Source organism: Corvus hawaiiensis, chromosome 26 (assembly GCF_020740725.1).
Source record: "Corvus hawaiiensis isolate bCorHaw1 chromosome 26, bCorHaw1.pri.cur, whole genome shotgun sequence".
NCBI classification, from domain to species: Eukaryota; Metazoa; Chordata; class Aves; order Passeriformes; family Corvidae; genus Corvus; species Corvus hawaiiensis.
Window position 1 is genome coordinate 1,254,852 of NC_063238.1, and position 285,368 is coordinate 1,540,219.

The 285,368-nt window shown below is 40.6% G+C and overlaps 1 protein-coding gene and 4 long non-coding RNA genes across 10 annotated transcripts; 2 read left to right on the forward strand and 3 right to left on the reverse strand.

The window, feature by feature from the left end:
- Positions 1-27,391: 27,391 nt before the first annotated feature.
- NOL4 (nucleolar protein 4) lies at positions 27,392-217,690 on the reverse strand. Of its 5 annotated transcripts, none has more exons than XM_048286256.1 (12): positions 217,297-217,690; positions 182,423-182,572; positions 171,904-172,015; positions 171,281-171,393; positions 166,565-166,697; positions 106,741-107,024; positions 75,171-75,350; positions 74,230-74,421; positions 61,793-61,906; positions 38,905-39,085; positions 34,942-35,022; positions 27,392-29,339 (listed from the first exon to the last, which is right to left on the reverse strand). In XM_048286256.1, exons 1-12 carry the CDS (start codon positions 217,504-217,506, stop codon positions 29,146-29,148), a joined length of 1,944 nt encoding a protein of 647 aa, XP_048142213.1. In that variant the 5' UTR covers positions 217,507-217,690; the 3' UTR covers positions 27,392-29,145. The 5 variants fall into 5 exon arrangements, with proteins under 5 accessions (XP_048142213.1, XP_048142212.1, XP_048142214.1 ...); XM_048286255.1 differs by having other exon boundaries at positions 217,240-217,690; XM_048286257.1 differs by lacking the exon at positions 74,230-74,421 and having other exon boundaries at positions 217,240-217,689.
- On the forward strand, positions 72,664-79,415 carry LOC125316875. Its single transcript, XR_007199882.1, has 4 exons — positions 72,664-72,782; positions 73,988-74,271; positions 76,518-77,156; positions 78,993-79,415. It is a non-coding gene; the product is annotated as an uncharacterized LOC125316875 (long non-coding RNA).
- Positions 97,054-101,819, reverse strand: LOC125316877. The gene is made up of 2 exons (XR_007199884.1): positions 98,714-101,819; positions 97,054-98,233 (listed from the first exon to the last, which is right to left on the reverse strand). It is a non-coding gene; the product is annotated as an uncharacterized LOC125316877 (long non-coding RNA).
- On the forward strand, positions 217,625-230,095 carry LOC125316874. Of its 2 annotated transcripts, XR_007199881.1 has the most exons (4): positions 217,625-217,715; positions 217,887-218,812; positions 221,758-221,930; positions 222,409-230,095. It is a non-coding gene; the product is annotated as an uncharacterized LOC125316874 (long non-coding RNA). The 2 variants fall into 2 exon arrangements; XR_007199880.1 differs by lacking the exon at positions 217,625-217,715 and having other exon boundaries at positions 217,820-218,812.
- A 32,789-nt stretch (positions 230,096-262,884) lies between these two features.
- LOC125316876 lies at positions 262,885-266,091 on the reverse strand. The gene is made up of 3 exons (XR_007199883.1): positions 265,973-266,091; positions 264,017-264,148; positions 262,885-263,142 (listed from the first exon to the last, which is right to left on the reverse strand). It is a non-coding gene; the product is annotated as an uncharacterized LOC125316876 (long non-coding RNA).
- Positions 266,092-285,368: the final 19,277 nt, after the last annotated feature.

Below are 285,368 nucleotides of genomic sequence, written 5' to 3' on the forward strand. Positions count from 1 at the left end.
TTGGACATTTAAAGACTCAGGAGGGTGGCTTGTTTTGTTTTGCAACTGTTCTTGTTATGTTTATCCAGTTGTTTTCAATGCTAAGTTTTAAATCTCTTTTGTTAAAAATAAATGGGTGAAATGTCGGGGTCCCTTCCTCCCTGCCATGTGGTCCTGGGGGGAGACATGGGGTTTCCCTGCCCCTGCTCAGCCTCGTTCCCCATTGGTTGTTTTGTGTTCCCCTGCGCGGGCAAGGACCCTCAGGTCCCGTGATTGCCTCAGTTCCTCGGCAGAGCCCCGGCCATGCGGCTGGGGAAATAAACATCTCTGAAACATCTATCAAGAATCTGTCCATATATATTCTTTTCCATGGGCCTCGTTGTCTGATACGCGTGTTGCAGTATCCACACTGTAACACCTGTGAGGACTCAGAGTTTGGAAAAAGAGAAAATTAATAGAGATATTCTATGATTCTGGGAAATATTTGGTCCATGTCATGTAAGCTAAGTTTTGGGTTTTAATCAGTTGTGCAAGGTGGGGGTCTGTTTCTTTAGTGCACTGTAGAAGAATGAGAGAGGTATATTAGTACCCAGCTTGGTCAGATGTGCTTTGTTCCCTCTCTCTCTGCTCCTCTTGGGGCTTGCAGGGAGCTACTGGTGGTAATACAAGACTGGACTACAGCTTTGTAACAGCCAGCAACATTTGGAGTTCATGGGATATTCAGTGGCAAATTATACCTTGCATTTTATTGACTAGTTCTGTCTCTTACACCAGCTTGTGCTGCAGTGCATCCCCAGGTTACTCCATGTGGTAATAACAGTGTGTGCTCTTTCTTGTACGCTTTAATTTTAAATTATATTTACACGGTGCATGAATGTGAATCAATTGAAGCTTGGCATTCCTATTTCAGGGTAGGAATAGCTGGTCAATATGAGCTGATATTATTGACTGGCCTGTTTATGTGTCTGTTACGCAAACCATACAGGTAAGGAATATCAATATACAAGAGTCTGCTGAAATGCTTTACAGTCAAAAGCATGGAGGCTGAACATGGAAGGCAGTCTCCCATGTTGGAAAGCAGTTGCCAGTATTTTGGTACAATAGATTCATCTGTAATCTAAAGTATACATAAAAGAAGAAATGTGAAATACTCTATCTTAAAGGGAAAACATGAACATATGTTTCACAGTACACTTCTGACATGTGGTGTCTCACACTCCAGAGAGAGGATTTTTTAACATCGGATGCAGAGCTGGTGTTACAGCTATGGAATTTCCACACAGAAGCACAGTGGAGCCTCTTTTCTAGCTATACTCTACTGTCTTGCTCTGCTACCTCCTCCAAATTTGACAGACAGACCTTCTCCTGCCTATCCTCAGTGGTCTGAGATCCTAAGCACTGACTGAGATCCTAATCTGACTCTTGTCTTTAAATCTTGATCTAGTCAGGCACGTGTTTCAAGGAGACAATTAGGATTGAATAGCAATTAGGAATGGATAATATTCCATTATTGTAAATCAGGATTACTAAGCATTTGCATAATTGCAATGACAATATTTATAGAAGAAGAGACCAAACCTATGACTAGTAAGGGAAAATTAAGACTAATCATAAGCCAATTGTTGGCTTTGTAACATGGCCCCTGCAGCAGTCGTGGGGTCCATCTGGACTGTCTCAGGAGCAGAACAGGGACAAGGCTGTGACTCTGGGAGGTGTCATATGGCTGTATGCTCCCTGAGACATGACATAGAAGGATTGGTTGATGCTTCCTGACTAACAGCAGATTGACTGTGCTGACTGGTGTGCTGGGGATGACTGCAAAACAGGCACCAAGTCTATTGTTTATAATTTAAAAACCCCTCTGCTTTGCTTCTCTTATTTTGCTAAGAGTCTGTAAATATGTCTATACATGCCCCAAGCAGATGTGAGCTTACTTCACTATCAGCGGCTACAGCCTTACTTGAAGCTACATAGCCATGCTAATGTGTCAACAACCAACAGCAACAACAAAAAAAATTGATTCTCAGCAAGGTTTATTAGCTCAGGCCCAGCTTTATGCAGGCATGGCAGTCTAGCTTTCATTCAGAGCTCACTTGCTTCTAGCTAACTCCAAGTGTGGGCAGAATATGATAATGACAGTACACAAAATGCCATGCAGGCATAACTCAGTTCCTCATGATTTTTAGAAACATGATAATCTTTCAACACTTCAATTTGAGAGTGGGTAATAAAGTTAAAAGGAAGCAAACAGATGAATCAACTCTCCCTGTTTAGAATGGGATTCCTCCTCGAAAAGCTCTGTGGTTTACATTTTAGGGTTCTTCATATGAGATCAGTCATCCATATGCTGTCACTTCTTTGGAACCTGGAATGGCACTTTATGGTCTTGGGATGAACTTTGCATTGCTTGCGAATAGAGAGGCTAATATGGTTCCAGGCACAGGGTACCAGGAGACCAATTTTTCTGTCTTGGTGGCAAAATGGGAAGAATAATAATGAAGTGTAATATACACACTAAGCTACAAGTTGCTCTAGCACAGTTTACACTGGAAAATAAGAACTACCTCTTTGGGAATAAAAGGCTTTTGCTTCCATCTTCAAGGGGATAGAACCTTGCCCTTGTGAAGCTTACCTGGGGATGCTGACATAAGGTCTACCAGCCTTTATTTTTGTCTCTCATAAATAAATGAAGTTAGAAATGCAGAATGGCGGTGTGAATATCTAAATTCATAGACATGAACACTAATATTGTTCTGCATTGCTTACGTTGCTTATTAATCCTTTCTGGAAGATTGAGGAACAGGCATTGTGGGTTTTAGTCAATGTGCTGTGATGAACCTGAAGAATGTTGAAACAGGTTTTGAATTCTCCTCTGGTACTATTTCATCTAACTGAATCCAAATGATTTTTTATTTAAAATCTGAACTCCACTTTCTTTTCTACTTTTAATCTGTCTCACCAATGCCATTATTTTTACCTAAGGTGTGACTTTCTGGAATGGTCCTATTGTAGAATTAATAAATATACCTTTGTCTTATCAGGCTTATCAGCAATTATTGAAGGTTGAGTTTTTCATCTTTCTTGAAGAAAAAGGAATTGCTGATTTTAAAGTTGGATAGTTTAGGGCTAAATTTGTTTGGTTTAGAGTGAGGTAATATTCCAATTAGTGGCAGACTGTTACAGTGACTAGTCACCCTATACCAAATACATTTCTCTGTTTACCACAAACAAACTCTTTACCAAACTCTTTATCTGTATGTAAAAAAGAAATCATTTGATGTGATTCCATTTGAAAAGTGTTGACTTCTGTGACAAAATACTTCGTATGGGCTTTATGTACTTGGTCCATATTACATCCAGGATCATCCCATTAGATAGCCTACTATTATTACAGTAGTTCGGGGTATTTTCTCTTTCTAAGAGGTATCCTTAGAAATATTTTAGGTGACATTTCATTAGAAAACAGTGCTAAGTTTTAAGACACGACCTTCTCAAAGCACCAAACCAATAATGAAGTTGCTAGTAACATTTTTGTAACATTCCACTTTCTCTTCCTTCTCCTTCACCTTCTCCTTCTCCTACACCTTCTCCTTGTTCTCCTTCTCTTTCTCTTTGTGACCCAAGTTTTCAGGTGACAATTTGCAAGACTCTGTTTGTTGCTTCAAATAATTTGGCATTTGTTGTGCAGAGTGGTGTCACCCAAGAATCTAACAAGACAGGAAGAAGTGGCTGACGGCCTTTGGTGAAAAAGAAAATGGCAATTGGTAGGGTAAATTCAGACTTGCATGCATCATTTCTGTCACTGGCCCAACAGAAAGGAATATTCTACAGAACACTTACTTGGATGGCAGCCTATTTGGGAAAAGAATCATAGTAAGCCATTCCATCTTACTATGCATAAACCCACAGTCACAAGGAATGTCTTATTTTTGATCACTCAGCTTAAAAAAATAGAAGAGGTATGCCACTGTACACCAATCAATGCTCCTACACTTTGCAAGAGATTCAGAGTTACAGTTGTCTAAAACCTGTATTTCCACCAGTCCCACTGCTTGGATATTCAAGGAAGATGAGCTGCCTTCTTCAAACTGGCAGTTCCCCAAGAGCCAGCAGTTGGAACTCTGAATAGAAGAAACAGACTTGGATTTTTCTTGGTATATTCTCTGTTATGTTTACCTCGTGCAGATTGCAGTGAAGACAGTTGCTGCTCACGTATGCATTGCTTTTTTCCCCCGTTATGTATACCATGTGTGCATGGGAAGAGTTTTGGAGAACAGGTGGGAATGACACAGCCATGTGTTGCAAGTATATTCACAGAGCCAAGAGGGAGGGCTGCAACAGTCTAATCTGACTTCTTACATCACGTTCTTCTGCACGTGCATAAAATCATTTGAGAGGAAACATCCCATTTTGATCTAAGCATTTATTTCCTTAGCTATGTTATTCAGTAGTTCTCAATTCCAAAGACCTTATTTCTCCTCAGATAATAAAACCTTCATGTGTTGAAGCAGGAGGGCGGTGTTGGGGTGTTGAATTATAAAAAAATGTGCACACCACCAATGACTGGATTCCTCTCTGGGCCCATGCATCTATCCTTGACCTCTTGGTATTCTGTGCAAATGAAAGTCTTTCCTTCAAGTTTCTTGCCATTTTGCTTTAATTTTCTTCAGCTGTCTTGTAGCAGACCCCTTGCATTTTACTTGCTGTCACATTTTCTTTCACCCTGTGAGCTGACAATCCAGTCTTTGTTCCTCCAATAATTTGGCTTCTGCTTCTAATTTCCAGCTGTAATTCTGTTTCTTCTCTGTTCTTTGTGCCCAACCCTTATTTCTCCCCCCCAGCCTTGGTTTTGTACATCAGAGGAGGAAAAAATTGTCTTCTATATTTGCTTCTATATTGTCTTCTATTTCTTTAAATAATTCACAGCTTTGGCCCCATTCATGTGTCTCTCTCTTTCAGTGATGGAGCTTAGTCACTGTTTTCCTGCCATCATCTCTAATTCTTTTTCTTGTAATGACTTTTCTTGCATTTCTAGATAAGTATTTTAGGATCCAGCCCTGCTGATGATCCTGCAAGTAACATGGGCCAACAGTACCAAGCCCAATGGAAGTATTTTGTTGAAGCAGCGATCACCTCTCAAGTGCAACTGCTTCAGATGTTATTGGTTTTTCATGCAGATTGTGGAATCATAGAAGTGATAAAAAGACCTTTTGTTATATGTATCACAGGTGACTCCTTTCTCTAACAAATCTGGGAGGGAGACTGCCCCATCTGGCTTTGTCATTTCTCTTTCTTTCCTGCTTTCTGTATTCATGCATCTGCTGACTTAAGTATTTCCCCAACCAATTTATGCTTTTCAGCAGTACCTGTTTTTTCCCCACTTGCTGGGATGGAGACCACCCTGCTTCTCAGAGTCCAGTCAGCAAAGCTTGTCCCAGAGTTCTCCTTCAGCTCCATTATGATTATTGTGCAATCAGTATTTTGAATGAAATTACTTTCATTGATTTTTTACATTTTTTTTCTTTCTCTGACCTTATGCAGGAGAAACAAGCCTATTCAGCACCATGAATTGATAACTTTCCATTGCCTTTTCTTGCTACAGATTGTGTAAATCTTAAAACACATCCAAAATTTGTCCTAGAAGACACTCAAATAGTAATGTGTGGCAAAAAGAAAAGTTTTCTTGATAAACTTTTTTCTTGCCTCCTAAGAAATCCAGAGCATGCGTCTTGTGTGACAGTTGTTTCTCTCCTAGAAGGAATTTAGAAAATATCCTGCACTCCAGATATATTTGTGGAAGAATATCCCAAAACCTTTCTGCAACAGGGAGCTGGGGCCAGCCACTAGAAGGCAACATGATCCCACAAACAGCCTAAGACAGTATTCCCTCAGAGCTACTTAAGCCAAAACCTGCACTGCTGCTCAATAAAATCACTTTTGCCACTTGTGTGTGTAATGGGTAGGGGATCTATTAAAACTACAGGACTTCTCTTAGGCAGCGGTTGCAGCACTGCAGCGCGTGAGAGGCACAGCACGAGAAGGGGCAGTGGTCGCTGGTGGCACACAGGTGTTCAGTCTTGTGCTTTAGCAGCATTTGCTGTATTTATAATCAGCTGTGTTCGCAATGCAGGCTGATGAAAATTTATTGGAAAATAGTTACATGGCAATAATAGTCTCTTGATGACCACTGACAGTTTCTTAGACCTGAAGCCCTGTAGGACTGTGTGAAGGGGATTTGCTGTGCTAACTTGCTTTTGTGAGCTATCAGTAGTAAATAATTTGTCCCTGTCAGGAATTCAATGCTCTTGAAGCGTAGTTAATATATCCCTATGTCTGGGTGAGTATACAGCTACAAAATAGATGCAGTGCTGCTTCACCTTTTCCTTTTCATCCCTCTTGTAGGTGAGAGACCCAACAGATGGTCCTTTATATGTCTGTGTGTTAAAACTGCAGTGTAAGAATTGCCACTAAATATCCTCTGCCTTTTAATTTTAAAGAAAATGTATGAATGGAGGAAATCTCAGTCTGTGGATCAGAGGAGAGTCCAGTTAGCACGGCACTCTGGTCTCGGAGTGCTGCCCCAAACCAAACCCCTTACAGCTCCTAAAGGGACCATCATGATCTTTGTCACCTGTTTAGGGGTTTCTGGTGATGTATTTTTCTTGCTTTTTTCTAGCATTCACCTGGAATTCCACTCTCTCTGCTCGGTCTCTTTCAGTGGCTTTTGTCTTATGTGTGAATGGCAAGGACCTTTTTCTGCATTACTCCTTTTTACTCACTTTGCCTCATGTGTAGCCTCCTCAAGTACCTGCCACTGGCTGGAGATGCCATGGTGTCCCTCAGAGCACATCTTCTTCGACAGCATGAAGGGGAGGGAAGAAAAAATACCTGAGGGGAAATATCCTTGCAGCAGGTAAGTAACTCCTTGTCCTCACTATTCCTCCTGTTTGGTAAGTTTGTGGATCCAGGCAAGTGCATTTACTGTGGAATCTAATAAGATGCCAGGATTTAATTAAATCAGATGAGATAAAATAATCATGTATGGCTTTGAGAGTACCAGCTCACCTGTTACAAGTCAGGATACACAGTTCTCATATCTTTGATGGCTATACCTAACAAAAATTGGGCTGTTTGCACAGCTTCACTCCTTGGAGAACAAAAAGTCCTATCTTGTACCAAGCCTCCAGACCCTTGGAAATAACTCAGAATTGTTCTGTACTGTATCAAAGCACTCTACAAGGCACAGGCATTTGGCTGCTGTGCCACAGAACTTTTTTTCATTATCATTGGGCCTGTATGTGTGTGGGGCTGTGTGTATGTCTGTGTGTGTGTGCTGAGAATTATCCATAAACTAGAAATCTAATTAGGGAGATTTTCATGTCTCCTGGCTCAGTAAAATACTCCTGAGACAAGGGCAGGGCAAACCTCTGTTGCTGAAGGACAAATCAATACTGATAGACTCCAACTACTCCCTGAGGCTGCTGCGCAGGGGGAAGGCAGGGCTCCCTGTGTGCCCACTGGCTGGCTGGGAGCTGGGTCAGGGTTTTGCTCAGGCAGGTGCAGAACCTGTTGTTTATTTAACAAGGTTGGCGGCAGCTGCCGCCATCGCTTCGGAGCAATTAAAGAATGTGTTGTTGGGTAGGAGGTTGCCAGGTGCTGGCTGTCCTATATGCTATGACAAGCAGGGCAAAATTTCATGTAAACACCTGCCAGCATCCCAGGCAAACCTGAACTAATGGGCTATTATGTACCTGCCATTAAGCCACTTGTGGGTTTAGCTGACAGGAACATGTGCACACCAGCTATAGCAGCAAGGGCTTGGAGAGATAAGATATGCCCGTGTTTCCTTGCGTCCAACAGATGCCAGGCCAGGATGTTTGAGAAACACCAACAACCACTTCAGACTTTTCCATCTTCAATACGTGGGGCCCAGTCCTCGCATGGGGTGAACCAGTGTTGTGCAGGTGACAGCAGGAGTAAGGTGTGATGCACATTCTGGACCTCTGACAAGGGTCAGACCAGCCAGCCACAGCCTGATGTTTCAGTATGGGGTCATTTTTCCTCATGGAACCTGAGTTGTGGTGGGCTTTCTTGTCTCCACAAACATGGTGTGGCAGGTTAGCCCCTTAGCTGACTTTAAAGCACGGGTGTGATCTCTGCTCCATTAACTGAGACTGGTGCAATTAGTGTCAGTAGTCACAAACTTCCCCCTGAAGAGAACAGATGCTACTACTGAAAAAAGAATCACATCTTTGAAATATTTAAAAATATATCTTACAATGATTAATACACTTCTGAGAATGCATGTGATGCATTGTGCTTCTGTCACTTCGGTGTATGAGACACCCAGGTATTCTGCTGCTGTTGTCCTCTGAGAGCATAACTCAGGGAAGGAGACCAAAAATGGTTACAGGCTGTACCTTCTTTGAGGTGATACAGCCAGAGACCAGGAATAGTCTCTCAGAGCTCCTCTTCAGAGTTCTGTGGCTAATGGCCCTCAAGGAACCATTGACCGGGCAGAAATGGCTGAATGACAGCAGGGATGTAACCCCTGCCCTCCCATCCTAAGTGATGCTGGAGGAGCAGACAGGAGGGCTGGCTCTGGCACAGAGGTTTTTCCATCTGGGAAGAGGGTCCTGCAGCTTACAGATCTACAAGTGATGGCAGTCATGACATGAGGAGGGTGATCCAGCACATTTTCAATTTATTGCCATAAATTAGACCATCAAAGTTTATTTTTCCTGTGTGCTTTAGCACAAAAATGGGTGCTCTGCTTTATGAAGTTTGAGAGTCAATGGATTGCTGTTCAGAATGGTGTTTTGTTTTGAAAGGAAAAGTAAAAAAGCTTACTCAGAATATAGTTGTGGCAACAATTGTTTAAATCACTGACCTTGCTGAATTAATGATCCCAGCAGCAGTGACAGCGACCTACCCCCCCTTCCTGCAAACCCCATCCAACCACTCGTGTTCCCAACTCTGTTTACCCTCTGTGACTGCTTCCATGATCAGTCAGATGGACTGTGTGCACATGGACAGGTAACTGTGCCTTTTGGACTGTTCACTGAATGATAGAAATTCATAGATTAAAAGATAATGGTAGAGATTTCTTTTGTTTTGTAACAAGACAATCCTGATAATATTACTAGATTAGTGACCCAGGAGTAACTTACCTATGTTCCATCCTGGGGAAGTGAATGACTCTAATCCAGACTCAATTTCTGTGCACTGTGTATGTTTGTAACAGCAACTATTATATATGCATTTTTCTTCCTTATTAAAAGGAAAACCTGCAGTCTCTTGCCCCCTGCAGTTTTTAGTGAATACTGTACATAAATGATTTATTCTTTTCTTTTAGAGAGGGCTTTGCTCTGCACGGTATCTGTCATCTGGGATTTCCCCCCTCCCCCTCTCGCAGAAACATAGCTGGAAGCTCTTTGACTCAATCTGAGAACAAGTCAAAGTTGGTTGTATTAATTCCATCAAGCTTCAACTACTCTTTAACATTCTCTTTCATCTGGTGAGGACCTTCATTAATATGCACCATTTGTGATTAAGGTAGCACTTGCAGGACCACCATAGGATTATGTGCAGATTACTACACATTTCCATGAAATTCAGATTTCTGGAGTTTAAAAAAAGAATACTTAAAATCTTTTAAAAAGTTGTTTTTAATCACTTTTTTACTTTTGATCAAGAGAAGTCATGCCCATAATTGCTCCCTAACACATGATCTCTTCATTTGCTGTGTCTTGGAGATGGGCAGTGAGACAGGATTTCAGCTGAAGGATGTGCTGCCCAACACCTAAATTAAGATGGATCAAGAAAGCTAACCTATAAAAAGTCCTGGCTCAGTGGGACGCTGGGGTCCATTGCTGGTAGCTCTTCTTCAGGGGCGAATTAAGTGTGTTACATTAGGTAACACGTAATAGTAACTGTTAGCAAATGCTCTGTATCATGGCTTTTACTTTTTATTTTTTAACAAAGTTCACAGTAGCTTTCTGAAATAGAGCCATCAGGTGAACTCCTGTGTAAAGGCCAAGGAAATGCAGTTGCTGGTATGAGATAAAAGACAAAAATGAAATGGGTAACAGGACAGAAAACTTTGGAAGTAGATGATTGTAACTAAGCAAAGAATGACAGAGGTCGATGGGGAAGAAGATTAAAGTAGAATAGGAAAAGTAATCAAAGGATGTCTCAAGCAAAAGCTGCTGGAGGGTAAACTACATGTTGTTGAGATGGAAAGCTTTGGATCAGTAAATACACTTAATGTAGTCATCCGTTTTCTGATGGTCAAAACTGCTCCCACTGAAGTGAGTTCAAAAATTTCAAGAGATGCAAAACTGAGTCTGCAAAGAACCTCAGGAGTATCACCACTGCAAATGTCAAGTGTCACCTGCTGGGACTCTCTGATCACAAAGAAGAGATGGAAAATCTTGACCAATATGAAGAACATGCAGCTCAGTCATGCATGGCTTATCAGAACCACCTTTTAAAAGCAAGCCTTTACCAGAAGACCTGGAGCCAATTACAGGTTGCTGGGACTTCAGTGGGGAGATGAGGAGGTATCTATGGCAGGTCATCACAAGCATGCAAAAGACTTTGGTGCATGATCACCACAGAATCATGGAATCATAGACTGGCTGGGGCTGAAAGGGACACCAAAGATGATCCAGCTTCAAAACCCCTGCTGTGGGCAAGGACACCTTTGACTAGACCAGGTTGTTTTGAGGCCTATCCAACCTGGCCCTGAACACTCCCAGGGATGGGGCATTTAAACCGAGAAACCAAGGAAGAAGGAACTTCATATAAAGAGGAGTGTCCTTGAATACAGGATTTTTTTTCTGCCCACTGTGCCTATAAAAGGATAAAACTGTCTTTACAGAATGCTCCATCTGCTCTGCTGGAGGGTGGAAGCAAGTGGTAGCTCAGAACTCCCAGGAAAGTTGGAACACAGCCTTTTACCTGTTCAGCAGCAGTGTTACAACGTGGTCAGTGGATGGAGTACTTCCAAGTTACTGCCCTGGAAAAGAAAGGAGAACTAAACAAAAAAGACTAAGAGGATGAGGTTATCTGTAAGCAACAGACAGAAGTGGGGTCAAATGGGACCCTAAAGGTCCATGCTGAACTACAGACTAAGTGCGTTCTCCTGCAGGTGGACAAGCACACAGAGCCTGACCTCTCTCACTGAAGGGCTGTGGGCGATGGCTGGCGATGTGCTTTGTGCTCTGTGTGTGTGCAGCATTGAGCTGCAGGTCATTTACAGGAGCCTTGGTGGCTGTGGGTTAGGAAAAAGCAGGGAAAGACAGGACATGAGGAGCAGGAAAAATAAGATGTTGAAAATTAGAGAAAAAAAGGTGAGGTGGGAGCTTATGGCTGTAAACTGCACTTTTCAGACCACGTGGGCCACTTGGAACTGGGAATTCTGTTCTCTGTCCTTAACCACAAATGCCTGCATTTCTGCAAAGTATAATTTATGGGGAAATTCCATAATTTTTCTAAAGATAGTGCAATTTGCATATCACATTTGCATTGTATGGCTTATTTGCATACCAATCCCACTTAGTTGCTCCTCCTGCATTTAAAATTTCAACTATTTTATATCTATAGGCAAATATTGAATGTGTATTTAGCTACCACTAAAACCACCATTTAATCATTGGAACATGTACTGTTTGTTCATGGCAGGAATAGCAGCAAAGGCTTTAAGGGTGTGCAGAAATAAGAGTGGCATCAGGAAAATCTTTCCAAGTGAAAACTAGGTACTGGTTTTATGGTCTTCAAAAACAGTGTGTTGGCAGTGGCTAATGGTTGTGGTTGAGGTTGTTGAAAGGAGAATTGCTATGACATCATGAGGCCCTTGGCTTCAGAAGATACTGGGGGCATTGAGGGGACAGAGAAGTAAGCAGGTTTAAGGAACGGTTTTCTGCAGGAAAAGGGAGCTCCAGTCTTGAAGAAGAACCACAGAGTGGAGTAGGGTAATGTAGATTTATTTCTTCTTCTAAGTATGATGACTATCCCAAGGAGGGAATTTCTGTGTGGGGGAGTCTGCCACTGGCCTGAGGGGTGGAAGGGCCCACAGGGAGCTCTAGTTAAAAGGTGTGACTCCATCAACAAGTGTGACACATGCCAGTTGTGTATTGTTGGTGGTAGAAGAACTGTGTATTTGAATTAATTTTTAATTAAAATCTTGTGGTACTGCTGAAAGCAGTATCCACTCTTGAGGTTGCTGCCTGCCTCAGAAAAGAGAGCAGGCCACTGAATGGAAGAAATATGGTTATCGCAGGTGAGACTGGGCAGCTCCTTCATGAACTGTGCTATTTCCCATTTCCCACCTGGAACTAGGGCACATGATAGCAAAGGATGCTCTGATGAAAAATGAAGAGAGATAGTTTCACTCTTTTACTTCTTCTGCTCTCATAAACCTTCCCTTTTCCTGACTTCTCTGCCAGTTAGTCTCTCATCTGTTTCACCCCCTCTGTTGCCCCTATCTCATGTTTCACACACAAAGCCTGAGCTTCTTCAGTATAGTGATAAGAGAGTGGAGTAACAAGGGGTTTGAAGAAGAGAAATACAAGCCAGAGAAAAAAAATCTTCAGTTGAAGAAGGAATGCCATATTGTTTGTCTTGTGTAGTGTTCTTGTTCAATGAAATTATCTCTATAGTCCCATAATTAATTCCTTTTTCTTGCAGTTACATCAATTAGCATATAACACAGATAAATTGAAGAGGCAGTATTTTGCCTCCCGCAGCCAGCAGTGCAATACTTTAAGCCATCAAATCATCTATGGTGCTGCAGAACGTTTCCCCCTTTGAAAAAAAAGTGCCCATCATAAAACATAAAAGCACTTTCAAAGAAAAATGAGGCAGAAGTTTATGGCAAAGAGGCAGTGCTTCAAATGTACATTTTATGCTGCTAAAGAGAGCCACAGTACTGTGACCAAAATCCCATTAAATGGAACGCTTTCTATTTAAATCTTCCCATGACATGATTCTGGTATTACTGCACCAGGGAGGCACATAACTGTCAGGCTTAAAGGCTGCTCTTCTTTCCATCCTTGAGTGGCTCTGCAGACTCAGGCTGTCACTTGCAGTTCAGGATCTCAGGCTAAGTGCCGAACTTCAGTGCAGAGCAACACCTCACCTCTGACTGTCGCTGAGCCCCTTACCCAGTGAGGCATTAGCGACTTAGTGCTCAGGTGAGGAAGCTCCAGACCTCTCAAGGAAAACTGCAATGCTCTTACCCCTTCCCTGGGCCATCAGCTTTGCTGTGTTCCTCACAGGATGAATTCCATGTGTTATTTGTGGGTGCCTGTCATGGACAGAGTGATACACTTCACTCATATGAAAGAAGTAGCAAATTTTTTATCAATATAAACCAGCAATTTAACAAAGTTTGATAGCAAATGGAACAGTGGCTTGACAAGATTTGTTGGCAAGATACTCTTGGTTATTTACTGCATGGAGGGCAGGGTCAGACAAAACTGTTAGGAAGAGCCTCCCGCTGAGTCATGAGGTTCAAAAAAGACCTCCTTTCATTCTAAACTTCTCAGAGGGGAGTTTAGGTGCAGCTTAGACTTAGACCCAGATTTGATCAATGGTTTATAGCTAAATGATTATATGGACACAATCCATCCTTTATATCACTTAACTAAGATTTAAAATTTGAGTAAGCTATTAATCACTTACTGAGAATCCATTGTGGCAAGAAATCTCTCAGTCTCAAGGATTAACCTAGAGAAGTGTCCCTACTCAAGGGGAGATCCTGGAGTGCAGTCCATGGTTATGCAGGAGAGCTCAACAGGCCCTTGGCTGTCCACAGTTTATGGAGTAGGGTAATGACTTACAGTCCTGTTTGCATACCAACTACAGAAGTTAGTTCCTGCCAAACCTGGCTTGAATCAAACCTTGACGAGGCCTATGGTGAGGGAGAGGGGGTGTTTTTCTCAGATTAGGCCTTGGCTATTGTGTTGTTTTCCATCTGCCCTGAACCCATTATGAGTTGGATGCAGCCATCAGGACCAGATTCCTCCATTGCCACCACTGCTGGTAGTTATCCCCTGAGCAGGTGTGCAGGAAATAAAGGCCAGGTTTGGGGAGATGTGGGAGCTCATCCTCACAGTACCTTGCCTGTCTTTTTCCACTGGTGGATAGGCCTCTGGCAGTGTTAACCTGGCCAGCACTGAATGGAGAGCAATGACTCAAACTAGAAGTTTTGGTTGCTGTTTTTGAATCACCCTTCGGGCATTCAAGGCATGCTGTGGTTTCTGACCCGCACAGAGAAGAGTTCCTCACCATGAAGGGCAGCAAAATGCAGTGAGTTACAACTAGAATCTGTGTGCACTCACTGTAAGTATCTGACATTATCTGGAATGTCACACAGCTTTCTGTCAAGGGGCTGGTCCCAACATCTTGGATACACTTAATGCTGGCTTACATTAAGCACTTGTTAAATGCTTGCAGTAATCCCGAGTGCAGTGTACACAGAGTGGAGTACAGGAGCTGGTCAGAGGACAAAAAGATGCTTAAATGAATCTTCATAGATTGTCATCCCGAGCTCTCCAAATACTAGTGATATTACAAACAATAGTATAAGAGAAGAAAAGGAACATAAATGATAAACTAAAGTCCCAGAGACTTACTTTGTCCACTGACAGGCTAAAATATTCCTCCTTTTTTTACCATTCTGCATTGCAAGGCCAGCCTTTTTGCTGCCAGTTCAAAGCTTCAGTGTAATCGTAATTTCTGCAATGTAGACAGTTACAGCACTATTTTCCTATTTATCTAGTTTGTAAGGTATATAGAAAACCCATCAGATTTAGGATTCCTCCTAGAAACAACTAGCAATAACCAGTAGATCAACCAGATTGTCATTTTAATTAGGAATATCTTTCACTTTTGCGTGTTTTGGTTTAGTTTTTCATGTCTTACATCTAGATATTGAAATTTTCTTTTTACTATAGCCTGATCAGTTGCCTTAGCCTTGGTTTTCTTCCTTCATCCCAAAATATTAGCAATACTCAAATAGGGAATTTGAGTTTCCTGGTAACTCTTCAGTGTCTGTCTAGCTAAAATGATTTTACTCCCTCCTTGCAGTTCATAATGGGCATGGTCTCAGAAAGGACACAAAGATCTGAACATCAGATAAGTTCTACCTCCAAGGTATTTCCCATATCAGTCCTTAGCAACATTGGGCAATGCAGAAGTCTTAATCAATGTTCATCTCTTCTTTGGGTCAACAGGACTCCACCATCCTTCCTAATGCTCACTGAGAATTAAATGCAGCTAACCACTCCCTCAACCCCACAATCCCAAAGAGAGATAATATATTCAAAGGGATAGGCAGGTTAAAATATGGTGTCTGTCAGGTAAGTGAGCCCATACTTTGTTGCAAACATTTTCAAATAATTTTCCTGGCCAATGTTACTATTTATCAAAGCTCTCTTTTGTTTAAGTAAGGACTTGCTGCCTCACAGCCTGTCTGCCTGGTCCTGCAGTGCAGCCATTAAGCTGAATTTATGACACAACTGTAATTACTGCGCCAAATCCAACCAGCTGCTGCTTAAAAAAGAAACCCCCCCAAAAATCTAAGAAACAAAACCACTGTATTGTGTCTAACAATGCAGAATGAGATGGCGAAGGACAGGGAAGCTTTATTCGAGCGTTAATGTTCAGCAAAGTAGGAGGGACAGTGGAAATGAATGGCAGAGTAAGTAGCATGTTGAAGAAATGTCTCCTCCAAGTTTATTCCACTGTAAGAGCCCTTCTCAGTGTAGGGTGTTGCCACAGTGTAAGGCACACAGAGAGACAAACACTCACTTGGAGTGAACAAAAGCCTGTCTCCCGCTGTTGCTTAATGCTGTAACTTTTATTAGCAGCAAGTGACAGCGGTTTAGCCTCCCTTCTTTTTTCTAGATGATTACATTCTTAAGCCGATTGACTGTGGAGACTAAAGGCAGCTGTTGATCCACACTCTTTCCTCTTACACACACAATGGCACATGAAGAAAAGAAACACCAGTTTTTGTGTGTTCAGGATAGGCTTAAGGTTTTGATTGCCTGAGCAGAGGTGAAAACTTGGTTGCTGTATCAAGAGACTGGGATCCCTAAGGGTAGAGTTTCCACATGCCTAGCAAAAGCAGGTGGGGGTGCTTTGAGTTTGGGAGTACAGAACTGAGCCTCCTCCTAAGTTCCCTTTCCTCTTGCCCCAGACATGGGGAAAAGGGTGGGAAAGGGGACTACAGTAATAGTATGCATTTGATTGGATTTGGGCTACTAAGTCATCAACCTGGGAAAACCCTGACAGAAAAAGAGAGGATTAGTGAATCAAGTACAAATGCAGCCTACACAGTCTTTATATAGAGTTAGATGTAGATGTGTAAATGGAATTTGTTTCCTTGTTGGTTTTTTTTCCCCCATGGTTGTTTATATCTAGATTTGTTTCCATGCCTAAGTCCAGGCAGGTGCTTTGCTCCATGCTCAGAAGACCTTCAGGACATCCAAAGTGGCAGCTGTCTTTTCTATTAAGGTTGAGGGGTGCGATGCCAGTGCATGGGGATGTGGATGGCGTTGAATGGGCATTTCACTGAACTTGCAAGCCATCCACTGAGGCTGTAATTAGCACTACCATAGGAGATTGTATTGGGAAAGGATTTCTCATAACCACAAAACAGCTGATAAGCTGGCACTTCAAGAGATACTGCTTTTTAACTAACTTGTCTATGTGAACTGGCACAAAATTTTACCCAGGAGGAAAGATGACACTGGAAGTGGAGTTGCAGCTATAATTATCCAATTAAGCTTTTTTCAAGGAAAAACGTGTCTTAGATATCACCTTATCTGCTGTAAATTAATGGAGTAAAACCCAATCTGTTTCTGCAAAGATTTAGGTGACAAATTTCCTGCTTCAGCCTCTGTTGGCTGTGATGCACAGTAAATACATCAGTTACAGGTCTCAGGAGAGGCTGATCTAACAAGAAGGCTCCTGCTGCTGTCTTATCTCAGGTGAGAGGTAATTTACTGTTTAAGGGAACATCCAAGAGCAAGGCCTCATTTTCAAAAAGAAAGTACAAGTGAAGAAAATTGTGGGTATTTTTTTTCTTGTGCACAAACTAGTGAGGCATTGTGGCTGTAGCGAAAAGGGATCTAACCAAAAAATTCAGATCTGCACTTTCCTCCCTGACAAAGCTGTGGGATATCTGATTAGGAGCCTCTCTAGCTAATGCAAAAACACACCAAAAATTTCTTCCAGGTGAAATCCAGTTGAATGTGTCCAAGATATAACTGCAGCTTTTAAAGGGATGGTCATATGTGAAAAAAAATACTTTGACATCTCAAAATAAAGTTTTCAAAAATGGTTAAAGCAAGAGATACTTTTCCTACTGGGAACCTGTGCTGTCTGTTCTACTGCTTTGGAAACTGCAATAGGGAAAAGAGTTCCTTTTGTGTGCTAAGAACAAATGAGAAATGCTAGTATCCTTACTACCTTTTGCTCCTCTCTCTCTCTCTCTCCATATACCTAAGTTCTCATTCATATTTGAGTGACATAAAATGATTTATGAAGTATTGGCCAGATATACAGCTTGCAAACTGATGGAAAAGCTTCTTGATTCTGCTTTTTGCAGTGTGAAAATGGATTTATGCTCAGTGGAAGAACTTCACAGGGATGACAATTTGATAGGTGATATTGTTGTGGTAATTTATTTAGAGGAGAAAACCTAGACTGGATCTCAAAAGCTTGAGTAGACATAGATAATAGCTCACTGGTAAACCATATCCTGAGACATGAAAGCACTGCCGGTGTGCTGTCAAAGAGGGAAAGTCAGTTCAATAATGAAACAAGACACACTAGGGAAGCAGGTGACTTTCCAGGTTGTAAAGAAGTACGAGCGTGGGTCTGAGTTGGAAAGTCACAGTCCAATGGAGTTAGCAGTGAGGAGTGGAAAGATCCTGCTTTTTGTGAACACGCCAGGAAGTTGCTTGGTTTAGAAACACCTTGGAAAATTCTGCACCCTTTGATGGCGTGATATGAAAAAATATGCCATTTTAATTTCAACCCACAAGTGCCTGATTATAGTTCATACAAAACTGTTTTCTGTGTGGATGAGACAGGTGTGCAAGTTACAAAACCCCCTGATAACCATAACCGTATAAAAGGGTTAAAATTGTGGTTCTGCTGCTTGTCTTCACGTCAGTCCACCCCTGGTGTCTTCAGAATAGTCCATCAACTGTTACATTACCTCAAATGAAAGAAACTCAGGCTTAACTTCAGCAGCCCATGTAGGATACGACTGTGGAAGCTGCTTCTCCGTGATGAGCTTTCCAAAGCCTTGGGCTACATCAGCAGCTCTACCTTTCAGGTAGGGGTGGTGTCGATTACACAATCCCTTCAGCCAAAGACAAATTGAAGTGGCTTGTCTGGACTCCAGGGCACAGGAGCCACACTGCCCTGGACCACACTGATCCGGGCTGCAGCTGCCCCTTGCAGACACTGTCGTGTCTGAACACACCCCCTCCTTTTGCAAGCTGCAGTGGTTGTGCTGCCCATGTGAATGGACATACATCAGTAATCACTTCAATGGGAAACAAAAATCCCAGTGTTGCCAGATGCATCTATTCCATCATTCAGAAGGAGCTGCATCTACCTATTTTGATTATCTCCACCAGTAGGTGTCATGATACAGCAACCTGTGAAAATTCTTGGTGGAGCAGGAGATAAAGTTGTTAAATAAAAAGTAATAATTAAGAAATTTTATTTAAATCATTGGATTCCAGTGGTTGAAAAGGTGGTTAATTTTGCTAGATGCTGCCACACAGACATTACTCTCCTTGTTTTGGGTGCAATACAAATAAAAAACTCTGTCATTGCCCCCAAAATTTCTTCTTGATACCTGTGGAATAGACCAGTTTCTCTCATTCCAAGAATGGTACCTACCCTTCAGTGGGACATGCTAATAACGGGGTGGGTAAGTGACTGAAGAGTGACATCCTCTAAAAAAATTAATGATAACCTCTCCTTTGAAGAAAGAGATTCAAAATGAATGCCACACACATTTGCTATGTCTAAGAGCAGTGCACTTAGATATTTTTGTCACACACATCAAAGCACAACTCTCAGCCATGTCCATTTTTGTGATGACTTTGGTTTCATTCTTCAAAGGGAAAAAAAAGGCTGTCTACTCTGGGAAATCAATTTAAAGGAACTTTAATATGTCAGATAGTCAATCAGGTGCCTGCACTAATGAGGATCATGTCCATTTTTGCTGCAAATTACTGTGTGTTTATGAGTTTTCTCTCACCTTCCCAACAGCAATCCTGGTGTGAATGCCACACAGGGTATTTAGTTTTCAAGCCTTTGTCTGTGCAGGCATGCTGCAACTTAAGAGTAAAGTTGCAGTGGTTTAAAATTTGATCTGATTGCTGGCCTGATGACTTCTCCTGAACACTTCTCCTGCTCCCAAGGAAGGCATCTGTTAAAACGTTTTGAGGTAGTTTTTCGCTTGTTTGGTTGGTTTTGGGGTTATTTAAATTTATTTCTCCTAGCCCTTTAAATTTATTTAAATAAATAGCCCTCCTAGCCCTTTTAAAATTTATTTATCCTAGCCCGTTGTAGTTGCAACCCCCCCCCCAATTAATCTCCATTACATCACATGAAAGGGCCTGTTGCTATTCAGTGAGAGACAAAAACTGAAGTTCAAAATCTTATTAAAAATGTCTAAGCCTTCCTTTGTCTACCTTTGCTTCATGTTCTCAGCAGAGTTCTTACTCTAAGCTCCAGAGATCATGTAAATCTATTCTGGATATTTTTAATGATTGTTGCAATCCATATTTTGAAGGTTTTTGAAGACATTTATGTTTACAACTGAATTTCTAGATTCCTAAAGGGTTAAAATGAAAAACTAAATGGAGGCTCATTAAAAGTATTCCTCAGCACAGATGGAAGCAAAATATATTTAAGAATATGCACTTTGTTTTAGTGAAAACTCCAACCCTGCAAGTTCAGTAAAGAGGGAGTGTAAGAACAAACACAGCATGAGGTTAGGAAGGTACCATGGTGCAGGGTTAACCACAAGGAACCTGTGAGTGACTTCTAGTCAGGCAAGACTTAATGGAACTTTTTAGCCAGACTCACCAACACCCACAGAGAAACCCTTCTGGACCTCTGACCTGGAGGGGCTGATCACTCAAGTCTTACTTGAGCGTTGGCTGATAAGCACTGCCATCTGCAGAACAGAACCAAAACTACTTAATTGGTAATACAACCTCTTTGACAAGTGTGGGTTTTACACAGCACACCTCCAGCATGTCATACTGTCACTCTTGAAGGAAATGAGACAAGATCACTACATTATTTTGGTATCTCAAAATACTTTGGGAAGAAGTCTGGTCTCTGTTGAATTCAACAACAGTGAAATATTCATGAAGCAAAGCTACCACAGTGAGCCTGCTTGTCACAACTAGCCCACTTCAGAGTGGTTTACCATTTCTTAGTGTTCAAGCTGAATCTACTACTTGGCAACTAAATTTTACAAGAAAACATACCAAATTAGCTAGCAGGTTTCAGTGCATGAATACAGAGTCTGTTGTACCCAAACCAAATGCTAACGCTTTTTTGAATTGGAGGAGTCTCAATCAGTAATGAATGAGCTTTTTAACTTCATCCTAGAGCTGTTAGCCTTCTAGAAAGTAACTTAGAGTATTTGGTGCAAGCCACCCAGCTCAGCTGTGATTGCTGGAAGAGCTATTATAATGAAAGACGTGTAATCAACTGTCCTGCTTTTGGCTGGGATAGAGTCAGGTTTCTTCTCAGTAGCTGGTGCAGTGCTGTGGTTTGGATTTAGAATGAGAACAAAGTTGGTAACACGCTGGTTTTTTAGTTATTGCTCAGTAGCGATCAGGGATCCTTCAGCCTCTCATCCCACCCCACCAGGGAGCTGGCTGGGAGACACAAGAAGGACAGCTGACCCCAGCTGGCCAGAGGGATAACACACACCGTATGGCTCCATATCTAAACTGAGGGAGGGAAAGGAGGGAAAGCTGGCCAGGACTACTGCTCAGGAACTGGCTGGGTGGTAAGCAACTGCACCCTCCTTGTGATGTTTGCCAAGTCCTGAAGCTATGGCTGAGGTGAATGCTTCTCATTTTTATGAAGGTTTTCAAAGGTCTTAGCCTGATATCTGCTCTCTGTTCAATGAGTTCCATCCCTTTTCCCATTCAGGAGTGCCTCAATAACTTTTATTCACAGCCTGGGACAAAATCTGCGTAATTTGAATTGTAGGTAACTGTTCCTGATGGTTCACTAATATAAATTTAGTGAACAAAAAGTGTGCCCTCTCAAAATGTGTCAAGTTGAGTCTTGAATCAAGTAACTTCAGACAAACGGATCTGGAACCACAGAGTCCTTTTAGGGCTTGGTGCTCATCCAGGCACCCAATGCCTACTCATTTCTACCATCATATTGTGCCATTCACACTCTATTACCATAACAATGACACCCTCTTATTGGTGGGGAGCAAGAGAAGCCTAATAAAAAATCAGTATCCTTGTTAGTATTCTCATTTTCCCCTACAGAAGAAAATAAAAAATCCTTTTATAGGGACAAGGATGGGCAGATGGCCTTTTTAAGCAAAGAAAATTAATTTTCACTGCTTTACATCCTAAAAATGTACCGTCTTAGCATGATGTACAGAAAGACAGCTAGTAACCACATTTCTCTCTCTTTCTTGGCAGTGGAATTCTCTTTCAAGTTCTGAAATATCAGCCTGAAGTCCCAGTAACAGTGACACTGGGAGAAACTGCCAGTGGAAGATTCTTTGAACTACTACTGAAACATGCCCACGCTGCCCACAATGCCTGAGGTATAGCATTTCACAGAGGTTTTCCAGAAACTTCTCAGCCCAGAAATATAGGGACTGCAGCACCCAGCCAAAAGGCCATTGGGTATGAGAGCTTTTCTGTAGCGTCATAGAGAACTCATAACAGCCCTCTCCTAAGCATGCTCTAATAATGGGCCAAGAGACTGGCTCCTCTGGGGTGCCATCCAGAAGGAACTTAGCAGGCTTGAGGAGTGGACCAGTGTGAACCTCATCATGCTCAACAAGGTCAGGTTCAATATCCTGCACCTGGGTCAGGGCAACCCTCAATATCGACTGGGGAATGGATGGATTGGGACGGGAGAAGGACTTGGGAATACTCTTTGGTGAAAATCTGGACACAAGCCAGCAATATGCGCTTGCAGGCCAAAAAGACAGACACATCCTTGCCTGCCTAATTAAAAGTGTGGCCTGCTCTAGAGTTCCCCACACAAGGAACACATGGATCTGCTGGAGCAGGTCCATTTTCAACAAAAATGGTCAGATGTCTGGAGCACCTCCCTTATGAGGAAATGCTTAGAGAGATGGAGTTGTTCAGCTGGGAGAAAAGAAGGCTCTGGAGCAGCCAGAGCAGCCTTTTGATACATAAGAAAGAAAGACAGAAAGTGATTTTTTATCAAGGTCTGCAGTGACAGGACAAGGGGCAATGATTTTAAACTGAAAGAGAGTAAATTTATACGGCATATAAAGAAGACATTTTTTACAATAAAGATAGTGAGGCACTGGAACAGGTTACCCTGAGAAGCTGCGGATGCCCCATCTCTAGAAACGTTCAAGGCCAAGTTGGATAGAGCTTTGAAAGTTGTCCCTGCCCATGGAGAGAGGTTGGACTAGATAATCTTTGAAGGTCCTCTCCAACCCAAACCGTTCTTCAACTATATGACTATACCAGAATATAAATGATTTGGTGTTTGAGCCATTAAAGTTTAGTCAATAACCACGTGGTAACTTTTTAATTGAGCATGATTTCAAGCCCTTTATCATCATTGTTTGTAAGGCAGCAGAATGATGAATGGCAGGGAGACTAAAAGGAGTGTGCTGTCTTCTTTGAGACCCAAGTCCAAACAAGAGAGTGGATTTACACTATAGAGATTTCCCCCCAACAGCAGAAGAAATCTGGACTCCATATACTGTAAACAAAAAAATAGTAATTTTTTAAAAAGGAGAAATCATATGATTTTACACTTTAGCACTGAGACAAATTTTCCAACTCCATGCTAGGTATTAAGGATTTCTATTAAATCCCTAATTTTATTTCCGTTCTTATTTATAGTTTAAATCAATTAATATATGGTTTAATATAGTATAACTAGATTGGACAGAAACGTTTAAAAAATAGCCTGTGCCTCCAATGATTAGAGAACGGTTCTGTGAGTTAAGCATGCCTTGTAGCTTGCGATTTTCAAATATCAGGTGCAGCAAATGAACATTGTTAAGGCTGCCTGCTGGCTAGGGCAGTAAGAGCTTTTCTCAGCTAGAAGCTATTTCTCCACAGAGCAAATCCTTCCCTTCCTACTACAAAATGTGAGAGGAAATAAATAGGTCAAGCTTGTGGCGCTAAAGCACTGTGAGTTGGGAACCACAAATAAAATTAATTTAAAACAGTTAAACTGAAACATGTTTGAATTATTAATAATACTTATCCCTCCTATTTTTCCAGTTTTTCCTGCTGCTTTTCCTGCTTTTAGTACTTCACTGTGCTGTGAGTGAGCATGAAAAGAAGCAGCACCAAGAACTGATTAGCAACCCTACAATAACAAAACAGCAGCCTTGCAGGAAAAAAGGAAAAATTATCTGATGTAAGTTTCCAGGGGAGCATTAGGAAAAATTTTAATTTAAGTTCTTTTGTAGGAAACCTTGAAAATTCAGTAACACTGTTTCTTTTTAATTAGCTACTGTAATTTACCTCCCTGCTGCGTGGAGAAAAGGAGGACAAACCTATCTATTATGCTGGATCCTTTTCCCAGCTCTCTTTACACCATAGTTGGCTAACTGCAGCAAAGAGGTACTTACAAAAAGAGTTTTATACATATGGTCACAACAATTAGAACTCTTACACTGTGTTTCCAAACATCATTAGAAAAAGGAGCAAAAATTTTTGCATAGAATATCCAGACTGGGAGAAATGAACTGAATTATGTGGCACACCATAAAGTTTCTATTCATAAAGCAGTTAGTAATTTTACAGCCTTTCCAGCTCCTTTGTACTCCTTTGGTCAGTGGTGAAAAAGAGATTTAAGTAGGTAATTGGGGAAGAGGTTTAAAAACATTTCTGCACCTGTTCTACAACATTTGATTTAGTCCTGACAATGGAAAAGGCATTTACAGGTTGCATGGCCTCAAGCAACTCATTTTTCTTTTTGCCTGGTATTTTTGAATGATATATCATGCTACATGACATCATTCTTGGCCAAAAAGAAGTAGGGGGAATTGGGGTGGGGAATATGTCCAAAGTAGTCATTGCTTTGGGATCAGCTGGGCATCACATCTCCTGGTGGGAAGTGGTGAGGGATTCCCTCTGCATCCCTTTTTCTTTCCTCACTTACTCAGCTTGACCCAGTTTTTTCCCTCACTTTTGCCTTTTGGATTTTTTCCCTGTGCCACTGAGGGGAGGGAGTGAGGGTGGGTGGGGACTTACCTGCCAGCAAGGGATAATCCACCACAGCCTTAAGCTGTTGTAGGCCATGAACATGCATTTAGAAATCCTTACTATAGACTTGCTCTATTCTTCTGGTCTGCTCTATCTGACACATCTTTAGCTGTTTTACACATTATCAGATACAGAACACAAGGCTGCAAACAACTGATCTTGTCCAGCACCGGCATTTTATATTCTTACATATTTAATCCAGTAACCACCTGTCTGACATTGCTTGATTTCTACCATTATTTCACAATTCTTTTTCACATGCTGGTGTTTTTCAATAGTGGGTAGAGTCCGGATTAGATCCTGACTTCAGGCTCTACCAAGATCAGCTTTGCTTTATATAGAAAAACGTATGTTTTCCTTATGAATGCCTGACAAGCCTATCAAAGACAGATTCAGAGGAGCTTCAACAAATTTGTGGGGAGTCTTTTAACACAGTGCTAGGCACTTCAGAGAAATGAATTTTTTCCTCATTTTCAATGGAGTTTTACCAACAAAACCTACCTCCACCTACACTGTATTCAGACCATTACAGCAAGAATATCCAGTCACTTTAGTGTAACTCTGTTTTCCAGTTAGTTTTATAGTCACAGTCACATACATGTTCACCTGATTTCCCTCACTCAGAAAATTCCTTCTCCATACAAGATGGGCAGCTTTAGAACTGTCAAATACTTGCTTACCTCTGTATACTCGTTCTGTAGCTTCTGATACTCCCCATGGCTGGTATGGTGGTGTTCTCCTTCAACGACAGGCAGCAAGGTCCCAATCTGGGTAAAAACTTTTGACTCCAGATGTCTTGTTACTGTGTTCTGACTCCAGTTTCCCAGCAGGCATTGAAAGCAGTAAACCAGTCTGATTAGCTGATAAGCTGGTCGGATTGTCCACTCTCACAACCCAAAGTTGCTTCTAAAGGTATTACCCACAGCTGCCTGCCCTGACAACCAAAAATACCCTGGAAATCAGGGAGAGGAAAATGGATGACTGACTTGTCTTCCCAGTGTGTGTGTAAGCCTAAAGAGACTCAACATACCCAGACCTTGGTCAGGTTTGGTACTTAACCCTGTAGGGAAGTTTAGGGACAATATGAGATTTTCCCACCATCCCTCCCTGCCCAGCAACCCCTTGAAGACTAAAGGTCTGACAGGCCCACTCACAAAGAAACTCCAGGAAAGTTGGGAAGATGTGAGGCTGTCTCAAGAAAGACCAGCACCTGCCAGTCTGCACTGATGAAGTTCTGTAGTGAGACATCCACCAACTTGAAACATTAGTTTAATAAAGATATTGGTTATAAGGATAATACTTTTCTGAAGGCAGCCTTAAGCAGTCATACTCAGTGGACACACCCATGCTGGTAGAAAATGGCCTTATCCTAACAGCAATATTTGGGCTGAGGTAATCAGGCCATTGTAACAAAAGATGTGGATAAGAGAAAGAAATAATCCTGAGGTTACTGCTGGGTGCCTGAGTAAGATATTCTCCCTTGTGCTTTTACTGCCTTAGCAGGTACAAAGCAGACACAGAGTAGGTGGGTCTGAGACCTGGATTCAAGAGGACAAATTTAGTTGCAATTCTTGGATGTAGATTGGCATGCACAAAAGTGGACAGAGATTTATGGTCTCTCCTTCACAGGTTGGGTCTGAATTTCAGTATCCTCTTATAAGAGGAAGTTAAAACTATAGTTGAATCTGTGATTGCTCCAAAGAAGAGATTAATAAACCCAGTACTTAGAGATGGAAACAACTCTAGAATAAAAACTCTCATCAGTCTGCTGGAATTTGGCATAGACAAACCACTTGAGGACACAGTTATTGTTAAGTATCTGTATGACACTTTAGAGAAGAACATCAATTGCTCCTACAATTGAAGAAGACCCTAAATACTCCAGAAGAGGCACCCAGAAGAAGATGATGTGTGTAGAAGACATATTGTAGAAGACATACTTGAAGAACTATCAAAGTAGGCTGGGAATGGAGCAGGAAAAAGGTGGGACTAATCATGGGCCTTGAAGGTTGTATGGTGACCCCTACCTTTTCTACTTCTCCCTCAAAAGAAGGAGTAATTGAGGGACAAGAAAGAGGAGTCAGAGGATAGAACAATGAATTAAATCTCTTACCTCCTCATCCTCTAGCTTCTTGTCCTTACCTGGATTTAGCAAAAGAGCTTGAAAAGTGGTTAGGCTGCTCAGCTGAGAAGGATTCCTGGCTGGCAAACAGCCTCTTGGACAAACTGCTGGTTGCTGCTTATTTGGCAGTGTGAGGCACACTGCCCTGCACAACAGGACCAAGGAAACTTGGAAACCTAGGCATAGCTGCCACTCTTGTCTGTGGAAGATGTATGCCAGAGATTTCTTTGGGTGAGGCCCAGACAGTGATGTGGCACAAGGTACCTGCTTCATCCCCTCCTGCAGGAGACCGGAGAGGGTGCAGATATATGAAAGTGGAAGAGAGGAAAAAGGCTCTTGGCTCTGGATGGGCTTTTGAATTCCTGGTGAGACAAAAGCTGAGGCAACCCCACATCCAGGACAGAGACGAGTCATAGGCTTTCCGGGCCATGGGGAGATGATGTTAGGAACAAATGCACCTCCCAAGTGATGGGCAACAACAACTGGTAAGGATTTGCAACAATATTCTCATATCCAAGAATAGGGGCCTCTAAAAAGACATCCAATGATTTTTTAAGAACAAATATAGAGTGGCAAAATTGTGTTCCCTCCAGCCACCTTTAAATTATATATGCTACTGACTGAATCCTACTGGATTTACTCAGTAATTTTGAGAAATGATGTATGAGGGCCTGCATGAATCGGACTGCAAGGCCCTTTTCCCTGTTTAAAGGCCATAATAATTATAGCTTTAAGTGCTATTTGATTTAAATGTTATAATGTTTCACAATCATGTATTTAAACACAGAAATCTGTTTATTTACCCAAACAAAACAGAGGAAATGATTCCAGCCCTCAGGTTTTGAATTTTCATTTAAATATGTGAACATCAGTCCACAACTTAGAGATGTTTGTGTATCTATGTACCTCCAAAATACTCATATTTCATAGGCTTTTTCACATTAATATTCACCAACAGTATCACAAAAGTTCTTTTTCTTTTACATAACTGTAAGCAACAGTAATTCTAGAAACACTAGAGAAAAAAAAGCATAGCAATGTCCACAGTTACAAGAAAAAGTGCACATTACTTGGTCACAATCACAGTCATTACTTGGAAAACTATATGTAACAAGTAGATATAAAATATCACTGATGCCTTAAACTCATTGTCAAAAACGGAATTACATAAAATTTTGTACATGAAATAAGGCAAATTTAGGAATGCACAAGAAACTTGTTATTCAACAAAAGCTAAACAACAGAACAGATAGTACAATAAGCATAAACTAAAGTACTTTTTTCTATATACTTAAAAAGAAGCCTGCCATAGTGCACAAAGAAAACACCATTAATGTGTAATTAATATTATAAAATAAGAAATAGAGGGGTTGGGAAGAGTGGGGAAGGTAAGAGAAGAGTTTTATTATAGTTGCAGCTGCATCCACTTACAGTTTTGTACAGGTTTTAGCTAGGCCTGGGAATTATACAAATTATGCCAGAAGTGTCAATGACCTTCCTTAGTAAGAATTTTGTTTAAATTAAGGAAAAAAAATAAATACACACAAGAGTGCAAATTTTCAGATTGTCACTTGCAACCTCTTAACATTCATCATCTACATCCAATCACAACTAGAGGGACTTGTATAAGACAGCAGCAGTGATCATGGAGTCAGATGAGCTCACCGTAAGAAATCAATTCATCTTTTTTTTTTCTCAACGATATGTCTTTTTTAAAAAACGCTCAACTCTTTATTAATTGCTAATAAAGCTGCAATATATTACAGAATGGAGTTGAGAATGGCATGAATGCAGGAAATGCATACTTCCTTTGGAAGGTATACCATAGATGACAATTTACAGTACACAGGGGAGGAATTATCCAGCATCAAGTTACTCGTTGTAGAAAGAATATGAAGTTGGGGAGAAGGGCACAGCCAGGGGTTCGAGAGAGGAAGGGGGGACTTAAAATAGCTCCTCAAAACATTTTCAGGACCAGTGAAAAAGTTTACCAAAGTAAAAATGAAAAATCTTGAATGAAAACAAAAATCTTTTGTTTTGTTTTTTATAAAAATTACATTTTTTTAAAATACAAGATCCTTTTAATTGCAATTGTGCCCTGTAGCAACAGGACATTTGGCAATGTTTTGCCATATACTGCAGCTTTAAGTCCAATGAGTCAGTATCACATTCCACTAATATTGCACTTGGATCTTGAACCACTTGTTTTAAAAAACCATCACAGCATCTTCTGTTTCCTCCACTTGTTAGAATGAGTTAATTTCTAGCCACTTTTTCGATATTTATGCTGACATACTAAAACGAAAGCAATAGGCTGGACACAGTAAAGTACCTCAGAAATACCAGAGGTCGAAGTTCACTTGAAGCACCTTAACACATCACTTTATGGATCAAGAACAGTGTGGCATTATGGTAATTAACTCTCCTAAAAGACTGTGCAGTAACTGAAGTGTGTGCTCTGGGAAATCAAAATGTCATTAGTGGAAATTCTGAGATAAGACCAGGCCGGTGTGAAGGTCACATGACTCAGTTCTGCTGCAAAATAAGGTTTTCCAGTTCATCTGCAGAGCGCAATAAAAACGCGGCTGATTCTCGGTACCCTGCCACAAGCTGCCTCACTGCGTTTATTTCAGTCGGACTCAGCTGGGGTCTGGAGCTGGAACTACTGGAGGATCCGGAGCTGGTTGCTAACTGCCTCTTCATACTGAGATCTGTTGGACCTGCAGACAGCAAAGGGAAAGAAAAGATGCTTCAGATCTGCTGCCAGAGACATTTCACAGCTTTGTAGATACAAATGCAGAGTAGTAAGATCTGCTCTCAGCTGAGTGCAAGTAGCAGAAATAAGCAGTAACTGTCCTGTTACCAGTCGCCTCGACAGGAACCACAGCAATTTATATTTATGTATCACAGACCCCACTTACGGAACATGAGGGGCAAGTCCACTGCCAGCTGAAAATTACCCTCCGGGGGCATATCCCAACAGTCTGAGCCACTTGTACCCCAAACCCTGCCCTGGGATCTGATGATGGTGATCAGGCAGAAGGTTCATCTCCCCCCAGCCTCCCCTCAGCTCCAGCTGCCATCATAGACTTCATGGCAATATGCACACTTGCAATTTTTATCACAGAAAATCCAACTTATGTTCTCTAGATAGCTGTTTTCACATTTTGTGCTTCAATCAGCATGTGGCCAGATTGTGAATCCCTTGCAGACATAGATAAATGGTCATCCACATGACTTGCCTGACGCTGTCTGATCACTTACATAAATAGCTGCTCATGAATGAGATTAGGCTGGTGACAATCTGGCTGCCACAGTGAGGAGCACACTATCGTCTGTGAGGGCTGCATACAGCTGGCAGTACTTTGCAAGGATCTTGTAAGGCCGGAACACTGACAAGAGATTCTGCAGCAATCACCATGCTGTTGTATTGGCAGCTCACGCCAATATCCTTTGCACTTTCCTTCAAAGAATATTCTCAAGACCACGGATACTTCATATGGAAGACAGCATTCCTGAGGGCAGTCTGCAGGTTACTGTGATGGACAAAACACCTGCCACCATGAACTTTGGCTTTGTAGGGAAATTCCCTGGCCATTTGATCAGTTATTAACTGGCTAAGATGCATGGTGCTTTAATGAAATGCTTGCATTTTCCACTTAACACATTTTTTTTCTTCCCGAAGTGTAAATTTGGACAGGTAGAATAGGACTGAAGACTTTTTTGAACACGTATAGAAGGATACAGATAGCAAGTATACCTATCAAACAGTATATTTTGTCCAAAATCTGAGAAATACTGCTCATTTCTTTTGACAGTATAGCAAATCTATATTTCTGTCAGGCAGAAGATCAGACTAGCCTGATCCTAATCTTAATACTCCCCTGGAAATTGGGATCAAGCTATCCAAAGCAATGTATCTTGCTTTCCTATGAGAAAAATGTCACTCTTCAATTTGATCAGAGCAATGTATGCCAATGCCAAGGCTTTCCAGAAAAGACTGGAATAATTTTAAAATTCAGCATATTCAGCGGTATAACACAGAACACATTAATTCATACTCTGGAGGTTCTCCTAAATAATCCCACTGAAATCATAAGATCCAAAACCAGACTCACAATCGTAAGCACTAATGGAAAGAGATGTCTGATTTCCAGAAGCTAAAGATCTGGTCATAAATCTAATTTTTTTTTCTTTCTTATTTGTCTGTGCAGAGGTACAGCTGAGACCACAAAAAATGTGGAGATAGCCATGTCCGCACACTCACTGAAGTTAATGAAAAAGCTCCCCTTGACCGAATGAAAGCAGAGCTGAGACTATGAAAAGAAACTACTCAAACAGAAAGGGTCCTATTAGATCTGATTTCCTACTACACAACTAGCATGAGCAGCACTTAGCCTTACAGCTTGTATTATCTGGTTTTACAGTAGCACAAATGAACTGACTTTTAAATGACTTCCAGTGTACAAAGGATAAAATAAGCACAATTAGCTCAGTGAATTTTTTTCGGTGTGACCGTACACTGCAGGAAAATGATGACAGTATGAAGAAGCTCAGAGGATATTTTTAAGTAAAATCTTAACCCAGTGCAGAGAAGAATGGTATACCAATCATAAAGCCAGTTGGGCTGAATGGCTGTAAGAAGCCATTAAAGTCATCTATATTTATTGAGGCAGTAGTGAAAAAGCTGCCACTGACATATTGTGCTCCACATGAACCTACTTTAACTTTTATGTTCTTTCCTTGACTTTCATTCATGTCACTGCCAAAAACACACACACACACACAAACAATATCTGGCAGAACAGAATTCTGCAGCAGAGCACATCATTTTATGAAATGTAACTGAAGGGCTTTTCTCATTTGTAATCCAGATTTTAAGTGACGTAATAGGATACCAGTTTATGCCATTCATAAGTAAAATATACATGGAAATGTGCTTGGTCATACCTCTCAGGTTTTCCTTACACAAACTGATGGTGCAAAGCACTGCTCTGAAAGGAAAACTAGAAGACCATGTCCATCATGCACAAACCAGTCTAAGTCCTCACAAGTCTATGGGATCTAAAGCTTACCTACGACAGCCCAAGCTTTATATCTGGCAGAACACCCCACTCAGAGATTAGTCCCAGGATGTGTTATATCAGTCTCAGCTTTAATAGCTATGATAGACACTCACTGGCAGTAATAAAGATTCACAACAGTTGGCCATGCTGCTAAATACTAAAATGCTATAACTTAATTGTAGCTTCATCAGTCATATCTGGCCATTCAGAAACTAAGGAATAAGTGCAACCTGTAAGTGCATTCTTACACTGTAGATATTTCCCATGTAATTTTATGCAAATCAGCTATTGACACATGGAAACCTAAACCCTAATCATACCTACCATATCTCTTTAACCAGACAAATAAATCACAGCTATTCTGAAGGCTTAAAATAGCTGGTTAAGGACGCTTCATATACATCTATCTCCAGAAGCCATCACTACAGGTTACTAATCTGGAAAGAGCTGAACAGCTTCACCATCATGTCTTTTATTAACTATCTTTACTATTTCTTTAGTGTATTTAACATTATTTATTAAGCTGCCAGTCCTCACAGGAACAAGAAAGTATATACTTGTAAAGAGGGAAATCTGAATATTTTTGCAGTGAATTTTAAAGTGTTAGGTTCCTCCAAGATGTTACTGCACATTTTAGCATGCTGCTTCCTATTCTGGAGTACGTCAGGACCATTAAAAAACTTGATTGCAAACATTATCAGGTTCCACAACGTCTGTTGAGCAAGCAAAGATTAAGCATATATCACAGAGATTAAGACAGGAGACTTATTTCCATTTCTTTCTTTCTCTTAGTGCATATTGCCATAACACGAAATTGTCACCTTCCATGTTTTTATAACAGTACAACATTCTCACAAGCAGTGGGTTAAACAAATTGCTGAGACAAATTTTTTCTTTTACACTTTTTCAGAAGACTGAAGTATTGTTCCTCTGCCTCTTGTTGAGACCACCTGATTGACACTTTAACACGGGAATACTTTTGATTTACCACCTCTGTCCAGTTACATTGACCTAATTTCCTCTGTGAGGTGCAACTGTTTTGTTGGAACGACATCAAGCTCAATATGAAAACTCTAAAAACCCACTCTTCGTGTGCTAGACAAACATTTATCCAATTAGCAGCTAGAAATGTCTGCCACTAAATACACTGTGGAACAAATGGCTTTTCTGTGAATTACAAGACTTTAATGGAACTAGTTATTGCCTCATGCACTACTCATTACCAACATGATTTATATCAAATTCCAAAATATGGGTCAGATGTAGACGTGCTGATACTGATTGCTTAGACCCTATCAACTGTCTCAGCAAAATTCCCTTAAGAATTGTATGTTGTCACTGGGTAGCTACCAATCTTATAAGTAGCAACTGCTGAAAGAATAATAAATGTGTCAGTGACTCTCAAAATGGTTATCACTATTGTAGATAACAATATAGAGTAAAAAATAATTTTTAAAAGCTTTATGTGCTGAAGCATCTATGCTTCTACATTTTCATTAATAGTTAAGCAACCTTTTCATCAGTGATAATGCAAAAAGCAGTGGCACTTATTTAGAGAAAAATACATTTGCCCATGTTTTGAAATCTGTTGTGTGTATCTTTCTATTGCACCTATTCTGTTTTTTCCCCATGAGTGGCTTTAGAGGAGAGGTTGGACTATATTCTTGTATACTCCAATAAAACTAAATAGAAAAAAAAAATCAAAGTATGCTACCTTTTATTTCCAAATCAGATGTATTTCTTGTAATAAGAATGCTTTATTGTGATATTATGCATCTGCCAATGCTTCTTTTCTTCCTGCCTTCAAACACAGAGCAGATGTGCCTAACAATATTGTTTCAAGTGCCAGGAGAAATCAAGAAAACAGGGGCTGATGAATTGGACCTTTTAAGCTTCTTTCTCCCTTCTACACCTCTCCCTCTGGAAGACACATCTTCCGCTACTTTAGACAGCAGAAAAAAATGCTGTCTTGCCTGAGGAAAGTCATATGAAAACACAGAAATACCTACAGACATCATTCATTTTCAACGATCAGGAAACACAGTGGTCTGTGATTAAATGATTATGTGAGATCCTTCCTATCCACCACAGGAGATTAATTATGTGGTGTATACCTGTGTTGCTTTAACAGTTGTCGCCTCAGCTTTGCGCAGAGGTAGGAAGGTAATACACTTCCACAGACATTCCATTTCCATCCCTATGGTGGCAACGGACCAGTACTCGCATGTGCCACGTATCTGACAATTATAAGAGGATGAGGAAGGAGAAAGAGGAATGTGGGGAAGATCTTAACACAAAATTCAGCCAGCATTTTACAGCAAGAAGTCCCCACCTTTGCCAAAATATAGGTTAAACCATTTAACTTCTCCCAACCCCATCTTTAGTTTTCTTTAAACTGGATTAAACACACTGTCTCAGGTTCCTAACTCTATCACTCTTGATCTGTTTCTTCATGCTCCAAGCTCCATCTGTGTTAGAGACAAACTGTGTTCTCTTTCCCCTCTCTCCACTTTGATGTCACCAGGGTAGCACTGAGAACACAAAAGACTGTGCAAGAGTAGAGGTATAAAGAAGACCTGGAGAGAGCAACCACAGCAAAAACCCCATTCAACCCCTACATCCTGGCTAGCCAACCTGTGAGTAACTCACTCAGCATTTTAAAAACTAGCTACATATTGGATACTCTCATCTGTTGTTTTTTTCCCCTAGTTTGTCACCAAGAAGTCTCTATCAATCATGAAAGGGCCAAGATTTTACAGCAGGTTACCACTTGACCAAATTTTTGGATGTGGAAAAGAGGCACCTTGCCACATGCCTTCCATGTACTTCCCTACTTCCCTTCCATGAACAAGTGGACAAGAGTGCTCAGCACTCCTCTCCCTGCCGCAGAGCAGCACGGGCAGGCTGATCCCTGCAGGTCAGCAGCACCTGCTCTGGGAGACTCCCCCAGCTACTCCATTGGCTTCAGCAGCACTGGACCGTCTGAAGGACCAGGAGGCAGAAGGACCAGGAGGGCTGACTGGCACATGGGTAAGAGGCCTGCCTAAAGCAGGGAACAGCTGGGAGGGCATAGCCTCTGGAAGGGAGCAGCAGGGAGGGGTGAGCAATGTGGTGGAAGTCCAGCAGCTACCAGCTGGGCTATTAGGCCATCATGGTCTGCAGGCCTGCCAATTGGAGAGGAGGCTGAAAGAGAAGCCTGCCAGGGCTCAGGATTTGCTGTGGTGTGAACGTATTGGGATTCAGACGAAGAACTCACCTGAGCTGGAAGGGGACTGGACGTTCGTGGTGCCTGGAATGCAGTGCTGAGTTGTGGCTGTGGTGGAGGTAGGCTGCAGATCTGTGGAGAGAAATAGAGACACACCATCTTACTGTGACACAAGGGCATGTCCTGCATGGCCAGCCTGATATTGAGTCTGAAACACCCTCTTTTTACACACACAAAAGGAATTGACCGGCATTTCTGCCTAGAAAACTGGACAATGATGCAGAAGAAACAGTCCCAAATCACCTCCAGGAAACCCAGCTATGGCAGCAGAAACACATTCCACACCTCTTTGAGAAAATGGACTTCAGAAAATGATGCAGCTGCAAAGACCATGATTCCAAGGAGTCCAGCATGACTTCAGAGAGTGCTGACAGTCATCAGGAGAGGGCAGGTAGCACCGGACTGAAATACACAGGGAGACAAGCCGGTCCCACTCTGTCAGGAGAGGCTCAGGTTACATGCAGGGACTTCAACAGCTCCTGGTGGTATCAAGAGATTTTGCTTGCAACATTATCTCCTGTCCTCACCCTCCTGCCCTCAAGCTGGCCATTTTTCCAAGCTCCGTCCAGGAGTGATAGAGGGGGGCCAGCTGAAGCCTTTGTGGCTGGCTAAGAGCTGACAGGCAAATTTGTTTACATTCACTGAGCTATTCCACCTTGGAGGTTCTCCATTCAGTTCCGTAACAGGAACTGCATTAGCCTTAAAAAAAGAGAGCTGTTGAAATACACCCTTCTCAAAGAGCAGCTCTCCTTTACCATCTAAAAGAATCAAACACAGCATGACCAAACGCTTCCCCCCAGCCCATCCAGCCCATGTACAGGCTGACACAGACTCTGTCAACCCTCAGATTGCTTGGTGAATGTTTCCAGCCAAGCTGGATTGGCCTAAAAAGTTTAAAAGGAGGGGGAAAAAACACCTTGGCGCTGTAAAACCGAGCCTTTTCCTTCTGTGCTTTTTTCCCAGCCCATAATAAAGGAGGGGTCATTGCACAAGCTGCTGCATTCTGTTTGCTCATATTGAGCAGTTTCATGAAGGCTTGCCCCATGCAGTTGTGTGAGGAGCTAATTATGGCTCTGTAATTAGCCATGTGGAAGGACAGACCTCCCCATGTGGAGGGAAGCACTGCAACAGCAGGCACAGAGAGGTCCCTGAGCCTGAGCCACCAAACAGTTGGGCGAACAGACAGCTAAGTCTCTAAGGTCAGAGTAGGGATGAACTTTATACAGAGGAAATAACCAAATTAAATGAGTCACAGAATACAAAATACATGCATCAGTTGGAATACCAGACAGAGAGTTAATTGGACTTTAATTATAATATTACTGTGGGGGAAGGTCCAGAAATAGGTAATCAAGCAGTGAATTTTAGATAGCTACGGCAGCTATCGCACCTTCTTTTTCTTCTGTTTTAGCAGATACACAAAACCAGACAGAATTTGCTTATACACACATTCTGACAGAGGTGTGTATTTATTTTTACACTAGGAGAACATCTGTAAACGTGACAGGAAAATTTGGTGGGTTACTATATTGAAAAGGAGTTGCATTTTTAAATTAGTTGTTAGCTCCTGAACACAATTTGCAAGTAAATATCCTGTTCTCCAAAGAAGTAATTCATTAACCATTTTAACAGCCTTGCATATGTTTGGAACATGAGTCCTGGAAACAGCATAATGATTGCAAACAACTGTCCTATGAGGTCTGTCAGGACAGGTCATCCCTGTCAATTTCAACTCCAACCACTCCTCTTGTCTATCAACAGACATTTCAGAGAGGACTGACAGATCTCAAGGAACTGGCCTCCAAGTCCTCCAACTTGTCCTGGGGGGAAATCAGCTGCCAGAGCCAGAGCAATTTACCCTTAATATCCAAGACATAATTAGTTTGGTTACTGTTTGGTTTTGTGTCAGTGAGACTAAGAAATGGATGGAGTTGCCTTTCCACAACTTTCCTGATCTTCCTGAAATGGCTAGTGGGTCACAAACCACCAACTTAACTAGACTGTCAGCATCAACTGGTTTCCAAGTCCTGGCATACAAAGACTTTTGGTTCATGGAGCTTATGTACTTTGGCTCCTGTAGGATCCCTGTGGAGAAGACGGACACCTTCGCACAAACTTCCAACTGTGAACAACCATATGGGAGAGGTGCAGTGGCTTACTGGTCCTTCAGAGTAAAAGGACATACAGACAAAATTGACCAGTGCAAGTGGGGAAAGGCAAGGAAGAAGAATTGTTTGAGCATATGTCTGTACGCAAACCTATCTTGAGCTTTAACTGTGAAAAAACACTGGAGTCCTCTATGTTAAAAGCATAAAGAAAATGTGGCTTCTAATCAGAAAGCAAGACTAATTTATGGTGTTTAATTTGTATGTCATTTTTTAAAATTGCATGCTGAAGCGACATAGAATACTTTTGCCTAAACTCCACAATTCACTGAAAAATGGGAGTTATGAAAATGTATCCTATTACAAGAAGTTTGAAGGGAAAAACAAGTACACAAAACAGTTGTGATTCCTCACATTTTAAGATTATATAAACCAGGACAATATTGATGGCTTTTGCTGACAAATAACACATGGGGAGTTTAATCCTACTCTTAGTTGGGTAAAAGGGCAAATGCCAACTGTTTTCAGTGGGAACTGGCTCAGATCCTCTCTGGACATAACGTAAAAGACAATTTTAAAGTTCTTATGCATTTTCACAAAAAAAACCAGATTTCCACAGCTTGTCTTACTCTTATGAAAATATTTGATCAGAGACCATATTCAGTGCTTCGGATGTACTCTTCATGTGTATGGAAACAATTGTGATTATCATTCACCGTCTTTAAGTCAAAGACTTTTGACAATTAAAGTATTATCTTTTTAAAGCCTTTCGAAAACTTAGCACAAATCATCCACAGACCTTTGAGAATTTTGCGGGCAGGGGGTGAGGAAGAAGACGTGACTGAAGGTCCCCAGGACACCACATAGCAGTAACTCCCTGCAGGCTGCAGCCCTGACAGCATTTTGAAAATTGCTGAGCATGCTGAATATAGAGGCAGTAGCCAAGCAATTACCATCTTTCCTAAGTCAGCCCCTCTACCTGAACTGGCACTCGTCAGCCAGAGAGGGATCAGCCAGGGCAAAACCCTAGGGATTTCTCCATCCTCTGAGACATTTCTTTAAATACAGTCCTGGGAGTCAATAAACCCTCAGGCTTCCAGAGTAATCACTTTTCTCTGACAGAGAGACAATACCCTTTTTATCAGAAGGGTACTGCTCTGCATTTGTACAAAATCAATATGAGGGATTATTTCAAACAAATACCACAATTTGCTTACACTTTTTTTGTTAAAAAAGCATGCCAATGTAAGAAGAAAGGAATGTTGTCTACATAAATGACACCACTTGTTTTTTTCAGAGGGACATATGACCTCATGGTGACACATATTTACCTTATCATTTTTAGTCTAGGGCATAAATGAATATGCTGATTTCTCATTTAACACTTGGTATGCCAGATCCTTATCTGCAGTAAATTTAAGTAGCTGGTGAGAAATCTATATCAATTAATTTGTGTTACACAACATGGATTTCAGTGTTTTGAAACTCGAGCCAAAAATATAACAATGGCCTCATTTTGTTATCAGTGTAGGAGAAGACAGTAATGACAAGGTCCTCATAAAGTCATGCAAACTGACTGAAGATCTAACCCTGCATTTTTTAACTCAGCTTTGTTAGAGGCTTATAGTTCAGTCTTCTCTATTGTGTATTAGTCCCTTGAAACTGGAAGGAGACTAGCATGCAGGGAGCAAGTATTTTGCTCAGCAGTAGCTGTTTGCAGAATTGTGCTCCTGCTCATTATGTGATAATGGCCTATGGATACTGAACCCCTTGGACTAGCTTTCTGTACAGCAGGGGGAAATACACAACGGCACATATACACACAGGCACAATTTGTAAGGAAACTCACCACTGCTAGAAGCATCATTGAGATTTAGCAGCCCACCTCCGAGCCCTCTGTAACTATGGTAACTGTAGGTCCCATTGCCGTTGATGTACAACACCTCCTGTGTGCTGGAAACAGCTGATGCTGAGTAAGTGACCTGGGCTGGCTCCTGTTTGTACTGCTTGTCAGCTGGAGCAGCCTCATCCTGCAAAAACAAGAAAAGGTTTGGAATTACGGTTACATTTCACCTTGCATGTGAAGGTCTTTTGCATTGTAAAGATTCTACATCTATTGCTTTCAGAAAAGTATAATGCATGTTAAACAAGCACAGATATATTTCTGATTGACCAAATATCAACATAACAGAAACAATGGGAATAGGCGAGAATACAGGCTTCCTAAAAATCTGAGAATATTAATTTACTTGTGCTCCACAAGCCAACCATACTGTTTTTTAAAGGAGAACATTTACCCTCTCACCCTGAAGAGTTCACAGTCTTCCTCAAAACCCAACACTGTCCAGAAATAGTGGGAAAGGATAGGAAAAAGCCAGAGTACTGGAGTGACTCTTACAAGTCAGAGAATCATATATTTCTCATTTAGGTAAACCAGTGCAGAATGCACCAACTACTTATTTTGATGTATCAGAAATGACAGAAGGAATACAGGAATGGAATAAAACAGCATTCCTGTTTGAAAAAGTCTGAGTGAGTGTCCTTCCACACAAAGACCATAAAGTAGGGAGGGCTCCACAAAAGTGACTTGAAAACTGTTGTTATCTGTGTAAGAGCAGTGTTTGTTTGCACACCATGAGTTTTCCTCAACACTCCCTGTTTGCCTCTTTGATGATTGCATAATATTTAACAGAATTTAGCACAACAGCCCTTCAATTTTCCCTGAAAGGAGATGATGTTTCAGGTGAAAGTGTATTTTTCCCCATCTGCACTTACTGTATCTACTGCTTAGAGTACCTCACCTCCACTCATGATCACAAAATGCCCTGGTAGCAACTTTATTAATGACACAGGTGAAATAAAGAAAAGCATTAAGAGAAGATTTAATCCATTTTAGTAGTTGGAAGCAAGGAAAACTATCAGTATGTGACTGGCATCTTGCCACAGTGACCTCAGTGACACAAAATCTGATTTAGTCTGTATGAATTAGAACATTTTCTTTGTTTCTTGACTTTTTTTATGGGTTTGATTTTACACTCTCATCTGATGAAAATATATTTCAGTGTTTTCAAATAAAATGGATCTATGGAAGTTTTGTTTTTAAAGGACCTTTTCAGAGTAGTTAACTAAAAAAAAAGATCTAGAATTATCTCGCCTTTGTGTAAGATTTTTGTCTGTTTTATGCATCTCTCCTCTGCACAACCCTTTCATGGTTGCTAAATAGACCAAACATATTAAGAATGCTATAAAATATCTGAAACCTTATTTACAGTTTTTACTTAGAGAGATCAAATAGTTCAAACAGTGTCCAGTCTCTGTGTTGAAGTAAAAAGGGTAGTGCATCCTGTATGCATTAGGAGCAGTTGTTGCTTCCACTTCTCAAAGAAACACTGTCAACTTTCCTTAGATAAAGACATCCCTGTCTTGCAGATATTTATTGGTGAAAGAGACTTTTTCACCTGAAGCACAACTAAGATAACTCAGGAAAAGGGATATATATTATTAACAGAAATTTTAATATTTAATACAGAACACTGAACCATCAGACAATTAATTCCATAAACAATAAGAATGGGGCCTCTTGGGCAGTAATATGAGCTAAGGCAAAACTTTACATTTTTAAGAGAGTTGGCCAAAGTGGTCTCCTAAGCATTTTCTTAAGTAATAATAATCTTAAACAAATGGCCAGAATTGAAATGTATTTTGGCCAAGAATTCAACTTTAATATAATTTACCTTTTATCTCCAAAGGTCATTGATGTCTCTTATGAGAGAAAATATATTATTTTCTCAGAGAATATTCATAAGCTGCACAGTAAAGTTCTATCTTGGCAACATAGCTTAACTCATCGTCCAAAATTTTAACACTCTCAAGACTCAGATGTTCTGCCTCCTTATGTCTACAACTAAATTATACTTCCTGCCATAGATTTACTCAGAGCCTCATTTTTTTTCACAGAGCTCAATAACAGATCTTCTGCCAATCTATCAAGGACTAAACTGTGTTAAAGGGGTGCAGTGCAAACAGGACTAACTCCTATAGCTGAGCAGAATGTCTCAGGATTGATCTCCTTATCCTCGCTGTCTGGAACCCACAGATTTGCTGTCCCTGAATTTACGTGTCCTCCAGAGCTCCTCTAGCCAGGACACTGAAGCCCTATCTGGGAGTCTGTTGCAGAGCAGATGTACTGAGCTTCTGGCAAAGCCCAGAATGCAGAGCCTGGCTGGAGGATGCAGCAAGGGCGATGGTGCACCTTGGTGCATACCAGCCCACGTGTTCCGGAGCACACGGCCAAGAAGTGGGAGACCAGAGTTCTGGCTACTTGTCGCAGTATGTGGTGAAGAGGCGGAAAAATTGGGATGCAGGGTCTCTGCTGGCTGTGGTGAGGAGGGGACCTGAACTCAGAGCTGCCATCTCCTAGCAACCAGGCTCCAAGCAAAACTGAGGTGGGAGTCGTCGCTGAGGCTGTGCCACTGTGCGGGAAGAAATTCCCAATTCACAGGGCTGCAGAGATAGCACACGAAAAGGGAGCATGACTCAGTTCAGTTCCCTCTCGGAAGTGCTGCCCTGGGAGGCTCCTTTCCAGCTACTCCCTAACACAAAATCCACGAGCGGCTTTGAGGTCAGGAATCCAAGGTTGGAGCTGTGCTGCTGAAGGGGGATCTTTGCAGAGAACGGATCATAGCCCTACACAGCACCATGACGTGCCATGGGATGGGGCTTGAGGTGGAGTCTGGGAGCACCAGTAGGGAAGACAGTCTCAGGGAGGTGAAAGGAGTCGAGGACAATGCTGAGACCAGGAGTCGTGATTCTGCATATGAACTCTAATCTCTTGGGCACTGTGCAAGAGGAGGCTTCCTCTAAATATTACGTATCTCTTTAAAGAGCACACCGATCACCTATCCCTAAATGATGAATAAGTTGCCATACATTTCAGACATTAAATCCAATCCTGAAGTGTTTGCCTCAGTCTTCAGGATAGCTATATGCAGAAACAGGGTGGGATTTTTGTCAAGCTTTTTCTGAGCAGGCTCAGGTGTCAGCCCTACTGGTAGGATTATGAACCATTAGCCTGGTCCCAGGGGGTTAGGTGTTGCCTCTCATACATTCCCCTGGGACTTAAGCATTTTTTTGCAAATGTTTTGTACTTCAAAAGGCAAAGTTATGCCATTTTTCCTTGCAGCCATACCAAGGATAAAGAAGCATTGTCTCTTTTTCTTGGGGAGGGAGAATATGAATATCATCTTTACTTTGGTATACCTGAGATTCATTCTTCATAGGTTCATTCTCTTCATTCTTTTCACCTGAAATGCCTTTGCTTTTAAAGTAACGTAGAAATTAAACATATTGTTGTTCCTCTGAGATCTTTAAATAATCTGTGTTAGTTATTCAGCCTCTCCTCTTTCTCCCTGTATAATGCTTACACTGAAAAGGCCTATTTATTTAAAATTCTATTTCAAAAATACTTTAATTTCAAGAAAATCATTAACAATTAACTAACCATTTAGTGACATGTTTGACTTAACTACCTGGAACATACACTGTTGCCATCATAACAATGTACTAAACTTTTGAAATATTAATTAACCATTTTTAAACTATTTATAATTTACCTTTAGTAAGAAGTATGACCAAGGTGCAGATAAAACATTTGTTCGTTCATCTATAATTTGACTCATACTATATTAATTTAGTATATACAAAAGGAAATAAATCATCCTTCTAACAATAATTCTCTTCTGAATTTATTTTGGAGGAGAAGCAATTTAAGTCTTGAGCACATTACCTGCAAAATGATTGAAATGACAAAATGGAAAAATACTTTTTAGGTATAAAAGCATGCTAAAATAAAAAATTATCCACTGGATTGAAAAGAGGGAGCATGAGGTCATTACTGTGATCCTCAACTTGATATATACCAGAGATATTTATATCTCAGTTTTACGTCAAGGTCCGTACTAGAAGAAGACTTTTTTTCACAAAAGAGCAGATAGAAAAAATTATTTGATTTTATTTTTAATCAAGGAAGCTGATTAGTATGTACTGTCCTTAGTAACCCTCTAAGGACAGTACATACTAAGAAAATTTTCCATCAGCTGTTGCATAACCTGTATATGAAGAAACCATTCTCTGCTCTGTTGCTCTGAGCAGCAAATGAATAGTTTACAGAGGAAACACCATCCACAGCAAATGATGCTGGTGCAGATTGTTAGGACTGTGGTACAAAGAGCAGGGCTCACTGGCAGTTCCCAGCCTCTTCTTCCCCTGCCAGCAGAGGCACAGCGCACACATCGCTTTTCAAACAGTCTTCATGGAAGCACCTTTAGCAGTGTCACTGATCCATTCTGTTCCCCATCTCCTTTACCACCACCAAAATAACACAAAAAAGCAATAGTTTGTTGAAATAGAAAGCCCTGGCAAATCTGTGCTACAATGAGTTTTGATCCCTTATAGACACAAGTGTCAGAAATTCAGTGTACTCCAATTAAGAGAGAGCGGTGCTGTTGCCTTGGCTTCCCTGTTAGCAACAGACATTGCTAACATGTAAATGTAAATCCTGACAGGGAGCGTGTGTGCAGATCAACTCACATGGCCAGTGCTAGCAAACCACAGAGCTAAGAAAACTTCTGCAAAAAGAATATAAATGGTACTGTTCCAACAATGCAAAGACAGTGACACGCATGGAGCTACTGCTTTCAATAATGCAGTACTTCCCAGACTGACAAATCAACAACTCTGAGATTGACAGCTTTTAACTGCCCCTATGTCAACGTGACTTTTTCCCCATAAATTATAAAACAGACAGAAAGGCAAACACATTTTTGCTTCATATTTCTTGATACTCCCTTTTCTAATAAGTTAAGCTGAAAAATGTGGATTGCTTGTTTTTCTTGTCAATAAACACTTCTTTTAGAATACCACTTTGAGGTTAGAAAAACTCAAATGCAGATAAGTCTTCAAACAAATAGGCAAGCCAGGGACCCAATATTTGCATATGATCTTCCATTCTTTTCAGCATAGGAAAAAAATTCATTCACTTGAAAAAACAAAGCAGGCTTTAAATTTTTTTTAGTTCTCAGTAGCTTGTAATATGGCTTTAGAAGAAAGGAGATAATGTTTCATATATTTTTCCTATTTCAATCTCACTAATTTAATTCTACAATTTTTGAATCAAAAGTAAAATAAATAGAAACATATGATAAAACCATATAACACTTTTCAAAGCAAACCAAATTAATCCTTACAATATTCCTGATAGATAGGACTTTTATCAGTGCTTTTCAGATGGTGAGATTCTGTCAACAAAGGCAACCTTAAGCTAGAGTTACCTAATATGTAAAGTACTTGAGTTCTGCAACCATAACAACATAATGGGCTTCTCTTTGTGCAAGTTAATGTTTAAAAAGTCAGAAGTTTTTAACTGGGAAGAAACTCAGAAGTTATATCACAAGACACCCTGCTGAATCCACAGAGGATTATGGGGCTGGGAGTTGTCTTCCCATCTCAGTTTTTGCACAGAGAAGTGGCTGCCAGGGTAAGAAGCCACCATCACCTGCATGGAGTAAGGTATTTACGGGAGGATGAGCCACATGAATCCTGGCTCCCACTGAGGGGCCTGGAAACTGGCCCCTTCTTAGACACCTGTCAATCTGCTGTTGCCAGGACCAGATTGTGTACACCTTGTGCTCCGTCTTTCCAAAATCCCTGAGATCTCACCCCACACTCTTTGCTTCTCCAGTCTCCTCTTCTACCCTCCCTCTCAGTTTCAATCTTCTTGCCTAGCAAATCCTAATCTCTTCTTCCCAAAAAAGTCTCTTGATGACAGATACCTGAGCAGCTTCAACAACTCAAGGCCTTTTGTTTCCTTGTTTGTATTTAATCAGTGTTACATCTACTGATGGTCCTATTTGAGATTTTCCCTCCATCCTCAGACTCCTATCAGTGTCCTAATCCCCAAAATCTTGTCCCACAGGGAGCAAAGCCAGGTTCCATAATAAGCCAGAGCAGCTCCTGTTTTCCACTCACATTATTTCTCATTAGTAGTATCTGATCCTCTTTCACCACGAGTTCTTTAATCCACCTGGCCAGTTTCCATCACATTGCCAGCCTCAGCTACTCACTCAACTTCCTCATCCAACCCCATCTCATAATGTCACTTTCCCTTCATCCCTTGTTTTCACTGCTCCTGTCAACCCTCACAAGGCTCCAGCCCCAACACTTTTCCCCTCCTTTCTGCACTGAGATCAGATTCATGGTCACACCCACTAAAATTTGAATAATCTGGGAACCTATCAACTAAAATACTTTGATTGCATAAGCATGCGCATCCAGTGTCACATCCTTGGTATAAATGACACCACTATATTGTCAAGAGCAAACACAAAACCTTTTTGTTTAAGGAATGGTAAATACACCTAAGGATCAAACTACCTTTATAGGACAAAATTTTCCTCGTTCTTGAAAGTGGCTGTAATTATCTCTGAAAGAGCTCAATAGATAGAAGCCATACAGAACAGCAAATGTAATCCCTGTGGGCTGAAGGTCATGAAGTTATCACTGAACTGCACACCTAGTATTGTAATGGGAAATGTCAAGTAATCTTAATAAGTGATGATTCCACCAACTGCTTGGATGACACACACTATTCTGACGGAACACTGGACTTTTATTAGCTTTAATTACATTAAAGTAACTCTCTAGTGTTTGACCCAGCTTTTAATTTTATGACCAATATCCTGGAAGCCTGGACAGCTAAACACTTTGGCACATCACAGTAGGTTAAATTTTCCTTTAATTCTGACTTAAGGCTGTTGACTCAGTGGGCTCAGCAATAGTGGAAATGGTATTTCTGCAAATGATGGATGCGAGTTTTCACTTCAGGTTTGGTTTCCATTCCACATTCTTTCTCCCCTCTCCAGTTGCTAAGGTTTGTGTTGGGATTACTACTAAATAAACTACACTAAATAAAGCCTGTTCAAGACTAGCGAGGCTTGGACAAAAAGCAAATAGGCCTACATAATTCATGGTTTCATAGGCCTACACAACTTCCTAAGTTTGAAATCCAAATGAAGCTATACAGTAGTCCTTTGCATTGGCTGACCTTCATATCTAAAGTACTGAATATTTATGGTCCTGTAAAAGGACATCTTTTAATATTGTAGGATATGCTTTTACAGCTGTAAGCTCAGCATGAAGGCAATGTAAGGCTAGGCCAGGAGGAGAACTTCTGTGTCCAGAAGCTGGTCTAAGAAAAGATACTACCTTCCCCAGAAAGCCTTATTTCTCTTACAATGGAATGGACAAAAGCCAGATTTTCAGCTAAGTCAGCAGAGTTTCAGAATTCACAGTGAGAAAAGCCAAGCATTTGCTACAGCCTCTGGTGGATTTGCACATAGAAATGTTAACCCATGTGACGTATTTGCCATGCACCATCATGCCTTCTTACCTCAAAACTATTTTGAATAAAGTTCCACGAAATTTCCAGTCCCTAAATTGAGGGATTAGTAATAAAAAATTAACATCTACTTGAAATTTCAACTTGCTCTCCCAGATCCATAGCTGAAACCTGAAAAATGAGTGCTAGAATCTTATAGGCTCTTTAGGAAAAAAATTAAAACATAACACAGCTATATTTTATTTGTGGGGAAGAGTTCTTCTCTGATAAATTTTCAAGACTCATACATATATTTATATTTATATCTCTATTTGTCACATAATATCTCTCCATGGGTATTTCTCCACCTCTCAGGCTATTCACAGTATTCCTTAAAATGATGCAGCTATTGACAGTCCCAAAACCTGGTGTCCAAAATCATTTGTACAGATAGATATAAAAAAACTAATTGCACCTTTAGACAGATTCTTTCCTCTTTAAGTTTAGTTGTCCTTCAAAACAGCATTGATAGATTTATGGATGAAGTCTATTACAGTCAGCAGAAAGGCCCTTGAGATTTTACCCAGAAGTACTAACTGCAAATTTGAGCAAGCTGGCAAAAATAAAACATGAATTAAAGCTCAAACAATATCACAGAACTCATGCCAGATATTCCTTAGACTGAGAAATGTTTTGATAGTTCAGGAGTGGACTTAGCAGTGAAACTGAGAGGGACATAATTGCTGTTCTTGGGTTTGTACACTATGTCTTCTCTTGTAAGGAGCAGCTGGGGGATTGCACAGTTGTTTTCCACTCTCTCGTTATCAGATCTAGACTATGTTTTTCTCTGCCACTCTCTCTGCATTATTTTCTTCACTTTTACTTACTTAAATCAAGTTTGTATAAAAAATGAGAAAGCCCATTCTTGTGTGACATGCTACTCAATTTGTAGCTCAGTTGGAGCTGGGTATTCCAGCTAAGCTGAACACTCATGCTTTAGCTGTGAGTCTATCATCTCATCATTACATGGAGAGCACATTAGTCTCAGAGTAGAATTTTCTGGCCTGAAAACCTGAAAAAGTGCTCCTAGCCTGCAGAGGCAACTGTAATGAACATGTTACTGCCAGAAGTCTAGGTATTAATGATGATTTTGCTTTGAAGTCTAGTTTCAAAATTTTTTCATACTTCAGATAAAAAACTATAAATAGAATTTTTTATATGGTGATGAAATATTGATATGGTCTAATTGAATCAAATTGAGTGTAATACAGAGTCCAGTTAGGCATCGAAACTGCCTGGAATGCCAATAGTGATGTGGAAACTTGAAGAGTGCCTATCAAAGTGTTAAGTTAGCTGCCAGCAGCTCAAAGACCTCCAAACTGTCCTCCTGACACAGGGTATAGAGCCAAGAAAAGAAAGCCATGCTTCAGCTTCAGATTAGAAGGGCAGTAGGTTCCTTTTGCTTTCAGATTATTAACACCGAAATGAACTGTCAGCATCAGGGTTGTCACCAGGCATCAAAAACAACATCAGCTAGCGTTCAACAAGAAATGAAAGCATGAGACTGACATGGAACAAGAAGATCAAAATAAAAAGGTGCTATTGCATAGAAGAGAGATAAATGAACTCCAGCCTTCTGCATTTCTGATAGAATGACACATGATCTATAGACTGGAATGGGTATGTTAACCTTAAATAAAAGGTTGGTGTTTTCACATGGCAGCATTTGAGTCTTGTTTTTTCACCACTGCCACTTCACCTGCAGTACAGAAAATATCCCTTGGCAAGAGGTATTGCATGACTGTTGCAAGGAGCTGTTGGAGAACCACTTTTGTTGGAGCACTACCTATTGCAGAGGGCTCACTGTTCATAGCCTGTCAGCTTTAGCCAGTTCATTATCCCCTGTGATAGTAGAAGTGCAACATGAGCTTTCAGAGGTCACCAGTGCTGCTGGTTGAGCATGAACACATCCATGAACATGGATGAGCTACTCCGACAGTTTAGTTAACTGTGATGCATGCTCCCTGGGGAAAGAGAAACTGCGTTCTACTAAAGGACTGTTTTTCTCTGCCCAAATGGAAAGGGATAGCCTTTATCTTTTCCTGTGACCCTTAAGACAAATTTACTGGTTTTTAGTGAGGTTCTAGATAGTTGATTTTTGAATGTACTCTCCCTGGTGTGGTTTTTTTCCCATCAGGAACAAAGGAATATTGAAAAGCATAACTTCAGTGTAGCAATCCCATTTGAGGTCAACTAATGGTAGAAAGCATCCTTGCAAGTTAATTTTCTCTATAGCTCCTGCTGTTCTTGTCTTAGGTTGCAGTTACCCCCATTCATAAACTATTTCATAAGTTATGCTGCTTATACTCTTTATTTTTCTAGATATTTTAATATATTAAATAATTTAGTTATAATTTAGGTATTCCACCAGTATTAATTGAAAGTTGTCTCAATATACAAGACAGATGCCTAGTGCAAGACCACACAGTGCACCCCAGTGTGTGCACAGTAGTCATTTCCTCAGTGCAAATTTAAATCACATGTCCAACAACGGCTGGCACCATGTTGCAACCAGCTACAGACATGTAAGAGGCAGGACTGGGCCTGGTTGAATATAGGAATTGTGCCAATGCCTTTAAGTTTTGGCAAAATTCCTATGGGTGACAGTGTATTTCACAAAATACACGTGACATTTCCTATGGAGAAAGCAGTACAAATTCAGACAAAGGTGGTATGCAAAGAACAGAAGAGTCTTCAGCCACCATTTTCTGCCTTGCAGAGGAAGACAAGAGGAGGGAGGGCAAGTGGAACCTTTTTCCTCCCTGTTGTACCAGCAGAGGGAAGAGATTTATTAAGGCCCAGGCCTCATACAGAATTTCTTCCTCTTCGGATAGGCAGAAAACAAAGGCAGACTTTTACTCTGACCTAAAGAAGAGCACAGCATGACCCTTGCCTTGGGCCTTATGGTAAGTTATTGATTGAGGCTTTGTTTTTTAGTAGCCAATCTTGAGAATCCCCATCTCCTCTATTTACACCTTCCTACCCACTCCCAGCTCCCATTTTCCTTTAAAGGAAAGCAAGTTTCCCTTGGAAGACTACAGCAATTCCTTCAGCCTCTGACACAGAGGATGGGACCGGGGAATATGAAAGGATTCTTTCCTTCCCTGTGTCACCTCCGTTGAGTTCTCAGCCTAAGATCATTCAGGACACAGGACCACGGGTACAGGTTTGCTAAACCTCTTTCCTGAGAGATTTCATTTGGTACATGCCTGATCCCAAAAGAGAAGCACTGCATAATGAACTCCAGGGCCTAGGAAGCCCCTGCTGGAATTAGATTAGCAAAAAAGCTAGAGAAAATGAAGGTAAAACTTCAGGGAAAATGAAGTAGAGGTTATGTCACATTTATTCTCGTCTTGCTACATAAACCCTCCCAAAGCCAATTCCTTTGCAGAGGCCAGCACCTTGCCAAAGACCATGGCTACTGATCATTTTTGCTGCTTCTTTATTGACAGGCAGTACTAATGGAGGAGTCTGAACATCTGACTTTTCTTCCAAACGAGAAACAACATAAACTGTAAGAAAACAATGCCCTCCTCTCCCATCCCAAGAGCGGTTTTGCCTGCAGGTAATGGTGCTGAATGAATCAATGTATTACTGAAACTGATGCGTGATGACAAAGGCGTAGCAGTACTTACTGCTGAACCAGAAATATGCAAAGCAAGAGAAATTCCTTCGTTGCAGTATTCCTCCCATTCAGAACAAGCCTTGCTGTGCCTCAGGCAGCTACACTTTTATGATCACAATCAAGCATTTTTCTCTGCGCTTTTCATGCTTATGTGTACCGTCTTAAAGAAATTATCTCAGTGAAGCACTCCTCCAGGAGTTTCTTTCCCCCCTTGCCAAAATGCCATTTTCCAGTGACTGTGATGGGCACCACTTTCAGCTGGGATAGATCAGCATTACTGCATTCAGTGCGGGAGGACTGTGGCACCAGAGCACCAACAGAGAAAATTTTTAAACTTATGAATCAAATGTTTAGGAAGCACACAAGGGAAAGCGCGTGGGAGTACTGGAGCAATGCTTGTGCCAGCTTTGCAGATTTATTACTACAATATCATCATGGTCAACATAATTAAACCTCCCACTATAGGTCTCTTCGTCTACTGCACTACAACTGGTATCACTCCCACCACTGACAGCCTATTTTGTTGACACAAAACAGTTTTCCATGCTCCTGCCAGATCTGGGGTATGGAGATGCAACCACTGAGGAAGGCTTTAAGGAAAACTATGGGGTACGATTTGGATTTTGAGTGATTCTTCCTATTTCTCTTCTGCTCCAGGCTTTCTTTTAATATTACACGTATCGGAGTGTGTGGCAGGAACAATGGACCTTTATGTTAGTTAGATAGGCACTTTATGTTAGATTCCAAATTAAATTCTTCTTCATTTAGAAACGGAAGACATCCTAGACTTGAAGCATTTGAGGTCAATGCTGAATTAACTTCCTCACTTTCAACTAATTAAAAATGTCTGTGTGTTCCGCTTTGAAATGGAAAAAAAGTAAGCCCGCTGGAGATTCCATCATTTTGCTTCCACAGATAAATTATAGTGGAAGTTACAGATCTTCTAAAAAAACCCGTAACAACAAACCTCAGTTTTCTTGTCTGTTAGAGAGTGAGCAATTACTTTTTTGCATTCACTTAATGGTTGGTTCTTTTCAAAGGTACGTTAAGATTATTTTAAAGATATTTTACCCTGTGTTTAATACATTTGAATGCCAATTATTTTATTTCAAATATGCATTAAAACTTGAACAGCATGTTCTAGAACAGCAAATTCTTTCTATGAATTCAATGCAGGGTATCTGCTTATGAATACTGTCTCAGGTACAACTTAAATTCTACAGTTTAAAAAAAAGTCTTTTAAAAATAAATGGTATTAAAAAAGCCCAAACAAGCCTCACCTCCACACCCTGTCTCCAACTATTTAGTAGAAGAAGAATATTTTGCTACAGAAGAAGACTTGCTCTGCATTTTTTATAGAACTTGGCACACATCTTTTAAGTTCAATACTGTGAGAGTCCTGTATTTTAAAAGATTAAGTAAATAAGAAGTGATGCTTGGGGCATGGCCTTTTGATTCCATAAGCGTCAAGCCAAGGTAGCATATGCCATTGGAAGAAACAAAGACATGAACTTTGACTGGCCTTTGGAGGACACACTTTCTGATTTGCTTTATTAATGGAGACAGTAAAACTGAAGCTAAATGTGAAATACCATGAGTAATAAGCATGAAATATGTGTACTGCAGTGCAAATCTGTTCCCCAAATATTCTCATTTCAGGGGAGAATTCTTTTGGCACAATGCCTGGGCTTCTGGCCACAGCCTGCTTGGCTGCCTTGTCCTGTGCCTAGCCTCTTTAGCAGCTGGTGCTGCTCTCAGGCACTGCATTCAGCTCCTGCTCCCACAGCTTATTATAGGTTTAATTTTTTTCTTAGAAAAATATGTTTCTAAATTTAGTTTAGGACATCAAGCCAGTTGTTGAATCACAAACATGTTCCTGCTACCAAACATAAGCAGTCTATGCATACACTTCTCTACATGTATTTTCTGTGGGCAGAACTGCACTTTCTAATTGAGGAATACTTCTGAATCCCTTGGGCAGCTGATGTTTGGAATTCAGGAGTAATTTATGACTCTTTAAAATCTTCTAAATCTTACTAGCTCAATAATCAAAACCAGAATATGCCTCTCTTGAAAAATAAGGTTTTGCTCACGCACACTGGCTTAGCACTGACTTCATTAAACTAGCCCAAACGCTGTGTGATAATAGGGATTTACTCACCCGAAACATTATTCCCTACCTGTGCTGTGGGCAGGAGGGTGTGTGCAATGAAGTCATTAGCTAAACACAGGAAAAGAAAGACATACTCGTATCTATGACAGAAACATCTGACAGACCAGAAAATGTTTCACATTTAATATCTTCCTGCCATATGAAAGGAAAGGGTAAGTGAAAAGCTCTCTATTCCTGGCTTTTAAGGATGGAGCAGGAAGAACAGAAGCCCTGACTCTAAAACCTCCGTCTTCAGACCTGAATAGAGAACTGTTATATCTACATTTCCACTGGCCTTTCCTTTTCTGCATCCTTGACATAAAATGGATGTAAAAGACACCTGGAAGAAAGCTGTTCCCAACCCTGTTCATTTTCATTCCACCTATGGTAGGAAGGGGGATAAGATTGCTCAAAAGTTCCTGTCCAAGAAACAACACAACATTCCATTTTTGAGCCTTCAGCTTTATCAACCTCCAGAATAGAAAACTTACACTGACATCAATTTTACTTCACATTCAAGATCTTATAGCATCTTAGGGTGCTTTAAAGTGTATTCTGGAATCAGCAGCTTGAAATTCAACTACACATGAAATTCAGCACAAAGAACCTGGAAAAATACAGCATTTTCTAATTTAATGATCTCTGTGTTGAGGTGAAAAATTATCTGCTCACCTTGGGGCCTCACTGAAAATCCAAGGCATGAAATTATTTGCAATTGCATGCCTTGCACATTATTCCTTTCCATTGCATGTAGCAAATTTAATATATGTTGGTCTGGAGTGTGGAGGGAGGGGGGCTGCCCTGCGATACTCGGCATCCTCTCCAGCTGTATCTGCTAATGACAGAACCCTATCCAGCACTGCTGAAACCAGGAATTTTGCCACTGACTTGAAAGGCAACAGGATTTAAAATTACAATGCATACCACTTATTTTCTTCCCCTTGACAATATGGCCAGTGCATTCTGGGTAGGAAGCTAAGCTTCCCCATGCTTGTACATAATTTGATCTCCTGACAATAATCCACATGCAGCTAAACGGTGCCTGCATAACATTTTTTGCCTCAGTGGTTAAGGCATATCATTTGGAACCACAAAAACAAACCAAAGACCAACCTAGAAGCAAAATAATCACTAGGTGGGGAAATGATGGAAGTGAACAAGGCCTGAAATGCAAACTAGAGTGTGGGTATCCAAGGACATTACAGTCATCTTAGTGATCATTTTGAAAGCAGATAAAAAGGGATAAAGTACTGAAGTACAGAAGTAATTCTGATCCCTGTTAAATACTAAATCACAAAGAGATGTCTGAACACAAAAAGCTATTATTAATAAAGCTTCTGTAGTACAAGAGGCATTGAGCTCTTTGCAAGTTAAGTGACATTTGCCTCTTGTGGATTTTGGGATTCCAATTTCTATTTGTTTGCTTTATGTTAAGTGAACCATCTGCTTCCTTTTGCTCTTTTCTAAGACTCCACAAGCCTCCCATTCTGAAGCAATAATCACTTTGAGCTGGAATTTTTCAGGTCTTATGTAAAAATACAGCAGAGGTAGGACATGGCCCTATCCTTCTGCACAGCTGCCACTTGGATGAAGAGTCCTTTTTTTCCATCCTCTAAAGCAAGTTAATCTGTGAAACCCAAGAAGAAGAGAACTCCTGATGCTTTCTCCTCCACCTCTTACAAGGATGTACAGTTGATGTGCTCTTCCTGCATACTGAATAGCTGTGGCAAGGACTCCATCACCCTGACACAAGACCACTTCTGTGTGCTCCCTCTGCATTTGCAGCTTTCCACCACAGCAGCACTGCCTCAGCAGGGCATCCTCCAGCATCAGCTGGGAGATATTTTTGCATGACTCCCTTTTCTGTAACCAATGTCGTCCAAATCTGTCCTATGCAACATATTGCCCTATATTGCCACTTTACAATATAAATAACAGAATATGATTTTTTCCTTCCTCCTGGGAGCTGCATTGATTAGGAAAGAGAACAACATACATATGGGGACACAAATGCATGTCTTTCTTCCTTCATTCCTGCTCTCTGAAGGGTAATACATAAAATAACTCCTCAGTGTCAAGATTTAGAAGCTGTGCATTAATGGGAAAATTCTCTTTGTCCTCCAAATATGAAGGTTTAAAAGTCTCTTACCCATCACTGCTGAAAGCCAGATACAGTGATCCTGCAAAAGAGGTCCATGCCCTTGCTGCAATTTAGATTTTTAATTCATTTCTTCCAAAGCAGTTTCACAATTACCTATAATTTGTCCACCAGCAATTTCCTTCCTTCTTAATCAAAACACAAACTGCTCCTGGTCTGCAACAGCCAGACATTATTCTTGTTAATAAAACTGTGCTTGAAGAGTCTTTATGTCAACCCCCCTGCTACACGCAGCAAAACAGCTCTAGAAATTGTATGGAGGCAGATCAGTAACATCACCTCACAAACCTCAATTGCTTTAAAAATTTAGGAATTAGATATAAATAGAAGGAATCACCATAGCAGTGATTTTCTAGTGGCAGTACATGTGCACTTTTATTAACATTCAGATGTATTGCATTAGCACAGAACCTGTATCCAGTTCTGCAACCAGCACTTGTTTCAAGCTGCTCTATTCAGGTTGCTGCTGTGACAACTGTCCAGAGTCAAATGTTAGGTCAGCTCCCAGCATATGTGTCTAGGCCATGATTCATTTGTCAGAAACCTAATAGCCACCTATTCCTACTCCTCTAACAGCTAAAACCAATATTGTTAAAATTACTAAATGTTACAATATCCTTAACAGCCTATTCACTGAAAACTTTAGATTTTCCTTGCTTTTATCCCCCAAAACAAAAATGGCTGAGAAGGATGCATTTAAAGTGCCTATTTGTAGACTTATCACAGAATCACAGAGTAAGCTGCAAGGGACCTATCAGGATCATCGAGTCCAACTCCTGGCCCTGCACAGTCTCTAAGAGTCCAAGAGTCTCACCACATACCCAAGAGCATTGTCCAAACACTTCTTGAACTCTGCCAGGCTGGTGCTGTGACCACTTCCCTGGGGAGCCTGTTCCAGTGCCCAAACACCCTCTGGGTGAAGAACCTGTTAATAATATCTAACCTAAACATCCCCTGACACAACTTCAGCCATTTCCTTGGGTCCTGTCACTGGTCACCAGAGAGAAGAGATCAGTGCCTGCCCCTCCTCTTGCTCTTGTGAGGAAGTTGTAACTGCAGTGAGCTCTCCCCTCAGTCTCCTCCTCTCCAGGTTGAACAGACCAAGTGACCTCAGCTGCTACTCATACGGTTTGGGATCATTAAATTTTTTCTTCTTTGGGAGGTGGTTGTTGTCTTTCACTCCTCCACCACGATGATTACTGATATTTAATTTGGCTGGTTACAAGTCACAGCATAGAAAAAAATTATAGCTGTCATCATGATGAGAGGTTTCCTTAAAAATGCATTCAGTGTTTATCACAAAGAACTGCTTCATAGCATCATAGTGCATAATACTCTGTAAACAGAGACTCGCCCTTGTCAACTTGAAAAGCTCAAATAAACAAAGAATATTTTTTTAATTGAGGTTAGCACATCAAGTGAGTCGTATTGTGATGTCTGTACAGTGAATGTATGAGGACAACATCTTTCTCAGACTATAAAGTTGTCTGACTACTGCTATTTTCATGTAGTCTCTGGAATGAAAGGAAACTGTACCTTTTAAACTCATATTTTTCAAAAAATGAAATGCAGAAAACCTTTTTGTTATCATGCATATTCTATAAAATACTGACAGACAACCATTCTGTGAAGAGACTACTAATTTAAAAAGCACCAGTTCTGACTGAGAAATGCCTTTGCTAGGATGGGAGATATGTAAGATAACAATAACTTTCATTTTCCTCTGAGCTTAAGTTTTTCTTAGGCTCAATTTGTCATTTGCTGTGTAACTACAATAGAATCACACACTGCATGTCCAATTACTTCGGGCGTAAGGATCAAAGAAGTGTATGCAGCTCCCTCCTTTGGCTGACCAAAAAATTGTGCATCTATTGCAGCCTTTCCATGACATTAGTCACTGGAGTCAAATGGCTAAAATGACATGGATTGAATCCAGGGGAGCATCCAGTCCACTGGCTTTGCAGCCATGTGTGACCACTATTCTCCTATCTGCAAATATAACAATGTATTCTCAAAGGTCCAGATTCTTAACTGGTACAAATCAACATGTTGTGAATGAAGCAACATCAATTTTCTAAATGTTCTGGCTAACTGTACATGACATGTCCATAAAAAGGTTCATATACTTCTGCAGTCATATTACTTTGTGATTCAGTTCTTTTCCTGCTTCCCTATATTCATCCTCCCCTCTCATTCCCAAGTGCTGACATTTTGTCTTGATTGCCAAAAACTACTTTTTTCAATTAGAGAAAAATGCTCATTGATAAATTTTGCAACATGACAGCGCACAAAAAAGTATAAATTCTAAAGAAAAAAAAACAATTTAACAAAATGCAGCTGTTACAGAAAACACTTGTGTCCAAATGAAGGAGAAGGCATTTTTTCCTACTATTGTTCCTAAGTGCTTTCCCGCAGATAGATTCCACTGGTTCACCTTCTTTAGAGAAAATAAAGAGGCAGGTCCTCTCACATACTGATGTATATCAATTATTATTTACTCTTACATCTTCCCTTGAAGACTTCTCATTGGTTTCTGGGTTTTTTTTTTACAGACAGAACAGTAGCAACACTTATCCACCTCCACTTCTCCAGAGTCCCATAGCCCAGCCCTGATCCACACTGTTTCATGTGGTGGTTTTATAAAAACTACAGCACACACATACACCTGTTTGGAAGAAGCAGAGACTGACAATGGTTCAGCTCTTAAAATAAAACTTCCTGTGATCAACAACAAATTGAGCCTTATGACCAAGGTCTCTGGAGTGCATAAAGCAGGCATCCTGCCCCTCTGTTCACTGCCCAGGACATAATGACAGGATGACTTTTCCCAGATTTTTCTACTTATTTAACCATTCTTCTTTTGCCCAACCAAGACACAATTTGGTTTGTAAAGTGAAATGGCAAAAGAATAATGGCTATATTGTTCACCATATGCGATGAATACAAGTGAATAGGGCTGTATTTTAGCTCTACTTACTTTGTTTCATTACTCCCTTGTTCACAGTAGTTCAGAACCTCCACTTAATGCACCTGCTTCACACCAAACATTGCTATGGATCTAATAAGGATTATCCCAGGAGAACATCCAAAGAAGCACAGAAAATCCTAAGGATTCAGATAATGCCTCTTCTATCTCTCACTGAAGCAAATAATAAAAGGTTGATCCAATTCCTGTTTCTACATTTTTCATCAACTGTGATCAAAAAAGTCTTTAAAATTCAAAAGAGTTACTCTTTTTCAGTATCCAGACTCAACATAGGTGATTTGGAGAGAGACACAAAAGCTCTGTATTGCTTCTGTACCAACTGCCTGATCTGGACTGTGAAAGATCAACCAAATCTAGCCCAGTGTCACAAGCATTTCACTGTTCAGCAGTACTAACAGTAAACCTAGACAACTTCAACATATAAATCTATAAAAATTGTGCAACAGAATAAATTATTTTTGCTACCAGGCAGAATTAAAAAGTGGAAGTGACAGGACTCTTCAGCTGGGTAATAGGTATTAAATATATAACTTCTCAGCACTAAAGCTTCTGGCCAACCAACCAGTGCTTGATCTCAAGATAATGAAAATACACTGAAGCTTAAGAGAGCACTTGAGTAACATTTAACAAGGTCAGACAACCAAAGCATTACAGTCTGAGCTACAACAGCCTAGTAAATAGATTTATATTTCTCAAAGAGAAGTCTCACAAACTGACAATGCTTTTATTGTTGCAGTTCCCCAACAACTATGGGAAATTACTAGTTTCCTGAAAGACAAGAACACACTGATTTTCCCATTAAGAAATAAATTCCTGGCATGAAAAAAACAATGCTGAAAATAAGTCAGTGACGCCAGTGAGACCAGATTTCATTAACTTATTTTTAAAATTGGATTTTTGCTGGCAGAAATTTTCAGCCTTCAGTTAGGAAATACAAAGATCATATAAGTGGAATTTAAGACATAGGTTGAAGGATGGTTTCTTCCTTATTCACACTTAACTTTATCACACTTAACACTGTGCCATGATCAGGGCTATATTAACCACTGCAGCTATCAGAAATACTTCTAGAAAGTAATCCACAGGATGAAGTATTTGTGTGTGCAGAGATACATACACACAAGGAGAGGTTTCTTCTGAAGGGAAAACAAATGGGTGCATGGGACTGTAGTTATATAAAGCCAATCCTTCACATTTAATACTTGTGAAAGAAACAGCAAATACTCATGAGCATGGCAAACACTATCTATTAAAAAAAAATGAGGTCTTAAAAGGGTCCCTAGGTTTGACTTTTAAGCTGCTTCTTTTTGCTAAGCAATAATTGAGATTGTTTTTCATAAAATCATTGCTAAAATTAACACTGTAGGCAAAAAACCTATTTAATTTGGAGATTCATATCATTTTAACAAATAGAGACTTCCATTAGGGACATACATGCAACAAACTCAGAATTTCCTGCTTGGGGGCTGTGTTGTGCCAGTGAGAGAAAGAAAAATGGAGAAGAAAAGGAAAGAGCATAAACAAGAGAAGAAAAGGGGTTCAGTGGGCTGCAAAGTTTTATCTCAGCTTCAGGACTGGGCATAACATTCATTGTGTTCTTAATTAATTCATGGTTTATGGGTAATATTCTGAAAAACGTGGTGGTGGGGATACAAATTACAGAGACACAGAAACACAGAATCAATCAGGCTGGAAGAGCCCACTGAAATCATTGAGTCCAACCTATCACAAGAACATTACCACATCAATTAGACCATGGCACCAAGTGCCACATCTCACTTTGAGGCAGAGCACCTGTCTGGAGAACAAAAGGCAGAACTTCACTGTACTGCATGCAAGAATAAAGCAGCCTTTATGCAGTGCTTCCATTCAGCTCTGAGGGGAAGTGCTGAATGAGTGCTCTTGCCAGATCCTTGTAACAATCTATTTTCCAGGACTGTCTAATGCTTGCCCTCAATTAGAAGATCTCTTGATATAATTTATGAAGTGGCAATTTTCATTATCAAAATCTTATTTCCCCTTTTTCCCTCCCAAATTTTCACTGGAGTTCTCAAAGCCTGAGTCTACCCAGTGGTATAACACCCAATTTTGAAAAAACAAGCTACTTTCTTTTATTTATATATATATTTTTAAGAGCTATGGAACAGCAAAACAACACGACGAACTGAAGTTTTCCAATCTTGCTCTGTTTAAGAAAAAAAATCTAATGAAAATATAACATTTTAGATATATGTAAGAAAAGTGAAGGAAATTGACTAGTAAGTTAAGCGGAAAAAATAGGAAGAGGAGCAGAATAGAACCCTTTTACCTATAAGTCACATGCTCTGGATGTGAGGATACAGACCCAGTTCCCATCTCAGCACATAAACTGAGCACACTAGTGTCCATTAAATACCACACTCAGAAATACTCCAGAATGCTTTGCTCTCAGTCTACTTTGTTAATGTCTCATCCTTGGAATAAATAATTAAATTTCAATGGGACCAGGGCTAAACCCAAGGTTTTCTACTTCTCTAATGACTTATCTATTCCACCCTGAAGGGTAAATTTCTCACTAAGTTTTATGAAGCTACCTAACACACACTGCCATAATTTTTTTCCAGCATGTTCAGCATATCTACTCAGCATATCTATCCTGAATTCACAAGTAGTTTTGCAAGCACCAAAGCTACACCAGCTCAGCTAATTTACTGCTTGCTGAATCAAATGGCTGGTGCTATTTGCAACTCCACTGCGTTCCCAGAACTCACTGGCAAAAAGGGGGAAGAGCTGAAGGAAGCAGAACCCAACACCCTTTGTTCATAGGCAACTTTGCTACTTTAACATCACAGTTGCAATTAAGGTGATCAGTTGGGACATATCCTGACTACAGGTTTCTAATTCTGTAACAAAAAGTAAAGAAATGCCTCTCCCCCCAAAGCTGTTACCAAATGCTTCTGTGATAGTAATACTACAAATAAAGGGGAAGAGGAAAAAAAAAAAAAAAGCCTATTAATAGGCTTTTTTGAGTTCTGACTACAGTTTAAATATTGATCTTTGTTTCAACAGGTCTCTGGCTCCCTGAAGAGCATTATGGGAGTCTCATTTAAATCACTTCAAAACTCTGCCTCACCCTGGCTGGACCAAGGAATTGAGCCATTAGTTTTGTACAATGAAAGTAACTGATGTCTGTGCAAGTCATTTCTAGTTCCCCTTGGGCTAAGAGCACATTGACTTTGTAGCTTTTTTTAATTATTATTACTGAAAAATCAGAGAGCAAATGAAAGAATATAAAACCTGAATGAGCACTGCTTCTAAACTAAATTATATTTAATATTACAGTGCTTTGACATCCCATGTGATTTGTAAATCTTAAGGCAAATCTAGCACAACAATGAAAATACTAGCAAAAAAAAATCACAGCAAAAAGAAATAGAAACATACAGTCTCAGATCCTAAACTATCAATTTTGTAAGTACAGCAGTAGCAACCCTTTATACAGTTAGGGTATGACCTGAAAGAATTCAATAGACTATGCATAAAAGGAAAATGTTCTTTTAAAAAATGTTCTATTCCACAAAATAAAAGTTCATCTGCCATGACAGAAGCATATTTTAGAACACCTGAGGTATCACTAAGATTTTTACTTTGCTACAATCATGAAGAGAAATAAAGCATAATAGTTTTTGCAATAAGAATGTTAGACATTCACTCTATCTGTGGAGTGAGTAAATAATGAAAAAGCCTGGAATGAACTACCAGTTGGATTTTTAAAAAATGAGATAAAACATGTAATTTCCAGAAAATAAAAGGTAATAAGATTGTAACATGCACTAAAAAAGGTGAATAATCACACAAGAAAAAACATATCAGCTTTAAAAACTCACTAATAAGTTAATTGACAGCATTTTGTTATATAGCACAGCAACTTTTCTGTTTCAGGCAAATAGGTATTTTCAGACACTAACACTAATTCACCTTATATTTAAAATGCATACACATTTTGAAAGAGAATATGTGCACAAATAAACACACTAATTCATGGACACATGCACCATTTCTGTTATTGATGTACTTTATATACACTGTATGTTCTGTTCCTTTTAATTCTAGTATACAGATTACACATTATGCTCTGAAAATCCACAGCCATCAAAAAGTAGATATATAGCTTCATGCAGCTGGACATTACAAATATATTCTACACCCTCACACAGCTTATGTAAATCTAGACAAAGACATGCTTGTGTATTCATTTTAAAAACTACAGCTTTTGTATTTTAATTAATATTGCTAGCAAGAAGCATATAAGGGATTGCACCACCCTTCTGCCTGGCATCCTATGTAAATGAGTCCAGTGCATTTATAAATATGGATGTGGCAGACCCCCAAACAACACAGTACCTGCTGTCTATCCAGCCGCATCCTTTTTGCAGCATTTCTGCTTTCACTCTCACAGGCGGAAGCCAGGATACTCTCTGCAACTGCTGAAGTAAGGTGTGAGGGAATAGGTCGTGACTATGAAAGAGAAAAAGAAACACAGAAATTATTCCTAGCATAATCCACAACATCCTTTTTCAAAGCACACCATACCATCACCTAGGCAGGAAAGTCCGCTCATTGAAATGCAGTTTATACCAACAAAACAGGGAAATGGAACTTGCAAAGATGAAAAATGAAACTAGTTAGATGTTAAAGCTGCAGCTGATCCACAGATCCACGAGAAGCCCTTTCCCCCCACAGCTCTATTGTCCAGTGTGTTTAGTCTGGCTCATTAAGCTGTACTTTGAACAGACAGTGGCATATTCTCTGCGTTCCAGCAGCACCCTGGCCGTCTGATTCTTGTTAAGAAAACTGAAAGGCTTTTTATCCTGTGCAGCATGTGACAGAGATGAGTAGTGTTTTTTTATAGTCATACAAAAAAAAAACCAAAACAAAAAACCCCAAGTGATAGGGTTGAAACATCACTCAAAACCTAACAGATTGTCAGAACATTTCAGAGCAGCCTCAATCTGTAGTATATGAATATTTGCATTCCTTGCTGCAACATGACTGATGTGATTAAAACGACTTTAAAAAAAAAATCTGTTTTCCTTTTGATAATGCTAGCCTTCCAACACTCCAGATATTTTGTGGTTCAACTAGATATGGTTCATTTTTCCAGTTCAAAACCTCTCATTACTAATTTCATTGGATTTACATGTTTTAGGTTAAAGGTGCAGTGAATCCCCCAAAAAGAAGGGAATGATAAAATCTTTTTTGCGTCATTGTTGATTATGAACTCCAGTATGATCTTGCCTACCATTTCATTAGGAAGAATATTTACACACCCTTTTTTTTTCCTGATTACATACAAAACAATCTTCCTGAAAGATGAAGCTCATAATTATCTTCTTCATTAATATACAAAGATATATCAGAACTACCAAGAAAATAAACAAAGAGGGGATAATAATAGAGATACTGATGTACGTGTAAGCCCATTACAGACACTGCAATTTACTGAGCCCAGTTCTGAATTTCCACAAATTTTCAAAGCTTCATTGAACTCAAATTTACATTTACTATGTATATTTTTACATACTGAAAAAGTGGCCATGTGTGAGGGAGTTTGGGTGTGGTTTTTTGCTTGGTTGTTTTGGGGGGGGGTTTTGAAGGGTTTTAGTTTCTTACTCCCAAAAATATGGATATGAACCTGCTATGAAATGTCAATGAATTTTGGAAGAAAATTTGGAAGGTATTCCCATTCACTTCCTAGACAACCTTAAAACAAATTAATTATATAGGCTCAACTGATTTTATGGTTTTCATAACATTCCAGAAAGTATGGAGCCAGCCATTACCAGTGTTACATTTTTACCTTTAAAAATTAAAATCCATTTATTGACTTCAGATATGCTCTGCAGAAAGCCAGTTTTTAATCTGACACTCTACTTTCTCTAAAGCATGGGACCACAGTCTGTCTGGGACCAGAAGATGAACTAGCTTACAGAAATAGACAGGGATTTATGGGTCTTCCTCACTAGTGCAATAGGCTTATTTCTCCCCACTTATATGAGAGCAAGCTCCCTGGCATCAGTATAAGAGCAGTGTAAGAAAGACAGCCAGAGGCTTCAATACTGCAATAAATTATACTTGGATTGATTTGACAGAACAAACTATGGAGCTTGTTTCCAGTTTTGAAAATAATTCAGTCTAAGAGATGAGGGACACTGATGCAAGCCCCAGTGTCGTGAGAGAAGTTAACATCATGTGCAGTACAAGCAGACACCTGACTCAGAGCTCCAGAGGACAAAGTCTTTGCAGAAGGGTTTCACTGACAAAGCATGATATTTATTACTCTGACTTCCTGGAATGGTGATGTTACTCTGAATTTGTTACTGCATCACACTAGATCCCTCACTGTGTTTGGTGCCCAAGTACCACTGTACATGCCACTGGTTTATGTATGTTCCAGGTGCACTGACTCTGTTGACTGCATGGAAGTCTCAGTGTGGTCCTGTAATAGTGGTCACACAAGGTTCTTGAAAAATGGTGAACAAATACCTCATTAATTTCTCCAGCTCAGGTCTTCAGCTAAACCTGAAAATCCACATCAATGGATTTTTAGAAGGGGATATATGAGCCAAAAAACCTAATGTTCTGACCAAAAAGTAAAATGAACACCAGTTCTTCCAGTTAATATATTTGTCTATGGGAGAGAATAGGTTTATGGAAGTGTTTTATAAAACAAAACATGAAATGTTATTATAAAAATCAAGCAGTTATCTTTTCTCTGAAAAGGCGTGTAGTGATCATGTGCTCACTATTGAAATATTGAACACAAGTTAGCACCTGCAAAATAGAAGAAATCTCTGGGTAATGGAGTATCTTCCTCTTGAAATACGCGTTAACCCAAAATTTCTCTCACTCATCACTGCAGCTGGTTGTTGATATGTTCATGTCAAGAACTATCTAGAGTGAACCTTAGGGGAAACATGATGAATACATGGCTCAGTAACCTGGGGAGTAAAGTACGGCAACAAAGCACAGGAGAAAAATCACCTCCTCAAGGTTCGGGCTCTATCAACAGAGCACTAGTCTGGCATTGACTGAGAAGATGAAAACAGTCCTCTGTCACTAGGAGCAGAGCTGTTAAAAAGGAGATTTTCTGTTTCGTGAAATTCCATATCTGTAATATGTAAAAAAGATCAATTTTGAAAAGCTTTGCCTAAGAGAAAAAATTACTTTGAAATAACCACTTCTAAAAAATTGTTTTTAAATAAACTGAATTAGTATCTCCATCTTCTAAGCTCAGAAACCCCTTTCTGGCTTAGCTTAGCTTCCTTTTCCTCTCTACTTCTGATTATTCAGGACCTCTCTCATAACTACAGCTGTAAAACCAATTCTGTAAGAAGCTCAAACATCCCTGTTGGGTTCTGAACATCTCTCAATTCCCAATCTGAGGGGGAGACTCAAAGGCCTTGGGAAATAGGGCAAAAGTGATATCATTCAATTTTGCAGAAGGAAGCCTGCAGATCTCAGCCAGAAGAGAATTTTGCAGGTTCCCAGGCTGCCCTCTGCAGAGCTGAGAGCTGAATGCTGGTTCCTACATGTTTGGAACTACAGCAGGAAACGTGGGAGACAAGGACAACTTTTTACAAGGCCGTCCAGGCTGTCCACACAATCCCTGGATCCACAGCCTGCCCACTGAACTAGCAGAAAACCAGGTTTCATTTTATGGTAGTATGTCAAAATCGAAAACCCTTGACAAAATAGCATTTCTTAAAGAGAAAAAAACCAAAAAGGCATTATTAAAAAATTACCAACCAGCTTTAGCTGGTTTTGAATGTGCCTAGTGTTTGAGGCATAACATTCACAGGCCCAATCTGGTATTTCTCTCACTTCACAGTGATGTAAAGCAGGAAATAACTATACTGCAACTAGCCATGTGTAAAACAACAGAAAAGAAAAAGTCCTGTAAACTTTAGTCTACCAAAAGTAGCAAATCACAAGGCAGGATAACATTTTTGTCATTTTGAACCAAGGATAGAGAGCAAAGACACATGTGACAATTTTACGGCAACTCTCAGGTGAAGAGATGAATAAAACTTAGAAGGAATCTGGTGAACAGTATAATACAGGCCTTCTGAGAAGACTGTATGTCCATCACACAAAAGCAGTATACAGAATTGCTTTGTATTTACTTGGAAACATGATGCTGCTTGTGACTGCACTGAAGCAGGAGTCACATTTTGAACACACATCCGGTTTTGGTTTTTACATCTTCTCAGCTGACACACAGCTAACATCCAGCCTCTAACACAATGTAGACGAAGAGCATTTTGACAAACCATGTAAGGAAAACCTGCTAGACTGCATGTGCACACGGATGCCTCTGTTTAAAACAACTTTTGAAGTGACTGACATTTAGGAAGTGGTTGGAATTCCTCAGTGACCCATGGGAGATGACCAACCACCTTCAGTCCTCTCATACTTGAAACTATTTTGAGATCACCATAGAGCCTGTAGATGACAATGATGACAAGAAAGCAACATGCACACTTAACCATCTTATTGGATATGCACTTTTGCGTGCTTTCATAAGAATTATTTGTTCAAATTGATTTGAAGTTTTTATACACTCATCCCTTTTTCTCTTTCTGAAGAGTTTATAAACCATTGACAGATATAGTTTTGCAAGCTGCATAATGGAAAATCAAATTAGTCAATACTTCTGTCTAGTCTATAACTGCTGTTTTGCTTTAAAGTATGTTGAACCTAATGAATACCCTTCCATGACTTTGATGCTCTTTAGATCTGGGTATCAACAATCAAAGCATCTTACAACAAGCCTTTCTGAAGTTACAGAGTAGTCCTGCAAGGCTGCTCATTTTTTAGTAGTTGAAATCAGAAATCCTTGGCCCAGTTCATCTAGAAATTAGGTCTCTTGGTATAATCTCTGACCCTTTAACAAAGAAGAGAAGAGATGTTCAATATGCTGTAAAATACACACTTTCACTATACCAACTGCAGTATCATCAAGCCTTCTGCTTAAAGTGAGGTACCTTTGCAGTATCTTCATGTGAAACACCAAATACCTTTTCTGGCATGGTCACACAGTTCCTGTATTTCTACACAGAATCTGAAAAAACTTCTATATTCTAATTTCATACGTACACTTTTGGCATAAATTTACCAATTATTGATATAATAGATTGCTGACTATATTTCAGTCTAAACCACTAGGAGCAGTATATTCACTAAAAAGAACTTTGCAATGTACTGTGCATGCTGTCCACCCATGGTTAGAGATCCATTATCACTACTGTTACTAGCCTGGCATTTTTTTGATATCCAGTATAAATAAAAGCCAAAGTTGTCGCACAAAATTTTGGTCTACATACTTTTACCCATGTTACATTAGTCTGGCTCAATCCTGAAAAAATACAGCTATCTGTTTAGTCAGATAATGGGCACACATGTAAGTTGCTGCCTGTTCCGAGCTTCCCCTCCCCGAGACAAGCCAGGACTTGCCTCTGCCATGCGCTCTGAACCCCTTTGTTCCAAGCGCGGGCAAAACCAAATGTAACTCAAACTTTTTAGCAGTGTCTGATTGGCCGGTCACCCCGGGTCCGCCCCCAGTCCTCCCCTTTCCCCTTCTCTGAATAAAAGAAGGACACAAGACGGGGCCTGCCCTCTTTGGCTTGCACCCTTTCTGCAAATATCTTGTCATCTGCTTCTGCTTGAAAGCTTCTAATTGCAGGAATTAGGCAAGCTGAAAGCTGTATTTCTCCCTCTTTGCTTCTGCTGGTGGTATCAGTTTTGCAGCTAATATTTGCCACTTTCAGAGCTACTGAAATGCTGGATTGCCCGTGCTACCTCTCTAGGCTGCCTAAGGCTTTCTAAGTCATTGAACTACGAGCCTAGCCGGTAAAAAGCTGTAAGTACACCTCCTCACATGTACACCTGCTAAATGCCAGACATTATAAGCTGACATGAGTGCATAAATACTACCTTCTAGTTTAGGCAAATTAACACTGAAAATTACATCTTTCAGTAAAAGACAGTTGCAAACACATAAACATGCAAGTTACTTAATTTTCTTCATAGAGACCCTCATATAAATCAGAGAATCACAGAATCATTTAGGTTGGAAAAGACCTGTAAAATCGAGTCCAACCATTAAAACAGCACTCCCAACTCCACCACTAAACCACGTCCCCAGGTGCCACATCCACACTTCTTTTAAATACCTCCAGGGATAGTAACTCCACCACTTCCCTGGACAGTCTGTTCCAATGCTTCGCCTTTGGATGAAGAAATTTTTCCTAATAGCCAATCTAAATCTGCCCTGGCACAAGTACAGGCCATTTCTCCTACTCCTATTGCCTTGTACTTGGGAGAAAATATATGGATTCTAATATAAATGTGAGAATGAGGAAGTATTTTAACTATTACTCAAACTTGAAAAAAAAATGGTTTAAAATTTTCCAAAGTGATTTGGCATCCAAAATTGAAGATAAATGCCTAAGATGCCTCACTGACAGTAACTAAATTTCTCCAAAGATACCACTAAGCACTTCTTTGCATGTTGGGCTGCCAAAAACTAGATAGTCCCTAGTGCTCTCTTGCATGTCAGCTTTTTCCTCAGGTATTGCAAGACCAGCTCATTTCCAAAATTAAATACTGCAAATATGCCACAACTCTTTCATAATAAATTATTATGATCTAACACAATGTCCTAAAACACCCAACATATTTGTAACAGTGTACAATATCTAAATAGCACTTTTTCATAGAAAACATGTAAAATACGTTACAAGACAGGGAATACAGGATCTTCAAAGAAGAGTTTTTAATCAGAACAATGCAGTGAAATGTATGACAGAACTGTCCTACACAGCACAGTTGCAAAGGACTCAGAAACCCTTCTACAGAGTATTTTTGAATTTAAAGACTGAATGAAGTACAGTACTGCACTATACTGCATGTACTTTTGTACTGGTCACAAACTGGAAAAGGGTAGGTTTAGATTAGATATTTGGAAGAAATTCCTTACTGTGAGGGTGGTGACGCACTGGACTGAGTTGCCCAGAAAAGCTGTGGATGCTCCATTCCTCGAAGTTTTCAAGGCCCGGTTGAATGGAGCTTTGAGCAACCTCCTTTAGTGGAAGGTGTTCCTGCCCACAGAAGAGGGGTTGGAACTAGATGAATTTTAAGGTCACTTCCAACCCAAGTTATTTTGTAATTCTATGATTCTGTGGATTGTCAGTACAGAATAGTGGAATATGAACAACTGGACTGGCATTTTAATGTCTGTAGCACTGCATTTCAGTCTGGGGTTTGATATATTTTGCTCAGTCTCACAGTCTTGTGATAAATACCCAATTGTAACACCTACCAAAGGATTCAGTGAGATAACAGAAATATTTTCTTAAATGGCAGAAGAGGCGTTTTGAAACATCTAGTGATGTTCAAATCGCTTTTTTAATTTTTCAGCTTTGAAATACATTGAATTGAAACACTGAGTGTTGCACCTAGGTTATGATGGCACCTAAATAAATCCATATATATCTTAACATATCCATATTCCTGTCGAAAAATTAAGCAAATGACTCCTTCCAATCAACCAACATGCTGCTATTGCTGCTGTTATGTTTACGCAGGGGTCCAAGTTCTGATCTGCCTATTTAAGTGAGCGATTTCAGCAGGGCTACTGGAAATTTTAAATGACTTATGTGAACAAAAGCAAGAATATCCATCTGACTTTATTAACCTAAAAATCAAGTATTTTGTCTAAAGTAGTCATCCAGGCTTCTTTTTAGTTTCATTTTTAACTCATGAGACTGCTGGGGATGAACCTCTCCAGACTGGTTCAAAATCTTTTTCCAAGTATCATGCCGTTTTTAAAGCTAACTTCTTCACATTTTGCAAGGTTAATGGAAGAAGTGTTACTTCTTCCACCACTCACTTTTCCAAAATTGCCTATACTTTCAAAAGTCATTAAAAAGTAAAAGCTATCTGAGGCAGATTTAGGAGGAAGTTCTCAAAAATCACATGAGCATTCACTTAACTGTTCTGTGGTGAAAAGAAAAAAAAACCAACACATCTAAGAGCCTTAGAAAAACTGTTTCTAGAATATTTTTTCATGACATCTAATGGTAAAAGTCAAAGTTTATCAGAGGGTAGCTTTGCCCTTTTTCAACCAAGTTGCCCATCAGACTTAAATAAGTTAACCACTATCAAACAAGGGTGAGGTGCTTGGAAAGGGGAGTGCCCACGTGACAGAGTTTGGGTTATAGCACAAAGCAACAACTCCATTACTGTTTTTAGATCTTCATGTAACTGCTCTTGTGATAATTTTCTTAATGCTTCCCAGCTTTTTAATCAATTAGATATGCATCCCTGAATCTACAGATCGTCATTTTCCTGGAAATGCTTATGACCTTTCCAGACATAAAAGCCTGGAGGAGAGAAAAAGCATGTGACAGCAAGGGCAGCTGGACTTTTCAGCACTAAATTCAGTAAATAATGAAAGATTTCTCTTTCTAAAACTAAAACTAAAAAGCAGAACCTAGACACCTATGCCAAGCAATCTTAATGAGGCAGATTTCAGAAAACATCCCTTCTGGAAACCAGTCCCCACCGAAGCTGCTCAATCTCAATATAGACACATGACAAGCCACTAGACACATTCAAAACACCTTGATCAACATGAGCACAGTCGCAAATTGTTAAAACGCCTCTTACAGCCAACTGGCACAACCAAGTGACAGTAGCAGTGAAAGATACAGAGCTCAGTTACTTGTTCTTGAGGCTGGCGATAGGACAGAAGGTGCTGGGATGAACAACACTGGGACTTAAATCATGAACAATCTTCAGGCATAGTGTGACTCTTCTCTGACACATCCAAACTTGTCTTTGGACAACGAAAAGCATTTATGACTAGCCTTTTCTCTCCAACACAGAACACTTGATACTATTGTTTTGTATTACGGTAGTACTTTGGAGGAGGGCTTCCTTTTGCTTAAAAAAAAAAGAAGAATCTCTTAGTGAATGAGAGTTTAAAATCTTGCTCTTGCATTGGGATGCTCGCAGAAAAGAATGGCACATCTGTGAGAAAGATACTGTAAGATGCAATTTCAAACTGAATGCAGTGAGAGTGATCATAGGAGATCATGAATATAGGAGGAAGCAGAGAGCAGTAAAAAAATGTAACTATTAAGTCAATTCAACCCCATTTGATTATTCCTAGCATCTAAAGTTCTTCTGGACTATAACTAAATAAATATCTCCAGCAGCTGTCAACTAAATCTTTCTAATTGATAGTTGTCTATTACAGAGGCTGGGACAAGTCTAAACAAAGGATTTAAAAAACATTAGTGAAACAGACCATGTGACTATTTTGGGGAGAAAATTCCTCTTGCATAGCCTATGGAGGTCACAAGACACCTAATGTGTATACAGGGATTCTTGTTGATATTGGTCCTTGAGAATGAGGAAGCAATTTTTTTCTTTTGTTTATGGGCTAATGAAGAGAAAAAGAAAAAATTTCTTTAAGAATATTGAGAACTTTTAAGTTCTCAAAGCAGTACAGCACAATGCAGATAGAAGCACAACATAGAAATCCCCTCCAAAAGCCAGTGATTTCAGTAGTTGACAGATTTCCCTCCCAACTAAAGATTCTGAGCAAGATCACAGAATTTAGTAAGAGAACGTTCTCAACAGTCCCTTAGCAAGAGACAAGGGGAGGAGAGAAACACTCATACAGTTAATGAGAAAAGCTGAGTACCCTACGGAGGTATATACTTGTGTCAGGATGAAAACTGCAAACTACAAGCTGCACAGTCAAATGGGCAGAGCATTTCCAATGTAGAAAGGGAATTTCTCAAAGGCATATTTGTCACAAGAAGCTATGCGAGCTGCCTCAGAGTCCACAGACAACTATCTGTCACAAGTGGAGGCAGAATAACTACAAGTAATCTCTTAAACATAATAATACTAAGAATCATATTAATTAACAATACGAACACTCATGAGACTGAGTCTTTTTTATTGCCTCAAAGCTAGAACTGGCCTGTTATGCAGCAAGAACTGTCGTTCGGATTACAGATGGCAAATAACTGACAGAATCAGGCTCCAGGCATTCTTTTTCATCTTTACCATGCAGTTTTACACTAATTTAACATTGTGTTTACATTTTCTCTTCACTTTACAGTATGGTGCTGTAGATAGCTGCACGATTCCACACACAGCCTGAACTGTTACATGCCATAAAAGAGAATATTCTCTTTTTCTCATGCAACTAGATGCTCAAAATGTAGCATTTTGAATCTGAACAAAATAAAAAACTTGTATTTAACGTGTGTATCGCAAAAGCCATCTCCTGTGGAGGTTATTATCTGACATCCTATTTAATATAACAATGGTACTGGTACTGCTGCTGAGCAGATCATTATTCTGGTTTATTTTGTATTTGAGGGTAGCCCCTTATTCAAAACAACACCATCTTGTCCCTTCATGATTGTTTTGAACAAATATTATTATCCAGACAAGGTGGTTCTTCTCCATTATCAAAATGGTAAGCACATTTAAAACAACTAAGTAGTCAATGCCTCTATCCATGGTAGCATTTTTAAAAAATGGCTGTAATAAAGAGATGATGATACAGTAACTTAGAAATCAGAAAATAATTTAAAAACCCAAAGGGATATTAAATTTCAGAATTATTCAAGACATACACATAAAATACTATTTATTCTCTTAGGAAGTTGATGGGAGCTCCTCCAGAGATTTGGATAGTCTTTGGCTCGTATTCCTACCTGCTAACAGGGACATAGGACAGATATCCCTTCAGGCCCAAGAGGGTTGCAGTCTTTGGCAAGAGTTCCAGTGCCTTGTCACTTCCATTCATGGGTGAGAAAGCCAGTGTTTTAGAGGGTGATTTTTTTGTTTAAAAAGAAGTAAAGCCCATCATAAACTGTCATGAAACATTATAAAATCAGGAAATCTTTCTGAACTACAAAGATTGCCCATTTGGATCATATTCCTGGTAATCTCTGCTCCTTTTCCCCTCCCAGGAATAAATTTGATCCTGCAACCTTTATTCATATGCAAGTAACATTTGCAAATGTGCACTGAAGTCAAGCCAACCCAGCTCTTATGGGTCAGACTGTAGCCCCTTGTTCATATTGCAAAACCGTTGCACGAGTCTTTCAGATGACAAGAAATGAGCCAGTTTATATAACTGCTCATCAGAGTGAATAATGACAGTAATAAGGCCGTGAATTGGAACAGTGCGGAGACTTGCTAGCATTGGCTAATTTTGTATTTTCAATTGAAAGGACAGCAAAATAAAATATTTGGTTTCATGGAAGCTGAACTTGATGTTGCTGAATTTTTGTCAGACAGAGTGAGTAGATGCAATTTAATGCTACTTAGTATATTGTAGGAAATATTTCTTTACTATTTGTCCTTTGTTTTGGAGGGCTAAACAAGCTGCCATGTATGCCACCAGTTAACCTTTGGCACTTCTGTCTGTACAGATGTCCTTTATTCTACCTGTCTTTCTTCATCTGAGCTTCCATTGTTCAGAAATAGTGTTATGCCAATGTTTCAAGTAATAAAACCATGCAGTTGATTAGAATACCAAACACACTCAAAAATTTACTTTCTGCCTTTTTTTTTTGTATTATCAAATAGTGGTCTTGCCCTACAAATAAGCCTGATATTTTGTTCTTAAAACTGTCAGCTACCATCTTAAACAACATATGGTACTCATAAATATTCTGCAAAAACTGCAGGAAAGAGAAAGACAGAGAGAAAGAGAAAAACAGTAAAATGCAATAATCTCCAATAATTTTTAATGTAATCAATGGGTTTGCAGATGATTCATTAAAAAAAAAAATGGTATGTTTAATCGCTAAATGATATCTATTTGTAACAATGAGGTGATTTTGTTGTCATCTAAAGGCCAGAGAGATAGCTAAAACATTAAACACAAGGTGTGTAGGTTTGTAGCTACCTAGTTACTTCTGACTTTTCTCCGTTTTGGAAATACAAACATTTTCTAGAGATAATAAGCTGCCAAATGGTGAGAAGACTTTATTTAGCAATTTTTGTGTTACTGAGTAATATTAAAATATCAATGTCTGAAAACACTGTCAGTTGCATACTATGACAATTCTCGTGAGCTTTGGTTCAATTATAACTACTAAATCATTAGGATGCTCAGATTCTAAGTTTGATGTGTTTTACAACCATTAAATATGTTTTGCACACCTATATATCAACTGAAAGATTTCAAAGGAGTAACTTTCACTGATAAGCAATAGGCTAAGGTGTACAAGAAAACACCCAAAGCCAAAGCCATTGCCGCTATGATGTTACTACACTGGGCATTTTCTTGAGTATAGCTTTTCTCTAGCGGGATCAATTTTACAGAGCTCACTGGAATCCAGTTAGCAGAGGCATTTTAGAGAAAAATCTGTCTTACTGCAAGACTTTTACAGGCAAAAATGTGTAAATGTAACTTAAAGTAAGAAATAAGTCACCATACAGTCCACAATATAGTTTCCCTCCTTATTTATGCCTTGCTTTCTTCTTTTTTCCCTATAGATCCATATTAGTTCATTTTGTGACCTCTAGTGTCCCACAGCATTTTTAAATCAAGGGGAATAAATTCAGGAAGAATGAAGGAGGGAAAAAGAAATCTCTGACCTGGTATTACCAAAAAGAAAAAAAAAAAGAAAAAAAAAAAAAAGAAAAAAAAAGACGCTAAGATGAAAACAAAATAGTGCCATGGATTTACATATGGGGTTTTGATGGAAACTAGGGCTGGGTTTTAAGTCAAAACTCACCATCTCAAAACCACTTCTTTTCATCCGCCTGCAGGACTTGAGGTAAGTACGTATGCGTTTTCTGGCACGCTCTTGATACTCAGGGAATTGTCGCCTGCATGAGTCAATGATAGCCTGGATCTTTTCTTTGGGCTGCTTAGAGATTGGGACCATTCGGTCCAAGTTTTCATCTACAAACAGCCTGACAAACATCTGTTGGCAAGAGGGAGACAGAGGAGATGGGTTTGGAGGGCAGCTCTCTTCTCTTCCTAGCTTCCTGGCTTGTTTACTGATAGGAAGACATTTTTTTTCTATCCACTGAAGAGCTTTGTAACGGGAAGCCAGAAATATTAAGCAAACAGTTCTTTAAAGGGTTATTTGGGGTGGGGGTGGGGGAGGGACTGATCAAAAAAAAAAAATAGACAAGAAAAGAATAGTCTATAGGATACAGAACTTGTGAGATAAACCAGAACAGATTGTGAAAATAGGCACTACTTAAGTTTCATTATTAACAATAAGCTGTGATTGCTAATCATTTTATTGAACTGACTCACATTTTTTCTTTGTTTGAACAATTGCTTGTGTTTTCATGCATAATTATATACATTGGGAAAGCAATAGAGAACAGCTGACCACCAGAATGGTCTCCTGACAAAACTAGCTACAGCCTCTTTCCATTCAGTGGGTGAACATGCACATCCACACAGCCACACACATGGTCACACATGCACACACACAGAGCAAAGCTTTGTTTTCCTCACTGGTAAAGATGGCACTCTGCCTCAAAATTCTAAATAAAACACAGTAAATCTGTTGTCTGTTGGCAAGAGTTTAATGTGCGTTAAAATAATAATTGAAATAAATCCTGCAAATTAATGTGCCTTTAATATTGTCAAACTTACCCAAAACAACAATGCAAAAGGAACAGAAGAAGTAAACAAGGTGAGTGCAAGAGGGCTTACGTTAAAAGCTTTCAGTCGCTCAGCTTCTACCCCATCTGATTCATTAACCTTCTCAGGATCTTCTTGCTCATCATGGTCATCCTCATCCTCATCTCCTCGATTCAGAGACAGATCTTCAGCACCTCTGCCTACACTCTCATTCTTGCCAGAGTCATAACTTGAATAGCTATGTGCAGGGGACTGAAAATAGAGAAAAGGAATATGCTTGTAAAAATTCTCAGCAAAAATAAGGTCTTACTTATCAAAAAGGCTTGGTAAATATTTCAAGAATTCCATGAATCCTTTTTATACTTGTTCAACATAAAGTGCTCCTAATCCTTCCAAGGACAAACAATGCACAATTATAGTAATTTCAGTGCTTTAAAAAAAATGTGACCAACTGCAAATTCAGTAAATCTATTAACAAATTAATTACCTATGATAATTACAGTTAACATGAAAACTTTGCCGTACAGCCTTGTTTAAGTACTACATACCGAAGTTTCTTACAAATACTAACTTCTTTGTATTAGTCAAGATGTAAATAAGGGATAGCTGATTTGAACAAAACTCAGAAGGAGTAAAATTTAAACATTTCAATGCAAAGAGGATTCAAGTACGAAACACTGGTATTCATCCAATGAATAATAAATATTATCAAGAGATGCAAGAATTTATTCAAAATAAGGAGATGATCATGTTCCAGTTTCACTTGCAAAACCCCAGAATGTATTAGAGATGTGTAGGTTTACATTTTGAATGCTCTCTGAGAATTCTGTAGTAAAACCATTTTCTCTTTGAAAATCAGCATGCAGAACTTTCCCCTGAGCAGAAATTCATTTTGTTGGATAAAACAGATGGCCATCTCAATAAAGTGTATCCACTTGAAGGACCAGAAAGTATCAAATTACCAGAAGTTCATAGAATGCATTTTCACTTGCAATATCAAGCCCTCAGTCACCTGTTTCCACTGCATACACTTCAAACTGCAAACTGTGCAAAAGGCATCAGTAACAAAAAGTCTTCCACAACTTAAAGATCAAAGCTTTTCCCCAGCCACACAAAAGTATCAGAGAGTATCTCCATCAGAGACATCAGATTCACATTTAGGTAATTCAGATAAAAATCTCACTTCTATATTTTAAAGCTGTAATATTTCACTATGTTTCTCTCTTGCTTCAAAGCATTCTGAAGTCTGAATCAGGTGCTACATGACAAACTTCACATACACACTTTTTTTAGATGCCTCCTGCCTTAGTGTCACCAGAAGTCAGGAGTATAATTCGTCAACCAAAAATACATTTCAAATACTTAAAATTTCATGCCTTGAACTACATTCTGAGATTCCTAAAACTTTCTTTATTTCAGGGTATTTTGCTAGCCACAGAATGAATCTGGACAGAGAGGTAGGAGTGAAAAACCAACAAAACCATCCATCTGTAAGGCATATTTTTTGCTTTATATTCTTACTTCAGCTTCTTTTTTTCCCTTTCCCTATTTTCATTTCCATCTTACATTGGTTCTCTGTACACCGTGAGTTTCAGAGTCACTTGCCTTGCCTTAACAGCACTCATATTCCAAGCCTTCCTTTTTTTTATGTATCCTCCCTAGACTATATTCTCGCATTACCAATCCCCTGGAGTTCCATGTTTTATTCCCTAATCCTCCTAATGTCAGAACTTGCGGTGTTTCTCATCCCTTTCCCTGAGTCTCTTCACTCTCTAGACCACTTTCCATTCCCTAGACCCTTATAGCAGATGTAGGAAGAATGAGAAAACATCAGAAGAAAACAGAAGAGCTGGCTAGTGGATAAAAACAGCTTCAACAAGTAGCAAGCTCAGCACCACCTCATATGGGGCAAGAAATTAGAAAGGGTTCAAGATGGCAGATGTGAGATGGCATGGGAAGACAAGGCTTGCAAGAGCAGCAAAAACAAAACTCCAGTTCTTGATACAATGATACTCTGTCCTGTGAAGATGATGAGTATCTACATTGCTGTGCAGTCAGGTGAGTGCAGGTTCCATCCTAAACGAGGCGATGGCTGTATCTTATCAGAGTGTCTAGCATATGTAAGCAATAGTGTTTAACCTGGCCAATGGCTACCAGAAGGCCAACAGCTGCAGCCCAGTAGCCTGTTATAAAGGAATGAGTGATTTCCTGTAACCCTGAAGAGATTCTCAGAAGACATTCTTTAAAAAAGAAAGTTACAATTAATTAATTGCTACTGTTGTACAGTGCAATGCAGTAGAAGATCTGACCTGTGCTGCAAGACTTGTTCTTCTGTACGTCTTTGTTTCACCTGTCACTACAGCTATACAGCCCGCAGAAGGCTTTGAGATAATCAAAAAGCCATTTCATGTGCTAGGCATAAAGCATAGAAGCTGCTGCCCTAAAGAAACCTACTGACTGAAATCCTTGTTGTGCAGACACTTGATCTCGCATGAGTCATTTCATCAGACTAAATCCAATTAGACTACTCATGTGCACAAAGTTAAACAGATGCAAAACTGATTTCAGTATGTACATATGTTTCGGCTGAATGCCAAGATCATAAATTATGCACCAGGGTTGAGATTTCCTTTTATGAAGGAAATAAATTCAGGCCAAAATGCCTTAAGTATGTCTCTCAAAAATGCAACAGTCGGGGTGGTTTTTGGTCTTGTTTTGTTTGTTTTTTAAAGAAAGCATTACATAGAGAGTCCAACATCTTCTCTAAAGTTTTTATTTAAACAACAACTTTAGCATCTTAAATGAACTGTGGGGATTAACAGTCTGAGAAAGTTGCATGGCAGGAATCCATATTTATTCACTGTGAATTTGAAGACTGCGTACAGTACCAGGAAAAAGTGGTGTTTTTCTCCTAGCTGTTTCATTGGCAAACTGAGGGAGAAAAAAGCTCAGTTTGAGTTTGCAAAAGCTCAGTTAAGAACAAAATTTCTACCTTTCTGTATTTCTACACAGATTAACATTGATTCAGAGATGGAAGAGACATCTCTCTCACTTGTGTTGACTCTGCAGTTGTGCAGAAGCCAATAAGGATTTTCTTTTGCTACTCTATTAAGCACCTGCAGTGCTAAACAAGGGGTGGGACAGCAGGGGACAACTCGTCCTTTGTACGTGCTTCCAAAGATCTTGCACTGTCCTTTCAAAAGGCTGCTCCCACCTTTGACAGACAGTAACATGCTAATGCATATTCCTGAACAGCCCTTGACATACACCTTTTATGGTTCTGCAGTGAACTAGACTGAAGAAGTGATCCTGGTTAAAATGTTTTGGTTTTGCTTGTTTGTTTGTAAATTTGGTTTTTTATAATATTGCTAGTCCACTTATGACCAGAATCCGTTCTTGGGTCCAGTTCACCATCTGAAAGTACAAACCTTTGTGCTGACAGGAAAGTACGAGCATGAAGGGGAGCATACACATCTTTGTTGACAGCAATGAAAGATTAAGTCTTGGTGGAGTGGAAGCATTAGTAGATATAAGATGTTTCACAGGTGAATTTTTGTGCTTAACAAATCAGAGCTGGAGAAGAAAGTGACAGCAAAGAGAAATTATTCAATGAGAACAAATGAGGCCAAGGTTAAGCACAGAATTATTGCCTTCTCCAAACACTTAGATGATTATGAAGTTGTCTTAAAAATACTTATGATGTTGACAGTTATATTCTGACCACTTTGTCCTTGCCCCTTTTTGAAGGTTCTCAGTTCATTACTTTAATCTCTTTCTTGCAACAATAAGTACTAGGCACTTCTGCTTTATTAAAATGAAAGCAAAGGTTCATGCCCAACAAGCTACTTTTAGGAGTTTGACATGAAATATCAACCTCTTTCTAAAACATTACAGGTCAGCAACAACACTCACCCGGCGTAAGGCGTCAAATTACGCAACAGAAGACCTGGGAGGACATCACAGTGTCATCTACTTTGTCTTGCTGCCACAGAAGAAGGTCAGATGGTCAATCCTGACCATTGTTTGGTTGTTTTCTTAAGACTTCCAGTGACAGAGATGCCATGCATCCCCCAGACAACCTGCACCAGTGTCTCACTGTCTTCACCACTATTAAAACATTCTTAAGACCAACCTCTGACTTTCAAAAATGTACTAAGCCTATTTCTTTTTCATGTATCTACCATGGATTGCAATGGAGGAAAGGTGTGGCATTGGGAGAAGAGCGCATTCCCTTCCCGCTTTCCAACAGCTGACGATTGTTGTGATGTCCCCTTGCCTCAATCTTCTCTCCCCAATAAATTAATTTATGCTGTGAAACTCATGTTTTCCTGATTTCTAATCATTCTTACTGGTCTGCTCTGGATGTTTTCCATCTGGTTTGAAACCTTCTCAAAGAACTCCCAAAATTCAAAAATGTATTCCATTTATGTCTTTTCTGTGAAAAATATATTTCTTTATTGCTTGATTAATTTCTAGCATGCTTACAGCAGAAAAACTTTATCCCTTTAATTGCAGAAGAATACCCCAAAGATGCAAAAGACAGCAGTGCAGAAACCCCACAGTTGCCAACAGAAATTGTGCTGTTATTTTTTGAGAACTAAAGCAGAAGTAATCCATAACATTTAAAAATATAGTCTACCATAGTGCTCCAGTGCCTGCTGGGCTTCGAGACTGGTGTATGGCCCTCAGACAGAGTTTGGAGGATGACACCACACGAACTCATTGCAGGAATGTCCCAGCAGAGACTCTTGGCTACCCCAGTGAGTACACAGAGATGGCACTTAATTACCCAACCAAAACTTATTCAGTGACAGAAAGCTAATTACTGAGGGTGACTATTTCTAATGACCAAAAAATGGAAAAATCATGTCTTCGTGACTTTTCAAAAATGCCAACATGGAAAAAAAGACCCCACATTTTCAGGGAAACATGCCTCTGAAGGAAGTGTAGCAATTCTTTTTCTTTTAACGAAGCTTCATTTTTCACATTCACATTACATTTTACATTTACATTTAGTTAGAGAGCTTCACATCTTATTGAATAATGCGTAATTCTTTCAGTTGTTACATTAGACACTCATAAACCACAGAACTCCTGTGAGCAAGAGAGATTTGCACATTTGAGGAGTTGGCAAGACAGCAGCACAGGTTTCCATGGAAAGGAAAGGGGTTAGGAGGCGGGCAGAGATGAAAGCACTCTACTGGCTATACATGAGTCCCTTCTAGAAGTCGGCCTCCACATCTGTAAATGTTACTAAATATTTTAATGAATCAATAAAACCATATTCTAAAGCTGACAGAATTCTGCTTGCCCCCGGTTGTACATCCAGCCCTTTCTTCTTTTTCTTAGGTTTCAGTATTCCCCTCTCTGCCACTGAATACACAAAAGTCTACAATTTCACCAATTACTCTTTCAAATTATGTGTGCTTTTCTGCATGTTTTCCCATGTGCTATAGTGTATACATATTTTTATAGCAACTATTCCTATGACACAGAAAGGGATTAGAATATTCTGATGGCAACGGGTTTGATTGCTTTGAAGATCCTTTTTTTCCACAATTGCCGATTAAATTAGAATTTTATTTTAATTTTTTTTAACATTTAAATTTTTAACTGACTCTACATATGAAAAAGTTTTTGAAAAAAAACTTAAAAGTAGTTTTTGGTAAATTGATATGAGTGAGAAGCATGTATTTTATTTGACATATAAACAAAATTAAAAGGTTAGACCTGAAAGGTTAAGGGAAAATTCATGTCCTATATCTTTCCCTTAAAAATATATTTGAAATTAATATTGCATTGTTAGAGTTCCACTTCATTCCTGTGCAAACTGTGAGTTCTCCATACAGCAGGGAACTTGCCTACAGAACGTAGAGGTGTTTGGGTGTTTGGGTTTGGTTTTTTTTATTATTATTAAATATATACTATATGTAATATAAATAACATATTAGAAAACATAAAATACTTTTGGTAGATACACACCCTTTTGTTATTTATGGAAAGACTTGAAACCATTAATAAAAACATTCCTAAATTTTCTCCTCAATTCAAACAGAAAGCAGGAGGCATAACTGGAACACTTAGGTTCAGCTATTATCCTAAGGAGTTCTCTACCAGGTTTTACAGATAAAAGCCCAACTTTCTATTATTTTGCATTAATAAGCCATTTTTTTCGTCACATGTGGGGAACTTTACTGTCCCTCTCTTCTCATTACAGAGAAGACTGTGAATTCTCAAATACAATTCCAGCATCTCACCCTTTATTTCAAGATCCAATTAACCTCATTTTTATAAACTCATCAAATATTTGTCCATCTTACCCATATCTTTGCATCTGACTACGACCAGTTTGCTACTCTTCTTACACCATAATTGGCCTTTCCAGCTTCTTCATAAAATTTCACCCATGGTAATGGGAAGGCATCACTGTGTGCAATTCTGCTATTTGGAGCATGAGGACAACAGCATCTTTACAGGAAGAATGGAGAGCTGAAAGTTCGACTCTATAAAAGTGTTATCTAACATGCTAAGTGTTAAGTTGTAAAAGGCTTTTTTGCACAAAACTTGTTTTACACTAAATTATTAAAAGATCTTTTTGGTTTGCTCAGTGTTAACAATGTGACTTCCAGAAACAAACTGTTCAGTTATTTACAACAGGAACTAAGAAATAAAAAGATTTTGCTCCTGAATTATCTTTGACATGGTCTTCTCTTCAGAGCCGGTTTTTACAGTAGTCCCTGAGAGAACAGTGACTGTTTCTAAGACTATCTGCTCGTTCTTTCTCAGTAGTTTTCCAATCTATGGCATATTATGCTTGCTTATAATATTCCTTTCAACAGAAGCATATTTATTAGCAATAAGGAAACTATAAATTACCCAGACACTTTCACTCACTGGGTAAATAGAAGTTTGGATAATTGAAAGGTAAGAAATAATTGAAACACATTTCTTCCTGTGATATTTTCTCTTTTTAGCTAAAATGCAGTCTGCCCTAGGTCTGTCCCCACTGGTATTGACCAACATCAAAATACATCATTTTACCCTAATAGAAATAACCTCCAAAATTAAGTAGAGAGTAAGAACAGAGAGACAACTGAAAAGTCTCAGTCAAGTAGAAGAATAAAGTATATTTATAGGCTATAGTTTAAAGAGCTTCTTTTTAACTTTTCTATAACCAATCTCTTATTACCTGATTGGGCATTTTCAGAAAAGCTCCTGCTCCTTCCCCAGCCATTCTAGAGGATGGGAATTCTTGTGGGAATAAGAATAAGTATCTCCAAATCACCCTCGTACACCAGTGTTGAGAGTTCCAGAGCAGAGATAATTTAACAGAGCAGGAGACTTGCCTACTTCTTAGCTACTAAATAGCTTTTATTTTACAAAGTTGTTTTATTAATGAACTTCAAGAACTCCTGTCACTGATGTAGGAAGACAGACTTTTTCAACCCAATACTAAAAGAACTTAGTTATATAACCACCAATAACTAGTCATATTGCAAAATGTGGCTGCTGTGTCTTTGGAAAAAATACAATGTCCTTTGTGGGAGTTGAAAAGTCAAACCGAAATGGTGACAGACTCAAATAAAAGAGTAAATTATTTTTGGCAGCGTACACTGCTATTTTGAAGCTCTAAAAGGATCTGACTGAGTTTCTGAGAATTTGAGAAACACAGGTTGCCACACAGGAAAGCTCCACCACAAATTTCTGGATTTCTGCAAACTGTGTGCCAACAGAGTATTTAAACATTTTCTATAGTACACTCAAAATCAAAGCAGAAGATCTGAATTAATTTATACTCTTTTAAGATCTTACATTGCTAAAAAGAAAAAAAAAAACCAAAAAAACCAACCTTACCTTATTATCAAAGTTAGAAAACTTCATCAGTGATTTTCTAAGGACAATAATAGCATACTTTTCAGGTAGTATCATAGCTCAGCAAAGCCAAGAGCCTGAGGGAGCCCCGTATAGTTCTTGTGCTTTTGGCAAAATCCATCAACATAAAACTTCTATTGCAAAACTATAATTTCCAATTTTTGGTGAAATTTTGACCTTTTGCCAAAAACCTTTACAGTTTCCATCCAGATTCCACAGCTTTCCCTTTGTCAGGGTTTGGGGGTTTTTATTTTCCTTTTAAATGAAATAGTGACAGTTTATATGAGGAGTAGTGAACATTTTTCTTATGGAATATACTTCAGTGACTACTAAGGTTCACATTACAGACAGACAATGAGCATTTTTGAGCAGTAGTTCTTTGGTCAATTGTCAGACAATTGGCTGGCAAGAGCTACAAAATATTTTGCAAAAACACTGGACTAATAATTTCTTCTCATTCTATTTAAATTGAGAATGAAGCCTCTAATGCAGGCAACACATTCAGGAAGCAACTAAAATGGAGAACATTTATAAGACCTGAATATCACAATGACAATTACAATGTTAAGTCCCAAGACTCTCACTCCCCGCTTTGCAGCCTGTCCTCATCGAACTGACAGAGGTTTAAGATATAACTAAACATGTTGATGCCTTGAAGTGGCTACATGAAAACAGAGGCCAGACAAGAATGAGAGAATAAAAGCAAGTATTTATTTGAAGGGCCTTCAAGGGTACACCTTGGGAGTCAAAAGCCTCCGAGGGGCTCCACCCAAGATGGACCCTGGGTCACGGGTTCTTCACAGTTTTGTAAGTTTGGTCCACTTGCATAATCAGGGTTAATTCTTCAATTATAATTTCAGTTAATGATGTAATTACCCCAAGTTTGCTCCTCCTCTCAAGGCTTTAGTTTACATCTTTTGGGGCCTGGGACAATCAAGGTGTCCTTGAAGTGCAAACCTAGAGAGGGTTTGTTATGTCTAACCAGCATGAGAGAACAGCAGCTAACAGACCAAACAAAACTTCGGTTACACACTAGGCAGTACAGGATTTGAAAAACCTAAGGCATCAACGTCAACAGGGATAAAACAGTAAAGTTTCTTAAGAACTCTCCAGCAAGGAAACAGCAGAATCGCTGACAAAACCCAGCCTATCCATTAAAGATCCCACTTACTGACCAACAGTGCTACCCCTATTGCTTGAAAATATCACAAACTGCTGCCAGCTTTCAGAACAGAAGTAGTTGCTGAATACTGCAACAGCAGTCATGGCCTCTGAAGTCTGACTTAGGTAAGAAGCCAATGTCAGCAAAAGCAGGAGCTGAAATACAGGAGTGATGGAATTTCTTGAGCAGTAGTTTAAATGTGCTAAGCTTACTGTTTTACTTCTGATTTTAATTTCTTATGGGTATCTGTACACAGGGAAATAATGCCATCATAAATACAGAAGAGCAGGACTTCTTGTCGACATGGTATCACTGGATGCTCTATTTTAATCTTGAGCATATTGCTGCTGGAATAACTAAGAAGAATCCCCTTCCTCACTTTAGCAGTGAGGAATACAAACCAGGGAATACAGAGCACATGTAATCCACTGGTTTAGTCATAGGCCACTTGTCAAACATCTACAATTAACTACAAAACTGCCATAATCTTTTTTTCCTTCTGTTCTATTCTTTATGTTCATGCCCTTTGGTTCAGTTTAAGACATTTTTTTCCATGCTGCTTTCTCCTAAATCTTTTCATTCTTTATCTTTGAACTCATTATGCCTTTAGTTCTTTTTGCTTCAATCTCTTCTTGATTTGTTCTCTTGTATCTCATACTATTCCCTTCATTTCTTCCTCCCTAAATTTCTCTCTGCTTCCTCTTGTCATAAATTTAAGCTATGACATTAAAAGGGTTCAATAACCTGTTTTCTTCTTCAATCCCAAAAGGACATAGACCTGTTGGAGTGAGTCCAGAAGAGGGACACCAAGCTGATTAGAGGGATGGAGCACCTCTCATATGGGAAATGACTGAGAGAACTGGGTTTGTTCAGACTGGAAAAGAGAAGGCTTTGGGGTGACCTAATTGCAGCCTTCCAGTATCTGAAGGGAGCCTACAAGAAAGATTGAGAGAGACTGTTTACAATAGCATAGTAGTGACAGGACTAGGGGGAATGGCTTCAATCTGAAAGAAAGTAGGTTTAAATTAGGTATTATAAAAAAATTCTGTGAGGGTGGTGAGGCACTGGAAAATGTTGCCCAGAAGAGTTGTGGATGCCCCATCCCTGGAATTGTTCAAGGCCAGGAACAATGGTGTTCTGAGCAACCTGGTCTAATGAAAGTTGCCTGTGTCCACAACAGGGGGGTTGAAACTAGATGACCTTCAAGGTTTCTTCCAACCCAAATCATTCCATGATTCTATGAAATAGAAGGCTATCTCCTTAAGTCCCAAAGCAAGAATCAACACTTGGAAACTATGAGTTTATTCATAAACAACACCCCTTGAATCTATGACTGCAGGTGAAGTCCTGCTAACAGAACTACAACCACAGAGAATGTAGACTTTGTACCTGCCCCTTTAATTTACTGCCTTTTCTTCCTCACACTCTTTGCCATGACAGTATTCTACTCCTTTAAAGCAACAAAATGGTCCCAGAGAGCAAATACATTTGCAAATGAAAGAGTTTGAGTTATATCAGGAATCCAGGAGAAAAAACTGATTTTTGGTTTTTGACACTCACCTTGCTCCCCTGTCCATCTGTATTCTAGAAAAGCTAGAGACGGAAAATACACAAGAGGCTTCAAAAGCTGCAAAGTTACAAAAGAAACTTCCAGAGACCAACAGCAGAGGCAGATGCAGAAATAATAATACAACATCACTGCAGGGTTTATGTGCCCTAAGAACAGCAGACAAGGAGAGGAGCACTTGTTTTCACTAGGTAAAAACAAAGGAAGCAATGAAGACAAAGGCTGCCTCTGTCCTGTCCTTGTCAAGACTCTGGCAAGAGAGTGCTATTTGATGTCCAGGAATTCAGCAGCTCCCTATAATGTCTGCCTAAGGCCACACAGCAGCTGGACTTATTAAACACATAGATATATGCTGAGCTGTGCACCTGTATTTTCTGCTATAGGAAGGACATGCAGTATCTTGTATCCTAACTCATGTGAGAAGTAAGAACACAGTGCACACAACAAAAGTTGGAAATAAGGAGGAACTAAAAGTGATGATTGGGATGAGAGAGGAAAATGGTTTAACAATGGACCTTTCTCAGTGTGCTCTTTCTGAATTAATCATAAGCTCTTCCCAGTGCTGATTTCTTCTTCCTAGTTCATTCCTACACAATGGCATTTGAGAACTTCTCACACCTTTCTCCTTTCCAGTCTGAGCATGACATAAGTGCAGATAATTGGGAAGGAGATTAAAATCAGTTGATGGAAGCAGTGGAGGAGGGAACTCCAACTCATCTGTCTCCATCATTTAAGAGAAATTTAGGCCCTCCCTCCTACAGTTTTTATTGCTCAGTCATGACAGTCCTATGCCAGAATAGGTGAGAGGAGACAGTCCTGCCACTCCTTCTCTTCTGACCAGTCATTTACATCTTCAGAAGCACCATCTAAAGGAAAAAAACCAAAACAACAGGTAACAGTAACATATTGAGAGAGAGACTCATGAAAGAAGCAAAGCCAATTGATTAATGACAGGAATTTAACCCAAAATAATCTGTACAGTACTGAACAACCACTTACAACTGGTACTGATCATGGTAATAAGATGACATATTAGGGACTGATTTTTCTAGGAGAAAGCTAGGAACACAACAGGGCCACAACACAATTTTTTTTGCATATGAGGATGCAAGAGAGGAGCATATTGCCTAGAGAGAAGTATAGGGTACAATTTGGGAATGCTTGTTCTTACTTTTCGTTTTGGCCTTTTACCTCTATACACTTATAGCAGCAATCTTTGGCAAGCTTTAAAAAATTCTCCTGAGATAAATCAGCTGGATTGTCTCAGTAAGCAGCCCTGGGAGACAGAGGTTAATGGCCTTAATTGTTGCTTAAGAACCAGGTGGGAAGATTTAGAACTTGAGACCAATCAGGAGGAGACAGATGAAGACAGGGCTCCTGAACCAGGGGGGAGGCCTGTTCCCAGTCCATAATAGTCTGAGTAACAGAGGAGCAGCTGAGATGTGTGTATCTGAAGCTGATGGAATAGATTACTGATTAGTTCTCTACTTATCTACCGCAAATAAATCTTAAAGAAATGCATCTCGTAAATCAAGTAAGTCTTGTAAGAAATGCGTCTAATTTGACCCTCCTTGTTTAGGGAAGGATAAACAAAACATTTATCATAAAACTAAGCCAGAGGCATTGCTTGAGGTTATCACATTACAGCAATCATAAGAATGTTGCAGGAGAATTCCTCATAAAGGCAGTTTCTACCTATTCATTTTCCAGTTAATGTATCCTTAGGACTGATACAAAAAGAGCAGGAAGAAACAGAAACAACAAAAGGATATTTCAGTTCTAAAGCTATGCTGACTGTGCTTCTATTAAAGACGTGGTCTGACATTTTGGGGGTGGGAGATGGAGGACAATATTATGAAAAGCATTAAACCTGATTCCCAAAGGAAAAGACAACTGCTGCTCAAACTACTCAGGCAGCCAGTTCTAGAGCAAATGCTCTTCCCCAGAAGAGTCAGACAGATCAAAGTAGCCCCCTAAATCCCTACCAATATCATTAAGTATCCCTATTGGGTGAGAGCTTTCATGGTACCATCCTGAAGAAACCAGAAACTCTCATTGTAATCCATAACTTTACCTGCCCAAGATGGTACAGCACTTTTCAACTTCTACAAACATTAATATATATTTGATACAAAAGTGAGCTGGTTTGGTTGGTCTGGTCATAAATGAGCCCTGAGATTTTTATATGCTGCCTGTTAAACTCTCAGACTTGTGAGAAGAGAATCAGCCAGTTTCCTCCAGGATAACATGGCAGAACAGCTCCCAGAACAGCTGCTGTTTAGAAAGGAAATTGCACTTACGAACTTGATTCCATGCCCCTGTACTCTGATTTCTTGTAGCTGAAAAATCTTTGTTTACCGCAAAATGGTTCTGCCACTGGGTACTTGGAGCTCAGTTAGAGGGAACCATACAGCCATCAAGCAGCACTTAAGTTTCCAAGATGCTCTAATAGACTTGGTCTGTAAAGGCTCAAACTCATTTACAACAAACAATATTTACCTTCTGTTAGGAAAGATATTTTGAGTTTTGAATATTGGGACCACTTAGTTACATGCATTCACTTTAGCTAACCACATCACCACCCTGCAATGTAGAGCTCTCCTACCAGAGTATAGAGCAGACTATAAAATCCTGTTTGGCAAAACTCCACTTCCGCCAAAAACCACATTCAATCACCTTCTCGTAGAGGAAGAATTCTGTGGGGAAAACCAGCCAGAATTATGCCAGAAAAATTAAATAAATCAGAGCAGACAGTGCATTTTCTCATATTGATATCATAACTCAATACCTGACTATGGAGAACTGAACAGCTATAAAAACTGCTTTGTATCATGCTCCAACCCAAATTATTTAATCTTCCACATCCTGCCACCATATTCAGGGAAAAGGGATTTGATCTTATGTTAAGTCAGTTTATCACATGAAGAGAACTAGCTGAAAACTTTAAATTCAGATCTGAGCTGGCCTAAAGTTTTTTAAGTTGTTGTCCTTTCTATTTGCTTTCATATTTTATGTGACTACTACCATATCCTTAGCTTCCATAGATGAAATTTAAAGAACAAAGAGGAAACCAAAATAGAATACATTTTTTAAAATTAAAAGAACTCATCTATACATCTATTTTGAGAAAGTGGCCCCCTCTCTTGTGGTGTAGCTGCCTACACTTTGTGCTCACCCAGCCTCTTCTTTCACAGAGCCCTACCTGAGATCAAGGCATGCCATGCTGTGATCTACAGGCTGAGATCCTTCTGGAGCACAAATATAGAACATAACTCTCATCTGTTGCATTTTATTCAACAAGAGGCACAGAATTTGAGGGACAGAAGGGTTTTCTGTGAACAGCCCCCATCACTGTCCCTGGAACTGGCATTGGTTCTGCTCTGTTGTATGGCCAGGCCATGGATCAGAAAACCTGAGCAGATTTTATTAATTCCTAAGCAGGGAATAATTTTAAAAACTGAAAGGCAAGGATAACTTTAGTAAAAGTTCCCCCTTCCTAGTGTGTACCTCTAGTAGGGCTCTATTTGGAAACAAGGATGTGTTCATGTGTAGCATAGGATGCTAATAGCTTTGTTTTCCATTATTAAAAAGTAACACCACACAAGCAGTGCGAGCACTCAGAAACTGTTTTTTTCTGGCAAATATGACCTCTTTGGCTTTGTCAAGCAATTTTGCAACTCCAATTCTAGTGTTTTTAAATGAATGTGATGATATGGGTTCAAGCTACTGAATTTTTCTGTGTAATATATGCCTGCAACAGTGCTCTAAGAAACAAACAAAATACAGAGACATGACTCATGCTGGCAGTCACAGCTTACCTCTGTGAATCCTGTAAAGGAGCAGCTTAAATATCTGCTCACTGATTCCTACACAGAGATATCCAGTATATTATATTTAAACCAGTTTATCTTCAAAAACTAGAACTGAAGAAACCAGACATCCTAAAGATGTATGTCCTAGATCCCCAAGTCTCACCTGCCTGCCTTCTCCATTTCACTCCACATCTCTCTCACATCTTAGAGGGCAGGAGTTTGTGGCTTGTTGAGGGTTGGGAGATCATTCTTTGCACAAGCAGTATCTGCTTCTCAATAGTCTAAGTCCCTTATGAAAGCAGTAACCGGAGTCTTTCTACTTGAGCCAAATGCAAATTTTCACTGCTCATAGCAACTCACCATTGTCAAGATTACTACCTTGTAAAATTAGTTTCAAAGGTTATTCAGGGACAGAAAAACTGACAGAGCATAAAACACCTCATTTGGAAAAAAAACAAGACAACATATAGCAACAAACACATTTTCATGTTGATAGAATAAACTGCACCATATGGGTAGCAAAACAGTACTTTTTCTGTATAAAACTTCCCTGGCAGCCAAGATTTTAAAAAACATTTTTTACCTGGGACATAAGTAAAACAGGAACAGTCTGGCATAAAATGTCTAAATAACACTTTACATCTAAATGTATTTTTATGGAAAGCTATATTTTGAAAAGATCTAACAAACACCTTGCAAATTATGGCTCTAGGTAGAATGAATTTCAAAGTGATGTGTGGGAGTTATCCATACAGACAAGAATCCCGTATTTATTAGCCACTTCCATAGCATTATGTGCTATAATACACTATTAATTTTCTGGATATATGTACAAGTGGCATTGTTAAGAAGTTCAAAGTAGTGAATAAGTTTGGGAGATGATTTTTTTTATTTATTTATTTAATATAATTTAACCTCAGAGCTTGACTAAAGGCAGAAAATATAAATTGATGATTATACAAAATGTCTTAAAAGCATAAAATCACTTTCACAAAAAACTTTTGAAAAGATAATGTTCTTTAAAGGATTCAACTTTCCAAGTAGCTGCTTCTATTTAATAAACCTATGAAACTAATAGGTTAACTAATGTAAGAACAGAATGTCTGGGCACAGACATATTTCTTTTAATGCACTGCCTTCCAAGGCCCTGTTCTAAGACATGAGTGACAAATGGACCATCCTGTAGTTTTTAATTGCTAATAAATTCTGCATTACATGCTTAATCAAAGTTCCCCTTGAGTTTTAGGACAATCCCAGCTGTTATTAAAACTGCAAAACCCCAGGTTTATAAACTGAAATTAAAAAATTTTACTATTTACCATTCAGCCTTTCAAAAGTCAGGGGGAAAGATACACAGCCTATCATAGGACCCAACTTTAAGCTTTCTGCCTTATGTTTTCCAGAGATCATGTTCCACAGGATTTAAATAATTGGAGCTATGGGAACACTATTTACACGTTAACTTTGCACACCAAAAATGGTTGGTCCTTCACTTGATCTGATCACTGAAAACTGCACTGCCCTCAATTAACTAATTCAAGGTAAGATGTTGTCTGCTTTTTTTCCAGGTAGGATGAAAGGCTTTGGGGTACGATTAGTGAGGCACATTAATTTTTGAAATTAAATCCTGTCCTTTTGCTTGCCCGTATCTGCCTTTCCACCAAAGTAAAAAGAAAACATCTCTACTTTGTAAGATACTCAGCTGGGGCCTGAGCACAGCCCATGGAAATTTGCCCTTGCAGAGTAAATACAAGTCCTTCCATGTGAGATAGGAATGGGCTCTGAGGTTAACATTTCATTTTGTACCAATGCCACTTAAAATGCTCTTACACTTTCTGTCATTAATCCATTCCCTCATCAGGACCTTGCGTGCACTATTGCACTTTATTCTTTCTGGCCACCTCTCCTGAGACCTCCACCTCCTTGCCCCTTCCCAGGAACCCCACCAAAGCTGAGCTATAGCAGGAGCAAATGGAGGCCAAGGATGCTCCTGGCTTGCTCCCTGCCCCTCCTGCACTGAGCTGTGACCTTTACACCCCCTCCTGCTTGTCTGCTGGTCATTGGGACCTGCTACTGCCAGCAGTTCTGCACTGCCATTTGCTACATCAAGTCTCCATAACCTTTTACTGGTTTTTTCCTCAGTTTCAGAATTTTTCCTCCCTTTCATACTTTATCAAAGGTAAAGCAATGACCTGTAATGCATGCTTACAAGATCAGATAGGAAATACCTTCTATTCTTGCCAATCTCACCACTTGTTCTAGTCAATAAATTGTCTTTCTGAGTGGTTTGGGGTTTGTTTTTTTCTGAAATGAACAATTACAAGAAAAGGTCATTGAACTGAGGCAGTGGTAACATAAAACTCAGACGATGAACTGAATTTTGAACAGGCAGCTTTTCTGACTCCTCTATTAGCTGTTGCCTTCATACACTGTAGGAGAGGTAACAGAGGAAACTTCTACTTCTGGCAGAAGTGTAAGGAGAGATATTGAAATTCATGAGATCATCTGTTGTGATAATCCTGTACAAAGAGAAGATCACCATACAGAGTGGATCCACTTTTTGAGTTTAATTCTCTCAATAAGTAATTATGAAGCAAATCACAATAGAGTTGATTTGGATTAACTTGTAAGGGTGATTAAGCAGCAGTTCACACCACCACAGGAGATATGGGGTAATAATATTAAGTCATTTGTGCCAATTAAGAGGAACAGGAAGATGAAGTGAGGGCCTAAAATGGCTTCATGGCAGTGAAAATGTCATGTCCTGATGACAAAGTCCTTTCAAAGAAGAAGGAAGGAAGAAGGAGACTATTGCACACCGTGCCTCTGAGCTGCAGCAGAAGGACTTTGCAGAGCACTACAAGAGTTAGAGCACTAGCAGGTGTTCATTCTGGCCCTCACCTCTGTATATTCCTTGCTATTTGAAGTAAAGACACTCCTAATTTTTAAATCTATGTTCCAGTTAACACTTGCCCAGAACACAGTGAATGGCAAACACTGTGCCCAGCTGCTGTAACACCAGTAATTGTATATGTAAGTTACTGCAGGATCTCTTGGTGTCCACATGGCTTTGATGGGTGCAGCGTATGAGTTTTAGAAAGTGAGGCTGCTGGAAAAAGGGTTTTTAATTTGAAGGTGTGTGTATAAAAGCACACTATCAAAAGCACCTGCCAGAAACACATGGAAAGTACAAAGACCTATTAAGCAGGACATGAATTTGGCAACCAGGAGAGCATTCAGCCAAGCAAGGTTTATGAAATAAAGCATTGTGAAAAAAAGATTGTATGGTAAGAAGGAACATTTAAGGAGGAAGTGAAACAACTTGCTTTATACAGGTACACAGATGCACAGGTATACTCAAATTTTGTACATAAATTGAAAACCCAGATTTGAAGTCCAATGCTTCAGTGATTTGAACTATTATTTTGACTGTTTTTCATAATTAAAAAGAAAAAACTCAACTGCTAAATAGCTACAGACAATTACTCTAACACTTCTACAGCCTCATCCCCCTGCGGTTCTCTCAGTTTGGGCTACATACTCAGTACTTAGTTCAATCAACAGATTAATGGCTGTATCCATTTCAACTCTGCAAGGCCAGATTCATGTTCTGAGACACATTTAGAGATGTTCAGAGGCTAAATGTTTGCCTTTTATCCTGAGGAATATAAAAGAAACCACAGCATTAATGCAGGTGGAATTAACTGCACTTTGTACCAAAGTACTCCAAACTTACTCAAGTGTCAAGAGAAGAGCCTACATGGATGTGCAAGACAGCCTGAAATGGAACAAGAGGATGAGATAAAGGGCAACTGAGCCCCATTGCTGTCTTAGGATGGACTAGGAGCACTGTACAGTACTGGCAAGGGTCACACAAGGCCAGTGTGAGAAACACATCCTTCCAGCGAGGTTATGTCGGGCACAGATTACCCTGGGGTCCCTACAAGGGTACAAAATGCCAACTCTGTGCAACTGAATGCCTTCTGCTACCTAAAGCCAGGATGAACTGCCACAGCTGCCAACTTCTGTATTATGTATATGCACTCTACCAGGAAGCTGTATGACTAAGGAAAGCATTTGACTTTAGGGCAATTAAGGTTTAATCACACAAATATTAACAATGTAGTCCACAGGCTCTCTTGTGCATACGTAAACATGTTCTTATGATGGGGCCTGGAAAGATTCATCAAGACCATCAGTGAACCAGCAAAGCCCAAGTGAAAAAAAACTGTTTTGAACTTTAGCTATGCTAGTAAAACCAGAGGAAACTTTCCAATTGCTATTCAGTATGAGTTGACTCTGCCTCTTTACCTTAACTGAACAGTAATGTCTGGAGATATGAATTCATACTGTGATTCATATTCAGCTATAACACACAGGAAACAAATGGCTTCTCCAGCTTTTCTGGAGAAATTGATTGATTTGCTTAGGGAAAGTCAATGAATTATGACATGCCTGTATTTACTAATCAGTAGACAGTGGTAGAACATGCTTGCCTCACAGGACCAATGTAATGTTAAGCTGATTTATTTTTATTGATGTTTTCAGAATCCCAAGTGTGCTATGTAAATCCAAATAATTAAGATATAGGAAACTCTGGCAATTAAAATATTGATGAAGGTATAAACAACTTATTCATGTTGTATAAAGTTATTATGCAGAATTATCTTCTTAGAAACAGAATAACCTAAAAAACTTGTAACACCTATATGAATTATAGATGTTAAATTACAAACATAAAAATTAACACCACAGTATCATATACATTTCAAGGACAAAACTTTCAACAAGGAAAAAAATAGTAAAAAGTGGAGCAAAAGTTTTGAAGATGCTGCACAACTGACACTGCCTACATTACATGGAGAGAAAAGTTCTACTGTCTCACAATTAACAGTAGACTTACACAGTCTATTTTTTTTAATTTGCTGTTTGACATAAATAGCCCTAGATATAAGCTCTAGGTACTGTAAACATTATTATAAAGTAAGCATTAAATATAATCAAAATCTAAACATAGGAATGGAGAAACAGGCTAAAAGCAAAGGAGCACACTTCCTGCCAATTTTATATTAAAAAAAGAAGAAGAATGAAGATAAAGAATTATCTCCACAGAGCTCAGATATAGTCTTAAAAACTACTTACCTCTTATACTAAATAGAATGGTCTTTAATTGGCATAGCGAGTGTAGTAAAAATAAATATTGTCCTAGGGTTTATATCCCAAACCAGATGTATGCAGGGCTAAGTACTTAAGGCTATGAAATACAGACATTTAGGCCAGGTTTCTCAAAAGCTTAGGCCAGGCAACTGGCAGTCTGAGATGCTAAAAGCCTTTTCGGCTCTTTAAGCATTCAAGATGCTTCTACTGATTCACAGAACCATGGAACATGACCACTCAGCTCTTGAACAGAAGGGAATCGTTGTCACCATTTTCCTAAATGACACAAGCATGACACGTATACTTTCAGATTCGTTAGTACATATATTTATATAAAGAACACCTACCTTACATAGACATTTTTGTGTAATGATTAACTAGTTTCATATGAGTGGTTTGTTACTGCCATTGTAAAAATGTTTTATCTCGATTCCAACCTAACCTTAAAAAAAAGTTTCATCTGCTGAGTCTTTTAATAACTTTGCCTTCCAAACAGACAACAATCTATTAACTGGCAATAACCACTGGGATCTGTGAGGAAGTCATGGCTGCTTTATCTCTAACAAGGTAATTCCCTCTTTATGGAGCAAATTTTTCAGCTCCTCAGTGTTTTGTCACTCATTCAGATCCGTTAGGAATTCCAATATCTTTTTACAGTATTACATAAACCTGTATATTATGTGTTTCCTGAAGGCAGGATGGACACTTAATTGAATGTACAGAGGTGGATTTTAAAAAGCTTCTAATGAACCATAGAGAAGCATCAATCTTGTGAGACAGTTCTCTTTAAGGCGTAACTGACACAAGCAGCACAACATGCCTATATCTCATTCCTTCATGCCTCCATCTCTCAGCTGAGCCAAGAGGGTGTGAGGTGGCACACATGCCACAGACTCATCTGACTTCTTTTCCACTAAACACAGCTATTCTTGCTAAGCAACACACTGGGGGAAACAGGAATTTTCAAAACCTTTATTTTAGTCATTTAATACAGCTTTTGAAACAGGTCCAGTCCCACGGGGTTCCATCTGCAAAAGATTTTTTAAGAGCATATGACTAACTGTAACAAAGTGAGAAAAAGATAAATTCATTCAGAGGGGGTCCAAAAAACCATATATCACTGATTCAGTAATAGGGCCCAAAGAAAATCCATGTATCCTCTTGAGAGCCAATACTCAGCTCACACTATAATGTGGACTGAGGACAGGCCATAAGGGGGCCGTTCATGGTAACCCTAAGGAAATCAACTCACCTTTCCCTGTTTTTCACGCAGATGCTTTTATTAATCCTGAGACAGTGTGGCCCAGGAGCTCCATGGTAGAAGGTACAGGGCAGAAATTCTGAATAGCTCTGCAAGGGATCTTCCTGATGGAGTCAGACAATTCCCAAATGCCATGGGAAACACAAGAGGAGGAAACACATTACTTCATGACCTCTACCAAAATATAAAATGGAGTCAGAAGCAAGATACAAGATTTCATCCCAATAGTAATTAAAACACACATGAAAGACAATCACACTCTTGTCTGCTAGAGTACCTGTACACAAAGGTTAGGTTTGTATCATTGTAGGTGCCTTAACAACATGAGCTCTTTGTATGCTCCTGATTCATCTGTATGATTCCATCAACTTTGGTTCATGGCCCCTTCATATGACTGTTCTCATCAGACAAAGGGATAATATACAAATATATATATGTATATATAAAGTGTGTGTGTATGCATGTATATGAAGAGAACAGCATGTATCATTTCCCATCAGGTCTGGGGGTAGCTCATGGCATATTGATGATGACAAGAGTTGGAAAACACAGACTGAATCGGTGTGAAGGGACACTGAGAATGACAGTCTGACCAAAGCAGCTGATGAGAAGAAGCATCTATATGGGAAATATTCAGTTGTACCACGCCAAGATCCAAGCAACAGCTGCAGTATTTCATAGAAACACTGTGAGCTCCAAGAAGCAGCAGCTTGGAGAAAACTCTAGAGATGCATATGGAATTCATCCAGTATTAAATGTGCATAGCATGCCACACTTACATGGGTGAAATGGAAATTCACATCAGTTACAGACCCCTACCTTTGGCTGTATATTTTTATACTCTTTCATCAGTTCCCAGTGAAACACAAATGTTGACTGTTTACACAGCTCTCAAATACCAGTTTCCAGGATCTTTTACTGATTGTGCAAGAATACCATTCTGTAATATTCATAGCAGTCAGTGGCTTATTCCTTACCATGCATTTTGTAAAATTGTTTGATGGCTGTCTTTTGACTGTGTTTAACATAAGAAACATTTCACAGCTTTCAATGCCTACCTACACCACTGTCCCCTCCCTGCCTCAATAACTAATGTAGATGCTGCTTTTTTAATTGTTTCTTTGAAGTATTCAAAATCAGTGACTGTTAGAGATGAAATACAAAGCAGGACGTTTTGATGAAACATATGGCAGACAAAACCTCAAGCAGACTGATAGGGATTATTGGCAGTTGTTCTTTTTCACTCCCCATTCTGCAGGGAATAAGATACTGCTAGAGACCATCTGGGAAATCCATCTAGCAAATCCCTTGTTGTTGTAGGGATCTAGGACATCAACCATGATTCCAGTTCCTCACTGTTTTCTGTGGCATATTACAGCTGCACCACTGTTGTTTTCTATAAGGCTGAAAGATATTAATCAGAACTTCGTGGACATTGTGAATTGAACTCTTGCATGTCCTCTTGGAGTAAAAGTCTATTATCTAGGTTACCCTTTACAGAGGACTAGACTCAGTAATTAAAGTTAATTCCTCACAGTCCTTTTTTCTGGTAAGTAATACTGTTATCTGTATCTATCCTTTTGTTCCTAAAAACCAAAATTTAAGAAAGGTCTTCCCATGAGCCTTTGGAAGCAAATGGAGGAGAACAGATGAAAATTACCAGAAAAAGCTGAAGCAGCAAAAGGAAGTTAAAAGGCAAGCAACAAAAGGAAAGACGAAAGAGAACAAAATAATTAAATAGTTTTAAAGTTGAATTCTACTTCTCTTTCCCCTCTTTCCTCTATTAAAAAATTGACCTATTCACTTTTCTCACATCACCCAGCAAATCCAGCTGTATGAATAAGTAAGTATCCAAAAAAAGCATTCAGGGTTCTAATGTAATTAATTATTCCCAGCAATTGCTATGGAGAGCACACAAAAGCACAGCTTGAAGGTGTATCAACTATTCAGCAAGACATTTGACTACTGGCATTCATTCAAAAAAAAAAAAAAAGATTAGAAACTGAGATATCTGTAAGACAACTAATAAAAAATGTATTTATTTTAAAATCTCATCAATATATTGTTATAAATGTCATTAAAGAAGAAAAACCTTTGACTTCTTTTCTCTCTTTCCTCAGGACTTGTCTTGGCATATAGAAAATAATTCAATACCAGAAAGAAAAAAATTAGGAGTAACATTCATGATTATCAACTTCTTGAATAACAATATAGTTTTGAAGGAGTGTAATGTGTAGAAAGGAGCCAATTATGAAGCCATTCATCACAGATTAGTTTTGAGGATCAGCTTTTCAACCTCAGCATCTGAAAAATAAAAAAAATGACAGTTCATTAACTGTAAATAATATTAAGACTAAACACAATCACAGTAGGTAGCAATTATTGCTGCCCCATTATATCTTGCTCAATTTACCATCAAATAGTGTTTAATCTTCCAAGAGCAAGATTTGCTCTCAGTCTTTTTCTAGGTGGCAGAGGAGCTGCATATGTGATAACAGAAGAAGAAAAAGGTAAAGCGAATCATTTAATGTGGTAGGGCTTCAACAAAAATTCCATTTCCTTCCTAATGGGGAAAAATACCCCAACAAACCACAACAAAAAAGACCTCAAAAATAAGAGTTAGGGATTGTAATAAGGTCCAGCCTTGAAGGTGTCTATCAGGAACAAATCTGTGCTGAAGTGAACAAGAATTTGTCTGAGAGGTACAGACATGTTCCCAGACTCATGAGTTTTAAAACGTTCTTGGCTGTAAACAGGGAGGGAAGTAGTGATTTCAGACCTTACCTCACTGATTGCAGAGGCACTTGATAGCTTTCTGAACAGATGTCCAGCCACTAAAATCAAGTTGGAGAAAGTCCTGCATCTCCTTCACGTACAAGTGCTTCATTTTCGATATGAGTGACCGAAGACTCCAAACATAAAAGTAAATGAGGATAGACAGCTGGATCTGTGAGCAACACACATGCAATCTGGAATCAAGAGCACCACTTTCTGATACTTGACCAATGTGCACTTCCTCCTTTTAAAAAAAACTTCTGAGAAAATTTATAAAAGGTCACATCAAAACTTATTCTCTTCCACGCCAGTTTTACATTAGCTGGGATTTCATACATATATGGAATCAGATTGTATTCCCCATTTTGGGTATGTAAATCTGGAGTAGCATCATCAACTTCCATTTAATTGACCTGGAGTTACATTATTGTTGTGAATGCCCTGCAGGAAATGAATTTCACTTTCAAAAGCTTTAAGTGAACATGAAAACCTGCTACTAAATGTACTTCCAATGGGAAGAATTAGACACAGAACTGATGGTACTGTAGACAAAGGATTTTGATGAATGTGACTGTTAGAGAATGCTACAGAATTCATATCTTCTGACAAACACAACACTGAGTTTTTTTCATGCAGCTGTAGTGGCAATAAAAACATGCTCTGAAAAACATTGATCTATTTAGCCATTTTTTATGGGTAACCCCCAAAATCAGAAGATTCAAGTCTGGAAAAAAACAGACTATAAAACCATAGTTGTTACACTTGAGCAGTGCTTAAATAGTGCTTATTAAACCAATAAACTAACATCAAATTTTTTTTGGTACCACGGAGCTTCTCAGTGGCCTCTAACAACTTCCCTACGAAAGAGCAGCAAAAAAGAACACCTTTTTTCTTCACAGAACAAACATGCTTTATCCAAACAACATATAAACTGACTTTCGGGGCCAGAAAACTGTGATTTTTCTCAGCTTGCTTGTTTTCTAAAAGTAGGGAAGAGTAAAATCAAGGTGTCAGATAAAATGGTAAAATAAAACATAAAGGACTCAGACTTCATGACAGCAACTTCTGAAATGCCTATTCATGAAGCAGCAATTCGTTGGGTAAGAGAGAAAAACAGGGTAATTTGCAGGTGAGTGGGCAGGAAAAAATTAGAAAGTCACAAAACTGCTTGCATACACTTTTTTTCTCCTTTCATTAATGTTCTCCATGAATAGGAGAAGAGAATAGGTTTATCCTCTTCTATTGTAGTGTATCTATCTCCTGAGAAGAGAAAAGCACTGACATGCCTGTTACCTTTGCACAAACTTGAGCATAGCAGAGAAAGATACATACCTCAACAGAACACTTGAGCCTGCCTTCACACACCAAAGATGTGAGATGCAAGACAAAAGATGTAGCCCTTTATCACCTACACACAATGGTGGCAGGGGTGGATTCTGCCTTCAGTTCATTTCTTTTATCATTTTTACTTTTAAATCTCAGTACAAACTATTTCCATGGATTTAGTGTAAAGCAGCAATGATGGAATCCATCGGGTAACAACTAAGGCAAAGCTGGAAGATGTCACCATCCTCATCTCAGTGCTGAGGCTGGAATGATGAGAGCAGACTGGACCCTTGTGGAGCTGCAGACTCATTCTGTGCTGGTATCTCATTGCTCCAGAGTGTTTCCAATGCTGGCTTTGCCTTCTGCCCCACTCCTGTTGTTGTTTGCTCAAAATCTAGTATGCCACTAATTGTAGTAACATGTCCTGCCTAAACCTTTCACCAGACTCTGCTTCACTCCTCGTAAGTTATTAATGACAGTAGCAAAGAGTATTTCAGCTAAGTCTCTTCCTAGTCCTAACAATTAAGCCATAAAATAAGGCTGTCAGACCCCTGGACTGCAGACTCTTAAGATACTTCCATAAAGAAAACAGCAATCAGTAAAATACGGCATTGCTTGAACACTTTCTATCTGACCATGGAAATGAAATAAAATATACCAGTTAGAACAAATAAAACCAAAAAGTCTAATTTCTTCTTATGCCATATCTAGGTAGTGAGATCCAACTTCAAGCAAGGGATACAATGAAAAGTTCTGTGGAGAGATGAGTTGGAATCAAAAGCTCCTTTCTGACAGGCTAAACTCGCAATCCCGATTAATTATCTTAACTTGGGCATTTAGCAAAATAAACTGGATGGGCAAAAGGTTATTCTCTTTGTATTAAAAAAGCCAACATGCAGAGTTTAATGGTACCCTCAAAAGAAGAGGAGACGCTTTTATCTTACCCTTTCCACCTTCCCTCCTGCTTAGAACTGAGGTAACCATATCATGTAAGTATCACATGGCAATGCTCCCATTCAGCTGAAACCTGTCTATTCCAGTTGAATATAAATAATCAATGATGATGGAAGAAAAAAAAAATTGAGTTATTAAGTAAAAAAAAAAGAAAGGAAAAAACAAAAACAACATCTCCAACACTGTTCTAAATAACATGCAAATTCCCAAAGTCTGCATTTTAACTCCTGCTTCACATAGATGCACACCTGTTTCACATTTCATTAATAATTTTTTTAAAATAAATTACTTCCTGAGTTTCTCAATAGGCCTCTATCAGTCTCTGTGAAAGTCCACTGCAATTCCTAAGGATTCAATTTGCTTTAGAAAAAGTCATATGCTCCCTTATTTTCTGACCATGGCCATTTCCCCAAGAAAACCTGCAGACAGAAACACAGGCAGATGGGAACTAGACAGGCAGTGACTCCCCATGCCTCAGAAACACAATGTCAGATGTGATGATATTCCCTGGATATAAAGAATGACCTTCCACCTTTTGCTAAAATACAATCATATCTTTTAAAAGGAAAGAGAGTGTGGAAGAAATACATTGAGACTCTACCTTGCTCCTTGTAGATGGTGTCCACCTGTGGCTAAATTCATGTGCAGTTTTGGAAACCAGTTGGATTCACCAGCAGATGACAACAGGCTTATCTGTATAATTGTACACACAGGTCAGGCTGCTTGGACAGTCATGCCTGGTTTCCCTTGGTAACGATGAGCTCCAGCAAAACAGATGTTACAAGATTCTACAGCTGGACTAACCACTGAACACGACTAAATTTTAACTGGAGTATTGTGCAGGAACTTCAAACTTCACCCAGGACCTCATATATGCTCTGGCTTTCAGATGCCATACAAGGTTAAAGCTTTTAAATGCCTTCTTGGAGCGGGGCTGGTGTGAAAAGCAGACAGCATGCCAGGCTAACCTGCCATAGTGTAGATACACCCATTACAACACTGTTTGAAGTTGCAATTGCTGGAAGCAAGCAGCCCCTGGCAGTGGCCCATGACAATAACACTGTTCTTTACATCAGGCTGTAGAAAAAAGCTTGTGAAACACTTCAAAAGCCCAGCATTAAAGAAGAGACAGAAGGATTTTAGTTTTAGATACTACATGAAAGCTCTGCCTTGTGGTGAACAACTGTAACTGTAATGACACACACATTAGAATGTAATATTATAATTAAAGGTCGTGGTATGCAGCAATCATTATTTATTGTTCTCTCCTTTAAAACTATGCTTTACTTTTCAGACTTAGGGGAAAAATTTCTTATCTTGTGCAGTTCTTCAAGCAGCCAATTACACACTTGAGCTAAACATAATGCATGTTAACTTAGCCTACCATACATCCACAGGGACTCAAGGTGTCCAACTTTCTATCAGAAATTTCATCTGGTAGAAAGAAAGAAAACCAACTGTTTACAATTAGTAGGTATCTGGACAAAATGGGCATGTGTGTTGTTCTTGTCACCTCATTTTAAGGCATCTCCTAGGCATTTATGATCAGTAGCACATGTTTCTATCTGGGAAATTCCAAAGAGAAGTTTTTACATATTAGGAGTGCCCCTTGCAATACAGATAGAAGGTATTATTTATTAATCCAGGTAAAATAGTGGCACAATGTAAGTATGACTGGCGAGTTCAAAAGCCTGTTTTCCCATACTGTATTACAATAACTTTGTTATCCAAATGCAGAAAAGACAAAATCATTTAAAAGGAGCAGGCTTGCTATATTTAATGAAATAAATAATGAAGAAGATATAAAGCTATATAATAACTTTTAAAAATAAAATATATGGTCCAGGAAGTAGCAACAACAAAAGAATCAGCAATAAAAAATCTCAATGCTACAGAGACTTCACCATGGTCACACAAAAACCCATCAGGCTCACACATAATTAACAATCTAAAATAATTTATATATGCACTTAGCTATCTGAATTCATAGAACACATTTGAAGAGCATTTGCTGATGAATACTTTCTAAGTCTTTTGTAGTACAAAGACCCAGCCCAGTCAAGGTAAACTTATGTACATATTTTTGCAGCTATGCAAAATTTCAGACTTCAGTTTAGCCCTAAATGGTTGTAGAAATTTCTGCTGCTGTGAACATCTAGGTCTTACTGGAGGATCTGGTCCCTAATATAAGCTTAATAAAAGCATACATATAAAGCCTATATATATATATACACATATATATACATATACACATATATGTACTTAACACTATGAAAACTCATTTTGTCCTTGCACAACATTTTTTCAGTGAATAGTAGAACATTTTGATCAGATTTTAAGATCGTTACAACTTGGTAACTCCCTCCACTGCACTCAGCTCATGGTCTTTTTGTACAAAGAAGAGATTACCACACATTCTCACTGCCTGGAACTGAGAATTCAAAGTAACACTGTCCACTGAAATGTCATACTTCTTTAAAGAGTGCTACTAACACCAGTTTTAAAAGCCATATTCTGAAGTAGCTGAACTGAGCAATCTTTAAATAATATACTCTAGGTGTTCACAGGGTTATCTAATCCCCAGTTATTTACCAGAGTCTTTTCAGGCAAGAAAACTTGATTTCTTATTAAAAAACCCAAACCCTATATTTCTTACAAATCACTAATTACGTCCTCTGTGTCCATAAGGGAGGCCTGCTTTTAGTAAAATTTTAAGTATGCCTGTTTTGACATCCAAGATTTTTGCAGAATGATACCACTATTTAGCAAACTTTCCCTATAGCATAAGCATAGAATTGCTTCAAATAGGTATAGACAAGATGAATATTCTAAAAATTTAACTTCCACAAAGAAGTAACCAAAAAAGATTTCCCTATTAGCTGTCATATTTTCAAAGACAATATGATGGAAAACCTACCATTTTTATCTCAACAGTTTCTTCTGATCATAATTCTGCAGCACATACAAAATTATCTATCAGAACATGTCAGCCAAGAGATCTTCTTATCTCCATTCCTTTGCCTTTGAGTTTCACAGTCTTGACTGTCCCAAGAAAATAACATCTTGTGCAGGTTAAATGGGACATTGTAGAAGTTGGAGGAAGCATAATGTATTTCTTCCTCTGATACTAGCCCAATATTTGAAATATATTTCCCCTCACTTAGAAAGCAGATATTTTCTTCAGTAGCTCATCTTACAAATCTCTAACAAATTTTGTTTATCCCAGGATTGTGTTCTTCCTGAAGTCTTTATATTTAATAATCTTTACTGCATATCTAATTAATTGTATACTTAAATGAACTCTAAACACCAACATGAGTTTCACTAGGACAAAAAGAGGAGAAAAATCTGCATATTGTTGGCAATATAGAGTGGGCAGGATGACAGCGAGTGTGAAAGAATGTATTGATGTGGGGGATGATTGTGGCCTCTTAAAATTTGCAAAGAATGAGATGGCTTGGATTGTCATCTCAATTCATTATAGATTTTTAACACTTTTCGATAAATTTTTTTTGCATCTGAGTTGGAACTGATTCAAATTGGAAATTGAACATTAGGCTGTGTTCTCATCTTAGCTATAAATGAGTTTCACGTTAAGACTCCTCCCTATCTTTGCCAAGCTTATTTGTGTATTTGCAAGACTGATGGCAAAAGCAACAACCTACCTCAGGCAAAAGAGCCTGTGTGTCTGTCAGTATTTGGGTGACGGGCTTATAAAAGGTTCATTAGAACAATCTGCCCCGGAGCAAAAGAAGATACTGTTCATATCAGCCAATCTGGGACTCAGTGTGCAACCCAAAGTACTGAGCACATCCAGCTCTGGGGTGCATACACAGGCTGAGACTACAGCTAGTCAGAACGCTTTCCATAAAATGCAAGGTTGTGAGAAAAAATGTATTCCATACAGATAAACGGTTTTTCATAAAGATTTTATGGAGAAGGTGTTAGGATACATGATTTGCTAAACGGCCTTGAGAAAGACTAACAATCTCCCATTTAGTCTCCCTTTGTTCTACCCACTAAAACTTAGACACTTAAGTTACAAAAACATTACAAGTTTTTATTTTTACTCCACAGGCAATGAAGATAGGAGATAAAACCTTAGCATAATTAAATGTTGTTCTCTAGATAGCAGTCATGTACAATCCCTTTCTAAGTATGCCTAAGGATTTTAACACTCCTGTTTCAAAGCACTGTAAAAAAATGTGCCCATTCAAAGTATATCTATTTTGTCAGGCTACTGAAAGCTAGTGACTAGCATTAAGAGTCTTTGGATCCAGGACTCACATCCTATTATTGCTGCTGTAAAAGTGGTAAGCCAGTTGGTCATCAGATAAAAAAAATAAAAGGAACCTGTGACCAGTAAGCTCAATGGGTAAATTCTATGACATATGCCATTTCTTCACCCTCCCTACTGTAGGCGCTCATGAAAAACACCATCCTAGGAATCTAGCTAACTTAATCTATAGGATCTGTCTTTATCTACAAAACAACACCCTTGCTTCTCCTTACCCACGTAATAGAAACCACAGCGAAAAGCCCTCAGGGGATTACAGCTTCTTAAAGCAAACTTGTCAGTTTTAATTCAGGTTAGGTGCCTGCATAACACAATCATGAAGAAACCAAATCACTTCCTTTCAGATGTTGATAATTCACTGGTAGGAATTTTCTTGGGCATACACACTTAATATTCATACGGATTCATTCTTGTCCAAGTTTTGGTGGGAAACAGCTCCTTTTCTTCCTAGTAGCTGGTACAGTGCTGTGTTTTGGATTAGGTGTGAGAATAATATTGACATCATACTGATGTTTTAGTTGATGCTAAGCAGTGCTCAGTAAATGATTTTTCAATTTCCCAGGCTCTGCTGGAGAGCAGGTGTGCAAATGGCTGGAAGGGAGCAAGGCCAGAACAGCTGACCCAAACTGGCCAAAGGGATATTCCACACAACAGAGCATCATGTCCAGTGAATAAACTGGGGGAAGCTAGCCAGAAACTGTCAATCACTGCTCAGACACTGACTGGGCACTGGTCAGTGGGTGGTGAGCAACTGCATCACTTGTGTTTCTTGGATTTTATTCCTCTTTCTCTTTTTGTTGTCTCCTTTTTCATTAGAATTATCATTAGTAGTAGTAGTAATAGTAGTAGTAGTAATATACTTTATTTCAATTATTAAACTGTTCCTGTCTCAACCCATAGGTTTTACCCTTCTTCCATTCTCCTCCTGTGCCCACCAGGGCAGGGAGGGGAGTGAGCAAGTGGCTGGGAGGTACTTAGTGGCCAGCTGGGATTAAACCACGACAATTCTATAGATACACAAAAGATGTGATGAGATGGCCATCTGTAAATATACATATATATATGTGTGTCTCCATATCTATACATATATATATGTATCATGTTATATACATACTTTAATTTTTTTTCAAATCAGTAATGTTGACAGTTCTCAATAAATGGATTGATAAAGTTCATGTCTGATGGAGAACTACACCATTTTTTCCTGTGTGTCAGCACAATATATTTGCCTGTACATATGTATTCACCCACGTACATCTATATACCCTTAATGTATGTATGCATCATATATGTGTAAGAGAGCATACAAATCTACATATGGCATTTAAGTAATGATCTGACAAACATTAGACACATTGCATTAAGTGCTTAGCTGGGAATAACCTTTAGTTTGGCCTCACAAATCTTTTTCTTTTCTGAACTACATGTTTCATATCTGGACCATGTGGAAGCATCTTACCTTGCTTCCATTTTCTCTTGCCTCCCGTTCCATCTTGAGATCAGAAATTAGGAGAGTCTTGTATTTGTTCTTTCCATTACTGCTGTGATCATCTAGTCTGTATTCTGAAGTCAGCTGAGCAGAGAGGGGACTGTCACTCAGGTTCAGAGGCTGCTCATCCTGCTCCAGATTTGTTTTGCCATTACTGTTGGTTTCTGCCATCTCCCTGCAGTGTGTTCCCCCTGAAGCATTGGAACTGTGTCCCACGGTCTCATTGCCATTAAAACTCTCTGCGGCTGAATCATCTATTAAAAAATATATATTTTCAGTCACATGCCACATAATCATCTCTGTCCAGTTCAAACATAATTTATACATTCACAATGTTTTTTCAAAACAGAATGAAAACTGTTAAAATTACTAGCACCAGTACATTTCTGCAAAAAGTGCACACACACTCCTCCACATTTTCAAGTAAAACTTTAAGTAAATCCATAAAATACTAGCAAGTTAAGGGAACTTATCTGGGCTGACACTTTAGTATCACTGTGTACATAAAAGATAATCACAAAGGATTTTTAGGGACAAAGTGATAAAGTCTGCCTTGATCAATCTGTCTGTCCATATGCCTATGGATCTATTTAGATTCTTATACCACGCTCATCAGTGCAGTATTACACATTTCTGAAATCAACAGAGGTGCACGTGGTACTGAGAGAATCTGAATCTCAAGTTTTTAGTGTGCAGAACAGCACATGTCATATCCATAAACATCCTCTTGCAGAGATACAATGTAAATACATCTGATGTGTTCACTGCTGCCAGTGGAGATTATACTGGAAGAGCTGACTCCAGAAAAAAAGATCCTCTCTTCATTTTGTTAGGTGCCCATTCACTTCGTTCATTCATGTCATAACATGCTTAAAAATACTGATAAATAGTGGATTAAATTATAAACCTGAAAGCTCCATCTAAAAACTCTGGATGTGTCATTGCTACCCTTAAGATTTTACAGCTGGATTGCATGATTAATCTGTGTCTTCACATACTTATGGATTTGTGTATCCTGCCCTTGTCAGCACTGGAATGTGCCACCTGTGCTACCACTCAGCCCTTCTTTGATTCCAAACAATCTTTTTGGCCAACAGGCTACCTAGTAAAACATTTTATCTTTCAAAGGATTAAATGGCAGCAGAATTTGGCACTCAATTTCATTACTTCTTGTTCTCTAAAGCACTTCTTTTCTGGCAAATTACACGGTTTTGCTAATGGTGCAAACACCTGCCCAGGGCTCTACAAGCCTTCTTTTATTGCAGACTATGAATCTGGAAACAAAACCAGGGAGTCAGTAGTCAGGAATGCATTCAGATTGAAACTGGAGATACAGGATGAGATGCACCTTAATATATTAGCACCTTAATATACCCTCTTTTTTGGGCCTTTCTAAACAACTTCCATGGAAAAGAAGCAAACACATTTATACACATGAGGAATTAAAAAAAAATCAGGACACGTCCTTTAACAGATGTGCTCAGAAATACTCATACTTTAACTCATGATTAATCAAATTGTTGACTCACCATCATTATTACAGTAAAAAACAACTATTCACTTCTCTCAGATCAGATTTTTAAATGAGGAGAATACTGAATAAATGGGTAGGGATCTAATTCAATTAAATACTTAGAAAGCCATAGACAAGCTATCATACATCATTGCCTTACTTGCTGCACTCAAACAACATTTTTATGCCATAAATATATACAGGACTGGGCATGCACTACAAACATTTTTTTAAAATTGCTTTGTTTTGTAAACCTGTAAAAAAGTCTCATTTCAACAACAATAAAAATTAAGAGTCATAATTTAAATAATTTTACTTAAAGAACAATGTTTTTGTTCTAAAACAGCTGTATAATTAATGGCTGCAATAAAAAAATAAAACTATGCTTTGGCATGTATTTCTTTTACATTACCTTTTGCACATACAAATGTATATAAAATAAAAGACATAACATTCATAGAATAAGGCTCTTAAATGTATACCCCAGCCAAACTTGCAACAGAACAATGCTGCTTGAGGATTTCAGCTATGTAAGTGCATAAAAAGAGCAGGATTTATCCTTAATAAACCTTCTATCATGCCCTGAGACTTACGTCTTCAAGGCCATAACACATAAAAAAGGCTAAAATTCTAAACACACTTTCAGAAATAAATAAGCTGTTTTACTGTTCCAAAATAGAAAATGGAATTCTAATATGGGGTCTTCATTTTTTTTAAAGAAAATAGCCACATTTCCAACTTATTTTAAAAGCTGTGAGATAACAGAAAGAAATCCAGATTTTTTTAACAGAGGAACACTTTGGTTACTGCTGATTTGTATTTAGGACTGTTAACAGATAATTGGCTTCTTGATTAGCAGTTTAAAAAGTGAGAGTTAGTTTCAGATTAATTTAATCAATTACTGAATGGGTCACTGAGTAAGGGATGCTCTTCCCTTTGAAGGGCTCAGAAAATTCCCTACAGTTGGCAACAAAGAGAGAAACAGGTGAGTAACCAGAAGATACAAAAAACCACCTAAAAGGTGTGGGCACTGCCTACCCAGCAGCACATAAGTCTGATCCCTCAGGACCTTCTGTGTGCTGGCACTCAAGTGTCCCAGCTCACACAGTGCAGAGGAACCACTACCAGGACACAGACGGCTAAATGGGAATGGTGAGAGCTGTGCTAAGAGCTAGATCCAGGAACAGCCAATTCTCAAGCACAGCTGTTAGTTTTGCCTAGCAATAATGCTTTTATTTCTTTTTTTGTTGCCCTGTATGACATATGGTTGACAACTGAATCTTACAAATGTGTGAGGATGTCACAATGCAGAAGAAAAAAACATGACCATTGAAAAGAATTCCTGTGCTGAGTAAATGTGATCAAGCACTATAATACTCTGAAACAATAAAAAAGTTTTTACAAGATTTTTGCTTTTCTTAGCAAATGCTGAGTTACTTGATGGCAAATCTCAGTTTCCACTATAAAGTCAAATATCTGTTTTTACAGTCATTTAACCTTGCTTGTTAGAAATGGGAACTTGTTTGTCAGGGTAATAGTTGGGAGAATGGCTATATTGGGTATGGTATAAATCACACTTTTGTCAAGTAAACAGAGTATGTAGTTCCATAAAAGAGACGAAGAAAAAACAGAAAGTGGTATAGCAATAGTTTCTTACAGATGTTACCAAGGTAACTAGATTACAAGGTTTAGTACCTTCCTCATCCCTGGGCAGCTGTCTGTTTTTGCTAAGAAGAAGGCTACTTTAAAGCAAGAGTTTCTCAGGCATCAGAAACACAGCCCACATTAGGAATGACTGGGTTTGGGGAAAAAGGCAGGAAGTTCTCGCCCAGGATAGGAAAGCAATGCTCATCCTTGGATATGGGAACAACCTCCCGACCACTCCTGCGCCTGCAGGGACTGCAAGCACTCATGGCCATCACATGGATGCCAAGGGGAAAGAACAGATCCATGGAGACCTGTCTCTCAGACCATGTTCCCCAGTGGTGACAGCCTCTGCTGGGGGCAGGAGGTGAGACCTCACCTCCTTACTGCGTCTGGTGCACCTAAACTGGAGACAGTATCAGGAGCAGCAGTTTGCTCGCAGTTTTCTCACCTTTATATATCACAGCACCTCAGCAACAATGAACTGCTGATGCCAAAAGCCTCTTCTTTTACCAAGTATTTTTTTCCCCTCCACCCAGCAGAGGCACGGTGGCTTGGGGAGAGCTCAGGGAAGATGGGGCTTTGTCCAGATATAGCCACTGACCCCTGTTCCTTGTCAGGAACTCTGTAGAGATGAGGACCACCCCAGAGGCAAGGTCAACCCCAGCCCAGAGCACATGGGGCAGCAGCCATGAACCCAGTGCAGGGCTGCTCTCCTACAGGAGGCTCAGCAAACCACAGCATTCCTCTCTGGGCTCACTTAGGCCCTGGTCAGTGGGCACTCCAGCCTCCCTTCCCACAGCTGGCTGATGAGTGCAGCATAAAACTCCACTGAGGCAAGGGCAGCACATTTTCAAATCCTGACTCTTGTCTGAACCACCACTGCAGGGTGAATTTTATGGAAAGACCTCCAGAGAAGCTTGCCACAGGCACTGGGAGCTGAGAAGGGAAGGAGCAACGGGGCTCCAGGCCCTGCATTGGGTATTGGGGCAGTAATGAAAGAGGCTGTGGGATGAGCTCACATCTTCAACACCACCCAGGACTACGTTTATCCACAAGCATCAGCCATGACAGAAAATCAACCATCAAATGCTGCTTGCTCAGGGCAGGACACATCTTTGGGAACTGTGCAGCTTTCAAACCCTTTCCCCAGAATGCTGTAAGACTGGAAGTAAATCTACAATTGGTTTTGTTACTTAAGCCTGAAAAGGGAGAGTCTGACTGCAAAACACGTATGTGTTTGACTTCTAAAAACAGCCAACTGGGGCCTCCCTCACCTATGCAGAGATCCTCTTCCAGGGATTAAAGAGCATCACCCCTCAGGAAAACACTCCAAGAGCAGAGGGAAGGTATCTTTGGAACAGGCAGCAGCCACCTTCTTGCTGAAGCATAGGGCACTCTCTAGGCTTAGGCACAGACTTTTCTTCATGGACCAATATTTCTTAAAATTCTTGATGCCAACACCTCCTTCTTCCACCTTGCACACTGCTCCACACTAATCCTGTGCTCTGGTCTGAACAACATCCTTTGGACAACTTTAGTCCAAGTACTCTCCACGTCAGGGGTAATTGATAGAACAAGGGGTAATGGCTTTAAACTGAAAGAGAGTAGGTATAAATTAGATATTTAGGATAGGAAGAAATGCTTTCATAAGGTACTGGAAAAAGTTGTCACTAGAAGTTGTAGATGCCCCATCTCTGGGAGTGATTAAGGGCATGTTGGATGGTGCCCTGGGCAACCTGGTGTAGTGGAATCCCATTCTGGAGTTCTAGGATTCTAATTCTCAAAAAAAGATCTACAGTAATTTTTTTACTTCAAGTTAATGTCTTATCTACAGTAATTTTTTTACTTCAAGTTAATGTCTTATCACATTGCATTACAGCTTCCAGCTTCTCCTTCCAGATCCCACTGAGACCAGCAAGATACAAAGTGACACCAGCTTTATTTTTGAACACATGAGAATTCCAGATTCCTGCTGTGAACTTTCCAAGCTCATTGCAGTCATCACTACGTTAGCTTTTCTCCCTCCTTTTGAAGGAAACTTGGAAATGGTGGCAGAAAAGACAATGCCAAAGAAAGCCCAAGCAAACAGATGCTCTGAGTATGAGTTTTAATTCTCAGAACTATTGCATCCTTCACTTCAATTATCAGCCACAGACATTCACATTATCATGGCCAAATCTCTGCCAAAATCCAATTTCCCTGTATTTAACACCTTGGATTCTGCAAGGTGGTATCAGTGGCAGCTGGTATTTTAAGGACACTCTCATTTAGAGCAGGAAACTGGGTCTTAATTTACAGGAATGTTCTCCCACCAAGCAATGTCTAGATTTATGAATAGGCAAACAACATACATTGCTAGAATTAGAGATTCTTTTGTTACAAGTTAATATACAGTTTTTCTACCCAGAAAGAGCTGTCTTCAGACCAGATATGTCAAATGCTCAACACTGTTCTCTATAAGAGCGTTTTCTTAAGGAAAGCAAGTAGAAGTGTGCACCAAATCTGGCTGGAATAACAAGTTCATCAACACTTGTTTTCTGAGAGCACAAATTTAAGATCTGAACTCTGATGTAAGTGTTGTTGAAGTACTGTGAATCGCTAACCAAAGTACATATATATACTCTCACTTGTCTCCTTGAGAGAAAAGTCTCCAGATGTTCTAAAGGATCTCTTATCTATCAATTTCATACTCTAAATCACTCAGAATTTTCATATTCCTTGCAGGTAAGTCAGGAACGAGTTAGCAAGCCATTCTACATAAAGACAAATCTCAAATACATCCTCACCCTCTCTCAAATTACCTCTTAGCTGAGAATGCAATTAAGATTTAGAGCATGGTTTAATAGTTTATACAGCTGAGATTTCAGCGACCTGAAACATATTTTACTAGTCAATAGTCCATAGCCTTGGGCTTCAGCTCTAAGAGCAGTAGTGTGGCACAGTCCTGCAATCATACAGCCACATGGAACTTCAGATCCACTGAAAGGGCAGATACCTATTTAGGAACCAGTCAAAAACAAGGGAAAGACAATTAACCTTACAACACCTTTGGCTAATTTGAGACAGTCTTGACTGCATGAGGGCACCCTACAAACCAAAACCATACCCGGTAATAATGAGTCCGATTAATCACATTAAAAGAATAAGGCACTTGGGGCCACTTTGTTCATTCTGCTCTAAGGAACAGAGATGGGAGAAGGCCACACATGCAGGCAGACACTGATGCCTGCAAATTCCAAGGCAGCAGGCACTCAGGTTAAATGAACATTGTGAGTGGGCTGCCTGTCGACAGAGCATCTCTGAGAGCAGCAAGATGGGTAACTGTTCCTTCTAAAGGGGGGAGATTGCAAGTGAATGAGCTGAGTGGGATGAGTGAGACTGAAACTTCTTGCTGTGCAAATGCAGGCTGTCATAACACCCACTCTTAAAGATTGTCTACCAAAATCCTGGATGATGAAGGTTGCTTTAATCTTCTTGGGCTCGATACCATCAGGCCAGACCTTGAAAACAGCACCTTACTCCCTTAGCAATCCAATCCATTTGAATGTGGTCACTTGCAGGAGGCAGTACTGCAGACCAAAGAGTGACAGGTTCAAGACCAATTTTGAGTTACTATGCTGTTATCCTTAACCTTTGGCTTCAGTAGTGCATGTGCTTTATTTTCCTATGTTAAAATACAACTTTAAGGAAAATAGTATGCTGCATAAGCAAACATTATAAACTAAGTTAGTTACATTCCTTCCACAATTCCACAAAACCAATTCCACAACCCTCCTAATGGAAGATATTGAAAAAAAGACTCGACTGGTGGCAACAGACAGCAGGCAGTTTTGGGAGAGGAGCACCATGAATCAGACAAAAGGTGGCATACAGTGCTGACTCACAGAAACTTCCGTAGTATAGAATATTGCAGAGACTTTTCTAAATGAACTGATAAAAAGGCAAGGACACATTTCACTCCCACCACTTTTCACAAGGACTGTTTAATACCAATTTGTCACAGTTAGGTATTTGGTTATGCTTCATTTATATCACAAGTCATGTTTGAAGCATAAGTTCAATACATAACTTAAAAAGCCAGTCCAAATCAACTCTATCAATTCATCATCTCCGTTCCCTTTCACATTGTTATACAGAGCAGGGGTTGAATTAATAGAGGTACAAAGGTGATCTCAGACCTTCCCATTTCATAAAGCATAAGAATGGTCAGAGTTGGTCAGAAAAAAAATCCATTTAGTCCAATATCCTATCTCCTAATCAGTGGTTATTAGGAGATGTTTAGAGAAGAGAATAAGGCAAGCATATAAAATTCTTCCTCCTGTGGATTGCTGAGCCCTTAAGAATTTCAAACTCAAGGTCTTTCTGAGCAGGATGTGGCTTCTATGCTGAGGCATCATGCTGATGCTCACCGTGTTTTTTCTTCCAAGTATCCAGTCTTTCTTTGAACTTATATAAACCTCAAGCACCCTTCTCTGCTCCTCCAAAAAGTTACTGACATTATTTCTGTTTCCACTGTCCTGTACCAAGAAAACAAGGAACAGGAGTTAAGAGGTGGGCAAGAGCCTTTCCAGAGGATGGAGCAGGGTGATGTGCCCAGAGGTCAGTCCCTTTATTCCCAGTGAGACTGCATTTCCTCCATTACAAGAATATGTATTAATTGTCCTCTTCAGTTAACCTCAATAAGAATAACAATTATTTTCCTCCTTTTGACATATATGCTTTCCTGATGGGGTTGCCTTCTGTGAATTCAGCTATGGAACTCACTGCATTGGATTTAAATCTGAAATGTCTATCAGTTTCAGTGATGTTTATCAGCAAATTCCTTACTGTTATTTTCAGTGGTGGAGAAGTAGATCAGGAGCTACTTCATACGATCACTCACTGCACGAGTTTATGAAAAGAAAAGGGAACAAAGCAAACTGATTCTTAGCCTTGTCAACAAGAGTACAGTAAATATGATATACACATGCACATACACAGTGGAATCAGCATTAGCCAGGCTGTAAATCTTATTTCATTACTAAACAAACCTTCCAGTAATTCATGATTTTCCATGGGTAAACATCTCTTCTTGTTGGAGGCACAAAACAGGAAACTATTTTATTCAATTATAATGTTAAATAACAGAGCTGTGAACAACTGCCACTCCATGACATCAACAACTATCAGAAAAATAATACTGCCCTGTCAGTCACAGCATTACAGAAGGGCTCATTTATAAAGCTTCATGAGTGACTCGCACGCTTACTTCTTTGCCTGCAGAGCTACTGTCCCTGCACATGCACAGCAAGGAGATGGAGGAGCATGTCTGTTAGGAGGGTACTGCACACATAAATAACCAATTTGAAAGCTCACTGGGTGCCCAGTAGTCTTCTTACCACTGTATATCTAGTTTGTCCTTGGTCTTTGACATTTACACTTCAAAACACATAGTTCTTACTGCCTCTGGGGAGAAAAATCCCTGGTTTTCCCCTTACTCTGGAGAAACCTCTAGGGTGCTTTTTGTGGCAAAGACTCTATCAAGCAGTTCTCAATGCAGAAATAATGCAATTCTTCTAAAGTTTTTATGACTCATATAGGATCATATTTGACAGGCAAAATGTCATCTGGCACCAAGAACACAGCTTAGAGCTCTATCTCTGGGCAAGCACTGCAGGAATATGTTCTCAGCCCAACAGCGTATGAGTGGTGCCAGAGGTATTGTCTTATGCTCACCCCAAAGAGGACTCCAGACTGCAGAACCATTTACTGATAAAAGCTAGGAACTGAGGAAGGCTGGGAGACAGGCAGGCAAAAACAGCTCAGGCAGGCAAACAGAACTCTTGTGTTTGAGGGTCACTAAAATTCCAACCCTGTACAGGGCACATCAGCAGCAAAGATGTTTGAGACTGCAATGTATTACGAAAAGGAGAAATATGAAGCTTTTTCTTTAAAAAAGAGGTAACCTCAGAGATCTTGCACTCTCCTATTCCTTGTCCAGCAGAAAGAGGCTTATGCTTTAGCATAAGCAACAGCTGCCACCGCTCCTGGCAGCATGAAGAATCTGGTGCTGTGCCAGCAGCAGATAAAGTGTAATATGTAGGTGCATGTTTTGTGTCTAAACTTTAACCCAAATGGAGCTGAGAGCAATTATGCTAAACTTATCTGCCATTTGGACCTAATGCAGGTGTGTAGTGCTGAATTTTACTTCATCAGGATCTGCCAGAAGACAAAAGCGAAGAGGAGAGATCAAGCTGGAGTCATTTGAAGTTCTCTGCAGAGTGGATGCCCCCAAACCCGGAATTTTTAATAAAGCCCTTTAAAATACAGCCCACCAGCTTTAGTGTGTTGAGTGGATTCACACAGTGTTATCAGTCTGTATTTCTTTCTGGAAGGGTGAAGCCTTGAGCACAAGCAACATAAGTAATTGCTTGACAGCTCTGCATCCCCTCAGCAAATTACTGCATACTCTTCCATAGGAGCAGAAATGCTCTGGAAAGGCTCATTATACCCCCTTCATCATTAAAACCGGGAGAGAAAGGAGGAAGAAGCTGTAAGAATGAACAGAAATGGCTGCTTTGAGCTTCATATGTCCTTATCAACATTTAACCCACATTCTGACTTGGGCCCCCAAACTTTACAGTACAAATTGCTGGATTTGCCTGTTTGCTGTATTCCTAGCAGGGAACTTAATAGAAGTTTTCTCTTGAAATAGGAAAAATCGTTTGTCTGTTAATATTGTGTTTGTCACTAGATGACTACAGCAGAGTAGAAATGAGGAAAAATCTTACCTACCCAACCAAAAAAAAAACCAAAGAGAGAATTGGGAAAATATGCCAATATAGCCCCAGCTGTACAAAAAGCAAGAGTTCTGCTGAAGTTCAATGGATGCTATTATTGTATTTCAAGTTTTATTTTAGAACCATTCTGAAGAAGGCTTGCAAGCATCCTTTATTTTATATCTGTAATTTATACACTCTGTCAGTAGTTGCCAATTGCTATTTAGGTGCATAAAACAAAGAGAACTGAGATCAAAGTGGCCTGTCAGCCCAATATTTTGAGTACCTCTATAATAATAAAAATAGTTCAATTCAGTTGACAGCATAACTCTCAGTAACAATATTTCTACAAATAGTTCACACTCATTATACTCTTCATCATCATCTTTGTCACTCTATAGTTCAGGATTTCAAAATTACAATCTAACTTTATTGTTTGGTTGGTTTTTTACACAGAAAAGTATAGTTTAAAGACTTGTATTACTTAAAGCAATTTTATTGTTACTTACAACTGCATACTAAAAGCTAGAACATGAAAATTCCTCAAAACTAGAAGTGAAAACATTTCCTACAATTTTCTTTCTTTTTTCTAGTTTTCATTTTATAATGCTGGTAAAATCAAGTGGGTTTTTGCAAAATATTTGTTTTTCACTCTGGAACAATTCTGTCAGATCCTTTCCAGTCAGTTGTCTCCACTCACATTAACAGAGATGCTTTCAGGAAAATTTCCTGCCTCAGCAGAGAGTAAAGTAAGTGTCTCTGATATTCACATACAGAAATTCAGTTTAAAAATAGGTAATAAACATATAATTGGGAAGAAGTAGAAGAAAATTATGTGGAATAGGAAGTAGGAACTTACAGCCTTTGTTCTTCTATGCAGTTCTAGCATTATCAACAGTGAATTAAAACTTCCTCAATACGTTAGGAAAGTGGATGTTAGTGAATCTGAGAAGTCAGAACAGTAAATATGCAAGTGTAGGACTCTGTAAGGGTTGCTCTTTCCTTATTTAATGGCTGTGATGTAATTAAGGTTTTTGCTTTGACAGAGTGTCCGTGACTCAAGTATAGGACTCTATTACAGATAAGTCAGTTTAGAAATTCAAAGAATTCCAGAGCTTGGAAAGCTGCTATTACAAACTTCAGCAAATAACCATGTCTGAGGGATATAAATGGCATGACCCTGTTCAATTCTGTTTGCTTTTTGTTCTGCCACTTTAAAATGCTTATAAATGTCCATGGCAGCATGTACATATTTTTTTTCCTGCCTTGAGCATGCCAAGGGTAACAACAGTAAGTGGTCTCCTCACTGCTTAAATGAAAACACTATTATTGTCACACAGGACAGCACTGGATAACAAACTTGGCCTTTCTTCATCTGGCAAGCAATCATTTTTGAACGGTTATATCCATTATGCTTTCCTACTGTATTTTTTACTGTATCAAGTGTAAGTTAAAAATATTCAGCATCTACAATGCCTGAGTGCCAGCCCTAACACCAAAAGAATACAAAGAGTGGTGTGGATGTTGAAAGCTTGATGCAGAGAAATTTTCCAGCTTTCTGCCAGGATCCCTGTGAAAGTGTTGCTTTCACACTCATGCTAGCTGTAAACAGTGAGAAGTTTTTGTAAATAATACTTTTATCTTGTCACCTGTAGTTTGTTATGCAGCTTGTTATGTTACTGACTGGAGAAATATTTTGAAATGGGTGTTGTAGGGTTTAACCAATCATTCTATGAGGTGGATGGTCAAAGGACCAATAACCTTATGCCATTCAAGCAAACCAGGTTATATAAATTAATTTGGAAATTATTAAATTCCATTCCATTCCCTTCCTGGACTGGACTGGAGTATGCTGCTCTTTTCGCCGTCCCTGGTACAACAGCAACAGGGTGGTAAGAGTCAGCAGTGCTACCTGAACACAAAAATATTGCCACTGAGGTAAAGGACACAAGCCTATTTGGAGCCTGTCTAGCATTCTGACTACCATTATAAGGCAGAAAAATAAGCAGTGCTGATGACTGACCTCCCTTTGGTCTGAAGTATTTGTCTCAAGTAGTGCATGCCGAAACTGCCAAAAGAGGCATTATACAGGCATTATCATACTCAAGATATTAGAACCTGCTTGGAAGTTTACAACAGTTGATGTTTTTTCCTACTAAAAAACTATATGGCCCAAGTCAGCAGAATCCTGAAATATGTAATATAACTTGAGTTGAAAAATGGCAGATTTGCAAATCTATCAACAAGCATCCACGATGTGAGGAATTTGACACCAATTGAATGTTATTGCACAGAAGATAGAAGACCTACCATGAGGTATTAACACTACAGGAAGGTTTCTTCTGCCTTCATTAAAGTCACCACTTTTAAATCCCAATTTACCTCATAACCCTACAGATGCTGACTTCCAATCTGACTAACAAAATAAAAACATGCCTTTTCATGTTCAGAAATTATTTTCAGGGAAGATAAAAATCAACCATGTTTTTTCATCAAAGTCAATAATTTTTTTCACAATTCTCAAAATATTGATGGTATAGATGAGCATTTGGTCACACATTGGCTAGCAACGGACTACAATAAGAGGTAACTGAACACACACACAAAAAAGGAATGATTTTGCTAGATGGTCTGTTGTCACAATATTTCTGGTGGGCCAAGTAAATATGATTCAGAGCCCAGAAACTTCAGAAAGCCCAAAGGATCTGACAGATAGTTCTGGCATATCCACTGCATATCCACATATTCCTCACCATAGCTGTGCACTTGAAATTTTCATTGCCAAGCCACCTGACTAAGCAATGCATCTCTTGTTCCAAGCTTTCCCTCCCAGTGCAATGCAGTGGACTCTGCTTGACTGGGGAACAGAGCAAGTATGAGAGCGTGTAATGAACAAGATTGGAAATGGAAGAATAAAACTTGAAAACTACTTGCACTTGAAAACTTTTGCATGAAGACTATCGTTTTACATTTCCATTCTGGGAAGATAATGCCAACAGAAACACGACAGGTTCTTGAACTTAATACAGTTAGTAACTTTCAAAAATTTTCTTCTCATTAAGCACAGTCAATTTGCCCTTGATGAAACACCACTGAGAGCTAGACTCAAAACCAGATTACTCAAAAAGGCCAGAAAGCAGGGCAAACAGAATACCACCCTTCAGAGCGAAACCATGAGCTGTTTTGCAGTTCTTTGCAGACTGGAGAGATTTCTTAGGAAATAAAATAACTAGTCCATAGTTGTAATTCACTTAAGGGCTTCTGTTAGAGCAGCAAAATTCAGGAATGGGACAGTCCACACAGAGTAATTGTTGGATGTGCTTTTCCTGTGCTTTATGCTACTGATAGGGTACCCTTACCAATGGCATTTAAGAATGTTTTAATCACAGCAAATCACTACTTTTCTGACTAAAATTTCAACTATTAAGGTACAAATTGTTGTTAAAGGTCAGAGCACTAAAATGGGAGAGAATAAAACCTTACCAAAGAGTCCAACTGTAACACCTACTTGGCTTCCTTATGATATGGAATAAAGAGCAGCAAGAAATTGTAAAAGATGACCATTTGCTGAGCTGGCTCAACAGATCTGTGTGTGGAAACCAGCAGGCTGCTCCTGGTAAATCAAGAGTTCTGTCCACAGATGATTTTCTCTGTGGCAAAGCTAGCTTGGGGAGGAAGGGGAAGCCTAGAGTAAGAGCACTCACAGATATGCTTGGTGTTATTTTAAATACAGAAGTAAAGATGAAGATATTTCAAAATCTGCTCTATAATTTGTTTTCCCTTTGCAATCTGTAAACAAGATTATTTGGCCCATGGTATGCTTTATATTTTGACAGGATCAGCATTGTATAGCTCCTTTAATCTAATTGAAATGTACATTAGAAACAGAAACAGGTGTATGACAAACATACATCTGGATAGCAGACCTCTTCCCAAGCTTTCAGAAAACTTAGAAAATATAGTGTTTGCAAAAAAACAATTATGAGAATGAACAACACTTCTAATAATCTTTCTTCTGCTTAGTTAAACTGAAAATGTCCCTCAAAACAACAGCATCCTGACAAATTCTTTCAAATCCTAGATCATTACTTTGCAATTCCTAACATCCCCTTTATAAACTGATCACCTTCCTTCCTAAATAATTACAAACTAGTTCTGAGGGAACTGGGTTTTCCAGAAGCTTAGTTTAAACTTTTTGGAAGCAGAACATTGATCTGAAGATGGATGTGAGAATAGATTAACCTTATTTCTTCTGCGTGGAAAGCTTTTACCAGAGCATCGAGCAGAAAAGTCACGCTTGCTGAAATACTATTTCAACCTTGATCATGAGTAGAATGTTATTTCTCATAAATATTAAGGGGGGGGGTGGGGTGGGAAGAGGGTGCTTTATCTTTTATATCCAATGCAAGAGCAAACATCAGGACCAACACTCAAAGAAGTGAAATGCCTAGCGTGTTCTCCTTCACAGCACACAAGCAGGTTTTTCCTTCTCTGCAATTGCAAATAACTGCCATCGGAAGAAAAGATACAATCAATGCAACAATGACAAAAAACCAACAACCTAAAGGAGAGCTGTCAATGGTAACCACACTGCAATCAAATCTATTAACTGCACTTCAAACACAAATTTGATTGTGAAGGTTTGTTGCTGATGGCACCCGGTGATCCAGGTAGGGCACCTTTCTGAGTCTGTTCCATATTCTGCATGTAGGAATCATCAGAAACTTCAGAGCTAGATATTTAATTGGTCCCCAAATAACAAAACAAACTAGGGAAAGCATGACTTTACTACTCCTGATTAAGTTACTGTGATGGGCTCCAGCATACAGAAAAATATTGACACAGCTGGATTGTTCAAAATACATATGTCAGTTCAGATACTTAAATTTCACCTGTCTAAGCAAAGAAACAGTTACCATCTTTGATTCTGCAAAACATGAATAAAAACATTTTGGAGGACTCAAAGCACAGTCTTTCTAAAAGAAAAACCCTTTCTTTATTACCCCATGTCAAATACAGTGGCTCCAGTACAGGAGCATTTAGAAGGTGGTCTAAGGCTATCATCTTCTTTAGAAAAGTCTGCAATACCTGAGAGATATTCTTGACATTCTCCTTTATGTGAACAGATAAATGGAGATTTTCTAGTTCCTGGTCCTGTCGGTCAATTTCACCCTAGGAAAAATGCTCTTGGAAGCTTTTGAAATGCTGGTCCGAAACTTTTTAGGCTCACTCAAGAAGCCTTTGAAGATGAAAATTTTCTCAGAACTGCTTTAATTTCACATTATCTTCTGTTGAAGAACACCTGGGACAGTTCTAATTTGAAATATTTTCAAAAAATGCCAAAACCAGTTGAATAATGTGGTGACAAGCACTGGAAATCACTGAGATGAAGCTCCTTTTACATAGATGTCATCAGCCGATTCTCAAGTGGCCTGTTTTCTCAAAAAAACATTTATTTTTAACTTCAGCACTGCAATCTGCAATTTCTGGAGATTCCTATGCTAGGAGTCCCTGCAAAACTCAACACCACAGCTGGTGATGCAGGAATTTAAGATAAAACACAGGGACCAGAGTCTGAGCTTTTGTATCAGACATGAGCGTCTGCTGACAGCGCATTCGTAGACAGTAAAAAGGACTGACGCTGTTAATGCATCATGTGGTAACCACAATAGAAGCCATTAAAAACAATCTTCAGTAGTTTATGTAGCAGTAAAGAGCAGAATGGAAGGACATTAGTGAATATCACAGCACTCTTGGTCTTAGACTTGAATATCCAAATGATAGTTTTGATCAGATCCCATTTAGTTTGCTGCTGACTGAAGGCATTCACAAATCACAGGTGCAATCAGTTGTTGCCATCAACCCACACATACAGCACTTGTCTGCTCCTCAGTGTGGTTCAGAAAACAATTTCAATCACAACAACTAGAGAAATGCCAAATTCAAAGTTACTGATTATTCACCTACAGAGAGACCATTAAAGCATTCCACACAATAATCTATTGTCAAAAATGAATTTGCAACAATGAAATAAAATACGCTACATGTGAAAAGATCAGTCACTCGTATCCTGAGCTCATATTCATCTTCCTATCCCTTGTAAAACTTCCAGTGGACTCTTCTGACAACAGAACAACAGAAACCCTGTATTCCTATTGTATAACTTTCTACTGCAGTTGCAATTTTGGTATTATTCGTATTGATATTTTGATATTTGCATATTTGGAATCTAAAAAAACCCCAAAAAATGTAGCATTGCCCTAGAGGATGCATGTATTTCTCTCATCTTCCTTATAGCTGTCACGACCTCACAAACAACCTCTGGAGAAGACCTAAAATACTCAGATTACTATGAATGACAGCAAAAAAATGAGAATAATGGAGCTGCAACACAAACAATTGCACTCCTTTCAGTATTAGGGCTGCCAGATAAACTGCATGTAGTATCTCAACTACTGTTAGAAAAGAGAGCTTGCCCAGGAATTCTTGGTTTCTCTCCCTTTGTGTTTGGCCCTGTTAAAAATTAACATTGGTGTTTTGCTTAGCTCTTCAGCTAATATTAAGGACTTACTATGCAGTAAGCCACAAAGCTAGCAGCATAGCACTGAGAAAGAACTTTTTAATTGACTGCTAGAAAGCTGGCCAGAAGAACATCACACACTGGGCTAAGATCTACCTTTGGATGCATATGATCCTAATCTCACTAGAGTCAACAGGAGCCAACGTGTGCAGCCTGGGAAGCAATTTAGTCCATTAAATTAAGGCAATTTACATACAATTTGTGGCTTCAGAATTTTATTTTTGAGGGGGAAAGGAAGACAAAGGAGGTTTAAAATAATCAAATATTCCCATGCGGATGGCTATTACTGTTTCAAATTAGGACAAACTTTAAACTCAAAAGGTATTTTAAAGCCTTTCAGATTTGTTTGAAATAAAAAACTGATCGAAATATTTGAGTTCATGTTTAAAGACATAAAAAACCCAATTGATCTAAAATTCCCATTTCAATTGAAGAGACACTTCTTTCATTGAGGTCCACTTCTGCTACCATCAAATTGACCATTTATAGTGTCTTTGGAAACATTATATATATATATATATATGTACATTTTAAAGGAAATAAAGAGGCAGAGATGCCTCAGGAAATAAGATGCCTTGCAACCAAGAAAAAATATGATCACTACTACTGTTTTCTTATTAAAATGTGTAGGATAAATCTCTGATATGGAGAGACACACACACAGTGCATGTGAAGTCTATATACAGTATAAAGTGATTTCTGTTACTGATTTAATGAGAATATCAACAGCAAGATCCCTTCTGGGACAGAATAAAGTTTGTGACTTTGTACTTGTGGATGTTAAAAGATAGACAGGTTCTGCGAGGTGCAGTGTACCACCCAGGAAGTGCTGAACATCTTACCTATTTTTCCCTGAAAGACAATCTCAGTGAAAGAGAGACAAATTGTTAGTCATGAATTCCAAATGGAGGCTGTAGGCAGAAGCTGTGCTGTACAAGTTTTGGGGGCTATTTTTGCAATAGTGAGAAATGTTTCAAGGAAATAGAGTGACACACTACTGACAATATTTTTCTGTTTGGTGCCATAATTCAAAACCTTTTTCTGGTGAATCAGAATATACATTAAATTATCCTACTTACTTTTATGCATGGAAAAGACGCATCAGAGAGCATTATGTTACCAAGTTCAACATCTAGTCAGCAGACAGCCTGAGCACTGGGACACAGTGGAACAGGGAGAAGGCAGTTCAGGAAGAGTATAATACCTGCTGGGAGCAGGAATGCTGGGCAAAAAAGGAATGAAGGGAAAAGCTTGGGCAGAAGACTCACCCACTGCTGTACGGAAGCCAATAACTCACAGAACAAGAGCGCACCAAAGAGAAGCCCTGGTATAACATGCAAGTTCTGGGGTTTTTTAGAGTTTAGAAACTTTGGCTTTTGTGTATACAGCAAGCAGAGTCAACTCTGCTTTTTTGTTTCCAGTAACTCAAGGAATTTCAATTTAACTGAAACAGAGTTTATACAGGAATTTCCTCAAGTTTGGCGGCCTGGACTCCTGAGTATGAGCAGTCTCTACCAACTGTACCTGCCCATGTGTAAAACAATCCCACTGCTACAAGGAGCATTCACACCCTTTCCCTGGAAGAGAATGAGAACACAGGCTATGGGTTTGGATGCATGCTTTGAATCCCACTGCACCTCCACTGTCTAGAAATGCACAAAAGAAATTCAAGTCCCTTTGTGAAAACTCCCAATAAAACTTGGACCAGTTTCCTAAAATCACACACTTTGTAGAAGACAAAATAAGCTTAGATAATGTTTAGCCAGAGAACATTAGTCCATTTAGCACAAGTTAAATGCTGGAGAAAAATAAATGGAAACAAATCACGGCCTTGAGATTAAAAATATCCAACTTTTTGGTTAATTAATTTAATAAAATGACACACGAGGGAGAAAATCTGTGCATTTAACAATCTCAGTTATTTTAAATGCTATAAACAGCCAAAAACATATCCTCACAGAGGTGGTGAAAATATACAGTGAAACCTCTGGCAAATCTTTCCCAGTGTGTTTTTTATCACAGAACGGACTTTTTAATCACTAATTTAATTTGACAGATATCAAGAAATAATTTCATAGTGCTCTTTCTAATTAAGCATTTATTTGATGAACTTGCTCATACCCTGATCCCCACGTTGCTTGGCATTTCTGTGGAATCTCTATCACCCATATGTCCACCACAGATTCAAGGGTCAGCCTAAATAATGGCTTAAAGCTTCCATACTCTTTGTGTTTATTTCTATGGTCCTCCATAATAGATGTACACTGGCTACTGAGTTTTTAAACTGCAGAGAAGACAGACAGTTTCTTTGATTATCAGTGTTCTGACTATTTGGTAAACTAGCCCAAAAAACGAAGTTTGAAGAGAAGACTGTTCTTACACTAACCAATCTGGAGCTTATGACTCTTCCTGAGCTGTCCTGGGAGGGAGGAGAAAAAAAACATCACTGTTCTTAACTACCCATGCCATGAACCCAAGTCTCTGGAAAGGCAACACAGTGCTCTTTTATCATTTCAGTCAAGACGATTCTGCTTTTAGCTCTATAGACACACAGAGAAATATAACATATGCTGTTTCTTTAAGCAGACTGAGTGTGTGTTTACTAGGATTTTTCAGCAATAAGCTTTTTAGGTAGGAAGAAAATACCTATCCTGCAAGGTGAAAACAGATCTTTAACTTCCTCGGTGTTGTATTATCATGAATCACTCATGGGCCTGATTAAAACAAGGACTCCACTTGTCTGCATATGTATATGCATGCATGTATTGCAAAAGCACACAAGCATGCATGCATTTTGTACATGTAAAACACATATGCACATTAGATCTAAGAGGATACTGATATATAGAAAATAACCATTAAATAATTATAAGGGGTTTTTTTGATTAAAAACAGAAAAGGCATGCATACTAAAAATGCAAGAATACACAGGCTGAACATATAAACTCTGGTGGAAAAATTAGTTTAGGAAAAGCTGACAGTAATAAAAAGCAGACAGTTAAAATCTTACTGCAAACAGTCTAATTTAAAGCTGGGAATCTTGATCATCTATTACAGTGAAATGCAGGATCATATCAAAGAAAGGCAGAACATTAAAATAACCAGAAATGGAAAAGCTAGAATATCCTCTGTTTAATTTTACCAGCAAGAAAACAAACACAAATTTTACATGCTGCATCATGTCATACACCACCTTAATTCAGCTACATTAAAATGAGTTTTCCTCAAAGAAAAGCTCATATTATGACTATACCTTTAAAAAGCTCATGTTTTCACTGTCTGGGTTTTTATATGAAGAAAAAACAAGACTGAATCAGGAGTTGTAAATTTTTATACTTAATTTGATAGTTCAGCACTTTTGCAGTTGAGTTTGCAGCACACACAGACCAGTTTCCTCACACTTTCCCGCTTATTTTTCAGCACTCAGGAATTCTTAAGCACACTGCACAGTGCATACACAATTTGTAAGGCATGCCCATCATCACTTGTTCAGCTTGATGCACCAAATGAGACACGCTTCAGGTTTCTATGTGCGCATCTCACAATGATGTTTTAAAATTTTATCACCTAGTTTGCAGGGAACTGAGGCTTTGAATCTATATTTGAAATACCACCTGAACGGGTGAAACACATTGGTATTCCACACACAGCCTCCTGCTGTCATTCCACTGCTGGCATGGGACAGTCTTCACCAAGACTTAGAAAACCTCATTCAATATTCCTCTCTGGAGGATCTGACACTTACTGTGAATTCTGCTCTTCAACTTAAATACCAGTGTCTGTGGCAGGCCAATTCTATCATTGCAGATACAGCATCCCTCAGGCGAGGTCCAACCTTTCTCTTGCAGTGCACCCAGGGATTAGCTTGACTTCCCCTAAATTCTCTCCAGTGCACAGTACAAGCTAATCTTTCCTGTAGGAAGTAGGAGATGGGGTTGCCATGACAACAGAGCACATTCTAGCAGTGGGACCACTGAGATGAGCTGAAAAGACGACAGTGAAACATGCACTCAGCCTTCCTCCGGGGCTACGGGCTTCTTCCTCCAGGATTTAATTCCCCTGCAAGTTTACTGACAGGCTAGGAGGTTGATTAGCTATGTATTTTGCTGTGGGGAGATTACTAGTTAAGAATATGGTTGAGAGATCATAGCATTATTTAATGAAACTGCCATCCCTCCTTACATTAAATTGCTGATTTAAGTGTGGCTGCTTTTAAACCACTACTCTTTCATACACATTAGTCCTACACTTGGTCCACACTAATATCTCACTGTAGTACAGTCACAAGCCGAGTCCTGTGCTTCAGCTTCGGTTTTCCAGCATATTAGGCACGCTTTTATGCTCATACACACACATGCTTATACATACACATGCACACAAAGAGCTCAGTGTAACATCTGTGTTTGGAGCTTAAAGGGTTCTGCCGATGGGGGAGGGGGCACCGAGAAAAGCAAGGCACAGCAGCCACGTGTCTCATACAAACGACACAACAGCCACAGTAAGCTTTGGGAGCCCTGTTCATCAGGCAAACGAAAATTGAGTAATCTATACTGTAAATATCAGCTACTTTCTGCCCCAGAATAATGTCTGAATCCTACGCTTTAAAGATTTTTTTCTCAATGAGAATAATAGAAAGCTTTTTTAGTTCCTGCCTTTCAATTATTTACACGTTTTTAATTGCTCAATCAAATTTTCATGCAGAGAGTTTTTCTTTGTGTTTTAATTTCTCTTGCAAAACCACACAATGCATTATTGTGGTAAATTCCTGGAGGCTGGAGCATGACTGTGTCTTCTCCTGTTATTTCAGAAACAAGCATGTCTCAGTGAGCTTTTACCTTAAAGACACAGCAACCGAGAATTTTCAGTCTCTAATCATATTTGCAAAACATTCATTTGCCCAGGACAGATTCCTGTCTCCTTTGTGCCTTCACTTTTGAGCATCTAACATGTGCAGCCACACACTCAACACCCCCTCATCAGGCAATGCCAGTCCCCTCAGTACATGTAAAGGCTTAACCCATCCAAGTACAAAAGAGCTGTAGATGAGCCAAATCCACACCATCTGAGTCCACTTCTCTCTCTGGAAATTTTAAAAGAACAGAACCTCCATGAAGGTCTCTGACACAAGAAAGAGAAGGAGCCCAGGGGTTGCATTTAGCCAGAACTCCTGTAGGCAGGGAAGGTGGGGGTGGATGAAACAGTGGGATGTACAATAGCTTTCCCTCTAAAGCAAGTTATACAGGACAGTTGGCAGGTTAGTCCCAACTAACTTTGCCTTGGCAAACCACATAAGGCCAAGAATTTGGCTGGAGAGGGAAGGTGCCGTGTTGGGGAGGAACCCTGATGACCGGAATGTGTAAGAAAATTTTTGGGAGGTCTGGGAGGATGGGGGCATGTGGAAGCCTGGGCCAGGATCTCCAAATGATCATCAAATCACTGGTTTTATCCTGGTACTACACTAATTGTATTTGCAGTGAGAAGCCCTCTGACAAAACCCAACCAAAAAAAGCCCCTACAATTCCCATGGCTAGGCAATATTACACCTCCATAATCTTGAAAAGTATCTCAGTGTTACACAACCCTTTAAAGTTTTACCTTAATTTGGATTTTAGCGTGTCGGGAATATATATATATATATACAAAACAGTATCCCTCAGAATCTGCTGGCTCTGACTCATCCCACAGCTTGCTATGGAGATGAATTACACCACACAGTATAGCACCTGTATTTATTATCATCTAATTAGTGTTAGGATTTACTTTTTTTTTCCACTTTTCCACTCAAGTTCTATCCAACTGGAGAAATGCCAAATCATGTAAGCGACATATGGTTTTGCTTTTGAAATCATCCAGCCAGAATTCCCAAATACTGCAAAATCTTTGCCTAAATAACTTTTGGCTTGAAAGACAATATTTTACACCTTCAATTCCAGTGGGAAACACTGATATTTGTAGGTATGCAAATTGGTTTTGAGGAAAAAGGGCATATAATCAGATGTTGAATGATGTTACAGATTTTTCCTGTCACATGCTGTCTCCACACAATGTGAAAAGAACAGTTAACAGCAAGATTAATGCTGTGAAAATAGCTAAACTACTATTATGGTTAATGAAAGTAAGGTTCTGTTTCTTTTTTGTTTCACAAGCTATGACTGTAGAAATCAGTAAATATTGCCCTAGAATGCAAACACTCATTTCTCAGTGCTCATGTGCAGATCTTCCATTCAGTAATGCTGCATCCTGTTTCTGGAAATCCAGTCTTTCAGCCAGATACAAAACGTAAGTATGTTCCTTTAGTTGTTGGATAGGGAATGGATTCCCCTGTTGGCACCCTAAATGAGTAGCACCCGGTTACTAAATTGGGTTCCAAATTATTCTTGACCATATTCTTTTTGTTTCTAGCAAAAACATCTTGTGTTTTATTTCAGATGAATACCCAAATCATTCTCTCAGCAGGAATACACCCTCTTACACACATATGAAGTAACAAAAGCAATTTAAATGAGTGACGTTTGGAGATCTCCTGGAACATCCAAGAGCTCACAGGCATTCCTATTGCATCCATATATCCCTGGGTATATCCAGGAAAAAGCAACTGTTTTGGTGAACCCAGGTAGAGCATGCCAGAACAGGGGATAAGATAAAATGAAAGCTGAGGACATATGTTTAAGTAGTCTACTCTAACTAAGAAACAACATTTAAGTGTAACATACCAGGATGAAAGCAGCACGCTTCTAAGACTTGAGTAGAATAACCATGTCTAGGTCCTCAGCAGAAAATGCCCCCAACTCCTCTCATAGGTCTCTCCTAGCTTTTTCAAAGGTAGAATCTACGTTCATCAAGATTGGAGTCCGACTTTTGCTCTCTGTTTACCTTCTTGCTTGGAAGAGGATGAGAGGTGAATACACAAGAGCCCCTTCTCCTCTCAACAGGACACCTACAGTTTAAAGACAAGATGTGGGAGCTCAGAAGACACATCCTGTCCTACGTTTCTGCATGAGTTCACAGCTTTGGCCTCAAATGAGGAGTCTGAGGATTTCACATTGAAAATAAACACGAAAAAAGACAGGAAAATAAAACTATATATAGGTTCAACATGAAAGGTGGACATGAGAAAGTGAAGGTTTTTGTCTTGATTTCCTGTCTTTTTCTTGACTATGCTGCTTAACTGTGAAATCATAATTGAATTCTCATTTTTATTATATAATTTCTATACATAGCTGTTCACAGAGTCCTTTGAAACCTGTGGATGAAAGGAAATATCACTCTTTTTTTTAAGAACTATTCATTTGAGATTAAACAGTGCTAAATGCTGAGCCCTGAACAAAAGGTTTAAGCACATGTAAGTCTTGCTGAAATAGAGCAACAGTGCCCAGTACTTTACAGGATCAAACCTGTGATTTGGGGCTTTAAATCCCCTAATTCCCTACCCTTTCCTTTCTCTTTTTAAATATATCTTGGAAACTGAGATCCTGCTTTTGTCAGATGAATTTGTTACACAGAACAGAGTGACCTTCAGTCCTTGTGCAGTGATACATCAAGCAGCAGCCTACACCAGTGCAAGCTGTACCACCACCTTCTGACAGCAAACACTCAGACTTCATATTCTGAGCACAGAACTAATGGCACAGACATGATCACCTGCATACACCTTAATTTGAAAATGAAAAAGACAGTTTTTCTATTTTGCTTCAAGACTGTAACAAAATTGTTCTTAAACACAATCTGGTTTATGAGTTTTTTTAAAATGTGTCAAACAATTAAGCATTTCCCACCTGTAATTTTACCACTGGGTCATTTAAGCAATCAGGACCTCTCACATTTTGTTTCCATCCCTGTAGTTTCTCTCAGTTCACTGACTTTACTCAAGGTTTACAAATAGGAGTAGGTATCAGCAAAGTCAGTGTTCATGAATTTTGAATCAAATTATTTTGTAAGTAATGACACTTTTCAGAGGATAGGATTTTTTAATATTCAAAATGATAAAAAGTGCTGTGATTTCATTCTAATAGACAAAGGAATTTATACAGAAAAACTAAAACAGTCTGTACTTGTAAAATTCTAATACAATTTTATCCTTTTAAGCAAATGCTTTGCATTTTATGAATATAGTGTAAAAACGTAGAAGTACTCGCTGAAGGGATAAAGCTACCCCATTGTGAGACATGGACAACACTGAACAACGTTAAACTGAATTATTTCTACACTGAGATCATAGATGCAAGATGAGGTCAGATGTCTCAGGAAGACGTTCTTTTCTCTAGACTGTAAGATTAGTTTATCAGATTGGGAGTGGTGGAGAGACCTAGAAAGATAAAAGTGCTCTTTCAAATGTCTGTTGCTTCTACAGCTTCTAAAAACTGAATTTTGTAACTTTTTTAAACAGGCAGTGGGATTGGACTCAGAAATCTCCAGAGATGCCTTCTAAATTCACATACTCTGTGATTCTGTGAGTTACATTGACCACTTTGTGGCAGTACAGTCTTTGGTGAGTGAGACCAACAATAAAAGATTACACCATACTTCTGTCTGATGGACATTCTTATTCAAAAAGAGGATATAAGAAAATAACAATTACTTTGAAATACATAATATTTCCAGCAATAAGCCCTTAACAGTCTTCTGCAAGAGGAAAATAACAGATATACTCTCCCAACCCTGACACGAGCCAACAGCCACAGGCATGATGGAGAAGAGAGGGAGCATGTTTCCCTGACTCATCCTCCTGCCATCCAGCTCCATTTTCACAGAATCCTAGAATCAATTAGTTTGAAAAAGAACTCTGAATCATTGAGTCCAACCTTTGACCAATCAACACCTTGTTAACTAGACCATGGCACTAAGTGTCACATCCAGTCATTTCTTGAGCACCTCCAGCGACAGAGATGTCACCACCTCTCTGGACAGTCCATTCCAATGTTTAAAAACCCATTCCATGAAGAAATTCCTCCTGATGTCCAGGTGTTCCAGTGCTCAAGCTTGCAAACCCTGACCCTTTTCTGAACCACACACACGCAGGTGTACCCTACACTAGCCACAAGCTCAGCGAATCTTTCACACAGTAACACTTTTGATTCCTAACTGGTTTGAGCTCCTGATGCTTCATCACTCCACAGGACATTGTGTTACTGTGCTCCTGCAGAGAAGCCCTGTTCTTCAGGACAGTTTTGTACCAATGTGACCAGTGAAGGCCTCTGATTTTTTTCATCTACAGCTCCCTGGATACCAGCTGCAACATTGCAAGAATCACATCTGCTACCTTCCATTTCAATGAAAGATGCTTTGAAGGTCAGATCAATTTTTCTCTACCTAAATATAAATGTGAGCATTAAATTCTACATTCCCAGTTAGGAAATTCAAGGCACCTGTACTTAAAATATTTAAATTAAGTACGATCTGGGTACTATCACAAAAAGGTTGCATTCAGCACCATGTAAATTTGGACAAATGCAAATGTTCTGAAATGTAGAACCTATTCACGCTGAGAGATAACAGAGCTCATTTACAAACGTATGTTTTGCAAGCTCAGTGCTCTTGCTGACATACAGTGTTGAAGTATACTCTGAAGTTGTAGCACGAAACCTGTCAGAGTTCAAGGAGTGCCTGGATGACACTCTTAGTGATATGATTTATGTTTAGACAGTTCTGTGAGTTCTGACAGTCCAGGGAGTTGGACTTCATGATCCTTATATGTCTCTTTAAACTTGAGATATTCTATTGTTCTCTGATTCTAATATTTACCTTTAACACTATTAAAGAAGCAAATTGATTTGTGTTTATTATTGTGAATTTTGCTCTACAGGCTCATACCTTCATGCATAAGCTATCCAAATGGGCAAGATATCATGCAGTTGGTTTCAGACAAAAAAAAATTAAAACATCCAGGGTATTTACTGTTTTATTATTTCAGTATTATCATTTCAGTCAGAAAGCAGCATCTCTATGACACACTCTGCAGTCTGACTTTTTCAGCTGATTTTAAAAATCCAGGAAGTCTAAGTTTTTGTTGTTGGAGCATTGAAGAAATTTAAATACTACCTTTAGTTAAGAAAGGATAACTTAATCTAGATTAGCTTTATTGAAGTAACTTCTGCTTCATTAATCATATTTATGACATAATGGGATATTATCAGTATGATAAATGCTTTTTGTACTGCTCATGGTTTCAAATGAAATTAATTTTAGAAGCTGCATCAAATTTCCTTCTTATTACTCCAAATCATGTCACTACAGTCCTATGGATGACCCCCTGTGCATTTCTGTGTTTGCATGTGTTTAGGTCTGTTTTCAATGTAACAGGAAGTCTGGTTTTCAATTATATAATACTTGGTCTTTTTAGAAATGTACAGCTTCGTTTCCCATATATATCAATTTAAGTTACTGTTGAGGAGAAAGACACTGACATTAAAGAAGTTGGAAATGGATGCAACAACACATAGTGAAATGACTGAAGTTTCTGTAAACAAACGATTGGAAAGACCAAAAATGCCCCTTTCCCAACCGTGCCAAGCAGCAAGCTCCATTTAAAGCTCCCTGAACAGCTTTCACAGAATCACAGAATCATAGAACAGTTTGGCTTGGAAGGGATCTTAAAGATCCTCTAATTCCAGCCCCTCTGCCATGGGCAGGGATGCCTTCCACGAGTCCAGATATCTGAAGTCAAAGTCACCTCCAGCCTGGCCTTGAACACTTCCAAGGATGGGGCATCAGCAACATCTCTGGACAACCTGTTCCAGTGCCTCACCACCCTGACAGGAAAGAATTTCTTCCTAATATCTAATCTAAAGGTACTCTTTTTCAATCGAAAGCCATTTCCCCTTGTTCTGTCACTATATTAATTATGAATTCAGAGCAAACATTTTAAGTAATTTCTGTCTCAAAGATCACAGTAAATAACAAAGTTCACATAAACCATACTTGCTGATGATGTTTCTCATGGAGCTGCCATTTATGACAGACACACAGAGAAATCAAGATGACGGAATACGAAAAGCTAGTGGCCCAGAAAAGTGACAAGAAAGCATCTCAGTTCCTTATCTTTAAAAATCTAAGGATAAATATTTGGTATAAGACCATAAATACCAAAATCAAAAGTGAAGCAGTTTATGCTCTATTTCTCTGCATATCTATAAAGAGGCAAGAAGGATATGCCATCCAGCTTTGGCTTGACAAAGCATCATACTCAAGGAACACCCAATATGGGAAAAGAATTGAATATTCACATTTTCATTCTGGTTCAGTATACATCAGTATACTTGAAAGAAATTTACTCATGTTACCCCATGGCTGCTGAATGACAACTGAGGAAGAGAATATGGTGAGGCTAAAGAAAGTGCAAGCTGTAAAACAGATGCTTCACAAACACCAGGTAAGACCTTTTAAGCACAGCTGATCTGTATCCAAATACCTGCATTGGTTCTTTGCTTTGCTATGAGGTGCACCTCTGGAAGACTTTGATGAGATGATGAAGCAGTAGCATGTCAAAAGGAAATGAGGAAGAATGTGAAAACTTTACTTCCTCTTGATTTTTCCACCTAGTTCCAAAGCTCTGTTAAGCTTCATCAGCAAGTATAGAAAGAATAGTTCTTTGGCCCGGGTAGGTGCAACAGCTAAACCAGTTTCTAGAGGGGAATTATGTAATGCTCATTTAAATTGTTATCTTACATTCTCACCAGAAGAGAAGGCAGTTGACTGATTCAATACAGCTGGCATTAGACTCAAAGAATGCTATGAAGAAAATATTCCAAGGGCATCTACCCTGAAGTGAACCACTTACGCACTGCAGATAAGAAAGACAAACGAAGTTGAGACATGAGAGAATTACCTGGGCCAAAACCTCAGCTTACTCCATCTGCTAGCTAATGCTCACAGATAGATATCAGTGTTAAGGAATATCTAACAGGCACAGAGAGGGGACAGTGCCATAAAACTGACCTAAGAGTATTCAGTGTAGAGGAGGAATGGGAGGGGGAAAGGGATATCACATCTGTAGGGCATCGTCTAGAACAGAAACACCAACAAGCCTAATGTCCCCTATGGAACACAAAACAGATGAGGGTAACATGGATGACTGTTGCTACCAGCCTGGTCTCATCCATGCAGTGCAGCAGTGAGATGTGGGGGGGTTTATTGTTAGTTCCCACCCACGCATCGCTTCTGAAACTCCCACTAGTAAACACGATTCGGGAAGACTGTTCCCCACCAACGTTCACATTACATAAAGGCTTTTATTACACCAAAATGAGAAGGGCAACATTTTCCCCCTGCATCTCAGACTTACAGATTTTCACTGACAAAGTCCCTTTGATTTTGTTTTTTTTAAATTTTCGTTCACATTTCCTGCCACCAAATCACTAAAAGGCCATGGATACACAGAGAATCACTTTCTAGAGCCAGTGCCCTGGGGTACTGGTTCCTCGTGAGAAGGCTGGATGTGCGCTTCTAGTTTGCTTTTGTAGAGCTGGTACACTGGTTTGACATTGCCAGTAGGCACATCTTGCAGGGCTGCCTGCAACACCTGCGTCTCCACTGAGCTCTGCCTCCAACGCATGTACGAGTGTGTCACTCTTTGTACAAAGAGGGAGATGAGGGTGGGCACAAGCAGCTCCAGCTGCAGCATGGAGCAACCCCTGAGGAGCACACCTAAGCACTCGAGTGCCTGTTTGGAGGAGGCAGGCACACACAGTTCAGGTAGTGACTCCTCACAGTTTACTTTTTCTTTTAATGAGCATCATCAAACAGAGACAGGCTTTTGTTTTAGAGAGATTGCTCTTGCCATCTGAGAAAGGTTAAGGAAAAGAAAGTGAGCGTGTCAGCAGAGTACAAGAGGGGAAATAAAGAGAGAGAAAAAAGGCACCAGTGAAGAGCCAAGGACCTGCCTTTTCTTTGTCCTCAAATAGTTTTTCTTTCGGTTGGTTAGTTTGGGGGTTTTTTTTGGAATTTCTGTTTAACATACATACATGCACATGTGCCTGCATTAGCACTTACACGTTCCCGCTTGTATCAGGTCACCGTTATGGCAGGCATTGCACCCATACATGTGTGTACCCATAAAACCCCTGGCATAAAAGCTTACTGCTGAATCAAGCAAGACAAGATAGAAAATACATGGATTTAAAGCAGTATTATCACTTCCATTCTCCAGACAAGAAACAAAACCAAAAAAAATAAAGAGACTTGACCAGGGAAAAGATTACTAGGAAAGAAATGCAAACCCATTGAATCCCTGAATTTTCATCTCCCCCTCTCATGACCAGAGCAGGACTTGCACACTGGTCAGTTCCATAATGCTATTTTTGCTGTTTAGCTGTTTTTTTCTACCACACCAAAAGGATAATTTTTTCAGAGGTACATTTGTTTCTCTGTGTAACTACTGGTGCATCTAACAACATAGTCTCCATTAAAAAAAAGAAGAGCAGCAAATTGTCAGCAGTAACAGACTCTAAAAAGCCTCAGGATAGTTGTATTGAGCATTTTAGTACAAAACAATCATCCTTTTCCATAAAGAATTCTGCTTCACTGATGGCAAAAACTGTACTAAGCAATAGGGAGAGGTAAGACAAAGATTTAGGTTACAGTCAGTCTTCATGTCAGTTCATGTGGATAATTAGTACAACGTAGACCAAAAATCAAAGAGCAAAAATCCAAAAACAAGCACAAGTAATCACAGTGGGTCAAGCAAGGATTCATCTGGCCAAATATCCCAATTTTAAGTAGATATTGGGCAAAAGACTGTAGGAATAGTAAAATACAATGATCCTTCTCCTACTACATCCTTGCAGCTTCCAGCAATCAACGCTTTATCATCTTCTCTGACAAAGGTTTTTTAAAAATATACTGAATAGCCATCAGTTGATCTATGCTTCAGGACTATGCTCGCTTCGGATTTTTTTGCTTCTGCAACATTCTGTGACACTAATACCACACCTTAGTGATTGTCTGCGTGCAAAACATCTTATGATTTTTATGATCTCACTGCCTGATCATTTTATTGTGACCCAATTTTTACAGTATGAGAAACACTATAGAATAATACCATGTTTGACACTACACACCACTTACAACTGTACAAACCTCTGTCATACCACTCCCTCAGGCATATTTTTCTCCAAACTGAAATGTCCAGGAGTTTATTTAATGACTCTTAATTTCACACCTCTTTCTATTATAGACCTTTCTTCATCGTGTCTTCTCTAGGCCTAGAGCGTTCCGTGATAGTATTTGTTTTGTAACATCCATTTTCAAGGTGTGATAATGCAATTAAGTTTGAGGAAGCACACAGAACATAACATGATAATGAATTCATATTCTGTATGCAAATTTTTTGCAGTGTTTAAACAGAGTTTTAAGAAGCAGGAAAGATTTTTAGCTAACATTTCTCCCTAAGTGTACAAATATGAGATCAATTTATGTATAAAAGATTTACAAGCTGCAGACTGGGAAGTCTAAATCTGCTACTCTTCCATTTAAAGCTATCAGACTCTTCTACAGAAGAACGTACAAGCTGTTCTTAAAGCTCACATTAGTGGCTCTGATGAACTGGACTTATGCTACAGACTTTCAGGATGCACAGATATGTATTTCCAGCTAAGAAATCCTATACAGGAATACTGCAAAATGCTTTAAACACTTCCCTCTCCTGTTTAGCATGCACATCTAAGAAGTATCAGAGAACACATCACAGATGACCTCAGCTTTTGTATGGTAAATAAGAATAACATAAGTCCTAAGAAAGCTTAGTCCCAAACAGCATGAAGTGTATACAGCTGAAGTTACATGCACAAACAGGTAGGAAGGCAAGACTGTTCCGTCAGTAAATGATAATATAGCAAAAAGAGGATGCATCCTAGCTGTGTCTTCATATTATAGATGTGTTAAGTTAAGGCTTTAAAATTTCACAGTATGAAAAGATATTGGCAGTCATGCATTGGTTACTATTCCAGAAGATCCCCAGGAGATGGTATTTATTTAGGTAGAAAACTATTTCTGAGGATAGCCTCCTGGGAGATTCAGCACATCTCTTCCTGAGCTTCCCGAGGGGACAGCAGTCAGACAACCTCACTTCAGCATCCTGCAGTACAACACAAACAACATAATGCAGGACATTCACTCAGGACAAGCAGACAGCCACTGTCAGTGTCTCATTAGGCTGTCACGGCAAGTAAAGGCTTCACACAGGGACATCAGTATTCCAGTCACTGAATCTATGGTATATAGAAAAGTCATCTTTTCCCTGCACATATTTATATGTATATTACTCTATACCAGAGGGAAACCCTTTCCAAGGCTTTCTTTTGCCCAGCTTGGAGCACACAAACCCAGGTCCTGTCTCTAAGCCACAGGCCTGAGGCTACTTAATTTATAGACGTTTTAGCCTTAAGTGAAATACACAGTATGTCAATTCAGTCAATAAAACCAGCACCACAGATGGCTTTTTTCAGCATAGTATCCATGTCCAGTTCACTCTATCTCTGGCATTTAATAAATGCATTTAATATGAACACAGCATCTAATTTAAGTTGCCAAAGTTTCTGATTTCACAGATGAAGTGAAAAGAACTTCAGAAACCTGAATTACTGCTCCATAAGTTTCACTTTCACGATATCAAGTGCCCCAAATTAGAAGCCAAAGATTCTCAAAATCATTAGAGAAATCATAAACATACGCATATGTATAAATAAATCCCCAAATCTGCATTGTTAAGCAAAATGGATTTTTGCATTTCATTTAAGTGTTTCATTGGGTCTTGCTTGATTGAGCATTTCTGCTTACAGCTCTCCTAAAAATCAACCACATTTTCTGGAGAACCGAAATTAAAACATGGAAAACAAACAAACAAACAAAAGAACAAAAACCTAAAAACAAACAAACAAAACAAAACAAAAGCTTTTCTTGATAATTTAGTCAAACTTGTTGGCAACAAACAGGAGGAGCTGGAAGCCATTGTGCAGCAGGAACAACTGGAGCTTAATGAGGGTGACGATACAACTGAGTGTTTGTGGGAAAGAATAAGGGGCAAGGCCAGTAAGGCCGATATGATGGTGGGATTGTGTTATAGACCACCCAAACAGGATGAAGAGGCAGATGAAATATTCTAAAGGTGTAAGGGAGAACTCTCACTACCACTATCTCTTGTTATCTCTTGAAGGCTCCTGGGGGCCTTCAACTTACCCGATGTCTGATGGAAATACAGCACAGCAGAGATGAGACAGTCTATGAGGTTCCCACAAAGTGTAGAAGAAAGCTCTCTGACAGAGCTGGTGAGTGAGCCAGCTAGAGCAAATGCTGAGCTGGACCTCTTGTTTGTGAACAGAGAAGGACTGGTGGGTGCTGGGATGGATGGAGGCTGTTTTGGGCACAACAATCCTGAAATTACCGTTTTAGTTCTTGGAAAGGTAAGAAGAGGTGCCAGCAGAACGAACACCTTGAATTCCAGAGGGCAGACTTTGGCCTGCTCAGGAGACTGGTTAACATCATCCCTGGGATGCAGTCCTGAAGGGTAAAGGAGTCGGGGAAGGCTGGACATTCTTCAAGAGAGAAATCTTAAAGGCACAGGAGCAGGCTGTCCTCATATGTCAAAAAATGAGCTGGTGGGGAAGAAGACCTGCCTGACTGAACAGAGATATTTGGCTGGAACTTAGGGAAAAAAGGAGAGTTTATGACCTTTGGAAGAAGGGACAGGCAACTCAGGAGGACTACAAGTATGTCATGAGGCAAGGAAGGAGAAAACTAGAAGGGCCAAAGCCCAACTAGAATATAATTTGGCTACTGCCATAAAAGACAGTTAAAATTATTCTATAAATGCATCAGCAACAAAACGAGGGCTAAGGACAATCTCCATCCTTTACTGCATGCAGGGGGAAGTACAGTGACAAAGAATCGGGAAAGGCTGTGGTACTTAATGCCTTCTTTGCCTCCGTCCAATAGTAAATTCTCGGAGTACCCAGCCCCTGAGCCCAAAGACAGGGATGGAGAGAAGAGTAAGCCTACATAATCCAAGGGGAAATAGTCAGCTACCTGCTACACCACTTAGACACACACATGGAGCCAGATAAAATCTATCCAAAGGTACTGACAGAGCCAGCAGAACTGTTCAGCAAGCTGGTTTCCATCATTTCCCAGCAGTCCTGGCTAATCAGGGAGGTCCCAGGTGACTGGAGGTTGGCCAATATGATACCCATCTACAAGAAGGGCCAGAAAGAGGATCTGGGGAACTACCAACCTGTCAGTCTGACCTCAGAGTCAGGGAAGGTCACAGAGCAGATAATCTTGGGTGCCATGACACAGACATACAGAACAACCAAGGGATCAGACCCAGTCAGCATGGATTAGGGAAAGGCAGCTGCTGTTTGACTGACAAAATCTTCTTCTATCATAATGTGACCTGCTTACTGGATGAGGAAAAGGTTGTGGATGTTGTTTACCTGGGCTTCAGTAAACCTTTCAACACTGGCTCCCACAGCATTCTTGCAGAAAATCTGTCTGTTCATGGCTTGGCCGGGTGCAGAGCTCACAGGGTAAAAAACTGGCTGCAGGGCCAGAGAGCCCAGAGAGTGGTGGTAAGGGAGATACATCCATGGGGCAACCAGTCTCCAGTGATGTTCCCAAGGGCTCGGTACTGGGGCCAGTCCTGTTTAATGTCTTTATCAATGACCTGGACAAGGGGATCAAATGCCATGTCAGTATGTTCACAGATTACACCAAGTTGGGTGGGAGTGTTGATCTGCTGGAGGGCAGGAAGGCTCTGCAGAGGGATCTGGACAGGCTGGATCAGTGGGCTGAGGCCAGTGATATGAGGTTCAACAAGGCCACGTGCCAGGTCCTGCACCAGGGTCACAACAACCCCAGGCAGCACCACAGGCTGGAGGAAGAGTGGCTGGGAAGTGGCTCAGTGGAAAAGGACCTGGGGGTGTTGGTCAACAGCCAACTGGACATGAGCAGGTGTGTGCCCAGGTGACCAAGAAGGCCAATGGCATCCTGGCCTGTAGCATGGCCAGCAGGACGAGAGTGATCATGCCTCTGTACTCGACACTGGTGAGGCCACACCTCGAATCCTGTGTTCAGTTTTGGGCCTCTCACTCCCAGAAAGACATTGAGCATGTCCAGAGAAGGGCAACAGAGCTGGTGAAGGGTCTGGAGCACAAATCCTATGAAGAGCAGCTGAGTGAGCTCAGTTGTGAGTGAGAGCAGTTGTTCAGCCTGGAGAAAAGGACTCTACAACCACCTGAAAGGAGGCTGTAGCCAGGTGGGGGTCAGTCTTTTCTTCCAGATAACAAGTGACAGGACAAGATGAAATGGCCTCAGGTTGTGTCAGGGGAGTTATAGATTGGTTACAAGGAACAATTTCTTCACAGAAAGGGTTGTCACGCATTGGAACAGGCTGCCCCGGGAAATGGTTGAGCCACCAGCCATGGAGGTATTTAAAAGAAATGTAGATGTGGCACTCAGGGACATGATTTAGTGGCGGACTTGGCAGTGCTGGGTTAGTGTTGGACTCAATGATCTTTTCCACCAAGTTCTATGATTCTGTATCTGCCAGCTTGAGAAAGGGTTGGGTTTCTTGCAGTCTTGCAGTATTCTTCTCATTTACTTCTAATGCCTTTGTTCCTGGCAGAGGTTCCAGCCTGAGATAGTAGTAAGCACACTGAGTGCTAATGAACTGCCATTTGATTCCTCATCCTCTTCTTGCAGAGAAAGGAAGCCAGAGGATGGAAATTTGCCCCATTCTACCCAGGGGAAAAGGGATAATAAGGTGCATTTTCCAAGTCCAAATATTCTTTTTTTCCCCCCAAACTCACTACTTGCAAAAAACAAAAATGAAACTGTGAAGGTGTTCACAATACTGCTGACATAGACACAGGGAATAAAGCTTTGAAGAGATGAATCACCAGCTCTGGCGAAAGAATAACTAGGAATTCAAACATCTGGAGAAAATGCCATGCTGGCTCCACCCTTTCTGCCATATAATTCCATTTAGACACTATATTTTAGAGCTAAGAAGAAAAATGTTCCCATTAGTTTTGCCACATTGAGACTCTGTAAGTAATGCCTCGTTAGCCTCACATAGCTTACATCTGCTTTTACTTAAATATGAAAACCATAATAGCCCATGCTCATGATGTATCTTGTCTCTTTTCTGTCCCTCACACTAATCACTTTTAAGCATTCATTCCTCTCAAATATGGGATGCTCAGGAGGAAAGCCAGACGGTCACAGTATTTTGCCTGTTGCCCAGCACTTTAGGAACAACTTAGGGTTGTACAGAAGCTACAGTCATCACAAAGTCGGCATGTGGACCTAGCACCAGAACAATTTCTGGGGACTATTAAGAGAGAGATGATTATGATGATGATGATAACACTAATAACACTAGCAACAGTAACAATTATAATTATCTGTAGATTTTTTTCAACCAGGTCTCTCAACACTAGATGAAAACAGATAAAATAATTTCTCATTCAGGAGATGAATGGACGCTAATGAACAGGATAGACAAATGGGTGGAGAAGGCACCCTTTGTCCTCACTCTTCCAAGCTACTCTGGCTATATCTGTTTTGCCCTAACCAGCTTCACTAAAAAGACTTCTTTGGAGCCCTGACAGCAACTTCACACTACCTTCCCCTCAAGCCCCAGAAAGGCCAGAGCAGCTCTGCCACCTGCTCTCTCAGGGGAATCCCTGTTGGGATGCTGGTTCCAGACTCGTGCAGAGAGACACTTCCCAGCACTCTCTTGAATGAATCTGCTCTTCTGCCTTTCACACAAAGGACTTGACTTATTCTCCAACTGTCCAATGAAGAAAGCAAGGATATTCTTAAAAGAACTAATTTCACTGGTCTTTCCTAAGGAAAGTGTTGACCTCTTCATGTGGCATTTCCTCTTACAACTGAGGATGGAGAGAAATTAAATATTTCCACAAAGGGCAGTAAGTGAGAACTATCTTGGGCATGATTTATGTACACAGTGGACATTTATACACAGGTTTATGGAAACCCTCAGTTAATCATTTACGCTGAGTTTTTCTGCTATCACACTAACAATTTCCTCTCCTATTAAAGAGGTGTACTCGTACCAAGCACTCTGACCAATAAGAGGCAGGTCTGGATACCTTCATAAATATTAAGGTTGACAGATGTGGCCATCAGATTTTTTCCCGTTATAATAAATAGTCTGAAAAAAGAGACAGACTTTGTAGGTTTTCCTTTTCTTTAGCTACCAGCCATAAGCCACTGACTTCACACACAGAACTAACTGAAGTCACTACACTCTCACAGCCCTCATCCTTCAGTGAGTGAGGAAAACTATGCACAAGGTAAGAGCTAGCGCTAGGCACAGCAGTCACAATACAGTCAGAACACAAACAATATTTCACTACAAGACCCAATACTCACACAATGTACAACAAATATTTCCACTAAGATGTATCCCAGTCCAACAAAGCTCCTAATAAAGTTTAGCACACATCAGGAAGTTTTACAGATGTTCTGAATCAGGCCTTGTTTGTATCCTTTGCAGCTGCTTTCAGTGACACTGCCTGTGATACCACCTTCTTTCAAAAAAAAGGAAAAAAACCAAAATATCTCCACTTGGCAGACACCAAACCGAAAGCACCATCAGATGAGATCTGAGGAGTCTGACACTTCCTATGAGACTCACAGGCTCCATGACTTGTTAGGCCATGACAAAAAGGATGCAAAAACATTTTGCTGAGTACGAACAGTCATGTTCAACTCTAACCATTAACTAGGTCTCAAAGGGATCCTCTCATGCTGCAGCTTGAATCCCTACAAACTCTAGGTAAGGAGCTCATGAATCACAGGAAACTGCAATTTACACACTTCATTTGGTTTTGGTTTTTGTGTTTGCTTCAACAGAGAAGAAGCATTTTTCACCTGATGGGGAAGTCACCAGAAAAAAGTCATTAATGTTACTTGTTATCCCTTTTGTCCCAGTGAGTACATTCCTGTTCTTGTGATGAATAACTAGGCCTAAAGGAAATGCAGTAATCTAATTCCCACTTGCTGTTAGAAATTTACAAGGTATCATACTAAGGTAATTTAAAAGAAGGTTTGAAGATTGTTTTATTTTCTGAGAAATAAAATTGATCCTCAAAGGCATATAGAATTCAATAATGCCATAAGAAGCTATTAATTGTACAACAATTTCATTAAAACACTGTTTGCTTCAAGGTTAACCACTAAGAAATATATTCTATCCAGTGAATTACATTTTAATATACTTACTTATGTGAATATAGTTGGCAATCTTTTAAGGCACTTTTCAGTTGTGAGTTTTACATTGCAGCTCTTCCCTACTTCAGTTAAATATGACAATTAAAAACAACTCTAAGGAGTTAAAAATTCAGATCATTTAAATTATACACCTCACAAAGTAGGCATAGTTTAGTAAGAAGAATTTTCTTTTGGGTAAAATATTTTTAATACTTACAGAAATAATTGATGTTGGTGGAATTTTGATATCAGTAGACCTCTAGTGGCTATTACAGTAATTGATGGTTACATTGTTTTTAAAAAACAAATATGCTCTTCAGAAAACAAAACAGGAAAAATCCACAGAAGCAACACTGCAGCGAAATGTTATTAGAGTTATTAACCCACAGTAAATGCCTGCATAATTTCACAACTCTTACCCAGTGAGTAGACAGAGACCTGGTTCTCATTGGTTTTAATGAAATTACACAGCTAAATACCTTTGCAAATTCAGTCATCAAAACCCAAATCTGAATCAGCAGCGGATGTTTTAAAATTTTCTGAGATTAATCCATAAATATTTGCCAAACATTCTGAGGGACCATTTTACAGATCAAGTCTTAAAAGGGGCAGGAAAGCACTTCATGGCTCCCCAGCCAGGGCATGAGTCCTCACTCTGCCCACACACCCTGCTTGGAAAGACCTCAGGCCTGCAAGTCAGAACGGGTCTGCAGAGGGCTTGGGACAATCCCCAGTCTGGACCAGGAGCTGTGGGACAGGAGGACATTGTCACATGGTGTAGCTAACCATGACTCCAAGCTGGTCATAGGTAGAGCCAGACACTGTCAGTATTTAGTAAAATATCCTTTTAAATAATTTTTCATTCATTTTGGCTAAACTGTCACCTTTCAGTGCCTATCAGCAAGTGTAAAATAGGTAGGATCCCCTGCAGTCATTTAGTAAAGGAACCAGTAAAGGGCAAGCCTCAATGACCTCTGAAAAATCAGTCTACATTAGCTTAATGCAATCTCAAAGACACGGATTTGATGTCTGAATAAGGGGCACCCAGCTCGAAAGTTGAAGCTTTTGCTCATTTAATTTGCTGATTTAAAGTTTTTGTCATGACATTACATTCCCCTACATTATCTGAAATGCAGTTCAGGAACTTGGGTATACATTTATAGTTTTTATCTTTCCCACATTCCTCAATATGAAAGAGTCAGATTTCCCACAAAATGCAGAAAGGCAAAGAGGACAATCTGTATGAATATATCTGAATATTAGCCATCTTATCCTTCCTGCCCATGTGACTAGTTAAAAGGCTTTTCTTATATTTAGGCCTAACGAACACTTAATGGCTTTTACAGATGGTATTAACTATCTTTTTCTCTCAGGGAATCAAAGGGGTTTATCTCTTAAGAAGAAACACTTAAACTCATACAGTATTAGTAAGAAAGCAGTATGAAAATCAAATTCTCATTGCCTGAGGGCCTCCCACTTGCCCATTTAAGAGACTTCACTTTAGTTAGTTCTCTCATACTATTTTTTTCAGATATACTTTAGATTCAGAGTAGCTGTTTCTCTCACATAGCAGTACACCTTCAGACTAAATCCAAAAAACTCTAAGTCAAAACTGTTCAACAGATTTCTGTGTGGCCTCCTTCATATGCTGGTGAAAAAATGGTAAATCATATGTACAATCAGAAAAGTCAATTCTTATTTAAAAAACAATCCTGTCCATCTGTGCATGAAATCTACTGCCTTCTGATGGACCTTTGTGTCCACGTGACTTTTGCAACTTAAAATGGTCACAAAAACGTGATTCTGCACCACCTGTGTAGGTTTAGAACCTAACAGTATCTATAAAATATCTTCTATTCATAACCTTGAACATACTTGTGTACACTAAGACAGAAAATGCAACACGATCAAAAAGTGAACCTTTAACATGCCACAGGGCTTTTAAAAAGAATTGAAAGCCTGCTTAATCAAAGGCAGATTATTTGAATGAAAGAAACAAACACTGTGGAAATGAGCCCAAAGAGATATGAATACACACAGGGAAGTGCAGTGATGTAAAATATGTGTGCCAGTGCAAAAATCTCTCCCCTTAAGGAACATCTTCCAGCACACACTCAGCAAAGCTATTCTTGACTGATTCTCATAGGCTGGGCAGTTCAAAAAGAATGAGTTTAAAACATTTGCAGCTAAGCATTCATATTTTCAAAAAGGTCAGCAGACAATCTCTTGGCAGTCTATGTCCAATAGCTGTCTATTCAGATAGGATGATGGCTTTTCATTATCAAATCAACCCTCTGCCTAAGGATGTTGCCACACTCGTTAATGATAATTTTAGCTGAGCAACCCGTGCACTGTTTATTATTCTTTAATCTCTATTAAAACAGTATATTCCTTTCTCCTCCAAACCCAGGATGTATATTGTGCATAAATGAGAGGTGCTTACAGCTCAGAGGATTCTTGACACATCCTGCCAAGACAAATATGCAGTCAATCATTCAATCAGCTAAAATTCCTATTCCTTACCCTGCTCCTCCAAAGCTTTCTCAGAGCCAGGAGCTGGAGAGAGCCAGCCTTCCTGGACAACCTTCAGCTCTTCCTGTATGTTCCTGGTTACAGTCTCTTTGGAAACAGAGCACTGAGAATCCACACAACAGGGAACAGCTTCATTTGACTGTGCAACTAAGCATACAGGTGCCTCTACCTCAGTGTGAAGTCCATAGAAGTGGCAAACTCAATGGAAAGGGATAAAGTTCGAGCCCACTTCCATATGTGTCTGAATTAGTCCCGAAATGGAACAAGGGTCAGAGAGTCAGCAGCTCCCATTTGAGAGATAATAATGAAAGGCTGTGTGTTTGAGCCATTTTTTGCACTCAGCTGATCCTGAGGGGACTCCAGCCCAAGGCAGACCCTGCAGCAAACTGAAAATTTGGAATCAGAGTAACTGATGAAACTATCCACTATTGTTTCTTCTGCTAAACTCCTCTCCATGTTGCAGGGTTTGTCAGTACGTTTCAACTCATTTAAAATTCATTTTGGCTAAAGGTGTGGATGTGCAATCCATAAGGCCCCAACACTAGCTAATAAAGACCTAGAACCTGGGCTCAAGCTTAAACGTCACTTTTTGTAAACAAGGACTTTAAAAGGGTTCATCGATGACCATATTTATAGCAAAGAACAAAGGAACTCACTGGCTTTTTTTGTATTTGCCAAAGCTTGCCTGCACCAGATCTATATAGGTATAAGGAAAAGCCCAAAAAGCAAGGCCTCAGCCCTACCTTGAAAACATTAACAACTTACAGATTCCCTATGGCTTTTTATGTAATCATGTCATGAAGTCAGCAAGCTCTTACAGAGAGAAAGCTTCTAGCCTATCCTTCCTGCACAAATGTGTCACCAGAAGTGCCTGTCACACTTCAGGCTGAGCTGTAGCAGGAAGAAAAAAATGCTCCTACTTCAGATACCTTTGGCCAATCCATATGTTCTACTCATTCTTATATTTGGCATGTTTAGGGAATCTAATTTAGAGTAGTAAAGACTATCTCACAAGATGTAGGTGGATCTTAAAATATCCTCCAGATTTCTGGCTTAGTGTAAAAGCTGTTCCTCTTTAATGTCAAAGGAGTGGATTTTTTGAAAGAAAAAAATATTATAAATATAGTCAGTGCTGAATCAGTGTGAATATCCAGGGGAATAAAAACCAAAACAAAAACAAACAATTTTCAGTGTTCCATCCTTTCCTCCCAAAAACTGGTCACATTTCATTAAGATGTAGTTCAGATTTAAGGTGGAATATTTTCCACTAATTCTACAACTTACTCCCAACAGAGCTTGTAGTGGCCAAAAATCCTCCATCATCTCTCTTCACTCTCATGAAAGGAGTATGACAGTAATGTCCTCCCTCTTCTTTACTCATTCATGAGAGTTTCTGGAACACATTACTTACAGCCATCAATAAATTCCAGCATCACCAAACCAGAAACTCAATTTATTAAACCACATGGTTTGGACTTTTCTGTTTTCTTTATTTCAGAGCATGCAAGATATGTTCTGGCCTTCAGTCATACTGCTTCTTCAGTCATGATGCAACTTCTGATACCACCAGCTTCTAAATAACATATATATTGCTGTGACACAAAGCAACAGACATTCTTCATCTGTCCAAGTCCCTTCTTCTGACAGAAGACCCATCTTCTGCCTTGCCTCATTTCCCCAGCTCCACTAGCCTTCTGATGCATCTAGAGAGATGAAAGAGTAACCTCTCTGAGCTGTGCTATCTCTTCTAATAACTCTAACCTTCTGGATTAATGATGCTCTGAGTCACTGGAAAAAGCTGTCACTCTTGTTATATGGATGAGTACATTTAACAAAGATGGAAACATTCCTCCAAATGCTCCCAATTAAAAACGCTTCCTTTAGCACTACTACTTCGAACAATAAAACTACTGAATCAGACCTTCAGTTTAAACACTTAGGCAAAAACTCTCAGATTGCTTTGAAAAGATACTCCACATGCAGAGGGTGGGTTGAAGAGGTGACAGCATCTCTTTTGGAATGCAGACAATATAATAAGGCATGCCACTCATGCCATGCTACTGACTTGCTGGTATTCCAAAACAGATTTTGTTATACTGAAATACACAGGTGTTTACCACTAACATCTATGTGGTTTCTTCACCATCTGAAGATGAAAATGGATAGCAGGTGGACATCAATATGTTTGCTTTATTTCTGCTACACTTTGGGCTACTGTATTGTGCTAATAATTAATAAAGTTAAGATCATGTTTTTCATGCTTACAGGGGTGCACTGACAACTATCAACTGCCACAGAAATCAGTATTGTAAACAGAAAATAATGCCTGTTTTTAAAAAAGGTTAGGTCCTCATTTGCTATAAACCAAAGTAGGCCCACTGAGAACAAGATGCAAGACATCCAAATTTGCCTGCACTGACATTTTCCTTTCACACACTGGCAAGTAATACTCTTTTAAACAGCTTCTTCAGGGAGTGACTAGAAGAGAACTAGCAAACCTTCACCAAGAGCAGTGGTTTAAAAGGCACCATTGGTAGAAGAGTGCTCTCTCTCCTGCTACCTCTCTGCAGGAGTCAGAGGTCTAACTACCACTTATGTCTCTGCCAAGCCTATCACTACTGACTCTGCATCTGTCAGACAACTCTTTGGAAAACTGCTTTTCCTTGCTGCTAAAACTGACTTTCTCATCTCATACTCAGAAACAAGCATGAAGATAGACCTTTCCATTTGCTCTACACCAGTCCATTCTCCTCAAAGAACATGCCTTTCAAAAACAGCACCCTTTCCTTTACTACCATTCTCCTCTCCCATGACATAGTTTCAGCTGGCAAATAAGCAAAGATGAAGTATTGAGGAGAAGTATTTCAGACTTCCTTAGACCGAGAACTAAGGATTATTATGAGAACTGTTTCTCTCCTGTTAAAATCCACATCTTACAGACAAAAAAAGCCTCAGAATTCTTCCCCAATAACTACATGAACTCGTGAAATAAATTGTTCCTTATCACCTGACACCACTGCACAAAGCTTTTTACTCCAGAATTCATTTCCTTCTCGAACTGTCTTGATGTTTAAATGATAGCAGGAAAAAAAAGCCTTTTACCAACAAAGGCAGACAAATGAAAGGTGGTAGGAGGAAGGAAGCACCTCCTGATCATATTCCAGTAACAAGAATATCCAGCTTTAAATTATTCAACTCACTCTACAATTTTGGGACCTTTCATGATCCTGCTACCTTATTGGCTGCCCAGACAGGCATGGCAGGAAAAAAAAATTCCACCTGAAATGATCCAGAAATCTCCTTTATTTTTGGACAGAGGCCTTATAAGTTGGAGTGTATATGTTCTCACCTTGATTAGTGCAACCACAGAAATAAAGGGTGGGTTGAGTTGGAACAGACATTGAGAGCAGTCTAGTTTCAACACCCTGCATAAGCACGAACACCTTCAACTAGACCAGGTTGCTCAAATCGCCATCCAACCTGGCCCTGAACAAGGATGGGGCATTCACAACTTTTCTGGACACCCTACTCCAGTGCTTCACTGCCTTCATCATAAAAAAGAGTCTTCCTTATGTCCAATCTAAAACCTATCCTCTTCCTGTTTAAAACTATTATCCCTTGTCCTGTCACTGTAGGCCCTGGAAAAAAGTCTCCCTTTCTCTTTCCTACATGCCACCTTTATATATTGAAAGGCTCCATTAAGATCTTTCCAGAGGCTTTTCTTCTCCAGGATGAACAATCCCAGCTCTCTCAGCCTGTCCTCATAGAAGAGTTGTTCCATCCCTCTGACAATTCTTGTGGCCCTCCTCTGGACCAGTTCTAACAAGCACTTGTCTTTCTTGTACTGAGGATCCTGGAGCTGCACACAGCACTCCAGTTGGATTGTCACACAAGTCTTCTCCACTCAGTCTCTGACCTGCCCTACAAAGCACCACTGCAAATGGCTCTGAGAGGAAGCCCCTAAGATTCCCTGGTCCTGTAACAGAAGAACACTTTGAGGGATGGATAGAGCTTCACTATGGATTCATATTTATTTTTACATGAATGTATGTGTATACACACACACACACATATATATATGGAACCTACTTATACAAGAGACAGCCATCCAAATTTATTTTTGTTGTTGCATCCCTGGAGGAAGAATGTGCTGTTGAACTGTTTTAGCTACTGCTGTCCCTCAGACATAACCTGTAATATTCTGATAGGAACTACAGATACTGACATCTGCTGTTTTCCACTGCTGCCTCTCCTGAATAGGAAAAAACAAGCTGGTATAGATGGCACACACCTTGTGATATGTTTGAAACACATTCAAACAAAACCTTTTCCATGCACACCAAAACAAGAAAGCAAGACATTTAACCACAAGAAAGTGTTCTTCAAGTACGTAAACAACAAGCAGAAACAGAAGAAAAATACTGGCCCTCTGTTAAACAGGAAAGGTGAATTAGTCACCAGTGATGCTGAAAGGACCGAGGTTCTCAAGATTTTCTTCACTTCTGTCTTTATCCACACTTTTGGGCCTGGCCTTGGGAACAAAAATCCAGGTTGATGTAAACACAGTCCCACGCACAGTAAAGGAAGATTTGGTGTGTGAACTATTACAGGAGATTGGCCCCTAAAATCAATGGGCTGACAATATCCACCCAAGGGCGTTGTTAGGAGAACTGACTGACATTATTGTGAGGCCACTCTCCATAATCTTTGAGAAGCCTTGGAGATCCAGGATGTCTCAGGAGACCGGCAGAAGACTAATTCCACTCCCACCTACAAGAAGGTCTTAAAGGAGTACTCAGGAAATTATAGGCTCATCAGTCTTACTTCAGTCCGTAGGAATGTTATGGAACAAATCCTCCTAGGGGTTATCTTAAGTCAGATGAAGCACAAGATTAGGAAAAGCCAGTACAGGTTCACCAAGGGCACATTGTACGTGACAAACTTGATCACTTTCTACAACAAAGTAACCTGTTCACTTGATGTGGGGTGAGGTGGACACTGTCTACCTGGCTTTCTCCAATGCTTTTGGCATGGTTTCCCACAGCCTCCTTCTGGAGAAAGTGATGTGTTATGATCCAGACATGTGATCAGTGCGGTGGGTGGGGATCTGGCTGACAGGCTGCACCCAGAGGGTGGTGGTGAACAGCTCCTTTTCAAACTGGAACCTGACAGAAGTGGGTCCTCCAGGGATCCGTGTGGGGCCCAACGCTGTTTAATATCATCACAAACTATTTGGAAGATGGGATCAAGTGTACACTGACAAAGTTTGCCAATACCAAACTGAGTAGGGAAGTGGGCATTTCAGAAGGGAACGCCAGACTGCAGGAAGACCGGGATAGGTTAGAAGAGTGAGCTAACAAGAACCTTATCAAGTTGAACAAAGACAAATGTACGGTCTTGCACTTGGGAAAATATAATCCAGAAGTGCAACATATTATGGGATCTACCCAGGGATTAGAGACCAGTTTTGTAGAAAAGGAGCTGAGGGTCCTAGTGCACAGCAACCTCAATATGAGTGAGCACTGTGCTGCTGCAGCAAAGGTGTCAACAAGAGCGTCACCAGCAGATATACACTCTCAGTGCCTGCCAGACTGCGCCAGGAATACTGTGTGCAGTTTTGGCGCCTGCTATACAAAGAAAGGTGTGGAAAGGCTGGAGAAGGTACAGAGAAGGGTCACAAAGATGATCAGATTACTGTGAAGCCTGCTGTGTGAGGAAAGGCTAAAAGAACCGTGTTTGTTCAGTTTTGAGAAAAGAAGGGTTAGGGTAGATCTTGATGCCATGTTCCACTATTTAAAGGGTGGCTACAAAGATAAGGACTCTCTTTTTTACAAGGAGTCACATGGAAAAGATGAGGGGTAACGGGTACAAGCTACTTCTGGGGAGATACTGATTAGATACACGAGGAAAATTTTTCACAATGAGAACAATCAGCTATTGAAATAATTAAGATGCAGCTGGACAGGGTCCTGGGCCACGTTGTATAGACCATGCTTTTGCCAAGTAAGGTTAGACTAGATGATCCGTGAAGTCCCCTTCCAACCTGATATTCCGTGATTTTACAGTTCTATAAGCTCTGCTTTATTGCCTCAGAGATTCGTGAGTATTGGAATGTATACTGCTTTGGTTGGATTTAGCCTTCACAAAATTGCCTCTTTAAAAATTTGGGCCGATGGTATTTCTGAGCTCTCAGAGACCATCTCTAATTAGAGTACAGGAAAATGCATGCTTAAAAACAGGTTCCCATGCCATCAAGCTCTACCTCTCTTCAGTGATCTGTTCACTTTATTTAGAAATAGACATCTATATAAAGATACATATGTATATTTGTGATAGGAGAAATATAGATTTATAAATATGGGTATAAAACCTACTAATAGAGAATCTATTCATAGTAATAAATACATCTGTGTAAACTTGAATTAGATTCGTATTTGTTTCATATTGTGTTACAAAATACAAAACTGGGCCAACATAAAACTCAATGCTAACTTTATTTTAAATAAATGCTGATGGAAAAATAACCTTGGCAAGTTCAATCTCAGCTACTCCCTACACAGCCTTCCTAATCCTTTACTCTCTGGATTTTTCTTCAGAACTGATTTCTGTTCACATCTGTGTGTACAGACAGGGAGAAGCAAGTGGAAATGCATCCAGCACATACTCACATAGGAAAGCAGAATAAGTAAAATTTTCCTGCCTTGAGGGGTGCTGAAGGGGGACAGTTTTCACTCTGAGCAGGAATAATGGAGGAGTCCAGAGGGTGGTTTCTCCTCATTTTTTCATTCAGGTTCAAAGTGTAGCTAACTGCAGTAATCCCAAGAAGTGGTCAAATAGCATGGGAGACTAGATTTCCAAAACAGAAATATCTTTAAAGAAACTCCTTATTATTAAGAGAAATTCACTCTGCAAGGCAGAAAGAGCTTAAAAACCAAAGAGTTATTTCTCTTCTATCTGCATACACATTAAAAGAACCACAGATACTGGTACTGCTAGCATCTTCTCTCTCCCTCATATGTGTGTACTGGATGATCACTTAGGCCTGGGACCTTTCTGGCCAGTCTCCCATGCCCAGGCATTAGCCAGATCACAAGCAACACAGGGTCCTACAACATATTTCAGTTAAGAAGCAGAGAGCCATTACAGCATGCTCGACTGGGACATGCCAGATTTGGGACATCCCTGTTGTCCTTCTCCCAGGAACCATATTGCAGAATCCTTTTCTACTCACAGAGGCTCACATCAAGCATCTACAAAAAACAACAGATGCACTAGAAGGCCTCAAAGCTAGCCTAAAGAAAAGCCATAAATTGAACAGAAGTGCCATGCAGACTATTGACTTGCATCTGGGACAGGACAATCCTGGTTGTGTGTACAGACTGGGGAATGAGATGCTGGAAAACAGGGTGCAAAAAGGGACCTGGGGGTCCTGGTCAATGGCAAATTGAACATGAGTCAGCAGTGCCCTGGCAGCCAGGAGGGCCGGCCCTGTCCTGGGGGGCATCAGGCACAGCATCGGCAGCTGGACAAGGGAGGGGATTGTCCTGCTCTGCTCTGCACTGGGACAGCCTCATGTAGAATATTGTGTGCAGTTTTGGGCACCACAATATTAAAAAGACATTAAATCATTAAAGCACATTCAAAGGAGGTCCACGAGGATGGTGAAGGGCCTTGAGGGGAAGCCATATGAGGAGTGGGTGAGGTCACTTGGTCTGTTCAGCCTGGAGGAGACTGAGCGGAGACCTTGTGAGGGAAAGCAGAGGGGCAGGTACTGATCTCTTCACTCTTGTGACCAGTGATAGGACCCAAGGGATGGCATGAAGGTGAGTTGGAGGGATTTAGTTTGCATATCAGGAAAAAGATTCTTCAACTCAGAGGGTGTTTGGGCACTGGAAGAGGCTCCCCAGGGAAATGGTCACAGCACCAAGCCTGACAGAGAAGCATTTGGACAATGCTCTCAGGCACATGGTGTGACTCTTGAGGCGTCTTGCGCAGGGCCAGGAGTTGGACCCAATGATCCTGATGGGTCCCTTCCAACTCAGCTCAGTCTATGATTCTATGATTCTATGAACTAGACTACACAAAACCAGGCATTACACTGGAAGGGGTTTTAAGAAACAGAAAGGACAAATAGGCTACCACTACCCATCCAAGTAAATTATCTGGGCAGTAGAAGCTCTTCTCAAAAAACCCCGTTCTTCTGCATGGCCATGATAGCATCAGAGCTGCCTGTAAAAGGCTAGAAGTGTACACAATTTCCTAGGTGGTGAAAAATTGTTTCTCAGAAAAATGATAGTTTTACCATGTCCACCCTTTCCTTTGAAAAGCAGCAGTTAAGAAAGCTTCTACTGAAATCAACACTTTACAACGCCAACTGAGACAATTAAGTTCAAGGATCACCATGGAACACTCCTTCTTAAATGATTGTGAAAAACTTGGCCAGGCTGCTGTTTCACTCTTTGAAATCTTTGAAATCTACCTGTGCCACTTGCCTTTTAGTACTGTCACCACAGTTCCTCAACTCCTAGAGCAAGCAATCATTTTAGGCCCCATTTTTTCCAGGGGGTGAATAGAAGCCCACTGCTGAATAGCTGATTCAGAGAAAAGAAAAATATTTGTCCCTGCTAAGAGGCTTTACAACATCCATGCCTTTAATTAAAGTAGGGCATATTTGCAGAAGATATAATAATATGAACAACTGCAAGTCTGTGACTGCAGTCTTACAGGAGTAACCAGGGATTATAGCCTGTTGCAGGAATCTAAGAGGAACAGTTCCTAGAGAGCACACGTAACTAGTAGAGAACAGCAGAAATGTAGCAGAAAGAAGAAATGAAGATACAGGAACAGACAGAGCTTGGCTAACTTGAGGAATTAAAGCTTATCATCACTGCATAAATTGCACTGATGTTTTAATTAAAGATACAGTAGCAGTTTCAGTGCCCACATTAACTACTTCAGGATTCATTCAGCTACAGAGAATCTATTACGTAAACCTTGTCTCCACTGGAGTTCACAGAAATTCTCATGATTGATTTCAGTAAGATTTGCATTGCATCCATGTATTTTGGAGATGGATAAAATGTCTAAAAACCAAGTCACTAAAAGTCAAAGTTCTTTCAAACCTTTGATACAAATACAGTCCTTGAACAGTTACCTCAGAGGGATATCTTTTAAAAGTTACCGATTGTTTTTAAACAGACAGAAATCCTAGAAGATGTATGTATGTATGTATGCAGACCTGTAAACTATTCAAAGACTAAGAATTATAGCTTCTTTATACACTGCAAGGAGTCCTTTTTAAAAGTGATTTGAAAGCATTAGTTGCTTCCATTTACTTTCTAGCTCTCTAGACCACCCTGCTGCTCTCACTATTTGTACCACTTCCTTTTGCAGAGGACTTATTTCTTCCATTCCAAGTAATTTACATTAAGAGTTCCCACATCACGTAGCTCTGTCTTGCTATTGTCTCTTTGACAGGTTGCAGCATCAGCTCCCTTCAGAAAATCATCCACAAGACACTTAAATAGTGTGACATAACAAACTCACTGTATGTCTTTGCCAATTAAGTCATTAAAATTTTATTATACTTCATTTTTTGGTTCTTCTTGGAACAGTAACTTTGTGTAACTGAAATGTCATCTCTCTATTTTGTTTTTACAGAGGAAAAAAAAAACCTATTCCCAGTTTGTATCTCCTAATTTCTTTTCCTATCCAATTAGTAATAGCAATTATCACTTCTAAGATTAGAGTAGTTTGTTGATACCATGGTTTTGTTACAGTTTCTCATAGCAAAAAATCAAATTTTCTAATCAATTATTGCCCCAAAGTATCTATTACTATTGCCTTATTTAAAAGCTGCTAGTGAATCACATTCTTTTTTTCTGGTTTATGATCTTATTTAAATCTCCTTGCCAAGGTGTATGCTTATGTGAAATTCAAATTTCAGAGTACAAAAAGCTAAGCATAGAGGTTTGAACTCCACCTTCCAGTCAGAAGGAATTACTAATTTTACAGAAGTTTAACAGTCTATAGTAGGGATCTTGGATGGTTATTAACAAGGATCACTCTGCCTTCTGCTTAGGGAACTCTACCCAGTAAAGCACACAGGATATCAGAACAGCTAGAAGTTCAGTAGAAGCATCACTACTCCTCCAGAGATGCATTAAACTGACTCCTTGATTTACATCATGAAAAAGGCAGCTTGTAAAAACATTGAAGTTAAATTGAAGTACTGAGGAAAGACTTTCAACACAAAGATGCAACTATCCCCATAAGCAGGAACTTCAGTAGAGTCTGATCTCAAGGCAATCTTTCTGCTGGAAAGCCACATTCTAGCTGCAAGGCTGGCATCCTGACGGGTTGTTATCTGATGGAAGTGGAGAAAAGCTTCTTGGAGCTAACTTAAGGCATCAATTTCTCTTCAGTTCTGTGCACCTAAGTCTCAAAGTTGTATGTTACATAAATTTAGCTTTTATCTTAATTTATTCTATTAGTAATGCCAGCACTTACAGCTGAGGTTCTGAATTGGTTTCTCAGCATCACACATAGTAGAGCCAACAAAGGCAATTACATAGTGTGCTCCTCCACATCTTTTGCCAGAGTGGGTCTGAGTAGCTACTGAAGTCTGTCAGTCTGTCTGTCAGTCTGGAAGGCTGCTCCTGCAGTGGTCAGAACTGGTCAGTGTCCATCTGGCATGCAGCAATGGAGAGACTGCCTGAGCCTCACACACCTCCCAGCAGGCTGTTAACCAGTCACCAAGTGCTAAATAAACTTGTAAAATGAGTCAGGCTGTATTCTAATCTGTGTTGATGCGAAATTTAATTGTTCTTGTATCTTTTTCTCTCCAGTCAGCCTGCAAACCAGCTCCTCTGTGTTTCTCACAATAACCAGGCTATCAGTGTTCATGAATACTTGGAGGACACCACTGGAGTTCAACCTATCCTGAAACTTTCAGGATGATTGCATCATTTTTTCCATCCTGTTATTAAGAAGTGCCAGAGATGGCACATCCCTCTGCTTCAGGATAACAAATACAGTGATTATCTGGCAACATTAAACCAATTATTTGAAAACACCTCTTCACAAATCTCAGGAAAATATATATAACCCCTTCCTTTTTGTTTTAATATTACAAAAGACTATACCACTGAAAAAGTACTCATCTTTTCTTGTAATCAAACTATTTGCATTTGGTTAAAAAAATTACTACTAATTTTAAACATTCAGCATTACAAATATTTTATCAAACAAGAAATGCTTCAAAGAAATTTCCATTAAAAATATCTTTTGCAAGACAGCCCAATGTCTCCAGGGCATTTCCTGCTCAGAAAAAAAATAAATTAACAGCTTCCTTAATTAAAATATAACACAGTGAAGAATCAATGGCTAAATATAATTTTCTTTAAAGGACATCCTTTTAAATTCCTTTTCCTGAAAAAAATGCTCTATTATATTATTCTGTAGTATATGTAATAGGAAAAAAAAAGGGGAGTCAATGCCTAGCATGCATTTTAACAGTAACTATTAAAAAAACCCTCCACCTGTACTATAAGGAAGTAGACAAATTAAATCAAACAATCTGTGCACATAGCCTCTGCTAAAGTCAATTGGTACATTTGACAGGATAAAATGGATAAAGTGCCTTTACTGGAAAGCAAAACTTAATCTCTGTAGCAGAATGCCCCTCCTTTTTTTTTTTAATGTTAAAGAGAAATAGGAGAGAACAGCCTGAGATACGCTAAGGGAAGAAAACAAAGAATATCGACCAAAACCAAGCAACACTTTCAGAAATCCAGCTAAGCTTAGTTACAAGGACTTGCACACTGAGATCAAAAGCAGACTCCCTTCAGTACCTGCATAAGGAAGAGACAGCTTGGTTGGTCAGTATGATTGCCAAAGTGAAATACATATTGTTACAGGACCTGTACACCACTAATACAACTGTTCTGAAGATGCAAAAGGACACAGGTCTGCAGCTAGCCCTTTACACAGGGGTAGGCTTCACTTACCACTAGATTGCTGATGTAAAAATGAGTGGCTGTGAATAGAGTGAATGGTCTTGCAAGCATTTTACTTGTGAAAAGATAATTCTAATTTCTCAGCTATTATTGGCTGCAAGTATTCCCTGATGTAATTATGGAGTAATAGCTGAGAACCTGATTGTAACCAACAGTTAGTAGTTTGTTGCTAACAAGGCAAACATGACAAACAATTTTGAGGCAATTATTGTCATTACAAGCCACACTCAATTGTTCAAGGCAAGCGTAATAGAAAGTGACAGTTGTGCAGCTGGGAGAGTGGTGCAGGAAACGAGATTATTCTCTGGTTGCAACAGACCACTCAGACTCTAGCAGAGAGTCTGCTCAATGCATAATTCATGTTTAATAATATTTTAGTCTCTAAAGAAAATTACAGTATAAGATAAGAAACAAACAGATATCAGAAAAAGAACACAAGTTATTATAAGGTGGAATAAGACACACAGAAGTAACATGGAGCAGGGGGGAGATATTCAGTATAGCAAACTCACAAGATGCTTGCAAGTAACAAATGTAAATACAGTAACTCTCCATATTAAAAGAGTCAGTTATAAAAGCAATCCATTTGCTATGCTTCAGTGAGATGGGTGCTCATGTCCAAATCCCAGGTTGTGACCACTGTGTGATTAGGTAGGTCCAGGAGGAAGGACGGAGAGCTCTCCACTGAGAAACACTGATGATTAATTCTGAACAAATTTGAATTGTGTGTGGAGTCAAAGGAAGATTTTCCTCTCTCGTACAATAGAAGCGCCTCATGTATCAGCTCAGTATTCTGATGACAATGCACACAGCAGCTGCCTCGTCAGCAGCCAGTCCATTAAAATACTTGATTTGCTGAAAACTCCACCCAGCTCTCCTTAACAATGTTAAGGGCTGAAAGTTTCTGATGCAGCTGCAGCAGCACTTCAAGCTGTCGCCCAGGCTCAGTAGAATTCATTGTCAGTGACACTGTAGCACTGCTTAAATGTCATTACAGCGTCACTCATAGTGCCTTTTGGACCAATAAGGTATCATTTCTAAAGAAGCCATTAAAACACCACTGAAACTAGATTTCAAAAACTCTCTGACTTTCTGGTCATGTTTCACCATTTTCCTCCCTTTCTTAAATCACAGAATCATAGAACGTTTTGGCTGGAAGGGACCTTAAAGATCATCTAGTTGCACCTCCCTGGCATAGGCAGGGACACCTTCCACTACAATGCGTTGGTTTATGCAAAAAAAAAATCCATCAAACCAAACCTGATGCGCTAAATCGCTCCAGGTGTAGCTCCACTGAAGCAAAATAGCGTCACATGCCAGTTTCTCAGGTATGCTTTGCCTCTGCTTAGGTGAGGATGATACTGATTTTCTCACACAGAGCAACATGTTATAGCTAACTCCCTCTCTAAAGAAACCTCTGTGATTTTGACGTCTGTGGCACACTTCAGTGCAGCCCATAGACTTACTCAGGAACATATATGTGTGACTGCAATGTCTTTTGCTTTATTAAGTAAGAAAGCTGGTGCTTGCAAAAGGTGGCAGATCAGCAACTGCAGAGACAGGAGACCTTTGCTTCTGTATGTCACATCTGTACTCCTTTTTGACTGCCATGAGACAGGCAGGTATCTTAGATTTTCACTTTCAGAAAAATAGTATTTATTGTTGCACTCTTAGTCATAGGAAGTGAGATTATTGCCCAAAATGTTGCAAATTTCAGTGGCTTGAACAAGACTGGAAGATCTGAATATATCATAAAATTCTCAGAGTGCCTGGTCCTAGCTCAAATGTAATTTTAAATGGTCTGCCATTTCACCTAAGAAAAAAAAATAGTAATGATTTTTCTATCCTCATTATAAGCTAACATTCTTAATCAGCCCAAACCCTCACTATTAAGCAAAAATTACCCTTTTCTTCAGCGTAAAATGCTTATTAACTTTGCATGTCCAATGTCTTGTATAAAGTAAAAGCATTATAAACAACTTTAACAGCGTTATAGATTTGTTGATATGGATCTACAAATTGCAAATAAAACCAGTCAAGTCACAAAAAGTCCCTAAAATGAAAATGCTTTCTAAAAGTATATGAGGTTGCATCTAGGAAAACTGGCAGATTGCTTTTTATTTTATTTTTAATATTTTTACTAAGGCTTTGTGACTCCATGTGGTAATTTCAGTCTATCCCATATACCACAGAAACGTCAGGCGCTTTGTTTTGAAGACTAAGGAAGTAAAGGTATTTAGTAAGAGACATCTAAACTCTGCAAACAGTTTGGCAAACCTTTAGTGGGCCTTTACTGAAGTCAAGTGGACTTAGACCTCATACAAGGGCATTTGTAGAACCTTTCAGTGCTTGAACAGAAATTAAAAGCACAATACATCTTGATGTAAATTGATTTTATGAATTAAAGTAAAATAACATTTCCACTGAAAATTCTTAATTACCAGCAAAAAGGTTGCCATGGACTTAATGCTGGGAATCATCTGCTCTCATGTTGGCTTTGCTACCATTCACTTTACTCAAGATCAAGAGCAGGGCCAGTCCATAGTCAACAGCAGAGACAATTTACTCCATTATACTCTTTCACCAATCTGTCTTCACTTTGGCCTGCAGTTGGTGCTTGGACTCATATATCTTGAACTTAAATTGCTTTGAGAAGAAAGAAAAGTCAAAGTTTTAAGACAGGGAGTCCAGGTTTCATTGGAATAAAGACAAAAGCAGAAAGAAGTACAGTAGTACAACCAAGTTCAGAATGAGAAGGTAGATTAAACTCTTGTCTTGGACTTAGCTCAGAGAGAAAAATCAACAGCAAGTCTGCACTCTTGCATAGACAGTCAGTTTTGACAACTTAATTAGCTAATGTTACTTATTTCAGGTGAAGCCGTTGTGTAGAGATTATAGCTTTGATGCAGAAAACAGGTATTTAGATGACTGACTCCAATACTTGCATCTGTCACAAACACCAGATGAGTGAAAGGAATAGCTAATGTTAACACCCAGGTTTCCTACATCTATATTGTGTAAAATGTGGCACTTTGAACATGCCAAGGAAAGAGAACTGGAACCATCCAAGTGATTACAAACTACTTGAAGACATAATCCTCCATTGCATTACAGTATTATTGATCAATTTTCTATAAATTGGAAAAAATACAACCAGGAAAAGCTTATTAATCTCTACATCTAAATTGATAGCACAACCCCCATTAAAGGTTGACTTCTGATGTATTTTGTCATAGCTATCTCCTATAAGCTCCTACAAATCTCCACACAGTGCCTGTGAGAGGCAGTTGTATATAAATATGTATAAACACGTAGCAGTTATTTTCCAAAATCTAGATTGAAGAGAACATGGTCCCTCCACCCAAATCCAGACTAATCACTGATATGTTTCTGTATACCTCAGTAGAGTGAGAAATACTGAAAATAAATCAATCCTGCATCTTTCATTGAGTTACAGTCAAATAGTCTCATCCCTGACTTTTACTAGTTAGCTCACATAGTAAAAAAACAAACAAACAAGAAAAAATTCAGTGCCAAATTCATACTTAATTCTCCTCACTTCTAGGGTTGTACATGTTCTTAATTTCCTCTAATCAGAGCATCCCCTTACATACCTCATGTCTTGGTAACTAATGAACTACCACAGTGAAGAGAGAAACACACCCACCTGTTCTGCACAGGGCTCCAGCTAACAGGCAAGGGCAACGAAAGTCCCATTTTCACTCAGGGTAGAAGCTGTTGCTGCTCCTTTGAAGACCTATCTAGAGGTCAGTTTTCACTACAAAAATCTTTTTTTTTTTAACAGGTTGAACCACTAACTTAAAAAACAAAAAAGCTCCTTTATTTCCAACTCAGTTCACAAACCTTGCCTGCTGTCTGTGGTCTGACACAGGCAAAAGGGTTTGATCCAGCAACATCAGAGTCCCGAGAGCATTATTAAGAGAAAGGAGAATTAAAGACAGCTCTCAAGTGGGAGCTTGGCCTGAAGAAGAGTTGTACACCGGGCTCACTCCAAAGAACCAGCTTAGGACACAGAACTGTGTCATGTCTAGGGAAGCAAAAAAATAGGAACAAGCAAGAGGCAAGCAAAAGAGAAAGGAACATATCTGCAGCTTGCAGCTCTGTTATCCAGCTGGCTGCTAGAGAAAACACCTCGGAGGCACTGGTAAGCAGAGAACCATACCCCATTCCCAGCTGGGGAATGGACCAATTGCAAATTAGGGCTGCTTTCGTTTTCTAACTCCGAAGGGAAGACCCGCAGCCCTTTTCCAACTCCTACCCCATCATTGCAACAGCCCTGCAGGTGCTCAGGATGCTATTTTCAGCCATTCACCAGCAGGTGTGACTCAAGACCCTGTTATTTAAAGGCGTACTAAGGCTAATTTAAGTGGGAATTGTCTTTAGTAGTACTGCAGCCATGTACCATTTGCCAACCCTCCACGCTTTTCATTACCTCCTTAATTCCCAGTACCCTTTCCACCTAATAAGCTTAATACAAGTATTACAAAGCCTCAGCCCACTTGCAGAGCCCAGGACTTTTGTGCAGTACCAGCACCCATTTACTCTGAGCAAATATGCACCTTCTGTCTCTGCGCCCTTCCTCAGCATTTTTCTCACCTACTATGGCATTTCTGGGTGACGAAGTCTATTGCTTTCAACTGATACTGTGAGTTTCTCTCATACTTGCCTTTATCCTATTTAGGTTCAAGCAACCTAACCATGAGAAACAGGACACAGTATTGGGCTGGAAGACATCGAGAAACCTCAGGTCAAATTTTCTAGTATGAGCATTACAGAGCGTAATGGACTCCCAAAGACAAATGCCTGTCTAAATAGGATGCAAGTATAGCCCCAAGGGATGAAGTTATGAAAGCATCTTATTTATTTTACATAAACAGTGTCAGCATTCTGATGCCCTGATAAACTGAAGTGGAAGAGCAGCCTCCATCTATCCCTCAGTAGCATGGCCCAGCTCACTATTATATTCCTCTAGGGTACACAGACAGTTTATATTCTCATACCAAACCAATTGAAATCCATAACAAAAAAAAACCAGGGGATGTCCCAAAATATTCACATCCTACCTCACATGGAAAACCAGGGAAGTAAAGTGATTAAACACATCACCTTTAGGTACACTGGAGCTGTCCTTAACCCACCCCAGGCAGCAATTTTCCTAATGATTCCCATTAGCAAATTATCCTACCAAAGAGGGCATGCTTTGGGCAGCAGAAGACCTGTGCTATCCCATTCCACCCCAGACACCAGTTCCAACTGCATGTGCACAGGCAACCTTATGCAACAGGAAGTTTTCACCTGCCAGGATGCAGCAAACACACTTCAGATGAGGGAAATGCCAAGTGTCTTTATCTATAGGCTGAATGTGGTGGCTGACATAAACTTTCATAGACATACAGAATTGAGGAAAGGGAGCAAGAATCGCTTTAGACACACAGATTCAGGCTTTGGTGATGATTTTGGTGTGCGTGTGCTATAATTAAGGATTAAATTTGTAAAATTTTACAATGCAGCCTGTGACAGCAAAAGGGATTGTACTGCTAAGTTCCTTAAGTTCCCTTTTATTTGCCCTCCTTCCTGTTCCAACTTCCTTTCCTCTACCTCTCATATTCTTTATTTTCTTCCAATCTTTTTTTTCCCTGCCCTCTCCTATCATTCTTCTTCCCCCCCACACTTCTCTCATGTCTTTCTGCTCCTCCTTCAGCCTCTTCTCCCTCATCTGAAACAGCAGTATTGCTATAACTAGCCACACTTAGGTTTGCTACCTGACAGCAGCCAGCAAAGGAAAACCATGAAGCAGGAAGAGAGCTGCTATTTCAAATCTCTCTATCAGCAGATGCTTTAGCCAGAAGATGCAGCAAAAAATAGGATTGCCTTAGGAAGGTGAGCAAGTACCATCTGGGAGGAAGGGAAGGAAAGCGTAGAGATTTAAAACTGTACTGTAAGATCACACACCTGAAGTTCAAAGAGCACAGTGGATTTATTTCCCATACATTTGAAATAGAAAGTGACAGATTTGCAGCACTTTATCATTCATACTTAGGTTCTAATATGATTAGATGTGGCACATGAATCTGGTTGCAGCAGGTGTAAAGATATGTATGACAGGCATTTCTTCACAGGTTACTGTACTGAGCTATAATTTTTATTTCAGACATATGCATGCATACAATTATTATTAAGAAACTATATATGTGAAACTTCTACAGCATAGGATTGCACTGAAAGCCAGATACATTAAAAAATGGCACCTTCCTAAGTATCCCTGAAACCTCCAAGTTAGCAGTATTACTATAATATATTATCCCTGGGAAAAGTCAAACTTCAACAGGAAAGTGAACTAACTTTTCATACATCATGTGCATCAGAACTGCTGCTTTAGCAAACATATGTAGACAGAAATTAAGTTAAAAGTTGAAAAAAATCTGTGATAGCTTGAGGACACTCAGACAAAAGGCAGTTGTGTTTAGAATCTGACCTAGCAAATTATCACAGACATCATACTCCTTTATTTGTCTGGAGAGCAACTCAGCTGAAGATCCAACCCATCACCAGATCCTATCAGCCACTATGCACCACACCCATTCTCACCTAAATATTTTACCAGCTAGCAAATTACCATGATGCATGAAGTGCAAAGCATCCAGGTTAGCCATCAAATCAAATATTTAGTGTTCAAGAGAAACATAAGAAGCACTTCTGATTTGGCACACATGATCAGAAAATTCCCAAGTAGCAAGTAAGGAATTCCAATGTGTTGTCTCTAATAGCAATAGAATAGACCTGCACTTTGGGTGTTGTGCATTCATGTGCCACTCATGAGCCACTGTCACAGTCTGTAGTAGACAGGCTATTTGTGAGCTTCATAATCCAGAAGAAAGCTCATTCCAAACCAGGCTCATTTAACTTGCTATATAACAAGGGCTGAAACTTCATTTATGCACCTGCAATGCAAAGTAAAACTTTCATCTCTGACCAAAAAGTAGCTTTGTGCTGTAAACGAGAAACAATTAACATTCAAATGGACAATGCTGCTCGCTGTTTTCTCATCTTTTGCCTCTATTTCCCTAAAGGAATTTGTTGTTTTCATCCTTTCTTCTGAATATGACATCCCAGTTCCTATCTCTCAAATAACCAGCTTCTGTGACACTCCCTCCTTGTAAAAACAACTTTCTCAGCTTTCTGGGTTGCCTCAGAAAGGTTTGAGTTTCATTTCCTTTATGCCTGTGCATGGTCATACTACAGATATATATATAGAAACAGTAAGATAATACTACTTAACATACAGTGGTCTAAGCACTCATCTGTTGCCTAAGCAACAAATAAATTAACATGCAAAAAAACTCCAAACTTCTTCTTCTTCATGCTGAGATATAGGGAACATGTATTTCAAATTACCTAATGAAACACACTATGAAGAAAAGCAAATTCTAAATGAAAGCACAGAATGGGAAAAAAGACAAGGCAATGCCACATTTTCTGTACAAAATGAGAGCCTTACCATCCTGCTGGCCCTGGAGGTTCTGAGGACTTTGCATTCTCTCCTCCAGATTTGAGCTGAGGTCGGAGTTCACAGCTGACATTCTAGTTGAGTCACTCATATCAAACTCATCACTTTCTATAGAACTTTCATCCTGCAAATAGAAAGAGACATGTCAGAAGACATGGTAAACTGTTCACATTATATGTGCAGTTCATCCTCTTCCCATTTGTTCCACTTGCATCTGGCGTGGAGTGTAATCATACTAAATATTTGTGTATTCAAGAAAACAAGCAGAGCACATCAAGGAGAGGAAGGAAAATACAGCATTTATGTGGTATGATAATCTGACAAATATAATTTGTTCAGCTATGAGGATACTACATAGAAGCTCCATAGTCTTTTCCAGAAAAGGATTGGTAACTAGAGACCCCACACCAAGTCCTTGTTATTCAAATTTGGCTGAGGAGACCTCCCTATATTCCCTGCCTGAATCCTTTACCTTTCCCACATGGAAGTCAGTAACCCTGTGAATGACCACTGTCCTGGTTTGGACTGGGATAGTTAATTTTCTACTTAGTAGCTGGTACAGTGCTGTGTTTGGATTTAGTATGAGAATAATGTTAATAACACACTGATGTTTTGGTTGTTGCTAAGCAGTGCTTACTCTAAATCAAGGACTTTTCAGGTTCCCATGCTCCGCCAGCAAGCAGGTGCACAAGAAGCCAGGAGGGAGCACTGCCAGGACAGCTGACCTGAACTGCCCAAAGGGATATTTGGAGCTCCACACCATGGAGCATCATTCCCACTGTATAAATTGGGAGGAGTTGGCCAGAGGGGGCCAGCTGCTGCTGGGAGACAGGCTTTCAGTGGGTGGTGAGGAATCTTATCTGGCATCATACATGTTTTTTGGGTTTTATTCCTCCTTCTCTCTCTCTCTCCTTTCATTACGATTAGTAGTAGCAGTAGTAGTATATTTTACTTTGTTTAAATTATTAAACTGTTCTTATCTCAACCCCTGGGTTTTCACATTTTTCTGATTTTCTCCCCCATCCCACCAGAGCAGGGAGAGGAGTGAGCAAGCCACTACATGGTACTTAGTTGCTGGCTGGGGTTAAACCACAAAAACTCACAGGAATATATTTCCAAATGGCATCTTGACCTTGTGAGAATGCACGATCAAATTTCCTTGGCATGATGTCACACTTACACTATGTTTAAAGAAGCATCTATGAAAATTAGAAAGCTTATAAAAGTTCTGAGCATGGTCATGACAGTCAGTGGCAAATAAAAGTAATATAATCACAGAAGTATCACTGTAAATTTATTCTACATTACACGTCTTTAATATGATTTATCCATCAAGTCCAATTAAAGAGCATTTAATGAGGGATGATAAAAAGGGAAAAAAGTAAAAATCCTAATCATTATCCTGATTTGTAAAAGTTAAACAGTTTTGGACCTAGTTCAGAAAATATTCAGATGCATGTTTGACTTCAGTTTCTTCTGTCCCACTGAAGTTCACACATCCACTCATGGATTAGAAATTAAGTATCCACAAGTCTTGCTCTGTAAATGGCTGAGGCAATGTACAAACCTAAGGCAATATATTTTCAGTGACAACTTTTCTGAGGTGGTTACTCCTGTTAAGAAGAAAAGTGCTTTAAAGAACTTAGGGAAAAATATGGCAAATAATTTTGTATGCCCTGAAGATGTTTGAAATACTTTTCCAAATAATTTTTTGTTACTTTTTTTTATCAAAACAGGATAAGACAGGATTCTGACTATTTTGCTGGGTTGCTCACCAAAAGCGGCCTAGAAAAATAGCAACCTTTAGAATATGATTTACTGTGTACTTGTTGTCAAGTGGATTCTACAGATATAAATATAGCTGCTTGCTTCTTTCTGAGTGCTAGACCCTTAAATGTGTTCCTCCCTTGAGTCTCAGAAATGTTTCCAGTTTGTATGGACATTTCTCTCATTTTCAGAAAGCAAGGTCCCTGCAGTAGTGACTCAAGTTAAATTAGGATGAAGTACTGCAAATGCCATTCAGGAGCAAGAGTGGGACAACACACAAAGTGAGGCTGTTCTGTACTGCCACAGCAGGACAATGACACATAAGGAAATAAACATATCTTGTTCTCAGGGATTTGTAAAAAAATAAATGGAAAAGTGAGGGCTTCTCTAACAGGCACCTGTCTGTCTTGCCTTACATAAGGTAGGAGCACCCCAGTTACAGAAGCCACAAACACCCAAACACTGCCCTCACAGATGAACCGTGGTGCCCACCAGCCTCCCGCCCCAGACAGACAGGGCCAGGGCACATGCCAGATGGTTCTGAGGTTTAGGGAAAATGCACTCTGCTTGTTCAAACAGAAAGATAAGAAAACAAACTCCCCCAGACCTTCTGGATTGCTGTGTCTCTGTTAAAATGCAGGGGTATTTCTCATTGGATCCTGCAGGAGCCAGCAAGCAGCAGCTTACCTATTTCAGTTCTGAGGTTAGGCAATTTGATGGGCTCACAGAAAGGGAGCTCTGGCTGACACTTGTATAGTTATAAAACAACACACATAGGCAGCCTCTGTTTGCCTACAGCATTGCAGAATACCTCCACCTCACTTCCCAAACTCTGTAAACATCTATCTGAATCTGCATGGACACACGGGCATGGGAGCAAAAACTGAGAACCACTGGCATCTTTAAAGCAGCTGCAGCACAGCTCTAAGTTCCCACATAGTGGGGAGTTCTCCCTTTAGATGAAGCCTGTTTCCCTCTCATCAATGGTCTCAGCTTAAGAATGTCGAATTGAGGATGAGAGAATTAGGAGGCTTTCAATCATTGTGCTAGCTAGCGGTGGGATCCAAGTTTACTCCTGTCACAATTCCACACCCTTCCCCAGAAAGAATACAGATATGATTGATTGAATCTTTCCTACAAACCCAAGGCTGTTTTTTAAGTGCATGAAATAGTTTGAACCAGAAAGCTTGCTATTTTGTACTACAACATTTTCACTGTCATTTTGTTCTAAGGGCAACAAATGTACAGCCCGGGGGGAAAAGAAAACCTTGGCAAAACTCTGCTTTGAGGAAAGACATGACGATTATCTTGAGAACTTTCCTTGTGCCCACTCTGCCCTGGAAAAGTCATTATTACTAAAATATACAAAAAATTATTTTAATAAATCCAGAACTTTCCTTTTGCCCACTCTATGCTAAAAAAGTTATTATTACTAAAACATATAAAAAATTACTTTCATAAGTCCACTGCTGCAGGCATTTCATACACAGTAACAACAGAGCTGCAAAACTGAGCTGGACAGGAAAATACCAAGCAATGTTAAGTCCTGCTGCCTCCATATCATTGCCACTGGCTTGTCTAGATGAAAAAGTGGTTTAACAAAAATTTCAGTCATCAGACCAGAAAGACTACACCAAAACATTCAGGCTACAGAAGCTCTGAGGCATGTGGTTCTGATCCAGCACGAGTGCTTGACCCTGTTGTGGAAGTAGTAATTCTCAAAGGGAAAAGGTGTAGAAACCAAGGAGTCCTTTAATTGCTAAAGCTACTGCAGAATAAAGCCTCTTCTCTGCTGCTGCTTGAAACCCTGCTTCCAGGTCACTGAAATAATCAGGAGACTCAACAGGAAGAAAAGATGACCAGGCTGTATATATGCATGAAGAACTTTGAGTTTGGGATCTCTCCCTATACCCTCTGCAATTAAAAGAAAAAAAAAAAGGCCAAACTGAAACAAGGATCCTGGTATTTGTAGAAGAGTGATGAAATCCCCATTCTAGGGAGTGTTGAATAATTCCTATTAGCCCATATCTATTTATTGGGAAAACAAATCTGGTTGACTCTGCACAAGTCAGAAATCAGTCAGGGTCTTGACATAATCCAGCTGCTAAGGTTGTTTTTGAAGGCTTTCTTTATTAAAAAATATCTTGTAGTTGGATGGAAAGATACAGAATGCAGAACTGATTTTTGGCTGGCACATAGCTGAGCTTCTATTTGGCAGCTTAAATGGTAAATGAAAAAACTTCCAGCAAAAGGAGGTTACTACAAACAATTCGGTATGTGCCTGTCAATTTATGAAGCACTTCTTAAGATCTGAGAAAACTCTAAATAAATCAGAGAAAGCAAACAATCTTTGAGAAGAAATAAATACAATTCAACCCAAATTCTCTATGAAGAAGCTTGATTCTCAGTCTACTTCTCTTCCTTTTCTTCTGCCTTTTTATTCAAAATTTCAAAAGCAACTCCTACTCTTACTTTTAAGCTTTTTGCCTTAAAGATTTCAACTGATGTTGCCAGGACTTTCATCTCTGTCAGTAAATTGTGATGCATCATGGTTGCTAACCTTGAGAACACCATGGCATTCATTTCAGCTTTTGATTGTACTGGTTTCTGGAAGTAGACAATGGAAGTCACTGCTGGGCACAGAACTAAGTCTTGATGTGCTGGCCCCACCCCCCTTTCCACTGGTCCAGTGAAAGAGCACCTTCAGGCAATTCAAAGTACAGCTCACTACCCCCAGTCATAGAAGGGCCATAAGTAATGATATTGTCTCTCAATCTGCTGCTTGAAAACAACCCTGCCTCAGCTTCAGACTGACTGTTTTAGCAACAAAATTATGAAGATGGGATCAACAATCATCTTCAGTTTCCTAGCTACCTCAAAGACAAGTACAAAATAACACAGGAGAACAGAAAACCAAACTTAAAAGTTTTCAGGTTTTACCTCATCTTGCTGTGAGTTTAGTAGCTGCAGCTTCATGTGTTTCATATAAGCCATAGTAATGGGCATGTTGTAATCAATCATACTGGTCACCAAAGTTGGAGGTTTTCCATTATCTGCAAAAAAATAGTTATTTTGCATTATATGTTAACTGTGGAGTCTGTGTCAGCCTACTCTGCAGTCGAAGTCAGACTGTTATGTCATTTAGCTCCAACTTCTGCATTTTCAATCGCTTGTAGGCTGTAAAAATGGAAGTCTCCCAAAGAAAAAGGAAAACCAAGTTCAAACCCTGAAAACTGATGAGTTCTTCTTCCCTAAATGACTAGAGCCCATATACCCTATCTATTCCTTATGCTTAAGCTCCCATACAAACATTTCCATAGCAAAATAAATTATTTCCTCCAGATAAAATCATCTTTCTATTGAGGGTGCAGATGGTATTATACTCCACCCTTAAGTGAAAGCAGAAGATTCACTACCTTCCAGCTTAAGTAAATGAGGTGATCTGACTTGCTGAACTGTTACAGTCTACCAAATTTATATGAACTCTCACCTAAGCTAGGAAAATAAAAATGGGTATTAGAAATAAAATTACTTTACATCCCACTATTTGACACTAAAACTACCTTTATGATCCGCTCCATCTGGGTTTAAATGCATTCTTTTCTGGCACTCTGAGCAGCTCATTAGAAATCGTGTCACCGCTTCTCTCGGTAGGAAGGCATAGGTCTCTGAAATCTGAAATTAATAACAAAATGTGTTATTATGTAAGCTGATTGAGCATGATTTAACAGACCTGATCATCACATTTCCAAATAAGGCACATTATCTTTTAATGCCAGGAAGCACAATGAAAGCATGTTCTGCATACTATGTAGGATTTCAAGAAACATCTCTCCAATCTGCCTACTTATCATCTAATGGCTACTAGCAGTTGTTACTGAACAAAATTCCACTTATATCAAAAGTGGGGTTGTCTTCTGCTTGCAATTCATTTCAAATTCCTTTCAGCAAAAAGACTCATACATAACAACTATCCCACTGTGGAATGGTATCAAAAAAATTTGAAGAGAGACCTTTTTTAATAGCCAATGCCAAAAAAAGAAAGCGCTTGTCTTATGTGTTCTATGTCTTTTTGTTGTAAAAATACATAGACAGATACAGGACTTGATGTATTAGCAGCAATGAAGGTTGCCTTACTATTTTAAATTTGTACTTGAATGTTTTGTGAAAATATTCTTCAAAATCTTGTGGTTTTATACTTTGGAGTACCTACATTATTTTTACTAATAGTTAAAGAATTTGTGAACCAGTTGATTTTAAAGACTCTGCAATATCTTGAAACAACAGATTTTAATTGCTTCTTCATTTCAGCAATGCCATTGTTTCTAACCACATACTCACAAGCAGGCACCAGACGGATTTTTTTCTCTTTTGAAAGGGGAGAAGATGAAGCAGTTATTGCTGGTTTTAAAGATTGCATTTCCCCCACCCCAAAGGATGCCTCTGTCTTTATAGACACTTTGCCTTGCTGAAAAGGACCTGGAGGCTGGTGCCAAGCTGAAAATAAGCTAACGGCGTACTCTCTGATCACAGACAAACTACAGCTCATACTTTACATTGCCAGCAGATCAAGAAAAATTATTATCCCTCTCTACCCAGTGCTGGTAGGAAAGCAGCTGGAATAATGTGCTCAGGTTTCCTCTCACAGTTCAAAGTTCCCCTCCACACTTTAGGAAGGCAGCTTAGAAGCAGGAGATGTCTGTGAGCCAGGCCATCATAGCAGCTGGAACCTGAAGGAAAGGTTGAGGGAGATAGATTTGTTTCGGGTAGATTGAGGCCAAGAAAGATCTAATTGTAGCCCACCACTCCCTGAAAGGGAGTTTAAAAACTAGAGAAAAACACTTTATAGTGCATACCCAGAGACAACAACAGTGGTGTCTTGGGACATTCAAACCAGGCATCAGCAGAAACTGTTACACTCCGGTGCACTGGAGCAGCTTTATTAGATGGCTGGATATTTGATGAAAATATCCAAACTTGGATGTTTTCAAGACAATAAAAGGCAAACCCATGGCTTTTCTGTGATTCCTTATACACTTTGATGCATATACACTGAACAGTGCAAGTGTTACAATGAATCTCTAGTCTTTTTTTTCCCAACTACGGTGGCTATCTTCCTGTGGAGGTAATCCTTAAAGAAAGACCAAGTCCCAGCAAGAGAGATTATGAGAGTGAGTTGTTAATCTGCATGTACTCCCCCACTGTAAAACCTACAGCAGGATTTGATTTCCTATCAAGCACTATGCTGAGATGCAAGTCTCAGTAGGAAGTGAAGAAGAACGGAGATGTTGTGTATGAAAGTGTGGCTACAGGAAGGACAAAATAACTTTTTTTAACCGGATGTAAATGGGATTACATACTGTCCAAATCACTTCTGCACCTCACAAGGGTGCTAAGAGGAGGAGGAATGGTCAGTTTTAACTCTCTTATACTCTTCCACTTGGCTCGTCACCTACTTAATATATGCTGAATCTTACATTTCCTAAAACTCCATGAACCAAATTTATCAGCAGCAGTATTTTTGAAAAGAGGTGGGCTTTAAATTAGTGTTTGTTGATGTGATGTGTCAAATCAATACATAGAAATGATGCATTATAAAGCGGGAATGCAAAATATACCATCATGTTTATAACATTGGGTTTTGTTTTTTCTTATATAACAGAAATCTTATGGGGGGAGAAGAGAATTAGTATAAAATCAAGTATTGTTCTGTGAGGAAAATTGGCAAAGCTTTTTTCTGGGCCTGAAACAATTTTTCTGAAAATTAAGGCACTAAATAAAGCCACTTTTGAATGGGAGATCCTACCAAAAATACATTTTTAGATTATTTTTTCCCGGTTTTCATACCCACAGAACAGATGCTTATTTACCTTTCTAATCATGAAAACACTGGTTATGCTCATGCTTTATGGAAACTAAAGAAAGAACCTAAAATCAGCTAGAAATTAGCATTGAAAAAATTGGAAAGTGCATATAGGCAGCAACCTCTCTCTTATAACATTTAACATGTTTAGCACTTCATTGAAATTAATGGAGCTTACCCATGGATTCATTAGTCACCTGCATTTAATAGGAACGCTCCATTTATTCTAATCAAGCATCTCTGTCAAAATTCCAGTTCTGCTCAAACAAGATGAAATCCCTCCATGGACAGAAAGTGAGATAAGGCCCAGGTTTGACGGGTATGCTCCACTGACTATAAGGGAACTGGGTTTTATAACTAAATTTGTCCACAGAGCAGATGCTCGTGTCTCCAACCTCCCACTGCAACACAGTTTTAAGGATGCCCTTCCCTAAATAACTCCAGATTTCACCAACTTCTTCCCCTGTTTATTTAATAATTTGAATCAATCACTGGCATTCCTAGACTTCAGCCTGTATAAATTGGCATAACACAACAGGAATCACATTAAAAGAGATACATAAGGAGCATAACCCACAGCAGTCCTCATTCTTGTTGCCTAAATATACAGAAAAGAAAGCTCTCTCCAACTTTCACTGCCAGAAAGCTTATGAATTGCCTCTCCCCAACCCCACAATTTCACGCCCCCAACAGTACAGACTCTAGTTTGCCATTCATATCTACTTTATAAGATGCAGATAGCCACTTGCTCGCTCTGGCCAAGCTCTGAACCAGCTGTAGCCGAGAAATGCTCAAGTAAATTAGCACAAGGCTGAACACGAAATCCTGTATTTCAGCTCTCAGTAGAGCTTACCAGGTTGTGCACGAGACTGGACTGAGGTAGTTCATGGAGCTGGCTTGCATTTGAGTGTTTCAGAGCACAGTGTGGAGGCCTATGACACCTTCTAAGCAGCTATACAGAAATACCTGAGTGGTCTGATTTCATCAGGAAAAATTATTTCTGTCCTTCATTCTATCCAAAAGAAAGCAGTAATGACTCAGTCCTTGCTGATGCTGTTTCCTCTCACTGCCTTCAGTGGCCCAGGTCCTAGCCCTCTTCTCAAGGCTATTAGCCAACAAAATATATGGCCAGACCTTCTTTCTCAGTGATGTGTTGTAAAAGAAGAATACTGGTTGTAAAAAAAGAATACTGGTTTATTGTAAATCCACACCAAATTTTTTTTTTAAAAAATGCATACACTTCTATATTTTAAGAAAAAATAAAACCAGAAAAATGAAGTTGGGGATATTGCATTATTTACATACTTTATTATTTACCGACAAATCAGACTGGCATCTTTTTGGTATGACTTACAGGAAACTTCTCATGCACATGCCCATTCCAATCAAAGATCAGTGAGTGCTGATTTACCATATTGATAAAATTACTTGGATTGACTTAAAAAAAAATTTAAAATATACTTTTCTCAAATATGAAGCTCTAGAAGTATCCTTATGGGATTCCTTACTCTTACTAGTGTTTTTACTGCACATTAGTATATCTTCTGCTGCTTGTAGAGATATGTTTCCTCATAACTGGATGTATTCTGTATCATGGAGAAATCAGAAAATAAGAAGATTCTAGCAGGTTTGTGTTTAGATATTGTGTATTCGGTACAGCTCTTACAGCTAAATGCTTTTTTACATTGTGAAGATACATGAAGAAGAAACACAACATCCAGAGCATTAAGTAAAAACTGCAAAAATTATACAGGGTTCTTTTTAGCCTCAGAAATTATAGGATAAAAAGTAAACATTTCCTAACAATACAGTCCATGCACATCTACATATATGTGGTTTTAACTCTGAATTGAGAGGAAAATGAGTTGACTTCAGTGCTTTCAGTCAAAACTTTCATGATCTTCCTTCACCATTCACAAAGTGTTTGACATATTTTGACATATATGACTGCATCCAAAACATCGCCCAGCAGTGAAGGCTTGTCTAGGCTTGTTTATTGGATCCCATGAAGAGCACAACTAGCACAGGCAAGTAATCCACTACCTGAGCATGTAATCTGATTTACCCTGGAGCTAAGCAATGAATGTCCTAATTGTCTGTGAGAAGTCTATTGCATTTCTACTACAGGCAGAGCAAACAAGCAAAGTTTCCTTTATGCTCTCCCATACTCAGATGATTTAAGTGCAGGATGTTGTGATGGTGTAGCTTTCAGAGATAAATTTTTGCTTGGAAAATTAACAAGTCCTAAACTGAAAGGCAGATTTTAGGACACATATGGCAGAGTAGGAAAGACAAGTGTTAGGAGAGGGAGTGAAATTTTGCAAGTGAACCTATTAACCTCTAAAGAATTAATATGGAGGATGTATGTGTAGTCTGGAAGATACAATGTGTCAGAATAGAGATTTCGTGTGTGTGTTTGTATTTTTTTAATTAAGGAGGGTAAAGGGGAAAAAGATGATCAAAAGAAGACTCCAGGAGGAGGGAAAGAGAGAGAAAGACAGGGACAGAGTGAAGATGGTAATCTGTCCTGGGCCCACAGCCATCAAACCAGGTGGCAGAAATGGGCTTCTTGATGACAGGAGGGTGAGCCAGCCAAGGGAAGCCCTCTCCTTTCCTCAGCAAGAGGTCACAATAGAAGGCTGACATAGGAAATCAGATATATCACTGCTGGGAGTTTTATCAAGAGCTCGCTACCCCGCTACACTGTGGGAAATGCTGTTCCCTCATGTGCTAAACTTGCGCTTCACAGCTCCCTTCCCCTGTCTCCCCATATAGCAGAAGCTGCTTTCTGTGAGGGAAGCGATGGGAAACACCTGCTAGTGGGACAATTGCCAGGACACTCAACAGTCACCCTTTGCAAAGAAGCAGGAACAAGCCCATAGAGTAAAAGTGCACGGAGCTTGGCTGTTTTGCCATGCACACAAGAATGGTATGGATGCAAGAATTTAAGTATGCTAAGGCCCTGCACAAAGCTCAAGTTCTTCCACTTCCCCAAGGACAAGGTCTGCCCTGTACAGAAACCAGCCAAGCCCCAAACCTACTTTAGCCCTGTTTGATCAGAAAGGAGATGATGTTACTTCACAGTACAACCTGTCAAAAAATTATTCCCTGAGGAGAGTACACTCAGTGTGATGCTCACAGGGGACTCACAAGCATGCTCCTGTTTTGGGAGGGAAAAAAAGTAACCCCTTGATTCTCAATCTCAGAAAGGCTTTTCTTAGGCTGACAGGAGAAAGAGAAGCTACTCAAAAGCTTGATCCAGAATCAAGAAACATTTATCACTGAAACAGCTGGATGAGGCACAAGACCCCAGATATTGCCCCACATCCAAAAGACTCCTGTTATGCCTCAGATGTTATACATTTATGTACTCCTGATGAGAGTCTTGTCTCAAGCTACTTTCCCTTGACACATTAGTATCTCCCCCATCTTTTGCAAGCCTGCTTCTTCCAGCTCATCAGCTCAGTGGCTCTTTTTTCATTCATGGGTTCAGAGTCTTATTAACCAACCCATTTCACCTGCTCAGACATGACAACCCCCACTAACAATTCAAGTTCACTGCTGTAGTGTTTCAAGGTTTTTCAGAGAGACTAGCAGGCTCAACAGACAGATACTAGATCATCTTTCATAGGTAAAAATTTCAAGTAGAATATGTACATAGAATTAAAGTTGCTTAAGGTAGCTATGAGACACACGGTTCTGAGCTAGATGATGCACTTAGTTATGGGAAAATGTGCTCAGATATAACATAGAAAGGTGAGGCCCCTACTCAATTGTTTGAATGAATTCAAATCTAATATCTTTTTTAAGGATATTAAAACAAAGTAAGGAATATAAATCTATTCTGAAATATAGGGCTTAATCACTTAATCTAGCCTAACAGTACCTATAGCTGGGCGTGAGAGGTAACACAGATGTTTTAGATCTTCAGTCTCATCACAGACCATTTGCGTTTCTTGAAAAATATAATAAGGCTATTTTTTTTCCTGGTTTGCACTGAATCACAGAGTTGTCCTGACAGCTTGAGCCTGTTGCATTATGCTGCTACTGTAGCCACAACTTTTCCCCGTTACTCCCACCTCTGATATACCCCTCAGCACTTGTATTTAAGTTGTAGACACAGATGAATAGTTTAAATCAAGAAATGTAGCTCTACAAAGGCACAGAAAGCCTGCTACACACTTGTTGCATGCCTTTCCCAAATACACCAGATGGACTCTTTTCCTGAACACTTCTCTCCCATGCATCCCCATGCCCAGTTTGATGCCACAGTTCTCCTTTCAGAGTGGGATGCCTATACAAAAATAACTCCCTGGGAACACAGAGTGAAAAGTACTACCCCAAAGCAAAGCAGCTCCCCTCAGACACTGAGCTGTGGCAGCAACTGCTAGCAGAGATACTCCTGTGCGATCCCAGCACTTTCTCCTGACCACATTGCCTGCATCAGCATTTCACTCCACCTCCTGTGAGGCCCAGCAGAGGACCCAGGGGAAGGCAGGACAAGCACGGACCCCTTTGGGCACCGCTGCTTTCCTTTGCCCTGAGGAACATGCTCTTTTCACCTTCCGTATCTTCCTGGTCACCTGTGCCCCTGCTGAGCAACCACCTCAGCCAGGCCTTGTGTCACATATCCTGCCTTTGTGAGGGAATTATCTCCCATATCAAGACCTCCAATGTCTTCCCTGCTTGTAAACTTCCCTGGGAACTGGGAAAACAGCTGAGATTAAAAGCATCGCATGAATTATTCCTTCAGTCTGGCACACTTTGGATAGGATTTAAAATTCTTGGTTTCATTTTACATATATAAGCCACGTCTGGGTGATTTGCTGGTGTAGATCTACCTAAAGTTATGCTGGCAAGGAACGCAGCACATCAATCTTACCTTGTATACAAGTCAGGCACCCGAAATGAGCACAAAATCTGCCAGTTAAATAGGACACTTCTCCTGTTTTGCATGTTTTCAGTGTTACTCTCCCACACCATATACACAGAGTTTATACAATTCTCTTCTGATCTTTTTGTGTGAAGAGGAGAAGAGAATGGGTCCTTATTCTAAACTTAAATATTGAAGGACAGATGCTTTCCTAGTTTACATATAGGGTTTGTGCCAAAAATCCTAAAGTTTGGTATATTGCTATATTTATATAATTAAAATGGGAAGACTCTTCCAGTACTCTGCTCTTTAAGAGGTTTCAAGTACCACATCCTATTTATCTTCTTGCACAGCATCGCTGTAGGAAGTCCCACACAAATCAATCAGTTGTAAAAATATCATGCATTTCCACACAGTTAACATAAACAAGGCAGTGCAGATTCCCTGCGTTTGTCAAGTGTTCAGAACACACTTTTAGATAGACATTCTAAAGTATTTTAGCACTCCAGCACCCAGGGTGACTTTATCAAAAATTAAAAAGACTCTAGTTATACCAAATTTGTTACTCTATGTACATGCAGACAGTAGTTAATTAAGTCACCTTTGACAATTTCATTACCCTTCCAATCATGCTTGAGGGGTGTTCAAAACTTTGAGTGAAGCAGGTTCACTATTGAAAACGAGACTCACAGATCTTTAAGTAAATTAATTACTTAAAAACAATATGTTGCAATTCCCAAGGGCTGTGCCATTAATTTTTCAGAAATACTTAGGTACTGAAAATCCATGACAGTATTTATGAACTTCAGAAGTTCAGAAATTTTGTACCGAATTGTGGTGTTTTCTCCCCATAATTTCTGTGTTAAAAGGTTTTGGTTACCCAGTGAGAGAACAGAAGCAATGTGACCAACTCATGCCAGGGGTTGTGAATTACAAGTATCAATTGTAGCATACTGTTTGTGAACCATCTCTCCTATAAAAGTTCTTCACTCAAACCATTTGGCGAATACTTATGCATGATAAATACATGCAGAGATCTCAGAGATGATTCACTTCTGACATGTGAATAAAGAAACAAGACTAAATTAATCTTGTTCCAGATTCACTTAATGAAATTAAACCCTGCCAAAGTACTCCAGTTTGATTTATAAAGCTTTTAGAGTATAATGTTTTGGGAGACAGTTACCCGAGATACTAACTTTTTCCTCCTTAAAGTGCCACAGGGGAGGTAGGTACTGCGTGGCTTCCTGGAACAGACTGACACTACAGCTCTTAATTTTACTAAAGGCATTTTCATGGACAGGTCCAGTAAAGGAGCATGTGTTTACCCGGATGGTCTGGTAGAGTTTGATGCCTGTTTACTCAAGCTAATTCTTACATCAGAATAGAGAGCAAGAATTGAAATTAGTTTCTTCTGGAGTCTTTTGTCCATTTTTTTAATCTATGGAAGTCCTTCAAAATTATATATGTGAATCCTGTCACTGGGAAATATGACTCAATGCCCTTGATAAATGAATATACAATGAAATTGATGCACAAATATTGCAGACTGATAATGACAAAAACTTACATTTGGGCATCTTTAACAATGCAACAGGCTCATGTCTCAATTGCAATAAAAGTTGACAATAGATGAAACTACTGCGTAGGCTACTGAATCTGCACAAATAGTTCTTCTCACCAAAGATACACTAGTCTTTCATGCTATTCACAAATTTCTTATCTGACCTGTAATCATGGGATTCTTATGGTAGTAAATATTATACTTGGCACGTATTTGTGGGATGATGACTTGAAGTATTGTATTTATAGTTGGCAGCATTCCTTATAGCTGTATATTATTCTAAGATGTTTGTGACCTATACCTTTGAATAGATTGCTGAAGTAAAACAAAATAGAAAGGTCAATGGAAAATACCACTTTTCTAATGCTTTTCGAAAGAGAAGACAAAGTATCAAAATGGCTGAGGTGCCAGATAAAAATTAATTTAGAGAGTTTGCATTTGTTCACCCTGAAATAACACTCTAAGCCTTACAAAAGCACACCCACATGAAAGATGTCTTCATATGTCTGTCTTAAGGTCAATACCTCTGGGAACAAATTAGAAGAAATTTTGCCAAGAGCTTATCCCACAACAAACCATCTGAAATAGCCTATAAATAAAATATCTCTGAAGGGATTCACAGATACAGAGAAAAGACTGTTATATGGGTAAAAAAAAAACAGTAATGGAAAAACAGCTATTTCTCACAGCCAAAATAGAATCAGAAACTTGGAGTTTCCCCATATTTTGGTGACCTCTGATGAAAAACAGCTCAAATAACTGCAGGTTGTTTTTAAGAGGAAGAGCTGTGTTGAGGGTGGTAGGTCACCTCAGGGCGCTGTCCACAGCTCCCTGCCAGCCTCATCCCACTGGGACCAGAGGGAGAGGTGCCTTGGATGCCCTGCTCTCTGGCCAGGGGTGTGTGATGGGCCCTGGCTGGACACCCCCGCTCTGCCACACCAGGGGGGCCCCTGGAGCTTCAGCAACTGGAAACAGTTGGGCAGATGGGTCAGGATCCACCTCTGAGTGTGCCTGGCCCTATCACAGCCCTACACATGGAAAGTTGGTCACCCAAATCCAGGTAAGACCATACATTCTAAGCACCTTGGGAAAGTGCAGCAAATGTTTCATTAGTTCTCCACAAGAAAATTAAGTGTTGTATTTGTGTCACTAATCACAAAAGCTATTTGCAGCTATTTTAAGACTGTACTGATACAACCAAAATTTTAGAAATAATATTTTCTCCCTACTCAGCCAGTTTATGCAGGTATGAGAGGTGCCCCCTTAACACTTTCCTTACTGTACCTAGTAGCTTTCCAGCCCTTTGAATTTAGGACATTTACAAGTTTTCATACCATTAAACCATTAGGTACTACTTAGTCTGCAGCAATAAACTACAAGGCACCTGCATTTTTATGCTGAAATACAGCAACCCATTTAGCCAAGTTGTGACAGTACCTTCTAAGTCTTCTTTAACACTTCATCCATTTAATAGCAATTAACTCATACAGAGAAATTAGAAAAATTGTGAAACCATTACAGAAATAGCAAATTCTCCTCTCGTACCAATGAGAAAATCTCTAGTGAAGTCAATGGATGTGGCCCTTATTACACAGCAAATGTGATTTCTAAACCATATGTCTTCATGCATTACTGAAAGATCTCTGGAATAAATTTGAGAGTGAGGTTATCAGTACTAATTCAGTTGGAAAAAAACCCACAAATCTCATGCCATGTGACTAAGCCCAAATAACTCACATTTTTAAAGACTCATGTTCACTTCTAGTTGGTTTTTTTACTTACTGCTTTATACGTTCTCTTTTGTCCAGCATGTTTTCTGATTTGTTCTCCATTAGGCCCAGTTTCAACATGCATGGAATAGATAATGTCAAAGAAATCTTCTACGACGGCCACCCGCCGTAAAGACAGCTTCTCATCTACACCTACTCCATCCTGCAAAGGGAAAAGAATAAAAAAGAGAACAGAAAAAGTAAGGGAGACAAGATGAATAGATAAATTGTGATAATCATAAGACACATTGTCCTTTTTTAGAAGAGAGTTAAAGACCCTTCCATTAATATCTGAAGATCACCCACCCTACAGACACAGTATTGTAGGAAAGCTGTGTGATCACAAGGATCACTGCAAGCAGTCCATTTTGCCAAACCAGGGCATTTGGCCTCTTAATAGGAAGTGATCTTCCACTCCAGTATTTTTTTAAATATTTAAAAAAACAAAACAAAAAGTATCTGTGCTTCTTTCTCTAAATGCACAGACACAATTCAAAGGCAGAAGCAGTCCCAAAGACGTGGCACAAAAATGCATTATGTGGTTGTTAGTAAGGATGCAACAGTTCTTTTATTCTCACACTCCCTTCCCAGTAAATCTGTGCCTAGCATTTCACAAAGGTATTTAATAAAAGGTTTTAACTCAAAGAGCTGACTGTAATTATGAACACGAAGGAAGTTGTTACAAACAATTTGCCCCTGCAAAAATTGCTTGAAGACATACTCCATGAGGACATACCACAACATGAGGAAAAGAAAGGGATGTTGTTAGAATTTTCTACTTTTGCACACAGACATCCGGCTGGAAGAAGTGACAGAAAAGTGAGAACACCTAGCATCTGATTTTCAAAAGTGATAGTGTCATGATAGCTAAAGGCTTCTAAAAAGAAACAGTCCCCAATATCTCTGAATTTAACCAGTGCAGTTGAGTTCCCGCCTTTTTAACAGAACCACCCACACGAGGTTTTGTTTGTTTTACAGCTGCCTATGGACAGAGTTCTAATGCAGGGGCAGGAACTGGGACTCTTGTTTTTCCAGAATAGACATCTATCAAGCAGGCTGAATTTTGTAATACAACATCAATATATGAAGAATGAAATAAGAATGGCCAATTCCCTTGCACTCCAACACTGTATTCGAATTTAGATCTTTGGAGGCAGCAGCATAACCTAACATTCACTGTGTATTTTAAGCAATAAGGCTGTTCCAAACTTAATATATTTTATAACACCATTACTGATCATGTAATTCATGCCACAACAAAACTGATTTACATGGGCACTTCTATGACAAAATACATGCAATTATGGCTTCAGTGACCGAATAAAAACAAAAGATGAGAAACTAAAAGGTAATAATTATGTATGACTCCCACTTGCTGTCCCCCGATCATAATTCCTTGCTAACACACTCCACTAAGTTTGCTGTATGTGGACAAACATGATTCATTTTTCTCACTCCCCCTATTTTTATTCCAGCCCACTTCAATTTTTCATATATTTTGAAGAAAGAACCTAGATAATCCCAACGGCTCCAAAGAACCCCCCAGGGTGACATAGAGGACCTCTGACATGTTCCTAGTAGCAATGGAGAAAATGTCAATACCTTTATAACATAACCTTCTAAACATGCATTAATCCAAGTGATAGAGGTTTAGGAGGTGTTGATGCACTACCAGCCAGACAGGTTACACCCTGTCCTGCTCCAGTATGCCCAACATTCTTCAGAGAGATCCCTGCCCCAAGCTACGTGGTCTCTTCCACCATGTTCTTTATCCCCAGGAGACAGCTGGACCCAGGCAGAACCCCAGCATATGTGCAATGAGAGCACTGCCACAGTTCTGATGGAAATGACTGTATTGAGGATTCTGGGTGTAACAAGATGAGGAATTTGCAGGGCAGTCTCCACCACAGGTTAAAGCCTCAGCTCAGCTGGGAACAGTTGCTCTGAGAAAGCTGTGAAGCTAGCTCGTAGCTCATGATCGGTCACTGACCACCAGCTCAAAAACTTTGTGGCATTGTGACAGGTATTGGTTTAAGCATCATTAAGAACTTGCTTGGTACTACCCACCACCATTTTCTACTATTTTAAAAAAAAAATTGCTTTAGAGATAGGACCAACATCAAATTCAGGTCTTTGCAGCTTTAATCTTTAGGGGAATTCACATGTGAGCGCTGTAGGGGGGCCCATCTTCAATCATTATTTTCTCACCACCCAAACAGCACAGTGGGATCCCTGATGATTTCAATCACTCTTATTATGACGACAGTGTTATCTCACACTGCTCTCCGAATACTCAGAAGTTTATAGTGTTGATTAACTGAGAAAGATTTAATCTGTTTATTACTAATGAGTTTTGTTTTATGAAATTTCCTATGAGGGAGCTCTCTTTTTTAATTAAAAAGAAATGCATTACAACAATATTAATTTAAAACCTGAGATGCCACCTCAGCAGAGCTGACACATGCAAACATTATGAATACATTCAAAGAAGAAACTCAAAAATGAAACTCATTTTGCTGCTTTTGGTGGCCATAGTGTGCAGTGCTCTCTCTAATGGTCCTCCTACCTCCCTCCCCAGACACAGACACCCAAAGGTTGCCAGGTATGATCTGGGGGTGCTCTTGAAGGGGCATTTCTCCATGCAGCTGACTAAAACAATAAGCACTGATATTACTTCTAAAAATACACAGAAGTAAAGTCTGCACAAATTGTCATGACTCCTAATTGAAGTGCTAGAAAATGAATACAAACTTTCCAAACCTTTTCAGTCAAAAAGGGTAGGAAAGAAATTGTTTAAACGGAGTAGAAACTGCTTCAGAGGAAGACAGGGCTATAACTCAATATCTACATCTGTAACTTTATCTAGTGGAACCTGGACATGACTAAGTTGGCTTCATCCTGTTTGGTGCTGCCTAAGACAATAAGGCAGACCTTGATTCAGAACACCTGCAGTGCTGCAGAAGGTGCCAAGTTGCTGTGAGCGAGCTGTTCAGTTCATCCGGCAACACGCAACGCTGTACAGAGATGTAAGCCTCAGCTGCAGAAGCAATACACCAGATGAGTAATTTGAATAAGGTAGCTACTTACTGATGCTTTTGATATTCCATACTGACCTGCCAATAGGTAAAAAGCTGGGCAAATGATAAAACCTCAAATCTCCATTTAAACCATGAAGTCTCTGAAGTGGACGCAGTTTTATCAGGCTTTCCTGCCATATGCCATTACACTACACTTTTATCCTGAAATTGCTATTTGATAAAGGCATTAACAAAGCAGCTCTGCTGTATAAGCTGGCTTTTGGTAAAAATTTTCACAGTGCCTAAGGGGACAGTTTTTTTAGCCTCAACTAAAGCTAAAAAAAAACTGAATGAGAGAATGCATCGTAATGTTATTCCCATGACTGAAAGGCTATGAAATGTCCACAAGGGACAGGACAAGTAATAGGCTTAAACCACAGCACGGGAGATTTACATCAGATATTTGGAAAAACTTACTATTGATGTGGATAGTCAAGTACAGTAATATTTTGCCTGGGGAGGCTGTGGGATATATGTCACAGAAGGATTTTGCGACCATGTTAGGCAAATATCTGTCAGGGATAGTATGAGTAAATCCTGTCTTGGACAGACTAGATATTAATTGAGTTTCTTCTTGATAACTCTAGGAAGCCTAAATACCACTTTCAAAGTGACTTGGCCACTAACAACTCCGGAATAGCAAGGAGGACATTTATAAATCACTGAGGTATTTTTAGGATTTTTATTCAGCATGGAAAGAGTCCAAGCCTCACTTTCAAAAACTACTTAGGAATGGAAGCCTCACTGAATGCTTCACTTCCAGCATTGGACTTAGACTCTTAAATCTTTTAGGCTGAGTTTCATGCCTGTCCTTTCAGCCACCACTGAGGTGTGCCATGCCCTGTCCTAAACCAGTTGTCTCAGATGCCTCTCTGGCCAGCAGTGTGACAGACACTGACAAAATACATTCATCCTGACAGCTGCTGGAATGGTTTCAATCTCTATCAGTGAGATGTTATTTCATTTTACTCTTTGCATTACAGTTTTTCCTGCTTACTCTCGGTTTTATGTATATCCAGAGATCTTCCTATGTTCGTAGGACACAAATAAGGAAATGTTTCTTTGCATTTTCAGCACTACAAAATCCATTTGTACTCTGAGATTAAAGTTGTTTGCTTGTTTGTTTTTAGATATCTAGACAAAGAATAAATTTCTGGACAGAAGTGAATTTTACAGAGATTTGTGCACCTCTCAGAATGTGCTAAGGATCCCTTTGAACCAGGATGCTTGGGGAGACAGGCAGTGTCTCTTACTGAGGTTGAATCTACAGGGTTTGTCAGAGTAAAGAAAGGAAGAAAGTTTGCCAGTAAAGTGAATAGATAAAACTCTTAAGGCAGCAAAAATATCTATTAAATGAAAGGTTGTCATTTTTATAGTTACTTTGCAGAGGAGAAAAAAAATTCATACAAGCCATTAAAATTAATGCTATTGAAACAAAAGTGCTTGTAATTCCTTGCTTGAGAATAGCTGCCCCATCTCCTGTTGAAATTTCTGGGAGGAAATAGGTCTCATAAAACACCCTCTTGCTTTGTGAATGAATATAACTATCAGCATCTTGACAGCATTTGAAAAATATTCCTATAAAGACATGATAGACAGAGATAGAAAATAAAAGGAACATCTTGGTTGGTAGTTTTATAGAAAATGTTCAGGTCTATAAAAACCTCTGTTGTAAAAGCATCAGAGCCAGAAGCACCTACAAAACATTAGGAGTAGATGCAAATAACAATGCACCTAAATATTTCATTGCATAATATAAATCACATATAAATCTAAGATGGCTTTAAATGCAGAAATATGATGTGCAACATTCTTCTCATATAACCAGATCAGACAACAGCACAGTTAAAGCTCATTTATGTCCCCACACCTCTGCTGACTTGTACCACATTTTGAATTTCCCCTGGATGAGAAGAAAAGTCTTTTGCTGACGGAAACACCATACTCCGGATAAACAAAAAGTCTTGCTCATAGCCCTACGCATTGTTAGTTCGTGCATAATGAGCTCCTGACATGACTGTATGTAGATGTTTCACTCCCTCTGGGTTCAAGATAGGAAAATTTTGTATTGAAAGTGTTAGGAGGAAGCAATGGTAGTTGATGTATAACATGAACCCTATATATCTGTCTGCAGAAATAAGTCAAAACAAATGAACAGACTGAAAATCCTATTGTACATTATTTCCTTTATCTGCTTGTTCAGTAACTGTAAAAAATATTAATATTTAAAAATAGGGATGACCATTTTAGAATGCCTCTTACTTCCATAGAAATGAACAAATTACTTTAATCAGCCCATGTATTTGAACTCCCAGGTTATTAGTACACCCATTTGAATATCTGACTCATTCCTGTCAGCAAAGTTAAAATCCACAAAAGAGCAAAAGTTAATAGTACTTGGTAGCTATTATAAAGCAGCCTAAAATAAATAAACTGATCATTTCTATCCAGTTCCAAATGGAAAGTGCCTATAATAGCAAAAGGAATATTTATTATTTGCAATTTACGGTTTCTGTTTCTCATTATATCATGTTTGAACAACAAATCTCATGTTTTACCAGCAGATGGAGACAGGAAAAATCAGAGTTACATTAAAACAGATACACACCAGAACCATTTCCAGCTGACAAGTTCTCCCTTTAGAGAAACACACACTACAAGGACTAAACAAATAAGGTAGGACATGGCAGCAATGAGTCAAACTAATGGTAGACATAGATCATGAAAATAAAAATAATAAAGTGAAGTAAAATGGCAAATTAATTTGCCCTTTGAGATGAGAGACTTAAACTAAACAACAGACACAGAGTTTTGATGTATTATGAAAGCTGTAGGTGAGAAAAAGCCCTTTTACTGGCTTGATGGGGGAGTTCAAAACAACCAATAAACAAAACCAATACTGAGCAGAAGTCCCTTTCTCCTCTATCTCTTGAACTGTTCCAGATGACGGGGAAAGCACCAAAGCCAAATCGCTGTCCATAAACAGTAAGGGGTGAATTCTGGGTGCCATATAAGTCTAAAATATCCCACCCAAAAGGGCTGTCCTACTGAGTCTTTTCACGTGAGGCCATCACCTGGTGTGGATCACTAGCTCCCTCAAACTAAGCCCCAGCAAGCAGAAAGAATGGATTGTGAAACTCAACTTGCCAAACTGTCACCTTTCTTTCCTTGAAACACAGTAAAATAGGCCCAGAGACTATTTCATTATACACAAAATATTTTCAAAGGTATCTTCAGAGGTTCCTTTGGCATGAATGCATAATAACCTGGCCAGTGGTCTCTGAGATAAATATTTGGTGCTCTTTCCATACGAAAGAAAGGCAAAAACTTTTCTTTCTCATCTTTCTTCAGAAGTGTGTATGGATGGCAACAGGCAGAAACTGATGCACAGGAAGTTCCACCTGAATATGAGGAGGAACTTATTTACTGTGCAGTGACCGTGCACTGGAACAGGTTGCTCAGAGAGGCTGGGGAGTCTCCCTCACTGGAGATACTCAAGAACTGTCTGGATGCAATCCTGTGCCATGTGCTCTAGGATGATCCTGCTTGAGCAGGGAGGTTGGCCCAGATGGCCACAGTCATCCCTGCCATCCTGACCCACCCTGTGATTCTGCAAAAGGCAGACTATCATTCTCTGTAAGAGTGCAGAAGAGATTTGAAATAAAACATGGAGTGCATGTACTGACTCTTGCACTTCCTACCAAAAACAAGCATGGACATGGGAAACCAGAGGTAATTTCAAAAAGATGCCTGCACTCAGAGCCTTGAAGGAATGGCAGGAGACCCCAGTGAGGAACACAGGACAGGCAGAACTCTGGTTGCAGTTCACTCTTCACAGCTAAGACTAGCCTCTTAACTGAGGTCTGAATACCCTTTTCCCTCAGCACACTAACACCTGATTATTTTTTTCCTTTGATGTTTAAACATTTACACAAACCTTCTGAACAAAAGCGGGTCAGAAGCTGGGTCACACTTCACTGTTTGTGAAGTCTGTAGCAGCAGGCTAACCAAACACCACGAGCTGTATCTCCATCAGCAAGCGGGGCACCGCAGGAGCAGCACATCTGTGGAGCAAAGCACTTGATACCAAGGAGCTCATGCCACACCATAAGTATTTCAGGCTATCTCTGACCTGGACCTCTGCAATGGACACACACTTGTGGTCACAACCCAGCACGTTCCTGTCTATCAAAAGCCACTTTTCTTTCACTGGAAGGAATCTGTTTATACACTGAAAAAATATCGCACTGTGAAACAAAGCCCAGCAAGCACGGTCCAGAGCTTTGTTTCAAAGACACACTCATCTTCCAAACGAAAATGCCAGTGCAAATGCAGCCATGGCTTCCTTAATAAGACAACAAAATAGGATTTTTCACACACACACATGTTGTGATGAACATTACCCAAACCTATGAGAAAGATACTTAACTGTCTAGCTCAGGGACACACATGGCCCCGGTGTGACTCAGGAGATCAGAAAGGAGCTGAACAAACACTTATTCTGAAACAGAGACCATATTTGCCATATTACTCCTTCTACATTCCTCCCTCTCTAGCAAACTCCTGCCTACTTAGCCTGTTAAAACAACAGATGATGCTTCCATCATTACATGCAGTCTGATTTCAGCTGGCCTTTTTTCTTTAATTTTTTGACAGAGAAAGCAAATTAATACTCTATTCTGCCTACTCCCTGTTTATAGAGTTGGTGTATTTAGTACAGGAAAAAGGAACCCAGGCACTACATGCATCATATTGAGTGAAATATATGTGACAATTCCAATCAAACCAAAGTTAGAATTGGACAGAAAGAGAGGAAGAGCACATGTAACACCTGCAGGGAAGTGGCAGTTTGCATTTCAAAGCTGAAAACTTATGGTCAATTTATAATAATAGTAATAAAACAAAATCTGCAAATTGAAAAAAGAAAGCAATTTCTTGAATTACATTTTTTAATTAACCTGAACTTAACTATAATTTACCTATGAATTCTTAATTTTGAAAAATTGTCTCAAAAATAATTTCTGATCATAGGAAGTTTGAAGAGTTTTTTCTGAAGCTTATATTTCAAAAGAGAAGCAGTAACTATTTATTTTTTTGATAACCAGATTGTATTATTTCCTGTTCCCTGAAGGATGCTGTCTCTTTTCTAATGGGTTAGTATTCTATTAGAAAGAATTAAGTTTTGACTTTGAAGTCTATTTTTTTTGAAAATATTCATGACAGTTCTGGGAACATCCAGCACACTCCACTTGCCCTCTTCAAACTCCCTGTTTGGTAAGCAGCTGAGAGCTAATAAACCTAGCTTGGACATCAAGGGTAACTGAACAGAGAAAAGTTTAACACAGACAAATCTAACTGAAGTTTTTTGTTTAAAGTCACATTCGTGACCAAAGTTTTAATGCATGTATTCCTTCTTCATAACTCATTAAAGGATCCATCTAGGTATAAGGACCTTCTACCAGAATTTTCTGTAATCCTGTGTATTCTAAGAAATTGCAGTTTTTAAGCTTAAAAAGCTATCATCATTTCAGTTCTACCACGAAACAAGATGAAAGTGCGTGAAAATTCATCCCATTAAAGTAACATTTTATTCTTTTACTGAAAGTAAAACTGAACATAGAGGTAAATATTAAGATAACTATAAGATTTCTCCTAAGACACTAAAAAAGTTTCAAAGAAGGTACAGATATTCTGAGGCTGAAGGAAATCTTTCTGTGTACAGATTCCTTCAGCTGTTGAAAAAACTGTAAACACACCATCAGACTAAGTAAAAAAATTAAAGGATAACAAGTCACTGAAGCACAAGTGTCCACTAAGTGTATTAATACTGAAATGACATTGTCTTTTTCATCTTCCTACTCTTCACACATTTTATCTGATAATTATATCTGCCAAGCTGTAAACAGTTACTCCAGGACTTTTCCAGAGAAGACTGCAATGCCAAGCTAAATGCTTGGTAGGGGAACTGCCTTTTCAATCTCCCAGCTAATCTGGAAGGGTCAGCTACTCCTGATGAGTGTTTTAAAGGGAGGGGACTTCAACTTCCCACTCCAACAGATCAGCACACTGTACAGTGATTTCCATGAAACATTGTTTCCAAAAGTTAGTAGCAATTATAATACAAAACTTAGTTTTATTTTAGTCTCAGGATAGACAGTTCTTTGTATCTCTGCTGAGCATGAAAAATTTGCTTTTCCCAAATAAGGGTACAAGGATAAACCAACTTATTCTCCTCAAATATTTTTGACTGTAGGGGATTTTAAAATGAATAGGTGTGAATCCTAGTGTGGGCCTGCTTAGTATGTTTGGGGCTTTTTCCTAAATTATGGGATCTGGTATTGTCATCAGCTCAGCAAAAAGAAATGGGCAAGCTACTAATTAAATGCTAACTCTTAACATTCCCATCATGCTCCAAAAATGAACAATTGCTCAATTATAATTTAAAGTGTGCTATACTTTACAGGTATTCAAGCACTAGGGGAATGCAATGTAGATCTATAATGCCACCTTTTTTCAGACTGATGAAATGCAACTACTGTACACCAAAAGTAACCTAACACTAAAGTGAAGCTTAAATAATAAGAACTCATTACCCCAAAGTGCTGCCTGTGAAATTAAACATATTAAATATATATTTTTTTTAAATTATGTTCCAAATACTCATAAGCCTCTGATGCAAGGCTGTTGGCAGATAGAACTTTTTTAATACATAATGTGAAATGCAAGTGCCAAGTGTTACATACTGCAGTAAAGGGCCAAGAGCATACCACACCACGGATCAACACTGCTCAGTGACAAAACGTCTAAATAAAAAAATTGCTTCAAAACCCTAGTTAATTGGTAAAATATTTCAAAAAGTCAGGGAAAGAGGATAAATCAGAGGACTTCTGATGGGAAAGAGTGTTTTTGTGTCTAGGTCTCTGCGTGCAACTCCAGCAAAGGCTTTTGTCCCTTAAAGTGGCTTCCTCCTTTCACCTGTTGCCTATAGCAAGGAACAGCCCTGGGGTGGCACGGAGATGAAACGTGTGACCTAATCGCTCCCACTGATGTCTCTGCAACAGCTGTTCACTTGCTTATACAAAATCAGTTCATGGTCTCAGCACAGCTCCCAGAGGACAGCTGTCTCCATCACCAAAACCACTGCTACAACAGCCCATTAGGTGCCATTAATTGGTAACCTCATTAGCATCATCAGTAAAGACACTGGGGATCAGATTTTAAGCTGCACTGGTGCTGTACAGGCAGCTTATGGTATGAACCCGTACAAAGCTCTGGTGCTGAGGCTGCCTAAGCACTGGCTCAGCAGCCTCACCTGCAAGGCCAAGTGCAGAATAATGACAACTGTCCCCAGCTCCAGTGCCAAAGGGGACAGGAGTCTCCAGGGCACCCATGTTCCACGCATGTTCCACTGGTTCTCTGACCACATTGCCAACATACTTCCCACACTGGATAAAAGCTGCTTCTTGCAGGGAGCAAAGAGGTACTTCCCAGACTAAACATTCCTGGAGTACAAATTAACAGCCTCTAATGGAGATCCCTCTAGATTTCTGCAAGGACAAATGAGCAAGGATTATGAAGGGGCTCTCTGTAATTGCACAGGTAATGTTACCTGACCAGGAACAGAGGCCACTGGGGACTCAGCAGTCATATCAGAACAAGCAGAAGGCAGGATCACTGACTTCCACCTGCATGGGTCTCAGCAGCAGCAGGGGTGTGCCAGCCCTGAGGACGTACAAACATAAGCAAAGTAGGAACCGTAGGGATTAGGGTCTGTTCTTAGACGAAGCAGCACAGTACCCAGAAAAATCAGGCAAAACATTGGATACACAATCTCTCTACCAGGTTTGAGACAAAAGTAGTAAGTATCGTGTCAGAGATTTGCAGTAAGTTTTTGGTGTAGCCAGCAATGCCATAAGCCAAATATCTAACCATGTTCTTCAGGAAAATTCATCATGGAGGGGTGTAAACATTATCCTTCCAAAAAGACAGGAAAAAACCAGCAGTTTTTTCATCCTCCCTCAGACCTGAGGGAGGGCTAGTACCCTCAAAAATATCATCAAACTAAATTAATTGGTAAATAACGAATATTCATCTTTTTTTATTAGTTTTGTTAATATTTGTATGTGTGTGTGCACAGATCAGGTTTTATGAAATTACCCCAGCAGGCTCATGTGATGCTCTTCAATAACTTTCTTGTTGAGTTTTCCTTTAATTAAATTACATTTCCCCAATTCTATCACTTTTTTCACTCCTGTGACACTTTTCTCTCCTGGGTAACCTAGGCAAGAACAAGTGCCAGATGCAAAAATCTTGTGTTTCTGTGAGGAAGCACTGTTGCAGATAGTCAGATTATTTACACCACTTTTTTTCCTTTTCTTCTTCCTCCCTTTGCTCAACCATCAACAAAGTCTACAGCATGAAGAGGCCAATCCTTGCCAGCAGAACCAAGTTTTGAAAAACACTACTGCACCATATGTTCAGTCCTGACCAGCGTGATAGTTTGGAAGCTGACATCTGCAGATGGGGAGTTCATACCACCATTCAGCACAAACATGCTGCTACTGTACACTGAAGTCAATATTAGCCAGACTTTGCTTAGGAGAAATTTTCAACACTGATCTACAGTTTCACCTTGCCAACTAATTTTTGTTACACTGATGTAAATGAAATAGATATAAAAAGAATCTTGGAGAAAAATGGTGGTGCTGATTGAGAAAGGGAGCCCTGGTGAATCCTTTTAGTAATGTCCTTTAGAAGGAAAACTCTCCTGTATCAGATATTACATTGAAGCTGTTGGTGTAACAGAAAACACTTGCTAATGTTACATATGATGGGCCTTCATGAAAGCCCACTAAACTCTATTTGGCCCGTAGGGTTATGCACTACAAGGATACAATGACCTCAAACAGTCCCCTGAACATCTTTGAAGACTCAGTTAACTCAGTTTTTCTCTAAACAAGATATATCAAACTTGCAATAAGCACTTTACAAACCAAAGTCTTTCTTGCCTTTCTTAAAGCAGCAAGAATACCCTACTTAAATGTTTGTGGGAGTGACATTGGTTCTTCTACAAAAACAGGAAGATAAAGCGCGTTTTCCCGGCTCCTTTCAGTTTTTCTCCCCCTTGCTCCTCTCTCATTCCATCTGCAGCTCCTTATGCAGTCCAAACACTTTTTCCAGGACTTAAACAGATTCATGGCTAACAATTTCCACAGGGACTGTGTGCATGTTCTCTCAGGCATGCTCAGCCACCAACACTCATCAGAGGGCTGGAAATCAAAATCTGTGTCAGTTGTGCCACTGGGATTGAAATTCCATGACTTCATGTCTGCGTGTCCCTCGTTCAGACCTTTACTGTATAGCAGTGGCCTTCTTCAAAAGCCTGTATCTAAAATCCGCTGTGTGAATTTTCTTTAAAATGTTTTGCAGTCTTATCTTATATGCACATCTACCATCAGTTATTAAATGGGAGAGTAAATGGAACCGTTTTCCTTTATTATGTTGCTCTGAAACTGAAATGGGCAATGTCTGGACTGTAAATTCACAGTAGAAAGAGGTTAGATATTCAGTTATACAAATTTTACTCAGAACTTTTCCTGCATAAAATTAGGAGCACGCCTGAGCAGCAAACAGTTCAAAACAATGGTAACTACAACACTGACTTTGCAAATGCTGTTATATTGAGTAAATTCAGCTTCCTCATTTTTCATAAATATTACCTACCTAATATTTTTTTAGTGTAGATAAGAGGTACATCCCACTTCTGATCACTAATGATGCTGCCCACCAGCCCAATTCTTTTTCTAACAGAATTAAAGGAACAGCCAAATAATGAAGGGGACCATTATTGCCTCAACAGTACTGCAAAAACTGGTGTTTTGAATAAGTAGGTAACCAGATTTGTTCAACATGTTATGCATTATAAAAGACAGGAAATCAGAGTATTTGCAAGTTGAAGACTCCCTATTAATGAGATGTTTGCCAGTCTCTGCCTTAATCCAGGCACGCCCATGAATTTACTACCAAATATTATTGTTTTGCATGTAAAAATATATAATACATATTTAATATAATATCCTATCATATAAGTATACATATAGTACAGCTGATGAAAGAAAAGGAAAGATGCAGATGAAATAGTCTGTTCTGTCTAATAAAATTCATGCTTATTTTGTCATACCTACAATGGTTAATATGCAAACTATACAAAGCTTTGTAATTAATAGCACAATTCTGTGCTCAAAACATGAACCAAACACTATATTAACAATTCTCCATGAACATGTATCCTTACTTAAACTTTCTCTCTTTCTATAAAAAGAATAAAGTTTATGTTTCTCAGCTGTTTGTAAGAACAGGAAGAAGAGTTGAAACACAGGATTAGAATTCAATTACGTATTAAACACAGTATGATGATTATACTATTCATGAAGTTCCCGAGAATTTGGTGATCGATCTCCCAATATCTTAGTTTAAACTACTGTGTTCAAACTGTAGCAAAACTGTAATACACCAGGACTAAGTGACCTGGGCGTTCTCTCACTTCTCTGTGTATATTGGCTGCATTAAGTTAATGGGACACAGCACTTGGATGCCTTCAGTAATAACAATAAAGTTCTCTTCCTCTCATGACATTCACATGATGTGTACAGCTTGACTGACGGATGTGCCATCCAACCCAGAGCTGGTTGTAATCGACAGTTTAGCTTGCAATGTCAGATGGGATCTCTTGATAGTACTTGAAAGTACCATAGAAAATCAGGGAGAGATGAAAGAAAAATCAGATGGTCGCTTAGTCCACCCCGACAGAAAAAGGGACTGTCTTCTCTTGCTCATGATGTACTTTCTTGTCTTCTCATAAATGACTCATCTGAGACAGGTTTCATCACTGCCTCTGAGACACTATTTTACAGACTGGTAGAGGTAAACACAGAAACTTTGGCTGAGCCTGTGCCAAGAGCCTGCCACAAAAGCTTTGCAGACTGCTGTGTTGCTGTTTCTTAGTTCTGTTCACTTGGAACATAGGCACGACACTAACCCTCTCTAGGACTCATTGCAGAATAAAGTTCCTCTGTCACACTAGATCATATCTGCTAAGAAGGAGTTAGCAAGGGCCTCTTGGTGGCAGTGAGAAATAGGTGATCACCTCCCTAAGGCTTTGTCATGTCACTGCCTTGTTTCCAGCTTATCTCCCAATTCCAGGAGCCCAATTTCATCTCCGACCAAAAATAGCTTCCCTTGCAAGGCACTCAGCACATTCTTTCTTCACAAATAATAGCATAATTTAAAATCCCACGGAAGAATCACAAAATATTCTGAGTTGGAAGGCACCCACAAGGATCATCAAGTTCAACTCTAAAGTGAATGGCCCCTACAGGAATCACACCCACAACCCTGGAGATATTAACAGCATGCTCTAACCAACAGAGCTAATCTCAGGGTAACATTGATTTTAATAAACTATGGCTCAATCTTCCAAATTGTCCTATTCTCTCAAAAATGATGCTTTGCCTGCAAAGGACTAGGGACACATCAGCATCACTTTTCATTCCTCAGCAAGTGCAGAGATCACAATCTCACATACACATCAGAGGCTAAGGTTATAAAGCTTCAAATTTATCTCACAAGGAAAGCCAACATCTGTTTTCATCTTGCTGACAACATGAACAGCAACATTTTTATTCCGCTGAACAAAACATTAACAAGGACTGAATTTTCAAATGCTTTTTTTTTTTCTTTATGCATCAATTCAACATTAAACTGCATCTTCTGATATACTGCTATACCTACAAGAAGCTGCAATTTGGTTGTCTCAAACTTTTGCCATTTCCTTATGTTAGTTTTCAGTCTTCCTGGACTACATTTCCCAAGACACACTGCAGGAGATCACATGTTTTGTGAAACATTTAGTAAAACCAAGGACACCAGTGTAGTAGGAATTCTTGTGTCACGTCTCTCTTCATAAATATATTGCACCCACTCATTTACTTGCACTTCATAGCAGCCACTCACTCCAAAATGACTGAAAAGGCTTTGATGCACTTGCAACAACAGAGTCAGCTATGAGGACTGAGTATGTACTTCATCTACATCATTTAAGCCTTGCCTGCTCTAAGAGAAATATGTTATTACTTTATTGACAAATCACATCTGCCACCCAAACCACATACAAGGCCAGTTGCAGGAAAACTCTAAATTCAAAATTGTATGTCCACAACTGCCAAACCAGCATGGATCACCAAGAAGATTTAAAAAGACCATACGGGCAAGCCCTGTTCTGTTCTGTGCAAATAGCCTATTATGGCACTGTATTTTGTGTGCTACAGCCTTAAAAAGGAAATGACACAGTAATTTCCCATCAAATCAAATAATTTCTAGCATAACTTTTCATTGGGGGTATTCTGCATGTATCCTGAAATTTGTTTTCTGGGGAGACGACAGGCACAGCTGCACATCTGGTAAATATGTGTGCTTGTTTTTCATGTAGGGGTATACATGAAATTAAATTCAATTTGATTCAACTGTATTTTACTGGCATGGCAAGCTGCTAAATGCAGCCTAGGAAAAATGAACAGACCTTTGAGGTAGCTGTCACCAGCTGATACAATGAGTTTAGGATGGGGTTTCTTTCTGTATCTGGGGTTTTATCCCATCTATCTATTTCCCACTACTGCCCATTTCCCATCTTGCTCAGTCATTTTTAACAGTAACCTGCCACCTGAGAGGACTTCACAACACAATGCCACCATTACACTCTCCCCCGGAGGTCAGGAATACTTTTTTCCTCGATTTTGTTTTGACAAATACATTTTAGGATTTCTGATGATACCCAAAAAAAAATCTTTTTGTATCTCACTCAGGTTTTGGATGTTGATGCAAAAAGCATTGCTCCATTTCATTTTTTCCTACTAGATTTTCTGTTTAGATGCTCCCTTTTTTCTCCCCCTTTATTTTTTTTTTTGTCTCCTTGTTTCTGCTCATAGCTTATAGGCATTCCTCCTCCATTCAGTGTATGTTTCAGCCTGCATATTCACTGAAATAAAAAAAATCTGTTAAGACAACAGTGTACAGTTGAGCATCCTATTGTTTGCTTCCATCCTTCCCAGACCTGTTGTACAGAGCATCATGAGTTACAGAGACAGAATCATAGAACCACAGAATGATTTGTGTTGGAAGGGACTTTAAAGATACTCTAATTCCAACCCCCCTTCCATGGACAGGGATACCTTCTACCAGATCAAGTTGCTCAAACCCTCATACAACCTGGCCCTGAACACTTCTGGGGACGGGACAATCACACTGCCCTGGGCAACCTGTTCCAGTGCCTCACACCTCATTGTAAAAAATCTCTTCCTTCTGTTCAGTCTAAATCTACCTTTTCAGTTTAAAATGATTACTCCTTGTTCTGTCGCAACAGGCTTCAGTGAAAACTCTCTGTCCATCTTTCCTCTCAGCACCCTTCAAGTACTGAAAGGCTGCAATAAACTCTCCCTGGAGCTTTCTCTTTTCCAGGCTGAACAACCCCAACTCTCTCAGCCTGTCTTTGTAGGAGAAGTGCTCCAGCCCCCCAGTCATCTTCGTGTCCCTCCTCTGGACCCACTACAACAGATCCATGTCTTTTCTGTGCTGAGGACTGCAGTCCAGGACACAGCCCTCCAGGTGGGGTCTCACAAGAGCAGAGTAGAGGGGTGGAGTCGTTTCCCTCAACCTGCTGGTCAAACTGGGGGTGGTGATGTGATCCACTCAACTGATGCTATGTATAACTCAAGCTATAGCAATTCTCTGAATTAATTCTTGTGAGTTACTGTTGCTGTACTTACTATAGCAATTTATTTTGCATTTTTGGTCCCACAGAAGTCAACCTATTACTTTTAAGAGGCCAAAAAATAATGGCATTGATGTTGCTTTCACTTTTGATCCTCCTGTGCTGCTGTGTTGCAGCAGAAGGAATGTCTCCAGGTGAGATGGGACCTGGGAAATAGGGTCTTCAGCAAGTTTGCTAGAATGCTCTCCTTCTCCAGATCTTGCTTTATGGTGCAGCATACTCACACAGTTTTTTTTCATATTAAGCTTTCACAATCTGATTTGTAAACTTCAGGAACTGAAGCTTCTAGACTCCCCTATTATGAGGCTGAGCTTTATATAATTTAAGATGTATTCAGTGTTCCTATCTCTATAATTAAATTTGTCTGGTTTTGTTATTTTGAGCACCTTCTGAATTTTTTTCAAAGAGCTTACTAGGCATTATGTTGAAAGGATTCTGCTCAAATTATATCCTTCATTTTCTCACTTTGTTTTAAGGATAATTACTTAACTGATATTTGAATTAATGAAATAGGGTATGGAAAATCACTTAATTGGCCTGAAAAATCTTACAATTTAGGAAAAAAACCTGCTTTTTTTTTTTTAATTTCCTGGTTTCTAAGTCTACAGGGTCCACTTGGGACATTTGCAGTTTAAAGTGGAAATTCCCAAACATGAGCCTGCAAGACCATTCGTGGTTAATAAATCAACAGTCTCTAGAACCACACTAACCACCCACATTTTATATACTCATCAGTCAAAAGGCTGATAATGAAATATCCATGGTCCTTGAGAGATTTTGAGAACTGACAGGGAGTTGTTGCTAAGACAATCTCTTCTACATAGCTGTGGGGACTGCTAAAGCATTTTTGTGTGAGGGGTGTTTTTAATACAAAAGTAGAATTTTCATGAGCATTTGACTGGAGATGGGATTTTTAAAGAAAAAAAATTACAAACACTGTGGAACTCACAATGAAATTGTAACAGTTGATAAGACTCCATTTTTGCGATATTTTAATATCTATAAAGAAAAAGAAAGAGTCCTGATCTTTTTTGACATTGACATCTTTAGGATACAGATTCAGTTTTGTGGTTAGTTTTTCATGAAAGAATTAAATTTTTATTTTCATGTGTGATAGTATTATTGGTCAGATATTTTACTAACTTTTTAGATCCCAGAAGCATTCTATGAAAGAGAAAAGGAGTCCTCCAGCTGTGTTCTATGCCACACAATCCAGCATTTAGTGAAGCTGATAAAAAATAGTTTTCTCTTGTTATGGTTAAAAGAGAAACCTCTTTGAATGATGCCTTAGCTTTTAACTTTTACATCACTAGTAATTGGGGCTAAAGACATTCCTCCTCTCTACCCACTCTCCCCAGTTTCTGGGCTGTCCCATCAGCTACATGGCAGAGGGGACTCACAAGTCTTCCTCAGAGGAACAGACCTGGCTTCAAAGTATATCATATTAATATTTGCATGTCAGGGGCCCAAGTCCATGTTTTCCTATCATAACCATATGCAAATGTTTTTACTGCCTGTAACAACAGCCAGTGTAATACCTTGAGGGCCAAAAATGGAGCAACGCTACTTTTCAGGAAGAGGTGTAACTATGTACTATGCTACACACCATACAGCCACCTGCACGTGGTAAGAGAGCACCAGGCTGGTAGCAAGACATGTCTCAAGTACTGGGTTCTGGAAAAAGCAGAAAGCATCAGTGAACACCAGCAGTGACAATGGCACAAGGTTTTATTTCCACTCACTGCACCTCAAGTCACACCAACCACGACACGTCACTATCTACAGCAAGTATTTGTAGCTGCCATGATGCTGTGCAGCCCTGCCAGCAGGGTCTTGTGTGGCATCACGGTGAATTTTCTTAGGAAATCTGGCGCTTGTTTCCAAAGTCAAGGGCTTCCTTAAGTCAAACCGATGGTTCCCGGGGCCTGTGCTGTCTGCAGGCTACACAGCCATGGTGCAAGTGCACTGCAGGTGTCCAGGACAGCCCCGATGAAATAGGTACCAGCTCTATCACTGCACACACACACCAGCAGCCATCCACAGGAACACGGGAACAGGGCTGGCTAGCACTGAAACCCATCCATGGCTGCCCACACAGCTCCTCAGACAGAGGTGGGCATCACAAGCAAGTCCAGAGGAGGGCTGTGAAGTTGGTAAGAGAGGACTGGAGCACCTCCCCTACAAAGACAGGCTGAGGAAGTTGGGGCTGCTCAGCCTGGAGAAGAGAAGGCTGCATGGAGACCTCACAGAATCTGAAGGGAGCCTACAGGGAAGCTGGAGAGGCACTCTTCATCAGGAACTGTAGTGACAGAACAAGGAGTAATGGGTACAAATTGAACGAGGGGAAATTTAGGTCAGGTATTAGCAAGAAATTCTTTACTGTCAGGGTGGTGAGACAATAGAACAGGCTGCCCAGGGAGTTTGGGGATGCCCCAACCCTGGCAGTGTTCAAAGCCAGGTTGGATAAGGCCTTGAGCAACCTGGACTAGTGGGAAATGTTCCTGCCCATGCAGGGGGTGTTGGGAGTAGATGATCTTTAGGTTCCCTTCCAATCCTTAACATTCCATGATTCTATCACCCACCCATCTCCAGCGTAATGCTGCCCGTGCCTGCAGCAACCACCACACCGGGCAGGCACGGGGCATTCGCTGCGCTGAAAACACACCGGAGACGATGTTTTATTTTAGCTCCCAGTACTCCCTGCCCGCACTGGCTGCAGGCTGAGGGCTGCGCAGGGGCTGTCCGTGCCCACCGCGGATTTACAAAATCCCGCCTCGCCCCAGCCACCCGCAGCCCTTTCCCCGGAGGGCTGGCACAGGCGCTCCGCCCGGGATGCGGCAGGCGCGGGGGCAGCGGGGCCGAGGGGGCGGCGGCGGCCGCACAGGTGCTGCCGCAGCCCGTCGCCATGGGAACGGCGCTGCCGAGGGCGCGGCGGCCGGGCCCGGCCGGGCCCCCCCGCCCGCGAGTGGGAGCGAGGAGCGGGGGTGTGTGCGTGTATGTGTGTGTGTCCCGGAGGTATTGCACTGTTTCCATAGGAACAGGCGGGGGGAGGCGATGGCGGCACAGCCGCACCCTCTCCCCGCTCCCCCTCCCCCGTGCCCTGAATGCGAGCCCGAGCCCTGAATCAATTAATGGAGCCGGCACCGGGCTGGGAGCGGGGAGAGGGCTGTGCGCCCCTCGGGACAGCCCCCGCACCCAGCTGGCGTCGCGGCCGCGCTGCTTCCCCAGGGGGACCCCGGGCCGCGGGTCCCCGAGGGGTGGCCCCGGCAGATGGCCCCTCCGCAGCCGCCCCCGTTCCCCGTCCCGTCCCCGGCGAGGCGCGCCCGGGGAGAGGCGCTGGGGAGCCCCGGCCGCACCCCGGGGACACCCGCGGGGAGAAGGGGCGGGGGACACGCACACAACAACAACAAAACCCCGTGCCCGCACGGCTGTTTACGGCACCATATGGCTGCAGGGGGAGGGGTGAGGGACATGTCTGCCGAGCCGCCGCGCTCTTTATGTCCGATGGAGTCACGGTCACCGCGCCTCCGCCCGCACCCGGGGCGCGGGGGGACACCCCGCTCCCGGCACAGGCGGGCGGGGGCGCACGGAGAGCCCCGCGGCGGAGGGACCCCCGCGACCCCGCGGTGGGGACTCGAGGGGATAAACACACAGCGGTCTGGCTGCCCTGCTGCGGCCAGAGAGGGAAAATTCAACCCCCTTCCCCAAAGTCTATCTCTAGACCTGTTAAGATCTGTGTATATCCTCGGCGTAAAGATGAACGTATGGGACAGAGCTCTGTTTTGGATCACAACGCGGCAGTGCTTGAAACGTGAAAAGGAAAATACGAAATAAAAAAAGTCGCTTGTGGTTTTTTTATCGGTGGGGTTTGAGACGACAGCCTGACCCACTTCGGGGCATCTCTGTCTGTGGTTGGCACATACGAAGGGCTGGAGTGGAAGCCCTGGGCATCAAACGCTACACCGAGATCCACAGCGATTAATGCTATTTTTTTCTTTCCGAGCGAGGCAGCCATTCATTTCAGAGTAATACTTGCTGCACGGCGCTGATGGAGGCACGCTCGGTGCAGCGCATCCTGCCTCTGGAGAGCTTTCTCGGCTGGGGCAGGGGAAATGCTTTGAAATGGCTTGTGTCTTTCCTCTCAATGATTCATAAGATAGGTGCTAAACCTTGCCATTATTAGAGAGATAAAATCCACAGACTGTGGGGTCTGATAATAGGCAACTATACTGTTATCCGTATTACCTTGTAAAATTGAAGTATTGATTTTTTTAAAGCATGGTTTGCTACTTCGCAGGCCAATCCCACTACTATTGTAGTCAGTGAGATTTTGCTATTGACTTCAGTGGGAACAGCTTTTTGCCTTTAAAATGGTCTATTTCACATTATTATGGTAATATCATTCAGCAATTCTTAAAATTGGCCTTCTTGGCCTTGGACATTTTAAAAGATTAATGTAAAAATTACTTCAGCTCAACTTATTCACCTCATTTCTGCTCATGTTTTGTCCAAAGTTTTGTTTGGATAAATCCAACAGATAACTTAGTGCTCCAGATGGTTGTGGGTGGACTGGACCTAATAGATTCTCCAGTTATGTGTGTTTAAGTGGCTTTTTGTTTTGGTTTGGCTTTTTAATTTTATAGAAGCCTAGATTTAGAAACCCATTTGTAGATCTCCTCTTGTGTGCAGCTTTGAATGCATTTGGTTGCTCACCAAAATAGCATGCCTTCCAAAGCAAGATTAAAAATATTAAAATGCAGCCAGCACAGGGAGTGGTTCGGTTCAGCTGATGCCACATAAACGGGCTGATCCTCCTGCCCATAGACAATATACATCTGAATCTTGACACCTGCTGTTGGATTGGAATTCAAAATGACAAACAGCAGGCCTTGAGGTCTGGAAATAAAGGCAACATAGGGGAAAAAATGTTCTCTGCCTGTTAGTAAATAATAAACTGCAGCAATAAAGACAAATTACGAGGCTTGAGGAAAACGTGTAGCACTGTGGACGTCAGACAGGTATTGGGGCTATGACACAATGGCAAACATGTCCAAATTCAAAGAGAAGGGTGTATCTAGCACCTATATTAACAATTTGCATATTTGTGTAACTACGAGCTTTTTAGTGTCCAGCAACATTCTGCTTAGCTACTTTTTTGCTACATTATGCTGTGATACTCATTGAACTAAATGTTGACTAATAAACTCCAATTTGTAATAAATGGTTGGGAAAAGACATTTATCCGAAATTCTGCTGACAACAAATTTCCCTTAGAAAATGCTTCCCCCTGACCTTCTCATCCCCCCCCCCAAAAAAGTGTGTTTTATCTTTCTCACATTTTCCAGGCAGTTTTGTTATGCAGTTAATATCTTAAGGTTGTTCTGTGCTTATAGGTAGCTGACAGGTATGCCTAGCTGCTTAAACACTACTTTTGAAGATCAGAAGTAGTTTTATTATCCAGTTAACAGAAAGGATCTGTCTTCTTTTGGCTGCTTTATTTTTTTATTATTATTATTACTGTGAAATGTGTAATGTGTGTTCTCCAGGCTTACTTTACTTTCCTCAGCCTCCATCTCTCCCAAGGCTGACTTTCTTGCTTTAAGGATCAGCTCATAGGAAGCTATTAAGCCAAAGTTTGTTTATACTTGATTGGCTTTAACACTTCACTCCATTTGTTCTCTCATCTCACTTTCCTTCCACTCTTATTAGAAGCAGGATTGCTCTAATGAAAATATAGTTCAAAGAGACAGGAAAAAGGGGAAGAGATCTGAATTCTCCTCATAGCAGATGTCCTAATGCAATATCCATGGAAAAGGGAAATGACTTTTAAACAAGTAAACGAACAACCTCAATGGTGTAATTGAGGGCGAGTATATGTGTTGGGTGTGTTTACTTGGTGAGAGATGCTCTTTCATTTGACTTAAGTATACAGACAGCTTAAAAGTTTGAAATCAAGATCATTCTCTGGTCTGGTTTATTTCTCCTTGAACAATCAGAATCTGGGGATTTCTACAACAGAGAGCTGTCTGCACAGTGCATTGCATTGAGTGCAACTCCAGTGTTGCAGAAGATTACAACCGAAGAGGTGGGAACAGGGTGGCCCCTGGTGTTACTTTACAGCTGAATTTGGCCTTGCTGTTACTGAACCTTTCTAGGTATTTTTATACATTTTATAAACCTCTATATGTTAAGCACCAGTCTCTAGCACACTGGAATTTACCTTGGCAAAACCAGATAGCACTTACAGATAAATTTTTCTTCACTAATAGAAAAAAAATTATCTAAATGTATCCTATTGAGGGTTCAGTCATTGCTACCAATACCAGCTGATCAGGACATTGAGTGCCCAGGGCAGTGGTTTGTGGGCGGACTCCTCCCTCAGGCACTGTCCATCGCAAAGCCCAAGCATCAGCCAGGGGCTCCATTATGTCTTCAAAACAAGAGCATAACCTTTGTGCCAAAAACTTTAAAAAAAATGGTTTGCAGACCTTCTGCTGGTCCTATCCCAGGAGGGGATTTCACCCAGCACGATTTAGGATGACAGGACTGGTCCTTCAAAGCCTCACAAATGTCACTGGTTTAACTCCTTCCAGCTTCCTTCAGCTACAGTTTTTCAGCTTTTTGTAGGTCTGTTGCTTCACTCTTTGGCTCTTTTAGGCATGGTACTAATTTACTTTAAAATAGTATCACTTAATCATCTATATTGTACTTTACTTATTTGCCTGCTTTTAAATTACAGCAAGAATGATAATGCAAATATCTTGAATTTTTTGAAGTCTGTATATATGAAAATTTTCCTGACTTTACATCCATTAAAATTAAATTTATTAAAAAAGAAATCTTGTAATTACCTATAAATTCATTGAAGTTCACTGATAAGCAGCAGAAAAATACATAGTTCATTAAAATTCTATTAATTGAAATGTTCTACTTATTAATAAAATTTGACCCGCTTTCTCCTATTTAGGAATGCTTTTTCCTACTCAGCTTTTGAAAGCCATCCTTTTGGTTACAGCTGAAAATGTAAGATCTTTTGGTTACAGCTGAAAATGTAAGATTCAGTTACAAATACAGCTAAAACCGTATTTTCAGTTCCACAATTTCCTCAAAGTCTGATGTATCTTGCCAAAATTGGGATGAAGAGAATAATAGTGAAATTTGCTATATAGAGGGGCTATTGAAAAAGAAAAAAAATAGTCTTCTTTTAACTAGCTTTATTCACTTCTAAACTTAGCTTTATTTGTATTGCTTTATTATTTGCTTAGGTGCAAATTTAACTGTTTGAAAGCTCCCTATATGCCAGTTCAACTCTCAGTTACACCAAAATAATGATAACGAGGCCTTCTACATTGGTAACACGTGGCAGAGGGTTTGTGTAAGTTTTCTAAAAAACACAGGGTCAATGTGGAAGAAGTTTACAATAAACACCTTCTTGAGAATTCTGGGTTTTGCTGCTCATTCATACAAAATTTACTATGCCATTTCCTTGTTGGATAAGCCCAAATTGAGACAAAAAGGGATAAATAGATGAGATCTTGCCTGAACTACAGGTTTTAGATGGATTCCTGGCATTCAAATATAGCACTCATTAAAAGAATGCTGACTGTTTGCTCAGTAGAAATGAAATACTTCAGTATTACAGCAAACATAGCCAGGGGGCTTTACTGAACTCTCAGAATATAAAAATATAAAGGTTATCAAAAGATGTAATAAAAAAAACCCCTATGACTATGTCTAGATTAAGGGAGGAAGGAACAAGTTACATTCTTTTTTTATTTCCACTGCTGTTTCTTGAGAAATGCAATGGGACAAGTAATTTAATTATATATGTGCCATACTTCCTGGTCCCATTGGCCAAAAAGCAAAGTCTTTCAGAAATTGTCATCATTTGAAGGAGCTAATTTCCTCTCATACTGGACAGTAATTCTCTAACAATTCTGGTCTTTTTTCTTTTCTTCCCACCATAGTAAGAGTTTGGTAATAGTTGTGACAAATACGCACACACAAAAAGCTGACACAGGTAGACAAAAATATGGAGGTGAAAACAGCACATCCCTTCTCACCACAAGTGCAGTAAACTGTAAACCAGAGGTATTTGATTGGAAACATTCTATGTAAACCACAATAATCTCATGCACTGGTCCACACAGGGTAATGCTGGACCTCAGGGATGGTCCCCCTCCTTCCTCCGGACTAGTGATATCACCACAGCAACGAGCCACAGAAACTGCTACAATCCAGCTGACCAACAAACCATCTAGTACCAGTCTGCAAGGGAGTCTGCAAAAGATGTTTCAGAGCTCAGTAATTAGTAAATAAACAAATTCCTAAACAAAATACTGTGCCTTGTGCAATAGTGACCGATTGATTTTCCCCTGCTATAGCTTCAGCCAACCTAAGAAGATACACTTAAAATTTATTAAGCTATTCAGGAAACAAGAGCATGAAGGCTGAGACTACCAGCAGTGTTAAAATTCAGTACAAAGTGGAAGGCAATGGGAAGATGCTGGGATTTTACTGTGCCCCACAAGTCCTTCCTTGTGTTGACTGGATGGGCTGGAACATGACTAATCCTGATATAGGCTCTGTGGGACAGCACCTGGGGAGGTGCTGCAGGACACCAGGTGAGAGCCAGGCAGCAAGTTCATGCCATCACACCAATGCCCTCATTCCCAGTGGCACAGAGCAGGAAGGGCATGAACATGACCTTGTCCTCACTTCTGCTCCAGCCAGCAAAGCTGAACTGACATAAAGAGCATACTACATCCTTATGAGAGCCACAGAGCTCCTGTAAAATCCTTGGAAGAAATTTTGGATTAATCAGTCAGGGTTTCTCTAGGGGCAGCAGGACAGGCTTTCCATTCCCAACACTTTGGTTTATAAAAATGGCCTAGCTTTGAATTTACCTTCTGAGATAGTTGTCAAAAGAGCCTTAGGAGATGAAATAGAATTTAAAAGGGTGGCGACTGAATTTTCTCTGCTGTTCACCAGTATTTACACCACACTATTTCTCTCACTTTCTTTCTACCTCTTTACATGTCTGTTTTCTGCTGTGCATTTTTTCTCTTAATGTTTATCTTTTTGGATGATATAACCATTTAAAACTACTTCTCATGTAAGTACCCTTTTTCTTTGATAAGCTTAGTTACCTTCCATGGACCTTTCATATTCTGCAACCTTTTAGAGATGAGATAAATACACTAAGCATGGTATTAAAGGCAAGGACATACCATTTAATTGATGAAAATAGTAAGTTTTCAATGTTATTCTCTATACTCTTCCTAATGCCAATTTTTGTTATACCTGCCATGCTCATTTTGGATACACTTATTGATTTGTTTGAAACTATTCCTAAATATTTCCCTTGAGATATTACACTAATTCCATACATTTTAGATGTGATTGAAAAGCTTGAATTCTTCCTTTCCTCTCAAAAAGCTAATATCATGATAGCATAAAATGTAAATTATCTGGCAATGGTCTGTTCTGCCTGCCATGATTTCTCTCTTTTTCCCCTTTGTTACGATACTTCTATTTTACCTCCCAATTCTTCTTTGACTTAACCTAATTAATTTACTTTTTTGTATACAGTGTTGAAAACCCTCCACCTCCCTGAGTTTTAGGTGTATATATGTATACGTATATACAAATGTGTGTATATACACACATTGGACTGCACTGTATAGCTCTCAAACACTTGCTATGGTTTCCCAATTCTTCATCAGTTTTAATTTGCCATCATAGCCAAAGCTGCAACCCTGCTTTAATAAAGTCTGTATCAGATCAGTTTCATTTCAGAAGAAAGCAAGAAACAAAGTTTTCACCTGAAAATTTTTGAAGGATTCTTGAACACAAGTTAGAAGAACATAATTAACTGTCACAAAATCCAAACTAGTTCTACCAACCAGGTACAGTTCATATTTACACTTAATATCATTTTTAATGATTCTTACTGATTTTTCTTCCTAGTGTTGACATATGATCCACTAGTCTGTTATTTCTATGAGCTGTATTTACTACCCTGTTTTTTCCCTTTCTAGTACATTTTTGTCTATACTGCAAAATCATTGCCATATAGAGGGGCAAATAGTATATTTACTAGTATTTTAGTTACTTCATTCTTAAGTTCTTTAGTGGTTTTGAATTTGTGTAAGTCCCAGTGATGCACTGCAATTTAATATCCCCTCTTTTTTATTTCTCTATTTCTGTCCATTCTTCAGTTTTATCACCTGAAAAAATGCAAACCCAGGATAGATACTTCTTTATCACCCACATCAGAGAAAGATACACACTGAAAAATAAAGTTTTGTGAAACGTGTTTTTAGTCCTCATCTTTCCTGCCTGCTGAAACCTCTGGCCATGCCTTAGCTGTTCTTCTCTTATTGTATCTAATCACTTGTGTAATGACTTGCCTGTTACTCATCTTCTATCAGCTCAGGGTAGTGAAAGACCGTTCCTAAATGTGATTCCCCATATACCAGCACAATGCTGCTTTACTCTACAGATAGGTCATGACTGGGCAGCTATTTCAGCTCTGGATCTGCCTTGAACAAAAGTTTTCTACAAACTCCACCTGGCAGTAGTAGTAGTGGTATGTATAGGTCCAGAGGCAACAAAAAGAGCAGTCACAAGTCATACTCATTTAAAAGTTCTACAGTGAGTTAGGGTCGTAAGTCATTTAAGGGCATATAATCCCACCACCTAAATTTTCTCTAAGTACAGTCAAAATATTGTAGCATTCATATCTTGTATTAAAATCTCTGGGGTAACAAAATGTACAAAATCTTCAGACACACAGACCTTACTATCAATATAATACATAAAACCTCTCGTTTCCCTAAGGAGTTTTAATTATAGGTTCTCAAGTAAAAAAGGTTGAATGAGTTTCATCCTAGGCAGAAGCAGGTCATTTGATAAACGTTGTCCTTCCAAGTCTATACAGAATATTTGTTTCCAAAAAAAGTCTCTCCTTGAGGTTAACTCTACCATAGATCAGTTTTATTAAGTAAACTGTTCGCTACAGATAGCCCCTTAAGTTGAAGAGTATCCACATATACAAGAAAATGTTTCAAACACCCCATTTCAATTTCACCAACTAGGCTATAATCTCAGCAGATGCACACAGTAACTGTCAAGTTTTGCAGCTTGCAGAGTTATTGAATAAGCAGTTAGAAGCCTGTACAACTATCTGTGACAAAGTTGATCATCGCTAAGAAAATCCATGTGCATCTGAAAAAATGCTCAATGGCATAACCTGTAGCATGTCTTTCCTATATATGGACAGTGCCTACCTGGATATTGTATGTTAATAAACCATTAAAAAATACCTTGCTATTGGAACTGTAAAGTGTTGAGACTCATCTGTTTAAAGAGAACAAAAGGGTAATTTAAGCAAGCTGCAGGATCACTTTCAGTGCTCTTGCAGGACAAAGGAAACAACTCTCATTGCACCAACTAATAGTGCCTGAGTTTTCTAAAGTCAGAGAGGCTTCTGGCAGGTTTAAAATGACATATACAAGACAAAAACATCTTTTACATCCTGTAAAGCTCTACTAATTTTGGAGACGGTGTTGACCAGTCAACCTACTCAACAAGGAACAGAAGATGCCTGTGATGCTCTGTGATGCATGGGAGGCTGCAGAATCTGGTATGATCCTCCCTCCTGGAGAGTGTGTTTCCTGCCACGCTGTCTCATGATCTTTCTCCACATGTACCTCATTTATACGCCCTGCTTATTTTGTTCCTCTTTTACCAGCAAGCTCTCAACAGGTGTATCCTGCGTAACAGGGAAGGATTGGGACCCAAATAGCTTCCTTCAGACCAAACCTAACAGCTGTCTTCTTTCAACAGCAGACCAAAACTCACAGTTCAGTGTCAGCCAATTTTAATTTATTTTTGTAGTGTAAAATGAAATTTGAATCATTAACTCTCACATTTGTCCAGCACTGGCACTAGCCTTCTTTGCCCAGGGGCTCATGTTCATGGGAAGCCCTCTTTACCTGCAGTCTCTCTGTGTAGTGTCCCCAGATCCTGTCTCCTTTCAGCCTAGACTTGAACAACAGCAATGGTGATCACCCCAGAGGATAGGGAAAGAAAGTTTCTCTGGAAAAAGATCAGAAGAAGTCCCATCATGCTGTACTGATGCCTATTAGCTGATTTTAGCAATAAGCTTCCAGCTTATTTCCCACTGATCACATAGCTGTGTAGCCACAGAAACAGCACTCAGTACATCCAAAGAAAATCAGGGAGCATCTGAGCAGCAGTCCCTGCATCATGACCAAATCCAGTGCAGCTTCACTGACAAGAGACTCAGGGTAAGAATGAAGAAACGAGTTCACTATCACCTCAGTTGTCTCAGCAAAGGTTCACAGAAGCATGAAAATCAAACTGTGAGGTTTTATTTCTGATCACTGGAAAGATTTGGGCTTTTGAGCTGCACGTCTGGCCTTTGCCCAGGTGGTAGCACTGAACTTGCCATCCTGTCTCTCACTACGTGTGTATATATGGGATGGATGCATCAGTACTAGTTTTTGTTTGTACACTGCTACACCCTATTTCATGTTTCTAAACTCATGTCAACATTTTCTAACCTTAAAACACTCAGTTTTTAAAAATCTGCTCTCCTTGGTTCATTTTTCTTTGACAATTCTAACTCAACATTGTTACTAAGAAATCTCAGCTCCTCCTGTCCCTTTCCCTCTCTCACACATGCATGTGGAGATGGCATCTTACATATGGGCGCTTTAACATTTTTAAATTCCAGGACAGAGTTATTCTCTTTATTCATGAACACTCCCCTGAATGCCTGCATTAAGAGTTGCCAACTAAACCGGTTTTGTTCCATCTGCTGTGACCATTTTCCAGCACTGTCTCTCTGATTCACCAGCATCCCTCCTCACCGACTCCAGTCGGGAGGTCTGCAAACAGCAGGGCAGAGGCTGCGGGTAAAGGGAGGAGACAGAGCTCTGCAGACCTGAACAGGGGTTAAGGAAAATGTGGTGGGCACTTAAAACAGGGCGGATATGGCAGGGTCTGAATGCCACTCCTGAGCCTGGAAGGTGCATTTAATGGGACTGTAAAACTCCTGCAGCATCGTACCTTGGGATAAATTACAGCTCACCCTCAGCATCACCTTTCTGCGGTGCTTACTGCCATTATGTGCTGGCAGTTCAGTAGGCTACAGAGCTACCAATATACATTTGAAAAACACTTTTATACTTTTTTTTTTATATTGATGCTTACAAAAATGGGGAGAAACGCAAGAAAAAGATGCTTATTTTCAAACTGCTACAAAATTCCCTAAAATAATGAACAATTTAAAATGTAAGATAATTCAAAGCAATAAATTTTGACCTACAATCCATTTATGTTGTGATCTGTTTTTTCTATTGTTCATAAACAAAGTAATTTATATAAAATCAAAAGGAACATAAACTCATATAGCTATCTCCTGTTCTTCATGTCCAACAGAAGAAGAGGTGGGTTGGGATATAGCCTGTTCCTTAGAGCTGACTGGTCTATAATTGTAAGCCTTAAATCCTGTAATCAGGTTCAGTAGTAGAACCCTGCACCTGCAGAAAGCCTTGCTGGTCTGCTAGCAGCTATCCTTAAGGACGAGATCATCCTGGAGCATCTAAAGATTTAAGCTAAACAAAATTTGGTTTCAGAATGAAAGTTCATTCTCTGCATATAGTTGGAAAATATAAAAGAAAGCGGAGGAAAATTCATACATTAGGTCTGTGGTATCATGAAAATCAATGGAGTCATTTCAAATTAGTAATGACATAAAAGTAATCTGAACTTGGCCTTTGAGTTTGCTAATACTGTGTAAATTCTATATTTGAGAGCTATCCTGCAGTCATCTTGGGCCTTCTTTTTTAATGGAAAATTCTGCTTAAAGTCTACTGATACAGCTCGAGCCATTACCTTATAACTTCTTTTTAAATCAAGACTAATTTTTACGGTCCATATTTGTGTTTACACACGGAGATAGGAGAGTGGTGAGGAGAAATTTGTTTTCAAGTTGCCAATCAATAAATAGCTCCAGCTAAAGAAAATATGCAGAAAATAAATTTTAAAAATACACCATAAAAATCATGCATACAGTTAGAAAGGGTATCTTACTAGAGATACTAGTTCCACACCTCCTTATGTTGGTGTGTACCAACTATTAAAAGTCGACATTGTCAACCATTTGGCATATCTGTTGGCCTAACCTGTTTTGTTTATACAGTGTGTCTAGGCTAGGCTTAATTTCACTGCTTTCATAAAGTGCAGCTTGGGCTTAATGAAAGAAAACCTGCAATGGTAGCAGAAACAATCTGAAAAGTTGCAGAAGTGAAATACTTGCTAGGTTGCACACAGGAATACCTTAAGCATACAGGAATACCTTAGTGTCTGTGGCCCCATTCTGGACCTAAAATGGCTGTTTTGCAGGGAATGTTGTTGCCTGGTGACCAAAAGTGCATCTCCTAGGCCACAGAAGGATGTGAACATTCAGAAATTGATTTGTTCCTGTTGCTCTTGAGGAGACCATACCCGTAAAATAGATTAAGCCAACACATAATCATCTATGCATTCTCCTTGCTGGCATGCTTAAACTTGATACTGAAGACAGGCCTGTGATTTTGAGCTACTTATCAACCAGGCAAGGGAAAAACAGAATAATACCTTGTGCACTACTGCCCACAGAATATGAAAGTAGACCAAGCCTGAGCTACTGTGAGACTGCAAGACACCCTGCTTCAATTAAGTCTGTGTTGTACATCTAGCCTGTTCCGGTGCAACCTCCCAGTTGCTATCAGGCTCTCTTTCTTTCATTAGAATCAAGTAGTTAATTAGCCCCAGCCTGTCCTCTCTCCTTCTCTCTTTCCCTTTAACGCAGCAGTAATGATGTCTAATTACCAGCAGCAGTGGATTACAGCACCATCAGGAGCAAATCTCTCTGGCTGACAGCAAAGCTGAGCAGCAAATCTTAAAGCTTCAAGGAGAGAATAATTCCTAACAAAGTATTTGAATATTTGCTTATTTTTGACCAGCTTGTGACTGTAGAGTCCAACTCATAATTTCATCCATCCTGTTATGCACAGGGAGTGCTCATGCTGCCAGCAGTGATTAATTTTAAATTGAAATTACTTTTACCTATGGTGAGATCAAGTGATGGACAAGAGGGAGAGCCTCACAGTTTGGGGCTCTGCTACCATTTGGGGCTCTCTCTGAGGACTGGACAGGCCCAAATGTATGGGACAACCATGAGAGAGGGGAGAAGAAACAACCAAAAACAGTGGGGATGTTTCTAAATGATCACAGATTAATAATTAAGAGATAAATAAATGAGAAAATGGGCTTTTAAGGCTTACCAACAATTACTGTCTGATGAAAGTCCGATTTTTTTCCCTGTAACTTATCATTCCCATCTGGGTGAAACTCTAGGCCTCTTGAAGTCAATAGGAGCTTTGCCATTGACTTTCTCTGGGCCAGGGGCTGCATCCCTGTTCTGTCAAACATGTTCTTTCTGAGCCGTCAGTGCCCGGCAGGCACTGCCCTGGCCCTGGCAGTAGCTCATACAAACCACTGCCACCCTGCGGGCCTGCTTAAATACTCCTCTGCCTTTTGTGGTGGGATAGTCACACCGGATTCATGGGGTCAGGAGGGGCTGGCATTTGTTTTTCAGAGCTGAATGTTGCCGAGCATCACCCTTTCCCATTTATGCTGGACAACAACAAATTTCTCTTGGCCAGAGGGAGGAAATTGTACCTACATAAAGGACCTCTTCTGAAAAGGTCTATAAGTCATTGCTCAGGTTATATAGAGATATTCAGGAATTGCTTACAGATAGGTCATGCTAACTTTTCCTTTCTTGATTTCATTAGCAACCCTAATTTTATTAGAATTCCTCCTTGGTTGCTTTAGCTATCTGAAGAGAGTTACTCCTATAGGAATATAAATACACGTATATGGACATACAAAGACATTCACAGCCAAGGGTGTGATTCCCACAAATGTACAACGATAAGACCTGCAGGATGCTTGAACTCTCACTGAAATCCCTTGTGGGAAAAAATAAAAACAAAAATTGATTCTGTGTTCTTAAAATAGAAAACAGGATGGAAGGTGGGACTCCAGGCTTTCATGGCCTAACAAAGATGAGACAAAATAAACAAGCTGATGATCACTGAGTCTTGTGTTTCAGAGGACCAGAAAAGCACTTAATTTTTAAATTCCATCATGTAAAATTAAGGTTATCCTGTTTATTTAGTAGCACAGTCAATGTCATTTTAAAAAATACTGAATTTGCTTATAGTTTTGAACCTTCCGTGAAAAGGATAGTCTTGGGAATAAACAATCTTCCCACTGGCCCTTCAAAATAATTATTTCAGTGAGCAGAAGCGATGTTTAAAAATACCAAGCTAATTGGAGACTTCTGCTTTAGGCAACCTTTTTGTTATAAATTGTATCTATGGTACTCTCTGGGCTCAGAGACGAGCAATCAATCTTCTAACAGTGAAACAGAGATCTGCCAAATCATCTGAATCTATAGGCAGACGTGGAACACTTCAGTGAATAAAAACCACAGAGAGGGAAAAAACTCTGTCCAGAGCTTCTCTTTTACTTTCAATCTTCATATTAAAGATCTCCTTAAAATTAATTTCCCACTTCTGCCTCCTCACAGCAATGACAGCGCTGATGACAAGGGGGCAAATACAAGCCAGCCCCTGGGAATGCCCAGGTTTATGACTTCAGCAAGGCAAAGAGAGGCAGATTTCCCCGGCAGCCTACGTCACAACCCAACCCAGAATACTTTCCAAGAAGCCCCCTTTGCTGCGCCACCTAGCAACCTTCCCGTTAGGTCCAGATAAGCCGCCACTCCAAGAAAGAAAATAAAAAAGGAGAGTATTGCTCATCCAAGCCAAATGCCCAAGCAGGAATATTTTTAATTGCCGGGTTTCCTTTCTCGGCTCCCCCTCCACACCCGCCCCACGCACAGACAAAAGAAGCTTAGCTTGCGTGACCCAGCGCATAAGAAGTAAGAATAATGATACATTAAGAGAGTTCAATAGGCAAAACCTACTTGCAACCAACAGTCCCCATCTTCTTAAATAGGAAAATCTGTCGCTCCTACCACCACCAAGCATAATAGCTCTCCTGCTGTCAGACCTGCGCCCAGCCCGCAGCGCCAGCGCCTGCCGGGGATGCCACGCTACCCTAGCGCATCGAACGGAGTGCTGAGGGGCTCCTGCGACCCCAGAAAGTGTCACAAAATACACCCTTCCCTCGGTCATGCGGAACCCCGTCCTCCCTTTGTTGAGCATCCTCTCTCTCCCGCCGCCCCTTACTAGCGCAGCCGGCGCTTCACAGCTAAGCCGGGCACATTCGTGGCCGCTCGGCGGCGGCGCCAGGGCTGCGGGATAACAATAAAGAAAAAAGGATAAAAATTAAATAAATAAATAAATAAATAAATAAATAAACCCCAACAGATATCCCGGGGAACCACCGCCCGGCGCCGCGCCTGGCTTTGTGCCAGGCAGGGTACCCCCGTGCGCCATCCATCAGCCCCGCCGGCGGCGGGGGCCGCTGCCCGGGGCGGCCGGGCCCGGCACAATGGCCGGAGCGGCGGCGGCGGCGGCGGGACAATAGCACACCCCAACCCCGTCGCAGCGGCCCGGGGAGCACGGGGGGGACGAGGAGGACGAGGAGGAGAACGACACCGACCCGGCGGGGTGCGTTGTGCGCACGATCGCTTTAAATAAAAGGACCCACAAAGACCTCGGCGGTGTATAATGTGACAGGCAAACGCAACATGGTGATGATGACTTGGGGGAAGAGGGAGGAAGGAGCCAACTGTGGCTGCGGCTCCCCCTGCGCCTCTCGCTCCCGGAGCGGGCTGCAGCGGCCGACATAGAACAAGGAAGACAATTCTCTACTAACCGTGGTTTTGACTGGCACGTACAGCACTTGCTTCCCTCCTCCAGCACCACCACTGACCTCGTCCGAGTTGCCGAGCTGGAAGCCTTTAGATTTGACCCAGAATTTGAATTTGGCATTATCCGTGGAGCTCGACTCGGAGCCGTTCAGGAGCTGGACGATCCGGTCGTATTTTTTACGGGTCACCGTCTTGGTTTTTCCTGAGTCCCCGTAAGTCCTGAGACACCAGTCCTGAAACTGGCGGTACATGTCCCGGTCGCTGCTCTCCATAATCTCCTAATACACACACGCACACATGCACACGCCGGGGCGCACACACACACACACGGACACGCACACAGACACGGGCAGACACACGGACACACACACGCCGCCCCGAAGCGGGCCGGGGTGCGGGGCCGGGCCGCCCCGCCGCACTTTGCACCTGTTCACCCAGCGCTCATGAAAAATGCATCCACCTCCGAGCCGGAGCGAAGGAGGTCCCGGTGCAGGCAGATCCCAGCGGATTTTTCTTTTTCTTTTTTTTTTTTTTTTTTTTTTGTTGTGGTGGTGGTTCGGGGGGGTGGGGGTCGGGAGGGGGATGGGTAGGGGGGGCAGCAATCAATTCAATAGTGTGGCAATGTTCTCCTTCATTATTTTTTTTTTCACAGGAGGCAAAAAGGATCTGGTGGAGGTTCCTCTTATCCTTCCACTGTACGTGATCAGTCTCTTTAATAATTGTGCAAGGCAGGACTATCCCACTGGCTCCAGCAGCGTCTTACCCGGAGAGGGTTCGGGTGGATAAATAATTAAAATCCTATCCCTCTGCTTAGCGAAGAGAAAAGAAAATATTGACTCGGATCCTTCTTCTTTTCCATACATCAGCTGCACCCGGATTCACCCCGGATAGTGCAGGTGAAGAAGAGGCAAAAAAAAAAAAAAAAAAAAAAAGGGAAAGAAGAGAAAAAGCCCACCCTACTCCGCCCCGGCAGCCCTCGGCTGTCTTCTCCGAAGGCTTTCTGAGCTTTCTGTCTCTGTCCTGGCGAGCTGTGCCTCTCCCCAAAGCCGCCTCGCCGCGCAGGATGGAGGAAGCACTGAAGGGCACACTGGTCTCTTTGCTCCCCCTTTATTCCAAGGCTGGGCAGCTTTGCTTCAGATATCCCCGCTCCGGGCATGAAGGTACTGGAAAGAAAGAAAGTTCTTACCTGCTATTTTCTAAGCCTAATGCATCCGATCCGCGTTTAAAAGAACATAATTTTTAATTTTAAAAAATGGTCTGTGAGAATTTCACTTCCTCATATTGAGTCCCATCGAATTTTCATACGCCCTTTCAGGAATTTTCCTCTATTTATTTACTTAGCAATCCCAGCCGATGGAAGGGGGAAAAAAATAAAAAGAAAAAGAAAGAAAACCCATATATATGAGATAGGTTTGGATATTGGACCGGAGGAGAGATCAGTCCCAGGAGGATGTTGGTACAGGAAAGGAGGCGGCTCTCGTTGCTCTGCCAGTGCAATGATGGTGCTCACACATGTAGGACTCCTCGGGTGCGGGGTATCCTTTGGTCTCTGGACTAAACTGGCTACAACGCATTCAAGTAAGTTTGCGTGCGGATGCTGAGCATAAACCCCCTTTTTGTAAAGGGGGAAGAAGAAGAAAACAGACAATCCTGATTTTTTTTCCCCCTCCCTTTGCCACAGCTTCAGTTCACGCCGGAGATCTCCGCGCTCCCCCCGGTCTCCCCCGCCGCGTCAAGCAGGACAGCCCCTCCGCCGGGGGGGAAGGCTCCGCCGCTGCGCTTCCTCTCGTCGCCTCTCCGCGGCCGCGCCCGCCCGCGCCTCCGCCATCCAGCGCCCGGCTCCGCGCCCCCGCTCCGCAGCCGTGCGGCACCTCCGCGGCTGGGGCCCGAGTCCGGCCCGCGCCCGGCCGCGGGAAGCGCGCCGGGGCCGCCGCTGCGCTCCGCTCCGCTCGGCTGCGCCGCTCCGCGCTGCGCTCCGCGCCGGGCTGGCGGCGGCGGCGCACCGGGCCGGGCCCAGCGCCGCTCCGCGCCCCCCCCGCGCCCTGATTGGCCGCCGGGACAAAAGTTTCTGTGGCGACGGCGGCGCGGCGCGGTGACGGGCAGCGCTGTCCCATGTCGGGATGCGCCCGCCTCCGCGGGCGCGGCGGGGCGCGGGGGACGGTGCGCACCCGGCCCGGGCCGACGGGGGGTGGGGGGGATGCGGCGGGGGGGAGAAAGGCGAGGGCAGCGTTTCCATGGCGATGTCTCCGGGCGCAGCCCCCCCCCCCCCGCCTCCCCGCGCGCAGACGGAGCGAGCGGATCAGCTGACACTTCATTAGCTGAGGACCTAATTATTGCTTATTGGAGCAAGAAACGCGCGCAGGGCCGTGGCGGGGGGCTGGCGGCCTCCGCGCCCCCGGCGGACATCCCCTCCGCCACCTCGCCCGCGCTGCCGGCGGAGCGGAGGAGGAGCGGCGGTACCGCGCACTTTGCGCCGCACCGGCCGGCGGGGCCGCGGCGGGCCCGGCGGGGTCCCTGCGGGACACGTGGCCGCCGCCGGGCCGGGCTTTCCTTCGGAAACGGAGAGCGAAGCCGCTCCGCCGCCTTCCCTGCGGCTCGGCCCCCGCCCGGCGGAGCGGAGGGGCCGCGCTCCTCCGGGGCGCCCCTATCCAGCGCTCCCCGCGTGTCCCGTCGCCTTCGGGACCCTCCGCGCAAGCCGGCTCCGGGGAGCGCAGCCCCGCGTTGGGCCCCGCGGGCGGGCGGGGGCTCGGCCGGCCGTGCCCGCGGCATCGCACCCCGCGCTGCGGCGGGCGGCGAGCAGCAGCCGCCCCGCCGTTCGGCGCTCGCTGGGCGGGAGGGGAGCCCAAAATCCACCGCAACCCAAACACGTGCCGTTTCCGGCTCAGGTCGCTGAAATGAAGAGGGCTACGGGGTTCCCGGGCTGTGCCTCGGGTGTCTTCTGCAGAAATCCCACCTGTGTCTGGGTATCCAGTCACGCGGGGCCTGGAAGGGCCCAGTGGAAAGGCAGCTGTTTGTTTTTCCTGCCCGGACCTGGGCAGTAGCGAGCACCCTTCGCTTTCACTCGCTTGTGTCCTGCGGAAAAAGGCTTCCATGGGCTGTCGCGCTGTTTACACCGAGCCTGGATTTCTAGTGCAAAAGCCGAAGGTGCTGAGAGAACCAGGAGAAGCCCTTCCTTACACACCCCAGCCAGGACATGCTGGTCCATTGGGCTGGCACTGCACATGGGCACCTCAACCCGGCCTCCATCTCCCCAGCTAACCCAGCTCACATGTACCTGTCCTCTTCTCTCTCCCCTCTTCCTTTCCCCCTCTTTCCCCTCTCCCTCCAGTCCCATGTTTGCTTTTCTGCTTTCTTTCTGTAAACACCTCAGACACAGGCAAAGCTAGGACAAGACTATTGGAGGATGTTTATGTTGCCAAAACCTTTCATGCAGTCTGTAAAATCTGAGAGGACAAGCTGGCACAATGGGCAGAGAAAAGTAGGACTTAGAGATAACCCGAGGAGGCTTGAGGCTTTTTATTGGCCACAGGGCCCATAAATTATCTTGGCAGCCCCATTTTAGTGTTAGAGAAGCACGGGACTCCCGTCCATCACAGGATCTAGAGGCAAGGCAGTAACAAAGGAACTGCTGTGCAGAAGGGGAGCAAGGGGAACCTCGCTGAACTCTTACGCAGCAGGCTTTATGAGATGTAATATTACTTTAATGTGCCATTAGATCTACATTTAGAAAAAGGGTCGTAACATGGATTGGGCTGCATGGCTAAACAATTCTGTCAGATAATTGTTCTCAACCCAGCCTCCTGCTGAGGGTCTCAGTAACTTCCGTATCACACTGATACTGTGCTATGACTGAATCCAAAGCACGCACACAAAGCAAGGGGATAAAGGAAGATGTGACAGAGCCAGGAGTGACAATCCAGACAGTTATAGCATGGATCAGTAAAATGCTTGAAATATGCAGGAGTGGTTTAGTAGATCAGAAAATAATTCCATAGCCAGGAGTATCACTTTGGATCATGTAAAGAGCCCTGTGCCTTCTCAGCAGAGACATATTCCTAAATTCCGTGAAGTTTGGACCATGCCTTAAAGAAACCCAGAAATATTAATAATTTTTTCAAACTGTTTTGAGGCAGTAGAGAGAATCATAGAATTCTAGAATGGTTTGGAAGGAATCTTAACAATCTGAAGTAGATGATCTTAACAATCATCTGCCATAGGCTGGGCCACCTTCCACTAGACCAGGTTACTCAGAACCCCATCCAACCTGGCCTTGAACACCTCCAGGTATGGGGAGCCCATAACATCTCTGGGCAACCTGCTCCAGTGCCTCACCCCCTTTATAGTACAGAATTTCTTTCTAATATCTAATTTGTCTTCATCTTAAGGCCATTCCCGCTTGTCCTACCACTACATGCCCTTGTGAAAAAAACATGGAGGAAAACCACCTAAGGGGTGAAGTGGGGATGGAGAGTAGAAACTCAGGTAATATTTAACTCAGCTGGATTTCTTTCTCTGTTTTACAGTTGAGATTTATGATTCGTGTTGATGAAAGATACGGATGTTTCATGACTGCTTCCAGTAATCACTTGGCCAGAAGTCCTAGGAACATCCTGGAACCCCCCCAACCCTGCCAGACAATGGATCAGCACAGGACACAAAATTATGCTTTCCATAAATAATTGGTGATCTAAAGAAGGTCAGTTGCATGGTACATGACTTCACTTTCATATAAATATACATTGCAGAGTGTATTTGCATAACCTATACTCATTACATATGCATATATAGGGATTATATATATATTGTGTGTGTATAGTAATTTCAGCAGAATTTATATGGTGAATTTAGAGTGCAGATTTTTTATCTCCCGTTTTGAGATCTTCTGATACTCTGAAATCATCACTATCAGATTATATTTAAATAAGAAAAATTACATGGGGTTAAGTTCACTGTCTGGTTTTAGGGTTTGGGGTGGGTTTTTTGTATCAGAATTAACAGAGTTTAATTAACACAGTCTGAAATCTCCTTGCAATGAAAAGGGCTTGCACAGACCCTCCCCCTGTCAAGAGTTCTAATGACACCCTGTTATTCAGCTGTAGCATCCTTGGGGAGAGGGACTGCATTGGTCCTTGGATGCCTCGGACTGAGGCTGTTCTGTGCTCTGCATTCTGCAGAACTCACTTGCCTTTGCCAGAAAATGAAAGTTTCTCTCTGGTGTGGAGACACCACATCCGTGCCTTGCTGGCCTGATTGCTCTGCAGCCATCCTGAAACAATACACCACCAACAGATGTGTGAACGTTTCCATTCACTGGAATGAAGTGTTAGTTGCAAAACAGAGTTTTGGTGATTTGAATTGCCTCATGTGCATCAAGCTGTGAAAGAGGTTTAAAGTAAATCATGAATATCATAAATATTGTATTTTTTGAATTATCAGCTCCAACAAGTCCACTGGCAATAAAAAGTGAAGACAGGCAGAATGGGGCCTGATGTCTCTCATTAGAGTTACCAGTGTTTCTAGATGAAATTACAATCTTGCAGTGACATGGAACTGAGTCTATGGAAAAAGCTGAGAGATATTTTCAAGTTTTTTAAACTTGCTGAAAAAAAGATTTTTGGCTTAAACCTGTCATCTGACTTCTGCCAAAGAGGAGTGTTTGGAAAACATGCACCATATTTCAGCACAGTGCTTGATACGGCACTACTGGATGGCTAAGGGTAGCCTTTGAGGATATGAATTTCCTGTCTCTTGGGTTTTTTGTTCACTGACATAGTGAGAAAAAATTATTTTGACACTTCTGACTTGCCATGTCCGTGAGTTACGATGGAAAGCCCATTTCTGTGCAGACTGAAAATCATCCATGCTGAACTGACAGAAGATGTGCTGAGGAATAAAGAAACTGCAGCTCCAAATGGTTTGCTTTAAACTATGTACCTGGTAGCGCTTTTCCTCTCTTCTGGAGAGAATTTCAGTGGAAGTGTCCTGTCGCGTCCTTTACAGCCCAGTGATGACAGCAACAATTGAGCACTGCAAGCCCTAATGCTTGTGGAGGTAGAAGTCAGTGTTCCCACACTGCATGGGCTTGACTGTGCTCTCTCCCTTTGGTCTCACATCCATGGCAGAATCTCCTGAGTGGTTCGATAATCGGTCACCTGACTGCATTTAGGGAGGTAGGACTCTGCTGTGACACAGCTTCCCTGAGAAGAAAATAGTCACCATTCCACCTACTAATATTACTGGCAAAGGACAACTCTAGAAAGGTATCCTTAATGGTAACTCCAAGGTATTCGCTGCTTAGGAGGTCAGAAGGTGATTACTTGGTAGTACTAATGTGTGAAAGCTTCAAATGAATGAATGTTGCCTAGGTTTTGATTTATCTACTGAATGAGCTATCATGGAGCAAAGCCTAAACCATTAATTACTATTCAATATAATTCTTTTTCTACAAATTTCTTCCAGTTCCAATATTCTTCTCTATTTTTCTTAAGTTACTGCTGGTTTTGGAAAATTAAGAGGAGGTAGACCGAAGCAATGACTCAGAGATGGCTTATAAGAACATACTTGCTAAATATTTGGGGGAAAGAGGCTGTATGTTTCTAGGTTTATAAAGAAATGTGAGAATGAATTCATGAAATGTGGGAATGGTGTCATAGTTCTGGTTAAGATCTTTTCACATAGAGTGATGTTTATGATGCCAATGAGAATAATACTGGGATATATTCTGTCTTTATTTTTTAACAATCTTCTTTGGCGACATTTGGAATCTCTTGAGAAAATACTCAAACTCACTTCCCCTTCATGCAGTTAGAAAAATTCAGACTTGGCTTCATTCTACAAAGCTGCTTTGCTTTAAGTAGCAGTTCTGCAAAACATAACTTCACATATTTCTTTTACTCTATGCTTTATTACTGAGAATATTTGCATGAAAACAGGGTCTTTGTTTAAAAGTTCCTGCTTCTTATTCATCACAGCTCGTTGAGTTGGAAGCAATTACGGTACCCTGTACAGAAAGCTCCGATCCCTTCAGAACAGAAAAATATAAGCAGGAATTGACAAACTTCTAAGAATCTAAGCTCTTGTTTTCATGAAAATGTCCTCATTTCCTTAGTAATAAAAAAGGAGAAGGGAGTAAGTATGTGGCACACAATGAAAAAAAAAGAAAAAAGAATGTTTCAAATGTCTTAAGGTTTGTATATGGGCACTGAAAATTTTTTATTGTCACAGTGACACCTTGCATTCAACCTTGCTTGCTTTCATCCTAAAGAAGAAGGTGTGCACAAAGGATTTTTTTTGTGTGTGTGTATAGTATTTTTTATTCTTTCTACAGGTAATGTATCTTTCTCAGCTACAGCAACACTAATATAAACCAGCTACTGGAATACCACCCAGTGTGTTGCCTAAACCAAGCCAGGACTAATAAGGCAGTGCTGTAAATGCTAGCAGTCTATCTCTGTTAGTGTTCTCAACTTCATTGCCATGGAGGGAGATGTGATAATTGGAAAATGTTCCAGAAAGTTTCAGATATGGTTCTACAGCCATTGTGTCAGGCACTAGTAGACAAAGTCAGCACTGGAACAGAGTGTGGTTAACCAGCTGCCATTGTCCTGCTTACAACAGGACAGAAACTAGGGAGAAAGCAAAAATGAAGAAGAGAATTTCTCAATCTGAAATATTTGGCAAAATACAACATTAATCCCTCACTGGTGTAAAATACCATCCAAATTTTACTTTTGCATTTGATCCATGTATTTGCATCAGCAGCATGGGGGCCTCCTGACTCCACAACATTATAGACAATGATAACTAAAGACCAAAACAGAAGAAATTACTGTTGCATCTCATTGTAGATATTACTTCCTTCACTATTTTCACAGAATCACAGAACCACAAAATAAATGAGTTAGAAGGAACCCACAACGATCATCGAGTCCAACTCCTAGTCCTGCACAGCACCATCCCCAAGTCACACCACATGCCCAACAGAATTTTCCAAACGTTTCTTGAACTCTGTCAGGCTTGGTGCTGTGACCACTTCCCTGGGGAGCCTGTTCCAGTGCCCAACCACCCTTTGGGTGAAGAACTTTTTTCTAAGGTTAAACCCTGCTGCCTTGTCCATGTCACTATTTGTGAGGTGACATCCTCATCTTCTAATGGGACCATGATATTTCTACTTCCTTCTGCCATTCATATATTTGAAAAAACTCTTTTTATTGTCTCCCACATTTCTGGCAGCTTCAACTCCACCTGAGCTTTGGCCACACAAATTTTCTCCCTACAGTGGCAAACAGCATCTCTGTATTCTTCCCATGTCACCTGACCTTGCTTCCATTGGGCATACACCTTCCTTTTTAGCCTTATTTCCAAGAGAACATTCCTGTGCAGCCAAGCTGGCCTTTTGCTTTGCCTGCTTGACTTCTGACTTTTGGGAATTGCCTGCTCCTGTGCCCTTTGGAGGTGATGTTTAAAAGGTGACCAGCACTGATGGACCCCAGCACCTGCAAAAACATTTTGTCAGGGAAATTTACTTACTAATTCCCTGAGCACACTGAAGTGTTCTCTCCTCATGTCCAGAGTTGAGGTTTTGCTGGCACTCTCCCTCATGTCAACAGCGATTTTAAACTCAATCTCTTTGCGGTCGCTGTGGCCAAGACAGCTGCCAATCTCCACTTTGCTCATGAGATCCACGCTGTTGACAAGCAGCAGATCAAGGAGGGCATCTTTCTGAGTCAGCTCCCTTAGCACCTGTTCCATACAGTTGTCATCCAGGTTATTTAGGAATCTTCTGGCCTGGGTTGTATCAGCTGTGTGATGCTCCCAGTTGATTTCTGGCAAGCTGAAGTCCCCCATAAGGACAAGGGCAGTTGACATGGAAGTGTCCCTTAGTTCCTCATAGAATAACTTGTTGGCATCATTGTCCTGGCTAGGAAGTCTATAGTAGACTCTCACGAAAAAATCCACATTATTTGTTTGTCCCTTGATCCTTATCCAGAGGCTCTCAACTGCACCATTGCCACCAAGTCCTTAACCTAATTGATCTTGTTTCACAAGTGCAATTTGCTTAGAGTACTTATCTTTTTTTCTTTTTTTTGCCACTGTGGTTTTTACTATAAGGTAGCCATGCTCTTTAAGTGAGAACACCCTGCGCATTTTGAGGTTATATGTGTAGGGTCCCAGAATGGTCATTGGAAAAGTGCCCTTTCATAAACTGTGATATGGTAGCTTTGTACTTGGTAACATTTAGATGTCCTCAATAAAGTTATCCTCAAAACAACCAAATTAGTGTTGTTAGCATCAACTTTAAGCAGCAGAACAGTATAAATAGTATCTGCCCTCACACGACTGCTCCCTGCTACCCAAATGCAGCTTATCTATCACACACTCCTTACACTAGTCTCTCTGTTCCTGCTAAACTGCTGAATAATTTTTACTGGGTGTATCCCCATCCTGAACAATAACAACAAATGAAAGATCGTTAATGTTAAAAAGTGAACACAAACAACCAAATTACTTAAATAATTCCCATGACAACTAGGAACTTATAAATAGAAGTGGGCTGCAGATCTCCATGACCTTAAAAAAAATCCTTTTCCAACTCCTCTGCTGTAGTCAAGGGCACCTTCCACTGGACCAGGTTGCTCAAAGCCCCATGCAACCTGGCCTTGAACACTTCCATGGATGGGATATCCACAACTTGTCTGGACAACCTTTTCCAGTGTCTCAATGCCCTCACAGTGAAGAATTTCTTCCTAAAATCTAATCTAAACCTGCCCTCTTTCTGTGTACTGCTATTTCCCCATCTGTTGCTACGTGCCCTTTCCTGCTGTCTTGTAGCTCCCCTTTAGGTGCTGGAAGACTGCTCTAAGGTCTCCCCAGAACCTTCTCTTCTCTAAGCTGACCAACCCCACTGTCTCAGACTGTCCTTATAGGAGAGCTGCTCCAGCCTTCTGATCATCTTCATGTGGGACAGTATCAAATGCTTTGCACAAGTCCAGGTGATGGCACCAGTGATTTGCATCATGTAAAATTGGTTCAGACCTAAGAAGAACTTTCGGGTTGTCTTGTAGGGTTCTTCTGGATGGCTGGGTTGGTTTTTTTGTTGGTCTCCAACTCTCCATGTGCTCTGCCTGACTGGGTTATCCCTCAGGAGTGAGGAGAGGATCCCTGAACAAGGATGGTCCCTGCCACCCGTAGGGCAATGGGACACTGCCACAAAGTAGGTAGAAGATTTTGGGGTATTATATGTAGAAATGCCCAGCACAGAGAGCCGGAGGTAGTCATCATTGTGTCCTGCAAATCTCCCAGCTTGGGAGGGCAGGCCCGGAGAGAACCTCCTCACAGGTCCCACCTCCTGTAAGTACCTTGTACATTTTAGTAAAGGGTGGTCCAGAAAACAGCTGTTCCATATTTCCCACCCACTCTAGGACTCTCCCAGCCCTTTTTGTCAATCTGGAAACATACAGAAAGAAATAAAAGTCTGCAGTGGTTTTCCACAACAGGGATTTAGCTGTAGTTCTGATTTCTAACTGGCTGTGCCCTTCCCCAAGCAGTACAACAAAGAGACACTAAGATGACAGCACTCAGGAATTATACAAGGGATGAGCCAAGGATTGCCCCCCTGTGTCCCTCTAGAGATCTGCCAGAATCCTGGCAATTATCTATACCCAGACCTTGTGAGCCATTTGCTGTTAGAAACAGGTTTAGTTAGGCCTCAGTGTGCCAGTGAGTTTCCTTAATTCCATACTTGTATCACTCAGAACAAAAGCCACAATCAGTCTTAGGACAGTGAGGTTTTAGACAGAGCCAGTCTCTGTGACCATTCTGCCCAGGCACCCCTTTGATACAGCCCCTCACTCTGAGCTGGGATATAGAAAGAGAGGTAGAGATGGAGCACAAGTCAGCCCAAATGCTTGTTTTATTTCACTCCTTTTAAGTAGTGGTATTTCTCCACCTCTTGTCCCCAGCCATTTAATGACCACTCTCTAGTATATAAAGCAATGCAAAAGTGGCTATAACAAATATTATCATGGTGCCTTATCTTTTGGATCCTTAAAAGTCTCCAAGGTACTTTTGAGGCTTGTCCACTGCTCTGAAACCTGAGGGATTCACCTGAACCAGCATGTTCTCTCATGTAATTATGATTTCTCTTTTTCCAAGAGGGAAAGACCATTAAAACAAACAAACAAACCAAAAAAAACCAAAACAACAACAACAACATTAAAAAAAGAAAGCAAACACCCCATTGGATAATGCTTCAAGGCTCTGGAACAGAAAAAAATGCTTAATGTGAAGGATAGCATGAATATTTCTATTTATGACCACTAGCCCATAGAGAACAATGCTGCCTTAGCAAAGTCCTCACTGTGTTTAACATATACTGAACTTTGCAGTGTTAAGCTATATATATTTTCATGCATTTCTGCTTGAACTTTGGGTAATGGTTCTTATGAAAGAATGTAAAACTGGAGGTCTTTGTACTTCCCACAGCTATTTTTCAAGCCAGAGTTGTATTTTGTTTTCTGAAATTGATACCCTCATTCAAACAAATATGTGATAAAAAATGTGTTCATGTGTGAAAAAGCCATATGCAGTGTTGAAATTCTGGCCAACTCGTTATACAGATACTACATGCTTGAGAAATGATGACTCAGTAGGGGAATTTTACTCATCCCATAACATGCTCAACTTCATAAGCAACACCTTGCCTTCTTTTACTCCTTCCAGGGACTGAGGAGGTAGAGATGTGCATGGACATTGGCAGGGTACTTTAGAAAGATATTCTACTGTTTCTGCTGTGGGTTTTGTTTGGTTTGGTCATAAAAGGGATATATAAAGAGACATATACTCTCTCTGTAAGATCAAGAACAGTCACGGTGCTTCTCAGTCTCTGATGGGAAGGAAGAGGGCATTTTGGCCTTTGCCTCCAAACTTGCATGACTCCCTGCTCTATAATCACCTACTGTGTTGTGTTTAGATGGGCAGAAAGTTACCTGTTGGTGTATTAGTGACTTTCTATTTCATGCATTCATTTTGGTAATTAGTCCGAGGAAACAGAAAAAGGACATAGGCGGAAACTTGTTCATCATACACAAGCTAATGCTGGCTGGCCCTGTTGTTCATCTTGCTTTTCTCTATCATTTGTATTTGCACATCTGGATTCGTGAAAGATGTGATCCTTAGCCCATCCCTTGCTACAGGCCTCAGAGAATTAATTGAAATACAATCAATCTGTCTGTAGATGCAGTATCCCTAGAGAAGAGACAGCAGGTTTGCAAACATACTGAAGGAAATAACTGGTCTTCTCTGCTCTTGTGACACCCCACCTGGACTACTGCATGCCATTCTGGGGCTACCAAAATAGGAAGGACATGTCCCAGCCCATGACAGGGTTATTGGAATCATGATCTTTAAGGTCCCTTCCAACTCAAAACATTCTATGATTCTGTGAAGGAAAACTGAATCACTTTTGTTCTCCAAAGCACAAATACAGCACAAGAAGTTTTCTCATCAGTCCATTTTAAAGGATGATCTTGAAATATATTCTAAAGAATAACTAAAGCATATTCTAAAGGATAACTAAAGGTAAAACACCTTTCTAGATATCTCTCTTTGTAAGTCTCTCTGGTATTGCTGGGTGTCCTGGCCATGGTAGGTACCATTTCCAAAGAGGAAGAGACATCCAAAAAGATTATTTGAAGCGTTGTAGAAAAATAAATTTCTAAAAAAAAGTCCAATTTTTTTTCTGGGAAACAAAGCAACAGCCACAGGAAAAACAGTCTGTTAAAGTGGTTGCTCCATTTTTGTTCTCCACAAAAGAAGGAAGAAGAAGGAGGGAGGAAGGGAGAAAGAAAGAGAAAGAGGGAAAGAGAGACACAAAGAGAGAGAGAGAAAGAAGGAGAGAGAGAGAAAGAAGGAGAGAGAAAAGAGAGAAGAGAAGAGAAGAGAAGAGAAGAGAAGAGAAGAGAAGAGGAGAGGAGAGGAGAGGAGAGGAGAGGAGAGGAGAGGAGAGGAGAGGAGAGGAGAGGAGAGGAGAGGAGAGGAGAGGAGAGGAGAGGAGAGGAGAGGAGAGGAGAGGAGAGGAGAGGAGAGGAGAGGAGAGGAGAGGAGAGGAGAGGAGAGGAGAGGAGAGGAGAGGAGAGGAGAGGAGAGGAGAGGAGAGGAGAGGAGAGGAGAGGAGAGGAGAGGAGAGGAGAGGAGAGGAGAGGAGAGGAGAGGAGAGGAGAGGAGAGGAGAGGAGAGGAGAGGAGAGGAGAGGAGAGGAGAGGAGAGGAGAGGAGAGGAGAGGAGAGGAGAGGAGAGGAGAGGAGAGGAGAGGAGAGGAGAGGAGAGGAGAGGAGAGGAGAGGAGAGGAGAGGAGAGGAGAGGAGAGGAGAGGAGAGGAGAGGAGAGGAGAGGAGAGGAGAGGAGAGGAGAGGAGAGGAGAGGAGAGGAGAGGAGAGGAGAGGAGAGGAGAGGAGAGGAGAGGAGAGGAGAGGAGAGGAGAGGAGAGGAGAGGAGAGGAGAGGAGAGAAGAGGAGAGGAGAGAAGAGAAGAGGAGAGGAGAGGAGAGGAGAGGAGAGAAGAGAAGAGAAGAGAAGAGAAGAGAAGAGAAGAGAAGAGAAGAGAAGAGAAGAGAAGAGAAGAGAAGAGAAGAGAAGAGAAGAGAAGAGAAGAGAAGAGAAGAGAGAGGGAGGGAGGGAGGAAGGAAGGAAGGAAGGAAGGAAGGAAGGAAGGAAGGAAGGAAGGAAGGAAGGAAGGAAGGAAGGAAGGAAGGAAGGAAGGAAGGAAGGAAGGAAGGAAGGAAGGAAGGAAGGAAGGAAGGAATAATTTGCCAGGTGTAAATTTTCAATCCAAGGTTGTGAGTCAGAGGGTCAGTGCTCTGTATCTGCTGCAGGATTTCTCAGTGAAGCTGTGTTGCCTCTGTATGAGCAGAGGTGCAGTGGTCACTGGAGTAGTGTTTGCTTCTGGGGTCCTCCATAGGGGACTGGCGGCTGACAGAGAGAGGTTCAGAGAAGGGTGACAAGAGGGGAAGCTATGTCTTTCAATGAGATGCTTAAGTACATCAATCTATTTAGCTTAACAGAGACAAGGTTAAGGGGAGAGCTGGATATAATTTATAAATTTCCTGTCTTCCTGTAGAAATAGAATAGAGGAGTAGAAATTTGATAATATATAGCATTTCGGTCAAGTGGAAAAAAGCCTGACAGGAACCAGTGAAATTTGAAATTAGACACATTTTAGCACGGAAGGTAATTAATTATTAGAACAATTTACCAAGGATTGTAATGGATTCTCCATCACTAGGCATTTTGAAGTTGGAAATGATTGATTTTCTCAGAGAAATTGTTCCTCTTGCTCCTGTAGGAGTTAACTCAAAAAAAAACTGTACCCTGTGTACTACCAGGAAAACATCTATGATCCCAAATAATCTTTTAAGCTTTGGGATCTGTAAGCTTGCACCAAATAGCTAATGCACAGCTGCCTGTGTCTTATGTTCTCCTACAGTCACTTGTAAGTATGATTCAAGCATTTTTCCCTTTGTTTACATTTGCTTGGGGAATTGTGAAGTGAAGGACTACATTAACTTTTGCTCTTTGGGTGGGACATTTTGTCTGGTATATGGATTCAAAGGTTTTCAGGCTGCGGAACCCCTAATCATTTGGGCTGAGTACCTCCAGCACAGAGCATCGTATTTCACCCCACCATTCCTCCAGTACTGGGGGAGCTGAAGTCTCACTGATTACACAGAACTTGGGGGGTTGGCCAATACTCCTGAAGGCTGTGCTGCCATTCAGCAGGACCTTGATTGGCTGGAATGTTTGGCACAGAGAAACCTTACGAAGTTCAGCAAGGGGAAGTGCAGGGTCCTGCACCTGGGGAGGAATAACCTCAAGTATCAGCACAGGCTGGGGGCCAATCTAGAGAGCAGCTCTGTGGAGAAGGACCTGGGAGTCTTGGAGGATGACAAGTTGACCATGAGCCAGAAGTGCCTTGCCACTGCCAGTTCCTTGGCAGAAGGGCCAGTGGAATCCTGGGGTGCATCGGGAAGAGTGTGGTAGCAGGTTGAGGGCCACCTAGTCGGCCCCAGTGAGGCATATCTGGAGTGCTGTGCCCAGTTCTGAGCTCCTCAGTACAAGAGAGACAAGGAGATACTGGACAGGGTCACAAAGATGATTTGCAGTCTCAAGCCTCTCTCTTACAAGGAGAGACTGTGGGAGCTGGACCTGTTCAGTCTAGAGAAGACTGAGAGGGGATCTCATAAATATATATAAATATTTCAAAGGCAGCTGTCAAGAACATGGTGCCAGATTCTTTTTGGCGTTGCCCAGTGGCAGGATGAGGAGCAATGGCCATAAATTAAAACACAGGTTTCACCTCAATATGAAGAGGAACTTCTTTACTCTGAGGGTGGCAGAGCCCTGGAACAGGTGCCCAGGGAGGTCACTGAGTTTCCCTCCCTGGAGACATTCACGCACTTGGACACGTTCCTGTGTCACCTGCTCTAGGTGACCCTGCCTTGGCAGGAGGGTCGGACTAGATCATCTCCAAAGGTCCCTTCCAACCCTAACTATCCTGTGATTCTGTGATTCTGTAATTGACAGCAGATACTTCCAAAAGGCACATGGGTTATAGTTTGCCATGACAGTACAGGGAGAAGTGGGATGCCCCACTCCTTTTCCATCTCAGTGGAATATGAGCTCCTGATTTTTCCAGGCTCTTTTGTAAATTAACCCCAGATCAAATTTGAAGAATGAGACTCTGCTGCTGCTGAAGCTAGAAGAAACCTTGACTTGGATTTAAGTGAATTCCACTGGACGAGCCAAAATGATGCTGCATTTGCCACACTGAAAAGACACAGAATTATCAATTAATAGTTCTTTGTGGATTTTTTTATGCAGAACTAAATATAAAGCAAGACAATATTGGACCTCTATGAACAGGACCTCTCTACTCCTGATCACGTTTCACGGAGGGGTATGAAGTCAAAAGGAAAAAATCTACTTTAAAACAGGCAGGCAATTTTTTATTTCAATATGTGTCCAAGATCTTCCCAGCCACTGCATCAAACTGTACTGTCTAAATACAGCAGTGTCTGTCTCTGAGCAGTGCTCAATGCAAATGTTACTTGACCTAGAAAATTACTGCTCACAAGGAAAGGAGAACCCTTTTGACATTTTGATGGTAAGTCATGGAGACCAACTATACAGAGAACTGTAAATAAACATTACTTCAAAGTGTAGCTCTGGGCAGTTCTGTACAGTTCATCTGAAGCCATTACAACATTTGTAGCTATATAAAAGAGCCAAGATAGATGAGGGAGCAGCATTTATTACAGCTGGAAAAAATGAATGTAAGAGCTTTTCTAATCAAAGAGGTTAGTTACTTTTTCCTGCAAACTTTGTGTCTTTGAGCTGCCACAGATACAATGTGCCACTCTTTCTCCAGTGTGTTGTCAGTAGAACTGATTTTACACACAGCACTAACTACTTGAGAAATAAAACAACAGCAATTATATACAGATGTGCAATTTAAAGCATAGGTGAGAAAACCAATTATTTGATATTCTCACTATTTTTTCTTTTCTTTTAACAAAATTAGATGACAAATTTGTTTATAAAAATAAAGCTGTTTCCCTCTGTAGCAGGTCTGAGTAGAAATAGCAGATAAAGTATCCACAGGTTGAACTATTCATGTCAGTTACTTGCTTCACAGAATAACGTTACTTTCCTCACAGAATATATCCTTTTATGGATTTTATCCATGATCAGGTTGCATCTATTTGCTATAATCATGCAACACCTCTTTGTGAAGAAAGATCAACACATAACCACTGTTTTTGACTTCATATCAAGATATAATGAACACAATTTGGAAAAAAATCCCCAACAAACCTTTCGTTTTAACCGAACAAAAAGTAAGGGAAGAAGAGCTGGACAATGAGTATCACACTGGTTTTCTGCAAAAGTTAGGTGGCATCAACACCGTAAGGAAAAGCAAAACTATTCCCCTCTCCCACATTCCTTCTGAAGCCCAAAACAATCACTCATTTACTAAATGACTGTAATGTAGAACTACATTTGGACTAGCATGTTAAACACCTGAATGAGGCTCAGCTTGCACAGGGTGTGAGTGATTCAGGTATGAGTGATCTGACTACTGCTGATGTGCATTAACAGCAGGGATTAGTCAGCCAGCTCCCTGTGAGTGTTCAGGTGGCAAAATGAGCGATAAGTGGCAATGCATTGTAAGGCATTAGAGATTTTTGGAGGATGAGGGAGAAGGAGGGAAAATTGCTGCTATCTGCAGTGCAATTTAACGGGTAATAGCAACTTGGAAGAATTTAAAAAAACACTCAGAACCTCACCTATTTACAATATTGGGTCAATTATGTGATTAGAAAGTGAGCCCAGATCAGGGTAGTAACAGGGCAGTTCCTTGTTTGACCTGACATCCTGCGTAATTTTGGTCAGGACATCCACAATAACCTGCCTTTTTTTTAAATTTCTCTTGCTGAATTTTTTTGATAGCAGTCACTAAACATTTAGTCAGAAATTTTGCTAATAGCAAAGAACAGCCATCCCTTTGAGAAGGGTGCTCAATGCAATGAGCATGGTCTGGACATTCAAGATAAACTCATTCAGAACCCTGCAGTTAGTGGAAAAACCCATCATTGCAGGCCAATACTGACAGATCTCTGCTAGGCTGGGCTCTGGCACTGGCAACACTTAAATGTTTCGCACTTAACTTTTAAGAACAGCTCTTCACATGGGAATTTTGCAATCTTTAAGTGACCTTAAAACACTCATTTATGACAAGTTTCTAATGTGTAGTTTCACTGTTGCTAGACAAACCTACACTTCAGGTTTATTGATACTGTGTGAGAAGTGTACTGGGCATAAGGGATTTGCCTGTTCTGAGACCTTCACCCCCGCTATCATACCTGTTTTGGGAACTGGATTGCTGCTAGCAAATATGGGTAAAAATCATTTATTGTACAGTGAGATTTCTCAAGGGAATGAGATGCCTAGCTGCTTTACACAGGCTCTGAAAAAGCATTTTGAAATTACACAGCAATAAAATACAAAAATCACCACATTTAGCTTGCACCTTGAGTCTACACACAGGGCGAGAGCTAAGGGCATGTCTACCAGGAGGTCCCAGAGGCATTGGGATGGCCAAAGCCACCTGCTTTTAGCAGTAGCTTCTAAGAGTCCACAGTGGGATAATTGACTCTGTCTCCTCCTCGTGAGGTTTTTGACATGATGGAATGATATGGACATCTTTCCCAGATTTTTCAATAAATGACATCTTGCTTAAAATATCGGCATGCACTCTTCAGAGGTCTTCCTGTGAAGGAGGGAGATTTTAATGAGCAGGCAGCATCAAGTCAGGCCACTTTCTCCTGGGGTTTTGTGTAATTGCTGCCAGCCTCAGCCAGAGATGTGTGTAATGAACCTGGAGGTGAAGAGCTGCATGGCCTGGTCCTCTCCTGCAGCTTCCCAGCTGACCAGGGCAGAGAGGCACAGATGCACCTCCTGGGAGGGGACAGGGAAGAAGGTCACACTCCACCACCCACAACCTGCTGGAAGACCCACTGCAGAGTGCACAGACTGCAGCCACTCCTCCTCCCAAGGCCAGTGATGCTGTCATTCCCCATTCCAAGGCCGGGGAATTGTTAACACAGCATTTTCCAACCCAGAGATCAGGCCCTTGGGAGATCAGGCAAATGTGCAGAGGTACCGGACAGCAGCACAGAAGATGCGGGGGGCAAGAAGAAACCTCTCAGTTCTCTGCTTTGCAGGAGCAGGGGCAGGGCTGGGGGCAAAGCAGTGGGTGAGAAGTGCTTGGCCGTTGCATGCTTTGCCCTTCCTGTCCCCTTGTCCCGTGCTCCTGCTTTGTTCTACTTTTCAGTACACTTCCAAATATTTGTTTTGTGAATAACAGTGGATGCACAGTTATATTTATCTGCAGAGGTGATTACTTTAAAAACCCAAACTGAGCACTGAAAACTCTAAAAGCTTTAATTTACCCATTTGTATAGATAACCATTTTCAAAGAAATTATCTTCTTTAAAGAGATGGTTTCTTTGTGACAATACTGCTGTCATGTAGGAGGACACGTTTACAACTCAGACACAAGCTGAAGCATTTCTTGTACTGCTCAAACCAAAACACAGTCATAGTTTTTAAAAAGGAAGGAGCCACTTTCTCCTCTAATCCATTAGTCTGTGTAATACCAGTCACATAATTTCATCTGGTTTTTTAGTATCCCAAAACACTCAAAGTATCTGCTTAGGAAGACACATCTAAAAAAACCAACTCATCTGGTCACATGGGAGATGCGGCTTTCAGATGACAGGTTTAGCCTCTACCTGTAACTAATCAGCTGTCTCCCAGCTGATGAGATAAGGCTAACAAGCAGCTTACTTAATGGAGGGAGCCTGCTCTGGCTGAAGAGATTGGGTTATGTTAAGGATAAGGTTCTGTTATGCAAAACTGGGTGGTTTGCTTGTTATTTAGGTGATGATAGAGAGCTGGAAGGAGTCAGATGGTAAGTTCTGGCTTACCTATTTTACCTGGCTTTAAATTATGCTTGTGATTGATTTAGTCCCTTTGGGAAGAGTCTTGGAAAGCATTTCCTGTACTCAGTTCAGCTAGCTGGTCTGCCAGCCTGCTCAAGGGAAGCAGAGGGCTGAGGAGGTACTTGCTGACTGGAAAATGTTCAGCTGATACAAAGGTTACTACAATAATCTTTGTTGACCTATGTAAAAGATTTGATTGTTGTATGTGTCCATTGGCTTTTAACAGCAATTATGTGATTTCACAGGGTATTTTATCTATATTTCTGTCTTTGAACTATGCTGCAACTGTAAATGCTAGTGGGGAATGTGGAGAGTTTACCACCATGCAATGCAGAGCTCTGTATAGGATGGGCAATGGCTAAAACGAGACAGTGTGTTAACCTCTTCTGTGGGAGTTCTAATTCAGTAGTGAAAGCATCTGTACCATCAGGGACTTCAAATCTTGCTAGAGCTTCCCTTAAAGCCTTGCAGTACCAGGTGCTGCACACAAATTGGTTTGGTAGCTCCCTCCAACCAAGTTCTTGCCATCTGTCATTGCACTGCTCAAATGGGTCTCTTAATCTGGCAGTATGAATGCTCAAATCTATAGAGAGGCTTATGCAGACACACTCGCCTCTTTGTAGTCCAGGCAAAGTTCCAAAAAAATAGAGATCTGTGTACCAGGGTGTAAATCAGGCCAAACTTAAAAGGCACAAAACCACTCTGGCATCTTTTACTTTTATTTGCGATCAAAACTCTTCTGTGGTGTGTATGGGTTTAGTACTGTGGCTTTCTTTCAGTGAAAGGCTAAAAAATGCCTGGAGGTCAGCTCCCTTCCCTGTCAATGAGTGCCTGCACTACACTAGATGGCACTGCTTAATACTCACGTTTTTCTCTTGTCTCTACTGTGCTGGTTCCCTGGATCTGGAGAATCCTGTAGCTGCAACTTCATCAGATTTTACCAGTGCTCTGGGGTCGCTGGCAATGGGATCAGCTGCACGGAGGCATTGGGAGCAGTCATGTAACAAGGCAGTAGTAATGGTCATCAGAAACACATTCTAAGTGTCTCTTTAGCCTGATAAATGGGTAAAGCAGAGTTTTTTAGACACAAATTAAGACTAAGTTCTGATGCTATCTTTGACTCTTCCTAACATCCCTCATCTCCTTTTTTCTCATGACTGGAATAAAAAACAGTGGTAGAATTGCTGCAGACATCAGGCATCTTACAAAGCCGGAAATCTGAGCAATAATACAACTGTTATATACTGATCACTAAATATGGGAAGAGGACAAGCTGTAAGTAACAAATCTCTGCTCTCATCAATAGTCCAAAGATTTGGAAATAAACAGCTGTGTTTCTGCTTTCAAAATAGTGTTCAGGTAATTCAGAAGCTTTATTCTTGCAAGGAGAGGTTGATCAAAATTTAGGAGTGCTGTTGAACAACCCTATGTTGTGCCCTTCACTCACTAATAAATTGCTGAATACATCTAAAATGTGAAAGCATAAAGGCCCACCAGTATTTTATGTACTTTTTGAAAAAGTCAAACAAGCATTTGCTTACAAAAGTCAAACATCAAATGTCAAGTATAGTGTATGTCTTTAGCATGATTTCAAAATGTGCTGTAACAGCAATGCCGAGTTGAAGAACTGACCTTGTCCAAGAGTAAGCAGAGACCTAGGTGCTTTAAACCTATGTTAGATACTTTGAAATCAGCTGGGCCTAGAATATTAAAAATTGACTGAAGTTGTGTTAGAACACAATAGCTACTTTTGAAGTTGGGTAAAGTTCTATAAAAGGGCAACTGGGATAGGTCTCTCAGGGAAAAATGGGAAAAGCAGAGGATTGTAGTCACTGTAGATTGGCCACCCTGATGCCAGTTCTGAGAACTAATGCACATAAAAAGACTGGCTAAGCATGTGGGAATTGCAAAGAAATAAGTAACAGCCTGTGGATGTGCCAGGCCACCTTCCTTTCTCTGACACTGAAATGGGCCTTTTAGCTGGGGTGGCGCATCAGAGGCATCTTGCTGTTTTAATGCTGTTTAATTTAGTTTCTGACTTAGACAGTAGAAGTGGAAGTTAGACTTGAAGGTGACTCTAAGTGGGAGGGCCTGCAAGTGCTCACAAGGGTTATTTAGAACTTAAATATCTGGAAAAAGGGATTAAAAATACTGGGTGAGATTCAATAAAGATAAATAAGATGCAAGGCACTTGTTAGTTGATTATTCCTCCCCAGTAGAGGATGAAAAATAATTGGTTAGGTAGCATTTTCTCAGGAAAGGGTCTTGGGAGTTTACTAATCATAAATCATAGCTGTGCTGTTGCCAGCACTCCCCCTGAATCTTGTAAGAGTGGGAGATACAGACAGAAATATAGATTGCAAAACACATGGAAAGATCCTTTTTCTATCCATCATTGATCAAGTCTCAGCTGGAGCACTGTGACTGATTTTGGATATTATACTTTAAGAGCAATGTGGCACACTTGGAGAGCATCCAGAGGAGAATAACATGTTCTCCTTAGTAAAGAACATAACCTACAAATAAAATATTTCTAAAAAACTTGCCTAGATCAGGGAAGAAAATTCCTTTTCTCCCACTCCCAGATTTATCACAATTTTTAAGACTATAGAGACTGTTTCAGAGAGGAAGAGGCTCTCTCCAAATACAGTAGATAAGAGCAATGGCTTAAATTGGTGCAAGAAATATTGGGGTTTCACATGAGAAAAATCTCACAGGTATACTTATTCCTGCCTTAAAACAGTGAGAGGGATTAAAGTAGTCCCTTTCTGCCCTCCTTTTCTGTTACAGTATTTCACAGTAATTAATACAAACAATTTTGTTTAAAGGATACAGCTGTGCCACTCCAGATCCTGGATTTGGTAAGCTGACAAGGCTGATGCTGTATTTTTAGACCCTAACCTTGAGTTTTATTGATGTCCAAACAGTGTTTTCTTTTATTTTCCTCTCTCAAGCCATGCTAAATTGCTCATTTGAAATAAAAACCATGGATGTGACTATGCTTTCAAGACTTCCTCACTGAAATGTTATACATACTTCTTTTTTTAGAGTCATAACCCAGATTACAAAATAAGATGCAAGTAAGAAAACAATACTTCAAATAAGATGATTTACATGTTGATTCAGTAAGTAGTAGGTGTAGACTAAGCTTTTCAGCATGGCTACAAACTGAGCCCTATACCAGGTTTATGATCAAAAGCAAAGTTAAGCTTTCTGGAACTCTCCATCCAGGCTTAAGAATTGGAGTCCCCTCTTGGGCAATCACCTTAGGTGCTGGAGAAATTGCTGAGGCGGGAAAGGAAGGTTGGAAACCATGTGGCTTACCTCAAGAAGAATGAAAAGCAGACAAAAAATGTCATGTTTCTTAATCATAGCATGGCAAAGGAGATAAAACAAGGAGATGTCTTGGGTTAAATCAGAAAAAGTTTTCATCCTTTTATTTTCAGCAAACAAAAAGACTTTATTGTAATACAGTCTTCTTCTGTGATTCAGGTGTTGATTTTCTTGAAACATTAGGTCTCAGTGATACAATTAAACTAAAGAAAAATTGGATATTAATATATCCATGTGTCTGAGGGGTTTGCAAACTAGAGCTTTAGTAAGAGATATCAGTGAATACGTTAGGAGTCTTGTGTTAGGAAATGGACTCAGGTTCTGTTTGCAAAGGGTACTTCTCTCACATTTTTAAGTGTTACAGAATTTATGCACATATTCAAATACATCATTGGAAAGAGTATTTTTCTTTTTTTCTGTAGGGCACATGACAAAATCCTGCTAAACCTTAGCTTGGAGTTCAGGTACAAATAAATTTTAACTCTATGCACAAGAAGTTTTATGGGTAGATTTAAAAATGTATGCTTCAACTAGAATTAAACACCATTTTACACAATAAATTGAGACTTACAACTGAGTTCTGTTTGAAGATGGTAGGAATGTACACATGAAATTAAAACTTCCAAAGGAAATCATGCTTCCCTAAAAAGGTAATGATAATAAAAAAATATTTTTCCCTTTGTGTCACTGTCCTTCATTTCTGTACAAAAAGATGATAGCAGTATGTATAACAAGGAGGATGGAGTGGGTACCTCATGGGTGTTTTAGATAGGTCCTTGCTTTCTTCTGCCTACCTTGGCCCTTGCTCTTTGGTCTCTTGGTCTCTTTTGCATGGGTGCCCCAACTTGGTGTTCATCACATCAGGGAAGGGTTGGGATAGATAACAGGGCAGCTGATGCTGGCCACAGCAATTGCCAGAGAGCCCTTGAGCCTATAACCTCCCTGTTCCTCTCAATCCTGTTAGATGTTTACCTACTTAAATACATCTTAAAAATCTCTCTCTAAATGACTTACAGGTGTAAATCCCATTGGAAATCAATAGCAATTTTTTTTTCCTAAGTGATCAATGTACTTTTAAAATCCCACTCATAGATTTAGCATATGTACAGAAAGATAATGCTCACCTGAGTTTCTTATGGCCTATATTTGCTGTTACAAGACTTCTATTTTTACAGAGTTACTGCCATCTAAACTCACCAAGGTAATTGTGATGAAGAATGAATGTTGTTTTGATTGAAACTGTGTGGAAACAAACGTAGAGAGATTTTGCATTTTTCTCTTGATATTAACATATTTCTAAGAAAGAGACCAGGTAAAGGACTCACCTCCTGCTTATCCAGCAAAATGCTCGTTCCTGGTTGCATGGAAGCTGCTATGCCTCAAGAAAGCACAATCAGAATTACAGCCCTAAATGCTGAGGTGCCGCAGTTAAGCAATGCTTATTCTTCCTTGCACCTCAAATTGGTTTTGTTACAGAATCATAAAACCATGCAGGTTGGAAAAGACCTTTAAGGTCATCAAGTCCAACTGTTGCAGACGTGCACAGCAATCATATACATGTATGCATATAACTCAAGCTGGATATTGAAAATTTGTGATTCAAAAATCTGAGTTCTCCTCTGAATTGGCCTAAATGATGTGAAACACTTCTCCTAAAACCTGCTTTAATGATGAAAATATTGCTTATTTTCAGTGCAAAGGTAGACATGTTTTACTTAGAACAATGCCCAAAGTTAACTAATTATTTCACTTTGCAGCTAGTGCATTATGCTGTCTCAGTAATGAGGTCTTCTTAGCCCTGCATGTTTCACATAGGCAGCAAGGACGACAAGGTCATAGAAAAAAAAGTTGTAATGGTTTTCTATCTCCTTAAAAGGATAATTTTGAAGAAGGTGCTCATATCAGGCAAAATTTTGTGGACTATCTCCTACTGAAGCCTGTAATGCTTTTAGCTTTCTGTGGTTTCTGTGATTTACTTCGATTTTTTTTATACTGACAAGTAGTGTTTTCTGACTTTTTTGGTCACAGAACTGTCAGTAAACACTTATGTGAAATCAGTAGGGTTTGGATTTTACACCCAAGGTCAGTGAACAAAACAGGTTTGCTTTAAATGATAAAGCCATAAGGTACAAAAGTTAGCTACCTTTCTAGGTTAGGATGCTCCACAGCAGGGAGACAGCATTGGCCTTTTCCTGCAGACTCTACTTACATGTTTTCTGGAAATTAAAAAGGAAAGAAATGTTAAAGCAGAATTTCACAACTGTCCCCTAAATGAGATAACTTTCAATGTGAAAAGGGAATTGTATCTTATTTTTTAAAAAAAGTAAAACCTCAGTCACCATCTGAATCTTGTTTCAGTGTTGGCTGTTAAGAGAGCATGGTAAGAGGGTAGTGGTCTTGGCTAGATACATTCACAAACCCAAAGGCATGCAGTAAATGAAAACTGGGTATCACAAATGCTTTTCAGGCCCTCTCTGCCCACGGCTGCACATTCCCTAAAATCCTTCCTCCAAACGTACATACAAAAAGTTGGCATGCACATGCACAACACGTCTGAGTGCAGATGGTTCTTGTGGTCTTAATGGTGCTTCTTTCCCCCCAGTTTTCTCCCTTTCTTTCTACATGCATGTGGATGTGGAGCAGAGAGGAAGGCAGAACACATAATGAGAGTCTCGTGTTTGTTAACTGTGGAAATAGCACTCTCCTTAATATTTTCTTCCTTTCAGAACCCCTTTTTTGGTATTTTAAGTGTCCCAGCAGCTTGCATAGGATAGAAAAAACGCCATATGGAAAAGCCAGGCTGGGCCACACTAGATCAGCTTGAGAAGCAGACACTGCCATGTGGGAGCCACTACCACGCCCAGCAGTGAGGTGGCCTGAGGGACTGCACGTCCCCAGCCCCTCTTTGCACAGCTGGCAATGCACTCCAAGCTGGCTCCTGTGTTAGGAGGAAAGGAAAGAACAGCCTCTGTTTGAAAGAGAAAGCTTCAAACCTCAGCAACATCCCTGTCAGTGCTGATTGTGCAACAAAACCGACGTAATTCCAGTGAACAAGTGAGAAATAAATTCATTGTTCTGCAATTCACTGAGACCATGTCCTGGCAAGTTTGTCACTGCTCTTTGGTGGGTGGTGGCTTGGCTTTTGTTAGCAATGTCTCTGGCTGCACACACTGCAAGCAGTCTCCTGTGAAGTGAGGAAAGCATGCATTTGTCATGGGCAAACCACAAATTAATTTAATAAAAAGCCTAATAATACGGTTTCAACTTCTAAAACACTCACATGCGTGTTGCATATACCTACTGTATCTCCAGGGAAGCAGTAGAAGAGGGCAATTTGCTTAAAACCATATTTGATGAGCAGAAGCTAATAAAGTACCACTGGCCATAGAGGTTCACCTCATGCTGCCTGGCTGCTTTCACTCTCATCATGAAATGCAGCAAGTTTATCCCAATGTGGCAGTTTTGTAAGGGGAAGAGGAGGAACAGTCAAGGCTGCTTATGGATCAGACCTTCCACAGCCACAGTTTATGTTCACATAGCAAGTGGCACTGAATTATTCAAACCTGTCTGGAGTTGAACTCACTGGGTTCCTACTGGGTATGTAGGGGTACTGAAGTGGTTCCTGTTTTGTGAAATGGAGGGGGAGGGGAAGGATGCTGCCTGTAAACTATAGCACGTTTTGCAAATGTCCCTGTTAGCTTCCCAGAATTCTGGACCTTGATTTGAATAGCAGCCTGAGAGGTCATTATACAGGCAGGGAAATGAGTGTTATTGAAGTACTGAAGCATTAATAGAAGTAACCTCTCCAGTCCTTCTACTAATCTATCAAAGCTAGAGCAAGCATCCAGAGCATTCCAATTTGCCTTTCAGCTGCAATAGTCATATCTGTTTTGAAAATCTTTACATGACTAGGGTGCTCTTGAAAACCTTGGAGCAAGAATTCCCTATGACTAGAAAAATGAAGATGAAGCAAAACATTGCAAATGAGAATCTTGGAGGTTTAAAATGTGCTTAATTTAGATTTTTATGAATGTCATGAAACAGGTCCAAAAATTCATAACAATTTTTTAGTCTTTCCTAATGCAATAAAACAAAATTAGGGCCCTAACCATAAAATCCAACTTCCATATCTAATGACCCACAAGTATTTAAGGCTTTACCAGAAACCTCTTGCCTGTTGAACTGGCCTCAGCCACGTTTCTCAGCAGTTGTCCTTTGCCTCATGCTCAGTACAAGACTCTCACTGTGCTGCACAGAAGCCTCATGCACACACAAAACATGAGCAGTTCACTCAGCAAGTTGCAAAACACCTCCAGCTCTCTGCTGAGATAAATCTAGGCCATTGAGAAACACTTCCCCAAGGCACCCAAACTGATGCAATAGTTATCTGAACTAAAATTATAAGGACTACATTTTATGAAGCAAATGAAATCAAGCTAATTAGAAAAAAAAAGAGGGCCCAACCTGAGATTTTCCTCTGCACCAGGTTTTCAAACTACTGTTAGGTACCATGCAACGCCTATCTGCTAGATCTAGCTTTTTTCTGGTGTCCACAAGTAAACATGTCAGAGGAAACTCCTCCTCACAAAGCTACTACCAGCCCAATCCAACACTGATATCCAGAGGCTCAAGCTTCAAGGTGGTGATTAAAGAAACTTTTAAACACACATGACTATTAACATGTCCACAATTTTAAACCACACATATAAAGTCAATGAGAAATTTTATGCATATTTCCCACTTCCTGAGCTAGTTTAAAAACAATGTGCACAGGAAAAAGCAGGGGGGAAAAAAAGTATGTTCTGCAGGGCATCTGATCAACTTGTGCTTGTGAAGCCCAGGAAAATCGCCTGGCTCACTAGCAAAGTCACTGACTGCGTGCACATAATATAGACAATATCACAATCTGCAGCCTGATCAAGGATGACTCCAGAACAAGCTTCTTTTCATATAATAGACCAGTAACACTCCTTTCAGCATATCCCTTAACACAGAAGCTCAAAAGCAATAGCATTTTCTACAAGAATATCCTACTATGCCACAGTTTCTGTGTGCTTGATTGGAGCGTAGGTGGGAACTCCTACCTGCAATAAACCAAAAGCAATAAATGTCCACCCATGAACTGTAGTCATGATTCCATCTCTCCCTGGGGAATATTCCCTCTCAATACCATGTCATCAGGGTGAAATGGAAAATACCTTCATAGCTCTTAGCTCTTGAGTTAGCTAGGACTCAAATGAGACCAGCACTTGAGACCAGAGTGTCAGGCTGTCTCAAGCAGCCAAGAATACTTCAGTGGCAAGTCTGGCACATCAAGTCTGTTGTGGCAATTCTCTGATGACAAATCTCATAGTCACTGTTCTCTGAGAAATAATGGTCTCAGACAGCAGTTGTAATAGGTAACTAATTCTACATAAACTTTTTTTAGGACTTTGTAAAACAACTGTGTTCCCTAGGAATAGAGTGGCAAGAGAATAAGTTTCAGTGGTGGTTTACGCCATTCCTGTGATTATTCTTATGGATGAAAATCACTGTCTGACATGCAGACAGATTGGGGTAGCTCTTCTCCCCATGAGTGGTAACCTGCTGATATTCAGCTTAAAACTTCAGGAAGCAAATATTCCAGTGTTTCTTCTGCCCCACCACAGATGGAGATACACATAGATCTATATTAATGCAAATATGATTTTTTTTTTAATATTTTGGCCTTTTATCCAAGGCAGAACTATCCTTTTATCATTTTGATACTTCATGCATTTTTCCTAGGATCTCAGACTACACTAGACCTAAACATCAAGGCTTGAAACTTGAGACATTATCCACTATTTTAGAAATGGAAAAGAAAAAAAAGCACAGAAGACGAAAAAAATATTTCCTGTCATTGCTGCTTGAGACAGTAGGACATTACAAAAGAGACCTCAAACTATGAGACTCACTTCTACTTTAAGCAGCACTTCATTTGTAAAGTTTAGCACCAGAAACGTGGTTGTGTAGTCTGACCCCTGCTAGGACAGAGGACTTTTGTCCAGTGAGGCTGTACTGCACAAAATTACTGATGCTTAGCTGGACCTTATCTTCTAGACAACACTGAAGACACACAGAGATGAAGAATCAACTGTGCCCCTCGGCTCTTCCAACAGTTTTATGCAACATCAAAAGCATGCCTGATTTTGGCTTTACCTGTCTTTGGCTTCCCATGTTCTGCCAGCCTCATTCCTTCTCCTGCCTTCTCAGCTAGGTCAAGCCCTTTCAGATTTGTGTTCCTTCTCTGTGAAGGTACTGTTCAGTGATAACAAATTACTTCTCAGTCTTCTCTTTGCTAAGCTAAGCAGATGGAGTTCTCGAAATCTGTCACTGCCAGGCATTTCCTCCAGCTTTCAAAGCATTTGTCCAGGCTCCATCTTTGTCCTTTTCAATTTTGGACTTCTCCTGTTTGTTTCCTTCATTTTCACTTTTAAAGTACCAGCAGGAGAATGCCCTGTACTATTCCAGTAATGGTGGTCCCAATGCCCCATTTAATGGTAAAATCCCTTCTCCTTATAAGTTTGTAGTTCATACACAGTGCCCATCACCAAGGCAGGGCACTGCAAGCTCCTTTACCTTGTCTGTTTCTTAGAACTCTCACATTTTCTTGCATGCTGCTGTTTCCTAAGATGTGATTGTCCATCCTGTAGGTATGAACCCTCTTCCTTTGCTCTGGATGTGGAACTTATATTTGGCTGCATTTTAATGCACATGGTGTGCATTACGAACGTGCATTGGAAATCAAGGAATTCTCTGTAATACTTCTAACTCGAAGAAAATTTAAAGCCTAATTTTAATAGCTATAATTATTCTCCAATCTCTTGATTTTATTAGCTCTAAATACCAAATAAACTTTAAAATCCCCCATTTTTTACTTTCAGGACATTGGATTTCTATTTTTCAACTCAAAGATTACAACTATAGTTTGCTAACTTTGCAAGCAAATTACAGAATGAGATGTACAGACATCAAGAAAAAGAGACAAAAAAATGCCTGAAGAGAATGAACAACATTAGTAAGTGAACAACAGATGATAGAATAATTTACTGTTTCAGTACAAAAGGGCCTCTATTAGAACTAAATCCCTTTGATGAAGAAATAGAAAAAAGGCTACATGCTGTAATCAAGAAAGTAACCAGCAGCATAATCATTGCTAGAATTTGATCCTAATAACCTACCCTTACTTGGAAATCTTGTCCATGTACAGAAAAGACATGACTGCAAATTAGTAAAACAATTATAGTCAAAGGCCGTTTATACTTCATGATAAAACTCATTGAAAATCTTTGCCTTCAGAGACCATATGTGTGTTGAATTCCAGGTAAAATTCCCAATGCAATTAATCAAAAGACCCTTGTCTTCAGTGAATGTGATTCTGATCAGTATCTGATAAAGCTGAGCTTCCAGTTAGATCAGTGGTTTCCCTGGTAAAAGCCAGAAATTAAAGGAGAGCACTGCTTCCTAAGAAGGTGAACAACAACGCTGGGACAAAGCACAAGAGATCCCAGTACTTCATGGAAAGCTAAACAGTCCCTGTGTTTGCACAGAGCTGACTTGAAGTCACTGCACTCCCATACTCAGGCTTGTCTCAGGGGTCTCATCTAAGCAGTGTAAGGAAAAGCAGCCTGCCACACATAAAGACTTCCAGTGAAACAGCAAGTGGAAAGAAAGGGGGAAGAAAGAAGACCCAGATCCTGCAAACCTGTGCACATAGTTGTGAATACATAAGCTGCCCCCCTGGCTTCATAAGGCTGACAGTCCACCCCCTGGGGGCAAAGGGATCCATTCAGGTTCTGCCCACAAAATGTCTCAGCACCTGGCCAGAGAGACTTGTAGGACAGTTAAAGAAAACAGTTGATAATCATTCTGTTCTGTACAATGAACCTACAATTTAAATACTGTCCCTGCAACAAGCTGCACTCTAGTCTCCCCGGTCTGTGTTCAGTGCAGAGGAGAGGAAATGCCAGCCTGTACAGGAAATGCCACCCTATACAGGCTTATTGGACAAGGGCTTGGCAGTCACTTGAGCAGTCATTTGTGTCCCAGGCTAGAAAGGAACTCCTTACTGACTTCTTCCTTTGTGAGGAGAAGGGATAGTGTAGGACACAGAGCAGTCTTTGGTGCTGCCACCCTGCACAGCCCCAGCCTGCTACACTGGATGTCAAGATTGAAGTAGCTGCACTGACCTTGGACCATCTAAATGCAAATTTCTCATTCTGAAAAAAATACTCTCCAAGCCAATTGATAAAACTGGAGCACAGAAAGCAGCTTTAACCTATTGGGAATCCAATCCCAGTTAAAACCAGGCTCAAGTAAAGTGGCTGCTGAGTCTATCACATTGCATATTGGTAAAAGTGACTTAAGTTTTTTATCCTATCCAACAGTCTTAATTTTATGCCTCTGTTAATTCCTTAGCCTGAAAATTCCCAGAACCAGAAATGTCCTAACAGGCTTTTCTGCCCATCTTGAAATGCACTTATTACCTATACATGGAAAAGTAATTTGGTCTTCTGATTTTCAGCAGTGATTGCTGTGTGAAGTGTGGTGACTCTTATCAGAAACTGGCAGGGGTTTATATATGCTAAAAGTTAATCAGTGATTCCTTTCTTCAGGGCAGGACATATCGTTCTTCTGGTTGGGTTAATTTCTTTTTTTCTAAACTAATGCAAAAAAATAGTTTCGTATCCTTTGAAGCACAATTGTACAAACCAGAAATATTGTCAGCCTGGTTTTATGTTTGAGACATAGTCCCACAGAGTGAACAGAAATATTGTGGGTTGGGGCTCTGTACAGTGTATGAAGCAGATCCTCCAGTCTGGTCATGGTACTCTGTGTTAAAATAATGCAAAGGAACTGTGAAGTGTATTCAGCTTATCCTGTGAGGAGTTTTCAGTCCTGGACAATCTCCAGGCAATGGGAGGCCATTGTTGGATTCATGCTAATCTGCACCCACTGCCTGATGTGAGGCCGTGCTGTGGAAATACAGGTATTCCCAGTTTGAACCATGGTTGGTGTGACTGAAGTCATTTTAGTGGCAAGGGCAGGTGGCAGGAGTTGGGCAAAGGTGTACTAAAAGGCAGAAGGTGGAGAATTGAGGAAGGTTCTGAGGATTCAGAAAGCCCTGGCTACTGCCTCCCATATAACTTTTTCTTGACCATCCCAGAGTATCTGTGTGGGAAGTTAAACCATTTCAGCTAATTTTGATATTCGAAGCTGAGATCTATTTTCAGGTCAAGTTCACCTTTCCCAGATGACATTCCCTTGGAACCTTCCTTGGGTTTCCACTGGTGAACTATGGCTCCAGAGATCAGTAACATTCCATAAAATCAGTTGCCCGAAGGCTCTGATCTAAAGCTTATTTTTCAGGTGGAACCAAGAGCAACCACTGGAAGCATTTCAACTGGAACAGAAAGCAGAAGTCTCTTTTGCTAGAAGATGTTGAAAAGGAGCAGAATTGCTGGCATCCTTACAATTCCCACATCACATAGACAGGAAAAGCGCTATCAATGCAGGCCTTCTTCTGGATCAGCTTCAGGCTCTTTCCCACCCTTCCACCTGCACCGCTAACAGCAGCAGTGATTGATCCAGCCAAGCCGGTGCCGATGCTCCAGGAAGGCGCAGGTTTAAAGCAGGGCAGTGTGACACGGGCAGGAAAAGCCACGTCAGCTGCGCTCGCTAATGAGGTGCTCCTACCAGCCTGAGAGCGGGATGTGCTGTAATTACAAGAGGGCAGCGGAGTGCTGCGGCTGCGGCTGCCCCCGACAGCTCTGCTCCCCTGGAAGAGCAGGGCTGACAGCTCAGGAATGAGAGCAGCAGAGCTGGAGGCAGCTTTCCTGGCAGCTGGCCTGCCTTCACAACGCTCTCGCCCAGACCGTGCTGGTGCACAGGAGCTTTCTGAACAACACATGAAAGCCCACGGCAAGAGGGAAACAAATTTCTCTTCTCTTTGGGAGAAAACAGGACACTCTGGTAATTTGATTTGCCAGGCTCTGCTGTACTATGATGGTGCAGATGAGAGGATGCAGACACATATTCTAGGGCAGCCTACTTTCACATTGAAGCACTGGGAGGTTTCTTATACAAACAATGGCTTTAACAAGAGTATCTTAGTCCTGCCTAATCAAAAGGCTAGTAATTATGAAGCATAGCTTACAAGGTTTGGGGTTTTTTATTCTTAATACGAAAAAAAAACTGATTCAGTTTTTCAAACAAATAGAAATATCACTTCTCTCCAGACCTGAAATGACAGATCTTGTTTTCTTAACTCAGAAATAATGGAGAACAACATCTAGCTGAAGCAAACAGAAGGACTAAGAACTCTCGCTTGTTTTAAAGGTTTTCAATTCAGACCACTCATGAGTGGGTCCTACTGATCTCAGAGGAAGTTATTTGTCCATGAAAAGGAGGGCTCTATAGACCTTGATTTTCATGTGTTATGCTCTTTAAATGCATTCCCTCAGCTTCCCAAGGAACAGAGGCAGACAGGGTCCAGGGTATGCCTTTGAACTCCTGGGTACTTTATTTGGTATACAGGGCCACGGAGCTGCAGGTAGTTCATTTTGGATAATGCCTACCTGGGAAATCTCTTTTTATTGTTGTATGCTCAGATATCACCATGATCCAAGTCCCTGGGCTGATCAGTGTGAATAGCTAGGAAATACGTGTATAACCTCTCCTGATTATCATGCAGCAGTACTGTGCAGTAGCTTTCCTCCATTTACTTTCTCATTACCTGTTTAATGTTGCTCTGTCTCTCTCCTTTTGAAAGGAAAATCTTCTTGACCTCAATCAGTGTTTCTCCAAACCCCTTCCTCCCCCGCCCCTACCAAGTCCACGCTTCTCCGTCGGCCTTTAATGCTCATTCACCAGGGCAGATTGTCCTTGATCACCTGCTGTCACTCTCCCACCCTGTCTTCCTATGTCAGAACATTTTCTGTGCCAACATACCAAGCTAATCTTCAATACTGACATCTTACACTCAGGCTAGCAGTGTTAAGCAAGGGCAAGTGTTTGCTTTCAGAAGGCAGCCAGAGATGCCAGGATGGTTAGTGCCTTCCCTGATTTAATGCCACAAAGTTTTACACTCGGTCTTGCTCTTTGACTTTTGATTTTTCTGTTGTAAAAATGAACATGTGACAAGGGGAGTGGAGGGTCATTATCAAGATGTGTCTGATTTGGTTTTTTTTCCCTGAGGTAGCTTTTGCTACTTGGGATCTCTGCTTCCCACACAGAGTCAAACGAACCATAATGCAGTCATTGCAGGCAACAGCAGATCCAGTCGGTGGACCTGCACTTACTTGGATCAAAGGCAAGAAGAATCTCTCCATTAATACAGAGAAAAGCTGTCTGCATGTGTCTTGCACCACCTCCACAGCAGCAAGCACCAAACTTTTGAAAACCAGCTTTGCACTGCAACATGGAGGCTGTGCTGTTGGTGGAGAGAACAGCTTTCCTTGTGCCACAGAGGCTTTTGGCAGCTCGAGGGAGCTGTGTGGGTTTTGGATAAGCAATCTTTATAATCCTGAAGGGTATTTTGTGTGCAATGGTAGAGAGCTTGGAAAAACCAATATATTTGATGCATGTTCTGTGGCACATGCCAGGAGGACACTTCCATAAGTATAGATATTGCCTCGGACACCTCCAAAAGCAGCTAGGAAGACATTCAAAAAGTATTAAAATATCAGTCAAAAAGGGCACAGGACACCTGGGCTCTCCTCTTAACAATTTCACAGTTTCAGATCCCCACAGCTTGGAGAGGTACAAAGCTTGCAACCATAAACACACCTCAACTTGGTGCTAATGAAGACTTCTTCATTGATTTTGCCAGCATAAGAGGGAAAAGGAATGGCTTTTCTGGAGGCTGGAGGTGTACATAGATGTAGAGAGCACACAGATGTGCAGAGTGTATGTTGTCCTCTGTGCTACTCCACAACAGAGGTTTTCCTCTTCTGGTAAAGAATCTGTCCAGGTAGTTTCTGACAAGGAAGATGAAAGAATTCAAGCCTATATATGCCTGGGGCTACTAATAGCTGAAGTTTACTTTGGCCATAGTAACTTTAAACTTGAAAATGTGAATATAGAACTTTTCCTCCTTGATCTCAATGTATATACTCATTTTTCCATTTGCATTTCCCCTGTCCTTTTGAACATTCCTTCACCAGGCACAGGCACAGAAGACCCAGATTCAAACAAGAAGGTTCTGTTTTTACTGGCAGCTCCTGCTTCAGCTTTATAACCTCATTTTTCAGCAGACCAAACTGAGTTTCACCCTTTGCAATACCCCAAACTTCTGAGCATTTCAGAATAGTTGTATCTTATCAGAAAAGCAAACATCAGCTTGTATTACCCACTAATTACCCCAGCCGAAAGCTCCTACCTACCCAGAACTGAGTTCTCTCTTCCAGTGAACTTGTCATTAACCTCTTAAGTCCCCTTTTAAAGCCCACCAGGTCCCCTGCTGCTGGGCTGGTTTACTCAGCCCACAGCCAAGGACAGCCAGGAAGGTTAATGGTATTTCTCACTTCCTTCAGCTTCCTTGCTGGCACAGCGGGATCCCCACAGCCTCTCACACCACTCGTTCTTGTGCCAAAACTGCTCTTTAGCTTAACTTAAATGGCCCATTTCCCTTCCTGCTACTAACTCCTCTGAATTACTTATGAAGAGCAATAATATAAGCTCTACTGTCTTCTGCTGAGCTAATTACTCTTGAGCGTATTCCCTCATAGGAGGGTGACTGCCCCCAGCCATCACCTTTGACTCCACTCCAGGCTGGCCATGTCTTTCCTGGCTGAGAGTGACTGGTCTAAGGCAGCAGGGATGAGATCTCTCCAGAGATTTCTGTGATAGCATTAATAAGCCTTGCTCTCTGTAGGAAGTACCCTGCTTAATAGATTCAGTGGTCACCTCAGTTGCTCATTGTCACCTTGTGACTAATAAAACCAAGACTTACTCCACCTCTGTCATTCACAGCTGATGAACTCAAAGACATTTCCATGATTAATCCCGAAACATGGAGACTGTCCCTTTGCTGTTAGATGGATTTCCATTTCTACCCCACTGGTCCTCGTGCTCATGCATTATGCCTTCACATAATATCCCAGCCCTCACCATGTTGGCAGGGCCTCCCAATCTGATGTCAACACTGGGCTGCTCTGCCTCCTGCCTTGCACTTCTACCAGGGGACAGCAGCATTAAGTCTGATCCCAGAATGACTCCTGTAGATACCAAAATGCTGCTAGCAAGGATTTTCTTGCTGTTTTCTAAGCCCGTGAGAGACTTTTCTCTCTCACAGAAGAGGCAGCAGAGTTCTGTAAACAACCAAGCCACCTGCAACCTTGAAAAGTCTTGTTTATGGTACAGTAGAAAAATATTTTGACAATGGATGTTTTAGGATTTTAGCCAATCACCCCAAGGGGTGGCTGATCCTTTTTCCAATTGGACTATGAAGAAAAAAGTCTATAGAAGAGTTTGTAAAATAATTAAATAAATCAATCTTGCTGCACAATTCCTGCCTGCTGGATCTTCTCCTCCTCCTCCTCCCTATGGCTGTGGGACATGGTGATGTACCCTAGGGCCCAGGCCTCTGGTAATAGACTCCATCATTAATTTCCTTCCTTGCTGATAGTTTTTCCTCCCAGAGCACACACAGCCACTCCCTCTCTGGAGCCAGAAGAACAACTGTCCCAACAACTGTGAACCTCAGCATCATACACAACAGCATGAACACAGCATCTTCTGTAAGTGAAAGAATTTGGCAAAGGCCAGACCAGGTGCCCAGATCTCCCCAGCTGGACTCCAAGCCAGGCTCTCCACTTGCCCTGTCTGGTCAAGTGCCCTGACTTGCTGTCAAACAGACCTGGCTCTGCCCACCATGGCCAGACCCAGTTGCTGAAGCACAGCTCATGCTGTGGTTGTTCTCATCTTCCAGCTTGTCCATTCCTGTAATGGAACCGCCAGCCCTTGTTGTGCCCTGGTGAGCCGGGTGTGTCTCTTCAGCTTTGGAATACACATGGCACCAGGAGAGCTCAGCGCCGGCTTCTGCTTCACCTGCCTTTCTTCTTATTGACAGAAGAGAAAGGTATCTCAGCCCCAGTAAATTATTCCCTTGGTTTAAAAGAGTGATTTTCAGTGATGTGAAGAGTATTTTTTAAGCAGCCAAGTGAGACATCTGTAGGGACATCCACATTTCTAAAGTATCAATTAAATTAGATTTTGGGAGAGAGGATAGGTTGTTTGTGAGATAGGCTTTAGACTAACTATATAACTTAAAAATTTGTGGGTGTTGAGCATTGCCCCTAATTTTTCTGCAGCTTGCTCGCTTTAGTTCACCGTTAGTGGCAGCACCATGCATTGCTAAGTATCACAGTAATTTGTAATAACTGAGTGCAAGTCTTACCCCTTCATTGTCCACAGAGCTGAAAAAAAAATCTCTATGCATTTTTGGTCTTTCTAAACAGTGGTGTCTTTCCTTGCTGTGTTTAAACTGCCTGGCAGTTCATTTGGCCATTGTTGTGTGTCTGTGTGTGTGTGTGTCCCTGCCCAGTGTGTGTTATTTCAAAGTTGACGTGATGACAAAAGCCACTTAAGCAGCTAATGGCAGCTAATAAGACATCTGCTTTCCCCTGGCTTGCAAGGCAGCGGTCAGATGTGGGCTGGTAATAGGGTGCATTACCTTTAGACTCCGGGTCACTGCTTCACCTCTGATCCTTGTCAAAAGGGACCACAACTTGTTATCTGCCTCTACATCACTAACCCAGGAAAATGCATTGATGCTCTTTCTTTCAGTCCTGTTGACAACTATCTACACCACAATTAGCCAAAGTAGCAAAGACAGACTGGAGTGTGTGGCTTTCTCAGCCTGTGGTGGGGGTCCAGCAGGTCAGTAACGAGGGAGCTCTGGGCAGGCTTGCTGGCTGCATACCTCCAGCACCATATTTTGGTGGTCAGGCATGACCCATATTTTGATATAAATTAAAATAGCAGTAAAACAAAGCGAACTTGCACAGGGTGTAGCTTTTCTATTGCTTTCTGGAGCGCTGCTAATAGAAATCAGTGCCCATTTAATAGAACATATTTTAAGAAAGGGTGGAATAAAGAAAGGAAACTGTAGGATAAAAAGGAGTAATTTTCAGGGGCCTTGGAGTCACAGCATAAAGTGATGGTTCATTGTTTGTCTGCAGTGTGTGCAACCCCGGGCTTTTTGCTGATTTTGGCTGGTTTGTGCTGTATCTGCACATATATCATGCCGAAAATGCCAGCCAGCTGTGCTACATTTGCAATGTAAAACACTATACATTTCATTTTCACTTTCTCTGTGTATCTTAAGATAAGGCATAGGTAAGATTTAAGCCAGGAGTTTTGTTATTAGCATTGCACAATTTTACTAAATAACAGCAATGAAGCTAATAAAATAACTAATAATTAATAACTATCAGGTGATCAGCATTAGCCATTTTCACTACATATAATTATCAGCATCTTTTTCAATTTCAGTTTATCACAATTAACATATTATGCATATAGATCACTGGATTTGTTTGAAGTCTTTATGGATGTCAAAATGTAACCAGAGTTTAATCCCAGTAAAAGGGCATATTGAAGACCTCCATTTGTGCTGATTGAATAATACATTAACCCAAGAGAACAGAAGGTCTGACATCACCACCAGGTAGTTAATGATTATGCTTTCTATTGTCTCCTAATATTATCTTGAAAATGGCCATGTCAGGAGGCCTAGAAATCCCTCAGAGCACCTTATGCTTTTTTATTTTCAAGTGTTCTATTGTAGTACATGACCAGAGAGAGAAATATGAATTAATTAAATGTATTTTTATTTTTATTAGATGTAAAAAAATAGGGCCAAAATCTGCATTTTTTTTAGTCAGTTCTCAGTCAGGCAAATCTCCAAATACTTCCAGGCTGAGGTCTTGCTGGAGAAATTATTTCAGAGCAAAGCAGCACCAAGCAGACTGAACTATCCCACCAACAGCAGAAAGATATTTATTTCAGGAGGGTATCCCATGGGCTGTTGTGGGAAGAGCACAGGAAGAGCCACTCAGGCTTCCCACTGGACCCCTGCCCTGGCAGGGTCACAGCAGATGCCTGGGGAGGGATACCAGCAAAGGGCAAACAAGAGTCTTTCTGCTCCTTTAGTGATGGGCAAACAGAGACCTCCAGAAAAAAGATATCTGAACTCCACCAACCTACATGTGAATGCTGTTCAGTCTTACTGGTGCAGAAAGACTTTATGGCCTTGAAGTTCAGAGCTGCGGAATCAATCCATCTTCTTAAACCAGGGTAGATTTTTAGCTGATAGCATTGATATATATTTGGGTTTGTGAGACTCTTTAGAGGGGTTAGATGCTGGACGCCCTGGCTGCAGCAAGGCTCTGCTGGGATGTGGGAACATGGCAGAAGGATGCCCAGGGTGTGGAATAAAGACAGTAGAGAGGCTGGAGGGGCACAGGGCCTGGAGCAGCTGTAATGTGATGCAGCAGAGCCAGGCAGGCACGGGCATGGGTGAGCAAGGAGAAGGCAGGACCTTTCAGGGAAGATGCCAGCACATTACAATGGCACATCTTTGGCTCAGCCACTTCTGCAGAATCTAAGCTGTTATTTAATTGGGGTGCTTAAAAAAATGGATTTAGTTTGATAAAGTGATGATTAATCTTCATTATACTCCTCTGTGATCACCATAGCAAAAAGCTGCACTTGTATGTCTGCTTATCATCTCTTCTGAAAATCTTACTGGTAAAGAAAGACTTGATGGATGATTAGATTTTTGTCATCAAATCCCAATTTTGTTTACATGCAAAAAAAGAGAAGGCCTCACTTTTGAGGGAAAAGAGAAATAAAAGGAAGCACAATAGCTGGGCAGTTATCTCTGACATTCATGTAATGCAGTGTATGTCCTTATGTTACATTTATGTGAGAGGAAAAGAAAAGCATCGATTGAAAAAGGTTACAGGAGTTCTTCAGGCATGAAGTCATCTCCAGGCAGCACAGTCACTGCAGTTTATAAACAAGTTCTGCTCTCACCCACTGCATTCACAGACTTAGGGCACCATTTAACCCATTTGCTTGCTGACACTTCTTTAATACCCTGCTTTGATCTTCCTTTCCAACAGTAGCACTAAACCTGGAAATGAAGCCAATTGCTGATTTTAGGAAAGATGTTTGCAGCCCCTGCCCTTGCCATCCTGTCTTCCACAGAGGAAAAGGGCACTGCACTGAGGAGCTGGGCATTGGCATGGGGAACTTTGTCTCCAGTTTGCTGGGGAAGTGCAGCCGGCACTCAAGAGGGGTCTTCTTCTCTCATCCCTAGGCACGGCTTTCTGTGAAACTGGGAAGTCAGACAGATGGACACAGGATGCAGATGCAGGCAGAAATGGCAGGGTGACACCCACCACTTAAACTCTGTACCAGTTTTAAGTCTGTGAAGAAGAAAATGCAAAGCCTTTCCTTAAATAATCATTACACGAGCATCTATTTCAGTAGCAGTCACTTTGCTTTTTGTTTATCTCTGGTTTCTAAGCACTGGGATTGACTCATGGCATTTCTTGAGGTTCCTTTTATTTCTACAGGCGTGGCACCTACAATATTATCTTCATTCAGCTCAGAGCATGTCACCCTGCAAAAAGCTGTGCAGACATCCTCACAGTCCCTAGGTTTGGCAGATCTTGCACAGTGAAGGTTTCTGAAGATGCAAGTCCATATACAGAGGCATACCCAAAGAGCTGTGAAAAAAATGGCAATATATGGATAGAAAACCATGGCAGAGAGGTGGAGGCTTCTCTGTTTGCATGCCCCTGTGTGCTGTCTAACTTGTCTGAGGTGGCCTGGGTCGTCAGGTGGTCCCACTTCATGGCTTTCTGTGGAAAACAGCTGGTTTTTAGAGAATGCAACACTCCTGAGTGAGGGTGGCCATGTAACAGTGCTGGAGCTGCTCCTGCGGTATCTTGGTGTTGGCATGGGTTTCCCAAGAGCACAAAAGGTAGGAGTGGAGCTGCCTCCTCTTGACTCCTAGTCATAGTCTGTGCTTGCAGATGAAATTGTCTCTGTCACAAGATATAAAAGATGCATGACAACACTAGCATCTTCCAGCTTATTTAACTGATTACGAGTCTAAAAGAAACGGTAACCATGTAAACACAGGCTTTTACACGGCACATAGGCAACACAGAGACAACTTACCCCCCCAGGCAGGTAACAATGAATGCATGAAATGTCATAGGCCCATGAAGTTGTCTAAGTTCAAATGGTCCTTAGTGTCTCTCACAATATTATTTTGCAGTGTGTGATGAAGCATTACTTGACCAGAATGACCACAGGCCTGCCTGCAGATGTGGGAGCACTTCCAGCCATAACAGCTTCCCTTTCAGAGACATGTCTTCTGTGCAATTTTATTTGAGATAGAATCTGGAAAAGAAAACCTTTTAACCCTCACATCCAAAAGGAAAATAATATACAGTGCAATGTGTAAAGCTGTGTTCAGCTGGAGTTGTACAACATAGCATTGCTACTGCAGAAAGCAGCACAGGTATTTATTGCTGCATTATTTGAACCCAGATGTCTTCATAATTTTATTGAAAAATCTTATTTATTCCCTCTTACAGGGTGCTGTTTTTCCACGGTCTTACAAATGCATTCCTAATTCTCTCTTCCTCTTTCATTCCTGAATTGAGTACATCACCTTCCACTTGCTGAAATTAAAGATGTGTAACACTTCTCCTTTGCATGCCCTGGACAGCCTACTCCTGTGTTCTTTAATTCCAAGAATTCTCCTTTTTTTTTTTTTTTTTCCAAGGAAATACCCAGGTTCCAGGGAAATTCTTTGTGAAGCTCGTGATTATGAGTGAGGGTGGCAGGACTGTGTCTAATGACTCACAGGTGCAAAGCTGTACAGCCATGGAAAACTGCTTAAAAGCCGCTTGTGTGCCTGTGTGAGAAAGTCTGGAGCGGAACACTCCTCCGACCCCGCAGTTAAGAACTCGCGGTGGAGCTTTGCGAGTCTGTCAAGAGGTGGAACAAAAGCCCGGGGGGATGCGCAGGGACCTGCTCCCTCTCCTGGTAACAAGGGCAAAGCGTCGGCTCAGTGAGCCCCTTGCCTGCCCCTTCTCCTGCCCCTTCTCCTGCCCCTTCTCCTGCCCCTTCTCCTGCCCCTGCCCGCCCAGCCCTGCTCCCCAGGGACCCCCGGAGGCGGCGTGGGGAAAGAGGGAGGTGACGAAAGCAGAGACGAAAGAAATGAGGTGCTGGAGCGTGTCCAGGGAAGAGCAACGAAGCTGGCGAAGAGTCTGGAGCACAATCCTATGCCGATTAGCTGAGGGAACTGGGACTGTTTAGCCTGGAGAAAAGGAGGCTCAGAGGGGACCTTATGACTGTCCACAACTACCTGAAAGGAGGCTGTAGCCAGGTGAGAGTTGGTCTCATCTGCCAAATAACAAGCAGTAGGACAAGTAGTGATAGGACAAGGGGAATTGGCTTTAAACTGGCAGAGGGTAGATTTAGATTGGATATTAGGAAGAAATTCTTTACTGTGAGGGTGGTGAGGCACTGGAACAGGTTTCCCAGAGAAGTTGTAGGTGCCCCATCCCTGGCAGTGTCCAAGGCCAGGTTGGATGGGGCTCTGAGCAACCTGGTCTGGTGGAAGACATCCCTGTCCATGGCAGAGGGGTTGGAACTGTATGATCTTTGAGGCTCCTCCAACCCAAACCATTCTACACTTCTATGAATTCCACACACACATAACGATCACAACACTACATTCAGTCACTTCTAGAACAGCTGCTGCTTTAGTATCTGAATTCGAGGGGAGTAACTATCAACCAGACAAAGATTTATTACCACAAACACTCTAAGGAACAATTCAGATAAATTCCAAAAATTAGAGAGACAAAAGTAGCTGCAAGAACAACAAGGAAATATTCAGTCTTGTAGCTGTAACGATGCAATGCATAACAAGAGCCAAGGTATGTAAAAGTGAAACCGTACACTAAAAATAATAAAGAGCAAACACCAAAAGGATCTATTTGGGGGAAGATAGCTGTGGCTCTGCAAACCTTCTGGACAAAGCCACAGCAGTCTTCAGGAGATCTTGTGGTGCCTCAGTGAGCTCCTGTACTCCTCGGGAATGCTCACACACTTGGGCACCTAATGAGCATCTCACATGTAATGCTGCCTGCTCCACACGTGGGCAAAACATCTGTCTGAAGTCTGTGCACCTGGCCTCTTCACTGGCTGCCCAACTCCTGGCCAGAGCTTTCTTGGAGACATACAAGTGAAAGACTTCTTGGGAAATAGACGCACTGTACTTTTCATATAAAAATGGGTGTTGCTGATTTTCAGAAATACCACTCAAAGATGATTCTTATTCATGAATTTTAGTACAGCAGGTTGACTTCTCTCTTGGTTGTAATGTGTTAAAGATGATATGGCTGACTTGCTACCATAACAGTGTGTCAAAATATGTTATCACGGTAAGAAATAGAAAACAGTTTCTTGTTGAGACCTATGTTCAGCATTCTAACTGCATTTGGCAAAGCACTCAAATGTTTGTTTAAAATTATATTTATGTCCCACTGATTTCAGTGGGACTGAAATAAATCCCAAATGCTTCACTTAGCTGAGAATTCGGGCTTAGTTTCGTAAGCAACCCCCACCACTATTGAATTCAGTGGAAATTCAGGGAACTTGTTGACCAGTAGGAAAAATAATATTTTATGAGGTATGATCTTAATGAAAAAATTATGTCTTCTTTCTGTCATGAGTGCAAGAGAGAAGCACAAGGCCATAATACGTTTAGTTGAATAAAAGAGCAGCACACTGGGATGCGGGGGCATATTAGGAAAGTTTTGTACATCACTAATATGTGATGTTACCATAAGATGCAATTTCTGTAGGCTGGGAGATGATCTGTTAAAAGAGGAAAATGAATAAATAGAGCAAAGAAAGCATGAGCATTGGTTTGGTATGATGTATTTAGTAGTAGTAGTTGCATGTTACTAAGTACATAAATTCAGAAATCATTCGGAAAATGAGATTAATGAGATACCTTTCTGAGAGCTAAGGGACTGGAAGTTAAACGCTCCTAATTTGTTCCTTGGCCTAGCAGGCTGCAGGCAGCTGTATCGTGTGTATTTACTTACAGGTAATCTTTTTTTTTTTTTTTTTTTAAAGGAGATAACCACCATTCTTATTCAGCCCTGGTCATTTCCTCCACAGATCCTGGTTCTGCTGGATGGTTTTTGCACTTTGAACTAATGTCTGGAAGGAACTCAGCTGCAACCACAGTTTTTATTGTACTGATGGCATCAGGCTGGACAGGAACCATGACACCAATGTTCGCCCTAGAGCCATCCTGAGGCACTTTCTTTCTATTTTGGACTGACCTGTTATGACTATGCTTGTGCACATCCCAGTTTGGAAAGGAGAGTTCAATGTGACAAGACACCAGGAAGATATTCTGAGTGCAATCCCACCTCTAAGGATCTCTACTGCCTTGATTTTTATAATTTGTACTGTGGAGCTATGAGAAAGTGTGGACAAGAGCCTTAACTTACATTATGAAACTGCGTAAATGTTTGATTTGAGGAATAGAAGTTGTTCATCTCTAGAGATCACTAGGTAAAGGTAACAAACAGAAAAGAAAACAGCAAGACTCTGTTCTGTATTTTTCTATTATTTTACCATTCCCATGCATGGCAGTTATATGCCAGTTAATAGATGGGATCGTTTTTGTTTCTGTTCCTGTCTCTCTATAATATCAATTAAAAACTTTGCCTGGATTGATCATAACAGGTGATCCCCAGATCATGAAATGAGTCTATGTCACAAAAAAAGGGCAGCAAGGTTCAAGTGGTTGTGAGTTTATGGGAAATGAGCTGTCACGTACTCAGGTCCCCAGGACTGCAGACCTACGTAGTGTAAAACTGCCATCAAGGCTAGTCTTTAATGGCCAGCCTGATTTTGGGATTTGGATGAACTGGTGGTGGAGATATAAACAAGGGAATGTTACGAGTTACATTTCACAATGTGCTTTCACCTGAAACAACGGCAGAAAGCCTTGGGACTGGCTGTCCTTTCGTGCTTTGGGCAGGATGATCATCCCTGCAGCCACCCAGAAGTCACCAGCCTAAACCCTGCCATTGGTCTGCTGAGCCAGAGAAGGAGGGTGACCAAAGGGGCCTTTATTAGCATTAGCACCACCTGATACAGTATATCTCCTCTGGGGCAGAATGAGGAAGATGCCTCAGACCGTGACCACCACAGCTGTATGCAGCTGTATCCAGCTGTATCCATCCCATAAACCCCAGTGAAGAGCAGGGCCAGAGGGAAACACAAATCCTTCAACAACCTGAGCCACGCATTCTCTGTGCACAGCCACCGAGTTCTTCATTCCCCAGTGCTATCGGTCACAAAAATAGCCATCCTGATTCGAAGAGCTGCCACCTCTGGCTATGTACAGGCTGCTCTGTGTGTGCTTCAACACCGAGCTCTCCACACACATTAATATCCCATTGTGTCATGCAAGGCAGTGTCAGCATTGCCTGCTGGTTAAAGAACACAGCCCACAGGGGAGGGCCACGGCCCTGAGAACGGTGATTCACTTGCTTTGTTGCCTCAGAATAACAGGCTTGTGAAACCAGTAGGACTTGTCGTGGCTATGTCCCCGTGTGCCACCGCGGCTGTGGGATGCAGCCCGTGCGCTTTGCAGGAGAGCAGCCACCGTGCTACACGTGTGTGAAAACTGCAGTCACCGTCAGAGAGCAACCGGAGGAAGCTCGGATGTCTTCTTGTGAATGAAGCTTATGTCCTGGTGACCCACCTCAAGCAGAGGGGGAAGAGAGGGAATGTTACTAAATATGCATTCCCAGAAGCAAACAGAGTGCAAGCTCGTCGTTCTCTACAGAATGCACATGCGTAGAGTGGCCCAGAAAGCACCAGACGCTGCTTGTTAAAAATTGGCATCTCTTCAACACAGCTACCAGTGATTTTTCTGTAAAACACATTAAGATTCAGTATAAATGCCTTTATGGATTTCACACCACATTAAAAGGAGTGAGTGATTGACTACATTCCCAGTAGCTTATTTTTCATCCTTTGACAGCTGTTAACCAGACAGAAGCATTATTAGTTCAATTTCTCATGCTGTAAAAATATTTGGATATAGGAATTTGGCCAAATTTTTCCTTCTTGTTTCTGGTTTCCTATGAGAGTTGGTTGGATTGTTTTGACAAATCCAAGAGTGTAGCTAGCACAGCATCTTAGTGCAAATGCTGGTTTTAGAGCCAAGCCTCCAGGTTTGCTAAGCAGATTTGAAGCTCAAGGTAAAGAGACACAAGCTCTAATTACAGCACTCCTAGGCAAAGTTTCATGATCATCAGGGCTTGAATATGGTTATGCTCTTCACAAAAATAAGTGCTGCTTATGGGGTGTGGGGTGTCTGGTTCAAAAGAAGGATCTCCCTGACACAGTCAATAGAGGGCATATAAAAAACTGATACTGAATGCTAATGCTGATTTGAATCTGTTTTTATCTTGTATAGACTACAGACAGGAGAATTTCCTTCCTGTCCATCAATCTCTTCAGTCTATTAAAACTTCTTTATTAAAACTTCTTTAATAAAACTTATAAAACTTCTATTTTATTTGTGTGTCTTCTGGAATCTGCCATCCCTCAAGGCAAACTCCTTTGCAATCAAGTGTTGAAGTTCTTACAGTGTAAAGTATGGAAAGAAAAGAATTTCCCAAATGCCTCAATACCATTGGCAGAGTTTATAGCATCTGCTATGGCCCCCAGGGAATTTACACTACCCAGGCATTATTCATCATTTCAAGCAAAATGACTGTGCAAAGCAAGGTGATACTTACACAGCACTGAAGTGAATGAACTGCTCTGCATTTAATTCAGAGGAGCCAACAGCAGAGCCTGAATGTTTCTGAGATGTTCAGGTGTCACAGACAATCCCACTTCTCTCCCTCAGGCTCAGGGCTCCACCAGTTCTGTGACAGGAAACCAAGGGACTTGGTAAATCACAACCATGTCTGAAAGAATTCCTCATGTTCTGGGAAGCAAACACTTGAACCCTTCTCAGTATAGTCATCTGAATATGAATTACACAAGTTCACAGAGCATACAGAGAGAAAGTTTTGGACCTAGTATAGATGAAATTGTAACACCTACTTTCCTGGAATATGGTTATTTTCAAATCAAGTCTGCATTTTGAAATGTAAATATTATAGGTCAAAGCTAAATTACAAAGTAAGTTCTGTTTTTCAAATGTTTAAATCTTTTTTATTTTTTTTAATAGGCATACTGGAGACAGGCATATTGAAGGAGTGTAAAGCATTTACTGGTGAGCAGCATAAAATAGCTACTGCAACTCAAATCTGCAATTTTAGCATTCTTAAACAACACTAAGTACTTGTTTCTTGTTCCAACTAAATATTTATGATTGTATATGCAGATATATAATGTTCTAAGTAAGTTAGTGGCAGAGAAAATGTACATTTACCTTCCCCTCAGCTTTGAGCCAAGTTAAGTTATATGATTCATGGGTTTTCTTTCCACACCATGGGAAATGTCAGAAAGAAAATTCTTCCTTGTAGCTAAAAATCCTGGAGGAGCCTCATGAAATGAGCAAACAACAACCAACCAAGGAGAAAACAAAGTTGTCATGTCCACTTCAATCATAAAGAATATGTTCACCCTGCAGAGCATTTACATTTCCATTTGCTAGATCAGGAAAGGGGTTCTGTTTTTTCAGGAGTTTCAGAAAAAGTAACATCTCATTCTGAGGCTCCCTGCTTGCCCAAAGGCTTTCTGCCAGACTCCAACATGCACAGGACACAGCTACGTCAGGCAGGACAGGGAAGGTGTCCCTGAACAATCACCAACTCTCACAAATAACAAGCGATGGGACAGGAGAAAGTGGCCTCAAGCTGTGCCAGAGAAGGTTTAGATTTAGACTATTACTTCACTGAAAAATTGCTTCACTGAAAGGGTTGTCAAGCCCTGGAACAGAATGCTCAGGAAAGCCCTGGAGTCTCCAGTCCCTGGAAGTGTTCAAAAAAAGTGTAGGTGTATCACTTAGGGACATGGTTTAGTGGTGAACAGAGTGGTGCCGGGTTAATGGTTGGACTCGATGATCTTGGAGGTCTTTTCCAGCCTACATGATCCTGCAACTCTGTGATTCTAAAGAGTGGGCCCAGAGCACAGAGCAAGAAAGCAGCATTAGTGCACCTAGCCCAGTCTGACTGACCCGTGCAAAACCAAGATGAATAAATCCCAGAACAGGGCTGCATGACAAAAATTTTGAGCTACGTGACAACCCTGTGGCTGGGACCTGAGAGGGAACCTGTGTCTATCAGAGTCCATTCCTGTACATCACTTGCTGGGAGCCAGCTGTGGTGCCCAACAGTATTGATGGGTCTCCTCTCCCTGCACAACTCACTTTCTTCTTTGCATCTGCCCCACCCAACAAGGGCACTGTGGAGTAGTGAACAAGGTCACACAGCAAAGTCACTACTGCCAAACTCTATGTATAAGGCATTAGGCCCATTACTCACATGATTAAGAGAGAAACCTACTTTTATTTTCCTAGGCTTATTCATATAATTAATTAATATCTCAATCAGCCAAGAACAGGCAAAGACATAACAGTATTTCAGTGCATTCCTTGGGGAAACACTGCACAGAGACAGCACAATTAATTTAGACAAGATCCATTTAGATAGCAAGTTAATTTTAATGGCTAGAAGTAGACAGGAGAACCATTTTTCAGAAAATTTTTCTTACCAAGAAAGTAAAAATTCCTTTTCCCTTACCTGTTGTCTGTCTCCATTGAACATGCTTTTGTTTGAAGGCAAAGACAAGCAGAAAGCACAGCAAAACCTCTGTTGAATTTCTGCAGATTTCTGGGGCATTCAGGCCAGGTAATAGAGCAACTCATTGCTGCTTTACTGGGTAAGCAAATTCGTCCCCCAGCTCATCTACACATTGAAACCATATCAAAGCCTGAAATTACACAATGTCTGGCTTAACTATATTAAAATCAGTTCTGTTATGTCCTCCCAGTATTAGAAATACATCTTGCCAGAGCTAAGTCAATTAATTAATTAGATTTTTTTTTGCCTGTCTTGCAGTGATCTGACCGAACATGGGTGGGGGGGAAATAGCAAATAATCCTCATTCAATTTGTAAGCAAACTAGGTTACTGTAAAGTTGTCCTTGTCACAGAGTGCCAAAGTGCAGTATGCAATTCTCGCCTCCTTGTGGGTTGCCATCTGCCATTGCACCTCCCTCTCCTTCCTCTGGCTCCCTGTTGGGGTAAAGTTGATGTCAGAGGCTTTGGCAAGCAGTGGAAAAAAAAAAAATCCAAATACTGTGAGTTCTCTACAGGCCAGTGCAGTCTGTTTCTAATATTGCTTCAGTCTGTGCCTTCAGGAAATGAAATTAAACAGAGCTTGTGCTGCTCTCGGGCTCAGTCCCTGAATCACTGTAAAACAAGTGCACTGGAGAGCCTCTGCTCAGCCCAGGAGATGGGATTGTTGCAGGGAAATGTCCTGTGTTCTTGCACCACACTGCAGCACTCAGTGACTATACCCCACGCTAGTGAAGCTGGGCTTTTAAAGTTTGAACCACCCATCCCCGGGCATTTAAAAAGTGCTTCCAGTGTTTGATTTCAACAACTGCATCTCTTAACAGGTCATGGGAGGCTCTTTCTTGCAGTGTGAAGTTCTTCTGCCTGTGTTTGCACAGGTCATTCATTACACTACAGCACAGATTAGGCTCCACTCAAGGAAAATCTCACTTGGAAATCATAAGGCAAAATGGGATCTGCTGATCACTATGTAACAACCAACAAGTCAGGCCTGGAGAAGATACCTGCTTTCTACCTCCACAGTTAGCTTGCAACCCAGGCTGCTTTTGCGGCATGAAATTAAAGTCCTGAGTGTTACTGATCAAGATCACACATTCTCTGAAAAACAAAGAAGATATCAATAACTGTTTTCTGCCATAGCTGACCCCAAATATGGTGTTTATATGAAAGGAAAATTCACTGACCACAAATAAAGAAGATGCCTCTGTTTGCCCAGGAAATCTCTCCTGTAGCCATCTCAAACCCTCTTTTACATCCAAATGTGTATTTGCTTTCCTGGCTTTTTTAGGAAAAAGAAGCAGGACACAGTGTAAGCTTACTAGTTTATGAAGTGTTCGTTATAATTCAATTTTATGCTTGTGCAAGATGGAGCTTGAACTTTTTGGGCAAGATTTGTTCTGTAAAGACCATGACTTTCATGTCAAATACAAGGTCTGAATGTTGGGCAAAAGGAATGGTCAGGAGAAGCTCTTTTATGTATGTGGCTCCATCATTTCATTCTCACATCACAGTGTAACTGAGGGAAAAGAAGTCCAATGAGTTTTTAGGTAACTCTTGTTATAACCTATATTTTATTCTATTTTAAGTTTGTAAAAATGTAATTTTAAATGAAATAGCCATGTCTGGCTCTTCGGAGTTAAGCAGGCAATTAATAAAAACCAGTGCAATCTAAGCACCCTGACTCACATTCCCAGAGGCAAAGAGCTACTGTGGCTTAGGATGCTCTATTTTGCAGATTAGTTCTCTCACAGCAGTGTCAGCAATAAAATGTTTGCACCTCAGCCACAGCGATGCCAGACCAGACGTATCACTGAAAATTCATCTTCATCAGAGGTTTAAACCAGTATGCCTGCACCAGACTGGGAACAAATGTTTTCCACTTCTAGCTCCTCTACAGAAATGTTATTTCTAGGAAGTGGGGGAAGGATGACATCTGGGGATAGCTGCACTGGATTCGTCAGAGCTTCTCTCTAGGTGCTGTGCAGTCGACGGCTGCAGGACTGGGTGTCAGCATCCATCGCAAGATGTTTCCTCAGGTCCCTGCTCGATATTTCTGTCAGAGCCAGGATTAACAAAGAAAGGAAAGTTTTTTCTCCAAGGTTCACTGAATGACTGTTCATTTTTCCACACAAAAGGCAGCACTTAACCCCATCATTGCATTGAAAAGGAATATTCTTGAACGAACCCTCCCACAAAAGTGGCTTATTTTATGTGAGGTATAAAAAGATTTCACGCTAAGATAAATTAACAACTATTTGCCAAGATGCAGCAACCTTCTCCTTTCAGAGTCATTCAGGCAGCTTTACCCTGGGCAATACGTATAGATCTATCTGTCTTGTGGCTGTAAGTCTTCACACAAATCTGCCAGGCATTCAGCTCTAATACCCTTCACATGAGGCTACTGGTTCAGCTTGTATCTATTGCTTAATCAATGAGCAATAAAACTTCAGCTGCTGCCAAACTGCTGCTTCAGCTAATAAAGGCTTGGTCTGCATTGTCAGAGTATCCTAATTACTAATAATGAAATAATGTAAGTAGATCTGATATAGTTGGAAGTTGTATTTTTTTCTTTTACCAAAATGGAAACTCAGTAAGTCTTTGAGTTTTATTCCTCACTGAATTACTCTTTAATTGGACCTGTTTGCCTCAGCTGCTATTTGCAGCTGCAGCTCTCCCCCTGCTCAGTGTAGGGGGCAATCTTTAACATCACCACCTACAGGGCTGCAACATTTTCTGCGGAAGACTGTAAGATACCACCATCCATCCGTGGCCAGAGACAGATTTAATACCCATTCTTTTGCCCCAGTGGGTTAGAAAAACTGGCTGGTGGTGTTGCACCTTCTCTGGACTGATAAAGATAATAGCAGCAGGCTTGGTTTGCACCAGTAGCAGACTGTAAAGGGACTGGCAGCAGCCTCATAAACAAAATACCAGTAACAAATAGCAATAATTTGTAATGTATTTCTGTTCCCTGTGCCTCTGCATTACAGAGGGCACTGACCTGAGCCTGTGCATACTACAGAAATCTCTGGCTGGGCTGTAAAAGATTCTTGGACCTTAGCAGACAATAATAAGATTAACAGAGACAGTTTAGGGAATCTGCTCTGAAACAGCTCAATTCCTATCTCTGGAGGTCCTGAGGATTAAATAGCTACTGGAGAGCCAGAAGCACTGGAGGAGGTCTGTTGAGATAGGTAAACATACCTGCCATGCAAGCAGTGGTTCTAAACGGACTTCCAGAAAGGGCTCTATGGAAAGAGCTGTGCTGGCACAGAGGTAAGGGCTCTTACAGAAACACTGCTCAGTGGCTGAGGGGAACAGATTGATCTCCCAGTGAGCCAGCAGTGAAAGATCTTACACTGCTTTATGTTTCCATGGTTTGAAAATATGCAGGTAGCTAGAATGCCTTACAACAAAAAAACAATTACCCAGAGCAACACCCTTAGTGGTTTTAGTGTAGGAAAGATGTTAGTGAGAATTTTCCTGTATCAGTGCCCATCCTGCTATCTTTTGGGGGAAGAAAATCTCCCTGCAGTGTGTAAAACATTGTTTTCTTTTTAAAAGTCTGGCAAAATATTTTTAATTGGTGGATGAATTATATCCTTTGTAACGTAGTGTGTAAATGTTAGGACACTGTTTGTGTAATTTCCACTCATGGTCATTAGAAATACTTTATTCAGAAATGCCTGTTTTGTTCTCTGCAGAGTTTGCAGATGTAGATGAGGTAAGTGAAGAAGTAGCTGCTGCTCTCCAGTTTGGCAAGGCCTGGATCTCTGTGCAAGGTTTGCAGGAAGTACCAGAGACAGAGTGGTTAGAAGAAGTGCATACATTGCATATATACAGGCCAAGGCTGATCTCCAACCATATTGGGATATTTTTCATGGAATCATAGAGTATTTTGAGTTGGAAGGGACCTGTCTTCCATGTCCCTTAGTATAGCTTCTGGGAGAATCTGTTCTGTGATCTTCCTGGATACAGAGGTGAGGATGACAGGTTGCTAATTCCCAGGGTCCTCCTTTTTACCCTTTTTTAAAATGAGTACAATGTTTCCCTTTTTCCAGTCACCTGGGACTTCACTTGAGTGCCATGACTTTTAAAACATCATGGAGGGTGGCTTAGCAAGTACATCAGCTAATTCCCTCAGAACTCTGGGATGCATCTCATCAAGTCTCATAGACCTATGTATCTTCACGTTCCTCAGGTACTTCCAAACCTGATCTTCCCTTGAAGAACCATCCAGGGAGGATAAGAGGTGTGGGAAGAGAGGTTGCCAGTGAAGACAGAAGCAAAAAAGTTGCCTTCTCCTCATTCACTGTTACCAGTTTGCCAGCATGGTTTATCTTTGTCTGTATGTGTGTGCACGCCTTCTCTGACCTTCCTTTTCAGGCTGACATACCTGTAGAAGCTGTTCTTACTCTGTGCATCCCTTGCCAAGTTCAGCTCCAGCTGCACCTTGGCCTTCCTGGCCCCATCCCTACATAACTGAGCAACATCCCTTTACTCTTTTCAGGATACCTGTGCTGCCTGCCTCCACTCTCTGTGCATTTCCTTCTTGCCCTTTAGCCTGACCAGCAAGTCCCGACGCAGCCATCCTGGTCTCTTGCCTTCCTTCCCTGATTTCTTATACCTGGGAATTGCTAGCTCTTGTGCTCTAGGGGGAAGCAGTTTTAAGGAGCTGTCAGCTCTGATCTGCTCCCTTTTCTCTGAGGGCAGTTTCCCAGGGGAACCTATTGACTAACTCCTTGAAGAGATGGAATTTTTCTTTCCTAAAGTTTAGGGTCCCGACTCTTTGCCTGACCCATATCCCTCAGGACTGCAAACTTCACCGGTTTGTGATCACTGCAGCCCAGTCTGACTGCAATCTTGATGCCTCCGAGTGGTTCACTTGTGTTGGTGACCATCAGATCCAGTATCATATTCCCTCTGGTAGGGCTATTACCTGGCTTGGGAAGTCATCCTCCCTGCATTCCAGGAGTCTGCTGGATTTCCTACGGCTCACAGTGCTTCTTTTCCAGATGTTGCAATTGTTGAAGTCCCCCCCAGCAGGACAAGAGCCCATGAGTGTGATTCCTCATGCCACTGGAGCAGGGAAGGCTTCATCAACAGGCTCCCCTTGAGCAGTAAGAAACTGAAGAAAATTTGCAGGGCAGCTCCACTACCATAAAGTTCAAAGGAATTAATGGTTATATATCAAAGAGGAGGATTATGCGTGGCTCAGGTAGCAGCCACACCTGGAATTACGAGCACTTCCAATCCACACAGCGTACAAGTCGGTGCACCAATAAAAAGAACTAAAAACTATGGTCCAGGGCAACAAACAGTATTTTTGACCTCTGTACTTGCTTTGGCTGGGATAGAGTTAATTTTCTTCCCACTAACTGGTATGGGCTATACTTTGGATTTGTGCTGGAAATGGTGTTGATAACACAGGGATATTTTAGCTGTTGCTAAGCGTGGTTTGCACAGTGTCAAGGCTTTTTCTGCTCTTCACACCCCTCCACCAATGAGCAGGCTGGGTGTGGACAAGCAGTTTGGAGGGGACACAGCCAGGACAGCTGACCCCAACTGACCAAGGGGATATCCCACACCATATGGCATCATGCTCAGCATATAGAGCTGGGGGAAGAAGGAAGGTGGGGACGTTTGGGGTTATGGCATTTGTCTTCCTGAGTCACTACTACATGTGATGGAGCCCAGCTTCCCTGGGGATGGTTGAACACCTGCCTGCCCATGGGAAGTGGTGAATTAATTCCTCGTTCTGCTTTGCTTGTGCATGTGGCTTTTGCTTTATCTATTAAATTGTCTTTATCTCAGCCAATGACTTTTCTCATTTTTATCCTTCTGATTCTCCACCCCATGCTGCTGGTAGGGGACTGAGTGAGAAGCTCTGTGGGGCTGAGTTGCCAGCTGAAGTTAAATCACAACCACCTGTAAAATAAATTTGTACTACGCGGAGAATGTAGAAGACAAATTTTGTACTATCTAGCATAGTGAATACTCAAGAGAGGAACAAGCAGGCTTTATAAATACTATCAAACTGACAGCACAAATGAAAGAAGGGAATTATTTAGTCTCAGAAAATAGCAGGTCAAGAAGAAAGGCCCTCAAGCTAAAGAAAGTTTAGATTACAAAAAGCTCTTCATGGAGCAATTAGATGGTCATATGTATATACCTGAAAAGAACTGTTGTTGCAGTGGGGATACTGCAACATGCATATATCAAACCAGGAGTCCCGTGGAAAGGAAATATATATGGACAGACAGATTCTTGATAGCTGTTTCAGAGAGATGTTTATTTCTCCAGCCGCATGGCCGGAGCTCTGCCGAGGAACTGTTCCAGTCACGGGACCAAGGGTCCTTCTGCCCGCGCAGGGAACACAAACCAACCCATGGGAACGAGGCTGAGCAGGGACAGGAAACCCCGTGCCTGTGCCCTCAGGGCCCCTCTCCCAGGGCTACACGGCGGGGGAGGGACCCCAACACCTCACCCGTTTTATTTTAATAAAAGGAGAATGAAAACAACTGGATAAACATAACAAGAACCGTTTCAAGACAAAACAAGCCACCCTCCTGAGTCTTTAAATGTCCAATCAGATTCTGTGGAACATCTTAGGGCTGACAGAAGGGAGACAGAACTCTCTGAGCATGCTTTGTGGGGAAACTGAGGCAGGAGAGGGTTTAACTTCTTCCCTCCCCCTTTTCATCCCCCACTCGGCATTGGAAAGGGATTTTTGGGGAAACAACTGGCAAAAGCATGGTTTTGTGAGGGAAACCATGGGTGAAAAAACGGATTGGGAATACACTGGGGGTAATAGGACATAGGGTAAAAGGGAAAGGTGGGATTAGGAAAGAGACACTGTAGGGGGGGCTTACAATGGAGATATTGTCTAACATGACTACGATTTTTTGCAAATATACTGCCTTTTACAGAAACACCATCAGGCCCAGTGACCTGCGATGCTTGTAACCCTTTTCTCCCTAGTACAATATTAAATTCCACCACCTCTCCATCTCCCAAGCTTGGGATGCATTTTTCAGGGTTATTCTTTTTAATAGCAGTTCTATGCACGAATATGTCTTGCTGGTTGTCACACCTTGTTATAAAACCATAATTTTGCTTAACATTATACCATTTTACTATCCCTAAGGTCTTAGTTACTATGATCTTTTCCTTTTTCCGAGTGGCTGCTGTTTTCTGTCTCGCTGCGTCTTTGCTCTCTCTTTCGGTCGCTCCCGTGTTGGAATTGTCGGGGCTGCTGGTGCCTGCGCGCTCTTCCCGGGGTCGCGTTCGGGGCTGCGCGGGCCGGGCCGGGCCGCGCCGCTCAGTTCTCCGTGCGTCGCCTCCTCTGGTCGCAGCTTCGCTGCCGATGTCGGGCGCTGCACCCACGTCTCGGCCGGGCCTCCGAGCGACGACTCCCCCGCGCCCCGCTCCAGCGCGCGTCTCGGCTGGGTGCGGCTCTGTTCCACCGCCACCGCCGCCAGCCGCCGCCCGCGTGCCGCCCCTCTCGGCCGGGCGTTCACGGGGCTCGCTCCACCACACGCTGCACGGGGCCGGGCAGGCACCGCCGCTCCCGCCGCGCCTCGCTCCGCCGCCGACACTGCGGCTCGCGTGGCTCCGCCCGCGCGCGGGAACTGCCTCGCTGCTGCTCGCAGAGCGCTCGGCGCACGTGGCCTGGGCCGCACGGTCCCTGCGCCACGCTTCCCTTCGCCAGGACACAGCCGACATTGCTCAACAGTCTCGGTAACTAAATAATATTCACGAAAATATTCTTCCATCGGCATATATTTTGACTCCAGTATTAACTGTGTCCAAATGGTTTTCCAAAAGCCCTTGGTAAGAATTAAATCCCAAGAAACATAGAAAAAGTTCTTAAACAACCATGCCAGGAAGTGTTTCAGTTCTTTTGAGCTTGAATCAAGCTAAAATTTACAAATCGTTGTTCAAGAATCATTTTAAGTTTAAGATAAATGTCCATATGCGGCTCTGAGAGCCAAGAGTCTTCCCACGGTTCCTCCATAGTTTAGATACGGAATAGCAAAGCAAAACCAAGAAGAGGAATCCAAAGTTTCAGGGTTTACTCACACAAATCAGTCGCTTAGGGATCGGGGATCGTTCTGCTCACAATTCTCCACCATTTGTTGCACTGGGGATCCTGCAACACGCATATATCAAACCAGGAGTCCCGTGGAAAGGAAATATATATGGACAGACAGATTCTTGATAGCTGTTTCAGAGAGATGTTTATTTCTCCAGCCGCATGGCCGGAGCTCTGCCGAGGAACTGTCCCAGTCACGGGACCAAGGGTCCTTCTGCCCGCGCAGGGAACACAAACCAACCAATGGGAACGAGGCTGAGCAGGGGCAGGGAAACCCCGTGTCTGTGCCCTCAGGGCCCCTCTCCCAGGGCTACACGGCAGGGGAGGGACCCCAACAAACTGGGAAATATGTGTTTTGGTTGTTTAAAAGTTGACATTAGAGTAAGTGTGTCAGAGTAAACCCCTATTGAAAAACACCTGCAGTAGCACAGAACGAGACATGCTCTTAGTTCATGGAATTAATAAAATCAGCTAATTGGGAAATAGCTCTGGTGCCTGAGTCACCCTGTACCTGCTGTTTTACATCTTTTGCAAAGTAGGCATAAAAATGCTAATACATAGTCAGAATAAAATGTCATTATTCTGGCTGCAGTGAGCTTCACACTCATTTTACTGTGTTGTCAATTTCTGCATATGGCAGTAACAAATCCACTTCTTGTGCTGTAGGTATTTAAGTACAGTTTACAGAAAACAGAAAATGTCTTTGTCAGAAGGCCAGTCTGTCCTTTAAATGCATGGAAAAGGACTGAGTGATCTCAGTTCTGACACTGGTATCTATCCTTTTACGCACATTATTCCCCTCCCCACTGAAGTCAAGAGGAATAATAGTTTCCCCCTTCTACACTTTTTATGGATCACATGCCAAAAGAACATGATGATGTGGTTTACTTTGGAGTTTTTTTCATTAATATCTGCAATGTAATCAGTGAAGTCAACAGTACTCTAGAAACAGGGATACAGTCTTATCTGAAATAGCTTTATTTAACAATATAAGGAATTGGAATGGATTCACATTTGCTAATTTGTTTTCTCCATATGGACAGCTTTTCTTGTTGTAACAGCACTTCAAATATAATGCATTTAAATGGTTACTGTATTACAGCTTTTTCTGCTTTTCAGAGAAAAAGTAGCTGATGTTCTTTTCTAAAAAAGAAAAAAGGTTAAATGTGATTTTAAGAAGAAAAACACATTTCTTTTCATAGCAAAATAATTTTAAGGCAGGCCAACCTTGAGTTCAAACTAATTGGTAAGATTCCTTCAAATTAGTTATGGATTGTCACTGTCAAAATCTGTTTCTTTACAGTAGCATGACATTTTCCATCCCTTAAGTTCTCACAGGAACATACATAAATTTTGATGACAGAGTTTTCAGAAAGCCTGTAAAATACATGTCTAAAACGTGGCTATAGTCCTAAACTATTTTTCAAAACTAGAAAGTATAATACTGTAACATCAGGCCATTTCAAGTTAGCAGTGACAACTGCTCAAACCCGTTCCTTAAAAGGCTCAGAACTGGGAGTGATAAGGACTGATTAAATTAATTGGCACTGGAAAACTCCCAAAGACTTTCACATGTTTCTTATGCAAAAGAGATAAAACTCACAACTATTCCAACTTCCCTACATTCATGAAAGACAAGTATATCTAGAGTTCCTCCTGCTTTGGAAATGTTTTTGGAGAGCATATTCTACAGATACATAAAGCACCTGACACTGTGCTTACTCCACTTTTATGCTGATGTGAATAAAATCTGGAGGGTCTCCTCAGAATAAAGCCCATCTCAGTGAAACCCAGGGCAAAGCCTTAAGAAAGTCTCTCCTCCCATTTAACTCATGAGGTCAATTTTCTAAAAATGTATAGTTCACTTTAGTCAGTGTATTGTTCTAATAAATAATTCCTTAATTGCACTCATCAAAAGTCCTAATGACTTTACAACATTATAGACTGAAAGTGAATGCATATTTCAGTCATATGGACTTCAAAAATAAGAACATCCTAAGGACACTGTTGGGCATCTGTCAGATGGGTGAAGAATGATAAATGTGGGCATGTATCATTATCCCCTTAAATGCCACAACCCCATCTGTAAACCAATGAGAATTCATTTAAAAGATACTAGAGAAAAGCAGATTACCTTGGATTTATGGAAAGGTAGATCTGGTTTTGCTTATTGTCTGTTTGCTTATTTTCAAGGTCCTTACAAATGAACAGCCTCCATCTTCTTTATTGTGCTTTTCTAGTTTTCTCTTCTCTGTGAAGTTGGAAAGATTAACATTAGAAACCTGATTCAGATCCAGTCGAATCTATTGATCTGCTTTTTGAAACACCTGAGCATAAGGCAAGGATGCTCCTTCATTTGCATTCTCACACAACCTTAGCAAGCATCAGCTGGTCACGTAGGAGAAGACTTTCAAGTGACCACTGACGATATATTCCCTTTAACATGTATGGCTTTTCTGGAAATTTTACACTGACCTGAAAATTATGAAGAAGGGCTGGAAGAGACTGTGATAGGGGACACATAAAATTGGGACAACCAGCTACAATACCCTGGAATCATGTAATCCTTAAGGTTGGAAAAGACCTTTAAGATCATTAAATCTAACCATCAACCTAGCACAGTCAAGTCCACCACTAAATTCTACCTCTAAGTGCCACATCTACACATTTTTTAACACCTCCAGCGATGGCGACTGCACCACTTCTCTGGGCAGCCTGTTCCAATGCTCGATTACCCTTTTCAGTGAACAAATTTTTCCTAATATCTAATCTCATATGGTATCTAGGGAAAAGATGCAAACAGAAATTAGTTAGGAGTCCCATGTGAGATGGCATGCAGTACCAACATTTCTCAGAGCATCCAAGCGTTGCACCAGCATTTCTCAGGCCAGGTTTAAATAAAAACTAACTGGTTTTACTGTGAAAATTATAGCTCCCCATTTGATCAGATATTGGAAAGTACAAATAGACATGTAGTATAAGGATAGAGATGAACACGTGAGTGAAGACAGGAGGAGTAGGCAATGGCATTTCCATCTTCTTTCTGCCCCATCCGGGCTCACATCTTCATATTAATCATTAACATGAAATATTAATTCCTTTTGAGAGGGACTTGCTGAACTCTATAGATTGTTTCGGTGTCTCAGACCAGGAAGAGGAGTGTGATGTCCTCTGAGGCAAGTGAATGTGCCTCTGAGGCCACTGAAAGTGTTTGTATGGGAAACTGGAGGCCTACAGACAACTTTTGAAGTGAGAAAGCCTGAGCACTGACTCCTGTGCTGGTAAGGCATGCACAGGTTCTGTGTTCATTCAAGAGCTCCCTGTTGGACAGGAGCTCCTTACCACCAAGATGCTGTGAGGTGTCCATCAAGGTCTGTCAGAGTAAACCTCATTCCAGTAATCCCTGCTGACGCACAGTTAAGAACTTTAAAGCACTGATGTAAATTGCAGCAGTCTGGCAGCTGCTATAAATAGTATCCGAGCTGGGCTGGATCAATAAGATCCAAAGTCTCCTTGGATTCTGTTCTTTCTTATACCAGAAGAGGCTCTAATATTTGTTCTTATTCTTCTGCCTAAATAAAAGGATCATGGCACAAAGAAATAGGACGATATACATTCAACGTAAAGCATTGAAACCCTTGGCCACGTTTCCCCAGTCAGGTCTAAATCTGTATATGTTTCCTGCTTGGTTATGACTGCAGTTGGTCCCCTCCTCTCCACTCCATACTGAGGTGTCCTATTAAGAAAGAGGGCAGCTCAGCAGTTCAAGTCCTCACCAGTGAATAGAAATTTTGCTGCTCCCTGTTAAGGTTGGTTGTATATGAGGAACAAATTCTCTTGCCTGCAGTATTCTGGCAATGAGTACTTTTTGCAGATTGATTAAATGCTTCAGCTTTGCTCAGTCTGTTAATCTCAGCAGCCATTTATTGCTTCATATACTACAGTGCATTGGGGATTATCTCTTAAGCACTGTGTGTAGAAGGCATGTAGCAGCAAGATACAAATCTTGTGTCTTGGAAACGCTTCTCTGGAAATAAAGAAAAGCAGCTGTCAGTAAAAAACAGGATGGTTTATATTGGCACTGGATGCCTCAAACTTCTGTCATCAATACTGCGAGCTCCAATGTCCTCCATCACCTCAGTGATACTAACTCAGACTCTGTGGGTTAGCATAATGTACTGCTGCTGCTACACCCTTTCTTGTCTGTTAACTCCCAATGATACCTGACCCAGTGGAAAAGGGACTTGCAACTCCTAGACAACGTGAGCAATTGCTGTCGTGTGTTGGCTGGAGCAGCCATCCTCTTAATCCAGTAAACTTCTATTGATTCCTTCCAATGTTGCAGGTATTGTTATTTTGCATGTTAAGAATACATTTAAAGGTAATAAGTGCAGTCTAGTGGACTAAGCAAACATATGTTATCAGTGAGGCTACCAGCAGGAATAAACCAAACCTCTCCCTTTATCCTGAGCCTTTTTTTCTTTTGTTGTGCAAAAACTGATGCTTAGTAGAAGTGGAGCTACGCAAGTCCACAGCAGCAAAGGGATGGCCTCTTGGCTGTTCAGCCACTGTTACTGCCTTTAAGACATCATCTGTCACTCTCTAAATCCTTTCTTTGGTTACCTGCTTAATATTGGATTGTCTTTCATTTCAATAGTGTAAAAACAAATAGGCACATGCATCAGGATGAATTCACTCTGCACTCAGAGTTTACAGTACAGTTAACCAGGTTATGTTTACTTTTCTAGTCATTTGAATGGGTTCATACAGGACTTATTTTAGAGAGCTTGATACCCAATGAGCAGTGAGGCACCTGCACAGAGAGAAAAGACTGTGACCAGAGTATTTTGATGCTCCTTGCTTTCTGGCTGCTCTGTTTATCCTGCTCTAACACATTGGCATTTAGATGGTCTGTCTATTTATGCTCATCTCTTCTGCCTTTGTGCATTCCTAAGTCCTTGACTCATTGCCTTGCTAGCCCATAAGAATGTTTTTCCTACCTTATCTCTTCTGATGGACACATCTTCCAGACTTGAACCCCTTGACTATTGGAAACGATGGAGTAGAAAACAGAAAGTAGTTTTGAAGCTGAACATTGCACGAGAAGATGATTTACAGGGTGATTCGAAGACCTTTGAAAACAACAAACAAGATCAGAAATTCTCAGCACCTGGCCAGGCTACAGAGTTTCCTGACAATCTGCTCTGGCAGTGACATGGGGAGAGTTTAGGACATGAAGGAGACCATGATGCCTTCCAAGAGCACAAGAAGGCATTCTCTGTCTCCCAGAACAGTGACATGCTTTCTGCTCACACCAACCTGGGCACTTGGCCCTGCTTCTCTGCTGCCTGAGCATTCAGGTCACCGACAGCCCAGCTGAGAGTTTTGTTTCTCCCCGGCTCCTTGCCATCCTCATGTTACTGCTTCCCTCCAAGTCTTCAAAAGGCTTCGTGACCACAGTCAAGCAAGTCCCCCACTTGCTCCTATTTCCCTGACCAAAAAAGCCCCAAATGCATAACCCATCATGTGTGTATTTGCCACTCAGCGGGCTTCTCTTTTTCAACAGTGACCTCAGTTCCCCATGCCACTTATTCTGGTCCTCATAATATCAAATAGTTTTTTGGGTTTCTTAACTAAAATTTAAGTTTATCAAGAACAACCCATGTATGATTATCTAATGTATGATTTGATGAGGAAGGTATTAACACCAAAAATTAGTGCTGGCTTTTTGCTTCATTCTGTTAATTCTGAGTAATGTTTTGGAGCAATTTTATTGAAACAGGAATCAGTCTTAGATTTTAACATCATCCATTTTCTTTCTTTTTTATCGATTAGTTCAGTGATGACAAGGGGGGAAGGGAGGGAAGCTAAATTTTTAGTAGCTTTCTTCCTTGTCCCAAATTTATTACTTTATTTGTTTCCAAATTGTTTCTTTTATTTGACAACAGCCAAAAATGAATTTTTCTTCCTTTCCCCTTCCTACATGAGCAGGAGCCCTAAGTGTTTTGGCCTTCACCATTGCATTTTAAAGTTTTGTGTGGTGGTCACATCCGAAATAGAAGCAAGCAATGCACTTGTGAAGTGCAAAGCACAGACCTGCCATGATTATTCCTGAGTGCAGAACAGCCAGAGTGGTGCACCAAAGGGCAAGTGCTGCTGTGAAGTTTCTCACAGCAAGGTAGGGTCACCCCTTCTCCGTTCCCATGCCAGTGACCCAGCATGAACCTCAGTATTTTGAGGGGACAGAGAAGACTATCTGTGGTAACAAACCTCTGAGAGAATTTGGACAAAGTCATATCTCCAAAATGTCCCAAGATTTTGAACAGCACCATAGATCATTGATGGGGATGAAAGGAAAAAATAAAAACAACAAAGAAAATGAACCTGAAACCCGTGAACCACCGTTTTTAGTTTTGCCAATTCAGCACCTGTAACCTCCCTTTGAGGCATCAGGATTAACCATTTCACAGTTTTTTATGTGAACTGAAAAGTAAAAGGTGAAATAAAGTTCAGGGATCTCCTGGGAGTCTACAACTCTCTGATACATGGAATGTTTCTCAGACTAGAGAAAGTGAAGGACAAGTGGAAGTCAAAGGTGTAAGAGCAAAGAGAGAAATGTATAGAAGTGCTTAAAGAAAGAAAGAGGGTTTCAATCTGACCTGGCAGCTGCCAGAAAACAACTGCAAGATAACAGAGCACATTCTGGCCATAACAAGGAGGGCAATTAGCGGCTATGGAGAGAACGTGATAGCACAGGGGCATTATCAATAGGTCATTACTGTTAAAATAGTCACTCAAAGTGATGCCTTTTCTAGGTCTTAAAATCAAGAATCAAACACGGTTAGAAGGGAAAAAGGGATTTTACCTTGGTACTTATTTTAAGGATCCTTAGGTGCACCACATCCAGGTGGAATGCGCCGAAATGCACACCGCAATGCCCACCCCCAAAAGATCTGGTATAACATTATAGGTCTTACTAATTAGCATATCTATCAAAGATTCTCCAGTGAGAAGCTTGAATGAGCCCACCTCCCCAGGGAACCTTCCCCTGGATGGTTCTATCTCAGTTTACAAAATGTGTTCTGGAGAGGACCTTGGGGTCTGGGCCTTTCTGATCCCTAACTACAAAGCTTCTAAGACGTTTAGTCTCCCAGCTTGACAAATAAGTCTAAGAATGTAGGCTAAAAACCACTAAGAATACAAAAGTTATTAAGAATTATATAAAAGGGGTATAAAAGAAAAGGCAAAGAACCTTCATGGCATCAAAAGCTTTGCCACCTCTTTGCCTCAGTCTGACAGAGACCAAAGTGCTCCCAAAGGTGCTATGAATCTGATTCAGACCTTCAATACATGGAGATCCCCAGTAAGAAAGACTGTTCACCAAGGCCCTAAGCCCAACCACCTTAACTTACCTCTTATCGTAGGTTTTAACCTCAAAAATGTGTGTATGCATCTTTGGTGATATCTGTTTTGATGCACCTCAGGGACAACAGAACCTTATTTTACCTACTTAGTGAAGCTATGTCTTGTTTACTGATTAAGCATCTCCTACTTTTTTCTCATCAGCTGTTTCTAAAATTCACAACATAAATAATGAAAATAAATAATTTTGAAAGGTGAAGCATTCACACTGAGTGTGAAGTTTGAAATAGAAGAGTAAGATCTTACTGAGGGAAAAAATCTGGACAATGCACAGGAAACCTTTCTGGGCCTGTTGGTGAAGGCTCTCGCACAGATCATCCACTCTGTGCTACAGGTAAACAGCACTGAGGTGTCCTGAAAGCACACACAGGCTGCAAAATGATCCCTGTGATTCATCATGCAGAGTCCCTTGCACCTGGTGTGCACTATCCCATTTTAACACTCACATGGATAACCAGAGAACACAAAACTAAAGCTTTGCAACTTACAATTTCCAAACAGTATTTTAAAAACTTGTTCCCTCTTCATGGCAGCTGTGCCAGGTATTTCAGATTGTGTGCTGCTGGCAACTGCTGTTCAGGAGAGCATCTTGTGGGCTGCTCAGCCTGTACTGAAAGTCTTCAAACCTCTGTTGGGCAACCTTGAGTTGCAGGGCACTAGATTACAATTTCTCAGGAGAAAACCTACAGTCCTGCTGTAGATTCTTCAACAATGGTGACATAGGGTTGGGCTTTTTGTGTTCAAGGAAAGGTTTCCGTCATGTTGGCAAACTTTTGAACACTGTGATTTTCCCATGAACTTACTTCTAGAAAAAAGACACTCTGAAGTCATTCAGCCATCACTGGTCATCCCAATTCTGCTGCAAAATCCCCTCCCCTGCCTGTACAAGGTAAATCTGTAGGAACTAAGATGATGAATACATTTAACAGAAATAAAGCCAAAGTATGACACACTGGGGAAAGATTGAGGTGCTTATTATAAATGGAATTTTTGAGTTACCAGTTTATTAGGGCCTTTTTAAAAGTCAGTGGGCATGTAAAGAAGAGTGATTTATTTGATATAATATACTTTGATTGCCAAAGTTTTCAGCAAGCTTCTCAAAGAAGCTAAGCCTCCTGAGAAGAAAGGAGGTGTCCTAATGAACTTACACACACATCAGTTAAAAGGTGGGAATAAAATCCAGGAAGACATGGCCAGGTTTAGCAACAGAGGTTGGTTACGAGATCCTACTATGGAAATCTATGCTAGGGCTTTTATCTGTTGTTTAATGTTTAAAAGTTGTTTAAAATGTTTAATGTTTAAAATATGTTCAAAAGTTATGAAGCAAAAGGTTAGAGAGTGAGGTTGCAATGTCTGCAGAGCAATGTGTTCAGAGTAAAGCTGACTGTGAAGATGTGCAACAAGGATTCTTCTTGTATTTTGATTGGTGACAAAATAGCACATGAAACAGTGTGAATACATACAATGTGAAGCTGATACACTGCTACAATGTAACATTGATTATATGAACTATAGATACACAGGGATGGGACATAAATTAGCTATTTCCATACAGGAAAGTGGATTTGGAGCAATTTTTCATGTTCGAAAAGACTGAATTGCATATTAAGCATTGTGAGAAAGGGAGCAGAGGAAAATAACAGTAAAAAAGGTCATACAGTTGTAAAAATCTATCATGCATTCCCATCTTGACTATAGCACATAATTCTGATCACTCACTTTCACAAAGAGCACAGGAAGGAAGGAGAAAACTGTCAGAACGATAAATGCATGGAGTGGCTCCCATATGATGGCAGACTAAATCCTACGGGAACTTTCAGCTTCCAAATGGTTTGCAAAAGGTGAGCAGGGAACAGTCTTTCACTATTTTTACCAATTCAATAGTCAAAGGGCTTCAGAGCTCTAATTTCTAATGAAGAAAATGAAAGGGTTTTTTTTTCCATTCAGAACTGAATGATGAACCTTAATGGCAAAGGATATTCTGCAGGTGAAAAAAATTAAACAGTATTAAAAAGGAATGACAAAGTTAATGAAAAATAGAGCTATTGATGTAATTTTAATAGGTAGTCTGCATACTGTCTCCATTGGAGGAGAAATTCCATATAAGGCCTTTTTCAGCATCTTAGATACACAGTGTTGAGCTAGCCAGACCTTTGACCTGATCTACCACAAAAGTATTTCTATTCTTGCATTCCCTGGTGTTGGCAAGAGCCATATTCAATGTGAAGTTTTTCAGAGATAATTAACAGTTCCTACTTTTTGCTTCCTTACTCTGCTGCCCTGGAGTTTTCCCTAGTGCAGGTCTCTAGAAGGTTTGAGTCAAGACTCTGAGGTCCCTTCCAGACCTTTGATTTGGCAACGTCCAGTACAGATAAACTGGAAGATGCTGCTGCTCAGGAGTAGGGTACCTGGGAGAATTATGTCCTGTATCTATCCACATCAATCACCTTTTTGTCCTGAGCCACAAATCAACAGTCAGACAGCAATGAGCTCTTGTGGCAAAAGACAAATCATGGTACTTTTACACTTATGTTAGAGGACACAGAAAATGTAGATTTACAGTGACCAATCACAAAATATGCTTCTAATTCCATTGATACAATCCCAAAATGCCCTGTGTCCCACATCAGACCCAAGGAACACCAAGTTCTAACTCACAGCACTGAGGGAATACTTGCAAAGAAATCACCACCACAACAAAGCAATGACTTACAGCAAGATAAAAGTCTAGTGCTTCTTTATCTCTACTTATTCCAGAGAAGATAATGTGAAGCAGTTAAGAGAAGCATCTCATTTCACTGGAAAGCCTCTCATGCGGAGAAATCCTGAGTGTGAAATTAACCCGTGGAGTTTTTTTAATTCCAAAATTTCCCCTCATCAGGTAGTCACCCATGAAGCTTAAGGCCAGCTAATGGCTTTTATTATCATCATACAGACAATATTGTAGAGACAACTACGTTAGGAAAAGACATCCATTAGAAAAGATATCCTCTATATAGGTGCCAGGACTGCACAAAGCCAAGGTTTGTATTGTACTAAACTTGTATACTAGGAAGACATGGGGCAGAAGTTTTTATCCAGGACAGCAAATCTGTTCCAGTCTTAAAAGACAGAAAGATCATACTGCAGGAAAAAAGGGTACAAAGGAGCCATCAAATTACTTTGGGGGAGCTTCTAAATATTCTTCTGTGTGAATGAAGTGGTTAATGGTCTTGTTATTTCTCCCTATATCTCAGTAGATGTTGTGGTTGATAACTATATTTTGTTCTCCATTAAAATGGCAACCCTTTGCTAAAATCTTTGCTGGGTTAAAGTGTCAGACAGTCAAAATTTGGTGGGATTAATCACTCCAGAGTATTCAAAAGCATGTCCAGTATTGCCCAAAGAGGCTGTATTGGGACAGAAAAGCAGGCCACATGGAGGAAGAATTTGTGGGATCCATCTCTCTGCTGGCATTATCTGAGCTGCTCTGGTATAAACCCAGAGTACATGGCTAAAGTTGCTCACCTCCATCCCGTTGTGTCCATGTCACTCAGGTGACATGATCATATATACATTCATGCCAATAATGCCAACTCAGCAAACCACCAGGTATTGCGGCCTGTTTCTCAAAGTAGTAAAGTACTAAACCACCCTTATTTACCCAAGGGCTCAGTCTTGTTGCCTTAAATCAAGGCAATATAATAGCTGGTGCTTTACTTTAAAGGAAACAGTTTAAAAGTGGTTAATCTGATGAATGCAGTACAAACCCTAGAAAGCTTTTGCCAGCTGTTTACTGCACTTACAGTTGTTTAAAATAATAGCTGATAGGAAGGCTCAGAAC

Bases quoted from the DNA above. Each gene is read 5' to 3' on its own strand.
- NOL4 (XM_048286255.1), bottom strand. From the start codon at position 217,506: ATGGAGAGCAGCGACCGGGACATGTACCGCCAGTTTCAGGACTGGTGT. The intron at 171,394-171,903 runs GTAGTTTTAGTG...ATTTTTTTGCAG, and splicing joins AGATGGAGCGGATCATAAAG to ATAATGGAAAACCTCCAACT. The intron at 35,023-38,904 runs GTGAGTTTCCTT...TTCTCTCCACAG, and splicing joins CAATGATGCTTCTAGCAGTG to ATCTGCAGCCTACCTCCACC.